The 282,763-nt window shown below is 38.1% G+C and overlaps 1 protein-coding gene across 10 annotated transcripts; it reads left to right on the forward strand.

Moving 5' to 3' along the window:
• The first annotated feature begins 78,578 nt into the window (after positions 1 to 78,578).
• On the forward strand, positions 78,579 to 241,295 carry EYA1 (EYA transcriptional coactivator and phosphatase 1). Of its 10 annotated transcripts, XR_008628668.1 has the most exons (19): positions 78,704 to 78,775; positions 83,884 to 83,933; positions 85,510 to 85,637; positions 106,847 to 106,924; positions 118,997 to 119,069; positions 119,383 to 119,528; positions 123,651 to 123,788; positions 135,461 to 135,543; positions 136,002 to 136,188; positions 160,228 to 160,367; positions 161,640 to 161,723; positions 191,919 to 192,008; positions 220,427 to 220,485; positions 220,584 to 220,744; positions 222,036 to 222,150; positions 222,268 to 222,389; positions 226,338 to 226,438; positions 232,452 to 232,523; positions 239,214 to 241,295. XR_008628668.1 is itself a non-coding variant. In XM_004602394.2 (18 exons), exons 3-18 carry the CDS (start codon positions 85,514 to 85,516, stop codon positions 239,292 to 239,294), a joined length of 1,782 nt encoding a protein of 593 aa, XP_004602451.1. In that variant the 5' UTR covers positions 78,579 to 78,775; positions 83,884 to 83,933; positions 85,510 to 85,513; the 3' UTR covers positions 239,295 to 241,295. The 10 variants fall into 10 exon arrangements, 9 of the variants coding, with proteins under 9 accessions (XP_004602451.1, XP_054985162.1, XP_004602453.1 ...); XM_004602394.2 differs by lacking the exon at positions 232,452 to 232,523 and having other exon boundaries at positions 78,579 to 78,775; XM_055129187.1 differs by lacking the exon at positions 232,452 to 232,523 and having other exon boundaries at positions 78,579 to 78,775; positions 123,666 to 123,788.
• Positions 241,296 to 282,763: the final 41,468 nt, after the last annotated feature.

The raw sequence follows: 282,763 nt of genomic DNA on the forward strand, positions 1-282,763 counted from the left end.
TATAAATGTTCAGTTAATTTATTCCTAACTATAATACTAACCAAAACTTACCTGTATTTATTTTAAAGCTGAATAAATTCACAGTCAAAAGGCATGCCTTCACAGTAAAGCATTGCATTCATGCTTCTGATAGACCTTGTTTCTTTGGCAGCCTTCTTCAACCGTCTAAGTAACCTCCAATTTTCCTCTTTGTAAGAAGTCTGTGTTATTCTATGTCTTTCATCAAGAGAACCAAAGTAAATAGCATTTCATGTTGAATTAATACCATTGCTATCTGATTGTATAAAACTTTTCACTCTGCAAATCTCCTTCTATCACCAAGGTAATGTGCAAAGATTGTCTTTTAAGAGACAGATTTTACAGAAAACTAAAATAATTTCATTTTGTATGTGCAGTTCATTATTATGGTTATTAAGGAACCAGTGAGGTACCTATATGTGCCCTAGGTTCAGAAGCATGTCATTTTGAAAGGTGTCCAATTACAACTACAATAATATCTAGAAAATGATTGATCTAAGTGAAGGTGGTTAATAGGTATATCAATATTTAAATATTCATTTAATGAAAACCCTATCCTTCAGTTAATTAGATGCACAAATCTAACGTTTTCTTTGATTGTTCACATATTAATATTTTCCCTTTCGTATCCCATACCCAAATTATTAGTCGTCCCAAATTAGTTGGGACTAATTCCACCTACAAGATGTATCAAAAGTTGAGTCTTCTCAACAGTTCCACTTGTAGATACCATGCTGGTGCACGGCCCTATCTCATTGGGCCATCTCCCCAGGCCACCTCTTGGAAATTTTGCATTTGTCCTTCCTACATTTAAAAACATTCTTTCTTCCCAACACCCTCAAGACTTATTCCTTCTTTCAGTTTTGATCTTTAGTGACATGACACTTCATGAAAATTTACTTGCCTGTTCCATTTAAATTGCAGCATTATAAACTCTTGTAGAAAATTATTATTTCCACTGTAGAGATTGCTATATTAGATACTAGATATTTCCTTTGGTTAATTTGTGCCTTTATCCATAGTTGATCGTAGCACTGTAGCACTGTTGTCCAGTTGTTCATCAATTTGCTCAAGCAGGCATCAGTAACATCTCCATTGTGAGACTTGTTGTTAACTGTTTTTGGCATATCAAATACACCATGGTAGCTTGCCAGACTCTGCCATGCAGGTGGGATATTCTCGGTAGCTTGTGGGGCTTTCCGAGAGGGACGGAAGAATCGAACCTGAGTCGGCTGCGTGTAAGGCAAAAGCCCTATTCGGTGTGCTATCGCTCCAGTCCATAGTTCGTCTTAAGTTTTATTTAATTTTTTCTTGGTTTGGGGGCCACACCTGGTAGTTCTCAGGACTTACTCCGAGCCCTGTATTCAGGAATCATTCCTGATTGAGTTTGGAGGATCATATTGGGATCAAACCTGCACTGACCTTGAGCAAGGCCTATCTACCGTATTATAGATCCAGCCCCATATTTTATGAGGCAACAGTTTTGCCATTTTTGCTTGAAACTATTCATTTGACATTGAACTGTTTGTTTTTCTTTTACTTGTTTTTGTTTTGGGCTCATACCCAGTGATGCTTAAGGGTTACTCATTTATTTTATTTCCTGGCTCTGCACTCAGAAATTACTCCTGGGTGCTTGGGGACCATATGGGATGCTGGGGCTCGAACCCTGGCAAGCATCCTACCTGCTGTACTATCTCTCCAACACCTGGGTGTCCTTACAATTATTTAAAGTCTAGTATTGAAATAGTTAGTGTAAGGAGTCTTAACGTGAAACCAGAGAGTCTTGACATTTCTTTTATTATTTACCCTTTTGAACTCTATCTCCTCACCTTTTCATATGTACAATAAAATGATATTTTATAAAGACAAGAAAACTTTGAAACCACTGTTATAAAAACAATTTTCCAAAATTTATCTTAATGTCCTAATGCTTTCAGATGCCACAGCAGTTGGTACTAGAGATAGTTTCCTCTTGGTGGGTTCCTGTGTAGGCAGTTTGCTATTTGACTTCTGATTGATCTTAGGGATAACCTCTCTCTTCTCTCTTCTCTTTTCTCTCCTCTCTTCTCTCTTCTCTCTCTCTCAACCTCTCTCTCTCCCCCTCCTCCTCCTTTGCTTCTTCCTTCTCCTCCTCTTCACTCCCTCTTCTACTCTCTCCCTCTGTCCTTTCTCTCTCTTTTTCTCTTTCTTTCACACCCTTTTCCCTTTCCATCCCTTCCCTAGAGCTAGAGATCAAATCCAGGTTCTACAAAATGCAAGACAATTGTTCAACTACTGAGCTACTTCCAGCCTATTGCATTTCTTTACGTCTGCCTTTGGCTATTATTTTTTATTATTGAAGCTAATCACTTTTGGTTTCAAAAGCTTTATCACTATGCACTAAGAACTACTCATTGTTCCAGAGTAGAGAATAATATAGGTTAAAAAAAATCTAAAGCAACCTTGCAATAAAAACTAAAAATAGCAAGGTGTTCAGTTAGTCACTCAAAACATCTTTCATGTGCTTCATTATGTCCTCCAAAAATTCAAATATTAAAGTTCTAAACTCAAGTCTTCAATCCGACTGTGTTTACAAATAGGTCCTATACTTACCTAATCCTAGGACCTAATTTCTTTTTTGTATTTAAAGTTTTCAGCTAATGTCTATTGATGTTACCCACAGAAGATCAACTTTAAGAAGCATTGCTAGTCTAGAATTATACGCCCCAGTAGGAGTGAAAGCAAAGGAAAATACTGGAGTATATTGGACTTGATAGACATTTACAAAAACAGTGGGTGATGAGCCATCTCTGTTGATCAAATAAGAGCAAAAATAAGTATTCTTGCTATGAAATGCAGTTGGAGTCTATCTACCACAATAGAGGCTGCATTAGTTAAAGCTAATCATCTGGCGATGCACATGGGTAAGGACATGTTTTTGTTTTATTATATTTTAATGAATTTAGCTAACATTACAAGAGCGTCAAATGGTTATGTCTTGGGGGTACCATTTTATTATACCACACCCATTATCAAAGTGCCAGTATTTCTCCACTACTACCCTTGCTTGTTACATGTCCTTAGGCTCTGCAAATTCTACTTCTGCTTCCCATTCTCTTTTTTCGATTGTTCAGCTTGTTCTCCAAAATTCTCCTTTGGGACTTTATCCTAAAGCCACTTAGGTAGCTTAGACTCTGTCAAAAGTATACTCTACAAAGACACTGTTCTTTTTCGTGGGCTTCTCCATTTCTGACTGCTTCTGGAAGCTTTCTAGTCCCAGCCCTGGTTGGCTTCAGGGATAACAACATTTTGGCCAGCATCCCAGATGGACTGGCTCCAGCCTCCCCTAAGGGAATCAATTATTTACCACTGGTTATTTCTAAGCATGACTCAACTATATGATCTTGGCCCAAATCAGGGGTGATGACATAGAGCTCTATTCTGAACAGTATTGATTCATTACTTCCATCCTATCCGTACCTTTGTTATTTGTCAAGTTTTCAATATAGATATCTCAGTATTTATTTACTGAATTTTCCTCTACTGTCCTACTGAATTCTCAGAATAATCTTTGTATGCAAATACAATTAATAGTTGCAAAATCAGACTTTCATCTCTGTCATTAACTGGCTGTTTATGTATTTACACAGTTTATTAATCTCTCTGAATACCACTTTGATGTAGCTGTGATAGGAGGCTGAAAATCTTCCTATAGTTATGGTAAGGAGAAAATGAGATAATTCATGTAAAGAATTTAGTAGATTGGTGGCACATAAATTGTTGATAGAGGCTAGTTATTATTGGACCTCTAATGTAAAGATAAAGCCTATTAATTAAAGTTTTGCTATAAGGCTAGTAAATTTTAAACAAAATATTTTTATTTCAAATTTATACAGCAATTCATTATATATAATCAACAAAACATCACTTGATGGTTATTAGTTATTTTTACTAAAGCTAATTTACTTACATTTTATTTTCATAAAGGAGCAATAGCGCAGCTGGTAGGGCGTTTGCCTTCCATGTGGCCAACCCTGGTTCAATTCCTCTATCCCTCTCAGAGAGCCCAGTAAGCTACCGAGAGTACCCTAACCGCATGGCAGAGCCTGGCAAGCTACCTGTGGTGTATTCAATATGCCAAAAACAGTAGCAACAAGTCTCACAATGAGATGTTACTGGTGCCCGCCCAAGCAAGTCGATGAACAACGGAAGGACAGTGCTACAGTCTCTATTTTCATAACTAATTTCCAGTAGAATATTTGATTGTATTAAATACAAAGGTAAACTACATTGTGGATTTTGCCTGTATGCCTGGAAAAAATACACTTTTAATTTGGCAACTTTTAGCTATTATTATATTTATCAAAGGAATAAAATCATAGTTATGTTATACATGAGGGTTATCCTCTCTCCAAAAATGTTTTCCTGCTTGCAGAAAATATTTTCCACTTGTTCATATGTAACACTCTGAGATCATTTTGTACATCTTAAACATACAGTGGTATATTTAAATTATTTTCTACAATGTTGTAAAATTATTTCAAATGAATAATTTGGGCAGGGAATTAGAAATACTATCAGGAAATACGTGAGTCTCTTTTATATAAAATGGAGAAATCCTTGATTCATCTCCTACATACTTCTCCACTCAGTAGAAACTTTGAGGATCCAGTGTTTGTTGAGACTTACTATGAGTCAGACTTTGGATTTCTAATCATAATATTTTAAACAATTCATTGTAAGTGACCTTTGACAAATACCTAATTCATAGTGGGTGTGGAGATTTTTTTGCTGCTTTTTCAGCCAAAAGTTTATTCTTCACTTCCCTTATTACTGGGCATTTGCCAGCATAGAATGTTAATATAATTCTACCTAAGTTATTAAAAGACAATTTTTTTTAAATTTTAGAATGTATTTAGTAACATTCTTTAGGTATGCCTAAAAATATCTTTTTTTTTTTTTTTTTGCTTTTTGGGTCACAACCAGGGATGCTCAGGGGTCACTCCTGGCTCTGCACTCAGGAATTATCCCTGGCCGTGCTCAGGGGACTGAATGGGATGCTGGGAACCCGGGTCAGCCGAGTGCAAGGCAAAAGCCCTACCCGCTGTGCTACCACTCCAGCCCTCCAAAATATATCTATTTTTAAAAAATTAATTCAAATTGTATCTGGATGATTCGACACCTGTAATCATTTGAGAAAATGGAAATGATTTGAGTTCAATTTAGATGGTATTTATTAGTTAAAATTTGAAGGATCTGCCCCATCAGTCTGTCTATAAAACACCTCTCATTTTTTCAAAAAATTAAATACCCACATTTATTTGTTAACTTCAGTGGATTTGTAAGAATACAAAGGACATGGCTGAAAAATTATGACTTTAACATTTAAAAATTGACAGAGGTTAAATTAAATATTTAAAATATTTAATTAATTTGGCAGAACCAAGCAATCTGAGGCATTGCATTTAAACTCTTCAGAACTGATTTTTTTCTCCTATAAAAGGAGACCAAATACTTCCATCAAAGAAGTAATACCAATAACTCACTTTCAAGCTCAGTTTTCTGGGTCTCTCTGTAGACAGGAGTGAGAGTCTCGTGGGTATTCAGGTTCAGTGAAGTCTAGTTGAATAATTGTAGAAAATAAACACCCCTAGGAAGTATGGAAAAGGTGAACGGTAGTAAAACGCTATTAAACCCGAGATTTCAGCTCTCTTCGTCATTTCTCCTGACAGTTTTCAAAGGAAATGCCACAATGACTCTGAAGTTTTTTTTTTTTCTTTAAGTCACATGCTGAATTTGCAGTAGTATTAGAGGAAAGCTATTGTGAAACAGAAAAAGAAAAAAGAAAAGAGCAGTTAGGACACTTTAATGAACACTTGAATGCACCTCAAATGAAAAACAGATGTTCTTTGTTAAATTTAACAGCGTTTCTTATTTGGATTGAGGTAACTAGACGGGCCAGTGGGGTAGAATTGGCTACAGCAGGATCTTGTTCTAGGAAAAACTGTATATTTCATGTTGTTCTGTAAGTATTTCCATCATTTTTCTGCATTTGGAAAAAAGTGGAAATTTTGAAGTCCAGACTTTTAAGGTTGATTTTATTTATCTATTTGTGTCCATAGCTTTTCTATACAAAACAAATTCTTTACTGTTTAAATTCGTTACTTTTAATTTTGTATCTATTGCTGATACCCTGCTTATGTCATTAGGTTTTTTAAAAAAAATGCAGCATGGCTAAGCAAAGGGTTTATTAACATTCTCCACCCCTAAAAATGTTTTATATCTTTCCAGTAACCTTCCTTTCCTCCTCAAAAAAAAAAAAACCCAAAACCCAAAACACAACCCACTAAACAAAAATTTTTCTATACTATTCGTTTTGATCCAGCCATCAATCAGTGGTATTTCCTCCAGTGTGCCAAAAATTTGCTATCCTAACTCAACTGATTCATTCAATGAAACACCATCATGAGCCAATGCAGACTCACGATGACCCTTTCTCAAAAGTGTAATTTATATTATTGCTTCAGTTCTAATAAGCTTTATGATGTACAAGATTTTCTTGTGTGTGTTTTCTGGGAGGGCATAATTCTTTTCAGCATTGAACTGCACCTGGCATTCTGTTTAACTATATATGTGCCAAAAACTGTAATGCTTGAAAGCAAGCAAAAATAGAAAAATACGTGAGGGAGGGGAGAGTGTGAATTAAACAGTAATGTACTAATGTGTTATTAAATTTTAAGTCACTGACTTCATTACAAATGATATAAGGTATCAAAGGAGACACAATATTAATCCACAATCCCATTTGGCTATAAAGCAAAACATGTTAATTTATTTATTCAAAAACCTTCAGTGAGACCGTGTCAGAAAACCAGACAACTGAGTATAATTGATTGCCCTGAAAGAAGGTATCTTCTTAAATATTTCATGTCTCTTTCTGTGTATATTTTGGTCTGATGTCTGGAAAATGTATTCTTTTTAGTTTTTAATCATTGTTTAAAAATAAACCTCATAAAACCAGACCACAAGCAGGTCATGTTATAGCAGGGAGACTATCTAATAAGCAAATCAAATAGTAAAGAAAGGTATGTTCTGTAGCTGTTGTACTTGAGTTGAGCTGGTTTGGCAGAACTCCCATCTAACCTAGCATCTAGACTGACTTTAATAGTCAATAAGAAATACCCAAGGGGAGGGAGGTGGAGGAAGCAAAAACTTGCAATGTGTCACAAGGACAGAAATAGCTGCCAAATCATTTCTATGTTTAAATCAGAAGCACCGAAAACAGGAAGATAGTGATTCAAAGACCACTGGATAGTGTTTGGAATCATATATCTTCCAATCTTGTAATCATGACATACACATTATACAAATTTTAGGTTATTTCAAAAAATTTTAGGTCACAGTTCAAATTTTTTATTCTGAGTCTTCTTTTTTAGTTTTTTCTCCCTTTGGTTTTGTTTTTTTGGATTATACCTAACTGTATTCAGGACTTATTCTTGGCTCCGGACTCAGGGGTCATTCCTGGAGGTGCTCAGAATTTCATATATTGTGCTAGGGGTCAAGGTCAGACAGCAGTGTGCAAGGCAAGTGTCTTAACCACTGTACTATCTCTCCGGTCTCCCTATCTCTCTCTCTCTCTCTCTCTCTCTCTCTCTCTCTTTCTCTCTCTCTGTTTTAGAAATATTCAGGTTAATAGAAAAATTATTAAAATTATTTTAAGAGGAAAAATAAACTACTGAAATTTCAACTACCATAATCTTAAAGATTATAATATATGTGGATAAATATTTCTAATTTCTAAAGCAGAATTATAAATTATTTATCTTTTATGTTATGAAAGTTTTACTTCTTAAGAAAAATGTTTTTCTATTAGGGAGGCATGGTGTTTAATCTGTTGCCCTGTTTGTGGTTGGTAACCTGCAGTTCTCATCGTTCCGACCCCCAGCTATTTTTTTTCATAAAAAACCCTGTAAAGATTCCTTGGAAAGACTTCTTGACACATAGTTAACCTGTTCTATAGAATCTATAGACTGTATAGAATGTACATCTCCTATCCCACCACATAATTGTACTTTTTCTTCTTGTTTAATTCTTATGATTAAAGAAGTTTCACATATGAATGATAATTCTGCTTTTCTTGTTGGTGTCTCTAGGAATGAACAAATGATAAGTTAAATTTAAACTTCTCCTAGAAGTTACAAAATTGTGTTATTTAGGGCCATTTTCATCCCATGATTAAATAACCTTGAGCAGTTAAGGACATGTTAAAATATTTAATTAACTTATAAGATATATTATTATTCCAAATTATGAAATATTCACCAGAATGTATATCTTATTTTATTTCTAAGTCTTATTCTCCTAATTAAAATCATTTCAATAAAACAAACATAAAGTTAGATTAAATAAAATTCAACCTAATGAAGTCTTTATGACTTTAACCAATTCCTTTTCACTGTTTCTGGCATTTCAGGTCTCCAGACATCTAACATGGAATTCAGTTTACATCAAAAGCTCATTTTCAAATTATTAGCCCATTGATGGCAGTAGCTTTCTCAAGCTTCCCATCTATTGATGCTCTAGATTCTTCTTATTAGCTTATTCCAGCAGGCATGCATGTATAGGGTTGAAATACTGACATGTGATTCCAATAATAGCAAAGTAAACAAACATGTTCATCCATACTCTTACACACACACACACACACACACACAAATATTTTAAGGGTTTAATAGAGAACTCACTTTTTAAATACGATAACCTTATATGATATAAATTTAAATTTGGAAAGGAATTAGTTACTTACATGAGGGCATTTCCAACTAATCAGTTTATGCAGAAGACACTTTTCTTATTGTGAGTGTATTGCCTAAGGGAAGTTTAATCATAACTCAGAACTTGCAATAATTACTAGTAATGTGAAAATTTACTTGGCTTATTGAAAATTAAAGGCAACATACTTTTTAGATTTGTAACATGATTAGCATATTTTATTTTTACAAATTGCAATTTCAGAAGTCCGTTGTTGGCTTTCCCAACTCTTCCCACTTTAAGAAATTTTTCTAAGTCCGTTTTTCTTGAAACAATGTAGAGAATAACTCAGGAAGCTCTTTTTACCTCCCTGGAGTTGTGCTGACCCTTTACAGTTTGTTGATGACTACCATGAGGCTCACACATGATGAAAACTAAAATATTAGAATCATATACTAGTTACATTAAGATAGGCAGGGAGAGGTTGAAACTGAGAGCAACCATGGAGTAAACTTTCAAGATATTGGTAAGATTTGTTTCTTGACTTTATCTTGACTACACAGATGTTTGCTTTTTAATACTTGATGAGTATTGCATTTAGGCTTTTAACATCTGGGTTGGGCAAGATGGGAGAGTCAGTGCATTGGGGCTATACCTAACTGTCCTCAGAGCTTACTCTTGGTTCTGTGCTCAGGAATTACTGCAGGCAGTGCTCAGGGAACCATAGGTATGCTGATTAAACCAGGCTTGGCAGCGTGCAAGATAAATGCATTGACACCTGTACTATCTCGCCAAGCTCTGGTTTTAATGGGACTGTTATTCCTTCTTTTTTCTTTTGGGGTCACACATGGCAATGTACAGGGGTTACTCCTGGCTTTGCACTGAGGAATTACTCCTAGCGATGCTCAGGGGACCATGTGGGATGCTGGGAATAGAACCCAGGTCAGCCACATGCAACACAAATGCCCTACCTACTGTGCTATCACTCCAGCCCGTTATTTTAAAAAATTTTAAAAAGAAATACTGAACCCCAGAGAACAATTGAGAAATGATAATTTCCTAAAACAAATGTTCTCATTCTTTAGATGTCTACTAACATTGGAATAAATGTATAAATAAGTATCTTTAAAAAGCTTTTTTTTGCTGATGGTTTTCCCTAGAAGTCATAGAAAACATCCAACAGGCTTTACACATGAAATGTTACAAAACATTTATCTTCTTGTACAATTAAAATGAAAGCTATTAGCATCATAAAATTCAAGGTGAAATAGCCCAAAGATTGTATGGAGCAAAAGAGCAAAATGTAGAAACTGCAAATATATTTCTCAAGCAGGGCAAGGTTAAATGAATTCAAGTTTTACCATTTTATTGAGATAAGCATTCCCAGTTATAATAGACCTGTATCTAATAAATTTTATTATCTGAATGGGCTTTGTATTTTATTAAGATGTTGGATTTGGGAGGTTTATATCTTCATACTAGTATACCGTGTATAATATATATTTGTGCACATAGAAAGCCAAGTTTCTAATTAACAAACATTTATTTTTGTTTTATATTTTGGTTTTGGGACCACATCCTGCTCAGGGTTTACTCCTTGCTCTGTGATTTGGGATTATTTCTGGAGGGAGTCAGGGAACCAGATGTGATGCCTGGGATCAAACCCTCTAGTCCTTGGCAAACATTTTTAAGACATTTCAAATGCAGTATTAGAATGTTAGTGATATAACCAACAACAATGCTTATTTCTCTTGTATTTATAAATTATCATTATTTTGGTTTTGTTTTGGAGTCACACTTGGTGATGCTCAGGGGTTCCTCCTGGCTCTGTGTTCACGGATTGCTCCTGGTGGTGCTTGGGGGAGGGGAACATATGGGATGCCGGGGATTCAACCCGAGAAGGTTGCATGCAAGGCAAGTGCCTTACGCAGTGTACTGTTGCTCTGGCCCCGATAAAATGTTATCTGAAACACTGTGAGAATATCTATTTATATGTTAACTAGCCTATAGTAATGAAAGGTTCTGACTATAATAAGTACAGGAAATCTGATGGGATTCTCAAGAACCATATTTTGGAGGCAGCATTCTTTTTAACCCTCCTTCCTTTCCTGTTGTTGGGAATCACAACTATGAAGCTGGAACACTTGGTTGTGGTTGCACCTTAGGTTAGGTTACACATCTGGTGCCATCCTCAAACACACAGCAGTGCTACCTGGGTTTCTTCTCTAGTTTCTGGTGCTTGCATACACACTGATACTCTTTTAGTTGTGTTGTGTTGTATGTGCAATTCTGCTTGTAACACTCTCAGAGTTGAGGTGATACCCACACACGTCTGCCAAGATCAGTGCTCACCTAGGCTTAGTTTCGGAGCTCCCCCAGGGCAGAGGGCAGGGCCTCAAATACTGTACTCAATGCATGCCGATGGCACTGAAGAACAAACTCATGGTCTCTACGAGCAAAGCAAGTGCTTTTAGCCGATGATCCCTCACAACATTCTGCGATTGAAAATCCTTGATTGAAAAATCCTTGAGCTTGGAATAAGTATGTGATGCCCAGGAAATATCTGTAGCAAAGGGTTGGTGCCATTTTTGTCTTGTGTTGGAAGCTTTTGCTTTACGCTTACAAATAGCAGAAAGTTTGAAATTTTCATAAATATGAAAGTTTTTCTGAATATATGAGCCCTCAACAACCTAGTCTTAAAATCAGATTGTGAAAGAAACAGAAGCATTAATGATAGGAAGCAGGCTTGCTCTTCAAGCCCATAATGCGTATTTCACTAGCCTGTCTGTATGGTTTTTTGCTTGCCTATTTCCATTCTGGAGAAGCTTGTTTTCTCTCTTGAACACATACTTTCTCTCTCTCTCTCTCTCTCTCTCTCTCTCTCTCTCTCTCTCTCTCTCTCTGTCTGTCTCTCTCTGCTCTCACTTCTTTCTAAATAAGTTTCAATAAAAACATTTTGCTTCACCAAAAGAAGTTTTTAAAAGGGAAGCAAAGTCAAAACTCTTGATAAAAGTATAAATTGATTCTAACATGGCACCTAAGACCTGTATCAAATAAACTATTTTTAGACTTTGATTACACAGTTTCTAGAAAAATAGTTTATAGATGTATTTGAGAATCAGTAACTTTTAATCAAGAATCGTATATACGGGAAGAGAAAAACAATTTTATTTTTAATTTTTCAAATAATATTATTATATATTAGAGGCACACTCATATCATCATCATCATCGTCATCATCATCATCTCATTGATCGTCAATTTTCTCGAGTGATCTCAGTAACGTCTCCATTCATCCTAGCCCTGAGATTTTTAGCAGCTTCTCTTTACTCATCCTTCTCAATGGTGCTGTATTGGAGGCTCTTCCAGGGTTAGAGGAATGAGACCCATAATGTTACTGGTTTTGGCATATGAATATGCCACGGGGAGACACACTGATTGCAATTAACAAAGGATGTATTTGTTCTCCCGTCATGGTTCACTAATTCTATGTGCAGATATATAATCTACCATATAAAGAAAATTGTGGTTACTAAATAATCAAGTCAATGAAGTTTTATGCATTTGTTAATATTATTACTATTATTTCTGAATTATGAAATAAATTTTAATTTAATTATGTTTCTTGCAAACTTGGGCAAAAGAACCAAATATTAATACCATTAATATGGAATAGTTCAGAGACTAAAGATATCAAAATTTTGAAGAACACAGGGCTGGAGTGATAGCACTGCGGGTAGAGCATTTGCCTTGCACGTGAGAGACCTGGGTTCGATTCCCAGCATCCCATATGGTCCCCTGAGCACTGCCAGGAGTAATTCCTGAGTACAGAGCCAGGAGTAACCCCTGTGCATTGCCGGGTGTGACCCAAAAAGCAAAAAAAAAAAAAATTCAAGAACAATTATGGAAGCCACATTGTAACTGGGGATAGAGTATTTTATAGCATCCTCTAATGAAGGGGATAAATATATCTTAAAAGTTTATATCTTAATTTTTAAATAAAGGATTTAGGTTCTTATTTCGACATGTATATATATATGTGTGTGTGTGTGTGTGTGTGTGTGTGTGTGTGTGTGTGTGTGTGTGCATGCAATAGTAGCTGAATTTCTCCACATTTGGGTTTCGAGCCTTCTTTTGTAAAAAGAGATAGATCATGCTTATTGTATAGTATTATTTCTAAAAAGGGAACTTAAGTTCTTTTCCCTGAGAATATATTGACAACTATAATTAAAGACAAAACTCTTCAGTATGCCTAGATGATTGTGCTTCATATGGAAAGAAAAACTGAAGCAAATATTAAGCCATCTGCATACTCATTCCCATTACTCTAAATCGGGAATAAATATAACTCTTGAACAGAGTATACCTAATGAATAGATAATTTAACCTTAGTGTCTCCAGAGTGAAATGGATTAGCAAAGTTATCTTAAATATCTTCTATCTGCCCAGAAAACATACTGATATTTTTATGAAATCAAACAAAACAAAGTAAAAGTGGGAGACTACCTAAAGTTTCCATTTTTTAAGTCATTCAAAATAAAGGACATGTATTACAAGGACATTATCAGCTACAGACTTAACAACTTTATATAAGTAATAGCATATATTCAGGCAAAAAAAAACATAAGAAAGGAGGTATCTACCACCGCATAAATATTTATCTTCTTTTAAATGTAAGAGAAACAGAAAATCATCATCTCCTTCAAAAATTTGAAAGCAACATAGAGTATTGATACCAGTGCTTTTCAAATCTTAGGGTACCCTCTGCCCCTTGTCAGTCCTGCTCACGGCTTCTCTTTGCACACAGTATACACATGGACAACTCAATCCATTGTTCATTTTGCAGGTGCAGTGGCAGCAGCTGTTGAGAGCACATTAGTTCAGTTTCAGGTACCTTTCTGACATCCCATATGTCTTAATTGAAGATTAGAGAGAATGGAGGAAGTTTGGAAGAGGCCAACTGAAGAGTAGATAAAACCAGTTCACTCTATTTATGTAACCTATGGTTGACCGCTGCCACCATCAAACAGCTGTTCAAAGGACTGAATCATTTATTTCCTCAACCCCTTTTCTATGACTAATTGTCCACATCTGACACACACATGAGTATTTGCTCGCACACATACACACACACACACACAAACACACACTTGAGCTTGTGGATGTAAATTTGGGTAAAGACTGATTATATCACAATCATTCAAAAATTCCTTTTGGCAAGTTGGCACAGGGGGAAACAAAACCAACAATCTTAGACTAGCAATTGGAAATTTTGCATTATTTATTTAGTTGTGCCATTGAAAATTTGGATAACCACACCAGGTCACCTTTCTTGAACTTTAGTTTCCTTTCTATAAAAGATAGTAGGACTAGGAGATATCAAAGTCCATTCCTCTCCACAACCCTATATATCTGTGATAAATTTCTGTCCAAGAGAAAGAGTCATCAAAGTTTCAATGCGATGCATTGAAACTAACCGTTGAAGGAATTGATTGATCACCCCCAGGGACTGAAGTAGGGATTCTCTGCTCATTCATCCCCTTATCCCTGATGAAAACAAGAAGTTTCCCTGTAAACAAGGTAACTCTTTTCCAAGGATAGGAGACTCAGGTTTCAGAGGACATTTACCCCAGACACAGATCTCCCAGGCTCTCTTGAGTCCAATGGGTTATTTCTGTGCTATTTTAAACACATATTTAGACACCACGAGGACATGTAATTCTGTTTAATTTTTTTACAAAACCAAAAGTGTGCCTGGTTTATATATTATTATCGGTAGGAGAAAAATTTTGCATCGTTCACCTGGCTCAAATTTTGTGGTGTTTGCACCTTTACCACTGACAAAATAATGCTTTTAAAAATAATATCTGATAGAATAATGATGGCTTTCATCATTTGTGTTAACTCATAACTGATCACCTGTAACTGAGATAACTACTTAGACTACAATTTTACTATTCTAGTCTGGCTAAGTGCTTCTGGAGACTTGAAGCACAAAACTCTGCTCACTCAAAAAGCTTGTTAATGGGTCCCTCATGACTCAGCTATCAATTTTTTAGTATCAGATATACATGCTGTATCCATTATTACTTTCACTTAGAGCCAGATCTGACCTGACTGTACAGCAGCTTATGAGATTTTATATAATTTTCACTTTAGTAATAGATCAAAAGTACAACTCCTAATGCATAGAAAATGTGTAGTTAATAAAAGATTCCAGCATAATATTAGATATATATTTGGCTTTTAAAAGATTCTTTTTTCTGCATGTTTTTTTGCCACTAACATATCCTGAGTTGTTTAAATGTGCTTTGTAAGCAATGATAAAATGACAAGTTATCATTGATCTGTCCTTTCTTCCATCTCAAAGGGGTTCATTAAATAATGCATGTGCCCATGTGAATTACTTTCTTCACTGTAGTATCCCCAGACCATTAGCCAAATATAGCAACATTAGCATCTTTCAACCCTTAGAAACCCTTTTGGCTTTCATTTAATTAAATTATCCCATTATGAAAACTCTTATAATGAGATTAAATTTAATTATTTATTAGACACTTATTTGCACTAGGGAACTTATCAATTATGCATGGTTAAGCTAAACATTTTTCAATCCATCACCTTTCTTTTCAAGGAAGGTGCAATTTATTAAGTACATTTGGGATACTATATCTAGCAAGACTTAATGGGAATAAGTTACTGTTAAAAGTTACTGTAATAAGTAATAAGGATTAAGATCGCAATATCTGAAAAATATACGGGAGATTTGCTATCAGATATTCTAGAGTTATAGATCTTCCAGTTTTGGCAAGTGCTCCTAATATAACTTGTGGTCCATCTTAGAGGATTTTTCTATTATTTTATTCTCTCAAATATTTCTTAATAGTTACACATAGGTACAATTATAGAACAAGTATTTATTTAAATCACAAATAGAAAGTAAATACTCCTATGTTAGCATTAATATTAGTAATAGTTCAAATGCTTGTTAAATTTTTATAGAAAATTCCAGAATATACAAATTATAATGACATAGTGAACTATTTAAGTAACTATCTTACATCTTCAATAATCTTACACTCACAACCAGCCTTGATTTAGCCGTCATCTTCCTGCCCTCAGCAATCCCAACCTAAAGCAAAATTGAGACATGACGTCATTTTGATAATATTTATGAGATGGAAACTGAATATCTCAAAGGTACATATATTTTACAGTGAAGTGAGTTTTCAGTGACTTCTGATAATAAATGTCAATTCGTGGAATAAATTCTCTTATAATACCTCATCAGTATATAATTAATTATTCTTCTGGTATATTTGCGCTGCTGTGTCTTAAGTTAAACTGATAGAAGTATTTATGATCATAATAAAAATATGATAGATGCTATATGATAAAATATATACCTTAATAATGTGAACTATTTAAAAACCTTTCTAACTGGTTTATCTGATACTAGTCTGACCCTCTGAAATTCATTTTCTACATAATAGCTACAGTGATCCTTTTTTAAGAATGCTCAGATTTTCCAGTGGTTTTTAGTTTCATTCTGGGTAAATATAAGTTCCCATCACATATATAAAGCTCCACATAATGAGATTCACTGCTGACTTTCTCATCCATTTTCCCACCTCTCTACGTTCTGCCCACTTCCTCCAGCAACAACAACTTGTGTTTCTCAGCTCCACCCGGCATACAGACACCCCAAGACTCCCCACATCTGCAGACCTTCTCTGCCTTCCCCCTTCCCGTGTGCTTTAGCTTGCTGTTCATGTTATCTTATCAGAGAAGTCTTTGCTAACTATCCTGTAAGAAAACGCCCCTCCTGTTTCCATGCCATCTCTCTTCATCCTCATCCTTGCTCTGTTGCCTTCATCTCTCTCATGACCATTTAGTTTATCTGTTTATTTATGACTCTCATAGAAAATTAGTTTATAAAATAGGTGCTTTATATTTTACTATAATTTTTATTTTACATTCTTCTATAAAATCAAGCCTAAACCAATATACTTGATGTATAACTAAATTCAATCAATGACTATTTGACAAGTTGACAAACTAGAAAGAATTTATCAAACTTTCTGAGATTATATGTCTAAATATTTCACGGATATACATAATTTTCAGATGGCTGTTTTGTGTGGAGTGGGGAAGAAAGAGATACAGATACAAAATATGAGTAGTTGATGTCATGAGTAATGGGAATCAAATTTAACGTTCGTACATTTTTCTGTGAATCAAAGTACTTATGGGGTCCAGCCAAATAAACAGATTCAGGTGTGATAGGAATGGGGGGGAAGCATATGAAGCCAAGAAAAAAATCAAGAAAGAATATCAGGAGTAATTAATATGAAATTCTTGGCAAAGAGTTGATTCAGCTGTTTTTTTAAAGGAAGTTGAAACACAAAGATGTTACATAAAAAATTCAAAATTGGGGCTAGAGTGATAGCATATTGGGTAGGGCATTTGCCTTGCACGCGGCCGACCCGGGTTCGAATCCCAGCATCCCATATGATCCCCTGAGTACCGCCAGGAGTAATTCCTGAGTGCAGAGCCAGGAGTAACCCCTGTGCATCGCCAGGTGTGACCCCCCCAAAAAAAACAAAAAAAAATTCAAAATTAAAAAAATACTATGAATTATTTTCTAGTGAACTATTTGAAACTTTTTCTAACTGGTGTAGTCTGGCCCTCTGAAGTTCATTTTCTACATAGTAGCTATAGTGATCCTTTTTTAAGAATGCTCAGATTTTCTAGTGAACCAAATAACATTTCAAAGAGATGCCATTTTCAACTTCAACACTGAGTGTTAGGGTCCATGGAAGGCATAAGTTAGGTGGAAAAATGAGATGATCTTGTCTTTTGGAAAATGATATTGTATCACTGTTAGAAGACTAGTCTGATGAGAACCAATAGACAGTGACGCTAGCTAAAAGGCTACTTTTTTAGATAAGGCAGGAATGATGGAAGTATGCATGAAGGCGGTATCAGAGGAGGCAGAATATATGAGTTGAGTAAGGTAAAGGAAGCATTAAGAAAATAAATGTAAATTTAGAGAATGAGTCAGGTCTGAGAATGGTGACAGTGATTGGAAGAGGATGAGATTTGTATATTCTCCACCTATCAAGATGAATATCTTTTAGGAAGACAAAAGATGTGGTGAAGGGACTTAGGCAGCCAGACTGAAGCAGGGTTTCTTTGCCTCAGCATTAGTGACACTTGTGATGGATCATTCTGTATTCAAGGACTGCCTGGTACAATGCTGAATGATTGGTAATACTCCTGGTATCTACCCACTACATGTCAATAGTGCTTTCCTTTTATGATAACTGGAAATGCCCCAAATATTGTCCCTAAGGAGAAAAATGAGTCCCAGTTGAACCCAGAGTTCTAAAAATATAAAATTTCGATTCTTCATGTATATCCAATGTTTTTGAAGTTTTTATGTGAGTACAAAAAACTAAAGACATTTACAAAAACAGATATTGATTCAGTAGATCTGGAATGGAGCTATCATACTGTATTTCTAACAAAACTTCAGATGATGCCAAAGCTGCCCGTCCCAGGAACATACGTGGAGTACAAGATTATAGATAGCATTTGAAATGTTATCTATAATAACATTAGAGAGAATGGATGAGGATCACAAGGAAGATTGCATAGATGAGGGGTTTAACCTCACAAATAGGGGGCTTTAGAAGGTTTAAACAAGACCACCCAATGACTGCTTTCTTTCCTTTTCATTCCCTTTTTTTTAAAAAAATATTTATTTTCCTTTTATGTCTTAAATATTTTTATTAGCATAGAATTGCAATTTTTCCCTGGATCACTTGAGTCCCAGCTGAAGATAGAATTCCACTTAGATGGTCCAACTGAAGGACATTTAATAAAGAGTTTATGCAGATGTGGGCAACATTAAGGAGACAAATAAGGAATGGGGAGCCACCACGAGACTGGCATGTTGGGATATATAGAGAGAGAGTACTGGCACCATGAAAGAGGAGCCAAAGGAGGAGCATGTGCCTGAAGAGATGTAGCCTCTGGCAGAACCACTGCTTCAAGCAGAATTTGTGCCACAGTCAGAGGTGCTCTGGGGCTATTCCTGGCTCTGTGCTCAGGAGTGGCCCCTGGTGGTGTTAGAGCCCCAAAGCAGTGCTGGGGATTGAAGCTAGTCAGCTGCATGCAAGGCAAGGAAGTCCCCTCCGGGGATATCTCTCTAGTCCCCAGATATCTTTTTTTTTCTCCAATCCACCAACCATCCTCTTAATACTTCTTTTTGGCCAAGTCCAACTGATGCTAAATGGCATGGGTGGCAGAGATAAGCTCCAAGGGCATAAACGGAGTGGAAAGAATAGAAAATGGATCTGAAGGGATTTGGAGAGAATGACTAATTTCTACTTGAGCTGATATAAAATGCACATGTGCAAACATTGCATATCTGTTCTTATCCTCACATTATACCACAATAGAGTCCTGAATATGGGGATTAAATAGAAGATCCTGATATTGGGATCCTAGAAATTTCTTGTTTTTTTTTTTAATTGTTTCTAGGTTCAATTGGAAAAATCATCAAAAGTAAGACAGAATTCAGATATCTTTGGTTCTGTTTTCATTGCTGAACACGTAACAAGGAGCCCAGATGCATCTTACAGGCCATAGCTGCCCTTAGTCCCATGAAGCCATTGAAACTAACATAATTTAGCCTGAAAGAATATAAGGCAAGGTGGAATTCTTTGATGGGAGAAATATTTTTTTTAAATGTAGGAAGTATCCCAAACTAACACACATTGCCAAAAGAATCTTGAAAAAACACATAGTATAGCTAAAAAGACAGTTTCAGAAATTGTGAAGTTGAACATGACCATGTGTTTAAATCTGTACTTCCCGCTCAGTAGTTAATAAGTTTGGACTTGCCTTTTAAAAATCACTTTAGCATCATCTATGAAAGAAGGGAATCTGTAAAATCCTTTGAGTTATGTGACCATTGAGATACTATAAGTGAAACAGTGTTAAATACTAGTAATTCAGTGTAATATATGGAATTCAAAGTTCCTCGATAATTATTAACATCATACTTAGAAGGATGGTTGCATGGTGTCCAAACAAAAAATTTTGGGAACTTTAAGTGTTCTGGAAATGGTTAAAGAAGCAGAAGAAAATAGAAGTGTTTCCTTCATCAAAGGAAGAAAGTTAACTTCACGTTTTACAGTAAGTTAAATTTAACTTGCTTTAAAAAAGACATTTTTTTTTATAATTGCCTTCATAGTGCCAATGGATAAAACTAATGATGCTGGGTTGGAGACAGTACAGCAGGTAGGGCGCTGGCCATGCTCAGAGCCGACCTGGGTTTGATCCCCAGCGTCTCATATGCCTCCTCAACCCCACCAGGAGTGGTCTCTGAGTGCAGAGCCACAAGTAAATCCTGAGCATTACTGAGGATGGCCCCCCAAACCAAACAATAACAAAAAAGAAAAGAATAGAGCTTCCATAGGAACCTGCAATTCTACTTCTTGGTATAATCCCCTAATAAATATGCATATATATAATAGAAAAGATGTATGCACACCTATGTTCACCGCAAATGTCAGATATATAGAATAATCCGTATAAAGAAGTTGTGGTGTATATACAGGATGGGAAACTATGAAGTTATAAAAAAAGATTCGAACATGTAGTTCACTGCAATGTGGATGCAATTGAAGAGCATCATGGTCAGAGAAATAAATCAGAAAAAGAATAATGTAAGATGACTCACTCATTTTGGGTATATAGAGAAACAAAACAAGTGAACAGACAGTATTGAATGATGACAAATTCTTGGCCTTGGATTCTAAAACCCAAGGGGGCAGGGAAGAGGTGTACTCAGAGTAACATGAGGACAGCGGTGGGGATTCTTGGAGACGGCTGGTGGCAAAGTAATAACTGTTTATCAAACCCATGAAAATGTACACAACTGTTACCAGGTTACCTAAACTACAATAAACGAAAATTAAATAATAATAATAAAACACTTATCCATCAGTTAGACTTCTGTTTTCTCTAGGTTGAAAGAGAAAACTCCTCTCAGAAGGTTCGACTGGACAAAATTCCAACACAGCTTGGCTTACTTTGTGGAAAATTTTGACATATGTGTGAAATAAATATTTTGATTCAAGAATCTGAAGCAACTCTCAGAACACAGACTAAGAAAACAGTTTTTGGCTCATTCTTCTCTCTGGGAGAAGGAGTTGCAGGTGGGATCTAATTTGAAAACTTTAGTTCTGTGTAAAGTAAGTCTGCTGGTTGAAGACAAGACAAGCTATTTCTCTGCAGTCAGGAAAAGAGCAACTCTAACAGAGGTAGCAGTGGACTCAGTGCACAGGCAACGATGGAACAAGAATCAAATTGAAGGGATTTCAGAATTCTGGTGTTTGGGGGTTTTTATTTGTTTGTTTCCTTGGGCCTCTCCAGTGATGTTCAGTGCCAGAGGCCTCTCCTGGACATATTCAGCCTAGTGGTTCTAGGCCTAATTCTTATGTCGCAGAGATCCAGCTTGTGGCCTTGAACAGGCAATTATTCCGAGCATCTCTGGGGTTTCTTAGAAGTTTCAGAAGCACTTTATAGCATACACAGCTGTGTGCTGCCCAGATAGCCTCTCAGGACTAAAGATCTTCTTCACTGAGCTGCAGGAATTGGCACTGACAGGACTACTGGTAGGTAGTCTTTGGCTGTCTGCTCTTGTTAGAAACTGGCTGAAAAACTCAGCCTTCCCCAAGGGAACCTTTCAGAGGCCCTCAGTGTCCAAGGACTAATTGGATTAGAGTATAATGGCTTGGCTATTGGCCCCAAATCACGATAACTCTGAAGGTCCTTCACCTTGGGTTGATTGGGATCTTCCTGAAGACTACCTTCTACTTTCTCCTTCTTTCTTGTCCATTTTAGTTTCTTCCTTATTTTCTATTAATGCCAACTTAACATTTCCCAATTAATGCATTGATCATCTTAGATTCTGCTTTCTAGGAAATCTAGTTTGTGACACTTTGAACAAACAGGTGAAAAAGCCAAATGATTCCTTTCTTTCTGCTTGCTTTGTGGATTAAGATGTGTTAATGCTAGCTATCACTTAGTGGAAATTGAAATCAATTAAGTGTCTAAAGATGACTCAAATATATCAATTCAAAACCACATTATAAGGACAGCATTGCTGTCAAACTCAATAACATTTGAGATTCACTTGTGAATTCAGCTAGGTTACCTTTCTAAAAAGTGTTTCATATTACAATTTTTATTATTATTATTAGAGTGGCTATTTTAAAATTTGTGACATGAAGATTGTTTTATAGTCCGTATGCTTGAATGAATTTCCAATGCAATAAAATAAGTGGCATGCCAAATTTGTGCAAAGGTGTTTATGGGCATTTTATCCTGAGAGCATTTATGTCTTTCATTGGATTCCCAAAGGAGTTCATGACCCAAAAAGGTTAAGAACAATTGGTATATAGTAAAATGAGAAGCAGATCTAGGATAATATGCAGAGCATATGGAAGGCACTTGAATGCTTGCTGAAAGTCGAGGAGCAGTTGGAGTTGCTAATGCGGGATTAAGAGTGGTTCCTGTCTCATAGGCTGCTGGTCCCAGGGTGAAGTCTGAGACTGTTGCCATCACTGGTCACTGTACAGGTGCATGAGATGCCTAACAAATGAGCTCTGGAACTCTTTTCTAGTAGAAATTTAAGGAGAAACTCTTTAGATTTTGATTCATGTTTTATTCCATTTTATATTTGAACCTTTTAAATATATATATATGCATATATATATATATGTCACTGTCACTGTCATCCCATTGCTCATAAATTTGCTCAAGCGGGCCCAGTAATGACTCCATTGTGAGACTTGTTGTGACTGTTTTTGGCATATCGAATATGCCACGGTGAGCTTGCCAGGCTCTGCTGTGCGGGTGAGATACTCCCGTAGCTTGCCAGGCTCTCTGAGAGGGACAGAGGAATCGAACACACACACACATATATACACACACTCACATATATATATATATATATATATATATATATATATATTTAATTGAATCACCATGAGATACAGTTACAAAGTTTTTCATGATTGGGTTTCAATCATACACTGTTCCAACACCCGAACCTTCACCAGTGCACATTTCCCACCACCAGTGTCCCCAGATTCCCTCCAGCAACCCCTACTCCCAGCCTCCCAGGCTGCCTCTATGGAAGACACTTTTCCTCTCTCTCTCTCTCTTTCTCTCTCTCTCTCTCTCTCTCTCTTTTCTCTCTCTCTCTCTTCTTTTGGGCACTATAGTTTGTAGTACAGATACTTAAAGGTTATCATGTATATCCCTTATATCCCTTTACCTACTCTCAGCACTCAGTTCTTGTCCATAGTGATCATTTCCAACTATTTCATTGTCATGGTATGAGACTAATACCCAAGGACAGTAGAAATAAGGTCGAGGAGGACTGGTCCAAGTTGGAAGCTTGTCTCAAAGGAAGGGGTGGGGTGGGGAAGGGCAATTAGAACAGAGAAGGGACCACTACATTTGAAACTTTTAATAGCTCTAATTACTTTACAATATTTTCCCATTTGGGTTCTCTTATCCACTCTTTGACTCACTCATGGCTTTGGACTATAATTTTGTTTCCTCAACAGAACTCAGTTGCAATCTGTCTTATTTTGTACTAGGACCTTCCTCCCCACCCCCGCACACCCTGCCAACCTAATACTGCTCCCCAAGAGGTATTCCTATTGGACTTTGTTAGGAAGACAGTGGAGGCAGAGGTGAATTATGAAAGAAATAAATTTGAAATCAAGTGTGAGACTTCTAAGATATAGGGGATAGATAAATGTGTCAGGAATGACAGAGATAATGATAAACACTTGAAAACATGACCATGAATTTGATCACTGATGACACTGGAGGGAACCATAGAGATAGTTTCAGAGGTTAAGTCTCTTGTCTTACGTGCAGCAGACTCTGGTTCAGTCCGCAGCACCATATAGCTGCCCCACCAGCACTACCAGGAGTGATCTCAAAGCACAGAGTCAGGAGTAAGCCCAGAAACAGTGTAGGGTGTGCCCCCTAATCCAAAAGAAGTTTGTAAGGAATAGAAACCATTCTTAAAACAAACCTTTTTATCATGAACTATTTTGAATATTATATAACATAACGTAGTAGCCCTCCATATATCCATCCTGCAGATTGAATAATGATAAATTTATGGTTTTGTCTCATTTACTGTTGCCCACCCTTTCTTTCTGAACTATTTATGCACAAACTTCAACTACTATATTTATTGGTACATTAAAACATTACAGCATGTATCATTGAAAGATAATATCATCTAAAAACATATAATTAGGGCCAGAGAGATAGTACAGGAGTCAAGTTACTTCCCTTGAATGTGGCAAAAGCAACAAATGGCTGGTTCAGATCCACTGGACAACATATGGTCCCTGTGACTGAGCCAGGAAGAGCCCCTGGTCAATGCTAAATGTGGCCAAACCTCTTATAAATAAATAAAAATAAATATATAATTTTCATTCACCTTAAGTAAGTGAATCATTTGTTGATTTTACCAAATATTGAATTAATGTAAATGTATATAATTGCCATTTCTATAATTTTGCATTAATATAATAAATTGCTTTTTGCATTTGTTTAAATCAGCAAAAGGTCCATGAACTGAGATTTTAAATATTTATAAAAATTTGTTTATTACTATTATTAAAGAAATGGAATTATTTGTTCCATAGAGCATCCTATAATCTGGATTTTACTTATCATGCATGTCCCTATGCTTTACTGTTATATGTTCCTTTGTCATTTTTTTAAATCTTGTAAACTATATTTGATCCTAAAGGTCATAGAAAAGTCAGAATTGAAGAGTTAAAGAGTAAATGGAAATTGAGAAAAGGGAGATAGTAAAATATCACTGTTTTGTAAGTTTGTCAGTGATTAGAAGTAAGAAAATAGCTTAAAATCATAAAGAAAGGTCTGGTTTTTTTTGTTTTGTTTTGTTTTTGTGTGTGTATGTGCCTTTACAATGTATTCAAGTTTTTTGGTGCCTCCCAATTTGTACATACTTATTAATTAATAAAGGGAAAGATCCAAATGGTAAGCAATGATAAGCATTTAAGATAGATAAGCATTTATGAAGGAGTGAAAAATGTACCAAAGCATTTACTGAATTATTTAGCTTATATTTACTTATTCATTCATTCCTATAGTTTTACCTACTTTATATAGACCAGTGCTACGTTTGAAAAATACAAATAAAATAACAACTTACCCTGCTATCCAACAACTAATCCTGTGTTCAAGGATCTTAATGTGCTAGAATATAGAGAGCATCATGAAAACTTGTAATTTAATTTAGTCTTATTAATAATTTTGTAGATAATTCTGCTTTGTACAGTGTTTGGTTCAGAGGAGACTGAGCTTTTAAAATATTGGTTAGCTCTCATTTCTCTGTGTTGAATGCAGAGCTACCCAGGAGGAACCTTACCATGGGCTGAAGGGTTGGGGAGTTTTGGAGGTGAGGAGAGGATAGAGAGGAATAGGATGTGCAGGAACACTGGGAAAATGGTGGAGGGAAGCAGATACTCTAGTGAAAGGTGTGTTGTTGGCATGATATATGTGAGAAAACCTATCACTAACAGTATTATAAGCCAAGTACCTAAAATGAAGTATTTTTAAAACCCACAACTTTTAAGCTTTTATGATGTGAAACCTCTGAAACTCACCTTTTCTACTTAATACCTAAAACTCTTTCCTATTCTAACAATACATTGCCTTTTTATGTAAATTTTTTATGGATCACTGTTTTTCTAGAACACAACAGTCTCTAAGAAAGTTGAAGTATGTTAGTTCTGTACTGTATCACTGTATCACTGTCATCCCTTTGCTCATCGACTTGCTCGAGTGGGCACCAGTAATATCTCTGTTGTGAGACTTGTTACTGTTTTTAGCATATCGAATATGCCACAGGTAGCTTGCTAGGCTCTGCCATGTGGGCAGGATACTCTCAGTAGCTTGCCAGGCTCTCCGAGCGGGATGGAGGAATTGAACCCAGGTAATAGTAAGACAAAGTTTTAGTAAATACAGGAAGGGACTGAAAGCTATGGGAGACTTTACTGGGGGGTTAGACAGTGTTTGAGCCACACTTGATGATGCTCAGGGGTCTCCCCCAGAAGTGTTCAGGGACCATGTAAGTGCTGAGGATAGAAACTGGACTTCCTGCACCCAAAGCATGCAACTCAGCTATTCGGTCAGTGCAGTTATGGGAGACTTTGACATGGGAGTTATATGCAAGATATAAATATCTAAATGTCAAGCAAAGATGCTTAAATATAAAACAAAAATGGAGAAATGGAGTAAGTTTGGGGCATTTTCAAAGGGTTTGGGGCGGGAGGCCAGAATAGCTCCAAGATCGACTGCCTGCACTGCAGGCCCAAGGCCAGGATGCCTGACACTGGCCAACATGCTGAATATGACCCCGGGGCGGTGACATTTAGGAGCTTTGGTGTAGTCGTGGGCCACTCTACTAATTCTAACAAAAAAGGAAGGGAGAAAAATTAGTAAGGAACTCAGGGTTTCATATACAACTGATTTTTGCATTCAGAGATAAAGAAAATTAAAGGTAGCAACTGCAGTCACTCTTGTTCTGTACTGTCTGGACTTTTCCACTCTGACTTCTCAGTGGTTCTTTCAGTCCCAGTTGCTCTTCTGTCCTCAAATTGATTTACACTTCATTATTCAAATAAGTACAATCATATTTGACATTTCTTTAATGTTTTTAAGGTCTCATTCCCCTGACCCGGAAAAGGGCCTCCAATCATTAAGAAAGATGAGTAAGGAGAAGTTGCTAAAATCTCAGGGCTGGGATGAATGGAGACATTACTGGCACCCATTTGAGTAACTTGATGAACAATGGGATGACAGTGATACAGTGATACAGTTTTTAAGGTCACAGAAATCAAGTATGCATTAAATAAGTGAAACAATCAAAACATGTTCAAAGAAACAGTGGACAGTCTTCCCTCAGTTCCTATCCATTCACGGTTTCTTGAAATGAGCAGTGCTAATGGCCTGGGACATCTACTTTAATAACTTTCTCCACTCTCTTCTAAAAATATGTGTTATTTACAAAGTTTTTTTAATTTATTTTTTAAAAATGGTACTGCAGTATGCACATTACTCTGAAGCTTGCTTTTTTTTACTTGAAAATTGATATTCCTTCAGGTATTAGATAGTTTTCTCTCATTCTTTTTAGAGACAACATGAAACTCTTTACTGCCTACAATTTATCCTTTTTCTTTTGTACAATGGTAGATGATCAAATAGATTCCACTTCGGGGTTATCAAAATGATGATGTAAAAGTCTCCCAGGGTGGCCAGAGGAGGGGGGAGCCCTGGGTTCGGGGGTGGTCCTGGGCCGCTTGCCCAGCCGGTGTAGCCCAGGCCATGCGGCAGACGGAAGAGGAAACGAGGGCCAAGCCGGTTGATTGATCAGAATTTATTCCATTCTCTCCACACATCTGTTCCAGTCTCTCTGAGCTCCCCATTCTAGTCTCACAGTGCCCCTCATTCCCAATTCCTCTGTCTCTCCCATTCATCTCTCCATGCTCCATCTCGCAGCCTGGGCGCTCTCTCTCTTCTCTCTGGATTCTGACTCTGACTGCTTCTCCCTCTATGACTCCCTCACTCTCTTTCCACCTCTCCCCCACTCATCTCTCCACCCCTTGCCCTCTGGGCCCAAGCTACACCCTGTCTGGTAGCAAAATCAACATAAGAAAGCTCTTCCTGACTGCCCATCCCCCTGGTTCAAGGGCAAAAACACCACCTAGTAATATTCCAAAGCCCTTCCTGACTGCCCATCAGGCTCAGGGGCGGAAACACCACCTGGGGGTATTCCTCTCCTCTGAGCATCTTAATTAGCATCTTAATATTAGTTATTTTTGTATGGGCACAGTAAGAGATACAATGAGGCTTGTAGGCAGCTCTCCTGGGAATATCTTGCCACAGACTCAGACTACAGTTCTCAGGCCAGATTAATCATTCCTAATCCTAGCAGGGTCCGAATCTAGTTACTACTTTTTGGATCATGACAGCATCTGTCCATGACCAAGCTCTTAACTTATAGTTAAGCATTAGTCACTTTGTCCAGGCCCATCTCGATGCCAGGGAGATGGGCCTGGACATAGTTCACTGCTTGCCCTGGGACCATCTAGTCCCTCGTCGGGACCCTGCTTTTGGGGGTGCTAGGAAATAAAAGCAGCTGAGGCTTAGGTCAAGAGAATAGATGCCCAGAAGGAAAATATCATTTAGAGTCAATTGACTCCCACATTACAAAACCATAGCATTTACTGTCTTCCTATGCCCATACAAAAAGGATATTGCTCTGAACAAACTATGCAAATGACTTAAGGAGAAGAGGAAAACAATATTTACAAGTCAACAATATTTTCAAGTCAACAAAGAAAGAAGTTACAAATAAACACAGAGGAATGGGAGCATTGTGATGGGAGTAACCAAATTAACCTAAGCTGCCTGTGGCAATGTTATCCTACAATATAAGATTTCTTGAATTGTAGTTCTCTTAATTTCAGTGGACTACATCTTAATGTTGGGCTTGCATATGCAAACTCTAAAAAATTTGTTTTAATAAATTCTACCAATTTATATGCACCAGATGTGGCATTCTTCATTCTCACCGGTATCATTTGTTAAGATATTAATTGTTAAGAATTTCCATTTCTTAACAATCCCACTGTTGCATGATATTTCTTGATCAGTTTCTTTGAGAGGTGAGGTGGAGATCAATTTCTTTTCATGGAGTTATTGGTCATTTAGATTAGCTTCTTTTGGTCATTTTCTTGTTTATATTTTGGAATAATTTTTATTGGATTGCTTATCTTTTTTGATTGATATATAAGATGTTTCTTGCTTTGGTTCATTCCCCAACGTCTGTCAAATATTTAACATGTCTCTTACCTTTGACTTCATTTGTACTATTTTTGGCCTTGAAGTAATTTAAAATCTTTATACAGTCAATAATAATCTTTTCCTTTATAGCTTTTGAGGTTCCTATATTGTCAAAGAATATCTTATCCACTTGAAATGTGAATACTATTTTTCTTTTTAATATGTTTTCATCCTTAAATTATTTTTCCATCAGAAATTAATTTCTATACATGGCCTGCACAATAAAAAATTTGCCTTTCCCCCTAGATAATTATGGTATTTATTAAATAAACTCTTCTTTTTAAACTGAATTAAATATCAGAATTTTCATAAATTAATATTCATTTATCCTTGGGTTTATTTTTGGTCTTCCCCCCAGACTAATTTCTACGTATATTCCCATAACAACAAAAAATACAGTGTTAATCTTCTAGTAACTTTCACTATATGGAAAGTCATCGCTTACTCTTCAATTTAATATTCTTATTAAAATTGTATGAAAGAATTTTACTGAGTTCACCATCTCCCTTCGAGACACTTGGTTTTGAAGTATGTTTTTGAATATATCAATGTTTATCCCTAGCATACCCCAACATTTAACTTAATTTTTTTGTTTTATGTGTATATTAATTTACAATTGACTAGAGTGATAGCAAAGTGGATAGGGCATCTGCCTTGCATGCAGCTGACCCAGGTTTGATTCCTCTATCCCTCTCAGAGAGCCTGGCAAGCTACGAAGAGTATCTCTCCCACACAGCAGAGCCTGGCAAGCTCCCCATGGTGTATTTTATATGCCAAAAACAGTAACAAGTCTCACAATGGAGATGTTACTGGTGCCCACTCAAGCAAATCAATGAACAATGAAATAACCATGCTACAGTGCTAATTTACAATAGTACCAGCACTTTTGTTTTTCACTTTGGATGCTGTTATACACTGCCCCACGGGCAGAGTGCCAGGATCCCTCCACATTCTGTTACCAGTCTTTTTCTCCTCTCCATGTGACCTTCAGATCACAATACTATTGGCCATTCTCAGGGCTGTTTCCTTTGAGAACTGTCTTATCCCTCGTTTTGCTTCTTTATACTCCACATAAAAGTGAGATCATCTAGTGCTTGTCTTTTTCTTTTTTTCCTTACTCAATCTGCTTAGCATAACTTATTCCAGTTGCATCTAAGTAATAGTAAACTTTAAGTTTTTTATCTTTTCTCATAGCTGAGTATTATTTCATTGTGTATATGGGTCATAATTCATCTTTTGTTAGATCTGGGTAGTTTTCATATCTTGGCATTTTAAAGTAGCAATAGTACATATACTTGCCATTTTTCTTTCAGAGTAGAATAGCTTTTAATTTTCATAATTTGATAGTATTAAGCCTTCTCATCTTTGAACATTAACATTTTATATTTACTCATATGTTGGTATTCAGAATTTCACAATATCTTATTTGTGGACCAAAGAGATAGGAGATGAGGCGAATGTGTTTTCTTTGCATATGACTAATTCTGATTCAATCTCTGGCACCAAATTTGCTAAAAAGGAAAATTTAAATGCTAATTTGGGAAGATACATGCACTCCCATGTTTACTGAAGAATTGTTTACAAAAGCCAAGACTGATGACAATGTAAGTATTTATCTACTAATGAATGGATAAATATGAGGTATACACACACACAGACACGCACACACATGCACATACACACACATATATACACACAAAATGGAGTACTATTCATCTGTGGGGAGGGGGCATGGAAGATGAAATTCTGTCATTTTTAACCACATTGATGTAACCAAAGAGTATCATGTTTAGGGTCCAGAAAGACAGTACAGAATGGTTTGCCTTGTATATAGTTTGCAGGTACGAGGCAAGTTTGTAGGTTTAATCCCCGGTGTATGATCTCCAAAGCCAAAAAAACAGGAGTGATCCCTGAGCACAGAGCCAAAAATAAGTTCTAAGATGTAGCCAGATGTAGAGGGGAAGTGAAAAAAAAAACATAGTGAAATAAGCCAGGGTAAAAAGACAGTATGGTTTCACTTACACAGCTCATGATTGAATAAATGGGGGTAAAAATAAATGGATGAATAAAGTAAAACAAACTTTAAGACCCATTAGTGTTTGCCATAAGAAAATTTAAAAGGAGGGTGTTAAATCAAGACTCAGGATGTAACATTATAATGCAATGTTTCTTCACAGAATAAGAAGCCTATATAATAGTCTAACATACATACACTTTTCTTTTAGAAGAAAAGTTCTAGCTTAATTGTTTTATTAAAGAAAAGTGTGAAAAATAAAAATTTTAATTACAGTAATGAGAATCTCAAAATAAAACATGCTGTGATGTTAGTAATAACTGAGGTTAAAGACAAAAATCTTATAATTTAAGTATCCTCTTTGAAAGGACACGTAAAATGGCAAATTATGCTGTCTTATTTTTCAGAAGGAGTAAAAAAACTAAGAATGAGAATAAAGTCACATTCTTGATTAATGTGATAATACATTTGAAAATTTAGAAGAAACGACTTTGTAGTAGAATACAACCAAAAAATATTGACTCAAGAAGACATCAAAACCCTGAAAAGAACTATAAAGCAGTCCAGAAAGAAATGTAGCACTGCACTGTAGCACTGTCGTCCCATTGTTCATCAATTTGCTGGAGCAGGCACCTGTGACATCTCTATTGTGAGACTTGTTGTTATTGTTTTTGGCATATCAAATAAGCCACAGTAGCTTGCCAGGCTCTGCCATGCAGGTGGGATACTCTTGGTAGCTTGCTAGGCTCTCCAAGAGACAGCAAGATTTCCATCAACAATCAAGAAGTAAAACCGTTATAACCCATCTCCACCACTGAATACAAGGGAACTTTGGAAATAATACAAAGGACATTCATTTGGAACTTTGGAAAATTAGCAGAAGCAAGACAATTTAGAGCAAAGTCGAAGCTCCAAAGATGAGTGATTTATCTGTGAGCCCCCACCTTCCCCTGCCTTCCCACCTTTTCTTTTAAGACTTTGAGGTGTTCATTACACAATCATGACTGTGTAGCTCTAAGAACTGGGAGGATGAATAGAGAAAAAAAATTCTTATTCTCCTATTTTTCACCCCCTTCTTCTAAGGGCAGTTCTGTTGTGGAGAATCAAAAGGAGAAATATGTACTAGATTTTATAAGTCTCAAATAAATCCTTTCTGCCCAGAGGAACTGGAAAAGTTGATCTCAATGGTCTGAAAAGTGAGGGAGGTATCCCTGTTATAATTTTTCTCAATTTAATAGTTTTTTGATTCATTAACAGGCCACAGACAAGTGTTATAGTTGTCATTCTGAGCAAAACTATCTCTTCAGTTAAAGGATCATTAAAATAGGCCCCTGAAAGGTATAGGATGTTATGCTTCCAGCACCAAGTGTGTGTGCAATGGCCTAAATTCAGGCTCATGCCTGAGTTTTGTGAGTATGGAACATAGCCAAAGGCATATAGTGAAGGCTTTGAGAATTGTTCTACTATATTAACCACTGTCCATTTCCTTAATAGCACTAAGTGGCCCACATGTGCATAAGTACCAAAGGCTTTAAAACCTAAACTGATATTGAGACCATCACTCATAAAAGGTGAGATGGAATTTGCAGTCTAAAACTAGCAAGATTAATTGTCTCCTAAAAGAAACGAGTGAAAAAAAGTCAACATCTTATAGAATATTTTAATAAGACTGAGAGTTTCACTGTATAATGTTCAAAAGATCCAGAATATAGTCAAAATTATTTCACATACAAAGAATAAGGAAAAATGTAACCATTTCTCAAGGAAATGTGAGAATTAATAGATGTCAAGTCTAAGTTAAGGTATTGGAAAAATCAAAGATTTTTAGAAAAGTTTGCATAGCTATGATAGATGAGGTAATAGTTTATAGTGAGTGGAAATTCAAAAGTTATCAACAATGAAAAAAAAGATTTAAAGTGACATTTTTAAACTGAAAAATGCAATGTGTGAAATCTAAAAATACTGATTGGCTTAATAACAGTACAGAGATCAGCAGAGGAAATATAAGTGAACTTGAAATATTGTGTATGAAAATAAACAATAAAAGATTATTTAAAAATAGCAAAGCACCAGGGCTTTAGAAACAATTTCAAAAAGTCTAGCATTCATGTTATCAGAGTCCAAGATGGAAAGGTAAGCAAAATTTATACAAAAAAATTTAAGATGAAAGATGGATCTATCTTCAAAGAAAAAATACTTCATATAATTTTAAAATAATTTATTATTGTACAAAAGAATAATTTATTCAAATCATTTTATAACAGTAATGCCAAAGCCTAAGTTTTTTTTATTAATTTATTCTTTTATTGAATCACCATATGGAAAGTTACAAAGCTTTCAGGTTTAAGTTTGTTATACAATGCTCGAACACCCATCCCTTCACCAGTGCACATATTCCACCACCAAGAATCACAGTATGCCTCTCCCCACCCCCCCTCCTCAGCCCCCCACCCTGCATGTGTAACTGGTAAATTTCACTTTACTTTCACTTTACTTTGATTACATTCAATATTTCAACAAAAAACTCACTATTATTGATTTGGAGTTTCTCCCCCCTAAAGTCGACCTGCTGAAAAGAAAGCATTTGATAATTTGTTTTCCATTGCCAAGAATGAGGAGATATGAGGTTGAGAGTCGGCACTAGCAGCCACACGTTTTTAGATTTCTGCATTTTAGTATTTTAGTACTAAGTCCAGAGAAATATCTGCCAGAAATCACAACATTGTAAGCTTGTACCTCTCGGCTACTTTATATTCCACATATGAGTGCAATCTTTCTATGTCTTTCTCTTTCTTTCTGACTCATTTCACTCAGCATGGTACTTTCCATGTTGATCCACTTATATGCAAATTTCATGACTTCATGTTTTCTGACAGCTATGTAGTATTTCATTGTGTAGATATACCAGAGTTTCTTTAGCCAGTCATCTGTTTTTGGGCAGTCTGTTTTTTACCATATTGTGAAAAGCCTAAGTTTTACAAAGAAAAATTTGATCAATTTTGGGGCTGGAGTGATAGCACAGCGGGTAGGGCGTTTGCCTTGCACGCGGCTGACCCGGGTTCAAATCCCAGCATCCCATATGGTCCCCTGAGTACTGCCAGGGGTGATTCCTGAGTGCATGAGCCAGGAGTGACCCCTGTGCATTGCTGGGTGTGACCCAAAAAAAAAGGCAAAAAAAAAATTTGATCAATTTCATTTATAAATATAAACACATTTCTAAATCTTTAAGTGAATTTTATTACCAAATAAAATATAATAGTATATTAAAACCATACTATATCATTAGCAAGTTTTTATAATGATATCTATTTAAGAAATTTAAGATTCATTTAACAGGAAATATATCAACATATGTCATTATATCTATAGTTTAGATAAAACTCAGAACAAATATATAAATACAATTAGAGACACCTAGCAAATTCAACGGCATTTAAATGACACATTCAATAACACTATAAAATTAAACATTAACTGGAAAAAATATAAATGAAATATAGTAAGCTAAACAGAAGGGTAGACTGGGAAATGCATAGAACTGAATGTTTGCCTAGAAAATTTCCATGTTTAAAATTTAACTTAGCAGAGCAAAAATGGGACTGGTGGGCAGTACAAAAGTCCTATAATCAGCAGTGATCAATTATTAGAATATTGGAGTAGTTCATTCTTTAAAAAAATTAATCAGTGTGTGTTACTCCGCCCCTCTCGGAGAGCCTGACAAGCTACCGAGAATATCCCGCCCATTTGGCAAAGCCTGGCAAGCTACCCGTGACGTGTTTGATATACCAAAAACAGTAACAAGTCTTACAATGGAGACGTTACTGGTGCCCACTCGAGCAAATTGATGAACAATGGGAGGACAGTCAGTGCTTCAGTGCTTCAGACAGATGTTATTTGTATTGAGTGTGCTAGCCAGAGATGCTAGATGAGAAAAATAAAAGACATCCAAACAGAAAGGAAGAATTAAAATGTTATTTTTGCAGATGAGATGAAAATGCACACATATGCGCACACACACACACACACACACACACACACACACACACACATACAAAGAAGCCCCATATTATGGAGCAGGGAGTAGTCCGTGAGCACTACCCAGTATAACTCTGAAACAAAAGCTAACTATCCAACCTATCAAATAAAATAAAAACAAGCAAAAAATAACACCCGAAACACCTCAAAAAGCAAAGAATCAGTAGTAGCAAGAATGTAGAGAAAAGAATTACTCATTGTAATCTGGAGGGAATGTAAATGAATATGATTATTGTATAAAATTATATGAATTTTCCTCAAAATATTAAAAATTGAACATTTAGGGTCTGGCACAATAGTACAGCACATAGGATACTTGCCTTACATGTAGCAGACCTGGGTACAATCTCTGGCACCACATCTGATCCACCAAGAACGACCAGGGGTGATCCCTGAACACAGAGCCAGGAGTAAGCCCTGAGCACCACCTGTGTGCATCAAATTTTTTTAAATGAGCATTTAAAATATAAATACAGCACTATTTCTTGGCATATATGAATATTGAATATATACATGCATATTGTATATATTGAATATGTAGAAAGAATATTGAACATATATTTACTCCCATGTTCAGTGAAATTCTATTAGCAATATCCAAGAAATGGAAACATTCTAAATTCCCATTGATGGGTGAATGGGTAAAGAAAAATGTGGATAATATTATTAAATCTAACCTTAAAAGGAGGGATGGAGCAATAGCATAGTGGATAGGGCGTTTGCCTTGCACGTGGCTGACCTGGGTTCGATTCCTCTGTCCCTCTCGGAGAGCCCAGCAAGCTACCGAGAGTATCCTGCCCGCACGGCAGAGCCTGGCATGCTACCCGTGTGGCATATTCAACAAGTCTCATAAATGGAGACATTCCTGGTACCTGCTCGAGCAAATCAATGACAGAGATACAGTGATACAATGAACCTTAAAAGGAAATCCTGCCATTTCTGACAACTTAGTGAACCATCGAGGAATTATTCTATGTGAAATCATTTCAGCACAGAAAGACAAAATACTCAGTATATGTGGAATTTAATATAGTCTAACTCGAAGTCTAGGGTAGCAGTGATTTGGGGGACGAGAAATGAAGGGAAAAATGGGATGGTATTATTCAAGATGTACAATGCTTGACTTATAAAAACATAATTCTGGAATACAACAAAAAATAATGTGATTGTATGTGTGGAGTTTTCTAAAAGTGTATATTTTAAGTGTTTTACATATAAAAATGATTAGCTATAAAATATGTTAGTTATCTTATTTATATTAACTATTCCACAATGGAATAAGCAACTTAAGTTCTACATCCAAATGCATACAAATTTTACTTGTCAATTGTCTTTAATAAAATGGAGAAAAACATTAAGGTAAGCTGAATCTTTTAAGTTGACCCTCTTTGATAAGAGGAGCTTAGGTAATCAGAATCCGTATCACCAATACACTTTCTGAAAATCTTGCCAAGAGCTCGTGGTTATATGCAAGGTGTTTGAAACATTAAAGGGGATCTCCAAGGCATTTCAATTCTTCTTTAACATGTCATAACCTGAAACTCTTTTGTGGTTACTTATTAATTAAGAGACAATGTAGGATAACAGCCTCAGGTCGTTTAGGTTTATTTGAGTTACTCCAATCACAGTGCTCCCATTTCTCTGTGTTTATTTGTAACTTCTTTCTTAGTGTTCTGTTGACTTGTATATATTGTTTTTCTCTTCTCCTTGAATCCTTTGCATAGTTTATTCAGAGCCATGCCCTTTTGTATGACAGGAAGACTGTAGCAAATGCTATGATCTTGTAACCTGGGAGTCATTTGACTCTACATGATAATTTCCTCCTGTGCATCTGTTCTCTTGACCTAAGCCTCAGTTGCCCTTACTTTCTAGCACCCCAAAAATCAGGGTCCTGACGAGGGACGAGATGGACCCAGGGCAAGTGGTGAGTTGTGTACTACCCTGGCATCGAGATGGGCCTGGCCAAAGTGCCTAATGCTAAACTGTAAGTTAAGAACTTGGTTATGGACAAATGCTGTCATGATCCAAAAAGTGGTAACTAGACTCGGACCCTGCTAGGGTTAGGAATGATTAATCTGGCTTGAGTGCTGTGGACTGAGTCTGTGGCAAGATGTTGCCAGGAGAACTGCCTTGCAAGCCTCAATATATCTCTTGCTATATCCATACAAAAATAACTAGTATTAAGATGTGAATAAGTTCTAGGACTAGGGAAAGGAGAAAAACCTAAAGAGGTATTTTGCCTGCTGACACTCAGGAAGGGCTTTGGAAAGCCCAGCCCTCAGGAAGGGCTTTCTTATGTTGATTTTGCTACCTGACTGTGTGTAGCCTAGAGGGCAAGGGGGAGAAAGACAAGTAGGGGGAGAGACTAGTGAAGGAGGAGAATCCAGAGTAAAGCAGGATCCAGAGAGCAGGGTGGAGGAGTGAGGAGCTAGGAAGGAAGAGGCGCGTGGAGAGAATGGAATAAACGGCAACTGATCAATCAACCGGCTTGGCCCTCGTTTCCTCGGAGAGATTCACAATATAATTAAATTCCATTTGTTATATATTAAAATTATAGAGTGTTCAAATACTAAAGGAAAACATACACAAGAATGGCTTGGATAGTGAATGGTAAATCTCCCTTGTTTCTCTTTTTTGGTTTTTGTTCCACAACTGGCAATGCTCAGGGGCTATTCCTGGCTCTGTGCTCAGGGGTTATTCCTGGCTTCGTGCTCAGGGTACCATATGGAGCTCCAGGGCTCAAACCTGGGTCAGCCCAATGCAAGGCAAGTGCTCTACCTACTGAACTATCTCTCCATCCCCAGAGTGGTGAATCTTGATAGAATAAAATGAATGAATAAGATCCTGAGAGTTTCCTGATGGTAATGGATTTTTGCTTACATAAAAAGAGGACGAAGGCAGAAGAAACTTTTCCTTTCTAATTAATGATTTCTAATCTAATGACTTTACATAATATTCACATACATATGTCTATTCACTTTTCCAGCTGATTGTGATGTTTTTTAAATTAATTTATTTTTTAATTAGTGAAACCGTGAGGGTACAGTTACAGATTTATACATTTTCGTGCTCATGTTTCCCTTATACAATGTTCGAGAACCCATCCCTTCACCAGTGCCCATTCTACATCACCAATAAACCCAGCATCCCTCCCATCCCCCAATCCCATCTCCCCCCACCCCACCCTGCCTCTGTGGCAGGGTATTCCCTTTTGTTCTCTCTCTCCAATTGGGTGTTGTGGTTTGCAATAGGGGTGTTGAGTGGCCATTGTGTTCAGTCTCTAATCTACCTTCAGCACGCATCTCCCTTCCCCTGCGTGGCCTCCAACCACATTTTACTTGTTGTTTCCTTCTCTATCTGAGCTGAATTTTCCCCAGAATGTGAGACCAGCTTCCAAGCCATAGAGTCAAGCTCCTGGTACTTATCTCTACTATTCTTGGGTGTTAGTCTCCTACTCTGTTATTTTATATTCCACAGATGAGTACAATCTTTCAATGTCTGTCTCTCTCTTTCTGACTCATTTCACTTAACATGATACTTCCAAGGTTGATCCACTTATATGCAAAGTTCATGACTTCATTTTTTCTAACAGCTGCATAGTATTCCATTGTATAGATGCACCAAAGTTTCTTTAACCAGTCATCTGTTCTAGGGCACTCAGGTTTTTTCCAGATTCTGGCTATTGTAAACAGTCCTGCGATGAACATATAAGTGCAGATGTCATTTCGACTATACTTTTCTGCTTCTCTGGGATATATTCCCAGCAGTGGTACTGCTGGGTCAAATGGGAGCTCAATTTCTAAATTTTTGAAAAGCACCCATATTGTTTTCCAAAAGGGCTGAACCAGTCGGCATTCCCACCAGCAGTGTAGAAGGGTCCCTTTCTCCCCACATCCTCTCCAATAGCAGTTGCTTTTGTTCTTTTGGATGTGTGCCATTCTCTGTGGTGTAAGGTGTTATCTCATGGTTGTTTTGACCTGCATCTCTCTGATGATTAGTGATGTAGAGCACTTTTTCATGTGCCTTTTGGCCATTGTATCTATTCCTTGGGAAAGTTTCTGTTCATTTGTTAACCCATTTTCTGATGGGATTGGATATTTTCTTCTTGTAGAGTTCAACCAGTACTTTATATACCCTTGATATCAACCCCTTATCTGATGGGTATTGGGTGAATATCCTTTCCCATTCTGTAGATTGTCTTTGTATTCGGGCCACTGTATCTTTTGAGGTGCAGAAGCTTTTTAGTTTAATGTAGTCCCATTTGTTTATCTGTTTCCACTTGGTTGGCCAGTTGCATGTCATCTTTGAAGATACCTTTATCTTCAATATCGTGGAGGGTTTTGCCGACCTTGTCTTCAATGTACCTTATGGTTTGTGGTCTGATGTTGAGGTCTTTAATCCATTTTGATCTGACTTTTGTGCATGGTGTCAGGTCAATGTCAAAGTCCATTCTTTTGCATGTGGTTGTCCAGTTGTGCCAGCACCATTTGTTAAAGAGGCTTTCCTTGCTCCACTTCACATTTCTTGCTCCCTTATCAAAGATTAGATGATCATACATTTGGGGTTGTGTGTAGGGATATTCCATCCTGTTCCATTGGTCTGTGGCTCTGCCTTTGTTCCTGTACCATGCTGTTTTAATTGTTACTGCTTTGTAGTAAAGTTTAAGGTTGGGGAGGGTTATGCTTCCCATTGTCTTTTTCCCAAGAATTGTTTTAGCTATCTGTGGGCGTTTGTTGTTCCATATGAATTTTAGGATTGCTTGATCCATTTCTTTGAAGAATGTCATGGGTATCCTTATAGGGATGGCGTTGAATCTCTATAATGCTTTGGGGAGTACTGCCATTTTGACAATGTTGATTCTCCCTATCCATGAGCAGGGTATATGTTTCCATTTCCTCATGTCCTCTTTTATTTCATGGAGTAGCGTTTTATAGTTTTTTTCTTTGTAGAGGTCTTTTACTTCCTTGGTTAAGCTGATTCCAAGGTACTTGATTTTCTGGGGCACAATTGTGAATGGGATTGCTTTTTCATGTCCCTTTCCTCTGTCTCATTGTTTGCGTATAGGAAGACCATGGATTTTTGGGTATTGATTTTATAGCCTGCAACTTTATTTTATAAGTCTATTGTTTCTAAGAGTTTCTTGGTAGAGGCTTTAGGCTTCTCTAGGTATAGTATCATATCATCTGTGAATAGTGAGAGTTTGATTTCTTCCTTTCCTATCTGAATGCCTTTAATCTCTTTTTCTTGTCTAACAGCTATTGCAAGTACTTCCAGTACTACATTAAAAAAGAAGTGGTGAGAGTGGGCATCCTTGTCTTGTGTCTGATCTTAGAGGAAAGCCCCTTAGATTTTCCCCATTGAGGATGATGCTTGCCATAGGCTTGTGGTAGATGGCTTTGACTATCTTGAGGAAAGTTCCTCCAAAACCCATTTTGCTGAGAGTTTTCATCATGAACGAATGTTGGATCTTGTCAAATGCTTTCTCTGCGTCTATTGATATGATCATATAGTTTTTATCTTTACTTTTGTTGATATGATGGATTATGTTGATTGATTTCCGAACTAAACCATCCTTGCATCCCCGGGATGAATCCCACTTGGTCATGGTGTATGAACTTTTTAATGAGTTGTTGGATTCTATTTGCTAATATTTTGTTGAGGATCTTCGCATCGGTATTCATCTCGGATATTGGTCTATAATTTTCTTTCTTAGTGGTGTCTTTGTTTGCTTTTGGTATTAGGGAGATGTGTGCTTCATAGAAACTGTTTTGGAGAATTCCTGTTTTTTTCAATTTCCTGGAAAAGCTTGAGGAGAACTGGCAACAGGTCTTCTTTAAATGTTTGGAAGAATTCGCCAGTGAATCCATCTGGACCTGGGCTTTTGTTTTTGGGGAGATTTTTTATTACAGTTTCAATTTCCTTGATATTAATGGGCCTATTCAGGTATTCCAAGTCTTCTTGGTTCAGTCTTGGGAGATTGTAGGAATCAAGGAATTCATCTATTTCTTTTAGGTTCTCTTGTTTCGTGGCATACAGGCTTTCAAAGTAGTCTCTGACGATCTTTTGAATTTCGTTGGTTTCTGTTGTGATGTTCCCCTTTTTATTCCTGATTCGGTTTATTAGGGTTCTCTCTCTCTCTCTCTCTCTCTCTCTCTCTTTCTTTGTGAGTCTTGCTAGTGGTTTATCAATCTAGTTTATTTTCTCAAAGAACCAGCTTTTGGTTTCATTGACTTTCAGATTGTTTTCTGGGTTTCCATGTCATTAATTTCTGCCCTAATTTTTATTCTTTCTTTCCTCTGGTCTGGTTTGGGTTCCTTTTTCTGGTCCTTTTCTAAGGCCTTGAGCTGTGAAGATAAGCTATCTATGTAGGCCCTTTCTTCTTTCCTAAGGAATGTTTGCAGAGCTATAAATTTTCCCCTTATCACGGCTTTAGCTTCATCCCATAGGTTTTGGTAACTCGTGTCTTCATTCTCATTTGTTTCGAGGTATCTCTTGATTTCTTTTTTGATTTCCTTCCTGACCCACTCATTGTTCAACACTGAGCTGTTTAATTTCCAGGTGTTTGTTTTGATTCTTTGCTTCTGTGTGTGATTAGCTTCTATCTTCAGCGCATCGTGGTTTGAGAAGATAGTTGATAAAATTTCTATTTTTCTGATTTTACTGAGGTATGTTTTGTGGCCCAGTACATGGGCTATTTTGGAAAATGTTCTGTGTGCACTGGAAAAGAATGTGTATTCTTTCTTTTTGGGGTGTAAAGCCCTGCATAGGTCTATTAGGCCTCTCTCTTCTATTTCTTCCTTCAGAGTCCGTGTTTCCTTACAGAGTTTTGTTCTTGTCGATCTATCCAGAGATGATAAGGCAATGTTGAAGTCTCTGACTTCTATTGTGCTGTTAGTGATGTCCTCCTTAAAGTCTGTTAGGAGTTGTTATAAGTATTTAGCCGGTCTCTCATTAGGTGCATATACATTTTAGAGTGTGATTTCTTCCTGTTGCACATATTCCTTGATAAATAAGAAGTGACCTTTGCTGTCCCTTCTAATCTTTTTCAACCTGAAATCTAAGTTGTCAGATACTAGTATTGCCACCCCAGATTTTTTGAGGGAGTTGTTTGCTTGCAGGATTGTTTCCACCCTTTGATTTTGAGTCTGTGTTTGCTCTGACTGTTCAGGTGTGTTTCTTGCAGGCAGCAGAATGGTGTGTTTAGTTTCCGAATCCATTTTGCCACTCTGTGTCTCTTGATAGGTGCATTCAGACCATTGACATTGAGAGAGATTATTGTCATGCATTTTGTGTCATCTTTCTGTGGGGTTTGTTGTTCTTGTGGGGTTCTTCCTTGACTTGCAATAGCCCTTCTTTTAAGTTTGGTTTCGAGTCAATGAAGTTCCTGAGCTGTTGTTTATCCGAGAAATAGTGTGTGGTTCCTTCGAGTTTGAGTGAGAGTTTAGTCAGATAAAGTATTCTTGGTGAGGCATTCATTTTGTTGAATTTTTTCACTATGTCCCACCATTGTCTTTGGGCACGGAGGGTTTCCTCTGATAGGTCTGCTGTAAATCTGAGGGGTGCTCCTTTGTATGTGATTTCCTTCTTTGACCTTGCTGCTTGCAGAATTGTGTCTCTATCCACAGCATCCGTCATTCTGACTATGATATGCCTTGGAGTCTTTTTATTCAGGTCTCTTTTTGCTGGTACTCTTCAGACTCCTTGGATCTGGATGCCTACCTTCTCCAGCTCTGGGAATTTCTTAGCAATTATGTCTTTCATTGTGTTTTTTTCACTGGGGTTACTTCCATGTGGTTCTGGTACTCCAATGATTCTTATGTTGTTCCTCTTGAAGTCATCCCCAAGGACTCCGATTCACTCTATAGCCATTTAAAGGTCTTTTGCCATTATTTGTTGTTGTCTGTAAGCTTTCTGCAGCTCATCTTCAATCTCACTAATTCTGTCTTCAGCTGTAGTCATTCTGCTGTTGAGGGCACCTACTGAGATGTTTAATTCATCTACCGAATCCTTTATTTGTGTGACTTCTGTTCGTAGCTTTGAAATTTCTGATCTCATTTCTTCCTGCATTTTCTTGGTTGACCGTTCCAAAGCATCATTCATATCCTCCCTTAATTTATTGGATGTCTGTTCCATGGTTGCTTTGAGTACATTGATGCTCTTCAAGATTTCCTCTCTGAATTCTTTTTCTGAGAGGTCCTGTACGTGGGTAGACCCTGTCGAGACTTCTGAAATCTTTTCTTCATTTTCTCTTCTGGAGGGGACTTTCACTGATTCTTCATATTGCTATGGAAGTATAGAGTTGGAACCTTCTAGTTCTCTATCCCTATTCCCTCTTTCTGCAGGGGGATTCTGTTTGTGCTAAGTTGATGATGGTAGCCTTGTTCCAGTTCTAGAATACTTCCTTACTCTCAGGCACTCCTCTTGGTTTATGTGGGGCCTCTAGTGATGAATTAAGGCTATGCTATCTTTACAAGGAGTTTGTGCAAATTCTATTGTTCCTTGACAGCTTTTGTGACATTCAAGTCAGCTAAGGGACTATTTGGCAACGAATGATTGAGATGGCCAGGGTGATTTTCGAAGAAATAGATTATAGAGAGTGTAATGTAAGAAAAATTACAACTGCGGCCAGGCCACCACTCGGGCAAGTGGCCACGCCCCCTTTTGAGGCTGCACCCCCCTGAAATACAGGCCACTCCCCCAGTAATCTCTTGGGGCACAGGTGGGGTAGGCGGGGTCACGATCCTCTGCCTGAGTACCTGATTGAGAGTTTGGGCGTTACAGAGGAGTGAAGAGGCGTGTCCACGGAGCGGAGGGGGTTGGGGGGGGTCCAGGGGAGCCCCCGCTGCTCAGGAGCCGTTTGGAGAGTGTTGTGACGATTTTTTTTTTGTTATTAAAATACTCCCTCTTGGGGCTAGTGGAAAAATAGTGAAGGTATCAAGGCATTTCCCTTGCATGCAACCAACCCTGTTTCAATTCTCAGCACCACATCTGGTTCCTTGGACCCCTTGGGGACTGACTCCTGGGCACAAAGCCAGCAATAAACCTTGAGCACTGCAGGGTGAACCCCCAAAACAAACAAAACATATATTTTCTCTGATCTGAACAAATATGCCAAGACCTCATTCCCAAACATATGTGCTTGATATTTTGCATCATAGAATGTCATAGACATTTTATGTTTATTTTATTAATGTAATAGTTATTGAAAATTTTGATATTATTATTAATTTATATCCTGTTCTTAAGTAGCTGACATTAAAGCTAGCTGGAAATGATAATTTGAATCATAGTTTTGGAAAAATATTTCATCATTTTTCTGTCTGTAAAAGGATTATAAAAGTGAATGTTCTGTAAAAAAAAAATGTTTTTTGGTTTTGGGGCCACACCTGGCAGTCCTCAGAGCTTACTTCTGGCTCTGTGCTTAGGGATCACTTTTGGAAGGGTCCAGGGATCATACGGGGCATGTGGAATTGAACCTGGGTTGACTGCATGCAAGGCAAGTGCTCTATCCACCATATTATTGCTCCTATACCAAAGTTCTTAAACAATAAAATAACTACGGTCATCTTCACTATAACTATAACTCTTTTCTCGTTATTTTTTCTCATCATAACAAAGCTCTACAAGACTTGCAGGAATTTGCTAGCCTTATTTCTGACATCCAATCACTGTCACTGTCACTGTTATCCCGTTGCTCATCGATTTGCCCGAGCGGGCACCAATAACGTCTCCATCGTGAGACTTGTTGTTACAGTTTTTGGCATATCAAATTCACCACAGGTAGCTTGCCAAGCTCTGCCATGCGAGCAAGATACTCTCGGTAGCTTGCCGGGCTCTCGGAGAAGGGCTGAGGAATCAAACCCAGGTCGGCCGAGTGCAAGGTGAATGCCCTACCCACTACACTATTGCTTCAGCCCAACATCCAGTCATTCTAATTAAATGTTTCTAACTGTGACTACTAATGAAATTCATACTACAAATCCCATGGACAAATTTAGTCTATAATTTACTTGTCCACTGCTCAGTGATCATTGGGGTTACTGACATGATCTATCAGTAGAAATTCTACTATACTCTAGTAGAAATTGTTGAGTTTTTGGAATATGACATATTTGAATTGCAAGTACCTTAATTACAGAATGATCCTGACAAAGATACTTTGTCCCTTATACTGACTGAATTTCCTTGGATTGAAGATGAGTACAATGTAATAATAATTATCTCTGGAGAGTATCGACATTATGTGTAGGTTTCTTACCTAACCTGATGTTTACTAGCTCTGTGATAATTCTTTGTAGATCTTGGAGTCTCATCACATCATATTCTATTAGATATTCTATTTTTCTGATGATATCTTATCTGTGTTAAGTTTTAGGGCTGCCCTAACTAGCCATATTCAGACTTTATTTTTCTTATTACACATACCAAATGTTTCCTACCACTACCTGCCTTAATCACTTGGTTTCTAAGAATTCTTAAAGGTATATTTTCAGCTCACATTTTATTCCCAAGTTTTAGACAACAAAAAGTCTATAAAAACTCCCAAAGGTATCTTAAACTTGGACCTTTCAATCTCAATATATCACCTTCCCTAAAAGCCTGTTCCTCTCCATTACTCATGACTTCTTTGAACACTCTCTACATTGTGATACAGGTTTAGAATTTGTGAGACATTAATATTTATTTCTATCAGCTCTACTCTCACATGAAATATTCAAGTAATTTGTTTCTCATTTTTTTTTCACATATTTCCCTCTTCTCTCAAAGGTCCTGATCTCATTTCCTTATCTCTAGACTTAAACTCAACCACTTGGTAGACTCTCTGGTTTTGGTTTTACCAAAATATGCTTATACATCCATACCATATTGTTGCCATTTTTCATCCCTTAAAAAATGCTACTTAGTTTGCCCACATGACTTCTGTTTATTTTTCAATGTTTAATTTCATCATACTCTGAACTGTTATCAATATCACTCTTCTCTTCCTCAAAGGTCCCCAAATATTTTCTTACATTTTCCTAAGGGCCCCATATTAATGTATAGCACCCTCTATATCTTAATGAGGGAAAAAAGTACATGGCTTGTATTTGAATTTTTAGCACTTGGCACAAACTGATACTTATCAGGAACCAAAATATATATGGAGGAAATTAACTAACCCTGTCTGTCTGATAATCTTCATGTTAGAACACTTCACTAAGAAGAAATGGAGTAAAATGATGCAAAGGAAGCCATTAAAAGAGGAAGTATTTTCTTTAAAGCTAGTTTTCTTTTTCTTACTCTTTACATCATAATATCATGAAGTAGCAAAAGGTTACACCACACCATCTTCCTTTCAAAAATTTCTTATTCTTTGCAATATAGGTACTGAGAAGTTACATGTATATCCCTTTACCTACTTTCAGCACTAAGTTCTTGTCCAGAATGATCATTTCCAACTATCATCATACTGGACCTTTCTCTATCCTAGCTGCACTCCTCTTGCCCTTCCACTTGTGGCAAGCTTCCATCTGCGGACCACAAGCTTCCACTTGTGGATCAGTCCTCCTGGCCCTTGTTTTTACTTTCTGTGGGTATTTGTCTCATATTATGCTTTTGTAGATCCCGCAGATGAGTGTAATCATTCTTATTTGTCTCATTTTTTTTTACTCATTTCACTCAGCTTGATACTCTCCATGTCTGTCCCTTTATAACCAAATTTCATGACTTTGTTTTTCCTGCTGTCTGCGTGGTGTTCCAATATGTAGATATACCATTGTTTCTCACCTAGTCATTTGTTCTCTGGCACTCAATTATTTCCAGATTCTGGCTATTGTGAATAGTGTTGCAATGAACATAGATGTGCAGGTGGAATTTCTGCTGTGTGGTTTTGGGCTTGTGGGGTACATTCCCAGAAGTAGTATTGCTGGGTCACAGGGAAGTTCAATCTCTAGTTTTTTGAGGAATACCCGTATTGTTTTCCAAAAAAAGACTGGACCCGTTGGCATTTCCACCAATGAAGGAGAGTTCCTTTCTCCCCACATCCGCACCAGCACTGATTGCTCATTCTTTTGGATGTATGCCAATCTCTGTGGCTTAAGATGATATCTCATTGTTGTTTTGATTTATATCTCCATGATGATTAGTAATACAGAGCATTTCTTTCTGCACCTTTTGACCATTTGTATTTCATTTTGGAGGAAGTTTCTGTTCATTTCTTATCCCCACTTTTTGATGGGGTTGCATGTATTTTTCTTGTAAAGTTCTACCAGTACCATATATGACTTTGATATTAACCCCTTATCAAATACCCCTTATTAGATAAATAATTTTGTCCATTCTGTGGATTGTTTTTGTATCTTGGTCACTGTTTTTTTTAGATGTAAATACTCTTAGTTTAATGTAGTCTCATTTGTTTATCTTTGCTTCTACTTGCTTGATCAGTGGTGTTTCATATTTTTATTTTTATTTTTTTATATTTTTTTAATTTTATCACCATGTGTAAAGTTACAGAGTTCTCAGGTTTATGTCTCAGTTATACCGTATTCAAACACCATCCCTTCACCAGTGCCCATATTCCACCACCAAAATCCCCGGTATACCCCCCGCCCCCCACCCCAACTGTATAACTGATGAATTTCACTTCATTTTCTCTTCACCTTGATTACGTTCCATATTTCAACACAAAACTCACTATTGTTGTGGGAGTTATACCCCCAAACAAGATAACACTAATAAGGAAGCATTTGATTATTAGTTTTCCATTAAAAGATTGTATGTTTTCAGGTTTTAGAAAAGGTCGTGCGGCCGCTAATGCTAACGCGGCCGCGCGGCTCAGATGTGTTCCAGTCCCGAATCCTGGAGCCGTGTTAGTTGCTGCTCAGTGTCGCCAGGGCTCCATCTGGAGAAGGTGTGCTGGCGGCACCTCCTCCTTCCAGCTCCCCGGTGTTGCTGGCCCCAATTCGGGTCCGGAGCATTTTCCAGGCCGTGTTGCTCACCAGAATGCCTGCCGCTTCTCTCTGTTTCATATTTTTAGATGCCTTTGATTTCAATGCCATGGAAAACTGCCAACGTTTTCCTTCATGCATCTTATGGATTGGGATCTGATATTGAGATCCTTAATCCATTTTTTCTTTCACTTTTAATAATTGATAGATTGAATGAATGAATGAATGAATCACCGTGAGATACAGTTACAAAGCTTTCATGATTGAGTTTCAGTCATGTTAACGATCAAAGACTCATCTCTACACCAGCATACATTCCCACCACCAATGTCCCCAGTATCCCTCTCACCACACCCACCCCATCTCACTCCCTGCCTCTATTGCAGGCACTTTCCTTCTTTCTCTCTATACTTTTAGGCATTATGGTTTGCATACATTTACTAAGAGGCCATTATTTTTGGTCCTCTGTCTACTTTCAACACATTTCTCCCATCCCCATCGATCCCTTCAACCTCATTGGCTCTTCATATCCCAACTACCTTCTCCCACAGTACTTGAGGCAGGCTTCCAACCTGGTCCTTAATCCATTTTGATCAGAATTTTGTATCTGGCTTTAGACAGAGGTATGAGTTCATTTTTTAAAATGTAGCTGTACAGTTTTCCCAGCACCACAAGAGGTTTCCCTTGTTCCATTTCATATTTTTTATTCCTTTATCAAAGATTAAGTAATATTATAGTTGGGGGTCTGTGCTCAAATGAAGCAGGGGGGAGGGAGATAGAGAGAGGAGAGAAAGAGAGAGAGAAGAAATGAAGTGCTTGCGATAGAGGCAGGCTGAGACATGGGGCAGGCAGGGAGGGTGACAGAAGGGAAACTGGGGCTGTTAGTGGTGGGAAATGTACACTGGTGAAGAGATGGGTATTAAAGCATTATATGACTGAAACCCAGTCATGAACAAACTTGTGACTGTGTAAATCATGGTGATTTGATTAAAAAACAAATTCTTATTCTTGGTTCCCATTGACACACACTTAACATTAGCATGAATAAACAATTTTGCGTTCCCTTATTCTGTAGCTCCCTAGGAGGCTGAAAGGAGAGTACAGCAGGTAAGGCACCTGCCTTGCTCCAAGCTGACACACATTCCATATACTTTTCCAACCCCCAGCAGGAGTGATCCCTGGGCACAGGACCAGGAGTAAGCCCTGAGCACTACTGGGTGTGGCTTCCAATGACAACAAATTCCACAGCTCTCTAGCATTATTCTGTTTTGTATAATATCACGCTGTCTCCTTCCCCCATCTAGATTTGTCTAGGAACTGGATTACAAACAGTGACAGAAAACAATTTCTTCTACTAAGATGTGAACCCATTGTATGACACTTAGTGGCTGATTTCAGTATTCTTCTTAGAATGGAAATCTGAATAAGCACTCTGCCCACAAATTCTCTTTAGTCTAGACCACGTTGGCCCTTGCACTATTTGGGCAAATATGTTGTGTGTATGGATCAAACCCAGGTCTCAAATATCAAATCTGTTTTACTTACAACATTTGAAAAATAGATATTTTCTTATTGGAAATAAAAAGAATTTGTCTTCTCTCAAAGGGACAGAAGATCTGGCTATTCCATATCCCTAAATGACAACAACTCATGTGAGTCCAGGAGCAAATGACTAATTTGTAAGAGCTCCGAATGCCCTGCATCCCTTCCACCCACTCATATTTACACACACACACACACACACACACACACACACACGTGCACGCACACACAGACATACACACACACACAAGACCTGCAGTCACCCAACACATCATAGATGCTGACCCTAATTTGGAGACAATGTTAATCTTAAAGGCAAGAGAATCTCTAGGTTTGTGGTCCTCCGGAACTCCAAAGATGGGTAAAATTAAAGTATGTCTGAGTAATTTGACCTAATTGAGAAAATTAGCATTACTGAAAAACTGAAACATCTTTCTAAATGTGTGTGAGTAATACAGTTAGGCTTTTTTTTTAGTGCAAAATCAAAACAAGCAGGAGTATACATAATAGCTACCTACATAGTGAAAAGTCAGGGATAGATTTTTCAAGGCACTAAATGGGAACTTACCCACCTGATCTCTATTAGTGTTAATAAAAACCACATCACTCAGTGCTTGACTATTCCTCTTAGGTGTTTCTCTATGAATATTTATGCAATCAGAAGTAAAATGCACAGCTAAGTATAACTCAGGTATTATTCAATTATAGTAGAGCTTTAAATTTTTCTGAATTCTAGTGCAATTATATTTGGGAGTCTTTTTAAGTAAAAAATGATAAGTAAAAATGACAGTGCTACATTTTAGAAAGAGAAAGATTAAGTTTTTTTTATAAAGACTGGTTACAATTTTCAAGTATAAAATCTTTTGAACTTTAAGTTACAGAGAGATAATGCAGGGGTTAAGATACTACAGGGCTTGTATGTGGCCATCCCTGGTTCAATCCCCAATACCACATATGGTCCCTTAGACTGGCAGAGGTCACTCGTACAGTCAGGAATAGCCTCTAAGTACCTCTGTGTGTGGCCCCAAATCCCTTTCCCCACAATTTTTTTTAACGGTAAATGTTCCTTCTAAGAAGTCTATTGTCCTTTCTCACGGAGTCTGTTTTCTTATTCATAGAACAAAGATATTACATGTTCTCCTAATCTCAGCATACTTATGGGTCTTGAATTTAATTACATGAAATTAAGTGCTGTAAAATTAATCAACAGTAAATTCCAGATTTTACTCTTCAATCAGAGCTCTTAAAACAGGCAAAATGAACTATAGCGTTTTTTTTTCCTGATTCTTAACTCTTTTATTTCTCTATACCTACATTTCCTTTGATTCTTGTTTTCATTTTGGTTAATATTAGAGGCAAGATAAATTATTTATTCTTTTAGGGTTGGAGAATGTTCTGTTATATTGAGGCTTTTGTTCATCTGGGCTCTAGTAATCACTTTAATTAAATAATAATTATTAATTTAGCTTTTACTAGAAAGTGGGTGCTTACATTTTATCTAGAAAGTAATTGGCTTCATTCTCTATGTGTGAAGTAAAAAAGGAATTTTTTAGCATATTTCAAACTACCTGCCAAAGTTTGATATGAGTATATAGTATCCACTTTAAATTGAATATATAGGGTAGGAGGGCTAGCCTAATGAGTTAGTGTGTGCTTATTTTGCATGCAGAAAGCCCAGGCTTGTTCCCTGACCCTGTTTGGTTCCCCAAGCACTGCCATGAGCAACCTCTGAGCACTGGTTGAGAGTATCCCCGAAGAACCAAAAGACATGACTTGAAGAATAAAACTACTAAAGTAAAAAAATCATTGTGACAGTGAATATGTCATTCTGAAATCCATCCATTATCAAATCTAAGCACTGCAATATCTTCCCCCTTAATTCCCAAAACTTGGATTCAGAGAACTGATGGGTGGCTCAGTGGCTAAAAGTCCCCGCCTTGCATGAGTGAGGTCAGCATTTTAGTGTCTGATGCCATCCAGTGCTGCTGTTTGCACCAACTGCTGCTCAGAGGCTTTGTTCTCTGGGGCTGCCACACTGCAACAAATCCGTGATCCCTGGTGCATGATCAGATGTGTGCAAGCGCCACAGTTGAGAAGTGTAAGATACCTGGTAATCACCTCAACTTCCAGAACTAGGGCCAGATTCGCCACACCCAGCAAGTACTACAGTCACAGTGTGTGTGTGACTTCTGCTCAGCAAGTGTGGAGGAACCCGAAGTTAAGTGTGTGACCAATGGGGCTGTGGTCAAGTGTGCAGGCACCCAACCAGTCCTGTTTGATTCAGTCTTGTGGGAAGAACAGCAACGCAGGGAAGGAAAGGGGGAAAGATCTCTTGTGTACAACATTAATTGGCATTTCTCCCTTCCCCGGAAAACTGTCCTTTTTTTTAAATTTCATTTTATTTATTTATTTATTTAAACTTTTTATTAAATCACCATGTGGAAAGTTACAAAGTTCTCAGGTTTATGTCTCAGTTATACAATATTCAAACACCCATCCCTTCACCAGTGCCCATATTCCACCACCAAAAACCCCAGTATACCCCCCGCCCCCACCCCCTACCCCCTACTGTATAACTAATGAATTTCACTTCATTTTCTCTTTACCTTGATTACATTCCATAATTCAACACAAAACTCACTATAGTTGTTGGAGTTTCCACCCAAGAGAGACAGACCTACTACCAAGGAAGCATTTGATAATTAGTTTTCCATTGCTGGAAATGAAGAGATATGTAGCCCCACTGCTACAAGTACATAACTCTCTTTTTTTTTTCTTTTTCCTTTTTCCTTTTTTTCCCCCCCCATCCCCCTTCCCGCGCCTCATAGTATGGTGTACGCCACACCGTGTCGGCCAGCATGGGGCTTTTGCTTAGTTCACAGTCCAGAGAGGTGGCTGCTACATTAATAACCTTCAATATTTCAACAAAAACTTACTGTTATTATTTGGAGTTTCCCCCCACAAGTCAGACCTGTTCAAAAGGAACCGTTTCACATTGCTGACAACTATAGATGTTAATGATTTTGGATTTCTGTATAAAGTCCAGGGAAAATTCTGCCAGAAATTGCATAGCCCAGCTCACAGTCCCAGTGCATTGCTGTAAGAAGTCTCTGAATTCAAAGTCTTTAGGCGCAGAGGGTCCACTTCACGCTCAGCGGCTCCGGATTTATCTGGGCCGAGGGCGTGCCGGTTACGCCCCCTTCCCATGAGTTCCTGGGAGCCCCCAAAGTAAAAACCGAATACCTCTGGGTTTGGAGTCTTAGAAGATGGCGCTTGCCACGTGGGTGCCGCCAACCCGCCGTTTTCCGTGCAGGAAGAAAGGGTGGGGAGGAAAAAAATCCACCCCCTGGCAGCACAGAGTTGTAGCCCCAGTGCATTGCTATTAGATGCTGCGCTGGATGCCCGAATGTGTTAGATCCCTGGAATCAAAGTCTTTAGGCGCAGAGGGTCCCACTGTCCATTTTTTTTTTAAATTTTTTATTGAGTCACCATGTGGAAAGTTACAAAGTTTTCAGGTTTAAATTTGAGAAAAGGATTTAATGCTGATTTTGCTCTTTGCCCTAAGACACAAAAATACTAAATATAAACAATAATACAAGTGGAGAAAGTCTACTTCTGGTGTTTTTGCAGTTTCTTTAGTGCATTTATTCATGCAGTAGATACTTTGGGGTTGGGGGTACTTACTTTTCTAAGATCTTGAAAAGGTAAAAAGTAGAAGTTAGTTCCTAATTTCAGTTATCTAATCATGGACACTTGAGTTGCTTTCAGATTACAGCTATTGTTAATAGTGCTGCAAGAAACATAGGGGTGCAAATGTCTTTTATTCATTTTGCTTTAAGGCCCTTGGGGCATATTCCAGGAAGTGGGGTTTCTGGCTCAACTGGAAGCTCAATTCCTAGATTTTTTTAAAGAATGTTCATATTGTTTTTCAGAAATTCTGTACCAGTTGACATCCCACTAGTGGTGAATGAGAGTCCCTTTCTCCCCACATCCACGCTAGCACCGATGTTCTTGTTCTTTTTGATGTGTGCCAGTGTCTGTGGCGTGTGATGATGTCTCATTGTTGTTTTGATTCGCATCCCCCTGATGATTAGAGTTGCAGAGGAGTTTGTCATGTTTCTTTTGGCCATTTGTACTTCTCCCCTGAGGAAGTTTTTCTCTTCTCTCCCATTTTTTTTTTATTATTTTGATTTGAGGTCCACACCCGACTGTCTTGGGGGCTTACTCCTGGCCCTTCACTCACAAATTACTTCTGACAGTGCTCAGGGGACCATATCAGCTGGTTTGTAAGGCAAGCACCCTACCCACTGTACTATAACCCCAGCCTCTTCTCACTTTTTGAAGGGGTTGGATTTTTTTTTTCCTGTATAGTTCAACTTATATGTCTCTAGTATTAATCCGTTGTCAGGTGAATGTTGGATAAATAATTTCTCCCACTCTGTGTGGACTGTCTTTGTATTCTGGTCATCATTTCTTTGGAGGTGCAGATGCTTCTTAATTTAGTGTCGCCCCATTTATTTGTCTGTTTCATCCTCGAAGATGCTGTTAGCTTCAATGTCATGAGAGTTCTGCCTACATTTTTCTCTAGAGGTCTGCCTACCATTTACCTTGTAGATTCAGGTCTGATACGAAGGTCTGTAATCTCTTCTGATTTGGCTTTAGTGCGTGGTGTTAAAAACAGTGCTGAGTTCATTGTTTTGCATATAGCTGAACTGCTTTCCAAGCACTTGTTCAAGAGGTTTCCCTTGCTCCAAATTCATACTTTTTGCTCCTCTATTGAAGAATGACCAAGGATCTCTCAGAATAGTCAACTCTATTTTATTGACCTGGGGTCTATCTTTAGTCCACTACCATGCTGTTTTAATTACTACTGCTTTGCAGTGCAGTTTGAAGTTTGGGGAAATGATGCTTCCTATTTTCCCCAAGGCTTACTTTGGCTCTTTGTGGTGGAGGGGAATTCAATAATCCATATGAGCTTCAGAAAGTTTGATCTATTTATTTGAAATCGTCATGGGTATCCTTTTAGGGCAGTCCAATATTCTTACTGGACTGGAGCAATAATACAGTGGGTAGGGCGTTTGCCTTGCACATGGCCAACCCAGGTTTGATTCCTCTGTCCCTCTTGGAGAGCCCAGCAAGCTACTGAGAGTATTCCACCCACATGGCAGAGCCTGGCAAGCTACCCATGGTGTATTCGATATGCCAAAAACAGTAACAAGTCTCACAATGGAGACGTTACTGGTGCCCGCTTTAGCAAATTGTTGAACAATGGGACAACAGTGCTACAGTGTTATCCTTATAGGGACTGAAATGAATCTGTTCAATGCTTTGGAAAGTATTACCATTTAATGATATTAATCCTTCCACTTCATGAGCAAAGGATGTGTTTCCATTTCCTTGTTGCCTCTCATCTCTTGAAGTAGTGCTTTGTAGTTTTCTTTACATAGGTCAGTTACCTCTCTAGTTCAGCTGATTCTGAAGTACTTGATTTTCTGAGGCATAACTGTGAATGAGATTTGTGACTTGTGAATAAGACAGTGAAGGGGCCAAATCTACAGTGGAGGGAAGCATTAAACTTGGAGGAGGAGTTGGTGCTGAAAGGTGATAAAGTGTCATGTATGAAACCCTATTGGTAATAGTATTGTAAACCACAGTACAAACACACACATTCTTAAAAAGACCCTCTCATAAGAGCGGACAGGGGGAGGGATTTTCTAGTGAAAATTAGAAATAATGGTAGAGTTAACATCTGTATACACCCCCAGATTGAGAATTCTTATTGTGTGTGTGTTTTGTCAATTTTACTCTCCTTCCTTCCTCTACATAATGACTATTTTTTAAAAATTTGGTCTTTATCATCCCCACTAATGTCTTTTTACTTTACTATAAATCTACATTTGTAGGCAATAGATTTTATTGCATATTTTAAAAGTTCGGAAGAGCCTGGCAAGCTCTCTGTGGCATATTCGATATGCCGAATACAGTAACAATGATGGGTCTCATTTCCCTTACCCTGAAAGATCCTCTAGTGCGACATTGCTGGGAAGAATGAGTAAAGAGAGGTTGCTAAAATCTCAGGACTAGGATGAATGGAGACGTAACTGGCGCCCGCTCAAGCAAATTGATGATCAACGGGATGATAGTGATAGTGATAGTGATTTTAAAAGTTAAATTTAAAAATTATTTGTATTGGGTGCTAATGTATATTTCTGTTAATTGATCAATAGACATCTATATAGATCTGCCTGTGGTTTTGTGTTAATTCAAGTTCATTTGTTTTACTGCCATGAAATAGATAATATATCACCATTTAAAAGTTGATGTTCCTGGTTATACAACTTAAGATATGTCATTTTTTAAAAAATAAATATATAAGACAATGTTGTCATAACAGTTTTCATATTTTTCCTTTGTTATCAAGTTTCTCTGGTAAATATGCCTACTGGAATTGATAAATATATTCATGCCAGGAGAACTGGTCCACTGACGGAAACTTGCCACAAATGAAAGGCCAGGGGAGAGTAGTTAGAATAGAGAAGGGACCACTATGGCAATGATAGTTGGAAATTATCACTCTGCACAAGAATTGAGTGCTGAAATGAGATAAAGGAATATGGATGATAATCTCTCAATATTTGTATAAAAATGTTTTATTGGGGCTGGAGAAATAGCACAGCGGGTAGGGCATTTGCCTTGCACGTGCCCGACCCGGGTTTGATTCCCAGCATCCCATATGGTCCCCTGAGCATGGCCAGGGGGTAATTCCTGAGTGCAGAGCCAGGAGTAACCCCTGTGCGTCGCCGGGTGTGACCCAAAAAGCAAAAAAATAAAAATGTTTTATTATACATATGTACTAAATATCCATGAAAACTATTTTAATTTTAACAAAATTGGCAAGTCTTCATATACCTAAAAGTAGTAGATAAGAATTCTACTGCTTCAACATTTTATTTTTGGAGGGTTGGGGGCACACTCAGCTGTGCTGGGGGCTCACTACAGACTCTGTGTTCAGGGGTCACTCCCTGTAAGGTTCCAGGGATCATATATGATGCCAGGTGAAAGCTGGGTCAGCTGCTTGCAAGCAAGCAACCTATCTGCTGAACTCTCTCTTCAACCTTGTTCCAACATTTGAAGTAGTCAGAATTTATCATTTTGATTAATCTGGGAATTCAATGGTAAGTCATTTTCATTCATGTTCTCTTATATGTGCAGGCATTTTTTAAATTGGTTATTTAAAAAAATAAGAAACTCTTAAAAAATTCAACAAAAGCTATTTTTCCTGAGAATTTTGTGCAAGTGGGGACACGAAGGGTGTGGTATAGAACCTACAGTCTCACACATGATAAGCATGCAGTCACCACTGAGTCACATCTCTGCCAAGGATATCCCATATTAATATACATTATGTATATTCATCAATTTATCACCAACTCTGCTTTATTTGGGAAAGTGGTTTTAGAAAGAAACATATGTCAATGAGAAAATAACATGCCTTAAAATATAAACATTGCCTATCTGTTTCCTATTAATGCCTACTTTTTGAAGAGGTAAATTGCAGTTTAAAAGTATTTTATCTTTGTAGCATAAAATGTTATTGCATACTGAAATAAATATGAATATAAAATTTAATTTAACATACTATGTGGAGAATTTACCTCTGCTATACCTTTAACCATTTTGACAATACTTGAGATACTTGATCTTTTTAATTTAATTTCTGTCTGCTAAGGTAAGGAACCTTGAGATTTTTTTTATGTCACAAATTTGTATATTTTAGCAACTTGTAACGCAAGGTAATTCAATATTCTACATAGTAATTTGTTACCACTGTATAAGTACTACTTCAATTCAGTATAATATAATTTTAATTGCGAAAATAAAGCTTTTATCCACTTTCATCTGGTTTTCATTTCTTCATTTTTATTATAAGATCCCTTCATAAATATTATGCAATTCATCTGTGGTTCTACTAAAATGTCTAGTTTTACTCTAACAAATGGAAGATCAGACGGTAGCCGTAATATATGCATTCTGTTTCTTCTCATCTTGTATGTCATTAGTAAAAATAAGGATGGTTGTGATGTATAATGAAAATGCAGATTCATAACATGATTAGCTTGATGTAAAACAAATTTTAAAGTGCCCTAGGCTTTAAAGACATTACTCTGGATCTGTGCCCATGTTGTGTATACAAAGTGTTTTTTATATTACAAGAGTCTAGAATCAACCTGTTAGTTAAAATACCATTAAATCCCCAAGTGACATATGAAGATAGACAACTATAAATGGTGTCTGCATACCAGAGGGATGTGTGTGTGTGTGTGTGTGTGTGTGTGAGAGAGAGAGAGAGAGAGAGAGAGAGAGAGAGAGAGAGAGAGAGAGAGAGTATGAGGGTTGTGTTGGAGTATTCCTAAAATGATTAGAAAGCAGAGAAGTCTCCAGAGCAATTTTAGAACCAAAGCACTAATGTGTGCCTGTTTGATTGGTATTCACAGTTGCAGAAAACCTGGCTTTAGAGATGGTACCATAGGATAGGTTTAATAAAAATAAATTAATCTCAGCCTCAGATAAAAATAAATTCTAAGACTGGAGAGATCATACAGGGATAAGGCGCTTGCCTTCCATGCAGCTGACCTAAATTCAATCTGTCACCCCCTGATGCCCATCAAGAGTGTTTCTTAAGCATAGAACAAGGAGTAAGCCCTGGGCACTGCCAGGTATGGCTTAAGTAAACAAACGAAAAAGGATTCTAATTTTTTGCTATTTTTCAAAAACACAAAGCCTTGCCAATCTAGTTTTTCCTAAGTGATTGTCTATACCTTGTTCGCAGACTTCTGATTTATAGTCACATCTTTCCTCTTTTTTTCCTTACAATTCCCCAAAGTTCTCGTCTACCCTAATTCTAGGTGACTGGAAAATAGCAAAGGAAGTTGAATGATTTTTCCTTTTTCTCCTATTAAGATGGAGTTTTGAGCATGCTTCAGTTTGGAGACAAAGGACTTTTGTTGATAATGTCAAGATAGAAAAAGCCAATGAAGACTGTCCTTTATCCTGTTTCTTTCCATTGAATTTTATCTGAGGGCACATGATAACCTTAGTTTACTCTCTCTTATCTTCCTATCTAACCAAAATTTTGACTGACATTTCAAGTGGTTGGGGGGAAACTTGAGTAATGACATCTTGAGGCTGATGCCGGTGTGCCCAAAAGGATAGGCCAGGTAGACATAGAGCACAGAGGAAAAGTAAGTAATCCTGGGGCTACCCAGAAAGGTGGGCTGCTGGACTATAGAGAGGCTTTCTCGACATTTGATGGATTATGTCTTGAATCTAATAATGGAGTTTATCCCCTCTTCTGTGACTTTTATGCACTACATTGATGTTATTAGAATTGCAGTCACGATATCCCCACTGACGAAGGTGTAGACTACTGAAAATGCTGAAGGTGCAGGGTGGGTGGGGGACCAGCCTAACAATGGAAATGGAACAAGACATCAGCAAACAGAATGCATAATATTCGAAAGGGGCATCAGCTGAATGGGGCATTGGATTTATTGTGCAGGTGTGTTAAGGCATTTGTATTGCCGGGTTGAATTACTTTGTGAGCTCACAAGTGAACAAGATAACTAGAGGAGCAGGGTTGGGCATAAAATATGGGTTGACAGTAACCCTGCTTCTTCCTGAACTGCATATAACTTTCTGTCATTGTGTTGCCTTCTGTCCACTTCCAGCCTCAAATACAATTTTGCCAACCACACTCGTAACTTTTATTATAGTACATTGTTTTGCTTTTGTTTGGGGATACTTTTTGTTGGCCATGTTTTAATTTGCCCTGTGTTTTATGCAGGGTAACCAAAGACATGACAGTATTCAATAAAATTGAATACATGAAATTATTTCTAGGACTATAATGCTACATGCTATCTTAACAAATTATAATAATAAGATGTCCTAATTAATTTCATGCATACAAGTTTGATATAGTTTGTTTCAAAAGACACAATACTTCTAGAAGAATTTTATAATAATTTTTTGGGGGGTCACACCCGGTGATGCTGAGGGATTACTCCTGGCTCTGCACTCAGGAATTACTCCTGGCGGTGCTCAAGGGACCATATGGGATGCTGGGATTCGAACCCGGGTCAGCCGCATGCAAGCAAACGCCCTACCCACTGTGCTATCACTCCAGCCCCCTAATTTCTAATTTATCTTCATATATAGGTTAAACACCTTCAATATGCAAATTCCAGCACATTGTGAGCACTTTACTTACATTGAATATTAAGTAAATTTATTATGTGAACAACCTTAGAATAAGCTAATGTACAACTACACAAGGAGATGATAGCACAACTTGGTGCAAAATGGAAAAAAATGTATTTGCAAATAAATTACAAAGAGTAAGCTAACTTTTTATAATTCACTCTATCACTGTCATCCCATTGCTCATCGATTAGCTCAAGTGGGCACCAGTATCGACTCCATTGTGAGGCTTGTTACTGTTTTTGGCATATCGAATACGTCATGGGTAGCTTGCCAGGCTCTGCCGTGAGAGCGAGATACTCTTGGTAACTTGCCGGGCTCTTTGAGCGGGACAGATGAATCAAACCCGTGTTGGCCACGTGCAAGTCAAAACCCTACCCACTGTGCTATAGCTCCAGCCCTAACTTTTTATAATTAAATGCAGAAAATATAGTAACTAAAAAATTAAAATGTGATCTAGCACAGGACTAGAGTTGTTACCAGCTGGATTCCACGAGATGTCAAAATACCGCATGGCCGCCCACCAATGAGATGGTCAGACTTTTTTGTCAAAACCCTGAATGAATGGTTTGAGGCTCTTCCTATTCCTGGAGTGAGCAGATATCATTAGGATACACTAGCATGTGACAGGGACAAATGGAGACGTTACTAGCACCTGCTCGAGCGAATCGAAGATCAACAGGATGACAAGTGATACAAGTGATGTAGAAAAGTTCACTATAAAGAATGTATAGCAAGATATGTATAAAAGGTGAGGTAATCTTAACAAGAACAGTTCACTACAACAAAATTACTAAACTGAAGCGAATTTTGTAGAGCAAAAGATAACTCGTGTTATCAGCAGCCACCCAAGCTTCCTGCTGGAATAAACTTCAGCAAACAGTAAAGCCAAAAAATGAAAATAAGGGGTACAGTGCTGCCCAGGAGGTCAACTTGTGCCTGCAGGACAAGTGCATCAGAAGCCTGATGCTGCCTTCTGGCTTCCTGATACCCCAAAATTGCCGCTGTGCCTCTGGCTAGACCCCAGCAACTTGGAACCAAGTTTCTCAAGAAATTAAATGACCAAAAGTTAGGTATGTAGGAGTCACGCCCACAAACCAACTCTCGCTCAGTTATATAAGCTCATTTTTAGGCCTTGCTTCAGAAACACATAAATAAATCTCAAGAGATCAAAATCAGGCCATTTTAGTGCATCAACAGCCATGATTCAGAGACTCACAAATGAATCTCAAAAGAGAATAGCATGCTGCAGAGTGCCTCCAGACCCCAAATCACTGTCACACACATTGTCACACTGTTGTCCCCGTTGTTCATCAATTTGCTTGAGCGGGCACCAGTAATGTCTCCATTGTGAGACTTGTTGTTGCTGTTTTTGACATACTGAATACACCACAGGTAGCTTGCCAGGCTCTGTCGTGTTGGCAGGATACTCTCAGTAGCTTGCTGGGCTCTCCAAGAGGGACAGAGGAACTGAACCCAGGTTGGCGGCATGCAAGGCAAATGCCCTACCTGCTGTGCTATCCCTCCAGTCCCCAGACCCCAAATATTTTTTTAAAAATTAAGATTCCAGGAGTATGGAGCCGCTTTCGCAGCCGCATGATATCTCATTTTATTTTTAATAAACAACACAAAATAAATTATTTAGTATCTGCCCATCAGGCTGGCTTGGGTGGTGATGGGAAAATTCAAAATTGTGGTGGTGGGAAGGTGTAATGGTGGTGGGATTGGTATTGAAATACTGAATGTAAATAATTATTATAAACAACTTTATGAAGATAAAATTTCAAAAAAAATTTTAAGTAATGTGAAGTTTATGCCTGCTTCAGTCAGCTTAATCTGTAGCTAAATAAATAGAATTTCTCCTACACTAAAATTAAAAAAGGAAAAATAGTACTTACCTGTTCTTTAATGCTCTTGAGGGGTAGTCTACCCCTGACCATGTCTATACTACAAGGAAAGTGTCTACATAAATCTGCTGTTGGCATATTTATTCATATTTTTGTGAAGCATTTACCATTTCACACAATAAGTCTGATTGCAATGTACAACATTTCATTCTTTTTCAATTTCTTGAATATTTAATGTCTGCCAGAGATTAGACATTATGTTGTTCTATATTTAAGAGATAAGTATTAAGTTTTGAAAATATTTTTTTACTTTGGGGGGGTCATACTGGGAATTGCTCTCAGAAGCTGCCCCTGATGGTGCTCAAGGGACCAAATGTGGTGCTGAGGATTCAAGATAGGATTGTAGTTGCCACAGCCGCATAGAGGACAAGTGTCTTAGATTCAATACTTTCTCCTTGGACCAATGTCACAATGTGAACAAAATTTATTTAAAATCAAAACTTCAGGAGCACCTTAGTGGTCTAAGTTGATGTAGTCTATAAACCCCAAGAAATTATCTTGCTGGTGGAAGTAACATTATTTACCATTTTAAGAGTGTTCCTTTAAATGCCAATTTTATAATTTAATTGTTTATACAGTTCAACAACTCACATTGAAGAGACAATATAATGTGTTTCAAAATGGCAGGGAAATATAAATGTCCCAAGAACATTTGTAGTTTTTATTGGAACTCTAAGTAAAATAACTTGATGCCATTAGTTCTGGAGACAATGTTGAGTTTGGTTTTTTTTTTTTTTTTGGCTGTAGACAATGACTCAGACAAAAGTTTTTAACCCTAAGATAATTATACATCTTGCTGCTGCCAAAAGTGTCAATCATGTTCTGTGTGAAATCAACATTATTAGCAGACTTGACCATGATAACAGTATGAAGTGTTTGAAATTCTTGGTCCTGGTGGAAGCCAATTAACAGACAATATGTGTTCTCTTAATGAGCCAACCAAGCAGTGTTTATGTAGTTCAGAAGTATATGGAGACAGTATTAGCTAGGTCTCTTACTGGAAGATCACGCCAGGATTTTCATGTATCAGCTGCTCAAATATATTTCACTCTGCAAGTGTTCTGCACAGAGATCTCAAGCCAGCTAACCCTTTTATTAGTACTGAAGATTTGGTGCTAAAAATAGGTTATTTAGGTCTTTTTTTTAAATTATTATTGAATCGCTGTGAGATACAGCTACAAAACTTTCATGTTTGAGTTACAGTCATACAATGATCTTATTTGGATTTTGGGTGACTACAATTGCCATGTGGGATATCTTTCTGTATAATTTGTTACTACATGGTAATATACCCCAACATCTTTTGCTTTCTCTTAATTATTACATGAAAGTCACTAATACGTGGGTCATGGGCTGCATCTTTTCTGAAATGCTGACTAGTGCTACCGTCTTGGCAATGTACGTGAATGTGAATGAATACAGTGATTTTACTCTATTCCTCTTATACCTGAAGAAAATCATTAGCAACTTCATGACATAATTCTATTTTATATTAGAAATGACGTGATAAAGGCACGTATGCCTTTATATCAACTGTGTCTGAGAACTGGTTGAGAAGCACTGAATTTCTTAGAACACTTTTTAACATTTAGCCTCATGAATCTCTTGGAAAAAGTGCTTTGCCATCTTTATCTGAGTGTATATTCTTTTTCAGTGGATGAATCACTGACAAGTCATATTTTATATTGAAAATAAAGTTGATGACATCTTGATCATGGATAAAACAGAAACCTTTTTTTTCTAGTGAATCACAGTGAGGTACAGTTACAGACTTAGAAACTTCATTGCTTGCATTTCAGTCATACAATGATCGAGTACCCATCCCTCCACTAGTGCCCATTTTCTATTGCCAATGGTCATAGCATTACTCCCACCACCCCCAACTCATCCCCCCTACCCTACCTCTGTGGCAGGGCATTCCCTTTTGCTCTCTCTCTCTCTCTCTCTCTCTCTCTCTCTCTCTCTCTCTCTCTCTCTCTCTGTCTCTCTGTCTCTGTCTCTGTCTCTGTCTCTCCTTATGGGTGTTGTGGTTTGCAATAGAGATATTAAGTGGCCATCGTTTTCGGTCTATAGTCTACTTTTAGCGTGTGTCTCCCATCCCAAAAGAATCCCTCCTAGCACCCTTTACTTAGTGGTCGCTTCTCTAACTGAACTGCCTTTTCCCCCAGCATGTGAGACCGGCTTCCAAACTGTGGAGTACTCCTCCTGGTATTTATCTCTACTATTTTTGGGTGTTAGTCTCCCATTCTGTTACTTTATATTCCACAAATGAGAGCAATCTTTCTATGCCTGTCCCTCTCTTTCTGACTCATTTCACTTAACATGATACTTTCCATGTTGATCCACCTATATGCAAATTTCATGACTTCATCTTTTCTAACAGCTGCATAGTATTCCATTGGGTGGATGTATCAAAGTTTCTTTAGCCAGTCATCTGTTCTTAGGTACTTGGGTTTTTTTCCACATTCTGGCTATTGTAAACAGTGCTGCAATGAACATGTAAGTACAGATGTCATTTCTTCAATACTTTTTTGCATCTCCAGGATATATTCCTAGAAGTGGTATTGGTGGGTCAAATGGAAGCTCAATTTCTAATTTTTTGAGAATCATTCATATTGTTTTCCAAAAGGTCTGAACCAGTTGGCATTCCCACTAGCAAGTGAAGGAGAGTCCCCTTCTCCCCACATGCATGCCAATACCGGTTGCTTTTGTTCTTTTGGATGTGGGCCAGTCTCTGCAGTGTGAGGTGATTTGTCATTGTTGTTTTGATCTGCATCTTCCTGATGATTAGTGATGAAGAGCATTTTTTCATGTGCCTTTTTGCCATTCAGATTTCTTCTTTGAGAAAGTTTCTGTTCATTTTATTGCCCCATTATCTGATGGGGTTTGATGTTTTCTTTTTGTAGAGTTCAACCATTGCCTTGTAAATCTTTGATATCAATCCCTTATTAGATGGGTATTGGGTGAATATCTTTTCCCATTCTGTAGATTGTTTTTGAATTTTGTTCACTGTGTCTTTTGAGGTGCAGAAGCTTCTCAGTTTAAGGTAGTCCCGTCTGAAACAGACACTTTTTTAACTAAGGAAGACCCCACAATTTTTTCAAAATATTATTTGTCTACCTATTACAGTTTTTATGTTGAATTTTTTGCAGGGCTTGAGGCCAGAAAGACAGCACAGTGGGTAGGGTGCTTGCCTTATGTGCAGCCATCCCAAGTTCAATCTCCAGCATCCCATATGGTCCCCAAGTACTGCCTGAGTGCAGAGTCATCTCTAAACTCTGTGCATTGCCAGGCATGATAAAAAGCCAACAATAGTAATAATAGTAATAACAACTTTTTGCAGGATCTTGCTTTTGGCACCATTATAGTATTGGGCCTTGTGGGCAGGACACAGATTATCAAAAAAGAAATTGTGATGTAGAGTATATACATAGTACACAAAACAAGGTGATTGTATCAATTAGCTAGCTTTAGAAAGAGTACAAAATATATTGTTATAACTGCATTTCATGACTAATTTCATTCTGTGTCTTCTTCATAAATTTTATCATGAGTATTAATGTATAGGAAAACAACATAGTATGCTTTAGATTGGTAGTTCTCATAGTTTCAGATATTCACTGGGATGAATAAAGGAAAACTACAATTTATTTTTTGGTACAAATTTCTTTGGAAGTGCCTGTGGGAAAGATGGGACGCAATAGAAGGATTAGAAGTATCAGAGGATTATGGCCAGGGAATGCTAAATATCAGACACAGTTACAAAGGCATGAACACACTGATAAGGGTTGGGATCTGCTTGTGCCTCAGTGTATGGAATAAAGAAATTCAATAGACTAGGACTTCAGCTGGAGCAGTAGAGCAAGCTCCATCAGGAATAATTCCTGAGTGGAGTGAGGAGTAAACCCCGAGCATTTCTGGGTGTGGCCCCCAAACAAAAACAAACCAAAAAAATTGTTTTTAAATTATAAATATGGTGATTTTTGTACCTTATAAAAGCATTGTGGTAGTATGGGTGTATCTGAAGATAACATGGTACCATCTGTTAAAATTTATGTATAAGTCACATGAAATCAAATATATTTTTCTTTTCTGCAAGAAGACAGTAGCAATACAAAGACTAATTTTAGTAATACATAAAGGCATCTGTTGCAAGGAAATAGAATGATTGCCTGAAGTAAATAGGTGACTCTCTCAGGAAAGACGGCTGACTGACAGTTTGGAATCTCTGGCCCTACTTTATTCACCATCTGAGAATCAACATCTGGGTGTTGATTCTGTAGGATAACATTGGTTTGTCCTTTCTCCCTGGCCTCAGGGAGCTTGGGTTTGTTGGATTGCATCCATTCACAGTGCTCCCTAGGCACTCCCATTCTTCTTTAACTTCCCTGTGCTCTGCTTTCTCTACCTGTTAATCACTAATTTCCCCTAAGCAATATCTGTGACTTGTAAAGTCAAATTCCTCAGAAATCTCTGATTTATATTTGTAAGTGAAATATCGCTCTTCTCCTTTCCTTATGTTCTTTGTATAGTTTACTTCAGAGCAATGTCCTTTCTTTATAGACACAGGAAGAGAGTCAATGCTGTGCGTTTGTAACTTGGCAGTTAATTGTCTCTGAATAATATTCATTCCTGGGCATCTGTTTTCTCGACTTAAGCCTCAGTTGCTCTTATTTCCTAGCACCCCAAAAGCAGGGTACCGACGAGGGACTGGATGGACTCAGGGCAAGCTGTGAGCTACCCTGGCATCAAAATGGGCCAGGCCAAGTGCCATAATACTTAACTATAAGTTAAGAGCATGGTCATGGACAAATTCTGTCATGATCCAAAAACAACTGGACAAGGACCCTGCTTAGTTTAGAAAGGGCTCATTTGACCTAAACACTGTATGTAGTCTGAGATGTCCCCAGGAGAGCCACCCTATAAGCTTACTGTATCTCTTACTGTGTCCATATAAAATGACTAATATTATTAAGAAGTAGAATTAAAATGAATGGTTAAATGGTTGTTGGACCAAGGAAAGGAGAAACACTTCTTTAGATGGTATTTCACCTGTTGACCGGATCTCTTATCTGCAAGAGATCCTTGTCTTATTGGAAGGAAAGGCTTTCATATGTTGATTGTGCTACCTCACCTGTGTGTAGTTGCTACCCCCAATGCTTGGAGGTTGGGCGCTAGACTAAGGCTGTGAGACTGAGCATGGCGAGACTAGCATGGGGAACAGGAGGGGATGGGAATGAGGGGCAGTATGAGACTGGAATGGGGTTCTTAGTGAGACTGGAACAGGTGCGTGGGGACATTAGAATAAACGGCAACTGATCACCAACCAGCCTGGTGGACCTGTTCCCTCCTTCATGCATCTGTTGGTGGTGGCTGCAGGCCAGGGTGGGGGAAGTGGCTCATGGCCACTGAACGCATATGGCAGGGGAGAGCGAGATGGCCACCACCACTGCTGCTCACTTATTTATTTTGTGAACACACACAGGTTCACTCAAGTGACATCCTGGTCATGGCTGTGGAAAGGTATAACTAAGGTGTAACATCTCCAGTTTATGTGCTCTGCTGGTTGTTGTTCTTGTCCCAGGTGGAAATGTGTGTACTTTGTTTGGTCAGTGAACCCTGCCTGGCAGCTGGCATGGATGTGGTTGATCTTGTCTGGTCCTGTCCACTTGCATCCTGGGTCCTCAATTCCTTGCTCTCCATCACAGTTTCCATGCTCAAATCAGTGATTGTAGCCTCCTCAAGGTCACAAGGTCACATTTGGCATCTACTCAGTTCATCTAGTGTCTTAAAATTTTCCCATCTCATTCTTGGCTGCCTTTTCTCTGACAACCAGAGTAGACTGACACCTGAAGAAGGCATCAGAGTAGGCGTCAGAATATCAAAAGGAGTTCACGCATTTACTTGTCTTTTTAAAAAAGAGTTGTTTATCCCAAAGCTTAAAAGTTAACTTTTTAAAAGTAAGTCTGGATATTTTTCACAGAATAAAAATGATTGACCCTTTTACCTGATCTACCATACCTTTCCCTCCTTTCCTTCTGGTTACATTTATTTTTGCCTTGCAATCTAGACATTTTCCCTTTGTTTCATTTAATTTATATGTTTGGTTGTTCTATAGAACACTGGAAAAAGTCATGTGGCATTTAGCTTTTCTCCATGGAATTTTTTTCATTCAGCATAGCATCTTCAAGGTTCCAGTTTATTTTAAATGGTAGAGTTTCACCTTTTTATAGCTAAGGAGTATGCCATTGTGTATATACGCTATATCTTTTTTATCCAATTGTTTGTTGATAGACACTTAGCTTGCTTCTAACTCTTTCCATTCATAAATAATGTTGTAATAAATTTAGGATACACTTATATATTCTGATTTGTCATTTTGGTTCCTTTGGATAACTATCCCAGAGCAGGAAAACTAGATCATATGAAATTTCTATATTTAATTTTTTGAGGGATAGCCATGTGGAATGTCCTAATGACTGCCTCAATTTACATTCCCCCCAACAGTATACAAGCATTCCCTTCTCTGCTCATCCTCTCCAACACATGTTGCTTCTTGTCTTTGTTTTTAAAAGCCATTCTCACAGGTGTGAGGTGATATCACGTTGCAAATTTGATTCACATTTCCCTAATAATAAAAGATGTTGAACACGCTGTTATGTGCCTGCTGACCAGTGGTATGGTTACTTTTGAGAAATCTCTATTACATTTCCCTCTACATTTTAAAAGTCAGGTTACTTGGGATTCTCATTGTTGAATTTTATCAGTTCTCTATATTTTTGTATTAATCTTATCATATATATGGCTTCCAAATATCTTTTCCCATTCATTTTCATTTTGATGATAGTTTTTTCACTGTGCATAAGTATTTTTACTTAGGTGGAGTCTCACTTGTTTATCTTTGCTATCTTCCCAATTGGGTGATTGCATTCAAATCTCCAAAAATAATTCTGAAGCCTAAAATCTGAAGCCTAAACATATATATATATATGTTATAGAAGCAGTTGCATGATTTTTTTCTTGTTGCAGAGTAGTTATTCTGTTGTGTGTATATATATACATATATATATATCATAATTTCTTTATCCAGTCATGTGTTCTTAGACACTTGGGTTGTTTTCAGAATTTGGATGTTGTGGTTAGTGCTGCAATGAACATAAGAACAGAAATGTTTTTTCAAAATAGTGGTTTTGGGTTATGGTAAATGCCTTATTAACATATATATTTAATATTAAGACAGTGAAACCATTTTAGCTTTTTATTCACTAGCCAGAAACTTAAAGCACAGTATTTCATAGATTACTTTTGGGTCAGAGTGATGTTTTTAATATGGTTTGGTTCTGAAGCCATAGATAAACAGAAGGAACTTCTCAGGGAAGCAGTGGTTTATAATCTGTGTCCTTTGATTGGAACAAAGTTATTCTGAGACACTTAGTGAATTCATTATTTCTGAATATTGCTACCAATGACCCCTTATTGTTGAGGGGATTGAAAAGAGAGATAACAGGAATAAAACCATTACTGACCTTATTTTTTATTCAGAAAGTACTTCCATTTGCTTCAATTAAGATTTATAAAATTTGGGGGCTGGAGCGATAGCACAGTGGGTAGGGCATTTGCCTTGCACGCGGCCGACCCGGGTTCGAATCCCAGCATTCCATATGGTCCCCTGAGCACCACTGGAGTAATTCCTGAGTGCAGAGCCAGGAGTGACCCCTGTGCATCGCTGGGTGTGACCCAAAAAGCTAAAAAAAAAGTTATAAAATTTAAGACTTATAAGGGGGTCAGAGGGATAGTGTAGAGGTTAAGGTACTTGTCTTGTATGATGTTGACCTTGTGACCCCTGACACTAACTAAGGTCCCCTATCAGTTCCCAGAGTGACCCCTGAGTATAGGAGTAAACCCTGACCTGGCAGGTGGACCAACCAAATGAAACAAGCAGACAAAAGAAAACTGCTCTAAAAGTTAGTAAGTTGAACTAAAAAAAGAATTGTTTGGAGTCGCTAAATCTGAAATTTTTAGAAATACAGAAGAAATTTGGACTAAAGCGATAGCACAGCAGACAGGGTGTTTGCCTTGCATGCAGCCGACCCAGGTTTGATTCCTCCATCCCACTTGGAGAGCCCGGCAAGCTACCGAGAGTATTCTGCCCACATGGCAGAGCCTGGCAAGCTACCCATGGCATATTTGATATGCCCAACAGTAACAACAAGTCTCACAATGGAGACGTTACTGATACCTGCTCAAGCAAATCGATGAACAATGGGGATGGCAGTGCTACGATAAGTGCCAAGAAATGAAATTTCTTGGTTATATGGCAGTGCAATTCTTAGCTTTTGAAGAGCCTGTATTGTTTTCAAAAGAGGCTGAAGTTGTTGACATTCCCACCAGTAGTGGATGAGATTCCTTTTTCCCTACATCTGTGCCAGCACTGGTTGTTTTTGTTCTTTGTGATGTATGCCAATCTAAGTAGCCTGAGATGATATATCATTGTTATTTTAATTTGTATTTCCCTGATAAGTGATGAAAAACCTTTACTTATTTACCGATTGGCCATGTACGTCTTCTTTAAGTAAATGTCAAATTTCTTAATTTTCTTAAAGTTTGGCTGTTCTCTCTTGTAGGTTTCAAATTCTTAGTGTAATTCCTCAACAAAAATGACTCAATTTGTTCCATAAAATATTTAAAATATGTTTTTGAACATGAGAATGAAATTAGCCGTCTTACAGCGTCATGCAGAACAACTTTAGAGTTCCAGTGGGAGACAACTAAAACAATGTGTGAGGAAAACAAAGGGAAAATAGAAGCAGACAGAATTTAGAGGAATAATTTTTCTTCCACAAGCCAGGGCCATGTTCCATCAAATAGTAAAGTGTGTATGGATTAATTTAAATAACATTTCTCAAGCACCTACTGTCTATAACAATGATACTGAAACTGGAAACTCACCATACGCTGTTTGGGTTCTCATTCTACTCTTGTTTAATTAAATTGATTTGACACAGAGTTTTGTGATGCTATTGTGCTTTTATGAAAACAGTATTATGCCATTAAACTTTTGTTCAGGGTCCAGGACACAACTTAGTGACTTAAAACACTTGCCTGGAAAGCATGAGGCTGTGAGCTTAAACCCCAGTGAGCACACATGTGCTGAGGTGATCCTGACAGCCCTGTTATCTAGAGAAACCCCCTCCCTGCAACATGACCTTATTATGCCCATTTTGTGGTTAAGCTGTCACAGGTTCTGTATCGAGAGAATAAGTAATGTGATAACAGGGTATAGAAGAAAAACAAACTGAAACACTGAAGCCAAATGTTTTTCTTAAATCTTTGGTGTAATTGCTGTAGCCTATGAGTGGTACCCTTAGCTATAGGTAAATGTTAATACTGCTGCACATTTAAGACTATGGAGATCTTTGAAATCTTGAGCAGTGACATAAAAGTTTAAATGTAGAAAATTGATAAAGGAAATCAAGATTACCATTGAACCACTCAGGAGACATTAAAGTGAAATGTTCCATTTGAAATAGCCTTTTATGGGCTGAAGCCATATTTTGCATGTGGAAGCCCCAGTTCCAACCCCTAGTACTCCTTAACCGCCCCCCACCCCAACCTCAGCACCACGGGAGAAGCCCTTGAGCAGAAAACCAGAACTAGTTCCTCAGGCACTGTTAGATGTGGCCCATATATAGATATATGGGCCAATATAGATTGGTTTTGATTGGTAATAGATAAAATTTGGGGGGAAATTGTAAATAGAAGGGTAATCCCTGGTTCCTTACTTGGAGATTGCCGATGACTGTACTTGGGAAAATGTGTAACTGGAGATCGAACCTGGACCTTCTATATATAAAGCATGTGCTCGCCCTGGCGAGCTATCTCAAGAGCCCTTTTTATCCTTTATCAACTTTATCAAATACAATGCCTCCCCACTGAGGTGAGGATGAGGTAACGTCTCATTTAATGTTGCCGGTAGGTTCTTGGACACTGACAAAGTTAAATGAATAACAAAACCATTCTTATCACAGACAATCAATGTAAACAGAGTTACATTCCTATGGCACATTTCTGGTCACAAAACAACTAAACTTCTAAGTAAAGACCAAAAAACAAGGACTTTCAATATTATATAAGTGTTTGTATTCATTCATGCACTCTTTTTCCAGCCTATTTAATGTATGTAGATCAGGGTCCCAAAGCCTATCCCTTCCGTCCAGGGAACAAAAAAATCACCAACTTTAGACAGTATATCCCTCATTGCACCCCCACAACCTCTTCCCCCCCACACACATGCAAACTGAGATGATTAAGATATGAGAATAAATTTAACTCCCCAGACTTTGGGGTGTGGGAAGACATTGGAAAACCTGGAGAGACTCCATACAGACACGGGGAAATGTACAAACCCCACACAGACTCTCGTCTCAAGGGATGCGTTTCTTTTCCTCATCCACCTTATAACCAAATGACAGTGAACCAACTGATGTATGCAAGGAGCTGCCGTACAAATAATGGTACCATAAATTTTAAACATAAAAAACCCTAACAAACACCTGTTTTCTTTGGAATTTCTAAGTCAAAGTTAATCCTTCTTTTCCCCCCAAACACTGGAATCCTTCTTTTTGACTATTGGCTTGAATCTTTCTCTTTTTTATATTGCGTTTTTTTTTTTTTTTGCCCGGCCTTCCTTCACCTCCACCTCACAGCTCTCCACCCACCCTCTGCTACTGAGGAAGATCTGTCCTCTCCAGCAAGGACAGGAAGGAAAGTGAACAGCTCTCCCAGGAGGCTCGGGCTAATGGGAGCTTGAGGAAGCTTTCAGCGGGGCTTGTCAATGATAACCATGCGGTAGAAGTCTCCTCTACTGCTTCTCTGACCTTTTGGAAAACTATTTGCTTTTTTTTTTCTTGTATTGATTTAAAAAAAAAATCAGTCTATAACCCCTTATTGAACAGTGCATTGTTTTTAAGAATCATGCACATTTAAAGTAAATAAACTCAGTAAATCCCAGATCTTGACTCTGGTTGATTTTGCAGGTTTCAGGTATACAGGCTCATTGATGGCATTCTAAAGAGCCCCCGAGAGAAACAGCAAATGGTTCTAGATATAATTTTTGAAAGAACACAGATCACAATATTTTAAAAATTCAATCTCCAAATAGTAAGCTCTCTGAAGTAAGCCTTCTTCCTAATTATAAGTATGTAAAAACTTAAAAAAGTGTTCATCTTTGTTTACATTTTGGCCGTAGAAAGGTATCCCCTTTAAGTAATTGAACAAACAAACTAAAGCTAGTGTTTTCCTTAGTAGGTAATGCAGAAACTTTTTTTTTCTTATTCTACACCATACTAAAGTAAAATGCAAGAGTCCAAGGTAACTCGATCACCTCCAAGTATGAATTTCTATAGTGGAGAAATCTCCAGGTTGTATACCTATTGACATTGTTTAATAAAAACATCTAGAATAATGGTGCTTCTGGTTGTGTTTCCAATAGCGATGTGATTGCAGTGCCCTGTGGATTAAGTTACCAATCCTTTGAATTCTGACCTTCTGTCTAAAACAGCTTTAGAGGTTACTCTCTTTTTTTCCCCCTCCTATTTGGGAGACAGAGGGGTGGGGAGGGAAAAGGAAAGAAATAATTCTATATATTAAAATTTTTTTAAAATTATTTTCTATTTGTACCAAAAGTGCTTTTTGGTTGTAAATAAATTATGCCCAAATATATAAGGAGAACGGGAGCATATTTTTTGAATGTAATTATTCTCTTGGGGAACAAATCAAATGTTTATGGTATAATAGCTATGAAGATCAAAGCATATCACACTGTATAATTGAAATTAAAGAATGCAGAAGGAATAAATTAATGCAAAAGGGAAAAATGATATAATTCTGAAAGGAGTTGTCCATGTAATTGCTTATTCTAAGTTCAAATCCTTAGCTTCTACTTTGAAATATACTATGAAAGTTGGAAATAATTGCATTTCAATTTTTAGGAAAAGAGATCGTTTATTTGTTAAATAGTGGAAAAACTAATTTTTTAATAAATAATTCAAGTTTTAGGATTCATCACATTTTTTCCTCTTTTGACCATTCAATGTATTTCTACTTTGGATATTTCATCTAAATTACTATCTGTTTGTGAATTGGACATGATATTTTAATATATTTTATTTAAATATGTCACACAGCTTTCTGCATCTGATCATTTTGGGGGCTAACACCTTGTTCTAAAATGATGATACAACCAGGACAGATTCATGTTCTGGTGTTCTACCATTTCTTAGCAACTGATGGTACTGGTGTCATGAGATAGATTCTAGAAATAACAGCGAAGAGAGAAAAAAAAACACATTTAAAAAATCTAATTTTTATACAGATAAACTATTACATTGTTTTTTAAAGTAAATGAATGTACGCAAAATGCTTTGCCTAAGGCTGGTACAAAGTAAACACTCAATAAACACTAGTCCCCTTCCTTTTTTCCATGATATAGTTATTATTTCTGAAGAATTTTATAACTGTGAACTCAGCTGTCATGAAAGCTGGAAAACATAAAGCAAATTTCCAGATCCTCTTACATGTATTGGGAAGTGCTGACAAGATTGGTTTTGCCCATGCCTTAGAGGAAAAAGGGCTGATGAAGAAACAACCTGCATTCTCTAGGTTGCTTCATGTCACAGAAATCCATTTTACAGTGTGAGAAAGCAAAATAGCTTATTGCTGAGGTTAAGGATATGCTTTCAAAACCAATTATTTACATATTTTTTGGCAGAAGAAATAAAAAGTGACTCTATTTGCCATTTTGGAAAATCAATTGGTTTTAAAATAGAAACCTGAGATGTCAGTTTTTTCTTAAAGTTCCTATACAATCCCATTCACTTAAAAAAAAAACTACCACTATTCTTGTTATAATTTCTAGTTTCCAGAAATCCTGTTGTTTCTATTAAAATAATTTTTAATGAAACTATTTTTAGTTAATACTGTAGCTGATAGCAAGTTTCCCTTCCCACGTAAATAAATGGCTATTATTCTTGTGGGATAACCAATGTGCTTCTTAGGGACTGGGAACTAGGTTCTATTTCCGTATTGTGTTGGTATGGATTATAATATTTATTAAAATAATTTTCCATAGTACAGTTAATAGTAATTGCCTTCTTAAATTTACTGTTAAAAGCTATTCATGTGGAGTTTGAATGGAAAACATTTAGCAAAATACAGGTCGACATTCAGTTTGGCGAATTTAATATCATTCTTAAAATAAATAGAGGATGTTTTACTTGGTTGCATTTCAGCAGAAGGCTACTGGGAGCAGGGCCCTCATTGTCAGTCTCGTGCCAGTGGGGAAAGACTAGGTCATGGAAGTGACCACTCCTCGTGCCTGCAAGGATCATAGTGTCAGCCATCCAACGCTGTTCCAAAGTTTCCATAAAGAGGCCAGAAATTCAGTGCCATGGCATGGGTCAAAAGAGAAAAAGTTATCTAGAAGAAGGAAGAAGGAAGTACAATATTTTGGAAAATTCTATTTGCCGTTCCACTTGAGCACTTTGAGTCACAGACCTGTTGAATGTCTTTAAAAGTTAATAATATAACAAGTAACTAGAATGTTGCCTTTGAGGAAAAAGTATTAGTCTTTAAGTGCTGATCATATTCTGCAGCTTACTTGCTTACCATTATTCTTGAGAAATGATGCTCTCCTAAGAACCGTGGAATCAGATCAGAGGTACTTGGCATCAGAACTGGTAATAGTTCTGTGTGCTCAATCTAAATAAAAGAAAAATGGCATCCGTGTCTATCTTTTATTGGGAATCTGCAGCCTCACAAAAACTTTATTATCAGTACTAGTATGAAAAATGTCAAGTGTTCCCCTTTGCTCAAGTGTTTATTTATTATAATTCAGCTGATTAATCGTCTGTTCAGTCATAGAGTTTTAGAAAGATTCCAAGTTACTTTGATTGTTCTAATTATGACTCTTATACCTATCCTTGTTGAATTTATTTAATTAGGAACAGTTATTTTTGTAAGCATGCCTTCATTTAAAATTGAAAAGCACTAAAGACTTCTATTAAAACCATATATATGGAGATATATATATATATATATATATATATATATATATATATAGCCTTTATTTGTAGACTTCTATACAATCAGGCACATAAATAGGCATTAGTTTGTTTTGTAAGGTAATACCTGTTTAGAGATGCAATATATGAAAGATATTGTCTCCTTGAGGGTATCCAGACATTTCATTTTAGTTAACTATTTCAAGTGTTTTCTTTTTAGGATTTTTTATTTTAGGAGAGAAAAAGTATATTGAAAAAATATGATTATTTGCATGTTCATTTCTTGAAAGTTCTGTAGAAAATATTTTATTTTACCATTATTTTTTACAATTGCCAGTCTTTACTAGTGGCAAATTTTCATCAGATTTTCCTAATTTTTGTTGTAGTGTGCAGACTTCACTTAAAGAACAACTTGGTTCTTAAAGTATATGGTTAAGTTACATAATTATGGTTGGTGAAAATTTAGAAATAGGAAGTTAACAGCACAGGCTGGTTCTTTTTAGTATTGGCTTACATTTTGGCTTTTTATATTGAATAACTTATTATTGGTGTAAGTTATATGTAATAGTGCTTATCACATATTTGATACCCAGAAGTGGTAACCAGACAAAATTTATGGATAAACATGTGATCGTTTTTAATCCATCTCATTTGCTTTAGGAAAAGGAAATCATTTAAAGTGGTATAAGTGTACATGGAAATTACTTTTACATAATGACTAAGTTCTTTGCTACATAATAATGACATTTGACCTATAGCATGTTAATTTTTGGTCATGTTATGCTTATCATGTTTTTTGTAGTTTTTTCTTAATCATATGCATGATTTCCTGAGTGGTATCTTGTTAGATTTTAGAAGTAAAAATTAAATTTAAATATAAAATTGATGTACGACAAATTTAGTTATATTGGTGTATGACAAATTTAGTTATAAAATAGACAATTTAAAATACTTAACCTGAAATTCCTGCTGTTTTAACTTCATGCAATTTGTGTCTTCTGAAATTGCCAAAGTAACTTTTTGCATAGATCAGGAAAATAATTTTTTACCCTAAACTCTAAAATTTTAAACTACGAGAAGCACTGAGTATAGTAATTTAATGGAAGCTTTCAAACGTAGTGAGTTCTCTCTAACCGTCACTTCAAGTTTTCTGTTTTATGGGGTTTAGGAATAAATGTAATAGCAAAAGCAGTCACTGTGTGGGTATTTGATATCAAAATTGAGTTAACCTAACATTGCATTTTATCTCAAGGAACTAGAAATCTCCATTACATGCTGTATTTTATTTTCTGCATGTATACTTTAGTCTATTGAATAACTGATACTTTCGGTCTGAGAAAGTGCTGTAGGTAGTAATGTAATTCTATTTTTCCTGCATATATGAACAGATCCAATAGCAATCAACTGATTTTTGACCTGGCTTTCCAAATATGGCAGATGACTAACCCATGATTCCTTGCTGGTACTATAGAAAATGAAATCCTAGGTGAGTTTGCAGTTTAAACTGTCTCTTAGGTTTGACAAAGTGTTCTTTTCTGAGGAATTTAGATTGGCATCCTTTCAAGGCAGGGGAAATGGCAGAAGTTCACATTGAATTTTGGTCATTAGATACTTTTTGTTTTGTTTGCATCATAAAGGTGCTTTCATTACAAAATAACAAATAAAGAAAGGGCTGTGTCTGTCTATTTTATGAATTGATAAGCTGAAAATGTATTATAAAATCATTTGAATTACTGGGGTTTTAAAATATTTTTTAATGCTAAAGTGAGACTTTCAATTAAAATGTTTTGTTATTAATAAAATGATAATATACATAAAGTAATATTAGTAAACACAAAACAGTTTTAAGGAAAATCTAGTGTGTATAAAGATTGCATTTTAGAATATAATATTGCTGGTGGTGAATTAGTATCAAAAATAAACATTTGTATTTTCATTATGGTTTATAGTTGGAAAACTAAAATGTATTAATCACAGATCATGATGCCTTCTTTGAATATTTAAAAGCAATATACTGGATAAGTCATTCATTTATCTAATAACTGGTCATTTGTTTGCCTAAAACATGACTGTATGTACCTAAAAAAAAAAAAAGAAAAAGAAGCTGTGATTTAATCATCGAGAATAACTCGACTGTCTAGGTGAATGTTGAAGCTTATGTATTCTCAGTTTACTCAGAATTCCTTTAACTGAAATTTTTTTCAAAAAAATGTTTTCAAGATTTCTAGATAAACTAAATCTTCCCCCTAAATCACTACAAAATATTAACACTGAAGTGTTGCCTAATTCCTATCTTCCCAAATTATTCCAGAATCAATCAGGATTTCATTGTGAAACTGATAATGGCTTACACACTTGCTTTTTACTCCCTTTACTAGTTCACTGAGTATGAAAATAGCACTTTTAATTTTTTACTTTCTCCAGATCTGATAGAGTTGGGACATTTGGAGAGAAGCTTTTGGAAAGCATTGGTTCACCAAGTTTCAGGGCCTGCCTGGAGGAAAAAAAAAAGTTTTGGAAAAGTATAAAAGATAACGTGAAACTACTCCCCAAAGCCCGTAATTGGTAGCTGCTGTAGCCAGAGATGTGTGTTGACAGTCTTGGAGAAGTTATTCTCACACAGCTGTTTATTCAGATAGCATGGGGCGCGTTCATTTACATAATAAATTTTTTTTTTTTTAAAGCAGCAAGGTTGAGTCAGACCCAGCAGTGCTCCCTTCAATTGTTGCATTTAAACCAATAAGGTTAGGACAAGAGAATAGCTGTGGTTTGCGTTGCAAAAACAAAAAAAGCCCCGAGGCTCCGCGGGCAGCCCTACAAGGCTGCGCAAACAAATCGAGGGATGCGATTGTGCCGTTTCTTTGTCTCGGGTTCTCAGATGCTATCTGCTGCTGCCGTTTCGTGGGGAAACGCGCGCTGGGCTCAGAGCGCTCACTAAGCAGAACGGTGGGAGCTGATGGCTCCGAGTTTGGAGCGAGGTAGAAACTCTCCGGTGCCACTTCCGACTTTAAGCCTTCCTGTTGCAGTCCACTGCGGCGGTTTTCTTCCTGGGGAAAGCGTTTGCGCTCAGTCGCTCGGTAGCCCGAGCCTGCAGCCGCGGCTGCACCGCTGCCCCCGCCGCCGGGCTCTCCCCTGCAGAGGCGCTCCGCGTCCAGAAGCGCCGGGCTCCGCTGGGAGCTCCTAAAAGCCCTCGCGCGTCCTCATCCAGGAGCAAAACTATGTCAGGAATGGAGCTTTGCTAAAGCAGAAAATTCGGAGGAGCGCATTAAACTGGTGGATGCAGCAGATGTAAGCGCTGTAAGTACAAGCTGACTGTTTGAAAAATTGTGCTGACTGACAACAGCTGTCCTTGTGGGCGAAGCCCAAGATAACAGGAACTCTTATTGAGTATTGTTTTGATTTGTTTTAAAATAAAAGCAGTAGGGCAGGGGGACAGGGATGACACTTTGTATCTGGTACTTGATTAGCCAGAGACTTCCATCGGAAAAGTATAATTCTTCACCCCCAAATTATCTGAACGATTAGAGTCATTAAGAGATCATTACAAATTAATTGTTCACAATTACTTTTGTTGGAGTCTACTTAAATAGAATACCCATTTCTGTTCTTGTAGGGAAATTCTCTTCATATCTTTTTTCTCAATCGCTCCACAAATCTCAAATATTGTATGAGATTAAAAGAAGCAATGTACATGTATTATATATTATATATGTGCGTATTGCGTACACATATATTTCCATTGCAACCTGCAAAACTTTTCCTCCCTACTTTAGTTTGGTATGAGAAAACAAGGAAGGAATGAACATTTTGAAAGGAAACATGTAACAAAAATAAATTAATACCACTTTTTTAAGGAAAAAGATTCGTTGGCTTCAATAAACAAATTTCCAAACATATTCAACAGGCTTATCTTCGAAAGGTCAAATAGTAGATGAAATTAATATATTTTTCACTTTTGACACTATCTGACTTGAATGGATTTGAGATTAATAAAATGAAATTCTTGAATTTTTGAATTACCAGTTAGAAAAAAATTTTCATTCAAAATAAGCACATGAATTGCTAGTGACTCATGGGCTTATATTTCTTGGGAGGAGTTTTTGAATACATTTAAACAGCATTGCAAGAATTCAATAAATTCAGAGCTGTCATTGAATTTAGACAAGTTGTGTGGTTAATTTCTTAAAAATGGAAAGGGGTCCAAAAAGTGATTAGTTAGGCACATCGTGTCCCTTCCCAGGTTTGGAATTTTTTTTCTTTAATGTGTTTTGCAGAGTTGGTTTTATCTTAGACATGCATGTCTTTTCACCTCTGATTGGGGTTTGAGGGTATGCATACATGAACAGTCATGCTTTTTTGCATTATCAAATATTTGATGTTTGCCTTTTTCTTTGCTTGAGTTCTCCTGAGGCCCAAGTGTTCAGTCAGGAGCAAGCAGCCATGGATTTTCAGTCCTGAAATGCTTGGCGGTTATAGGCAGAGAAGCCTAATTGAGCCACTGTTAAGTTTTAGAATTGCCAAAGGGAAGTCAACTGCTGCCTGAGTTTGGGAGACTCGTGATAAATGATTTTATCAACAGAAGATTTCCATTTGAACGTGGATATTTATTTTATGTGAATATATTGGAAAGGAGAAAAAACTTGCAGTGAGAATAAAACCACTTTTTCCATCTAACATATTAAAAGTATTTCAACATTTTAAGTAAAGGCTATTCTTTTATAATAGAATCAATTGCATGTAAATAGTGAATTTTTGTTTTCACTGGGATTCTGTTTTCCCATTTTATTTAAGCTTAATACTTCAAAAGGTAATGCCAGTGTATTGCACGGAATACCAGAAATAGATGTAAAGTATTTGTTTTATGGAGGCTTTGATAAGAAGGGGAGTGTGTTAATATTTAGAAGACTTCTTGCTCTTCCTAGAAGTGTATTTGTAATTTAGATTTTTATGACAGAATTGTCACCCCTGTTAGAAACACTGATGAGAATTTCAGCAAGAATAGATTCTGCTTAAAAAGCAGATTTATGCCTGGGGCACATTTTCCCCCTATAAAATGCATTCTGATTAGAAAATTGCCATTGTCTTTCAAATTTGGGAGGACCCAGGTTGATCTGTGGTTAGGCAAAACTAGCTTGCCTGCCAACTCTATTTATTTAGATAAGTTCAATACTTTCACTTTGAAATTTTCTTTTTAGTTTGAAAAAAAAGTTTTAAATTATAGTCATTTTATAAAAATTGCTTCTTGCAAGCAAAAAAGCCTATGGAAAACCCATAATTTAGACAAGTACCTACATTTTATTTGCTCTGTGCTGCTGAGATTTAGAATCCCTTTCCATTTACAGTTTACTTTTCACAGAACATTATTAACTTTTTGGCTTCATACATGATCTTCTGTCAGATGCTTTTGATTTGTAATTTAGCAAAGTATAATAAACAGTGCAAAAGTCATGAATTCTGCTCTGCACCCTGAGCTCTGTGGTAGGGAAAATGTGATAAAATGTGTACCTTAAGTCTTGTTTGATGATCTCTCAAAGCAAGTTTGCCTTCTGGAAATAATTTCTGGGGTTGAAGAGCATGGTATTAACAGATTTAATGTGGCTATTCAATGGATTGGCGAAGTACTATGTGAGGTTTAACAAAATGAGAGAGACAAATTGAACATCAACAAAAGTTACATCTGTGAAGAATTATAAATTTAATTAGAAAAAAGGCAAACTTAAAAGACCTCATTAACTAATCAGAAGTCAAAGTTACTAGTTTGGGATTCCTGAATTTAAATTCTAAGGAGTTTTGCTATCTTTTTTCTCTTTCTATTTTCACAACTCAACTATGCTACTCTAGTTGTTCTAGATCAAAAGTTTTAAGAAACATGAAGGTAAAAGGACTCCATTGTAATCTAAGGTGACCATTTACAATGTATTGGGAAATATTTCTGCACACATAGGAACATTTGAATTAAAAACACTAAATTAGGAGAAAATGAGAAACATTAAACTTATAGATGTAAAGCAGAAAATGAGAGCTTACTTGAATGCCTGACAACATTTTTCTGCAAACTGTGATGTAATTTTTACTCTTTTCAGTGGAAGTGTACCTATTTATTTTTGAAATGCAGTATGTTTAGACTTTTAAATTTCAGAAACTTCTGGAGATATTGTGAAACATAAGAGAAAATCAACACCAATCAGAAATAGGTGTTCTTTTGAGATAAGTCATTATAAGAGTACGTTTCCTTACTGCACTGTAATCTTGTACTACACATAAAAAACTAAAAGCATGTGAAGTGTAGCATTTTGTAAACTGTAACTAATTTTGCTCACATCTGTGTCTAATTGTTGTCTGCATTCGCATTCTTGAGAGTAGATTTATTTTTCCTGGACCACGATGTGGATTCAGCTGACCAGCCTAAGTGAGGATTAGTTGTTTTAAAGTTATTTTGATTAAAGAGTCATTTTTAAATACAGTAACACACAACACATGGTTTAAATAATCCTTGAGACACAAAAGAATATATCTGCAGTATACTTAATGAAATGAAGATCTTGGATATGGACTCTGAAAAAATTGTAGCGTACAGTAAGGACTCAGCTGAGCAAGCAGAAGAGAAATAGGTTGTTGTGCAAATGCATTTTTTCCAGTGAGATAATATGTTACACTAATTCGTATTTTTAAGTTCATTTTTTTGGTTAACAGTTTGACTTAAAAAATCTCATATGTAAATCCAGTATGCTTTGAAAGTATATAATGAGCCTAAAATTATTTTTTTCTAAATTATACTATTTATCTAATATTAAAGTGTGACTGTGTTTTACCTAGTAACAGAAAGTATGTTTTACACACTGCTTCAAGTAATCAAGCCAAGAGAGTTCTTGAAAGCGAGTTAGTGCTCACCTATAATTTATTCCAGGTGTATAAAAGTAGAAAAAAGAAAATGAAATTTATCCATGAGGTTTATTGCTGCAGTCTCTAGGAGAAAACATTTCATCTTTTGTGAGGATTGCCTGCTATTACAAACATGACTTTATCAGCAGGCATTAAAATTAAATTTTTCATTTAGTACTCCAGCTATCTCTGAAAAATTGTTTCATCTTGCACATGTTAGAGAATCCCCTACCTAGAAATTTCACGTAACTTTACACCAACATATTTCAACTTTAATGATGCTTTCTTCTTGCCAAAAAGGTAGTGTTTCTTAATTTCATAAATCATAATTAAAAAATAACAGGACTCAATGGAAGATATTTGGCTGGATAACTTTAATGCCATTTGAGATGCTTCGGTTCCCATCTTTGTTCTGTAACCCTAATTGATGTCAGTTCAGGTTGAATGAAATTGCACATCAAAGATTTGGAATTCTGAGCCATTTTAAAGGTTATGCAAAATGCTCCTAGCTGCCTGCTGCTGAGGCAGTTAGCCTGAGCTTGCTAGCCAGCAGGCCACCCTCACCTTGGGTTCTCACCTGCTGGTGCTGCGTCTGGACAGACTGTCCTGGGCATCAGAGCCTGTGGTTCAGGGGTCTACGTGGGGAAGTCTAAAGACCAAATATCCAGGAGCTGTCTGACTGGAACTTGGAACTGAAATCATTCTTCCCCAGTTTAAAAGATAGAACATCAAACAACAACAACAAAAAAATGCAAGTCGCTGTTTCATTTTTTCCCAGGCAGTGACGAAAAAAGCCCTCAGTGCTCAGTGGCTTTCTACATTTGCTGGGGTTGTGGAGTGCATTGCTCCAGGATTGGACTTTTGATGGGAAAAGTTGCTTTTGGCAGTTCGAGTTAGTCCAGCATGGCCTGCAAGTTGCCCAGAAGCTGCTTTGGTGAATGCTAAGTGACAAATAGTAAATATAGGAGAAAACTTTTCTGATAAGGATAAGAAACTGTCAGGAGTCAAAGGGGTGGGCGGGAACTGGAGTTCAGCTGGTGATAGCAAAAGATGAAAGATCTTCTGAGGATGCTGGAGGGATTAATACTTGAACTGCTGCTGTGAAACACACTTTTTGCTAATAGCAATGTGTGTTTGTATATATATATATACATATATATATATATATATATTTTTTTTTTTCCAAGCACCTTTTCCAGGCTGCCTGCGCCAGGCTGCTTTGCATGTTGATTGGGGGAGGGGTAATCCCGTTTGCAGCTGTCATAGGCCAGTGATGAATCACTATCCCGTCATTTGGCTGCCTTCCCCCCCTGACAGGGGGAGGAGAAGGGTAGACCTGCAGGAGGAAACAACAGTGGAGACCTCAACTTAAAGACAATATGCCTTTCACTGCTGCAGTATTCTCCTTTTTCTCTTTTGGTTAAAAGAGAGCATTGTTGTTCTCAGCCATGTGCTCTGTGTAATTAAGAGCTGACGCTGAAGCAGAGTAACAACAGCTTCTAATTTTTCACCCCTGATCACAGGTGCAAACATCTCCAACCCGTTCAGATGTTGCTGTTTCCTCAGGTTGCAGGTAAGGATATTGTTGATATTTGACATTTTGGGAGATTACCTTTCTGTGACCCATATCTATTTTTGTCTAGTATTTCTTAATTATTTCTATTAATAGCAGCCACCTCGGATGGAAATTACTTAACAATGTGTGTGTTTGCTTGTTATTTTTTTAAAAAAATATGTACAAAGGGAATAGGAGTCTGGGATTGAAAATGATTATGGGCTATCTATCGTCTGTGGTGTTAGAAAAACTGGATGTATGATAAGAATTAGGAGAGGATAATAGGATTTTAAATCAGTTTTGGGATTGAATTTAGAAGATTTGGGGAAGAGAAAACACACTTTAGAAGTAACATGGTTTATGATAAGCCATTAAATATATATAGTAATATAGTTAATAACATGTAACCTCATGTTTAAATAGCTGTAACTGTAATTTTCCTGGTTGGGTGAGGAGCAGACAGTCCTCGCTTCTTCTTTGTAGCATTTACATCCCATCTCCTTTTTAAAGAAAAACACATGCAGTTTAAAATGAAATGAATGAGTGTTAGACTTTCAAAAACTTGGCTGCCAGAGAATCGAGTGGTGTCTAGGTGTTTGAGACATTTTACGTGAAAGCTCTCCTTTCTTCATCAACAGCATCTTAAAAATAAATGGAAAGTTTCTAAACTGCGAACATAAGTGGGGGTGGCTTCTAAACTTTTTAGAGAATAAATAATTTAACTGCTGAGACTAAAACTATTTGAGGTGGATTTAACCTTTTTCATATGGTACAAATGCAAAGTTATGGCCCTGACTTAGAATTGTTCTTATTTCCCTGAGGAAGTGACAGCTGAGGTATTCTGAGCACTAATACTCCTAGGGACTCACTGTATGTTGGCCTTATCCTTTTTCAATTGGGCACGCTGTATGTAATCCACAAAGCAAACAAGTGAGCCGACATCATAATGTTTTAATGCTGCATTTGTTTCAAGGGAAACAGAGGAACAATTAAGCAGTTTGCCAGAGTAAACACATGCATCAGGACTATCTCATTCCCTGTCACTAGACTATAGGCTTCAAGTGTTTTATTTGGTTTGGAGACCCATTAAATTACAATTGGGTGGTAAATTATAAGGGAGTACCCAAGTGCGTGTTTGCTAGATGAAATAGATTCCATAGGAGATGAAAATTAATGTTTTTCTCTTCTACCTGTTTACACATTTGTTTTTCTGTTAGAAGAAGGATGCCTTTGATTCTTTCAATTTAAAGAGCACATGAATACATTTTTTTTTTACTTTGAAAAATTAAAGTAGGTGTAATTGTCTCATTAGAACTTGCATCTGAATTAGATACTTAGAAGGGGGGATAGATTTTCTTAAATTCCATGTCTATGTTTGACTGGATAGGTAAGGCAAGAACATCTTTTATTAGTACATGTTATGAAAGGATGACTGAAGTTAAAATACAACATGAACTATTTGGAGTCTAAGAAAATAGATACAATGGGACTTTTGTGTGAATGGGTTTCAAAGAAGGTGTCAAATCGTTAGCGCATTAAATAGTGGTGTTATGAATTTGGTACATCTGTCAAACGGAAGACTTCTTGTCTTTAGGTCTATGGAAATGCAGGATCTAACCAGCCCGCATAGCCGTCTGAGTGGTAGTAGTGAATCCCCCAGTGGTCCCAAACTCGATAACTCTCATATAAATAGTAATTCCATGACTCCCAATGGCACCGAAGGTGAGTGTCTGCCTTCTGACTGTTTACTTTGCACGTTGTTTCTTCATCAGTCTATGCTTTCTTATTAGGTGATGATGATTTAAGTAGTCAAATCCATGAAACTTCTGTTATGAAACTTTGCCCTTTGGTAATTCATGTTTTGAAATAACGGTCCACACCATCGTTAGGAGTTCTACATGCCTTAAGTAGACTAGTTTTATATAAGCTTTTTACAAATGCATGTACATATCATTATTAACTTTTGAGTGTGTTATGTCTATGCAGCACAGTGTCAGTTTGCAATTTTTGCAACCTAAGCAATCAAAGTTTGGAATTACTTCCTTTTATTTCTTCCCCTTTTATGACTAAGTAGAATCAGTTTATTTAAAGGTACCCTTGAACTTGATTGTTTGTAAATATCAATAAAATAATTGTGGACTTGGTCATTGAAATACAAATATGTGAACAAAAACTAATTCTTTACAAGTAACAATCTTGCTTGAAAGATGATAGAAATGTATTTATTTTAGTAAAGATTAAACAATATAATTTAAGCATGTGGTTTTACAGTTACTTTAACACATATGAATGGCAATGAAATTTTTATATAAATAGAATACCTATGTAATCTGTGTATGCCTAAGTCTAAATACATAAACAAGGCTACTGTATATATTAACTCTTATGAACATTTGTGTTGTCACTGTGCATGTTTTTAAAATCTTAACATAAAGGATATGTTATATTTTACTTTGTATTGATTTTACTTTAGCATTGAAAAAATTAGTTTTCCATAGATGATATCTTACTTGTTTATACCTTACTATGCCTTTGAATCTTGATTATTTAGAAATCCAATGAATTATCTGTCAGAATTTCATCCATATACAAAATAACATAGCTATACTTTCCCTGTCACCATGGCGATCCTTTATTACAGTTCTTAAAAATAACTTAATGTCAGAAAATTGTTTGATGTGGCATTTGGTGCAATATATTATCAAAGTCATTCGAAACTGGCAGTATTAATAAATTTATGATAATAGAGAAAAATGTGAAATCAGTTGTTTCTATTACAGGGATCTTAATTTGTATACTAACAGTGATTATTTTGGTCTCCAGTCAGTATTTACCTTTTTCTACCCAAGGACGTAGATTGTCAGGATTTTTGGAAGCTACACACTTTCAAAAGTAGAAGTTTGGCTGATCTGGCACATGCACCCAAATCTCTGAATAGGTACCTTCTAAAATTTTTTTCTCCCCACTCCAATAGGCAATCAGAGAGACATGTAAGAAGCAATTCAAGCATTTAGGTAGATTTTATACAGCAGATCAAAACAAGCAGCTCCTGTATTTTCTCCTATGGTGTTTGACTTCAGGTGTAAGCATGGCTGCTGCCAGTCAGACCGTCTCGGTCACACCAAGCCCTGCACGTCCCCACGTCAATAGCAGCTTGCAGGGATGCCACTGAGCAGAGTCAAAAAGGGGGCATGAATGCTCACCTGGAACAGTCGTTCTAATCACTCTAAGGTTTAAGTAAGACAGAGATAAGACTGTTCAGTTGTTTGTGCTCATGCATTTTGTTAAGTATGAAGGAATGATAGCTTCTTCTATAGGAAGAAATGAGGGAGGGGTAAGATTTTTTCATTTTGCCATGATTATACTGGAGCATTGTCTCCTAACAGTATTGAAACTTGTCTGCATTGAGGACAGCAACCTTAGGGAATATGTGGTTTGCTTCTAAAGGGTGTATGTGATGATTATATATCTCTGAATATTTGCATGTAATAGCCTGATACTCCATTTGTGTTCAGAAATGTATACTTTTGCAAACTCAGTTCAAAATGATAGAACATTTTACACTATTTTAGATAGTTGTGTATTGTGTTGAACAATTCAATCTAGGAAATACCTAGAAATTACTCTCTTTCTAAAATAAGAATTATCTTAAGTCTTGGAAATTAAATTTTTGAACTTTTGAATTAATAATCTGTTTTCGGTCATTCTTCATTAGGGTGTATTATGTTGATTATGATGATTAGAAAGCAAAGTTAGTAAGTTGTAAGAATCATCCAAAGAATAAAAAAATTATTTAAATTTTCTGAGATACTTAGTTTTACTCTATTATACATTTAAATGTATGAGCTTATGGGGATGACTTAAAATTCAAAGGACTCAAAAAACAAGTTTTGTTTCCTGTGGCTTTAAACTTTTTTCATCATGTTACATGCCAAGTTAGGTACAATAACGTAAAGTTCTGGATTCTTACTATGTTTATGAATTAATTCAAGCTACTTATATGTTCAAATGCATCTGTTTCATTCCTCTCAGTCACCACTAGAGGAGAGAAGCTTAAAATTAGTGATCTGGCTTGCTTCCCTAGACTATAATTATAGATTTTCCTATACTTTTATTGAAATGCTAATTTTTTTGAAGTCAGCAATGTTTACCAATGAATTAGAGAAATGAACAACCAGAAATTCATTAAGATTTAAAAGTGTTTAAGATACTAATAACTTCTCCTGATCCCCTAACAGATATTTCTGGCTCTTTATGCCCTGGTTTATGTTTAAGTGATTTCACTGCAGTACGTGAATCTAGGCTCCTTAATTTGGACAACAAAACCTCCATTTAATTGACACCCTCCATGGGTTCCTTGGCATTATTAGGGTTTCTTCTCTGAGCCATTTTCTTTACTTCTCACCAGCACTTGTCCCTATAATGAGGCTCAAAAAAAAAAAAAAAGCGAAAATCTCCTCTATCAAACGCAATAACTTCATCTCCAGAACAAGCAAGAAGGGAAAGGAATGGTGAGGCAGAGAATATTAGGTTTCTTCTTACGTCTGCTGCCAAATTATTATAAGACTCAGTGTTTGTAGGTTTCGTGCTCACAGGCTAGTGCCTATTTTCATAGTTCATCTAGGGCTAAAGACAGAAAGACACTGAACTGCAACCTCAGATGCTGGGCTTTTATATTTCCTGATGAAATGTTCGTCAGTCAGAATACTTGTTTGAATGTTTCATCTTTCAAAGTTTCAGCTGTACACATTTTTATGTTATTCCACACCTTCCTAGAATGGTTATTGTTGCAGTTCTCTGTTGGTTTCACCCAACTTGTAAGCCTTCCAAAAATAAAACATAAGTAAGAATATAAAATAGGATCAATGAATGCTTGACTTGAATTGAGAAAAGCTCTATTGAAGTGATAGGTTTCCCAATGAATTATTAATTATTTCAGCTAACTGTTAAAACAATTAAAGCTTGGCCTGCAGGAGACTAATGGATGATTATGAAGATGCCACTTGTGGCTTTTCTTTTAACCATCTTTCCTAGTCTTTGGGGAAGTTAGTCTTTCAGGACTAAATGAAATAGAAGTTATTTGGATCCTTAAAGCGTTAGTTTCTAGGAAAGAGTTTGTTGGGGGTAAGAGTTGGGGGTGGGGGTATTTGATGTTCCTATTCTGTTAAAGCACCTAATTTAAGAGTATTTGTAGTGTCTGGGTATGTGTTCAAGGCTCTCTTTGGTAGAGGCTGTGTGTTGATGTTTGTCTAAGTGTAAGAAGTAGTCGAGAAATGTTTCTTCAGAAGGACTCAGGGCTGTAGCAGTAAAAGGATTTTTATTTACGTACCTAATTAAGGCTTTGTTTGCAAAGCAGTGATTCTTTCTATCCTTGTTGTCTCTAGTTGTCTTAAGTCCATGGGAGCCAAAGATTGGTCAGTTCATATATTGCTAGCTTGAGTGTTTATTTTTGGTTTTGTGGGGGTAAAGAAAGGGGAAGGGCAGAAAAGAGCTATCAGCAAGCTTTAATTTAGTTTTCTCTATTGTAAATTTAGACTCAAACACAAGAAGCTTAAACTTGCTTAAAAGCAGATGAATTTGTCTTTAAGTGACAGAAAACCATATGCTATTGGACTCTTCACTCCAAGCAGTTTCAGGAATTCTGATGGTAATGCAAATAGTAATTTTGAATTGGTATATCAGATTTCCAAGATGATAACAGATAAAATCTTGACATTAGGTGAATAAATTTTCTGCATTTTAAAATGTATTAAATTGTATATTGCATATTTTAAAATGATAGGCTAATTCAGTTTTACAGATTGTTTTGCAAATATTATCAGAAACTATTTTCAAGTTTCAGGATTGCTGCAGAGCCTAGAACACTAACAAATTAACTGAATTTGTTTTTCTCACTATAATTTTAATGTGGTAAAATTCAATTATATCCAACTAGAGTATGTTTAAGAACTTCTATTTATGAGAAATATGTAAAAAAGGAGCAAATGTGTATAAAATTATGGTTTGAGGCTGTATTTAAAGGCTATGTTTATGTATTTGTGGTCAAATATTCTGTTGTCAGTAGAAACATGGTAATCTAATTTTATTGTTGCTTACATTCTGTACATAATTTAGTTTCTGGACGATTAAGGGCATTGTAAGTAAAAGGTTCTAAATGACATTTTCAGACTATGTGGCCACAGACCTGGCCTCTTAACTAATTGTTCGTAAGTAAAAGCCATGAAAGGATGAAAAGAATAATTTTAAAGTATTAAACATTTGCCTATATTATGTCTTAAGTATAATTTTCCATGCCTGGTGCTAATGAATGGTAATTGCTAATGTTTACAAATAACTTGTTAGTCCTCTGAAGACCCTTTAAGATCCTTTTACATGAGTTGCTTCATTAATCTTCAGGAGATTTTGATAAGATTTCCTACATTTGGTTCAGAAACTAGGTTTGAATGTGTGCTATACTGTTTTCTGACTAGGTGAGTGCAGGTGAATTAGCTTGTCTATAATTCAGTTTCCTCATCTGCACATTGGAAATGATAGCAGAACTTTGAATCGGTGCGCTGTGTGGATGATAATACTTGTAGCACTCTGGCAACATGTTAAGTGCTCTCTCTAGGAATATCTAGACCATATGGAATTAAAAGTCGTTCTGTAGCACTATTGCTATTTTATGTTCAAGGAAGCTGGGCCTTAGGAAGTCAAATAACAAGTTTAAAGGCATATGGTTTGTAATTGCTAACACTCATGACTGTCTATCCTCATGTTTGAATCACATTTTCTCTGAGACCAGAGGCTGCGTTTTTCAAAGCACTGTAGTAGTCTACAGAGAAATGTGATTGCCACCGTCTGCCGTTGCCTTTTTGTCATACATTCATTCTCACACTGGTACCTTTCCTGCCACTTGAGTGCCTTCCCAATCAGAGCACCCACTTCTCAAAGAAACAGCAGAGCTGTAAAAGAACTCATGGCAGAGACCTTGATGGCAAAAGGGCATCCTCATGGGGACACCTCCCTGGGGAAGTTCTGGTCTGGTTTTAAATTCTCCGATGCATGAGTGTGTGAGAATTCTTCCTTGTGTCGCGTGCACAGCATATTGTATCAATAGGTTAACTTTTAGGGGATTGTCTCATACTAGCTTTCAAAGCTTTAGACTTAATTATAATTCCAACAGCCGTCTGTCTATGTTAAGCCTCTCTGGGATCAAACGGAGATGGGCAGTCATCTCTGCTTTTCATTACAATAGTCATTATTATATGCACATTGGGATTGGAGCAGTACGGCTGTGAAATTTCAGAAACGGTTGCAGTTTTGCTACTGCTCAGAAGAGACGTGCTTTCTACCTTAGAAAGTACTTTTCGGTGCAGGGTAAATTGGCTCACTGTTCTTTTTTGACTTTGAGAACCTTTTGGGCAAACCCAGCAAAACTCAAAAACGCAGCATGAGTGGCCTTTGTTGGAGTTTCCTTAGGTTTAGAAATGAGCAAAGCTGAGCATTGGAGATATGCCTGAGATGTAATAGGAACAGCAAAGAGCTCTGTGTGACTCGAGAGAACAGCAGAGATTGTTAGAGGTAACATCAGAAATAATGGGTAGTGTGTGTAGGGCTTGGTAGGTTTGTCAGATATATTTTAGTGTAGCCTAACATTTAAAGTATAGAAATCACAATATTTACTACTTGAAATTAGACTCAGATTCCTACAGAAGGAGGCTTTTTGATAACGTAATTAATCCTTATAGGTACTTTCTTTCTATTCCTAATTTCCTAATTCAGAGAATCACAGTTCCATGGGTTTTCTCTCTTGGATGAGCTAGCACTTTGATACAAAGAAATAAGTCTCACTAAAAACACCCTGTCTTCTGGGAAGACCATAAAATTTCCTCCATGAAGATCTGTGATCCTTTACTGAGTCCTAGTTTGGGGGTTAATCATTTTGATGATAAATTTTCTGTTTTAAATAATTTCTGATTTTACAAGGCATTCAAGGGTGTTATGGGATGAAAGGTAAGTGCGTAAAAAGGTAGTGTGCTGGCATAGTTTTGTATTTGTATATTTTGCTCATTCTTATAAACTCAAGTTACAAAAATTTTAATGTTTATTTGGGTTAGGAAAAAAATTATCAGTTACATAATTATCGATCATCAGTGATTGCTAAATATTGTCTAATATTAATAACTAAGAGAAAATGTAAGTGTAAGGATCCAATCAGAGATATATATTGAATTTTATGACCCAAAATTGTTCATAAGTAAAATATATTTAGATTGTACTCATGATAACTTGTTGGTTTTAGATATATTCTAGTTTTATTTCATGTCTTCAGTGTTCCATCACACACACATGCGCGCGTGCACGTGTACACACACACACACACACACAGAGTCAGTTCTGCCAATTCTACCAATAACATTCCAAGGTAGTATGTTTATGTACTTCTGTATACAAGTTTAAATTTTTTTCTTATGTACAATGAATTAGTCAGATATTTATACCAATTGTTATCATTAAATCCATTATTGATATAGGGAATTTTGGGGAGAGTATTTGTTAGCAATATATGGTATAGAAATTGGGTGGACTGGATACTTACTACTTATTTAGCACACATACAAGTATGACTTTGACATACATTATTTTATTCTCAACATGATCCTTTGAGGCATCTTTTATGTACCTCCTTTTCAAGAGGTGAAAAGACTAGTTTATGTTTTCCCAGCACATTAACTGCATTGAAGAAGAGATTGAAAGTCATGCCACAGAGATTTCAAAGGCATAAGGACTCTCCAAGTAGCACTGTTTGATCAACTAGCCAAAACTCTCAATTCATACTTAATTGAAAATTTTATCATCCTTAAGAACTGGCTACCTTCGAGTTCCTGTGGAAAGATTTAGGAATGTTTATATCCCCTTTCCTAAGATTATCACCAGGGTAGAAACTATGATATACCTTTATATATATATATATGTATATATATATATATTCCACCCAGTAGAGTCTTTTGATTCCTTTAAAAAACAAAGCAAAATCAAAACTCTTTTTATTTTCTTTTTCAAATTTGTCACAGGGACAGACTCTTTGCTGTTATGTCATTGGCATCTAGCAGGAGACTTGGCAGTGATCAAGCTGTCAACAAATAGTTGCTGAATGTCCCATATTACTTAGCTCAATAATGCAGGTGGATGAATGTAAGAGAAAAAAATCATTTAATTTTCAGAATATCAATATAGAATTGATAAACATCAAAATGAAATTTCATTTTTCAATTTTTTGATAGTTTCATAGAATAACTCATACAGCACTTGCAAAATCAGTCCCCAAACCATCCATAAGTCAACATATCTGCTGATGTTGAATTTAATGTGTAGGAACAGCTATGGCTTTGAACTATAGTAATGATTGGCTTAATAAGTGGAAACTTGGTTGACTTCATAATATTTTATAATGATAAAGCAAATTCCATGTAGCCCAAGAAACAGCTCAGTAATAATAAGATCAGTCAAATAGTACTCTTAGGTTTAGAATCTTTGCAGGATGGCAGGAGTCTTTATTGGAGGTAAAATATTTAAATGGTGATGAAAAAATTTTAGTAGCTATAGATGTATATAAACACATATGTAACTACCATTAAAATTATGTATGTGCAGAGACATAGTTAAAAATACATACACAGTAGGCAAGAAAATATATTGCATTGCACATTCACAGTCGCATTGTTCATTCAAGAATTACTTTTTAGGGGCTGGAGTGATAGCACAGCAGGTAGGGCGTTTGCCTTGCACTCGACCGACCCAGTTCTAATCCCAGCATCACATATGGTCCCCTGAGCACTGCCAGTAGTAATTCCTGAGTGAAGAGCCAGGAGTAACCCCTGTGCATCACCGGGTGTGACCCAAAAAGCAAAAAAAAAAAAAAAAAAAAGAATTACTCTTTAAGGGGTTGTATAAAATATATCAAATACAGTTATTACTGATAAGAAGATCCAATTAAAATGACTTGGAGACCTTTGATCAGATGACCACTATACTCTAGGAAAACACTAGATTCTGTGGTGAAGAGGATGCTTAATCATGATCATAGTAATGGGGGCTATGGATATGATGGCTTCTGTATAGTTGTGATCCTTAAACTCACCTTAAAGTTTTGAAGGAGAAGTAGAGAAACTACTGGTTGCTATAACCAGAGAGCATAGGCTCTTGAGCTGTTGAAAAGATGCCCTTTAATTCCAGATACCAGTGCTAGAAACTGGGTAAGAGACATGCCCAGAGGACCCAGAGTAAGTAGTTCTTTTGGGACTGGGACCTAAAGCAGGTGATGAAGGACTTTATGTTTGAGGCTCAGGAGTTTGAATTCAATCCATTTGGAGCTGGGCTATTTGAAGACTTGTAAAGTGGAGAATGATGTGATTGTGATTTGGAAATATAGCTAGGGAACCTTTTGAAAGTGCACTCAAAGAGTTGTGGATGATGAAAAAAAAAGAGACAAGTAATATGAAAAATTTAAAGTCAGAATTCATGTGCTCATATATATTCTTCAGCATAAATTCACATCTGATACTTATGAGAAGTAGAGAAGGAAACAGTATTAAAGATAAGAGAAAGCAGTATCGCATGATGCTGTGAGCAGGGATTTTGAAGTCAGACTGGGCTAAAAATCACAATTCAGCTTTTTAAGAATTACGTAACTTATGTGTGAATTTGGAGTGGGAGCACAACAGTGAATTGGAAGAAGGCACTCAAATCAGGCTGCCAGTTTTGCCATTTACCAGGCCGGTGTCTCTACTTTGTGATTGTAAAATGACAACAATGTTAGTTCCTAACCATCACATTTTGTGGAAGGTTAAAGGAGTTTGTAAGCATGTAGATGTAGAACCATATGCGTAAGATCTGTTGACTATTTATTTTGTTACTTTTTTTTCTTTTTGGGTCACACCCAGCGATGCACAGGGGTTACTCTTGGCTCTCACTCAAGAATCACCCCTGGCAGTGCTCAGGGGACCATATGGGATGCTGGGAATCGAATCTGGGTCAGCCGCGTGCAAGGCAAATGCCCTACCCACTGTGCTACTGCTCCAGCCCGATTTTGTTACTTTTATCATTATGTCTCTTAGCCTCTGCTTTCTCCTTCTCAAGTGGAGATTATTCCTTCAGGTTGTTTGGACACAGTCTACTGAATATATTGAGCCTATTTATTGTCTACTCTCTGCTCAAGAAAAATGACAGATAAAATTAAGTTTAAAATGTTTTATTAAAGACATATATCCACTAGGTGGGAAAAGCTATTGTAGTGTCTTTGTGGGAGAGGAGAGTATTTCCTGTAATGTTAGGTCCTTACATCACTGGTACTCTGTTGAAGAGTTCATTAAATATCTGCTATTAATATACTATGTGGGTGGGTAGGGTTCATGTCTGGGTGCTCCTGTGAGTTGGCTAATGATGGGAAGAGATGAGAAATGGGTATGATTTGAAATGTAAGTTTGGTAGGTTGATTACAATCTGGGCAAGTAAGCCATCTTTCCAGATTGATATGATTGAGATTCTGAGCCCAGGCCAGCTCATCTGCTTCCAATCTTCATACACGAGTTTATTTTATCATCTGCTAATTTGCAACATGCACTGATACACTTTTAAAATATCCTGGCATTCTGGGACTTTCCTATTACTGTGCTGTTCCATCGATTGTCCAAATCTCCATCAGGGAAATAATTAATGATGATGATAAACTCTAATGGGAAGGCATTTGGTTTTACAGTGGTTTATAAAATATTTGGTAATCAGAGAAATCTGAAATGACCTGTATGACCTTTGGGTAGTTTTTAAACATCTTTTGTTGCGGTTTTTTTTTAAATCTCAGAAAAGTAGCAATTTATATTAAGCATCTCATAAAGTTGCCATGAGAAGCAAATGATTTGTTCGTGATAGCAGCACAATGCAGTGTATAGTAGTTGTTCAGTAAACACAATCACTTTAAAATTAATACATTCGGTCAAAATTCTACTTCATATTTTCCTTTGTCTTAGAGTGTTACATTGCTCCTTCTGTTTATAAGACCAGTGCAGTCTTTTCATACTGTTACACCCTGTTTTCACTATTTTATCACAAACTGAAAAGTTTTGATCTCACTTTTCAATCTGTTAAAAGTCATTAGAAATGTATGCTTTCTTTATATGTGAATTGTACCTAAAAGAAGAAAGAAAGTCTAGTGATTTGAATGCTAAAGTAGTTAGGAGTGTAGCATGTCTACAGTTTATTTTGAAATACATGGAAATAGTTTTATAAAGAAACAACATGGAAGAATAAATACAGTGATATATCACGGAGCCATTTGGTAGGTTTATGGTGGCTCTTCACTGTATGATTCTATCAGCTTTGCTCTATGAAAATTTTCATAAAATATTGGCAAAAAATAAGCGTACAATGCTGAATGTCCTAGGAATGAAAAAAAATTTAAATTTAGTTTTACCCTGCGAGATTTCTGTAGAAATACAAAGTATGTAACCCGAACCCTGCCTTAAGGCACTCACAATTTGTGGAAAAGGTTAAACTTCTGAAAATTGAGCAAAAATTAAAAGGCCATACTATGTCAATTGAATTATAAAGGTGAGCATTTTCACCCTGTGGCGTAGAAATCCCCAGGAGCTAGAGTTAGTACCAAAGGTACTTTGTAGATTCTGTTGTGCTGAAAACTTTGTCTGAAAAATGAGGTAATTAACAGTCCATATATTTCATTTTCCATATGGACATTGCTGTGTGTTTATTAAAGCAAAATTTTCCTTGACTGAAAATTTATTGTAGGTTTTGTTATTTCTCAGTTAGCAGATTAAAAATAAACTATCACCTGGGTTCTGAGATTTTTTGATGTTAAAAAGAGGATTTCATTGTCAATGAGCTTCGAAGCTGTGGATGCAAACAAAAGTGCCCTCAGAGTTCAGGGAATAAAAAAAAAAACCCTCTTTAGCTTGCAGAGGCCTGGCTAGTCTTCAAGAAAGAGGGAATCTGAGATGAGTGTGGGGAAATGGGTAGAATTTGAATAGGTTGAGAAGAGATGGAATGCATTCTAAATGAGGAACCAACATGAACAAAGGTAGGATAGTTTGGAAGACAGTGAGGGGACCAGTTTAGCTGAAGAAGGAATTGATAGTAGATAAGGCTGGAAGGGTCAGCTGGAGCCAAACTGTAGAGGGCCCTGAATTCTAGGCTAAGGAATTTGGACTTCATCCTGAAGTCAGTAGAGAAGTCACTGAATATTTTGAGCAAGGGATTGATAGTGTGAAAGTATTCCAGCTGTAAGTCTGACGATAGTTTCAAGAATACATTAGATTGGGGTGAGACGGTCTGTATGCAGAGTAAAGGTACATGTAATCTGCCCAGACTTTGTTAAGATTCTGAATTATCATGGGAAGAATGAGAGTTGAAAAAAAGAAAAGGGTAACTTCAAGAGATATTTTATAGGTGCATTTAGTTCATACATCACTTCTTTTATTACAAAAAAACCCTACTAATCTACATCTTTATGTAAGTCATTCATTGCTTAGTGCTACCCTAGTAAGCTGCACTGTCTATGAACAAGTTTTAAAATTTATCAATATTACATTTCTTGTTGGCATGCTCTCAATGTGTGAATGTGTATATTTATGTATACACTTACATAGACATGTATATATAGATACGCACATATATACATACCTTCAAGTTCAAGTTTAGTATTATATGTGTTGATTTGGTTTTGGTTTTATAAGTTTGTATGTACAAGGTGTGCTATTGTAAAGAACTCATGTTTTTCACCATTTGCAAGGAAAATGAGTACAGCTTTATCTGTAAACCTTTGGATGAGCAATAATCTTATTCCAGACTAGAAAGCCAACATGAAGATAAAAGAGTCCTTCATTTTACAAGCGGAGAATGACTAAAGAAAAAGTATTTGAGTTACGTAGCACTGCACTGTCGCACTGTCATCCAGTTGTTCATCGATTTGCTCGAGCGGATGCCAGTAACATCTCCATTGTGAGACTTGTTGTTACTGGTTTTGGCATAAAGAATACGCCACGGGGAGCTTGCCTTGCCAGGTTCTGCCGTGGGGGTGGAATACTCTTGATAGCTTGCTGGGTTCTCCAAGAGGGACAGAGGAATCGAACCCGGGTCGGCCAAGTGCAAGGCAAATGCCCAACCCGCTATGCATTTGAGTTATGTAAGAAAAATAATTAAATGACTGCCTATTATATTTAATATATTCAAGTGTGTAATTATAGTGGTGTTAGGAGGGCCGAGTCAAGATGGACTTCTAAGATCTCAGGGAAAGGACGAAATGAGATGTTACTGAGCCCGCCCGAGAAATCGGTGATTAACGGGATTTTGTGATTCGTGATTTGTGAAATTTAGAAGTATTCCTATTTTCTAGTTTCATATTTCTTCAAAATATTTTTTTGTTTTGGGCCACACCCTGCTGTACTCTGGGCGTATTCTTAGCTCTGTGCTCCCTGATCACTGATGGGCTTTGGGGCCCATCTGTGGTGCCGGTGCCGGGGATGAAACCTGGGTCGACTGCGTGCAGCACGCACCTTACCTGCTATTCTGTATATCTGACCCTTTACTTTGCCTTTTTTAAAACAACAGTTTTATTCATTATCTTCTTATATGCCTTTGCCACTTTTTGAGCCAAATGATTTTAAAAGGCCTGAAGAAGTTGCCTTTTCACTTCTGCCTTATGGTTTAAGATTACTAATTAAATATATAAATGACATTTTATATATTTAATCCCAAACTGGAATATAATGGAACACTAGTATGCTTATCATTTGATTTGCAAGGGTTTTTTGTTGTTGTTCTTTGGCAGCCACACCCAGCAGTTCTTGGGGCTTTGTGCTCAGGGATCACTCCGAGTGGAACTCAGGGGACCAGATGGGATGCCAGGGATGGAAGCCGGGTTAGTTGCCTCACCTGCTGAAGTATTGCTCCAGCCCCTGGGGTTTTTATCTTTTTGTGTGTGTTAGTTATTGGGACAATACAAGAACCTGCACCAAGTTGGCTGAAGGTATAGAGGGAGGGATAAAATTGTAGCTTTGTTTGGGCATGTTTTATGTTGACCTATACAGTGTGCTTAGTAGTATGAAGTCACTTGTAATGTTTTATTTTGTGTAAATTTTATCTTCATTTACTCCATCCGTCACTCTTGGAGAGCCCGGCAAGCTGCCGAGAGTATCTCTCCAACACGGCAGAGCCTGGCAAGCTACCCGTGGCGTATTCAATATACCAAAAACAGTAACAACAAGTCTCAAAAAAAAATATGGAGATGTTACTGGTATCCGCTCAAGCAAATTGATGAGCAACGGGATGACAGTGACAGTTATTCTATCAATGAAGATTGTGTTCCAACTGTTTCAAGTACTATGCTGATAGAGTCTGTAGGGATATACTAAGATGAAGTTCCTACTGTGAAGAAATTTATAATACAATGAAAAATGAGGGAGAATGGGGTATGATTTCTAAGGGAGGTTCAGATTTAGGCTTTGTAGTTCAAGTAAAAGAAAAATCACCCCAAGATTAAATCAGATAAGACTTAAAAAAGGCTGGAGCCATAGCACAGCGGGTAGGGCCTTTGCCTTGTACGCGGCTAACCCGGGTTTGATTCCTCTGCTCCTCTCGGAGAGCCTGGCAAGCTACCAAGAATATTTTGCCCACATGCAGAGCCTGGCAAGCTACCCGTGGTGCATTTGATATGCCAAAAACAGTGATAACAAATCTCACTGGAGATATTACTGGTGCCCGCTCTAGCAAATTTTGATGAGCAATGGGATGACAGTGACAGTGACAAGACTTAACAAAGCAGATGAAGAGAACCTCAGGGAGACTGGGGATTTAGTTAAGTGGAAATTCTGTAGAGTAATATCAGAGGGGAAAGCACTAGCTATCCTGTGGATTTTTAGGATATATAAAATATATATTACATATTTAAATCTGTAAATGTGAATGGTAGCATCACATGAGAAACTTTGGGCAATTTGATATGACTTCATATTTTGCAATATTCTTATATATGATTACTTACCATATAAATACAAAATATATGGAATTAAATATGTAAGACATGTATATGGAAAAGTGGAAAATGAAACCAAAATTTGCATGTTGTTGAGGGCAATACAATCATGATGATGAGTCTAGAAAATGACTCAGAGACTTAAGGCATCTGTCAGGAAAGCATGTGGTCCTGAGTTCAAGTCCAAGTGCTGCTGAAGGTTTGTCTCTGAATCAATCCTGATACCAGTCTGTGATCCCAGTGAGGAAAACAAAAAGGATTGAGAAATTGTAGTGTAGTTCAGGGAAAAAATGGATAATCTGCTAAAGATCTTAGAACAAGAAAGAATTCACTCAAATGTACAGCATAGAAAGAAAGAATCCTGATAAAGCAGAAAAAATAGAGGCTACAAGGTAATTTGCCCACTTTTATAAAAGAAGATATATGAGGTCATCAGGGTTGTGACTTATAATTAGAACAAAGATGGCTGAAAGATTTGAATAGTTGAAATTATAGGCTTGGTAATAGGAGGTAAGGAAAGAGGAACTGGGAGAAATCAGGTAAGCTTTTTCCTTTGAAACGTTCAGTCTCCGTGACTTGACTTCTACAAAGGAATAAACTGATTTTATCCTTGGTAGGATGCCTTTAACTCTGATCTAGGCAAGGGCCTTACTTCACTGTTAAGTGAAGGTATGTCTCCATGAAAAAAAAGTGCATTTAAATAGATATTTGGGAGTTCTATGTGAAAGTTATTTTGTTTTTTTAATTGTGGAAAGGGAAAAAAATCAGGTAATTTAAGAAGCAGATGGAATTATAGAGTTGGAGAACATGCAAAGAAAACCCAGAGAAAAAGACATATGGGGAGTGGGAGTATCTCTGTATTACACTGATGCAGATGAGGACAGTGTGTGTCAGGGGCTGGCCCTTCCGTAGAACTGAGGAGAATGAAGACCAAGAAACATTTGAATTAAGTCATTCAATAGTAAGGAAAGTCCTTTGAGTAAAAGAATAATTGTAAAGGGGTATGTAAAGGACCGAAGAAATGGATAAGGGGTTGGACAGTTATACAGCGGGAAGGGTGCTTGCATTGCAGATGGCCAACCCAGGTTCAGTTCCCAGCACCCCATATGCCAGGAGTGATATCTGAGCACTGGCAGGTGTGCGCCCCCCCAAAGAAAGAATAGGTAGTATGTGTTTTAAGAAACCTTTTTCAAGAGATGTGGTGATGGAAGGAAGGAATAAAGTATCATGATTGGAAGAAGATGTAAGAATTTGGGGGGTCCTACTTAGTTTTGTAGGTAGAGAGAAAGCAGTCTCTTGAGCCGAAATTATTGAGGATGCTGAGACCAAATGACCAAAAAAATTTATGGAACTGGCACAAGAACCAGATGTACTCATTAAACCCTGCTAAAAGATAGGGCACCTCGCCCAGGTATGGGGCTCAGTGGTAGGGGGGCATGTCACGCAGATGGGAGGCCCTGGGTTTCATTCCTGGCACTTCCAAAATGAAAAACCATTTTAACTAGAAAGGCAACCTCCATTAAAAATATAGAAATATTAGGTCCTTCCTTGATAGTAATTGGAAAACTTCACTTTATTCTCTATAAAGTAGTTGATTGAAGATACATGCGTAAGAGGATGGGGAATGAGATTTAGTTTGGGGGCTTGACAAAGGAGGTAAAGACTAATGAAAATTATTTTGAGGCGCAAGAACTGAAAAAGAGGGATTGCCACGCAATGTATGGCTTAAAAATTAGAAAACATTTTACTGAACTTGATTGGCATTGAAAAACAATTTTTTGGTTTTACGCCACATTTGTCAGTGCTCAGGGTTTTCTCCTGGCTGTGTGCTCAGGGGTCACCCCATGCATGTCTTGGGGACCATATGGGATGTGGGGAATTGAACTCTGATCAGCAGCATGCAAGTCAGGTGCACTACCCACTGTACTATTGCTCAGGCCCCAAACATGTGAAATTTTAATTTCCTCTACGAATGTAACCACTCAGAGAGAGTACAGAGTACAGAGCCTGGTGTAAACCCTGAGCATCACTGGGCAGGGCCAAGAAAACAACTAAAGAGAAAACTGAAAGATGTGACAAATGCAAAAGAGAAAAGGAAGGAGGAAGTTGGAAGGATAAATAGGTCTCAGCAGTGGCAGAGATGAGCCATGAGATAACCAAAGTAAAAGGAAGATAGACCTCATCAAGATAAAAGAGATGAAGCAATCACAAAGAATGATAGAGGGAGGTTGAACTGAGCTTTTCAAGTCCTTGAATTACATTGTAGGAGTCAAAATAGAAGCCTGAGAGCATGTTAAGCGAACAGTGAGGGCCAAGTGAAAAAGTATGAGAGGAGTTTAGAAGATGCCTGAGGGAAGAGATGACATTCACCCAGCCCTGGTGCCTTACTCTGCAATTCTAGGTAAATTCTTCACAACCCGAAGGCCAGCAGGCAGAACTGTCTTTGGAAGTGAACTTGGCCTATTGGTTTATAAATGGACTGTATAATTTCATCCCCTAATAATTTTATCCCCTAATCACTATCTTCCTGGAATTTCCTTATATGATCTGTCTCCTAGAATCTGTTCCATGAATGCAGAATTCCTGGTGTCATGGCTTAGTTGTATGATTTTTCCAGCCAATGTCACTGTCTCCACTTAATTTTTGCAATGAAGTAAAACCATTTTATTTTTTTCTTTGAGTAGCTACCGCACATTACCATTAGTACAGACAGAGAGGCCCACATCTTCTCCCAAATCCTCCCTCCCAATTGCCACACACACCATCCTTCTCATCCTTTTAACCTGGCTTCTTCAAAAAAATATACATACACTGACTGTAATGACCAAGATAAAAGTCTTAATACAATCACAACTTGTATTAACTTGGTCCTGCCTCCTTGAGTTAATCTATAATATCTTGATTTGATTTTGGCTGTCCTGAGGCACTGGTCTCATGGTTGAATACAAGCACTAGATTTTGATTCTTCTAATTTGCTTTTGAAATAATCCGCTTAACTTTATTGTGAAATTTGTAATAGATTTTACTCCTGTTAAAATATTATAGTTTTTAAAAGACCATAATGATAGAGTGACTTTAAAGCATGTGCCCTGGATCTTTCACACTGCTAAATGACTTGGGGATGTTTATTTTTTAAAAAATCCTTTCATGGATAAATTGCTTCCAGTTATAAATGAGGAACACAACAATTGAGCATCTTTTTTCAGGTTCCTACTGTTAAAATAGCAAATTTAGGTTGAAATTCCATTGATCTTTATGCCAGGAGTTTATGTGTATTTTTATGAATCATTATTGCATTCTTGTTATATAGGTATCATTGGAAGATTTGTATGTGAGATAATTAAGATTGAAGAGATCAAATACCTTTTAGAAAGTCTTGGAACAGGTAATAAGATACTCTGAAAAACCGAAGTGCCAAGTCATTAATAGCCAAGTGGCAATTAATGGAGGATTTCAAGGGGCCCAGTTTAGGCCTAGAGAGTACGAGCAAATTGAGTTGGGGAATCAGTGTGATTAAAGGGGCGAAGGTGCCTTTCAGGATAGGATGTAACAAAAAAACAGATAAAAGTTGCAGACTAGAGTGGTAGGGAACAAAGATGCTTTAAGTGTTGGCTAAAGGGAATAAAAGTTGCTGTTTTCTGATGCATTCAAATCATGTAGGGAAGAAAAAGATCTGGTGGAAGAATAATAGTCTAGTGTATTTAGGGAACGTTAATAGGTTGTCTTTTTCAGATAGTTGATCTAGATGAAATAAATGTTCCCCAAAGTGATAGTACCTTAAATTTTTTAAGTTATCTAAAAAAAATTTGAGTAGGTGGTGGTTTAAAATTCAAGCCTGTTGCAGCATCTAAACTGTTTTGACAAATGTGGGTAGCACTAAAGAGAATGCGTAAAATGTTGGTGGCCTGAAATGATTCTTGTCTTTTTTAACTTGCTGGTGGGTGGATTTATGCTTGGCAGCAACCAAACCAGAAGAGATCTTTGTTCATTTGGCTTTCATTTAGAAACTATTTTGCATTACAATAAATCAGTCTCTTTAGCATCAGGTCCCTGGTGATCTGAGTATTCAGTTACAGTACCTGATAAAATCATGAATATCCTGCTAGTTGGTTTATGTACATCCTCTACTCTTCAACAGTGAGCCTTTTAGAAAATTGCAGTCATTAAGAAAAGGGAGTCTTTATTCCTTAGTGTATAGATGGGTATTTTTGAACAATGGTTAAAGAAATGTATTGGGGGCTTAAAAGAAAAAAGTATCTTCTTGCTCTCTTTCTATTCTTTTTGCCTGTTTTTAAGGGCATTTCAATTTGAATGTGTCCCTTAAGAGGGAAATCTACATCCAGTTAGCTAATCAAGTGATCATTAGTGATTAGTGATTAGTTGTGGTTTAAGGGGTACAGGACAAGAGTTTTTGGTTGTGTGTGTGTGTTTTGTTTTTTGTTTTTCTTTGCTGTTACCCACCTTAGATTTGGCAAAGACTGAGAAGTACTACTCTGGGCTAACATCTATGCCATGGAAAATTTTTCTTCAGCATGTTTCCTAGGCAGGTGGGGCTTTCGCTTGAGATATCCTGGGGAGTTTATCCGCCTGGACTTGTTGACACCCTAGAAGGGCCAAGACTGTAGGAACTTGGCTTTCATACTCCCCGCAGTGTGTGGTACTGGGCTTTAGTTGCTTTGTCTAATCGTTCTAATTACTTGGAAATAGCTTTTCTTTAATTCTTAGAATCAAAACTATCCAAACTTGAATCACGGTACTCCCAATTTGTGACTTTTGAGTGAATGCATAACTTACTTAGGGTCAGGTGTTGTGTTTTTTTTTTTAATTTTTGTGTTTGTTTTGTTTTTTCACTTGTGAAACCAAAACGAACCTAATCAGGAAGTTTGTGAGTTTTCCTCTAAGACCTACTTTCAGAATTGTTTGAAAGGATTAACCATCATGCTTTTAAAGGACTTTGACAGTGGTAGTTGGGTAGCAGACATTTATTTATATGGCCTATTTTCCTGTCTAATTGTAGTCATTTGCTCAGCAGCATATGGTATTTGAGTCTTATTCCTAGTGTTCATGAGGGTGAAATAGAATTGTTGCTCTCTTATGTCTAGGGCTGTATATAAGTTCTTCCTCAGGAAGTTAAGGGGGATGTAAACAACTGAGGGAGAAACGGGAGTAGTGCTATAGCAATGGTGTAACAGCTTTCTTCTGAAGCTATGGCAGTCTAATGAAGAGTATGATTGCTAGGTTATTCGGAAGAGTGTGCAGAGAAAGACACTTTCTGTTAGCTAGTGTCAGAATTATTAGCATCAGCTAAACTTCTACAATAACAGGTAAAAGTGAAATCTTCAGCTAGACTATTGTTTTGTCTACATGCAAGCAATGAGTTGGGTGTTCCATTAAGTACTTTGAAAAACAATTTTGTGTAGAAATCATCAACATAGTGAACATTTTGAAAGTATCTGCTACGACTGTTTACAGTTCTTATTTAAATGTGATCATTATGTTTTGGTAAAAGATTTGAAGGCCCACAAGGGTAGACTTTTGTTCTTTCTCTGATGTTTTAAAAGATGGGCAGTGTTTTTGTTATTGGTGGTATTCTTTTTGGGTTTGTTTTGAGTCACACCCAGCCCTGCTCAGGGCTTTCTCTTGCCTTTGCACTCAGGGATCACTCCTGGCATGCTCAGGGAGTGATAAGGGGTGCTGAGGATTAAACCTGGGTCAGTTGCATGCAAAGCAAACAACCTGCCCACACTCAAATCTCTCCAAACTCAAGATGGTCAGTGTTGAGAGAAGGAACAGCTGTGTTCTTTCATTCTTTCCCAGCGTTCTTATTTTCCCATTTCAGAATGTGTTCCTTTTTGTGAGTGAATATTTTCTTTGTAGGGCATTCATATTGGTATTGATTTTAGACATTCTCTAAAATGTTACTAGACCTGCTTACCGTAGACCTGCTTTTGAAAATGAATAAGTGATGGGGAATTGCTTCCACCTAGTAGGCAAGGCAAATTTTGGTGATGACATTTGTTGTCATGGTGTTAGTGGAATGTAACAATGCTACCACTTAATGTAAAAAGTAAAAGCAAAGTCTGGACTAGGTAGAAAGGCAAATATTTTGTAGTGGCTCTGATATACTTGTTTGGGAGAGGTAAAATGATTTATCACCATATCAGTGGTGTGGGTTATTTTGAATATATGGCATGCATCTAAATGTAGTTCATAGGTACTTCTCCAAAGGTCATGCTTTCCACAAACTGTGTGCTATTGGTATGATTTTAAGTGGTCACTTGAATTTCTGCTTCATTTATATTCAGTATGGTCCTGATTCTATGCATAAAGACACTGATAAACTGGCAGAAGCCAGACAAAGCTAGAAAGGAAAAAAGGCAATAATAATCCAGTAAGTTGAGTTTCCTCTATTCAAGCCATTCTGGTAACTGAGAATGTATGTGTGTGTGTACATGTATGTGTTCATGTGTGTGCTTGCCTGTGTGCTTGTATCCTTCAGCATCATGAAGATTCACTGGTGTATTTCCCACATCTTTGAGATTATTCTATCCTTTCAACTTGTCTTCCCAAATGACCACAAACCCAAGAGAAATATTTCATGTTCACACATGTAAATATAGAGAGATAAGTTAGTAGTAAACAACTCATAAGAACATAGGGCAACAATGAACTATTTCTAGTTTTAACTGTTTTTTCTTAAAGAGTAACTTGTCATAGCAGATTTTCTTTAGTGAGAAAAAAGACTTGAATTTTCAAAAAGATATTACTAGGATTTTTAATTTGATTTATATTTACATATGAAAAATGATTTTGAAAATGATTCGCATAACTTTTTGAATGTTATAACTTCTCTATCATGCATTTACAAATAGTTTTTAGATATATGATATGTTGTTTATTTTTGTAGTTAAAACAGAGCCAATGAGCAGCAGTGAAATAGTTTCAACAACAGCAGACGGGTCTTTAGAAAATTTCTCAGGTTCAGGTAAGGAATAAATATTAGATTTTCACATCAATACAAAGCATTGTTCCCCAAAGTTTGTGTATATGTAAATGTGCGTATACGTGTGTATGTGTGTATGCCATTAAATGATACAGCTTTCTTTCAGACGTATAAATGAAGTCCTATATTTATTGTGATGGAATATTTTCAGAAGAGTATTTTCTAAAGGACATAAAACTCAAATCGAGGTGCTTACCTTCCTTCTAATTTATCTGTGTCAGTTATATCTTTCTTTTCCCATTTCTTTGTATGATTTTCCCAGTCACTCAGATTTGTAAAGCAGAATTGACTGATAGCTTCTGAGCAGACAAACCAAAACATCCTGAGTAGTTTTCAATTCTAGGTCTAAGCTAAGCAGATTTGATATATCCTTAAATCCTTAGCTTGCTTTTTAATTTCTTTCATATCAGTAAAGCCTACTTCCACCAAACAAAAGATTCCAATTTCAGGGACCAGAGTGATAGTATAGTAGGTATACAGATACACAATATATACTATACTGTACATACTATACAATCTGGGGGCATCCCAGATTGTCCCCCCCAGCCTTGCCTGGCATGATTTCTGAGCACAGAGCCAGGAGAAAGCCCTGAGAGCTGCTGGGTGTGGCCCACAAACCAGAAAAAAATGTCCTGAGTTCACATTTGTGATAATAAAATTTCTGATAAGAAAGTTATTATGACATTAAATCAATTGTGAAGATCCTGATTTTATGTATTTGTTTAAGTCTCCAACTTCTTTTAATATTTATATCAGAAGTTATTCTCACAATTTTAGCCCTTATGCTATGTTTATAAAACCTCTCAAATGGAAATGCCATACACTGATAAATTTGAGATTAATTTAGCTCCTAGGATTGTTTAATACATAATAATAAAAAGAAACTGTACACAGATATAAAATAAAATGCAGCGTACAACTTTTACATTTTGAATACCATGAAAGCCATAAGAAAATAACCAAGGGGTTTGTAATCTTTCCTTAAAACATTGACTTGTGCCAGGTGGTATGCTTGGTGCTGTTACAGAGTCACAGATTTGTAAGACTGTTCTTGATATGTGGTTTAAAGAGGCGCACAAGTGGCCATTACAGTTTGGTAATGCCAGAAGGAAACCCAGGGATTTCCAAGAACACACAAGATGGATCCCATGTACATGGTGGAGATGGTTTCCTCGGGGAGAAATCTCCACTCAGCCTTGGAAAGTGGAAAGTAATAAAGCCCATAGAGACCTGGGTGGGGAACTGAAAAAAGGGAGCAGTGTGCAGCGGAAGTCCAAGTCACAGACACTTGACATCTGAAGAAATCACTAGTGGTTCTACTCTCTCAGCGGGAATGGTGTGAACAGTGAGGGGTGTGTTGTCGAGGAGGCGGGGACCAGAGTCTAGAGAGCCATGCATTTGGTATTTGTATTTTATTCTGAGAATAGGGTGGGGGGCATCAGAGGAAGGGGGTCTCAGGATTGTATTCATAAGATAGAACCATGACCGTGGCATGATGGAGGGGAGAAGGGTGAACTGAAATGGAAAGATCAGTTAGAGATTTTTTTCATGGATTCACATAAAGAAATGTTGACGAGTCTCAAGGTGCATGGAATGATAATGGATTAAATGTACATGTTTATTTAAATAAATACAGTCCTTTTGGCATTTTGGAATTCATCAATGCAAAGAGGATGAGATGCAGAATACAGGACGAGCTTGACTGAGATAGAAAAATACTGGTTTTGGTTTTGAGCAGGTTGATTGTGAGTTAACATCTACCTGGAGGTGCCACAACTCAGGAAAACTCTTGATGGAATTGAAGTTTGGATATGTACAGAGAATCAAAACTAATGTGTTAAAGGTAGAACCCAGGGGACACCTATAAAAGGAAAACGCAGAAGATAGAATGAAATCAAGTTATCGGGGAGCTAGGAAGAGTGGAGAATTCAAAGTGAACTTGGACAAGAAATTTAAGGATGTACTATATAGTTATATAAAATTTAATGGTGGCTATCTCTAGTGAAACAGAATTACAGCATCTGGTTCCTTATTTTCAAACTATTTTTTCCAATGCATATGTGCATATGTATGATATTAATGAATGGTTCTAGGAGGAGGGATCAAGTGCATTCTTTGTACACTGAAGCACTGGAATTGATCCCCAGTTCCATTTGGTCCCCTGGATCCTTCTGAGATTGACTCTAATCTCAGGTGCCAGGAGTAGCCCCTGGTCACCACCAGGTATGCTGCCCTCCTAAAAACAACAACAAAGATTAATGGTCTTATTGTGCAAGTTAGTCACATACTACTAAGCCACATAAAGTACAGAATTTTGGAAGTATTTATCAACAACAATAAGCCATCATTGGTTTTCCTGAGCATTGATAACTGTACTGTAATTTAAGGGAGAAAAATATGTGTTAGAACTGCATACTTAATGTTGGTAAGAGAACCTCAGAGTTGCAACTCCCTTCCACCCCCAAAAAAGATGAACTTTTTTGTGTGAACCCACACAGAGATAGGGAATAAAGGATGAAGCTGATCTAATAAAAGGTCAGCATTTAAGGAATTTGGGTGAAGAATATTGGGTGCCTTTTTCTACAGTCTTCTTAAGTTTTCTGCAAATGTAAAATGAAAAGTAGAAATAAATGGAAAATACGTGGCTTTAACCCAAGTAGCTTCAGTGCAAGTGAACTTCACTTCCATTTGTCCACATGGAGCAACATCCGCGTCTCCAGTATAAATCCTAGCAGATAAAATGTAGTCAGAATGTTCACTGAACTGATGGATGACTTAATGAATAAGGTGTGTAAGTGGTAACTGGGAAAATAAAAATGTCTTTCAACTCCATAACTCCATACATAGTGAAAGGAGAAGAGAAGGTAGTTGTTAGAGTGGGATATGGTTAAACATGGCATTTGAAGATCAGGATTTTTGTTTGTTTAAGTCCATACAAATTTTATAGATGGGAAAGTTAAAAATCTAGGGAAAATAGGAAAAAAGGATTGAGGGCTCTCGAGAGAGAAGAGCCTGTAAGGCATTTGTGTTGCACATGACCAGTCCCTGGTTCAATCCACAGTATCCCATATTTTCTCCCAAACACCTCCAGGAGTAATCCCTGAGCATAGACCCGATAGTAGTTCCTGAGCATCGCTGGGTATGGCCTTCAAACCAAAAATAAAATAAATAAAAATAAAAACAGGAGAGGATAAATTACAAGGGCACATTTCCCTAATGGAGCAGCTATGGCTTAAATACAAAACCAAATTGGATTAGCCTAGAATAAGAATAACTTTTCCTCAGGATCTGAGGGAAAGTGTAATTGAAGGTACTGGAGATGAGTTTGTTTGTAGAGGCTGCAGCAGTACATTGAGGAAACGCATGTCTGGATTCTCTATTTAAACCCTTTGGTGACTCCTACTCTCATTTCTAAGTAAAAGCCAAGGTTTTGCAGTTGTCTACAAGCTCCAGAGACCTTGTTGCCTGCCTCCTGCTATTTCTCCATCCTGCACACTGTGCCCTCAGCCAATACTTTGGCCTGGGTCCCCCGTCTCGAACACTTCTGTGTACACCTGCTTGATTCCTTCACTACTTTCAAGCCAGTGCCCAAGTGTGACCTCCGTGACATTTGCCCTGATTGCCCCAGTGTTGCCAGACCTTCACTCCTTCCTATCTCCTTAATGTGCTATATCCCTCCCTTAATGCAATGGCATTTAGAACCTTTTGCAAATTATGTCATTTACTATTTCTGAGATAGCAACATTGATGTTGCTATCTCAGAACTCTCCAGAACGTGAACTTTTGAAGGGTAGGATCTTGTTTTTCATTGTTCCTTTGTGTTGAGAGATGAACACAATGGATGTGGAATATATTAGATACTTCAGTTTCTGCTATATGAACAAATGAGTGAATGAATAATGACCTCTATTTTTCTCTTGCAGACAACTCATAATGAGAGTAAGGATAGCCAGTGAGTAGGAAATGATAAAGAAAGAGCCAGAAAGATAATACAGGGATTAATCCACTGCTTTGCATGCAGCCAACCTTGGTTCAGTTCCAGCATCATGTATGTTCTCCCAAGCATCACCAGGAGTAACTTTAGCACAGAGTCAGGAATAGTCCCTAGGGACCACTGTGTGCCCCCAAAGAAAAAATAATATATGGAGAAGGTTGAAATAGTAAAATAGAATAGAAATAGAATGAATTGGGAACTACCAGGCTGTTTGGGGAAAGGTCCAAAGAGTGTAGAACTAATAAGTCCAGTGACTTTATGGTAGAACTGTTTTCCTCTCTTAACAATTCAGCAGCTCGGGTGGAAAGACAGCATGGTCCAAGGTTGAGGATAGGTGGGACATGGAATAGAATTGAAAGTATGCGGGAGAAATGGAAAGTGAAAGTATGAAGTATAAAAGGAGAGAGGTTCAGTATCCATATTGCAAGTCATAATGCCCAAAAGTAGAGTGAGGAAGAGGGAAATTTTTGCCATAGTGTCAGGGGGAGGGGTACTGGGGACATTGGTGGTGGAAAATATACACTAGTGGAGGGATGCGTGTTCGATCATTCTATGACTGAAACTCAGAATCAAAGCTTTATAACTCTCATGGTGATTCACTTAAAAAAAAGGAGAGAAGTTATGAAAATTAGGCTTTTTCTCCTTTAAATGGGGCCCTCACACAGCAGTGCTGGGGTTCCTGCCTGTTCACCCCTAGAGATGCCCAACCTGTGGTCTGAAGTTCAGCACCTCATGAAGACGCTGTAGAATTAGTGGGTAAAGGAAGCCACTTTTTGGACAGAGAATGTCCTTTTCCTTTTGAGGTTTGGACCACACCTACCAGTGTTCAGGAGAAAGTCCTGTCTCTAGGTTTAGGGGACCATGATGGACTGGAACATACAGAGATGGACAGTAATGTTTGCGAAGAAGTCAGTGCTACTGTGCCTTGTGATGAGGGGATGGAAGGAGCAGAGGGGGTGGCTCATAAGTGGTCTTGAGCTTGACAACTTTAGATCAGAGTGGAGGCCGGAAAAAATGAGAGAAGGTGTTAGGTATTTATATAATCCTAGATGATGTTGGGGCTTGTCGGAGGACAAGTGGGATGCTAGTTTTTTTTTAATCATTTGATGGGGCAGTGTTTAGATGACAGGCTTCTCATAGAAGTAGTAAAGGATTGTTCTTATGAACCATGGAGAAAGGTTTTAGGGAAGAGAGAAGCAAATGAGTTGGAAGAAGCATTTATGAAGACCTGTTTTCAGGTCCTTGTGATTGGAAAGTGAGAAGGTGATCACCCCCAGCTTGAAAAGGACATGCTAGCACAGAGCAGGCTGAAGGTGACGAGGTGGTGGGCAGAGAGACTGGAGTTTAGAGATCTTGTTTTCTTTGGTTGATTGTTCTGTGTCGGACACAGAGGAAAGGATCAGTTGACCTGGAGAACTGGATCAAGGCGGAGGCAGCACAGAGTCTCATGGAAATGTCTTTTTGCTTGTTTTTGTTTGGGAGCCACACCCCTGTGCTGAGGGCTTACTCCTTGCTCCGTACCCAGTGGACCATGTGCAGTGCTGGGGTTTGTACTGGTCAGCCATGTCAAAGGCTAGAGCCTTAGCCCCCAAAACTGTCTCTCTGCCTGTAATGAAGGTGTCTTTTATAATCTCTTTCTCTTCCTTTTCCTCCATACTGGGGAAACTATTAATAGGATTTAGGGTTTATAAGAGAAAGATGAGGCCAAAGTGATCTTTACCTTTGTGATCACTCTTCCATCTTTGCTTATGATGATTTAAAATAACCATCCTGGGGCTGGAGCGATAGCATAGCGGGTAGGGCATTTGCCTTGCAGGCGGTCGACCCAGGTTCTAATCCCAGCATCCCATATGGTCCCCTGAGCACCGCCAGGGGTAATTCCTGAGTGAAGAGCCAGGAGTAACCCCTGTGCATCGCCGGGTGTGACCCAAAAACAAACAAACAAAAAAAACAAAAAAAAAACCATCCTAAATATTCCTGGTGATTTGAAAAAATGACAAAGAGTAAGAAGAAACAGTTATTTTAAATTTGGTAGTAGTTCTCTCTCCTTTCGCAGAAACAACATTGTAAAAATTAAGAATGGAGGCCAGAGCTACAGTACGACAGGTAGGGTGCTTGCCTTACATGTGGCCAACCTGAGTTCAAACCCTGTCACCACATAGGGCCCCAAGTCTGCCAAGAGTGATCCTTGAGTGCAGATCCAGGAGTAAGCCCTGAACGTAGCATGATGTGGCTCCAAAGCAAAATAAAACAAAATTAAGAATGCAGTAAGCTCACTTCTTTCCAGAGACCTTCCCAGGTATTATGATATGAACATTTGGTGGGGAGGAATTTTTGGTTTTCCAAGGCTTGTGGTTGAATGGAAAATTGCTATTAATTTTAAATTGCAGCTTATTGTGTTTTTAAATATATAGCTCATGTTTACCACTGAAAATCAAGATTTTTTTTGTTAAATGTTAAGAACAGTTAAGATTGAAAAGTAGTATTTTTAGGGATTATGAAATATCTTTTCTTTCTACTCTTGCCATTTCCATGACACCTAACTTTGTTATTAATTTGTTAATAATATGACAGTTGATGCTATTGATTGTATAAAGTGATGTCTGATGGTATTTTAAATGCTTCTTGAGCAGAAAAAAAAAAGTGAAGTGTGACAAAATATTTATTTTTAAATTGTTCATCAAAAGACACTTTTTCAGGTCTGCTTCATTGTTTTGTCAGTCTTGCATTGAGCAATTTTCTCTGCCAACAATTGTAGGCGCTGAAAATATAACCCTGAATAGTAGATGAGATTTAAAAAAAATACTTTTCAAGGACTTTTTGTTCTATGGAAACAGATAATAAATTGGAATGTGTTCAGTGTTAATGGACATAAAAAGGCAGTGAAAAGTGCTCTGAAAAACCTAAAGCTAATCCAAGAACAGGGTGAACATGCTCAGAGACGCATCCACTAAGCAGAAATTCTAGTGAAATGAAGGGGTAGGTTTATTTTATTAGCATTTAATGAGAAGGTGAGATGCTAGGAGATATGGTGGCACGTAATTTGTATTTTGAAGGGATCATCTTTTGTCTTTAGAGTGTGGATAGTATCTATACATAGGAAGAACAAGGGTTCCCTGGTTCAGAACAAAGGTCAGTGATACACTATGATCATCGAGAAGTGCCGCCAAGGCAGGAATAGAAGTACCAGTTTAGTCAGAAAAAGTAGAGAAGAGAAGCTGGAGTGATAGCCCAGCAGGTAGGGCATCTACCTTATACACAGCCAATCCAGGTTCGAATCCCAACATCCCATATGGTCCCTTGAGCACCACCAGGAGTAATTCCTGAGAGCAGAGCCAGAAGTAACTCCTGTGCATTGCCAGGTGTGACCCAAAAAGCAAAAAAAATGTAGAGAAGAGAATAAAAAGAAGAGAAGAAAGGAGGATGAGTGGCCTGCCTGTCATTCTCTTGTAGCCACGATGTGGATGACTGGGACATAGTGATAGTTGGGAGGAAGTGAATTGTCAGATTTAGGAATGATTTTGAAGGGAGAGCTGATTGAACTTCAGGTAAAATGGTTGGAGGAAAAGAAGGACTCAGAACTTCCCTGATCTGATTGTCAGGCAGAATGATGTTGACAGTAGTGAGAGGGAGCCTGGGGGAGGGATAACTGAGGCCTTTGCTCATTTTAAGATTTCTTAACTGGACCTTCCCAGTGGATTCTGAATGGTGAATATTATTTAGCTTGAGTTTTTCTCTCCCATTTAACAACAAAATTTGGGGATCTTCTATAACTTCCATGTTACAAGTAGAAGAAAGAGTAGAATCTGAAGGATTAATGTGCTATAACAGATACGGGGGAATTTATTATCCATATAATCCCAAGGCTCTGGAGAATATGTAATTTGGAGTTTATGGATGGTAAAATAATCACTTTATATTTCTTGATAAATATGTGGAAGCAATTTTTTTGGCTTCAGGTAATACTATTACTATACTATTGAAGTGAATCTGAGGACTGAGGTTGTTGTTTTCAAAGCTATAGATGATTTAGGCAAGTAAGAAAAATAGAATTTGAGGCAGAAAATGAAAGATTACTGACTGTAGGCCACGGAGAATTTGCAGGGGTTTGGATTTAGAGAAAGCCTTAAAGAGAGGACATAGCCTCTGGCATTAGGTAATTGGTATTTTCAAGTGTGCAGTATTTGTAGTTAAATAGCATTAAGACACTTGACAGCAATGAGGTTCTTACATGTTTTATAAAGAACTATATTCACTTCAATTTGTATTGGCAAAAGACTGAATCCGGTTTATTTTGTACACTTAAATAGAGTTAAATTATTCTAACCATCCTTCAAGCCATTACAGTTTTTTTTATTTGTTTGTTTTTTAAATATCCTTTGCTTAACTCTTACATGCTCATTGGTCTCATATTGTTTACTTACCTCATGACAAACCACAGCAAGTGTCAAGGAGACAAAGGAGAAGAAGTGGTCCTTGACCCTGAAATCTCATGGCCACAGAGGAAACGAACATCTCTCTAGCCATTATTCACACTTGCAGTAATGCAGGGGGATAGGGCTTTGCTGTCAAAGGGTTCAGCTCTCCAGTAGAGAAAGAAGCATTATCTTAAAGAAAATGTCTAAGTCTCAATAGAGGAGCAATAAGTGTTTGTTAGGTGAGGCTGAGGGTCTGGTATTGAAGACCAAGCAGTGTGAAACTGCTTAGTGTGGACGGGCCGTCCTCAAAAAGACGGAGCTTAAATAATAGTAAACCTGGGAGAATGGAAGCTTAAGTCTCAGAATACGCTGCCAGGGAATTTGGAATTCATGTCATTAGTAAATGCTAGGGCTACTGTGAGCATGCCAGCTAGCTGGACGATGGATGGATGGGAAACATTTCCATTTAAGAAAGGTCCCTGTGGTGGCAGCAGTGAGAGTCGAAGGTGGCTGGCGACTTTCCTGAGTGGAACACAGGGACAGCTGCCAGGATGCTCCCGCCAAAGTGCAGGTGAGGGCGATCAGTTCTAAACAAGGACAGGAGTAGGCAAGGAATGTGCGGGATTAATCAGCTGGCAATTTCTGGACGTAGGAAGGGTGATAATGGGGGGGGGGGGTGTTGGGAATGAGATGGCTATGAGGTTTCTGGTGTCTGTGGAGACAGTATGTTTTGATGCGAAGAGTCGGGAGGATATGGGTTCACATTCCAGTTTGAATAGTTTACCTTTATTTATTTGCTTGGAGATGTTCATAGATTTGTCTTCACTACCTGTTGCATGAAGGTTCCTGTTTGGCAAGCTAATTTTTGTGTCTGGGATGCTATAATCCTAAATTTATATGGTAAAACTATTGAGCATTCCAGGCCCTCCAAACAACTTACTAAATCATTCCAAATAGGAACAGTTTGCTTTTAAGTAGCAGGGCAATCCTGAATTGTATTTGGGGACAAGGAATTCTGCTTTTAAGCATTTTTTTTCTGTACATGTGGTGACTGTCCATCAGGTAAAGTTAAAAATATAGAAGGAAGAGAAATTTTAGGGACAAAGATAATAGGAAAGTGGGAATCTGAGATGAGCGTTTATCATATAAAATGTTATTGTATTTTGTACTTTATATTGATGATCGCATTGGTCTTCATAAGAGTCTGTTGAAGTATAAGTAGTATTTTTGCCATCATGCCAACATTTAGAAGGCTTGACTGAGTGACTAAGACCACATAGAAGAGTTGGAAGTTGAATCTCAGCTGAAATTAAATTTGGATTCCAGAAACTATACTTAATTACCGTGCTCTGTAGTGCCCCCAAACATCTTCCTATATATACATATTACTATGCATCTGATCTAAATCAGACTTTCCACAGTTTACTCTATTCTGGAAAGACCTGGTATCTTATGGTATTCTACTTGTTTGTAAAAAATTTCTGGATGGAAACTACTTTTAAAATATTAAGTTTATGATGTTTTCCTGGGTCGTTAGACAGATTTTGAAACACAGGGATAGAGCTAGGGAGTAATAAACGGAATTCCTGTGACTCTTCTGGTGGCATGAGTTTCCTGATGCTGTCCTTGTGCTTTTAAAATGCTTATTTAAAACTGTGATTAGTCAGGATAGATCTCCTCTGTCCTTGTCCTCTTTTCAGTCTTAGAATAAGGGAGCAGAAAATGGTGTCATTACCATTGACCTGAATGAGTGGTAGTCCTTGTGGTCTGATTGTTCTCTCGCTGGTATTGAACTAATTCTCTCACTGCTGTTTACCTGTGCATTGGTCTCCCCACATGCGACAGCAGAACTTGTCTTAGTGTCTTCACGTGTGCAGTATCTAGCTCAGTGCTGGGACAGAGTCTGGTTCAACATATGTCAGAACACAGGGGGATGTCAGCTCTGTGGACCTGCCATCTCTTAAGTGCATGTTCTGTCTCCTCTCTGCCAACCTCATACACAGATGGTCATAGGCTGGCAGCTTGTAAGAGTAGCATGAATTGGGGCTGGAGTGATAGCGAGGTGGGTAGGGCATTTGCCTTGCACTCGGCTGACCTGGGTTCGATTCCCAGCATCCCATATGGTCCCCTGAGCACTGCCAGGGGTAGTTCCTGAGCGCAGAGCCAGGAGTAACCCCTGTGCATTGCCTGGTGTGATTAAAAAAAAAAAAAGAGAGAGTAGCATGAATCTAGATATATTGTCATTAAATTCAGCCTGTTTTTTCCCAAGGAATGGTGTTACTGATTTTGAGCTTCCTGCCCCAATTTACCACTCTTCTTCCAAACACAGGCTGGAAAACTGCAATTGTGCACATAAGTGTACTGAGGCAATATTATAAAAACATATACAAATTCTTTGTGCATGAAATCTTATGCGGACTTGAAATATGGAACTTCTAAAGACAGTCATTAGTAATGGAAGAAGAAAACATGTATTTAAATTAATTGCAGTCAAGGAATATGCATATTGTTTTTATTAAGTTTTGTTTGGTTTGGGGGCTCTACTCAGCAGTGCTCAAGGATTACTCCTCTCCCAGATTCTTGCTCCGAGTCACTCTTGGTCTTGGAGAACCACATATGGTGGCAGAGATTGGACTCATGTCTCTTGCATACATATTAAGCTGTGTTCTGTCCCAGTAAGGCATTGCTGTCCTCTCCCCCAACCTCAAATATGGCTTTTAGTTTGAAATGAGTTAGAGAAATGTGTATAGAGTGAGAAAACTGTGTGTATAAATAAGTGTGGCAAATATTTGTATATAATGTTTGCAAATGTGCATGGAAAATCTTTATCTGCACTGAAAGAAATTGAGATCTGTGATTTTAAGGCCTTACATTAGCAAGAATAAATTTTTGATTCCCTAGGTCCAAATTAGTATGAATGTTTAATAAAAGTTCTTGCATTTCTGAAATATACTGAATTAAGTATATGTGCTTGAAAAGAAGTCAGGGTTCCCTTGAATGCTAAAGTAAACTTTTTTTATTGTTAAAAAAAAAAGTTATACTTAAACCCAATTTAAGCATATCTAGTAAATAAAAGGCAAATGAGCACTCACCTCAGCACCGGAGGTTGAAAAAGGATTTACTGGCAGCTTGAAAACTGCAGATTATTGGAATGCATATTTTACCAGAATAGCAGTGTCAAATCAATGTTAGGTGACGAGGATCTGTGCTGTTTGCTCGCCTGGGTCTCTTTCTTGGTAATAGAGTCTCAGGTGTATTTTTCCATTGTGCACAGCTAGGCAGGATGTTGTGGGGGTTCTCCCACCCCATCCTCCTCCCTCCCTTCTCACTGTGTCTTTCCAAGTAGGAGCCAGGACTCCTCGGGCTCCACAATTTCTTGGTTTTGCCACTGTAAAACCCACTACTGCATGATGACAGAGATTTATGTGCCTGAGTTGCCTAATGGTTCATTTAAAGTAGATTGTTCCTTTAGGTTGCACTGCGTGATTTACCTTTGTCCTGAGGTAGATTGCTAAGAAATGTCATTTCTGTAGACACCAATGGTCAAATAGGCGCATTTTGCATGGTCAACTCATTGTTCAAACTCGGTTACTATGCTTTGGATTTTGCTTTTGATTCTTGTGTATTGTTTTCTTTTTCCAGCAATCGGGAGCAGTAGTAGCTTCAGCCCTCGACCGGCACACCAGTTTTCCCCACCGCAAATTTATCCTTCCAAGTAAGATATATCTTCTCTTAATCCATAGCTTTTCTACGTAGCATTTTACCTCACTTCAAGTCATGTCTTGTGGCCACATGTTGTAATTTAACTAAAAGTGTGTTTCATAGAGATTTAAATGTATTTACAAATTTAGTTTGAGCATCGTCTACTAGAGTCCTAGAAGTATTTCGTACTTGGTATAGTCTACTTGAAAGTTACACATTAAAGAGACGATCTTAACTGGACTTTGTGATATGGTTGTGAATCGGTTACCTTGCATGTTTCCATCTAATGCATGGGCTTTCTATTTTCTGTCATTTCTGACAAATAGCAGACCATACCCACATATTCTCCCTACCCCTTCCTCACAAACTATGGCTGCATATGGGCAAACACAGTTTACCACAGGAATGCAACAAGCTACAGCGTATGCCACGTACCCACAGCCAGGACAGCCGTATGGAATTTCCTCATATGGTGAGTCATCCCTTTCTGAGTAATGGCTTTGTCTAATGGGTGGCCCCGTTATGTGTGAGTTTCATAGGTGTGGCCCTTTAAGACCACCTCTCCTGGGCTACTTTTGAAAGTGCTACTGCTGTATGTATCAATTCTTAACACGATTTGCTGCTAATGAAGATTACGAGACCCGGGCTACTTATCTTGAAGGCACAGGTAGCAAATAGATCACCTGGTATCTTTGCACCCTTGCTCTCTCCCCAACCCCCGCATTTATTTCTCAACTCTTTATTTGCCATTTGAGCACTTGGCTCTGGCATCCTAAGTATTTTGGTGCATATTTGTGATAAAACTTCTGTGAATAAAGTCTTTTGGGGTAAAGATTCATTTCCTATTTATCAGATGCCGACCTGTGATTAGGGGAGTTCAGACAGAACTCAACAAACCCTTGCTCTAATACCTACTGAGGGCGGCAGCGTGATCAAATGTCAGCATTATCAACCATTAGGAAAAGTGATCTATATATCATGGGGTGAGCTGTGCTGTAAGGAGGCAAATCAGGAAACATTGAAAGCTCACATCCCATTTGTTCTTCCCCACCTGGAGATTATCTTTATCTTGGTGTAATTGAACTCAATTGTTAATAGACTCAGTACCTGCAAATTAAAAATAAATCCAGGAAAACCCCAACGCTTAGTATTTTAAAGCCTTGAAATTTCAAAATTCTCTATCTTCACTTGAATTGCAGCACTTTATTTTTTAATACATTGCTATTTGTTTGAATAAAAAAAATCACTTTATTAAGAAAAAATGAACTTTTTTCAATTGGATAAAAAGCATGTGGAGGTTTGGGAGATAGGCAGAATAAATGTGATTCTTGCACAGAATTATATTTTTGTGATAAATACTCTCACTGTGCATCCTTTTACAAAATTATTTTGTGAGTTTCTTTTATGTAGTATGTTGAAAATAATACTCTATGAGCATTTCATTAATAAATTGCATATCACTTTATTACTGTTCATTCTGTCTAGAGCCCAAATCAAATTAAACATTGATTAATTTCTTACAAAACACAAAGAAATTAAAATGTAACTGATATATTCACCCCTTACAGTTTTATTACAGCTATCAGAACTGAATGCTTGTAGTCTAGGTGTTTTCAAGTCAGACTTTATTATACACAACCTTAAAATGGATTTCCAGAATTACTTTTATAGTTCCATAACTCTTACTCAAAGTATTAGCTGTGTCTAAAATGTATCTGTAATTTACTTTTCAATGATGTGTTTGCTAAAAGAAGAAAGGATCAGTGATTCAAATTGCATAGCTTAAGTTCTCTAATGTAAGTGAAGTCAGTCCCCAATTTATATTCATGACATTTCATTGTAAACTGATCTTTTGAAGGATAAGTGGATTTTTCCTTATAAACAGTACTAAAATCTTGTAGGCCAGCATTCTACCACCTGTCTGCAGGTGTAAAAAGAGTTGAAGGCTACCAGTCCACCACTTGGTAATAGCTGCTGACCCATGGGCCAGGTACAGGAGAAGTGGTGGCCTCAGGTGTAAAAAGTTTAAACAGGGCAAGGCACCATCTCCCTCTCCCACACAACTGTTCTCTCCTTACATTTCCCATACAGCTATGGAAAGAACCTTTTCCAGTTACTGGGCTCTGGGTAGGAATTATTCCAGTTCTAATCTATTACTGCACGTTCCTGTTGTCTGAAAGAGTTATTTCAAAGGGTTGTGATTCATGAGTGTTTGGAGAAAGAATCAGAATAAGAGAGAGGATTTTAGCCTGCTCCGTGGGGGTCAGGAAGGTGGTGCAAGAATGACTTGCTGTGAAAGGCTTTGGTTCTTTAGTGTTCCGTGCTTAGAGAGATCTTCTGGGTATGAATATAGGTCCTTAGCACCTTAGCATTTCTTTTTGGCGGGGGTGGGGGGGTGGGGGGGGAGAGGGCTTGAAGACAAGGATATATACACACAATGCTACTGAGCAAGCAGTATATTTTTCTTGGACCAGTAAATTGAAAAAAATATGTAGATTTCTCCCCAAGTCTTGCTCATGAAAACAGAGTACATTCTTTAGGGTTTACTTTATTTTATTTTATTTTATTTTATTTTATTTTTTGCTTTTGGGCCACACGTTGCTGTGCCTAGAACTTATTTCTGCTCAGAGGCCATTCCTGGGCCTGCTTGGGAGATAGACCATATAAAGTCTCAGGGATTGACCCAGGATTGGACGCATACAGGGCAAGCGTCTAACCCCCACACTCTCTCTGGCCTTTGTTTAGGAGCGTTGATGTGGGCAGTCAAAGTTCAGATGTCCTTAGAGGACTTTCTGCATTGAGCTGTGCCCAATAAATTATAACTCATACTCTATAAGAGAAGATAGGCAAATTGTTTCTTAGTTGGAACAGTTGATCAGTGGGAAAGAAGAGCTCGTCTGTTCTTCATGATCTGCTTGGAATCTACCAGTTGAATTTGTCAGGTTGAGGAAGAAGTCAGAGGTCATTCTGCTTGTGGTCTCTATTTCTTCATAGTTTACCTTATCCTAATCACAAAGTTTTGTGTCCTAAACTGCCAGGGTCCAAACAGAGGTCGTGCAGGGGTAGACTGGAAGCAGATTCTAGAGCCTGAAGTGAGAGCAGGGGGAGTCATTATCAATGAGAATGAGAAAGACCTACATATATATTATTCATTGCTTGACTTGCTTGACACATGTCTGTGTATTATTCATTGCTCTGATTGGTTTCAGAGTTTGCCTTTATGGGGAAACACATTTTAAAAAACATTAAGGCTTAAATGGAGGTTATTATGGGGTTATTTAGAGATACTGGAGGAATTACAGTGTGTTCTCCCCGCCAAGAGTCAGATTTTTCTACTGCTTGAGGAAAGTTACCTAACTTCTTTCTACCGATGAAACTCCCCTAAAATGGAAATAAACAGTGAGACTACTGTGTATTCTAGATCCCAAAGATATCATTTATCTTAAGTGCAAAGTCAAATTATTCAAAAATGTGAATTCCTTTGGCAGAAATTTCCTTCCCAGCCTTCTGTGGAATTAAGGGCAGTTGTTAACATTCATGACTGTCTTTAATTATGATCCTGGCCTGAGCCCTTTGTGATACTTCCAAATCCAGGTCCCGAGGTGAGGGTGTCAGCCCAATTGCTTTGGAAAGTATTTTTGACCACAGATACTTTATTTCTTATTGACATGAGTAAAAAGCAAGTATTCTTTAGGTTACACTTGAAAGAATAATAGTTGAATTAATAATTGAAAACGCAAGGGACAGAACTATCGGTCAACTTTGTTTGTTTACAAATCACTATGGTGTTCTACAAGATTCAGAACTTTAATATTGCATCCTTTTTGTTACTTTCAGGTATAATATGAATATTTGTAACAAATTCCCCCACCCTCCATCCTTGCATTGCTTGTCCAATATTGCTTCTCATCCAATATTGCTTCTCTCTGACTTCAAAGCTTGTTTTCTGCTGAAATCAGCTGAGTTGCACACACAAAAATCAACTACTAGGGGGAAAACGTGGAAAAACAATGCTGTGCAGGTAGAGGGTCTAAATAGTCACTTAAAAAATCTTGATGCCAATCACTATAGAACTCTCAGAATAATATCATGTTTAATTATGACTTTTCATCTTATAAAAGAGATGAACTAAGCAAAGTATTCAAATACAGATATGGTGTCACTGGAGTTAAATTTTTATAGAAAATGGAATTCAGAGAACAAAGAGACAAACATTCAGGTTCACAAAAATCCTGAGTTTAATTATTTTAAATTTAAAAATTAAAATTATGGACCAGAGAGATCATTTGGCGGGTAAGGCTCTTAGCTTGCATGCTGTGCACCCAGGTTCAATCCCTGGCCCTCCATATGGTCCCTCAAGCCCAGTCAGGAGACGACCCTGAGTGGAGAGCTAGGAGTCAGCCCTCAAAACAGCCAGGTGTGGCCCCAAACAAACAAATTCAAGTTATTTGTAGGGTTTTAACTCTAATTCTGCATACTGTTACTAAGATAATCTTGGGGAAGTATTTGTGATGAACAGTTACTGGGAATATTATTGCATATTTACCAGCTTTTGAAAATGGACAGATAGATAAGCTGTCACTAACTGATTTAGGTGCATTGTGGGCAGGCATCAAGACTGAAGGTGGATTGTCACAGTCTCAGTCCCCCGGACAGACAGGATTTCTCAGCTATGGCACAAGCTTTGGCACGCCTCAACCTGGACAGGCACCGTACAGCTACCAGATGCAAGGTCTGTATGTACACTAAGGAGGCTTCCTTTCTTAATCCTGCAGACTGACATTTTCTTTCTTAGAAGAATTTCATGAACTGTATAAGTGGTGAAGGGTTTTGCAAAGGGGAGTGGCTTAGAGCAAGGTTGCTTGATTCTAGTGTGTCCTTTCAGGCCTTAAATGTGCATATTTGTAACATCTAAATATTATATTCATAATAATAGACTAGATAATTCCTAATGTTCTTTTTAAAAAGTTGGAACATTCTTGTAAGGTTCACATTTTCTGCCTTCTTTAAAGTCCATGAGCGAAGAGATTGTAGTGTGGTATATGCTAAAAAATAAAATGAAAAACTTTGGCACTAGTGCAGCCATCCAACATTTCTAAAAGTGCTGTTTTCTCCGTTTTCATTGTCACAACTGTAGAACTAGAATATGCCATTTATATTGACTAAAAGAGTGTGGACTGCTGCTCAAAGATGCTGATTCCCAGAGCCAGGAACTGGATTCAGGTTTAGAAACTAGAGATAAGTCAAACAGAATGGCAGCTGAAAGTTGACATTATAGCTGTTTTCAGGAACACAATAGGCAGGTTATTATCATGTTATTATCATGCAAATGTGTCTGTAAAATGTTGAGAATAATGCTTGCAAAATTAAAGCAATCTAACATCTATTTCTTACCACAGATCAGTTTAAAAATAAATCAGGACTGAAACCAGGAGTTCTTAATGCTTGTGACCAAAGTTTAGTGTCTTCCCAAGATGCAACTATCATTAAGTAGATCCATGTCATTTTGCTTCTGAGGAACTACAAGATCCTCATGTCCTTGACTAGTGATGTAGGAAAGTTTAACCAATGCCTCATCACCTTAGGGACATTTTGAAGGTCAAGAGTCAAACTTTTTTTGCTGTTGTGGGGTTAGTTGGGGCCACACCTGAAGACGTCAGGGCTATTCCAAGCTCTGTGCTCAGGGTTCATTCCCAGCAGTGCTCTGGGACTGTGTGGTGCCAGGGATGGAACAGGGGTCATTTGTACACAAGGCAGAGGGAGAGTACTTGCTGTACTATCTCTCCTACCCTGAGATTCAAACTTTGTGGGAAGTAATGGGGTGGGGAGGGGAAGGAACTACAACATGAAATGACTTAAATAGAATGTATTGACATCATTTTATTCATTAGTTTCAGAGAGGTCACTTAAAATTTATTTCTTATTTTGGGGCCACGGTTGACAATGCTCAGGGTTTACTCCTGTCTCTGAGCTCAGGGATCACTTATAAAGACTTTTGTCTAGAAGAATGACAGAAATATGTAGATGTTGGTTAGAAATGGAGGGGTCTGCACCTTTCTGGTCCCCTAAATAAAGATTTTGTGCAAGGCTGGAGTGATAGTAATGCAGCAGGTAAGGTACTTGCTTTGCATCCATCTGACCAGTGTTCAATACCCAATACCTTATTAGGAAGGAAGGAAGGGAGAGGGAGGGAGGGAGGGAGGGAAGGAAGGAAGGAAGGAAGGAAGGAAGGAAGGAAGGAAGGAAGGAAGGAAGGAAGGAAGGAAGGAAGGAAGGAAGGAAGGAGGGAGGGAGGGAGGGAGGGAGGGAGGGAGGGAGAGAGGGAGGGAAGGAAGGAAGGAAGGAAGGAAGGAAGAGAGGGAGGGAGGGAGGGAGGGAGAAGGAAAAGAAAGAGATCCGTGGCAAGATGAGACATTTCATTTTGAAAACATAACGACTCTCATTCACTGAATTCAGGGAAACAAATTTGGAAATTTGAGTGCTAAATATTTTGGTTGGTTTACTCATGTACTGAGTTCATACTAGTAAGTGGAAGCACTTGGAGGTGAAATTGAGGTACAGAATGCTTTTCTGAGTGTTTTATTGCCCTGAGAATAGCAGTGAGGTAGCTGGACAGTCCTGTCCTGGTGAAGCCAGAAAGTGACAGAATTTGCTGGGATAGGAGGAACTACAGAGAGTCACATGTACCTAACCCTGAGTGCACAGGAAACTCCTCTTTGTTTATTTTCAGCCAGGCTTGCTGCTCTTGCTTGGGGAAGAAAAGGCTGCAAATCTGAACTCCCCTTTTGGATGTAATGTCATTTGTTCTGGTGGGAAACCTGAAGTCCAGACTAGTTGTTAGAGCCTAAATTCGGGCAGAGGTTTGTTTCAGGATTCAGATCTATGTTCTGTGCTTCACTTATCTGGGGCTCAGTGTGAAGCAGCGTCTTAAATTAATCTAATGGGGAACTCACCCTCACTTCCTACAGACCTGCCTGTCTGTTGCTTTGCAATTATATTTTGAATATTTCCACTTATTATTTATTTGATAGCTCAAAGCTGCTTAGCAAAATACAGTTTTTCATTATATAAGAAGTGTTTTTAAGAGGAAAATACCAAACCCCAAAACATTGGGTTTTCAGGAAATATATCATAAACCTTATGTCTAATCTGTTATAAGGCATTTGAAATTTGTACTTTTTTGTGTGTGACATGGTGTGATAGATTTGGGATTGAACACTAGCTAATGCAGTTTGTACTGAGGAAAATTTCTCTTGAGATTCCCTTTGCTATTTTTGTCTTAGTTGCAGATTTTTTTTGTCTTGGTTGCAGATTTTTTATCTTTTTTAGAATTTTAGATCATTTTTTGCTGTTGATTTTATTAAATATTAAAAAGTAATATTCTCTTTCAGTCATTTTAACATATTGTGTTATTTCAAGAGAGAAGGGTTGAAAATAATATAGACCCCTTTTGAGATCCAGCTATAGGAATATTTCATCAATGACCTGTGCCAGTTTTGTTATCTCTGAGCTTTTTTTAGTTACACCATTTAGACATGGGGCAAGAAAGATAAAAATACATGCTTTGCCATCTTTATAACCCAAGTTAAAAAAAAAATCTCTTTAGAATATACCATCTCTCACTGGCCTAGAAAGGAAACCTTTGTAATTTAAAATCTTTCTTACAAGAAAAGGGAGAAAATTTGGTTTTAAGTAGCCCATCTGGCCTTCAGAGACATTTCCCTGGGGAGCGGGCTGACTGCTGCCACATAGACCCCTCCCGATGATGGACATAGCCTATGGCAAAGAGGCCAGCGAAGGAAAGCAAATGGACTTCTGTGAAAATACACGTGGGACAAATAGCATCCTGCTTGCTGAGTAAGTGCTAGAAAATGCTCCCAAACATAGGCAGTACAGACAGGCCCCAGCAGGTCCCAGCATTCTTAGTAGGCTGGGATTCTGGTTTTTAATGTGAGTCCTTGTTCTCTGTGAAGTAGACCTTTGACCTCCATGATACCCTTTTTATTTTTTTTTTTACGTTTTTTTGAAGTGATAGCGAGGCAGTGTTCTCCAGGTTAAATCGCACACTCAGCGTGGGTTTACGACTTTCAATCAAGTGACACGTCAGCAGACTGGGTTCTTCTTAACTATACAAATGCACAGAGATAGAGTCATCCTGGCTCTGAAGACTTGGGGGATTTTTTTGAATGGCAGTTGCTCCGCATTTATAGAATTGTGTGGCCCACACAGGATCTTCTAGCAAGGCTGTTTCTTATTTGTTACGGTGGGAGAGACCACCGCCCTTTCTCCAGAGAAAACCCTGGCAGCAACTTGAGGAGAACAGAATCTTTGGGATACCTGTGCTATCCCCTGGATGATTTTTATCAAACATGCCTTTTTAAATTGTTTTTTAGACTAAAAAGAATTACAGCGAAAAGCCTTTTAGAAATGAGATTGTTTCATTCCAAATAGTATATTAAATTTCACAGTTGCTCATTTCTTTACCTTTGTGTGTCTGCGATGCTTATTTTAACCAGAAATTAATATGTCTTCAAAATATGACATTCCCTTCAATGTAGTGGCAACAGAACAGCTCAGAATTGGATTGGGCTCGGTGGATTATAAAACAGTGCCCTTAAAAACGAGATTAATAATCATTCCCTGATCGGATTCCTTAGACTAGGAAATTACTATTCATTTATTTTACCTCTTAGAAAATGACAGTTGCGTCAGTTGCCTCATGAACTTATTTTGGAAATAACCCGAAGCAGTATGCTAAAATTTTAGGTAACATAGTAGGCACTTAAAAAACCTGATCTGTCTACTCAAACAATTCACTATTTTGTTAGGGTGTCCACGTGGTACATAGATATGACATCCTTTTACTATTTCTGGAACCCAATGGTATTCATGTCTAAAATAAGTGAGATTTATGAGCTACTCAGAATCTTTGATGCTTAATCAACATAAAATTTTATTTGATTTAAAACTTACTGGATTTTAATTTTAGAGCTTCGGAAATGTTTTAAATCTTTCCAGAGATGCTTTTAAGTCCTGCATTTAATTTTCCTCAAATAATTTAAATCAGAAACAGTGATTTGAATCTGTTTTTCAAGATCAGCCTTTTACACCATCCAGGTTTTATTTTAACATTAAAGTATGTGTCTTGGATAAAATCTAAGAAACACACCCAATTATTATTTCCTTTTCTTTCCCCACTCTTTACTCTTTTCTCTTTTTTTTATCATTGAACAAATAAGGAAGTTAGAAGAGTTTTTTAATTTGCTTTTATTTACTGTCAGTCTCCAAGTTGTCCTTCTGACTTTGTAGCCCACATACTTCACGACAAAGGCAAGTTCTAGAATGGTGTCCTCCTCAATAATGGCTGCTTCCTAATATCTTTTGTCTAATACCATTTTTCTCTCATCACACTGGACTAAAATTAAAATTCTCCAACCCTGGCTTCTCACTTGAGCCCAGATGAAACCCTTCAACAGCATGAAGCAGCCAATGACTGTCCATCAGTGTATGTGACAGACAGCATAATTAGAACACATGAGTTTGAGGAACTAATGAATGGTCAAGATGAAAACAAGACTAATGAGTATTTGTATAGTGCTGTTCTAATGAAGAGCTAAATTACAAACTTTGTCAGCTGGAATTCCCAGAAGGTAAAAATCAGGGTGAGAATTGTCAAGGAAAGCTTATTGGACAAATAGAATTTGCACCAGGTCTCAGGTTTGAGAAATGAGAACTCGGTGAGGAAAGTGTTCAGTGAGAAGATCAAAAATAAGGAAAATGAGTTTCAGGAAAGCAGTGACATATCTTGAATTTAAGTAGTGGACTATGGGTAGGGATGTTTGGCAGATAGATTGGTAAGTATCTTAAATTTTCCTCAGTACCTCAATCCTTTACTCTGTACCCAAAATGACAATCTCAGTCTGAAGAGATAATATAGGATAAAGGCACTGATCAGTCGGCATGAGCCTGATCCCTGGCACTACAGAGGGTGATCTGAGCACTGCCAGAAATGAACCCCTGACTGCCAGTGGGTGAACACACACAACTGGATGTGTCCCAAACCTCTCTACCTACCTCCTAGAAAGTCACAACATTCATAGTTAGTCACAGTAAACATACATACACTTCCACTTCCTCCTCACTTCTTTAATCTTAAAAAGGAAATTCACCAAACTCTTGGGATCTTCATTTAAAGAATGTCTTGTTTTTCATGAGCTGTTACTCTTTTTCTTTTTCTCCTTTTTTTTGTGTGTGTGGGGTCTACACCTGATGGTTCTCAGGACTTACTCCTAGCTTCATATACTCAGGGACCACTCTCGGCCAAGCTGGGGGTAGGATGGGGAGACCATATGTGGTGGTAGGATTAAACCTGAGTTGGCAGCATGCAAGGCAAGTGCCTTATTGCTGTGCTATCTCTTTAACCCTGGTGAGTTGTTACTTTTTCTAAAATACAGAAGATATATTTAGGGAGGGAGGAGTTCTCAGTACTTACTCTTTGCTATGTGCTCAGGGTCACTCCTGGCAGACTTGAAGGTCCATGTGGGGTGCCGGGATCAAACCCAGGTTTTGCCATGTGCAAAGCAAATATTATTGCTCTGGCCTAAGACGAAATTTTCTTACTTTAGTTTCCATCCTACCCCACTTCCCTATAATACTTTATTCTCTGATTGTATTAGGCTAGTTCATCCCCAGGGACCCTGTGCCAGAAATACATTTCTTTCTCTTTTCTACAAAGGTATAGTATTCTGCTTAACCAGGTGTTTTCATTTTATCCACTGAGCAGCTCCATGTCAGAACTCATGTTATGTAGGTCACGCAAGTTAATGTTGCTTTGTGCGTTTTCATAAGCTTATGCTCGAGTATTTAAACTTTCCTCAAGATGCAGATTCATGGAACCTTTTGTTTGAGTTCACAGCACCCTTTGGAACCTCACTTCTTAAACTGGGGAATGCAACCTCATATGGGTTCATGTGACTTTTAAACAGAAATTTGATTTAAAATGTTTCTTTGCTCTTCAAGCCTATGTTCTCCTTTGAACACCTGTTTCCTTTTTAAAATATTTTTTATTTTAATGAATCACTGTGAGATACAATAACAGACTTACAAACTTTCATGATTGTGTTCCTATCAAACAAGGTTCAAGTACCCATCCCTCCACCAGTGCCCATTCTCCACCACCAGTGTCCCCAGTATCCCTCCCCCCACTCCCACCTCTTCCTACCCCCTGCTTCTGTGGCAGGCACATTCCCTCTTACTCTGTCCTTTGGGGTATTATGGTTTGCAGTACAGGTATCAAGCAGCCATCATGTTTGGTCCATGGTCTACTTTAAGCACACATCTACCATCCCGAGCAATCCCTCCAACCATCATTTACATAGTGCTCCTTTCTCCATCCCAGCTACCTTTTCCCCCAGTGCATGAGACCAGCTTCCAAGCCATGGAGCAGTCCTCTTGACCCTTATTTCTATTGCCCCTAGGTGTTAGTCTCCTATTATGTTACTTTACGTTCCACAAATGAGTGCAGTCATTCTATGTCTGTCCCTCTCTTTCTGACTCATTTCACTTAGCATGATATTCTCCATGTGATTCTACATATGCAAATTTCATGATTTCATCTTTTCTAACAGCAGCATAGTATTCCATTTAGTAGATATACCAAAGTTTCTTTAACCAGTCATCTGTTCTTGGGCACTCAGTTTTTTTCCCAGATTCTGGCTATTGTAAATAGTGCTACCATAAACATGTGCATGGGTCTGGAGAGATAGCACAGTGGATAGGGCGTTTGCCTTGCACGCAGCCGACCCGGGTTCGATTCCAAGCATTCCATATGGTCCCCTGAGCACCGCCAGGAGTAATTCCTGAGTGCAGAGCCAGGAGTAACCCCTGTGCATCGCCATGTGTGACCCCCAAAAAGCAAAAAAACAAACAAAAAACAAACAAAAAACATAAGTGCAGATGTCATTTTTACTGTACTTTTTTGCATCTCCAGGATATATTCCCAGAAGTGGTATTTCTGGGTCAAATGGGAGCACACAATTTCTAGGTTTCTGAGAAGTGTTGGCATTGTTTTCCAAAATGGTGAACCAGTCAGCATTCCCACCAGCAGTGAAAGAGAGCCCCTTTCTCCCCGCATCCACGCCAACACCAGTTGTTTTTGTTCTTTTGGATATAGAACACCTATTTCTTGCTTGATTCCGGGTTTCTTTGTTTATTTCTCCTCTGGAAAGCCTGTGTTCTCTTTTAACACATATTTTTGCTCTGTTTCTTCTCTCACATTTCTCCAAGCCAGTTTTGTTTAACAAAATCTATTTTGCTTCACTAAATAAAATAAGATGAATTTCTTTATGGGTATGGAGAAATAGTGTAAGGGTTAAGACACTTGCCTGGCATGCAGCAAAGCCAGTTTGAGCCCCAGTACCATGCTCGGCATCACTCCCGAGCACTGTACCAGGAGCAGTCCCTGAGCATCAGCGGGTATGGCCGCTCCCACGAAATAAAAGAGTTATTTATGGTCTTTTATCATTATTTAATTTGCATGCTTACTTTATACTCCTGGATGCGCAGGATTATATACAAATGTCTGTGGCAAAAAACAGGTCACGAAGAAAAATTATAAGGAGCATGGCCCTAGAGCAGTTACTCCTGCAGAGGCCAGCACAGGTGTTGATGGGCCAACTTGTAAAGTTGGATTTTACCTTTCATATTGTATAAAATGTACCTATGCAGATTATAAGTGCTCAACTTAAAAAAAGGGGCAACGAAATGAAAAGCAGTTCTGGCTTTCGGAAGTGTTCTGAAAGGAAAGAATATTCCTGTGTTCTTTTCTGGAAATCGCTGTCTCCCTATTAGAAAAGTCGGACCCCAGTTTTCCAGTCATAAACCCTTTAAATAGATGAAACTTCCTTTTGAATGAATGACTCAGAAGGTATTCCTCACCCCCACCCCTTTCATCGTTTAACTGAATTCCAAATTAACCAAGAATAATGTTGGATATAATTGGAGCTTTGCTTGAACCCATCTCTGGCAGACTCTTTAATTGAGGAATAATGAGTTCTAAGTGGAATTGGTTCTCCTTTGTGGAATTTTTGTGATATAATGTTACATAAAATGTAAAATTGGTTTGTCATAGAATATGCCCACTCTGTTTTCATCTGCAGGTGACTTTTCACATAAAGTCATCGTGTCTTGGCTGGGGGGAGGAAGACATTCAGAATATTAATATGAATCTAGTTTTGTTACCTAAAGTTATATGTGGCAAAGCAGCAGAAACCCTTGGTGAACTGATCCTAATAGAAGGAGATCTTGCTTTTCCTAGTCATGCCACATGCTTTGTCCCCATGACATCCCTATGCAGTTATGCTAGAGGGAAGGCTTTGCCTGCTGCAGCCCTCCTCCCAGGCCTGCACTGGGTAGATAGTGTGGGAGTCCCATCTTCCTGTAGGATTGTATGTAGGACTAAGCAGATACATATGGAAGATTTCTTGGGAATGGTGTCATTGCTCTTTTGGCAGTGTTTGAAACTTCCATAGACTTTACCTAGTGTTTGGCACCTGTTCTCATGTGTGATTGTTTTCTAAGAGCTTTGTATCAATTCAAGAACCAGAATTTCTGGGAACAGTCTCTGAGACACCTCTAGCCTATAAATCCTTGATGAACATGATTGCTTTCTTGATGTAAAAAGAAGCTTCCACTCGTGACATAACTTTGAAGTAGTTGCTTAATACCCACTAAATTGGTACTTAAACATGGTACTAGAAGTGAAGCACTCACTCGAAGTGTTTGCCAGACTGGAATTTCAGGTCATCGCACCCCCACCGCCACCCCCAGTTTCAACTCCACTTCTGCCTTAACTGAGCAGTTATTCCTGTGTCACAGACCATCAGGTACAGGGGACCAAACCTAGCATGCATCTGAGCCCTTGAGCCGTCTCCTCAGGCCTGTACTGCCTGTTTGGAGTATGAAGGTGGAGAAGAATCTGAAAATGGGCAGAAAATCCATAAAAGAGACTTGCTGGTGACAAGACAGTGCTGGTGGCTAAACTTAGTTTGCGGTTCTCTTTGCCTAAGTCCAGCGTAAGTGTAGGTAGGCAACCCTGCAAATCTGAATTTGGTAGTAAAAAAAAAAAAAAAATTAAGATTGCTAGACCCTAAATCTCTGGAATATACTCCTCTCTCCAAAGTAAGTTAGATCCTTTTGGAAGTTGCATTAAGTTTCCCAGGCCACGGGAGTGCCATTAAACTCCTGCTTCTGCATATGAAATGGAACGGAATCTCAGCCTGAAGTTAGCCAGCAAATGAATATAACTTATGTTGAATTCTAGCACATAGACAGTCTTAGAACTAGCATGAAGTCTGCAAAGTCACTTGGGTCCATCTGCAGTACTGAGCTGTGATTTACTTGGTCATACCCCAGTGGCCTTTATGTGCCAGGAGAGCTTCCGTGGTCTTTCCTCCTTTGTTCCAGGGAATAGCTTAGAGGATGAAAACCTCCATTTTTGGAACGGATACTGTCCACTTTATTCATTTTCTTGGCAGATATAGATTATTGAAGTCAGTGTTTATTCTTCTAAAATGCATAGCAGAAATGGATACAGCAAGTCATATCCAAAATCAGTGCAGTGTGGATGAATATAGCAAGTCATAACCCAAAGCAAATTTTCCTATCAAATACATGTAGTAACTAAATTTGAAGAATTTTAATACTTATATGCCTACATATATACTTAGATTTGTAAAATGAATTTAAGTTTTATAAGAAAATTTAGTGTTCATTATGCGACTGTATAGGAGCTAAATTTGGAACTAGTTTACAAAGTATTTTCCCCTGGAGGCTGGAGAGAGTTAAGTGGACTCAACACTTTCTTTGCATGCCTCTGACCTGGGTTTGATCCCTCCCAATGGTCCCTTAATCCCCACCAGGAGTGATCTCTGGGCACTACTGGGTGTGGCCCCAAAGAAAATATTTCCCCTCTTAATAAAAATAAGTTTTTGGAAAGTCAATAGGGAAAGAATTTTAGATATGCAAAGATACTGAGTCAGATTTATCTGATTTTAGTCAAAAGGGATAAAAGATGCATAAGTGCAATAGAGAAGTTTAGAAGTATTTACCAAACTAATTGTTTCCAAAGTTTGTGATACTAAATATTGTTGGTTTTATGAAGCATAACTTCATTTGGTCAACTTAATCAATAAAGATTTTTGCAGACAGAGAAATTAGGGCATATTAGGGTATTGTTGCACTGTCGCACTGTTGTCCCGTTGTTCATCGATTGCTCGAGCGGGCACCAGTAACATCTCCACTGTGAGACTTGTTACTGTTTTTCGAATATGAATGCCACAGGGAGCTTGCCAGGTTTTGCTGTGTGGGCAGGATACTCTAGGTAGCTTGCTGGGCTCTCCGAGAGAGATGGAGAAGTTGAACCCGGGTCGGCCGTGTGCAAGGTAAATGCCCTTCCCGGTGTGCTATTGCTGCAGTCTACATAATCATCAGAAATTGTATGTTGTTGTTTTTTGTAGTTTAACAATAGCATTGTAAAGTGATGGAGAATGCTGAGTTGCTTTTGTGTTTTTATCCTGCACAAGGCCTACTGTTTATTGCTGATATAGACATGTAACAATCAAATTGTACTTAGTGCTTGAAACACAGGATATATTGATACCATGTTCTTCTTTGTTTTATCAAACACTTCAAGAGTCATTCATGCTTTGTGAAATATAAAAGTTTATTCAGTGGTTCTTACAATGACACAATGGCATGTACAAGTTTGAAAGCATTTTTAGTTCTTGGAAGTCACAATATACCTTTTTGAAATAGCAAGAACTTTTAAGATCATCTCATATAAACCTGCATTTTACATTAATTGTATTAAATATGAAGGTATAAAAATTATGGGGTGTTATTCATTTTACACATGCACATACACACACATAGATAGGTAGGTTTGGGTGCCGTTCCTGGTGATGCTCAGAGATTACTCCGAGCTTTTGTTCAGGAATTATTGCTGGCTTTGATGAGGGGAACATAAAGGATATCAGAGAGCCAAATAACCCAGGTTAGCCTAGTGCAAGGCAAACTTATCCTACCCACTGTATTATCTCTCTGGCTCTGAACATTTAAAAGTGATCTCAGTGTGTAATATTTCAGCACTAACATGTAATTTTTTCCATAGTCTATATGTTACTCATATCCTTAGAAGTTAAAATTTCTTTGCCTTTTAATCCTTTGTAATATATTGAAACTAAAACTGACAAGCATTAAAAAAAAAGAGTCATGTCAGGCGAATTGAATGATTAGAGATAAACCAAATACATTAGCAGTGGACGTTAATTGTTCTATCTCAGAATTTTCTCTAGCTACATTATTTTACATAGTTTAGTCAACATAACTCTTTTCATTTTGTTTTAGGTAGCAGTTTTACAACTTCATCAGGATTATATACAGGAAATAATTCACTCACAAATTCCTCTGGATTTAACAGTTCACAGCAGGTAATTATAAAAGCCAATTTAACTTCTAAAAAAATTTAAAATGCAACAGATTTTCTCTCATTAATATCCTTGTTACATTGTACAATTATACCTAAGCCATACATATGTAAAACCCAATTATATATATATATATATATATATGGATTCTTCATAACTTCTTCAAGACCAGTCTTTAGCTATGGTGAGGAAAATTATAGTCACTTAGATAATACCGAATTTTTCAGTTTCTAGTTGGTTTTATTTTTCCTACTAACATATCGTGGAATATGGAAAGGACGTCTGACGTTACATAAACATGTGTTTTCAGATTTAAGTACTTCAGTCAGTGTGCACTGTGTACTCTTTTATGAATTAAAAAAGACACACAACACAGGGACATTAAGGTACTCTTTGAAGTGTACCTAAATTTGAAGTAGCGGTCGTCTGACGCGTTGTTCTTGTGTGGTTTGATTCCATAGGACTATCCGTCTTATCCCGCCTTTGGCCAGGGGCAGTACGCACAGTATTATAACAGCTCTCCGTACCCAGCCCATTATATGACAAGCAGCAACACCAGCCCCACGACGCCTTCCACAAACGCCACTTACCAGCTTCAGGAACCGCCATCTGGCATCACCAGCCAAGCCGTTACCGATCCTGCAGCAGGTAATTATGTGCATTTTATTCATCCTGCAGCTATACTTCTGGTGGTTTTAACTGTGTTTTTTCTGCAGTTGTATATTCATACCGTGCTTCACAGTTTGGCACAAGTTTGGGGAAGGCCTCAGTCAAACCAAACAGCCTGATTATGCAGTAACCTTATTTTGATTTGTTAAGAATTTTAATATAAAGTGTATATTTCACAATATACACATGAAACAGGTTTCATCCACTTGGAAATGTTCCCAGCTTTTAAACTGTAGGTTTTTACAGTAATTTTAAATATCTTACTCTATCATTAGTACCATAGTGTGCTTGCATATTCAATATGAAAATAAATGGCATCATTTTGAATTTCATGTTTGTCATAAAATACTTAATGTTTTTCCAAAATTCAAATTATTGCAGAGGGTTAATCTTGGGAAAGAATAATTTTGGTAGCCGCCCTTCCCCACTATCTGAGAATTTCTTAACAATAGATGTGAGTATGGGCATTTTTCATCTTTCTGCACACTCTTACTGGACTTTTTCAAAACCTTGAAAATCTCCATCTCTGGCAATTTTTTCTCCTAAGTCATCAATAACTTCTCCCTTCATTACTTCTTTCTGGAACTCTTGACATTGTATGCCAAATTTCCTGAGTCAGTCATTACCTGCATGTTTCATTTCCCCTCATACTCTCAGTTCCTTGCCTCAATTTTTGTAAACAGGGGGCTGGAACGATACCACAGCGGATAGGGCATTTGCCTTGTACGCAGCCGACCTGGGTTCAATTCCCAGCATTCCAATATGGTCCCCTGAGTACCGAGTGCAAAGCCAGGAGTAATTCCTGTGCATTGCCGGGTGTGACACCCCCCAAAAAAGCTTTTTTTGTAAACATAATCTTTTTTTTTCCTGGTTTATAAGATGAGTGATTATCTACAGACTCTATGACTTTATTTCACTTGCAATTCACTCATTATATAAATTTATATTTTTGTAATTATTAGCTAATGTTTCCCTCTAAACTTGACTAAAGACTTCTATTGTTCTACTTTTTCTCTTAAAGGTATAAACTTTATTTTATTCTACAATAGGAAGTTACATATTTCCTAAACTTGTATTTCAAATAGTTCTAGTAAGATTTCTGGTGCACATTTCACCATTCGAATATTTTTTCTTTGGTCATGATATTTCAGTAATCTTTATTTTTATAAAACTAATTTAATAAGACATTCACTCAATTCCAGTATATAAATACAGCATTTATAAAGTCCAGGAAACATCCCTCTGTTCTGTTCTGTTAATTTTCATAACACATGAATTATAAATTCATTGTAGAAGACATGAAATTTATTATAGCTCAGTTGTAGTATTTTCTGTCTGCTTTCATAAACTTCATACAGACATCATGATGGAAGATAGTGACTTGTCCTCACTTTAGAGATGTTGCTTTCACATGAACTATCTCAGTTGTTCAAGCCTTTTGAGAATTAAAAAAGGAACTTTTAAATGAAGTTAGGCATGTCAATAAGAAGTAGAAAAACTTTTAATGGTTTGCAAATTAATAGGAAGGGAAAGAAGATAGCCAAAAATTTTTGCTTAGTAATTTGGTGGTAAAGAGTACAGTGAAAAAAAGGTTGGGGAAGACTTAATCAGTTTTCTTAAATTAAGGTTTATTTGAAGTTTTTAAAAAATACACTTTTGGAACATCATAAAATTTTATCTCTAATATTTTGCATATAATATTTCATGTATAAAGGAAATTTTATACATTTTATATCTATATAAAGGATATAAATATATCACTGTCACTGTCATCCCATTGCTCATTGATTTGTTGGAGTGGGCACCAGTGAGACTTGTTGTTACTGTTTTTGGCATATCGAATACGGGTAGCTTGCCAGGCTCTGCTATGTGGGTGGGATACTCTCGGTAACTTGCTGAGCTCTCCGATAGAGGTGGAGGAATCGAACACGGGTTGGCCTTGTGAAAGACAAATGCCCAACCACTGTGCTATTGCTCCAGCCCTTAAATATATATCTTTTATATATCTGTAAAGGGAAAGAATGGGACTGTGGTGATAGTATGGTAGAGCAAATTGCCTTGAATGCAGCCAGCCCAGTTTTCGTTTCTGGCAATCCATATGATCCCCCGAGCCCCTCCAGGAGTGATTCCTTATTGCAGACCCAGGATTAAGCCCTAAGAATTGCCGCTTGTGGACCAAAAATAAAATAAATTAAAAAAAATTAAATTGAAAGAGAGAGGATGACTAAGAACAAAACTAACATTGTTCAGTGCTAACTTTCAAAATGACTGTACTCTAGGCTGAATGATCTATTTTAAGTTTTGACTAATGCTTAATGGTTTAAATACTTATTTCTATCTTAGTATTTATGACAACATAATAAGAATCAGTTATTTTTCAAGTTTCTTATGTTCAAAGTTTCTACTGAAATGAATGCTTGTGACGTAGCCTTTCTCATATTGTATAGTTAAATAGAAAGTTCAGTGAGCTCCCACGTTCAAAGTAAAATACATGGAAGATTTAGTCTATTTTTTTTCATTTGTTTATTTGGGAGCCACACCTCAAAGTGCTCAGGGTTATTCCTGGTTTTGTGCTCAATAATTACTCCTGGCAGTGCTCAGGGGACCATATGGGATGCCAAGGATTGAGCCCAGATTGGCTGTATGCTATCTCTCTGGCCCTTTGTCTACTTTCTGATGGGGTTTTTAAATTCCTGTTTTTTACTATTTGTGGTAAGATGTGAATTCAGCCTGACTTTTTGACATTATCTTTCCTCATTAGCCATATTTAAAATTACAGTCTTATCTTTAATTCAAAGGTAGTTATGTTGGCAAAGTATATATACATATATATATTCATTCAACTGAAGAGATACTATTACATGAAGGCTAATATTTTGTTATGAAGTAGAAATAAAAGTTAGTTAAATAAGAAAAGAGTTTTTGAAAAAATGTGAATTTTTAAAAAATTTTTAATAGTTGCTGGCTTTAGTGTCTATATTTGCTGATACTAGAAGGTTAGAATCTAGTCATTATTTGACCTTTTGACCAGTTTCATAGAATTATAGTATAAGTAAATCCATAATACATGGAGTTTTTCTCAAATTCTGTTCTTGTATTCATCATAATGTTGTTTGGTCATTATAACCATAAAAAGATAACTTTGTATAGTCAGATTGCTTATTCACTTGTTTTTGAGTTGTAATAGATTAAAAAAAAATTGTCACATGTCTGAGAGCTAGTATAGGTATTTGCAAATACTTTCTCCCAGGCATAGTTTATCTTGTCACTCTCTTAACATTATCTTCACAGAGGCAAAGTTTTATTTTTGCATGAGTCTCAGTTTACTTCTTTTATGGAACATGCTTTTGATGTTGTATCTACAGACTCATTGCCATATGTGAAATCTATATATTATTATGAATCAATACTATTACAACAAATTTGGAAGGGACTTCCCAAGCAATATCCATAGGGTCACCAGGGCCACAAGTGGAAGTAGCTGGGGTACCATGCATTGTGATGGGAATTAAACTCAGGCCTCCACTTGAAAGGCATATGCCCAACCCTTTGAGCCATCTCACGAGCCACCAGCAATTTTTAATTAAAATACACATTGCCACAAAGAACATGAGAACTGTTATTCAGTAAGAGAGAAGTGGATACTGGTTAAGGAATAGGTGTTGAAACATTGTTTGCATGAAATCCAACCGTGAATAACTTTGTAATTTCACAATGACCAAATAAAAATTTAAAAAAAATATATTACACATTGCCAAACTCAAAGACACTTATACTTTAGATGTTCATTTGTTCTGGTGTTTTTGTGTTGAAAAGCCCATCATTGCTCCATTGTTTTATTTGAATATATTTACATATATATTTCTGGGTTCTCTTCTGTTCCCTTAATGGATTTGTCTATTCTTCTGACAGTACTACACTGTCTTGATTATGGCTCTCTGTAGTAAGTTTGAAATAGTTATGAGTATGTTTTATTTCAGTATTGGGTTTGCCATTCTGAGTCTTTAGCCTGCGATGTAACAGTAGAATAAGTTTGTCAATATCCCACAACTCACTGTATTAACTCTTAAGCCCAAATTGGGAAAAAATGGCATCTTTACAATACAGAATCGTCCTGTATGTGTGTCTATAATCTCTTTAAATTTTGACTTCTTTTATCAAAATTTTTTATTTTCCCTCATATAGGGCTTATGTATAATTTTAAATATATCTGTACATGTATATATTTGTTGGAGATGTAAGTGATACATTTTTTTTCATTTTAAATTACACTTGTTTCCTGATATAGAGGAAAGTAGATGACTTGTTTATTACCCTTGTATCCTGCAAACTCAACCTTGTTATAGCCACTTTCAAATTTCAGGGATACTGTAATTTGTGACAAAGAACAGATTTATATCTTTCTTCCCAACATGAATACCTTTTGTTTCATTTTCTGGTCTTTTTTTAATTGACTTAAGACTTCCAGGGTATTGCAAATTAGGAGTGGTGAGAAGCGATGTCCTTGCCTTATTCTTGATCTTAGCTGCAGACAGTGTCTAGTTTTTCACTAAGATGTTAGTTGCAAGATACATTTTTTGTCAATTTGAGGAAGTGTGTATTTATTCTTCACTTTCTGGGAGTTTATCATAATAGCTGTTAGATTTTCTTATTTTTCCATATGTAGTAATTTGATTATATGATTTTTCTTTAGTTTATTGATACAGTGAATTACATTGATTTTCAGAGTTGAACCAATTTTTTATACCTGTAATAAATTTGCTTGGTTGTGATATGGCTCTTTTTTCATTTCAAATTCCATTTGTTTTTATGCATTGTTGGATTCAGTCTACAAGTACTTTGTTAGAGAATATGCAAATTTGTTCATGAATATTAGTGTGTAATTTTTTTGTGGGGGCAGGTCACACCTGGCAGTTTTCAAGGCTTACTCCTGGTTCTGTGCTCAGGGATCAGTCCTTTGTTTTGGTTTTGTCTTTTGTTTTGGGGGCCACACCTCATGATGTTCAGTGGTTGCCTCTGGCTCTGCACTCAGGAGTCAATCCTCGTGGTGCTCAGAGGACATATGGGGCATCAGGGAGCAAACCTAGGTTAGCCGTATGCAAAGCAAGCACTTTCCCAACGCTGTACTATCTCTGGCCCCTCAGGGATCACTCCTGGAGGACTCGGAGGACCATATGGATGTCAGGGATGGAACCTAGGTTGATTGCATGCAAGGCAATTGCCCTGCATGGTGTACTCTCTCACCTTCCTAATGTGTAATTTTTATTTGAGTAATGTTTTAGGGTTTTTTTTTCTGGTTTTAGTAGGCTGTTAGAAAGTATTCCCTGTATGAATGCCCAAAGACAAAAGAATTGAAGAATGTTTAAGAGCTGTGGTCTTAAGTTGGAAGCTTGCCTCTGGGGAACTGAGGGCTAGGAGTGAGGAGGGATAAGATGGGGAAGGAAATACTACAGTAATAATGGAGGAAAATGGTCACTCTGGAGAGGAGGGGTTGCTAAAAGGCGATAAAGCGTTATGCATGGAACTACCAGTAACAGTACGGTAAACCTCGTGCCCAAAATGTATTTTGAAAATGCTTGTCATAGAAGCAGTCTGTTGGTTGGGAGAGAAAGTGAGGACACCGAAGGAGGGAAGAGGACAGGGGTGAAGGGATTGATATTGGAACATTGTATGCCTGAAACCCAATCATGAATGACTGCAATTCACAGTAACCACTTTGAAAATAAATAATTTTACTCTCTCTGTTTTCTGAAGAAAGTTAAATTGCTATCATTTGTTCCATAAATATTTGGCAGAAATACCACTGAGCCCATCTAGGCTTGAAACTTTGTTTTGTAAGGTTATTATTTGCTGATTTAAAATTTTTAGGAGATGCAGGCCTATTAAAATGACCTATATCGGGCTGGAGCGATAGCACAGCAGGTAGGGCTTTTGCCTTGCACACGGCTGACTCAGGTTCGATTCCTAGCATCCCATATGGTCCTCCGAGCACTGCCAGGAGTAATTCCTGAGTGCATGAGCCAGGAGTAACCCCTGAGCATTGCCAGATGTGATCCAAAAAGAAAAAAAAAATACCTGTATCTCCTGTGAATTTCAGTTAGAGTAGATTGTGTGTCTAGTTTCCAAAACATTTGAGTATAGTTGCTTATGCTACTTCTTTAATATCCTTCTTAATAACCAAAGCATTATTAATGATGATTTTCCTTTTCACTTCTAATATTAAAAATGATTATATTCTCTTTGCCTTGGTAATACTGGCTAGTGATTTATCAATTTTATTCACTGTTTAGGAGATTTTTTTAAACTTTTGGTTTCATTGATTATTTTTGTCTATTCTACTGTTTTGGTTTCATTTTAGTTTTATTCTATGTTTTTCATTTTCTGCTTCATTTTTATTGAACATGCTCTTTTTCTAATCATTTATAGCTCAAAGGTTAGATTTCTGTAATTAGTAGTTTTCACAAAAGAGTGCTTGTGATTCTTTTTAAAGCAGTTTTCTTAGTCAGATTGCAATTTAGCAGTATAGTACTTATCTTGCATATGTAGGCCTGGGTCCAATTCTAAGCACCACCCAAATATATGTATGTAATTTTAATTTATCATATGACTAATATATAATCAAAATACAAACTCTCCCTCATAATTTATATACTATGCCAGACTTTAATGATATTGCAGAAAACATTCTTTTCTCCAATTTCCTGTAATAGCTCATGATAATCATCACAACTCTCATAGTAATACATAGGAAATTCCAATCATGTTTGTAGCATTGAATTCACTGTCATGGGCAATCTTATATCATACTTCTGAGGTAGGTTCTTTTGTTCCCACTTTATAGATGAGGGAAACAAGACACGTAGCTCTTCAGTGCTTAGCAAACACTGGGTAATGTTAAATTAATCAAGATTTTTGTCTGGGCCTGGAGCAGTAGAACGGTGGGTAGGGTGTTTGCCTTGTACAGAGGTGACCTCAGCCCCTCCAAATGATCCCTGTACCTAGACCGAGGAGTAAGCCCTGAGCACTACTGGCTGTGTCACCAAAACAAAATCAAACAAAAAAGACTTGAGGTCAAATCCCGTCTTATAAAAGAAATATTCATGTATAAGACTGCATTTTTAAAAAGTAATACAAAGTGACCAAAGAGAAAAGGAGAAGAACAGTGGTAACTAAAAACCGGTTTTGGTTCGTGTGAAATAATAGCTTATTATGAAGAAAGAATTTTAGTAGGAATGAATAATTTTGAAAAGTTAGTTTCTCGAAGTATTTGTTCATTTGAATTTCTCACCAAAAACTTCATGTTGAAATCTACCTTTTCATGTGCTGCCTGCATGCAGACAATTTACTTGGTTAAGGTGATGTGCAGGAATCTTGCCAATATTGAATTTCAAGTGACAGAGGAAAAATCAGTATAAGAGGGAATTCAATATGCATGGGAAACTTTTGTTCCCTCTGCTTCTTTGATCCTTGCCAAGGCACAAGAAAGTAGAGCAAAGCTCCTGACAAACAGGGCAACATTCTTGTGCAGAGTTGGAGGAGGGCTCAGAGCTCTCCCAGGAATTCCGTGGAACAGGCCGAAAAACTTAGCTGCCCGCTGCCTTCTCTGTCACTGCAGAAAGTAGGGGCTCGTCCAGCCTGTCTTACCTTGGGCGCCTATGTCTGTTCTCTGGAGAAAGAGCCCGAGGTTCGAAGTGTTGTGCATCTTGACTCCTCATTTTGCCTAGTGAGTGGTTTTGAAAGTCTTGAAGCCATACTCGCTCATTTCCCCAGATGCCTGTGGCCTCTGGAGAAGTTTACAATTTGTTCAGCTCAAAAATAAACGATTTCAGTGAAATAATTTTAACTAACATTTTGGAAACATTTGTGAGCAAAACAAATATTTGTATCTAAAATAGCCAAGCAATTAAGATGTGAAAAAACAAAACAGATGTTTGTTTTGAGTTGATGGGTTATTTGTCTTGATGAGACTTTTTCTTTTCTATTTTCCCCTTTCAGAGGATATACAATGTTTACCTTATTGAGATGATAACATTTTTAGAAAACAAGTTTATTCTTTGTTTTATATTTTCAACAGTGCAATAAAATTGAGTTTCCTTACCTTTAAATGTTGGACTCTACTTTCAAAAAGTGAAAATGACAGTATTTTGATATTTTCCCATTGTATATATCAGTTCTGGTACGACTAATTTTATTTTGTTGGCCAGAGGTGAAAATGATGTATAGTTCATGCTCATACACTTGGACTCCAAGTGTATTATGTTTAAATATAACTTAATATTAAACATAGCATCATTTGCATATAATTTAAAAAGGAAGGCATATATTACTAAGATCATTTACTAATCCTTCAAAATACTTACTATATTTTCTTCTTTTGTAGCTAGTAGATTATTCCTGCAAAGTATTTAGCATTGTATGGAACCCACACAAATCAGTGTAATGAGTTTTATTGTTTAAGTTTGAGGACATTAGTACTTAATTATTTAATATTTTTGTTAGAAAATATTTTTATCAGAAAGAGGAAATACAGGGGGCTGGAGCGATAGCACAGCGGGTAGGGCGTTTGCCTAGCACGCGGCTGACCCGGGTTCGAATCCCAACATCCCATACATCCCATATGGTCCCCCAAGCACCGCTAGGAGTAATTCCTAAGTGCATGAACCAGGAGTGACCCCTGAGCATCGCCGGGTGTGACCAAAAAAAAAAAAAAAAAAAAAAAGAAAAAGAAAGAAAGAGGAAGTACCAATTTTATCTATATTTGCCATTCCTCTACCTCATTGAATTAGAATAAACTATATAGTTTTGTGGGTTAGTTTTGGATTGCCTTTTGAGTAGAGGTAGAATAAATAGATTCATGCCTGCCAATTTTATTCTTTAAATCAACAGCAAAAAAAAAAAATCAACAGCAAAATATAATTAGGTTTGAGTATGGAAAAAAATATAAAGTTATGAATAGGCTAAACAGAAAATCAAAATTCCCTCCATTGTTAGTTCCTTTTGATTTATTTCAGCAGAATTTCTTGTATGTGCTCACAGGAATCCATTTTGCTTATCAGAGCATCTGCCCTTGAAAGTTTTCCTCACATACATGCATGTTCTGCCCCTTACATTTTTCGCACCCAATATATGTAGCACTGTTGTAGCTACTGTTGTCCCATTGTTCATCAATTTGCTTGAACGGGCACCAATAACATCTCCATTGTGAGACTTACTGTAACTGTTTTTGGCATATCGAATATGCCACAAGTAGCTTGCCAGGTTCTGCTGTGCGGGCGGGATACTCTCAGTAGCTTGCTGGGCTCTCCAAGAGGGATGGAGGAATCGAACCTGGGTTGGCTGTGTGCAAGGCAAATGCCCTACTCTCTGTGCTATGGCTCCAGTCCACTGAAAAATTTAATTTTTTTCTTATATATTTTAAGTATATAATAGTGACTGGTGGGTGATTTCTGTTTGTTTAGGTGGTTTTTTTGCATGCTAAACAGATTGCCAGCTGTCGTTCTAAGCACTGTTCATGCCTTAGTTCATTTCCATCCAGCTTTTTGATGCAGGCAGTATTGCTCTTATCCCCATTTCAAAGACAGGGATGCTAAAGGGAGGTCATTGGCGGAACCATAGTTTAACCAAGAATTTTGGCTTCAAACTGGAATTCTTAGTCTGGAAGACATGCTGATTCTTAAAATCACTGTGTCTGAAGTTTCAAGCATGCAGAAAAATGTAAACAGTCGCAAAAGGTAGTAGCTGTGTGGTATTCATTATCTTTAATCATTCATTTCGTTCAACAAAAGTCCATAATCAGAGGTATTTGGTTAACTACATGCTGAATGTTGAATGAAATCTGTTTGCTGATAAAGTAACGTGGCTTAAAATGATTGTGAAGTGGTGTGTAGTATATGTAAGGTTATCTCTTGGTATAGTGTTCCCTGAATTATGAGATCAGTTTGAGCAGTTGGATTATCATGGATAATCCAACAACCAATTGCATACTTTCTCTTATTTTCCACTTCTTAAATCTGGTCTATCTGTAGCCTATCTTTCTCTTCTTTAATAATCCTTGTCATGGGCCTGCTTAGGAACAATTTTCCATGTCTCTTTACCATTTCCTTACACCCTAAGGACCTCATTCTCTACCTTGATAACATTTTTCTTACTTTATTCTTTATTTCTTGACTTGGAGTTGATGCTAATGAGTACTGTCAAGATAAAGATATACTCATATAAAGGAAAAGGGAAGAAGCTATGGAAGCAAAAGTAAGCATCTTACTTCAGAACAGTCACCTCCTGTCGCTTGCAGAGATATCTGTGTGACCTTTCTACAACTCTTACCTGTATGTCTTTAAAAATTTTTCAGTGTCATCCCGTTTTTTTCATCAATTTGCTCCAGCAGGCACCAGTAATGTCTCCGTGTGAGACTTAATGTTACTATTTTTGGCATATCAAATATGCCATGGGTAGCTTACCAGGTTCTGCCGTCCAGGCGGGATACTCTCGGTAGCTTGCCGGGCTCTCTGAGAGTTGGCCGGAGGAATCGAACCTGGGTCGGCCACATGCAAGGCAAATGACCTACTCGCTGTGCTATAGTATTATAACATAAGATATATTTACTGTTGTTCTTTTTAGTTTTAAATTTTAATTGCTTAATGTTTGTATGTTCAGCTTTCACCTGTGGATGATGTATTTATTTGATCATATCTATTGCTTCTATGAGAAAATAGTCTCATAGAAGCAATAGATATGTTGTTGGAGTTTTATGGGACCAGTTTAAAAAGTTTTTAAATTAGGAGTGTATTTGTAAATTGGCAGCTTTCTTGTATCTATAAGCTGTCACACATCTGCTTTCTTCTGCCTCCACTTGAGCAACTATAGCATAAAGTATTTGGACAGTGCGAACACTCCAGATTTTAATGTTAGATGTGACTCTCTCCATTGGCTTACAGCCTTTTTTTTAATAAGTCTGAATATGGAATCCAAAAAGAACAATTAAAAAATTTCTGAATCAGTACTTTTAACATCACTTTATGACACTGGAGTGTCTTGCGTGGAGGGACCATGTGATGTGGCATGGCCTTTCACACTGCCCTGGGCAGTATACCTCTTTCCAGAAGGTAGAAATGGGTGATTTTTTAAAAGTTTCAAAGTAGAACCAATGAGCGGTAAGAATGACCAGGCTTAATGTGATCAGGGCTCCTTTCCAAACTTGTCTAATCCTTTAACACAGGAATTTAACTGAGAATTGAGTATTACCTACAGTCCCTCCCAGGCCTCACTAGCTGGGGGTCACTCTGCATCCTCCTCCTCGCTGGGATTGCCTGGGAACTTCCTGGGATATAGGAAACTTTCTTCAGAATACAACAGAGGGAACCTAGACTGTGAGATGGGGGTTTAGAGTTGGGTTAAACTAAGTTTGTATCTTGTTTCTATTATTGACTATGGACTATTTAGCTTTTTAGTGTACTGATGCTCTATGAAGTTAGTGTATTTGGCTTATTCATGTACTGGGGTTCTAGAAAGTGAGTGTAACCCCACCTTTTTGTTGAATATGAGAAAAAAATGATGTGGGTATTCTCTAGATGTTCATGTCTTTCTTGCATGCATTCAACAGATATTTAGCATTGTTTGCTATGTGCCAGACATTTGGTGCTGAGAATATGTAGGTGACAAGAAAGATGACATCCCTGGCTTTAGGTGGTCAAGGAAGACATTGTGTTCTCTTCCATGGTAATTGCATATCATGGTTTCAGAGCAAGACTCCCCACCACCTTGAACATGCATCACTCGTTTCCTTTAAATGACTATGGACAATTTAAATCCAAAGTTGAAATATGTCAGGGAAAAGATGAGAATTTCTACAGGGGTTTCCATAGAGTACTGGAAAGTATATAAAGGTCATATTTTAAGGACTCTAAAACTCCATTAATTTAGTTTCTAGACCTTGACTGAGGATTCAATTTACCTGGAAGAATTTAGTTAGTGATTCTGTGAAAGATATGTAATTATTTTATAATACGGATAGACAAGTTAAAGCACATATCTAAAATTACTATACACCAATTTCTCATTATTTATGTAGTACCAATCAACATTACTTGCCTTAATTTCAAATGTGTGTTATTTATTCCAGTTCCCCCTTATTTATTATTATCGTTATTGTTACATTGATCAGAGGTTGCACAAATAGTTCAATGATCACACCATGGCATAGTTCACACACTTACCTCTTTTAATTGGATATTCATATTTTGAGTGCAGAGCTGTAGGGGTCACCTACCTGGCTGAGGTGCTTGTCCACTTTAGTTTCAGTGTTTGCATCTGTGGTTTGACATACCAGAGATTGTGTGGTATATGCTTTCCTTTGCCTCCAGGGGTCCCAAACAGCAGTGGACCATGATCTACCCAGAGCATGCTGGGAATGGAACACTTGCCATTCTCTGAGAATATAATGTATAATATATCCCTGGGCCCCCATTTAATGCTTTATATTTACAAAATACTCTTGATTTCTTTGTGGATACAGGAACAAAAAGCATATTCCCTCTACTCCAGGAAAATCTGACTACATGACCAGTCAAACCTAGGAGATAGACACACACACACACACACACACACACATACACACACAGAAAGAGAATGAGAGAGTCATATATCATATCATATTATAAGTAGCATCAAAGTGCTTTAAAAGAATGTAACTTTTGAAGATAAAAATTAACAAGGGGATGAAATTTATTCTTATTATTGAAATATCCATATGAATAGGGGAATAAGATAGGGAAGGAATATTTACTTAAAACTATAGTAATGGACAATTTTTAGTGGAGTCTGTGGTAGGATATAATTTGCATCAGAAAAAATTGAAATGACTTTAGTTTTTTATAAAGGATAAATTCAATTTTTAAGATGAATCATTATTTAATGATCATCATTATCAGTTAAATAAATGAACCCATGATACCAGCATGTTCAAATTACTTCAATATGCATTGTCATAATTTTCAAAAGCTGCTATCCTCATTTTAATTTTGAGGAAAAGATCTTGATATAGTCTTATATTTCAATAAATCATATTAATGAGCCAGTTCTGGAATATATGCAGACCCTAATGTCTCCTAATGGTGGAATTCTTAGATGGACTGTCCATGGTGATGAGCTTGTTTATACTCAGTTTTGTAAATTAGAGAGGGTGTGGAGGTGGGACAAAATTTGCAAGACCTACCTTCTTTTTTTAAAAAAAATTTTAAATTTTATTGAATCACCATGAGATAGTTAAAAGCTTTCATGTTTGGGTTACACTCACACAATGATCAAATACCCATCCCTCCACTAGTGCATGTTCCCTACCACCAATATCCTCGGTGTACCCCCCCCCCACCCTCCCCCTGCCTCCTACCTTCTTGAGTGGGAATCTTCCCCAACATTAAAAGGAAAGATCTAATTTATGGAGCCACTTTGGACTCAGTAATCTATGTAGCTAATGCATGGTCTTGGGCAACTCCTGTTCACTGTCCCCAAATCTCCAGAAGATATAAGAGCATCTTCCCCTCAGATGCCCATCAGAGACTATGTTCAGAGCTTATGTTCTCATCGCTGTCAGTCAAGACTGATGCTCAGAGAAGAGATGTTGTCTCTCCAGTCAGCTACCGGCAATGTGTGACGGAGGAGGTTGTGAAGGCTAAATTTTCTGCTAGAGGGGAATTCTTCATCTTGAATAATTTCCATCTTTCCATCTGTTATTGCAGGGAGCATAATACTGTAGAAATAGTCCCAAAAAATCCAAGAGGAGCCCCTTTTTAATCTGTGCCTCCATGTAGCAACCCTCATATGGCCTCACTTTTACTGTGAAGTTTAAGATCTACTCCTAGTTTAGCCTTTAGGAGTAAACTGAATCCAGAGAATGGATGAGGGAACCAAGTGTATCTGGGTTCTCTTGCTCCCACCATCTCCTTGGTGAGTGTGAAGATGCATTGAGGAGGACTTAACTGTGGCACGTACTTTAAGAGAATGGTTGAGTAGAATTTTTCATGGCGCTTATTAATGGCCGGGTGTGTTTTGTGAGCCAAGAATGTTCTGTCAGTGTATTACTAACTCATTCAGAGAAAAAACATTCATTAAGCCTCTGGGTTGCTGTAGGAATCTTTCTAGACACAGAGATCTGACAGTAAACAAGATAAAGTCTCCACCCAAAGAGAATATGCATTATGTTCTACAGACAACATGAAATTATCAAATGCATCTGGTAGCCAGAAGTGTGTAGGAAGGGGAAATGGTGTAAGAAATGAGTTAGGATAATTGAGCAGAGATCCAGAAAAGTGGTATTTTAGCAGAGACATGAAAGAGCGAGTGAAAGCACACCTGGATACCCAAGGCTTCTGGAGAGAAACGTGGAGTGGGACTGTGCTTAACTCAAGGAACAGTTAAGACTGGTGTGGTTGGAACCTGTTGAGAAGAAAAAGAGGTAGGTGTGAGGTTAAGGTCGTAGGGAGATTTGATGGTACGAGGTGTGTGAATGTGGGCAAGATTTTGACTTTTATTTTGAAAAAAAGTGCAAAGCGCTTAGGCAGAAATGTAACATGATGACAGTTTTAAAGAATTGTTCTGGCTGGTGATAGGATAAGTGATGGCAGGGAAAGAGAAAGTAAAGTAATCATCAAGGAAATGGTGTGGGTGAGAGGAATCAGAGTCTTGGCTTAGGTATTTGGTAGAAATGGGCAGATTTAGATTTGAACGTATAGTTGCTGGAATTTGTCAATAGATTTAAAATATAGGACAAGAATAGAATCATGAAAGTCAAGAAATTCGTGAAAGATTTTGGGGGTTCAAGCAGTTGGAAAAGAACATTTTTTACATTCGTATCAGAAAATTGCAACAGGACATTAAAAATAAATCAGGCTTTCTATTTAGCACACATAGTATTCGAGATGCCTGTTTGAAAATCATTGGGTATATGACAAGTAAGTTGTTGGGTAAATAAATTTAATCGTAAGATTGTGGCTCATCACACATGCATTTGCTTTTGTGAGTGCGTGAGTTGTCCAGGGCACTAAAGGTGAATGAAGAAGGGAAGAGAGCCAGACCCAGGGCCTCCTGACGTGGGCGACGTCTCCCAGAGGCCAAAGGAAGGAAGTGTGTTGCAGAGGGAAGGCCTGATTGTGCAGACTTGAAAGTTTGAGAAGGGAAACTGAGACTTAAATAATCCATGGGACAGAAGGGACATCCTTGGTGATCCAGACAAAAGGAGTGTGGGTGAAGTAGTGGATAGATGATTTAGGTCATTTGGAGAGAGAATAGGATGAGGAGATAATGAGCTCATGACAGAAATAATACCTTATTCTTTTCATCTCTTATTGGCATGTTGAAGGAAGTGTTTCTTTTAAGATTTTCTTTTAGAGGAGGGATGAAGCATTTGGGGCCACACCTAGTGGTGCCAGGGACTTACCCCTGGCTCTGTGCTAAGGGATGTCCTGGTGATATTCAGGGTAGTGCTGGGGATAGAACTGGGGCTGGCCACATGCTAAATAAGTGCCCTACCTGATTTAGCATATCTCCAGTCCATGATAGATGTAATTTAATACCAGCTGGGGCAGCAATGCTTAAGAATTACATATAAAATTCCTTTATTAATTCGTTCAAAAACTGTAGCACCTTAGCAGCACATTAACACCTATTTTCTTTACACATACTATTTAATCTTTGTAATAGGTCTTCTAAAGACATCACTTTCCAGTATGATACTTTCTCCAAATAAATTTGCTGATACCCTTTTTACAGTGTACAAACCAGTATCTCTACGCTGTCTCCAAAGAAAGAAGAATGAAAACTCTGTTAGCTCCAGACCTCGCCATGGTTATCAATGTCTCTGCTGTCTCATTCCTTGATTTCACTGCTTTTTCATCTCTGTGCAAATAAAAAACAACTATTTATTACCAATGTCAGGTTCAGTGAATTTAGATAACCTCTATAAAGATTTCTCCAAGAGCTCTGCCCTTTATTTGTAATCTCTACTGTCTGGGCATAGAAAGATTTAGTCTAACCTGAGATAGCATCCCTGGCCTCAAGGCAATGCATCCTATATGTGTCAAGAGCTTCCTCTGAATGAGGAGTTTCATTACATAATCGTATTTGGCAGGGTGGTTTTTTATAGCTGGTAGACTTAAAAATGAGTAAGGAGGACCTCCATCTTCTCAGAGAAGGCCTTCAAGAACCTGTATTCCTCTTCCTCAAAACCACCACAGGCCTGTCTGGTCCCAGGAGTATAATGTTCGATCATAAATTTTCTGCTGCCACTCGGATAAATGTGAACATTTATCCTTAAATCTTTAAAGGCCCAACCAGCCTTCACACTGTGCCGCACAACCACATAAAAATTCAAAACTTCTGTGAACGAAAGCATGATTTAAGTAGAGATCATCATAATTTGAGGAAATGTCAGGCTTGGGAAAAGTATCTGCAAATGTAAGAGGGGGTTAAATCTTTTATAGCAGTCTCTAAAGGAATATAAAAAATTCAAAATACTTGAACAGTTCAAAATAAATACAATTTCCAAGCAGTGTATAAGTATTTCAGTTGTCTTCTAATTAAATCCCGCCTATTTTTATCTTATAAAATAATCATGACTTTTTAAAAAATTTTTTTAAAAGAATACTTTATTAATGACATGCACTAAATGTAGGAGCACCAAAATACACTAAAAATGGTTAATAACACTGAGAGTGACTTCAAAAATAATACAATAATTAGAGGGTGCGTTCTCCCACTTATAGATATGAACAGATCAGCTGTGAGTTTCAAAGAGAAAAAGTGAGGGGGCATCAGACTTGAGCATTACGTGGCCAAGAACCATTTCTTTGGCCTGCCCCATGGCGAGAATGGACGAAGGACTGGGGAATGGAGAAATGGAGGAACCGGGCCTGTCTATAGTCAGTTTGTTTCTCTCTCCCCCTCAGCGCAGTCTGATTTCTCCCCTTACAGCACAATCATAGCCATAGTTTTGGTAGTAGTCCCATTCATCACAGTTCCATCATTCTAGTCTTCTCATAGCCCTCAAAGTTCTCTACTTCATTCTATTCTTCCTCGTCTGGTCATAGTCTTATATTCCTTTCTTTCCCCTTACAGCACAGTTATATAGCAATCATAAAGGGTTGGGACACACATATGTGGGATTGAACATTGTCATAACAACAAAAAAGATGTAAAGCCACTCCTTCAGGGGAAGTTTTAGGAGATTGATTTAAGGACAAAATCTCATCTGAGGGTTCAGCACTCTAGAAAAAATAATCATGACTTCTTCAAAACAATGGTAACCAGAGTGTGTAACACTGTGGTAAAATTGGCACAATTTAAATGTGTATCATCCTTTGAAAACACTTGGCAATGTATATGAGAAAGATACCATATAAAGAAAGGTATGAAAAATACAGCTCAAAAAGGACTTTTAATTAGGTAGAGTAGACAGTAAACCCTGATGATATTTAGAATTGCGGATGCCCAAGGTATTTTGTATAGCTTGGTCGGAAGGTATCAATTAAAGAGGGAGAGACCCAAAATGGAAAATTTTGCAGCTGTTCTAATCCAGTGTTCTCAATGAATATTTGGGGGGAAGAGGGGTCCTAGATGAAAATAATATAAGTTGGAGCCTCACAGCATAATATTAAGGGTAGGATAAGTGTCACAGAAAAAAAACAAGGCCAGAAGTGAGGTTAAAAAGTGTCTAGAAACAGTGCTTCAGTCTATTGATAATAAAACATTAAAGCTAAATAGTCTAGGGCTAGACCTTGTCTTCAGTTTACCAAATAAGGTGATTACAAACTGAGAAATGTAGTAATCATTTCTCTAAGACTCAAGTAGGAGTTATGAATTCAAGGGACCTACGAGGAACTAAAAGGAATGAGGTGGACTCAGCTAATTTCCAGTTTTCTATTTTTGTTTGCTTGGGTTTTAGTATTGAAGAATTTCTGAAACCTTTCAGCAGTATTTACAAATGTAGAATTTTAATGATCTTATGTAGACCTTAATATTTTGATTGGATATGTAAACATTAACTTTTAAATACTTTTTAAAAGCATTAGTTATATCCTATTTGTAAGTATCTTAACTAGGAGAAATAGGTAATTTTATAGATTTAATAAAGAGCTGACTTAGAAACATGCATACTTATTCTTTCAGTTATGGAAATATTTAGTGTCTCCTTTATGTTCTGGATGGTTACTGTGTTCTGAGATCAGAGTGCAAAGTAAATTTTACCAAAAGTAAGAGTGATAGGGGCTGGAGTGATAGCACAGTCGGTAGGGCGTTTGCCTTGCACTCGGCCGACCCGGGTTCAAATCCCAGCATCCCATATGGTCACCTGAGCACGGCCAGGGGTAATTCCTGAGTGCAGAGCCAGGAGTAACTCCTGTGCATTGCCAGGTGTGACCCAAAAAGCAAAAAAAAAAAAAAAAAGAGTGATAGACACGTGCTCAAAATAACTCCATAAAATTATGATCTACTGTGAACATAATTTTGTGTGATTGCAAAAATTGTGTAAGCCTATGATAGTGTTGTGTGATTATAAAAGAGAATAAAATGGCAATGGACTCGCAAAGTAGATGCATGAACTTTATCTTTTGGGGAGCTAGGAATTTCACAGGCATGTCTTGGGGGGAAAGATAATAGTGAGACATTCCTGGAAAGGGAAACAGCATATTCAGTCAGGAAATAGGATAGAACTTTCAGAAAACTGAGGCAATTAGGGGTTCTCTATGTAAAGTGTGGACTATGAAAAGGAGAGAGTAATTAGATTGAGAATAATTCAGGGGGAAACATTTTTTTTCAGGGTAGAAAATAGCATAGAATATTAGCACCAAGTATGGTATTAAGTCCCTTAATATGTATATTTTAATCTCATTTATCCCCACTTTATAGCTAGTGAAAGAACCATAGAGAAGGTCAATGATTACACAAAGTTATATGGCTAGTAATATTGTTAATAAATGAGAAGCTCAAGATTTGAAATGGGTTACTTGAGTCCATAGCTCAGTATCCTAAAATCTAGACTATATTTCCTGTTTTCTTCTGGGAATCTGGAGTTTTGTGGTACAGACAATAATTGAAAGGCTGCAGGTAAAAGCTTGAAAATGGCCTTTTGTAAGAAAGGAGGCCACCAGATTTATTGAATTTGGTGATTATAGTGTCATTAGCAGCATTGTAGGGGATTTAATTCCTCCTTACTCTGTCCCTTCTGCTCTCTTGTTTTTATACTACAAGTCTTTCTCTGGAATGCTTCTCAGATTTATACTTTCAACACAGATGCCAAAGACCTTTGTGGAAAGTACTCTCAGGTTAGCCCTTTGTTTCATCTCTTGGTTAAGTTTGATGTTACTGTTCAGTCTCTCTTTCTTGACATCTTCTTTCCTCTGTAATACATTGCCATGATTTTTGCTTCACACTCCAACACTGTTTGTTCTGCCTATGCATTCTACACGTTCTCTTTACTTATACTTATATCTATTTCTTTAATGCTATTTTATAAAGTATAAGTTTTGGAAATGAAACCCAGCCCACTTTCCTTTCCTGAAAGCTGTCTAGTAATCTACTGAACGTATTTTCTTGAGTGCTCAAGACTCTTCAAGTTCATTGACTACAAAACGGGACTTGAATTCATACCTACATTTTTTCTGTTGTTTTCTTATTCTGTGTGCTGTTATTTGATACCATCGCCAAACCCAGGTCCTTATGCATACAAAGCCTACATACTCTCCTTGGGCTGTGTATACTCCTAGTCTACATGCCTTACCTCCATACTTAAACTATAATTTCTTCATTTTGGCAAATCCTAAACCTCACATTACATTTTGCTCAGTTGCCAAGCCACTGCCATGAGCATCGTCCTTGATTTCCTCCTCCTTCCTTATCTAATTATTGATTTTACCTCCCACTACCACTTCAAATCTGTAGCTCTTTCTGCACTCTTATCTGCAGTTATGCCACCACTGTCCTTCACTTGGGTTACAGAATTTCCTTCAGGCTTGGCACCCTTTTTTCAGTCTTTGCTCATCTCCAGTGCCTGAGCAGCACTGAAGCTGGAACCATCTACCTAGAATTTAGATATGATGTCATCACTTTGTTTCACTCATTTTCTAGCACTCAACCCTCTTTCTTGAGTCTTCCTTTATGGATTCAGGTTAATTAGAGAGTTCCCACACCACCCAGCTTTTACACATGTTGTCTTTCTCAATCATATTTACTTTTTCATATGCTCACGTGCCTTCATGGAAAACATTTTATTCCCTTTTTCTGTTGAATTCATGCCCCAATTTTCAGGAAGTTTCTATAGTCTTTTATATCTCAGTTCTTTGGAATTCTTAGTGGCTTCCCCAGTACCTTTCCATGACACACGCTGCTTTACGTTGGTTTATAATTTCTCTCTTTTTTTTGTCCATGAGTCAATGCCTTTCCCTGAATCTTTAGCCCCAAGAAAACAGGAACCATAAGTGGATGATACATCACTATACTTTGGACATTTAATATATATCAGCATTCAATTAATGTTTGCTAAATGAAATAAATTGTCTTCTGAAGAATTTCACATATATTTTCTCAGTGGGGGTAAAGTGAACAATTTGAAGAGGATTTTAACGAAACATGAGATGTTGGTGGATTAGAAGATTAAATTATTTGTTGAGTTGTTTTGCAGGACTAGGAGGAAGGAGAAATTAGGATCAGGAAAGCTGGTTAGGAGAGTAGAAGCATTTAAATTCCATTTCACAGAACAAAGAGGAAGAGATTTGTCTTTTCAATTCCCTTGAACCATTTAAATTTCATCTTCCTTCTAATAAGTTCAAATCTGTAAAGGGTGTGTGTTCACATTTAAAGCTACTGGATTGACCATGTACCAGATTGTCCATCCTTCAGAACTTTTTTTCCACCTGAAAAACTTCAGAAAACATGGTACACAAGTATTCTCATATTCTTTGCTCACTGAATCTGTTTCTTTGGGAGACATGTTTAAAGTGTGAGTAATCAATTATTGAAAGCATTTATTTAAAAAAATTGAGATGAAATGTGTTTTTTAAATAAGTATATTTTAAATAAGGACAAAGAGTAACTGAAGGAGGGGACAATCAGTGAAAAGCCCAGGGCAAGAGAATCTTTAATAGACTGAACAGCGGGTACAAAGTTTAAAGAACTTGTCATGAATACAGCTGACCCAGGTTTAAAACCAAGTATCACATCATACACCATAAGACTGACCCCAGCGGCAGGAGGAGTTCCTTTTATACCACCCAAAAGTCAAAGGAATTAAAAAATAAAATTTAAAAGCTAGGGAAGATAGAAGACTTTGAGGATAAAGTTATTCCTTCAAGTGTCTGGTATTCAAGGCAAAAGAAATAGTGATTTGATACATGGCTTGATTTTTGTATTTAGCTTCTTCTCAAGTATGAACTTCCAAAAACTGAAGAGCAGGCTAGAGAAGTAGTACAGTGGGTAAGGCACTTGTCTTGCCGATGGGCAACCTGCTTCAAATCATTGGCACTGCACATGGTCCATGGACCACACAGAGCCAGAAGCCCTCGGCAATGCCAGGTGTGGCCCCAAGACAAAACTGAAGGACTCATGATTCAGAATAAACTTTTCAATCATGCACTTTGAAGTACAGGTTGAATTAGAGACCATCTGTTTCTGCTTCAAGGGAAATACTGTTTTCAAATTATTAAAGGTTGGAATATATTCTTATCTCATGTGGTGACTCTCTGGGTCCTCCTGAAGATGTAGGTTGTATTTAAAGAAAAGGAAGACTAAGACTTATGTCTTAAAGCAAAACTTTGAATCTATTGAAATTTATAAAAAGAAACTCATTTGAGCTTTTTATTCTCTTATAAAATATGACACAGAGGTGCATTATTTGGAGCATTTTGAGACGATGCGGGCTATTTGCCTCTGCAACAAAATACTTTAATATAGATTTGGAGAAAGCCTAACTCTGACTAGCTTGCAAAGGGTTCTGATAGTTTTATGAGATGAGTTAGCTTCAGATAAATCCCAAATAGCTGAGTAAACTAACTCATTGTGTAGTTATTTTGGACTTTGTATGGTATAATCAGAAATCAGCATTATGATTTACAAGCCTGTTAGTTAAATATGGTCCAAGATGTAATTAATCAATACATTTTTAAATCATATAACAAGTGATACAAGTGATGGTGGTTTCTGGGTACAAAAATCACATATACAAGCAGTTTATATGAGAACATTTTCTGTCTTATTATTATTGCAGAGGACATGCAAAAGTAGGAATCAAATAGACCTTCAGTAGAGAAAGGTGCAGGCTACTTCTCATGCTGGAGAAATGTAGTTTTCTCTGAAAAATCCCTTTCTATTTACTCTTAACCCATAAGGATTTGGAGATGCTCTTAAACTTAGAGGTATTAGTGAGACCAAGTGATGTGAAACTTGAATGGCTTTGGTAGAATGAACACATTTAAAATGAGTGGGTGCCAAGGTTGGCTCCATAGGTTGGAAGCTGGCCTCACATGCTGGGGGAAAGTCATCCCAGATAGAGAAGGGAACAGCAAGTAAAATGTGATTGGAGATCCCGCATGGGAAGGGAGAAGCGTGCTGAAAGTGAAAGACTAGAAACTGAACAGGATGACCACTCAATACCCCTATTGCAAACCACAACACCCAAAATGAAAGAGAGAGATCAAATTGGAATGCCCTGCCACAGAGGCGGGGTGGGGTGGGGGGATGGGATGGGGGGGTGGGAGGGATACTGGGTTCATTGGTGGTGGAGAATGGACACTGGTGGAGGGATGGGCTCTCAAACATTGGATGAGGGAAAAACAAGCACGAAAATGTGTGAATCTGTGACTGTACCCTCACTGTGACTCACTAATTAAAAATAAATTAATTAAAAAAATAAAATGAGTGGGTGCATTGACAAAAACATCAAGTGTTCATCTCTTCTTTATAACTTTTTGTTTCATGAAATGTGATATTGCATGAAAAATAATCATTTTCCCATACTAGACAGGCAGATTCCAACCTATATGAGAAATCAGGCAAAATTCCTTGTGATGAGAGCTAGCACATGAGTACTTCCTGGAATGTGGAGAGTTGGGATTGTCTAATAGGTAAACGAGGTGAAATAAGAAAGAAACCAAACCTAAAGATGATAGCAATGAGATTATTTTCATTCTGAAATCAGAGTCTCCCCATTTCAAAACCACTGCCCAGCTATTCCTCTGAGCCAGTTGGGGGTTATTCTTTATTTCATGATTTCTGTATTATTGTTTCCACGATTTCTCTGAGTGCCCAGTTGAGTAATTTTAATTTGCTGTCTCATTTGGGTGTTCGGTTTAAAGGGACTAAGATGTAGAATGAGACTGTGATGAGTTCTGTATGAACAATGCTCATATATCAGCTTTTCTTAACTTGCCTGTTCCTTGTTCTCACATAAAATGTGGGATAAAGGGAGACTATATGTTTATCAAGGAGATGTGAAAGTCTGCAGATTGGTGAGCAGAGGTGTGGAGGATTGCGGTTGAGAGGGTGCTCACTGCAGAATCATAGAGAACTGGAAAGAAAATCTAGACAACTTAGTACAACCTGTTCTCTCCCATTTCAATTAAATGTCTGATCACATCTTCTTTTATTTCATTTAAAAAATATTGGGAGCCACACCTGGTGGTGCTTAGGGGGCTCCTCCTACCTTGATTCTTGAGTGTCACTCCCCACCAGTGCTCAGGAATTCCCATGCAGTGCCAGGAATCCAGCTCAGGCCTCCACATGCAAATCATGCACTTCCGCCCTTTGAGCCATTCCCCAAACTGATCACTCATTCTTCTGAAACAAATCTGTAAGTCTATCTAGATTAGAATCCATCTGTCTAGAATACAACTATCTCAATTGATTTATCAATGCAAGTAAAAGAGAATCTGAACAGAACAAATTGTGTTTTGTTCTCAAACTTTCCTATGAAGTTGACAAGGTCAATCTTGGCACCATGGAGATAGAACTGGGACTAAAATCCTTCCTGTGTTTCTACAGAGTACAGTACAATCCATAGTCCATCAACACCAATTAAGGATTCAGATTCTGATCGATTGCGTCGAGGTTCAGATGGCAAATCACGTGGACGGGGCCGGAGAAACAACAACCCTTCACCTCCACCGGATTCTGATCTTGAGGTATATATCATTGCAATGCCCAAATGTAAAGCATGTCTTAGTAGGGCTTATATACCTGTTGCATAAATAAATGACAGTGATGATGGTCTCTAAAATATTTCTGAAACTGCTTTCTTCCCTTTGCTAATGATAAGCAAGCACATTTTCCTTCATATTAATAAAGCATGACAGTTGTTTCTGTTTTATCTTCCATTTTACCATATTCTCTCCAAGGAAATACAGTAAACTAATAGCATTGTGTTTAAACAAAATTCTCTTGTACTGTTCTGAATCTTAGCCATTTCAATTAAGTAAATGTGGTACTAAAGATGCTTAGTAAAATCTACTTTGAAATTAAAGACATACTTAGGAATATTGAGAAAAGAAAGCCTGGAATGTTCTAAAGTGAAATGGTAATCACCTTCTGAGACATGTTTTGGTGGAGTTCAAAAGCAGGAGGGATTACATAAAACTTTAAAGGGTGGTAGATTTCATAGCCCTGAATCCACTGCAATTAAGTTTCTGGGTTTTGCCAAAGTAAAATCTGATGGTGGAAAACATGATTACTTTGGCTGAAAAGATGAAAATTTTCCAGCAGAATCGATGTGTATGAATATGTACTGGTGTGAGTAGGAATGGGATGAAAAACAGGCTTGAGAGGTCTTCTGTGGTATCTCAAAGACCATTTAGAAATGAGTTTTGCTAATCTAATTCCAAATACTCTGAGAGAATATCCAAAGACCCACGCCATGTGTTGCTTAAGTTAACTGTGTTATCTGCACAAAACATGGATGCCAGAAGTTTATACCCAGTCCATTTGCTAACATCTACAGGTAATGTAATTGCTATGAAACTCTAGTCTTCATGTCAGCTTTTTAACATGGTTTTAGGAGAGTAAAAAGATTCATCACTTGAACACTTCTCCATTCAGAGAAAGCAGAGATAGCAAAAAGATCAGTTGAGTGATTGCTTCACTGGCTGTGAATATCTCAGAAGTTACAGTTACTGTTTTAGCTAATTTTTCTTGAGAGATAGATTCTCCTAGAGCAGTGAACATCCATTTCTTTGCTATATTTATATTACCAGTACTAATATAGTTGTCCTCTTATCCCTTGTCTGAGGTTTAATCTCATAAAAGCTGGGAAATGCCCATTGGAACGGTTACAGTTTTAAAAATTGTAAATTCAGGATTTTAATTTTTCTTCCATTTCAAGACTCCGTTTCTTGTTGATGCTAGCTGAATATCCGGTTTCTGAATGAGAGGAAAGACATTGATTTGTTCTTCTTTTGTAGAGAGTTTTCATCTGGGACTTGGACGAGACAATCATTGTGTTTCATTCCTTGCTTACTGGGTCCTATGCCAACAGATATGGGAGGGTGAGTACCTATATGCATGGATTTTTTTTTAATTTTAGAGTAATTATGCTTAGGATTGAATGTTTTGTTCAAATGGGAAGGCAGTTCAATTTTAAATAATAAATTGAAATTATAGAAGTAAAACATAATGATACATTGATATAGTCAGATGTATACATAAGGCAAAAATTAAAAGTAAATAAATGGAGAATTTGTTACATACATGTAAAGTAAGAGCTAGGAAGTTAAGTCAGTAGGAGAGCACATTCTTTTTGTTGGTGAGGTCCAGGGTTTGAACACTGCCACCACCCTGTCCCCCCAAATAGAAAAGAAACTTTGTGGCAATTAAATTCATTTAGGGGGACTGGAGCAGTAGTGCATGACTTGAGCCTACCAGAGGTGATCTTTAATAGCCAGGAGTAAGCCCTATGAACCTTCAAATGTGTTCCAGTCCCCCATCTACACACAAACACAAACACACAGACACACACACACACACACACACACACACACACACCCTCAAATAAATGATATGTCAATTTCAAATCTCAGCAAATAAAAGTAATTGAGTGGTATTCTAAGATAAAAAAACACAGATGAAGAATTATATTTTGTTTTTCAAAGTGGTGCTGCCTTTTTATTCTCTTTATTTCATTATAATCAGAAGAGAATGCATTTCTATTTTTTGTGTTTTCATTGATTAGCAATGTTAGTCGTTTATTTTTAAATCACCTGCTATGAATGTTTATATAAGTTCCTTTGCTGTAGGGCTAAATTTACTTGGGTGGAATATAAAATTGAGTCTGTGAATGACTATAGGATTAATACACCCACGTTTGAGTTGTAAGAATACTTCCTCTGGTGGTGTAGGTAAAGAATAATATTGCTAACCGTCTTTCATGGATAGAATTTTAGTTGCTGTGCTCAGCATTTGGATTTCCAAAATCTTAGAAATACTTTTCAATGTGTTTATGGTTGCACAAATGTTTTTGTATAAGAATTATGTTTTATAAGTCTCGAGATAATGTCTGAAAATTTTATTAATACAATGTTTCTCATTTAAAAGTCTTTAAAGAAAGAAAGAATACTACATGGCTTTAGTACTTTAAATTATTGATTTGGGGCATTAAGAATTCAGTTATGTCTTTGTGACTCCAGGTGTTTTATCTAATTTTCTATTAGAGGAAGACAGACAAAAATATAGATGATTAAAATTGGATTATTTAGAGTGAGGTGACTATAACCTACTGATTTCATGTCAGTTATAAGCCATAAATCATTGGCTTACACAGAGAATTCACACCTTACTTGAAAACCACTGATTTCTTAGTATTTTTCATTCAGCTCCATCTAAAAAAAAAAAAATCTCATATACCACCATATACCCGGCCGAGCCGAATCTCGGCACCATCAGACATAGAGCCCTGGTGGCAGTGCACAGAGAGGCTCATCCACTGTGGGGTGCTGTCAGCCAACCACCGGGTGACCTGGGACTCAGCGCAGGTGTTTGACCTGGCATAGACCCTCCATGATAAGGTCCTGCTCTGCCAGCTGCTCAACAACCTCTGGGCGCACTCCATCAACCTCAAGGAGATCGACTTGAGGCCGCAGATGTCCCAGGTGCTGCTCAGAGATGCAGGAGGTTCGTGTTTGTCAGTGTGCAGATCGTTACAACTTGCCAGTCGACCAAAAGCTTACATTCCGTAGATTGGAAATATCTGTAAAGGAGATTAGAGGCCACCCTAGAAGTCTCCATCCCTCTCGGAGAGCCTGGCAAGCTACCAGAAGTATCCCGCCCGCACGGCAGAGCCTGGCAAGCTACCATGGCGTACTTGATATGCCAAAAGGAGTAACAACAAGGGTCCTCATTCTCCTGACCCTGAAAGAGCCCCCAATATGCCACTGGGCTACACTAGCATGCAACAGGGACTAATGGAGACGTTACTGGTGCCTGCTCGAGCAAATCGAAGAACAACGAGATGACAATGATACAGTGATACCACCAGTTTAGTTTTTTTTTTTTTTTTAATTACCAACCATTTGTATTTTGAGGTTCTATCACTTAGGGTTGTGTTCCTTTATTTTCTTGTAATAGGACATATGATTTTAAAGAAAAGTAAACTTTCAAAACATTTTAAAGTTCCAAAGTATATATTCTTTAAATATTTGAAATATCAAATGTAAGCTTAGTCTACATTTACAAGAGGATGGGGGTCACGGTAAAAGCAGCCTCAGAAAGCTTCAGTAAGTAAGGTCTCCAGAGCACTTGGTCATACAACCCCAAGCAGAAGTGTAGAGTGAGCAAAGAGGTTGATATCCAAGAGATGCTGATGTCAGTGTAACAGAATTTGATAATAGAGAGAGAGAGACAGAGATAGGAGATGTAGCAGTGTGGGATGGGATGAGGGCAGTTACAAGAGGGTCTTTTAGCCAGAGTCAAGCAGATTCTTCTCATTGTAGTGAGCCTCTTAGAGCTCACTAGAGGACTTAGTGGAGGGTATGCCCAGTTCTGATAGCAATTTTTTTCCTTTTGGGTCACACCCGTCGATTCTCAGGGGTTAAGTCCTGGCTCTGCTCTCAGGAATTACTCCTGGTGGTGCTCGGGGGACCATACGAAATGCCAGGGATTGAACCCAGGCCGGCTGCATGTAAGCCCTACCTGCTGTACTATCACTCTGGCTTCCTGATATCAATTTTAATAATTACTTTGGAGAATGATAGAGGGAAAGAAGAGTTGGAGTACCAAAGTGTAGATTTTGGTAGTGATCCAAATCACTAGCCAGAGAGGAGAGACGTGAATTGATTCTGCATTCTTTGACAGATAGGAAGATTAAATTTGAAACAATTTGGATTGAGCTGGTGAGCAATAAGCAATAGGAATGAAAAAAATTATTCCCAGGTTTCTGTCCTGAGTACCTAGAAGAATGTTGATGTATTAGTTGAGCTAGGGAAGAACATATTTGGAAGAAACATAGCAAGATAACTGTTTGGCAAGTCTAAAATGCCTGTAGAAACAACCACTTGCGGCAGGCAAGGAAGTCACTGGAGGGTGAGTGGGTGACACAAGAGTGGGTAGGATTGTAGGTGTCAAATAAGAGTTGACAGGACCCTTAACTGAGAGTAGAAGCTCCTCAAACTGTCTCAGCTTGACTTTGTTTGCTTTGGGTTACACCTGGCAGTGCCCAAAGCTCCCTGCTCTCCCTATGCTTAGGGATTACTTCTGGTGGGGCTCACAGTACCAAATGGGGTGCTGGAGATCAAGCCCAGGTCAGCTGTGTGCAAGGCAAGTGCCGTAACACTGCATCGTCTTTCTGGCCCACCCTCAATTTGATTTCTTCAGAAGCGTTTAAGTGCCTTCTTCACGATGAAAACTAGCATCTCATTGCCCATCTCCCTTCCTGACAGGCTGACTTAAAATTGCATTGCTCAGAATGTTGACTAGTAACCTGGAGTGTAGAAGAAAGCTTGCTTAATGGTCTTTTCATCATAGAACTTTTGAGTCAGGCAGCATTTGCTCTCAGATCTGATGCAGATATTTTGTAAAAATACGTGGTGATCAAGGATTCTTCCAAATGTGAGTAATACTCAAGTCCATTAATACATCTTGCAGCCCTTTTGTTCCTCTGGGGCATTGAGGAGGAAAATTTTAAAGCAATTCAGGGGCAAGCCTTGTTTCTTGGGGCACAAAGTCTGTGGTGTTCCTGAGCATTGTCAAGGGGAGCCTGTGGCTGGGCCTTATTCCACAGGCATATAAAGAAATGAATGCCTGACAATGTGGTAGCTGTTCCGTCTCTATGGAAACCAGATACTTGAGAAGTAGCTTAGTCACAGTGGCTTAGGCGACTCTGTGAGTAGGCCATTCAGTAAGGGGATACAGGATCTGGTTGATATAATGCAAAATTAGGGCATGTTACAGCAATATGTACAAAAAAAAGTTTGAGAATGTCCCACCTTCTATGTAATTCTAGCTGTGGGAAGCAGGCCTATTGGGTGTTATAAGGAAGTGTTGTTTTATAACAAAGGTGATGGGAACAAAAAAGAGGGTGCTAGGTACAGTAGGGGCTTGGCTAGGGAAAGAAAGAAACAGCATATTCGGAGAAAAGTTCAGTCGAAGGGTGTTACTCTAAATTAGCAGGTTAATAATATTGGTACCAGATTTTTTGGTTTAGTGGATTTTAAAAGTTGCATTCAGACTAATTCCAAATTCTCCAATTTCATAGAAGAAAGCTAGTCTGTATTTGTTTTTTTCATTGAATGGACTCTAAAATTTGCAATATTTTCTGATTGTTAATCTCAAAGCACAGACTCAAATTTATATTTCAGGTTAGTATTGTGTAGAGACTCCCCAAGCTATCTGTACCCCATGGTTTGATTAATTCAATAGTTTCTTATTATTCCATAATACCTATTTTTCATGTTAATTAGAGCTAGAATAGTTCTTCAGATTTTTGAGCTTTAGTCCTTACTTTATACAACAACCTATATGAACACTTTGGATAACATGAAACATAGGCTTCTTCATTGTAGGTCCTACTTACTTACTTTTGAATTTGGGGGCCACATCTGGTGGTGCTCAGGGGTTACTCCTGGCTCTGTACTCATGACCTGGTAAGTTCAGGAAACCATATGGGATGCCAGGGACCAAATCTAGGTGGACTCTGTGCAGGACAGACCCCTCCCATTGTACTTTCTGCCCCCTTATAGGTCCTACATATTAAGAATTTCCTTTGTGTAGGCTGGGGAGAAAGCACCACAGGTCTCGGGGCATATGCAGGACCTAAGTTTGATAAAAGCACCACATGTTCACTCAGCATATATGGGTTGCCTGGAGGCTTTGCCCCCATCACAACACTTCTATGGTGGTCCAGGTGGTCCATAGTATAGCAGGGGCTAAGCCGCACTGTCTTCTTTGACCCAAGCATTGAGCAGTCTGGTCCAGATGACCAAGACCCGCTGGGCATTGCTTGGGAGCCTCCACTAAGCCCAGACTTTCTTACGTGTCCACTGCACATTTAATTTAGCATTCACTGGCTGAAACTGATTTTAGCAAGTTGTACAATTTATTCAACATAAAAAAAAACACCTTGTACTAATCTGGCATAAAATGATTTTTTAATATTATAATAGAGTTGAATTTTTTTTTAAATAAGACCTACTTAGTTCTGGCCAATGAGTGATATGTGGTAGTGTCTTCAAATATATGAAGTATCAATATCTTATACACCTTATGGTATAATAGAATTTCAGACTTAAATTGAAATAGAAATAGGTATAAATCTGTGCTCTTGCTGTTGAGTTATTTAACCTTGGGAAGTCTTTTAAGCAGCAATTTTATTCTATATGGTGGTTATTTAACTGGAAAAAATATTTTAAGAATTTAGTCCTAGGAATAGTGTCTCAAGCAATCAGGTAGAGTGGTTGAGATTCAAGTTGGGTCATGGACTTAACACTGTCTTTCCTTTGGGGGTGAGAGGGCTCCCAGAAAAAGCTCAGGAAGTCTGGGGTCCCCCCTGCCCAAGGATTCTTAGCCAAACATGCTCATAGTTCAGTGCTCCAGCCCGAGGGTCCGGTGCTGCAGTTACCCATGTTACCCTGATGGTGCTTGGTGTCTCCAAGGCTGCAGCCAGAGATGCTGGGAGACCATGTGGTGCTGGGAACCAAACCAGGGTTGGCCATATGTAAGGCTTTTTGTTTGAGGGCTATACCTAGCAGTGCTTAGAGCTTACTCTTGGTACTGTGCTCAGAGATCACTCCTAGTGGTGCTCAGGGTCTTAGTGTGATGCCCAGGATTGAAACCAGGTCATTATAAACTTACTATGCCCAGCGCAAGTCATGAATGAGCTTTAATTCTTTGTAACAACTTTTAGGACCCACTGTATCATATTAATAGCAATTACCCAATTATAAGCCTCTTACTGATATGATGGTTCTATTATGAGTGTTTGTCTTACTCTGTACTAAGCCAATGATTTTCGACTGCTGATTGGGGATGAACACTGGGCTGCAGAAATTTCCTGCTTATCGTTGAAAAAGTTTGTATCACTGAATTGTTAAGCATTGTCGGTGATAAAAAGCCAAATAAAAGGGCCAGAGAGATACTACAAGTATTAAAGAGCACTTGACCCCATATGCAGCTGAACCTGGTATACAGACCCCCAGTACTATATACGGTCCTTGAGCACAACCAGGAGTAAGCCCCTTTTTTTTTGTATGGTTCAAAAATAAAGGAAAATAAAATTAAAAATCCAAGAGAAACTAAATGGACATCTGTGCTGTGCTCCATCCTGAGACGGCAGTCAGTGGTAGCAAATATTCTAGACAAGAAGCAGACATGGGGGGCTAGAGCGATAGCACAGTGGGCAGGGTGTTTGCCTTGCACGAGGCCTTCCCAGGTTTAAGTGCCAGCATCCCATACGTTCCCCTGAGTACCTCCAGGAGTAAATACTGAGTGCAGAGCCAGGAGTAACCCCTGTACATTGCTGGGTGTGACCCAAAAAGCAAAAAAAAAAAGAGGATCAACCATGGTATGTACTAATGCTATATTGCTATTTGAATTAAGTACCGAGTTCTTGTTCAAGTAGCGTCTTTTGTTCACTGCTCCATTTCTTTTTTTTTTTTAATTCAAATAACTATAGAATTTTAATTTTAATTTCACATGTCAGGTTTGAAAGTCACTACACAAAATGTTATTATAAATGCTATTTTTGTTTTTTCCCCAGTGATCCCTGAAATCCTTGGTATGAAAAAGTTTGGAAACCAGTGTCTTAGGTTTCTCTGAGGGCGCAGCTCTCAATGGGTGTAGGTGTGTGGTTTCCCAAGTAATGTTATTCTCATCAATCAGTACATTAATGAAGGAAAACTGGCAGTGGTGATCTATTCCATTCCATCTAATCCAGTTAGCCGTTAAAGTCTGCTGCAATTGCCCAGTTTCAGAAGTACCATTCAGCTCTGAATAGTTTGAAGGCTCAACCTCTTTCAAGGTTGTTTTCATGGTAAAGATACGATATTGTGGGGTATGGAACTGACAGTACAGCCGGTTGGGTGTTTGCCTCACACATGGCCAATCTCTGACATTCCCCATGTGGTCCCTTGAGTACCATCAGAGGTAATTCCTGAGTGCAGAGCCAGGAGTGGTAACCTCTGAGAGCCGCTGAGTATGACCCCCAATTTTTTCTATAAATAAATAAAGAACTAAAACAGATACCTCAATCAGTTTGACTCCCAGTACCTTCCTTAAACTACAGAAAATTTTGTTATCTTATCTAAATAGAATGATCTCTTTATTGGAAACCCAAGACCAGGTAAACTTTTTTTCTGGAAAGGATCTGATAGCAAAGCTTTCTTGCATTTGTGGGTCACATGGCCATCAGTATTCAACTCCATGTTAGTAGTGCTAATGACGTTTAAGTGAATAACATAGATGTGTTCCATTCCAATTTTAGCTTAAAGTTTTCAAATTGGAATGTCTTGTACCTTTCATGTATCATGAAATTATTCTTCATTTGGTTTTAAAAAATGTAGGTGGGTGCTTAGATCAGGATTGACAGACTCTGTCTTAAGTCAAATTCTGTTTTATGACTTAGTTTTATAGAGCTTTCAGGCCAAAGATATTGCTTAAAATTTTAAAGGGCTTTTAAAAAAAGAATGTGTTTCAGAGACTTTATATGGCCCGCAAAATCTCAAATAGTATGCATCCACTAGTTTAAAACATTATCTGTTCTCTATAGAAAAAAAAAAAACAAAAAATGTTGTCGTCCCGGGTCTTGTTCATCCTCTGAGCCTTAATTTTTTTCTATTTCCCCAAATTAATTTTGATTGAGGTATCATAATTTGCAGTGGTATTGCTATCATTTTTTGAACATTATGTTGAGGAAACTTACCTTGGACTGCAGTGCTCCATTGTAAATGTAACGGTCTAGTTTCACACTGCTAGAAGGCCGGTCAGTTGCGCCAGTGAAGAGACAAGGTGATGGGTGGAGAAACAGCTTTGTGGCAATCAGCCAGCAGTTGGAAAAGCCATTTGTCTGCACTGTCTCAAGAAGCATTTTCATAGGAATAAAAGAACAGGGAAGCACATGTTTCAGAAAGGCAGGCTGCAGACTGGTGGGTGCCAGAGTAATCAATAAACTCCTTCCTGGGCTGGTCCCCTGAGTCAGACTTTGCATTTGACTGCAAATAAAGATTTCGGTCTGGAGTTTTTATCCTTTTCTCCTTTGGGATAAGAAAAGGAGGACATCCTCAACATTTTCAACCATCCCTGATCAGACAGGTTTTCTGGCTTCTGATACGAAATTTGCCTCAATTATTTCTTTATTTTTTGGCCAGCTTCCCCAGGGCACCCATCCTGTGATCAGCCAGACTTTGAACCCAGTGTAGGCGCCACATCATGTATACGAGTCTAGGGTCCTAATAAAACTCAGACCTGCACATCATTTTGTCTGGGTAGACAAAACAGTTGTTACAAATTGCCTCCAATAACAAGGCTCGAGTATGAGGGAAATACATCTCTTCATGGTCTGGGTTTGACAGAGCAGAAAATGATGATGCTGTTTTGCGATGTAGTTTTTATGGGTTTTGTTATCAGCTAGTTCACAGAAGGGGGGAAAAAAAAAGTAAGGGCAGCATGAAAAGAGACACATTTCTGACCCAGGACTACCAGGAGCACAGATTAATGCACTCATGGCCCAATGCAAAAGAAACTGGGAAGCCTGACTTTGCAGTGTGCCCGGGAAGAAGCACAGTCTGTTTTGGGGGGTGGATAGCAGGCAGCCACAGGTCTCAGTTAGGAAGGATTTGACTAATGTATAATGTCCAAGGTTCTGACTGGTAGCAGTATGTTTTTTGAGAGCAAGAGAAAGATGAAAGACCAATTCATTCTTAAAGAACTGTTCCCTGATTTTATCTGCTGCTTTGTCAGTTGAGTTAGATCAAAGTGATTAGATAAGTGGTGGCTCCAGATAAAACTTTTGGATCCCTTGGAATGACTGACTCTAAACCCTAAAAAACAAACAAAATCATGGTGTGCCTTTTCCTTGAGAGTTGCTCTTTCTCGTTTCCTTCCCAGTTTATTCTTCCTCACTGGTACCATTCTGTATTTGAAATGTATAGATCTTTGCTCCCTCTTTTGAATAAAGCCTACTGCTTCATATTTGTATGTATAAAAATGAAATACAGTGAATCTACACAAATCATCATGCATGACAGTCAACACATCAGGCTGCCATGCCACCAAGGACCGCCTTTGTTCAGTTGCCATGGAGAAAGCATCTTTTATTTCTGAATATCTCTTGTATTTAGTTTCCCCATCTATTAAATGAAAGTGTGCCATGGCTGTTGAGGGCCAATGTAAGGGACCCAGAAACTATGCATGGGGGCTTCATGAAGAAGAGCTATTATTACTTTGTTTTGGGGATCTGAGGAATCATATTTTGTTTTTTTCAAATAGCAGACAGGGAAGGTGGCAAAACAGCATAACTTTTGAGAGAAATGATAGCAAAATTAAGCTACAGAATTAATTTAGAGGATCAAACTGATGTTGAAGCATAACAGAACATGGGTTAAACAGAAATACAGTACCTTTGTTCAGTGTTAATACTTGACATGGCCAACTGGCATTTATTATTCAATTTGTTTTCTTTTTTTTCTTTTCTGCCAGTGAGGAAACTGGCTCAGAAAAATGAAATAACTGGCCCAGGGAAAGTATTATCTATTGACTACAACACAGACCTGTAATCTAGTCTTCTGATTAGAACATTGCCCTCTAAGAAGGGCTGCAGAGAGATTAAGTGCCATGGTTGTGTGCTATGGCCAGTGATGCCATGAACAATATTAAAACAGAGGAGTAACATGATGGAAGTGTGCAATTTGGAAGATTAACCTGATAGCAAAGAAGATTATTGCAGTCCTCCTGGTAGAGAATAAGCAAGAGCTACAAGAATGCTGTAACACTAGAAAGGAGAGAGAGATAGGTGAACGGTTACAAATGAAATCTAGATTGGTCTTTTGATTGGATTTAGCTATTGAGTCTTATCCTTGGCACTGTGTGGGCCCCTACCTGTTGAGGCCAATTTGGCCAGGTCTGCTCTAGCTTTATTCTTTCTTTTTCCCATTTCACACCACTTCTTGGACCTTGTCCCATGTTTGGGATTCATTGGGCTTTCTCCACAATCAAAATTAATCTGTGGAATGAAGTGCATTCTCATATTCTCAGTTTGGGTATTATGTTCACAGTGTTGAAAGAGAGTCTCTCAAGTAAGAAAATTCAAGTAGTCAAGTAACACATATCTAATCAGAAAAAAAAAATGACCTGATTAGTCCACCACAAGTTTGGATATTTTTTTAATTCATTCGTTCAGATGTGATTTATTTATCACAGGCGTACACGCTCTCCTGGTAATCCAGGTAATATCCTAATTGGCATCGGAGGTGTGCCCGACTTCAAATTTAATGTTGTGTGCCAGTGATTCAGTAATAGGACCTTGCAAATTTGAAAAAAGTTCATATTTCATTGATGGTTTGGTATATATATGACATATATATATAACTTTTAGTTATATATATTTTATATGAATTTAAAATAACATTTTAGAATTTAGCATGTTTTCTTCTTTTCTCTCAAAGGGGACTGATCTCCTAATCTCCTCTTAATCCTTCCCTTGTGAGCAGCCAGCATGGGGCCTTGACAACAAACCAGTCCTGTCCTTAAGAGTGCCCTGTCCTGTTTATCAGCTTCCTTTTCCCCAAAACAAAAGATCTTGAATGGGGAGAATTTATTTTAAATGACAGTCAGGTTCTGTTTGTGTCTGTAATCTTAGCATTCTAAACAAGGAATTGTTTAAAGGTCCAAACCAAAATGTGTGTGTGTGTATGTGTGTGTGTGTGTGTGGTGTGTGTGTGTGTTCCATCTTTGATTGATACCACCCAAAGATTAGTTCTTGATATGAGCATACTTTACAGGATTTTTATCTTGACCAACAAAATCCTCTAAGCCCTGCTCACATTGTTGGCATCACACCTCATTGGCCGCTAGAACTCTCAGTAATTGCTTGCAAGTGGCGGTTTTAGGCTCAATACAGATAGAAGTTAGTAACTCTGTCTTTTATTCTGCAAATTCAAAATGTTACATAGCATATCTGATGAACTAGTCAAACTTTCTGAAATAACCAGAGTGTCTTTTAGTAACCCTTTCAAGCCTAGGATTAGTCTATAAATAGTGTTCAAATAGTCTTTACTTTTGATCCAAAATAAAATAGCAATTGCTAGAAGTTTGCATAGATTTGACCTCACAGATACAATGGGTTAACTATTCAAGTAGGAAAGGATTTCGAAGACTTTTGTCAGATAATGAACATGTATATATAAGGTGACCAGAGGAGTAAGATTATTAAAAAGCAAAATTATCCTTTGCCTTTCAGTAAGATAAATTCCCCAAACATAAGTACTTCATTGAATCCAATTACTAATTCAGAATGCAAAATCTAGCTGAAGTCAAAAGAATAACATGGGTTTTTAAGTGTTTTAATTCTCAATTTAAATTGGAGTTTTCATTGCTTATATTTGCTTGATTGTATTTTATCATTAAATTATCTTTTCAGTTTAGAAAAATAAGCTGGTAAAATAAAAGTAATAAAAGAGTAAAGAGTATAAGTGTTTATATAAATAGGAACCAGATCTACATTAAAATTAGAACACTTTTTCCTTTAATTTCTTACTGGATTGTCTAAGAACCAAGAGAAATTACTTCCTTATTAACATGTGTCCTATTTTAAGTTCTAATACTAAACTGAAATGACTTATCGTTATTCTTTTTGGACTAGAGCAGACCTAATGTAATTTTTGGTATTTGTGGCATTGTTAAATCAAAACTGAAAATCTTGTAATATGTTTAACAAAATAGAAACATAAAAAGGAGAAATACTTTAATGGTTTGAAAAATGTTTTGCTTGAAGGATTTTTAAGGAAGGAGAAAGTATTTTACTTGTATGCTGCAAAATAACCATTCTTCATACCATTCTTAAATCCAAAAAGAAATAAAAGCAGCTTAATTTTTTTCTTAGTTTAATGTTTAAAATCTGACTACTCTGAGCCACAAGTAGAGATTTCATGGAAAAAAATTAAGAAATTAAGAAAATAATTTTGAAAGTAACCTTAATATTGTGTGTGTGTGTGTGTGTGTGTGTGTGTGTGTGTGTGACTGAGACTGAATCTGCCTGTCTGTCTTTTGTCACCGTTGGCACTAGCAATAGATTAAGTTGGAGGAAACTGCCTTGTATGCTTGAGTCCTCCGTTCAATCGTGGCCCTACATACTGCTCCCTGTCATCCCTGACACTGCTATTGTGGTCCTTGGTGCCATAACAAGTATGTGACTGCTGGGGAGTGCCTGAGTGCCGCAGCCAAGTGTGGAAGAGCCAGCATCACAACGCCAACAACAAATAGTAAAGAAGAAATTGAAAAAAGCAATCAAATGTTTGTTAAAAATTAGATCACATTTGCTTTTGAGGCAAGAAAGAATCAGAGGGAAGATTCTTTACAGCCTACCCACCAAATGGCTTCATAATATTTACTTGATAATTAAAATTAAGTATGTACAAATATTAAAATCTACATCACTATAGTATTTCTCAGCATAAATGAGAAATAAAATAATCTGAGTGACAGAATTTCAAGGTGGTCACTGGAATAAAGAAAAACTTAATGGAGTAAGTAGCGTCTCCCTCACCACATCTGGGACCTGGAGCCATTTTCCATGGTTTCCCTGTTAGAAAAGATCCTGTACTAACCCATGTGCTCATCTTCATATAAGTACTACCCCAAATAAAGACTCCATCAGAAGACTTTGTCATAAAAAAAGCAGTAATTGGTACTGAATACTTTAGCTTTTTGCCTATAGTAGTTTCAGTTTGGGTTAGTGGTCAAGAAAATATCCATGAAATCATTCAGAAAGTTGAACTACCCATGACACCTGTTGTAGGGTATATTTTTTACAACCCATCTCATATTGCACACACTGAACCTTTGCTGCTATTTAGGCTCCAATACCAGCACATATCTAGCTGCAGTGCTGCTCTCCTGCACAAGTCACTGCTTCTTTCCCAATGCAGTCATTCAGAACATCAGTCTTTGCAATTTATTGGCTACGTACATAGTAGGGTAGTAGGTGTCTGCCCATAAATCTTGTTTTCGGGGAGCTTATAAATTAATATAGGAGGTTGTTGTCAGAGTTAATGTATATTCAACAGCATTCCTACTGTGGGGCAAAATTATTTTAAACTAATTCACTCTAAATTCACAAACAGTAAAAACTTCAGGCTCTCCTAAAGAATAAAAACATTAAAACAAATCTATATTATATTTTCTAGTTCCTGTAGTTATCATATTAGTAAGAAATGGCCAATAATAGGGCAATAAATGATAACAAGGTTGAGAATCAAAAAACAATCAAGATCCCAAGGAGCCAATAAGTGTCAAAGGTCCTAAAATAAGATGCTTCTAGGTACTACTGTTCTTTACTGACACAAAGAATTTTTCTTTGATCAATGTAGCAATGTAAAATGGCTGTTTCTAACTGTATGTGAATCAGGTCGTGTGGCTTCAATCATAAATACCAGTTTTTCTAGTTTTCTGAAAAAGAACATCCCATATGACACAACAAACGTAAAGCAAGCACAACAATGTCTGTATTCTTGCTTATATTCTAAGTCTCATGTAAATCTGGATTACCTGTCTGGATTACCGAACTATCTGAAATCCCTGCATTTTATTTTCTATTAAGGTTCATACCCTGAGGAACTTGACAAGGCTTTTGCAAATTTTGACTTGTCAGTTGTTTGGGCATTTAAAAGTATTGTTTCCTAAGTCTCTAGTGACAGATGATTGAACAAAGAAGTGGATTTTATACACGGTGAAATTCTGTCATTCTTCACCATATAAATGGACCTCGAGGCATTGTGCTTATTGAAACAAGTTAGATGTAAAACAATTAACTTCATTCATTCGTGGTGTATAAACAACAGATGAACTGAATAAAACAAATGTTTATACTACAAGACCAATTATTGATAACTGTAAGGAAGGAATGAAGATAAGTCTGGTAAAGAAATTCTTTCATATAACGAGGGACAGAATTAGACTTAGTGGTGAAGCAATGTACATACAAATGTTAAATTTTAATTATGAAACTTTGAAATAAAGGGCAATGTTATGTCAATAAAAATCAATAAAATTTTCTAGAGTATGTTTGAATATAATTTAAACTTCCAAAATATATCCCCACCAAGAATGGAAGGTCACACTTGAGATTTTAATTTGGAAGGTGGTAGGATTGGTGTTTGAACTTTGAATGCCTGAAATAACTGTATTATAAGCAACTTACTAAATCGTGGTTATAATAACTTTTTTAAAAAAATTGCCACCTACAGACTTTATCTCAGTGAATTTTTTTTTATTCAATGAATTGTTTTATATTTATTTTTTGGTATTCATTTTGTTTTTGGACCCCCCACCTGGTGATGCTCGAGGATTACAACTGACTGTATTCAGGAATCCCTCTTGGCACTGCTCAGGGGGTATATGGGATGCCAGGGACAAACCCAGTCTAGGCCCATGCAAGGCAGGCATCTTACCCACTATATTATCGCAACAGCCCCTGTTGACATTTTTTTTATTATTATTAAAGAAATGTGAAACTCAGTAGAAACAAGGGTCAGAGAAACTTCTCCATGCTTAGAAGCTTGCCACAAGAGGGGCAGGGGTTGGGGCTGGAGTAATAGCACAGCTGGTAGGGCGTTTGCCTTGCACGCGGCCAACCCGGGTTTGATTCCCAGCATCCCATATGGTCCCCTGAGCACCACCAGGGGTAATTCCTGAGCTAGTGCAGAGCCAGGAGTGACCCCTGTGCATCGCCGGGTTTGACCCAAAAAGCCAAAAAAAAAAAAAAAAGAGGGACAGGGGTTGTGAGGAAGCAGTTAGGACAGAGAAAAGACCCCTGTGAAGATGATAGTTGGAAATGATCATTCTGGACAAGAACCGAGTGCTGAAAGTAGGTAAAGAAACAAAGGTGACCTCTTAATACCTATATTACAAACCATAATGGGGGCGGGGGTGGGGACAAGAGGCGGTAGGAGGAGGAGGAGAAAAGTGTTTACCAATGGAGGCAGGCTGGCGGGAGGGACAGTGGCAGAAGGGAAACTGGGGACATTGGTAGTGGGAAATGTATACTGGTGAAGAGACAGGTATTGGAACATTGTATGACTGAAACCCAATCGTGGACAACTTTGTGCTGTGTAGGAAGGAAAGGGTGGGGGGAGGGAGGATCAAACATATACCAAGTATAGTAAGTACAACAATTTTTATGACAACCTCTTTTGACTTTAACACTTTCAAGTCCTAATTCATCTTGCTCCATTTGTATTGTTACTGATGTGCTGCTCTTATTTTAGGGTTTTATTATTTATTTAGAGCAAATTCCAGAAATCATATTATTTGTATATTTCATTACATATTTAAGATGCCATTAAAATAAAATTGGGGGTGGTGACCTCCCAAGCAGTGCTCAGAGGTTCAGGAGCCACTCCTGGCAATTCTTTAAGCAAATTGGTTTTTTTTTCATTAATTTATTTTTTTGGTTTGGGGGTCTCACCCAGCTGTGCTCAGGGATGAGTCTTCGAAGCCAGCATCAGCTGTGTGCAAGGCCAGTGCCCTGCCTCTTGTGTTATGTCTGTTGTCCCAGACCTCACACTCTTTGTTAATCTATTTTTGGATGCTTGGGTTACTTCTGCCAGTGACTTTCATCTTATATTATTACATATTATTATAAATATCTCTTTTGGACCTGCTTTCAGTTATTTTGTGCATACTTGCATGTTGATTTTTGAAGCGACTAAAACTAAGTCAGGGTACAAGTCTTTTGACTTTCAGGGCACAAAGGAAATTTTCCTATATCCCTCTGTGTTTTTCAATGGCTGGGCAAATAAACAAGCATCAACAAACATCTGACAGATTGCTAAGAGAAGAATAAAATGAAGTTTATTGCTAACAAGTGCATTGCTTGAATAAATAGGAGAGATCTAAAAAGACTGTTTTGCCACATGATTTTTAATGCTCTTTAAATAGCTCCCTGACACAGAAGGCTTTGGATAGAGCAAGGAAAAGGACTCCTTAGAAAACAGAGTAAAACAGAAGTATGTAGGTTTAAGTTTAGCTTTTGCCCATTGAGAAGATAATGAGATTAAGCTTTTCCATTGTCCTACTAAAAGTTTACATGTAAATATCTTTCACAAAAGTCAGCTTCCACTCAGCGTTTAAGAGCTCCTCCCATTGAATCAGTCTTTTGTGGAGGATGTATTTTAAGATGGTTTAAACTTACCTCTCTGTAAAGCTTCATTGGTTAAGTTTATTCCTGAGCATTTTATGCTTTGGATACTACTGCAAATGGAATTATTTTCTTAATTTTATTTCTGGATTGCTCATTGTTTATAGAAATGCAACTAATTTTTGTTTCTATTTTATATGCTATAGCTATTCAGAATGAATTTAGTAATTTTTACAGTTCATGTAATCATTAGAGTTGTACATATAAGATCTTGTCAGCTTTGCTTCTTTTCTCTCTTTCTATGCTGGATGCCTTTTTTTTTTCCTTAACTCTAACTTAAACTTCCAGTTCTTTTTAAAAAGATTTTAAATTTAAAGAACCGTGATATACAAAGTTATCAATAATTGGGTCTTAAGCATATGATAATCCAACACTGATCCCACCACCAGTGTCAATTTTCTTCCCATCAGTGTTCCATGTTCCTTCCCAACCCTCCCGCCACCTGCCACCTTGACAGATACATTTCAAAGTTCAGTGGTTAAAGTGTAGACTCCATGACTTCATCTTTTCTGACAACTACATAGTATTCCATTGTGTAGATGTACCAAAATTTCTTTAACTAGTCACCTGTTTTGGGGCACTCCATTTCTTTCCAGGTTGTGGCTATTGTAAATAGTGCTGCAATGAACATAGAAATGCAAATGTCATTTCTACTATACCTTTTTGCCTCTCCGGGGTATATTCCCAGGAGTGGTATTGCTGGGTAAAATGGGAGCTCAATTAGGGGGGGCAGGGAGGTTTACTGTGGGTCTTGGTGATGGAATATGTGCACTGGTGAAGGGATGGGTGTTCGAGCATTGTGTAACTGACACTTAAGCCTGAATGTTTTGTAACTTTCCACATGGTGATTCAGTTAAAAAAAAGAAAGTGTAGACTCCAAGTTTTCAATATTGTTGAGGCTGTGTTTTGAATACATAGCTACACTACTTTCTTAAACCATTCAAATATTGAGGCAGGGAGAAAAAAGATGAGAAAGGGAAGTAATGGGGAGACAGGGATTGTACTTTCAATTCAAAAATAAAAATAACCAAAAAAATAGAGATTACAAAAATGAGTTCCCTTTTTTGTTCCTAATCTTAGTTTTTTTTTTTTAAGTATAAAAGGGTTGTGTGGATAATACAGCATATGGCGGGTAAGGTGCTTGCCTTGCACACAGCTGACCCAGGTTTGATCCCTGGCACCACATATATTTTCCCAAGAACAGAGCCAGGAGTAAGTCCTGAGCACACCCAGGTGTGGCCCACTTTTTTTTTAAAGCATTCATATTTTGACCATGGAGCATGACTTTTTTATATATGAGCTGTATTTTGTTGAGATAGTTTCATCTTTTATATATTTCTACTTTACAGGATTATTTTCTCCACTGGCTTTATAATGTTGTACAGTTTATTGTTTATTTCTTAGGTGTATTGTTGTTGCTTTAGTTTTGGTGTGTGGGGGGCAGACACTCCTAGAGATACTCAGGGGTTACTCTTGGCTCTGCACTCAGAATTTACTCCTGAGGGTGCTCAGGGGACCATATGGGATGCCAGGGATCAATCCAGGTCAGCTGTGTATAAGGCAAATGCCCTATCCATTGTACTTTTCCTCTTCCCTCTCGTGTTTTGGAATCTGGGATATCAACCATCTGAATATTTCTTTGGTATACCCAGACTTGTAACATTTCTGCTCAGTTTTCCTTCTTGAGTTCCAGTTGTGTTCTATTACCGCATTTTTATTTGTCCCCTAAATTTCCGACAAATCAGAAGGGAGTTAAAAGATTAATTGCATTAAAGTTTTGTATATTTGTTGTCAAGATGTGCAGATGTATTATGTCCTTTCAGTAAGGGATACAAAACATCTGGTGCTGTCATTTTTTAACTTCAGTATTCTAGTTGAATAGACTCTTCAACAATACACTATGGGGGGCATTTTGCTTATTCTGTTTCTTAGCTAAAAGACAGTTGATGAGGGAAAAGAAGACGGAGGAGTTTGCTTTTGGTTATCATAAGTGCATCCATTTAGAAAATTACATGCAGATCAACTATCAAAAATGAAAGGACAGTGCTTACTGCAAATAGCTAACCTAGACTGCTTCTGGTGAGGCAGAGTTTTGAGATGAAATTCAGAAGTACTTTCTGAATTTTAAGATTTTTACTCATATTTTTCTTTATCTGAATGACTCTACAGTTTTACTGCAGATATGTAATTAACATTTCCTAGGGGCCCTAGTGGACAGATATGTTCATGCTGAGAAATCTTGTAATTACCACTTTGCCCTGTTCTTTTTTCACCTACCAAATGCATTTCAACTCACCAGCTCTATTGAGTAGTTTATTAACCAGTGAACTGATGTAACTAATCTCTACGTCAGCTTGGTGTTAGGTCGATAACTTCACAGGTAGATCCAATTAGTCTCATTAAGGTTTAAGTCTCGCCTTACACATTTTCTCTATCTGTGGTTTCCTTGTAAGTATCTGTAAAAGTAATACATAGCAGAGGAATTTTTGTAAAAGCGTAACTTTAAACTAGAAGGAGTTAATTATTTATATTAAATACAGCTAAATAATGCTCACTTCAGAAAGGAAAAGAATTAAAATTTTTCCCAGTGCCACAAATTTCAAAGTTAGTTGCCTCAATCAAAGTTGCTGCTTATGGAATAACTGATACTGAAAGACCCAAACTTTTTTTCATGTTAAAATATCTGATAATTTTATTTTGTGTTGATGCTCCTAAAGTGCCCTTCCAAATTTATACTTTATTTCTATCACTAGTAACGCCACTATAAAATATGATACTATTTTTGATATGCTAGAGTAGAATATACGCCGCATATTCTCAGTGTAGCTCATGTATCACTAGCTGTACAATCACTGGACTCACTTAGTAATTGGTGCCCCCTCAATGGTTCACCGCCTCATCGTGGCGAGGGGATGGCAACACTGTCAACTGGCGAAGAGAGAACCAACAGGTGCTGCCCAGAGATGCAGGCAGGTGCAGGACTGGACTCCTTGTATCAAATATGTCTATTTGGCCAGTACTTTCTGTACGGGAGCAGCATATCCATGCACAGGTATATGGCATGTTTGTCAGCGTGCAGATCGTTACAACATGCCACCTGCATGACAGAGCCTGGCAAACTACCTGTGGCATATTTGATATGCCGAAAACAGTAACAAAAAATGGGCCTCATTCCCCTGATCATGGAAGAGGCTCCAATATGGCAGCATTGAGAAGGATGAGCAAGGAGAGACTGCTAAAATCTCAGGGCTGAGCTAGGCTGCCAAAACAAAGAAGGACTAAATTGACTGTCTGCACTTTTAACGCACACACGCTGGCATCAGAAGCATCCATCGAGAACCTGATAGTGCAAGTGCAGAGATCAAGTATGACATCATTGGATTGACTGAGATGAGAAGGCATCGAACACACCACGCCATTTTTGACACTAGAGATGAACTGTTCCTCGGAACATGTGACAGTAGAGGCGTCAGTGGTGTCGGTGTCCTTGTAAACAAGAACTTGGCCATGAGCATTGATTTGTTTGAATGCCTAACAACCCAGATTGGACAGTTATGTTTGAATAGATGTGACTCCTTGCCAGCAGTTTCTATCTTCTTTGTCTACGCACCAACGTCCAACAACGATTAATAAGAAATTAAGAAGTTCTACATGGAGTTGGAGAAGTTCGATAAAAAAGACCACACCTTCTACAAGGTCATTGTTGGTGATTTTAACGCCAAGATTGGACCTAAAAGGTTGCTCAGGAACTCCACATCAGGACCCACGGCCTAGAATGGAACAAACAGGGTAAGAGACTGAGTTCATCATATTGACCAAAACCATTCATGATAACTCGCAGTTCCAGAAGGCCGAATCTAAATATTGGACATCAGAGTTTCCTGGTGGACAGTTCCACAACGAAATTGACCACATTATATTCAATCAGCAGTTTTGCCTGATTGATGTCACTGTTGTCCCAAAATTCCAGACGGGACCAGACCACTGTCTCCTTCATGCAAAATTCTACTTCACAGAGAGGGGAGAAAGGGCTGCAAAGTTTAAGAAGAGAACTTCGAGAACGATCAGCAACTGGGAGCTCTTTGGCACTATTCCGGCAGTATGGAAAGATGCTGTTGTTGACAACATTGATGAGGAATATGATTGACTGGTTCAGTACCTCCATGATTGTGTGAGGAATGCTGAGAGAAAGTCACAAAGACACCTGTCTTTGGAAACTCTCAAGCTCATTTGCCAGTGTGGTTTGGTGCAAGCCTCAGGCAATCACAAGGTTATGTCTGAGCTCACAAAGCTGTGCAGAGAAACAAAAAATGAAGACCTCAAACAGAGAAGAGCAGCAGTGTTGGCCGATGCAGCAGAAGCTGGGAAAAGTATTCTCAACACCCGCCTGTCCTTCATCAACTATAAAACCAAAATGATTGCCCTCCGACATCCTGATGGATCTATGACATCTTCCAGAAGCGTAATGGTAAAGGTTATTCATGACTTCTACTCAGATCTTTTTGATAGCCACAAATATCTGCCCATTTAATTGGTAAAGAAGTGTACAGCACCCGGTCCTGACAAGGTCAGACCCGAACACCTGAAGAATCTTCTGCAATAACTTGTCAATACACTGGCTCAGCTCTTCACATGCTATCTGTCTGAATGCAAGGTTCCATCCCAATGGAAAACAGCAGGACCATTCTGTTGTACAAGAAGGGAGACATCCACAACATTGGCAACTATTGTCCGATCTGCCCGTTGTCCATTATCTACAAGCTGTTCACTCGATTCATTCTGAATAGAATTGGCAGAACACTAGATGAAGGACAACCATGCAAGTAAGCCGGGTTCCGAAAAGGATTCAGCATGATTGACCATATCCATATATGGTGACCAAGCTCATTGAGATTTCAAAAGAGTTCAAGAGCTGCTCTGTCTAATGTTCATTGATTTAAAAAAGGCCTTTGATTCTGTGGAGACTGAAGTGGTCATCGAAGCTCTAACCAAGTAGAGCGTTCAAACCAAACTCAGTATATCAGGATCCTCTGTGAGCTGTATTACGGATTCACCATCAGGATCTCACCATTCTACAAGGAAGTGATCATTGATGTAACTAGAGCGGTTCGGCAGGGCAACACCATTTCACTCAAACTCTTCAGTGCCACCCTTGAGAACGTCATGCGAAGAGTGGAATGGGAAGGAATGGGAGTGAAGATAGACAGAACATCAAAAGAACAGTTGGCTGCCCACATACGAGATGGTCAGACTTCTTCATCAAGACCCTGAACAAATGGTTTGAGGATCCTCATGTTCCTGGAGCAAGCAGACACTATTGGGCTACATTAGCCCTGGACAGAAAGAATGGCGCCCACTCGAGCAAATCGATGAGCAACGGGATGACAAGTGATACAAGTAATCAGTGAAAGTTTTTAGAGACTATATACTAAAGATAACTAAATTTAGAATGTACTTCAATAATTGCTAATATTACCAGCCATCTATTAATAAACAGGCAGATTTAAGAATTTACCGAGACTGGGGCTGGAGTGATAGCACAGCGGGTGGGGCATTTGCCTTACATGTGGCCGATGTGGGTTCGATTCCCTGCATCCCATATGGTCCCCCGAGCACCACCAGAGGTAATTCCTGAGTGCAAAGCCAGGAGTAACCCCTGAGCACTACTGGATGTGACCCAAGGAAAAAAAAAATCAATTTACTGAGACCTACTCTCCCACGTTATGACTGTAAGTGAAGATTTGGATTGTGTGTAAATTCCTATTCACAAAGTGTGATCCTTTAATGATTAAATTGTATAGACCAAATAGCATATGACTCAAGGAGATCATACTATGCAAGCCATGATTTGGGAGGTGGGGTGTCTAGTCCTTGTAATGCTCAGGATTATTTCTGGTTTAGTGCTCAGAAAATACCCTTGGCAGTGCTCAGGGAAATATATATGGTGCCAGAGATCAAACTTGGGTCAGCCACTTGCAGAACTGCTGCACCATCTGAACTCTCTTTCCAGCCTAAGTTCTTGATTTTCTTTTTTTTTTTTAGAACATACCCAGGGCTCAGCTGAATTGGTTCTTGAGACAGTCAACTTTATCCTGAATTTGGTTGTCATCTTCAGAAGAGCAATGGCAACCTGTCCTGGGAGCAGTCACACTGCTTAATCTCAATATAGCTCCCGCATGACTAGCTGTACAATTAATGGCCTCTTAAACATGTGCTCACTTCAAAGATATTGAAAGAAAGAATTTAGGATTGCCTTTGTCTTTATCCTGACCTTCACATCCCATTGATACTTATCCTTTTATAGTCAGGATATGGAATTCTGTATCTGGATTGACCTGTAGTTATTATTCCTGCAGTAGTGGGAATAGTAAAAATAACAGTAAAGGTTGTGTTATTATGGAAATTTAATCCTTAATAGAAACTACTTGCATAAATATATCTATGCAGTCATATTTAATCATTAAAACAAAGATTTATTCTCAATTTACTGATGACCCAAGACTTCAAAATAGAGTAACTTAATTTATCTACCACACAGCTAGTAAATAATACTATCTTTCTATCCAAACACTTTTACTACAAAGTGTAACCATTATGACTATATATTTTGACTATATATTTCCAGTGCTTTTCTACTGTGTATGCAAGACTTCTTTATCTGCAAATTATTAGCACAACCAACTGTGAAAAAACTTTATTATTTGATATGAAGCAGACTGCCCTGGCTGATGCCTTCACTGAAACTAGAGATTTGAGGTAGTTCAGTCCTGAAGTGGGCTGGCTGGCTTCATCATTAGCTCTAGAGTTGCAAGACAGTTTCCTTACTTACCAAGTGTGAGCATTTCTAGGCTGAAGCAAAGAAACACATGGTATAAATATGCAGGAGCAGCAAAGCCTTTCTCTGATTGTCAGAATCTTGGTAAAACCAAATGACAAAATTGCTCTCTATTGAGTGTATGAAAAGTATGCTTTGGGTTTTATTTTGTTTTGGGGCCACATCTGGCAATACTCAGGCCTACTCTGGACATGGTGCTCAGAAGACCATGTGGCGCCAGGTATTGAATCCAGGCCTCTTGCATGCGAAACATGGGCAATAGCCCTTTGAGCTATTTCCTCAGTTCCTAAAAACAAAACAAAACCAAAAAAACCCACTATTTTAATGAGCCTTAAAGTTTTTCAAATGCACTAGTCAGTGGTTTTCAACCACTAGTTTGCAAACCAGTGACGGTCTCAGAAATTTCCTTTGGTCAGTGAAAGTTATTGCCAGTTGACATATGGTATGCCTAGATCTTGTAGTGTCTACAGACACTTTCAAGGAGGGGCAGGAAATTTCTGTGGACCTGTGGTTGTAAACCACTGCCTAGTTCATCTGTGAATAACCAGGACAGGAAGACACCCTATACCAGTCTTCTACTGTGTGAAGACTCGTATACACCTATAGGTAACCCTTTCTCTTATTTACTTCTAAGATTATAGAATTCCATCATGTCGGTTCAAAATAAATGTTCATGTCTAGAAGTTGAATTTGATGGCATTGCAGCATTTCTATGTGCTGTTTTATTGAGAATTTTATTTTAGTTTTTTTACATTTTATCATGACTGTCAAGTGTCATTAGCAGTTATCAAGATAAAAATATACATCAAGAAACAGAAGAGAAGCATAAGGACCAGAGATGATACTAGTGATTTTGGGGGAAAAAATACTTTTTGTCTTTGTGAACAGTTCTGTGTTCTAAACACAGAAATTGAAATAGTGAGAATGGGATAATTAAATGTCACTTGATAAAGAATGAAAGCAATGTGATTGTGATAGTTTTAGACTAGTTTACATTCATCTTATTTTATTGTTACTTATTTTTTTACATAATACTGCTTTTCCGTCAATGGGCATGATTTGTCTTTGATAGGAAACAATTATAATTGTTTACTAGCCTATTATTGCGACAAATTCTTTCATTTTATTTTTATGATTTTAAGCAGAAATATTTCCCTTTTTTTATCACATCAAAATAAATTGGGAGCTGGATGGAATTTCATTCTTCTGTGTGTGTATGCACATGCAGTGTTGGATGTTGTTTGTATTGTTTGGTAATGAACAAATGGCTTGGTATGATGTTCTCTTCCTGGGCATCAATCAAATGTTATCATAAGCCTATTGTAAACGTTCATTAAAGAAGAAAAATGATTGCCCCTAATAACAAGAGCATCTGATTGTACTTTCTCTTTTTGAACAATTTTACTGTGCTGTTCATTTTGTACCCGGGAACTACTTCCCATTGCATATTAGATTTTATTTTGTAAAATATTATCATGCATAACACTTAAAAATATTGTAAGGAGATTTTATCCTAAAATTATTTCCTTAAGTAGGTAGGGTTTTGTTAGTAGTTTATTTTAAGTTTGGGCTGCTGTTTAATTATTAATTAGTAGGCATTACTAAATGAATATATTAACATTGTCTTGTCCTAAAAATCATTTAGGATAAATTATTTTTCCCCACTAACCCGAAACACTAACAAGTAAAAAACAATATAATAGTTTTTCTTCACTGAAATTATTTGAAATACACTTTGCTTATTGCTTTTCATTCATTTCTTCCTCCCCAAATATTGGGAAAGTCTTAAACCTTGCATTGTGCTTGGGCTCAAGGATGGAGAATGAATTCATGTATAAGGACCATCCTGCCCTCTTTGGACAAGAGTACATTAGCCGTGGTTGCTTGTAGAAACATACTCACCTAAAAAGTCAGAGAGGAGAGTCTGAACTGAAGAAGGGGCAGTGGAGGAAACAGGAAGCAGGACACAGGCTTGGCGAGAGATCTTAATATATGAATGAACTCACAGGGGGAAATGGCCTCATGCTCCAGAGTTCTTAGAGGTATTCAGTGGTAATTTCCATCAGAGCCAATTTGCTTTTATATTACTCCATTTAGTAATCTTTTCAAGAAAAGATTTCCTAATTTATCAAATAGTCTGAAAAGCCAGATAACACTAAAAAGAAGTAAGTCGGAAGCAGGTATTTATTGGCTTTTGATGTTTGTGAGGGTGTTAGAGGTTTCCTAAAAGAGATGGGAGGGTGGAAAGGAGATAACAAGAGGCTGAACATAGAGCCCAATGAAGGAACCTTGTAGAGCTGCTGCAAAGAGTGAGGAGGAAGAAAGTGGAGTGAATGTAAGCAAGGTATGAAGTCCACAATCTAAGTGCAGGGTGTTAGGACTGATTGAAAGTTTGATATGGTATAAAAGGAGACTGCTTAGAAGAGTGCCAAGATTTGGAGTTGACTTGTTGCCAGTCCCCTAAAGAAGAAAATGTTAAATAACTAGGGGAAATATGAGCAGTCAAAATTGAAGCATTCTTTCAGGTGTTTTTGGAACATCCACAGAGACACTAACTATTAAAAAATTGATATCTGGGCCAACAGGAAAGGCCTATAGTAGAGGGCGAGATGGCATTTGAAACCATTGGTGTGTTGGGGTCTATAAGCAGTGTAATAGAGTAAGGAATAGATGAAAAGCATGTGGACCAGCGTCTTTCAAGTGAGATAGACAATGAATAATCAGATTCTGAGGAGATTCTCAGAGAAGACTGACAATGTCAAAGATAGAAAAGGATAAATGCCACAAAGAGATTAGACAGCTGTATTCAGTACCACAGAGTTGTCAAGTTCTGAAAAGAATGGATGCATTGGACCATGAGGTTTACTTAAAATGAGATGTTTGTTTGAGAAGGAGGCTAAGTTCTAAATAATGTTTCAAAAGTTACATAACCCCCCAAAATGGTGTTTTAAAAGCAGCCATTTCATAACTGCAGCTCTGGAATTTGTTATTGCAAAGCACAAGAAAAGTAAGATCAAGCCAAAGACATGATGATTTTTATGTCTCAGCTTGGGTTTGAAAAAATGTGTTTTTTCCATCTTCCACTAAAGAGGCCAAAATAAACCATTAAGTTACAACTAATTTTTAGCTGTTCAGTGTTAGCTTTGGTGACATATGTCTTGTACCAGCCAGGCTTGAAAAATTTGAAAGGTGTATTAAAAGATTATTTGAATTGGAAAATAAAATGAAGCCTCCATAGGAGAAGGACTCCAATTGCTAGATTTAGAAAGAGATCTCTGGACAGGGCGATCAATCTGTTCTTCTGCTGGTATCCTTGTACACCAGATATTTAGGGTGAGATGACTTTGCACTTTGCCAGCTCTGTGGCCATGAGCAAATTCAGAACATGGTTGCCAGTCAGTTTTCTGGTCCTTAAGCGCAGAAGTAGATGTCATCTACAGCCTAGTTTCTGAAACTGGCATTTGGGCCCCATGTGGGCAGCTGAATAGGGGGTGGAGAAAAAATTGGCCACAGTAAACAGACAAATATTTAATTCAAAACCAAATGCATCATGAACCCAGGTGTTTCTGGCAGTACTCAGCCACATTACATTTCTTGGGTGAAAACCAGTTGTGAGTGGAAAAGGTTTTAGAATTTCTGCACTCTAGGGAGAGCTCTACTTTCTGATCTGTAAACCTCCACACATTGGAGAACTGGGGGATAGAAAATATTAGGGCACACGCAACAGAGAGAGGAAAATGTTGTTTTGCCAAACTAATATTTTAGCTTGTGCATGTGTTCATGTATGTGGGGGTAGGGGAGAGGGAACAATTACTAGGTGATGATGTAATATATATATATGTATATGCATATATATACATATATATGGATTGTAGTTTTAAAAATGTTTTGAGACGCCCTGCTTTTCACTAGATTTTCTCCCGTTTCTAAATTTCTTTCATTCTGATTTGCTGTCAAACTGTTCTTTTGGCATCGTAAATGTTTCATAATAATGCTGTGGAGTGGCAGGTATAAGACTGTTAAGGAATGACAGCTAATAACAAAAGAGAAAAACATTAAAAGGTAAATAAGGCCAACATCTGTGTTGTATTTGACCACAAGACTGAACAAGCCTTTAAAATTTATTAGTATTCCTACTAGCAAGTCGTTACTGTAATTTATGAAGAAAAGTTAAAGTATGCTATATATTAGCAAACAATGGAGTAATTCTTTTGATGGTCATATAAATAAGCGAGCAAATCAAGGAGAAATAATTCTTTTTCATAAGTAACAATGCTATGGCACATAAATTCCAGAATTGGCAATTAAATCAATGTGGTGAGTCTCTTCTGCTTTGCCACATAAAAAGAATCATTGACATGGTTATGAGACAAGTTAGTGTATTTTTATTGGCTTGAACTGAGGGGAGTAAACACCTTAGTCAGGTGTTTTGTTTTAGAAACAGCTGTTGGGACTTTCCCTGCTGCTTAATTCTGCTCTAGGCTAATTTTGAGCAGTTGCTTTTTCCAACGTACTTTCTGATAAGTTGAATCCTGGGCTGGAGCAATTTCCTATAAAACCAAGATTCAGTGACAGTTTTTCTTTACTCTTTTGTAAGTTATTTTTAATTATTCTGCAACCTACAAAATTTCATTTGTTTTTAGGGGGTTATTGAAAAGGGATAATCAGGTAGTGTGAAGAAGTAGATTTGGGGGCTGGAGCGATAGCACAGTGGGTAGGGCATTTGCCTTGCACGCAGTCGATGAGGGTTTGATTCCCAGCATCCCATATGGTCCCCTGAGCACCGCCAGGGGTAATTCCTGAGTGCAGAACCAGGAGTAACCCCTGTGCATCGCCAGGTGTGACCCAAAAAGAAAAAAAAAAGAAGTAGATTTGACAGAAATGATTTTACTTGTCCCTGTGTGAGGCTCTTAGATGGGTAGCTAAGACTTGGCTGCTGACATTTGAGGATACTGTGTACTCTGTCATCTTCTTTGCTATTGGTCATCTGCAAGAGAAGGGCCCAGCAGGAATAATTGAGGTCAGCAGAGCCATCCTGCCTTCTTTTCCCAAACTGGCCTCCTCTAAGCCTTAGGAAAGTAGACCGTGGGCATTGCAGCACTGCTAAAGTTTGGTCCTTCTCCATTCTGCTCTTGCTGATGCGTATGTATTATTGTGCCTTATGTCTTATTATGTCTTATGCTAAGAGAAGAGAAATTGTCATTATTCTGTGTGAGAACAATGTGTTTACTTTCTAGTCCTCTGCGTTGTTAGATAAGCCATCTGAGACTCAAGGAGATGAGGACACCATGGGGAGGGGCGTGGAGCTGAGGGAAGGTGGGTGGAGGATAGGCCTAACCTCAGGGTCCTGGACTCTTTTCCTTCTTCCTGCTTCTTCCCAAAGTCCATCAAGAGATGGCATGTGAGGTATATATGCAAGGATACAAGGAGCCTTAGTCATAAGGGGGTAGGTGAAGCTTGAACATGGTAATATACAGTCTGAAATAGTGATCAGAAAACACTGCAAGGCTTAGGTAGCAGAATCTTGCTTATTTGTTGTTTTGAAGTGACATCCAGTGTTGTTCAGGGCTCATCCCTGGCTTTATGTTGAGGGATTACCCCTGGCAGGACTTGGAGGGTCAGAGATTGGCTTGCAGTGTCAGAGATTTACTGTGATTAACTGTGCAAGGCAAGCACTCTGCCAACTCTGCTATTTCTCTGGCCCCTCGCTAGCAGAATCTTATTTTCTCTGAGTTTTATGATCTTAACTAAGACTGATGATAAGCAGAACACACTGTCAAAGAAAGGTGGTAAATGAGACTGAATACGTTCAATAGTTCCAATGTCCTGGGTGAAATGATGATGTAGGTAGATACTGTGGTTCTTCCAGAATTTTGCTGTGATAATGAAATAGAATGTCAAATGATTGTTTTCTGCTCTTTAGAAAAAAATTAAACACCATGTATCTGAAAGTTGGTATTGACCAAATGTCAAGAAAACTTTCAGAAGTGCATCTTAATAGCATTGAACATTGTTTTTTACAGAATTTCTATCTTCTTTAATTATGCAAAATAGCCATAAACCATGTGGCACCCTGTATCATACAAACTGCAAATATAAGGTCAGAGAGATAGTACAGTGGGTAGGATGCTTGCCTTGCTTGCTGCTGACTGGAGTCCAATCTACAATACCATGTATAGAACCTCTTAGCCCCTCTAAAACTAAGCCCTGAGCACAGCTGGAGATGGCCCACAAGCCCCTAAAAGCAAATATCTGCCTTCCTACGAGTCCATATCAGAAGATCCTTTAGAGTATGTGCCCTGTGGGACGGACTGACAGCTCATCACTAATGTGCAAGTTTGAAGCCTTGAGTAGAAGCCTTAAGTACACCTTGGAATGCTGGCACTCTACTCTGTGTATGGATCTTGTAGTTTGATGACTAGGTAATGTCCCAGGGAGGTCAAGATTAGCTCCTGGAGTAGGACAAAGTGCCAGATGGTCAGAGTGGTCAGTACCTCCTGCTTTGAGGATACATAGCATTGCAGGCAATCTGAATAAAGAGCAGCAATGCTGGTCATCATCTGGAAGAGAATTATATTTACTCCCTTCTGAAATTAATCTATAGCATGTTGATTTTCTGGTGTTTGTGGCAGTGCATTCCTAGCAGACTGGTGCCACATAAGGTCTTCTCAATTCACTGAATTTCTTGCTCCTGCCACAGATGTGTAAAGCTGGGTTTCCTCTCTTTTATTTGTATAAGTAACCCTAGACTTTGTATATATTGTAATATTTGAAGCAGCATGTTATTTCTTCATTATGCAAAGCATCATCAACATTTGAGGGACTTTTTAAATAAAATAAGTCACTGAAATTTGTGCATGGAATAAATCATGCACACCAAAAGAAACTAGAACCGAAGCCTCCCTTTGGGGCTCTTGCTTTCAACCTGACACAGACTCCCTCTTAATATGACATTATATTTCATGTAACATGAAGTATGCATGTTCTTGACCCATAAAATTCTTCTTTTAGGATCCACCTACTTCAGTTTCCCTTGGACTTCGAATGGAAGAAATGATTTTCAACTTGGCAGACACACATCTCTTTTTTAATGACTTAGAAGTAAGTTCTAATTATTTTTATATGCACTTGTTTATCATGTCTGGAGATAGGTGATTGGCCTTGAATTACAGGGAGATATTCTTTATGAAAAAATATCTAATTGGAATAATGAGTAATAATTGCTTATAAAGAAATTTGTTTTGCCTTTATGGTTTTTTTTTTTTTCTTAACTCCAGTTGTTGTGTTTCATTGTCAGATTCCATCTAATTATAAATAAGGGTTGATGTTTGTTGTCAGAGGTCTTAAATACTCATCTTTGCCAATTACTTGAAGTTACATATTTCTCAGTTACATAATCACTGTTGAGATAAATTAGTTTAGAATCCAACGAATTTATGATGCTGGCAAATGCTGTTTGTTAGACTCTTTATTGGGTTAGATAATTTTATTTCTGGCTCTTCTAGTTGGTTGGATGACATTTGTCTGGCCTCTCCTCTTTGGGTTGTTGGGATTTATTATGTCAAACTGCTGATGATTTTATTTGTCCATTATGATTTGGGAGGAGCACTTGTAAGATTGCTAGTTAAATGTATTATGGACACTGACAAACATGATGATGTTGGCTAGCTATGTTCTGAAGAATAAAAGATATTGTTTTTCATATCTCCATTATGAGAAAACATGACGATAACTACATTTTGCTCTCTTCTTAATAAAGATAGTTGTTTATTTAAATCCTGTTGTTAAGCTAGCTTGTGGTGAGGCTGCCAACAGGCATTAATCATCAAGTTGTTGTTTTGCTAGATATTATAAATGTATGTTATTTCAGACAGAAGAATCTAAAAGATTCAAATAGAAATTTTACTGATCAAAGTTAATTGGCAGCAATTGGCCTTTAAATATTTCCTGATGTTTCCCTTTTCAAAAATCAAGCAAAATGCACCTTATTTAATAGATGAGCCAAAATCATTTGAAAAATGCCTGTGTGTGACAGAACTTAAATGCGGTTTGTTCAACATCTGTCCTGTATTTTGATTTCTTTTCATCTGCAATGAAACTACTCGCAGATGAATTGGCAACTTCCAGTGCAATAAAACTATTTAAATGTGCTTCATTTTTTCCCATTTCTTATGAAATATTTGTTTTTACACTTAGGGTAAAATACAGATTTTTTTTTTGCATTTTAAAGTGTTTTCTTTCCTTTAGAAAATTACATGTAAGGCATTACTGTTTTAAATATTCCAAGTGAGTGACAAGTTCAGAATTGCTTCTAGAAAAGCTTAATAATTATACTTATTTTCAAAAGCTGCTTCTGATTTACAGTTGTGATTTGCTTTCTAAGAGTGCAGCAACCAAAACAAAAATCATCTTTTATTAGTACTTCAAAATTCCTTAATTAAACTTTTATTTATTTCTAATAATGCAGATTAGGCTGATATAATGTGTTGGGTATACTCTTAATTGATGTTAATAGGTGTAATTATCAAGAACAAATTATTTCTCTACTAAGGAAATTAACAGTAGTTTGCCATTGCTTTAAAACCAGTACTTTTTTTAAATTCTAAAGTTTGTCTATACAATGCCAAAACTGTAAAACATAAAGTTAGGCAAACTATAACTTGATATAATAGAGTCAAAAAATCCTTATAAATTCACTCTTAATGTAATTCTGTCCAGTTTTGCCTTACTGGTATTGTTCACATTTGAACTGTATACAGAGACTATCAAATATATTGAAAGTAGTTAAACATTCTAATTTTGACTTAGATAATATGTATTTTCCATACGTTCAAATTTAAAACAGGGAGTAGGGGTCTATCAGTTATTGAAATACCAGGCATATATTCTTTGCATGAAGATCATTTGTATTAAAAGCAGAATATATATATATACATATGTACATATGTGTATAGATATTCATCCACATATAGAAAATAGTGAGGATATTATTTAAACTTGCAGCCTTACTAGTTTTAAGTTTTAAGTTTTTTCCTAAATAATATAAAGATAGCAATAAATATAAAAGATTCATTTTATCTCTGTCTCTAGAATTTGTTTCTTGCTCTAGATTTATTCTGTATGTTAAAAAATTATAATTTTATACCTATTTTACTTCTTTTTATTTCCTTAATTCAGCAAGTCTGGGAATAGTCATTGCAAATAATAGTTTCTTTCAAAATAAAAAGTAAAATTATTTCTTGGCAATAAAAAGTGTATTGGCAAAAAGCTCTTAAGAAAACCAAAATTATCTCATCAGGCAGAAATGATGTGGTAATGCCTGATTTCACACTCCAATTAGCAATGTGTTGTGGTAGGAGACAAAAATATTTTAACATATTGAAATGACATATTTTTAGCTCTTTAAGATCTATTGTACAAGTGTTTCAAGAAGACTACAAAAATCTGTTGGCTGACTTGAAGTATGTTTCTAAATAATTAATTGTTATATTTGGCCACATTTTATTATAAAATTTTATATTTTTATCAGCTACTCTATACCCTTCTGTATAAATTGGTTAGTGCGCAGTTGTGGCTTATAAGGGAATCTAAAGACTGAGCGACAGTGAGAGACTAACCATAACAACTCTTGAGTTAACAAAACATAGGCTGAAAATGGTTACTAGGTTGTGATTTAGGAATTTCAAAATATCACTTAAAATTCATCGAAATGTATCTTCCCATTTAAAAAATCATAAAGTTAACTGTTTCGGCTACTTCTCCTCATGGTAACTTTTTTTTTCTCCAAAACCATCATAATTTAAGTATTAAGTGACTACAATTGATACTACAGGGCAAATTTTTTTTCTTTTTTTCCCTTTTTTTTTTTTTGCTTTTTAGGTCACACCCAATGATGCACAAGGCTTACTCCTGGCTCTGCACTCAGGAATTACTCCTGGTGGTGCTCAGGGGACCATATGGGATGCTGGGAATTGAACCTGGGTCAGCCTCCTGCAAGGCAAATGCCCTACCCGCTGTGCTATCAATCCAGCCCCAGGACAAAAAGATTTTTTAAAGGATAAATTTTGTTGTTTTGTTCTATGAAAAAGGTTTGACATACTAAACAAGAAACATTACTGAGAGGGAGACATAATTATCAGAGGAAATAATATTTTCCTCTACCAAAGAAGGAAGGAGACTTGGGTCCCATAGTGTACTTCTGTCTTTTCAATTTTAAAATCTGACTAATGTCCTATGTATCATTTACCAAAAGGTCCCCTTATGCAATATGATGATTCTTATATGGAAGTCATTCTTATGAATGACACTATGGAATAGAACTGGAGGGATTTTTTCCCAGATTTTTCTGTAAAGTACGACTTTTCAGACTGGAGAAAGCGTTCTTTCTGTCGGAGCTTTTACAAAAGGCAATCTGTATACAGAATGAGCAAAGACCTGTTTGGTAGTGTCTAGTTTCACTCACCCTTGTTCAGTTCTGCTGCTAGGTTTTCTAGTGCGAAGGTAAAGTACTATATCAAATGGATGGAAGTCTAAATAAAACTAAGACACAAACATATTGAATTGTCTTTTGGTGTCCAAGGATAAATAACATCATTTCACTGGTATTATCATCGGCACCCTAAGCAGTGCTCCTGACACGATGGTCTTCAGGAGCTCTCCCTGAGCCCTAACTCTTTGTAGGGGTCAGCAGTGATCCCTGCAGAGACCCTTAGCAGAGACCTTCTTATTATTTTCTGTGAGACTGGCATGTGAAGGCACTGTCGTATATTGGGTTTTCAGTTCTTTGTGTTTGTTTTGAAGACCCTCCCAACAGTGCTCAGGGCTTACTTCTGATTCTGCACTCCTCATGGGCCCCAGGAGGACCATACAGATGGCCGTGAGCCCTATTTTCTGTACTCTTTCTTTGGCCCTCGTAAAGTTATGTTGGAAAGCTCTCATGTGTGTTAGTTATTTGGGACAAATTAAAGAATTCTTTGGTGTCAAGATCTATAACATGGATACTTTACTCTTTTGTTATGATTTTATTCTGCAGGCTTCATACCCAGGTCTTTGTTATTAAATACTTTCTTGGGTATCCCTCTTTTTTGTTGGGAGGGAAAGAGCAAACACAGTGGTGCTCAGGGGGCCGCTCATGGAGGTACTTGGGAGACCAGGAGATGCTGGAGATCAAATCCAGGGTTTCAACATGAATAATCTGTGCATGAAAATTTTTCATCGTGAAAAATCTTGTTTTTCTGGGTTTATTATAAAAAGGCCCAGGACAGAAAATTCTGGATCCTGTATAGAGCCTTTTGGAATAAGTGGAAGGCCAAGGTTAAAAAAAAAAAGGTTAACATTGTCTAAGTAATGTTATAATTTGAAAGGAGTAGGCTGTAATGATTCTTTTTATAAAACAAAGATATTGCTTTAACCTTTGGCTTATTTCAGACTCTTAAGTCTATGATTAATTCGATTCCATTGCTCTAAAACATTATCATGTGGTAATTATTTTAATAGGTCTTATTTTTAAGTTGACTTGCATCTAGGCAAATGTCTTTCTTCAAAATATCATTCATACCAGTACTAAAGAGTCTTGATTTCAAATGAAGTGGTTAGAGGTGACCTAATAATGTTAAAATTTAGTGTAGAGTTCATTTTATGTTTTAGTTGTAGGACCTTAATTCATCTAGAAAGCGCTTCGTGCTATTGTCCAGAATCCAGGAAGCCCTGAATCTCAGCTGCTGGGGAAAGGGTCTCATAGGAGATTCTTCCAGGAAAGTTAGAACTGTTTGCTTTTAGTCTGAAGTATGAAAGTGTGTGGCATGTCAATAGGAACACTCCAACATAACTGATAATATATATGTATTATATAATATATAGTATATAGTGACTATATATGTATTATATAATATATAGTATATATAGTAACTATATACCACATGTCACTTTTAGCTGTATACCTGGATTTATTCATTAATATTCTTCCGATAAATTGAGAAGACATAAAGGATCACAATTTTTTAGATCCTTGTAAATCCTCTATAATGCTCAGAATACTGCCTTATACCAGAGAATATGAAATGAGAATTGTTGGCATTCTTCTCTATTATTACGGAATAACAATTTTTTCCCTTACCCAGGGAGTTAATTATCAAAGAACAAGAGATTTCACATTGTACAGAAAGTAAATTTTTGAATAGCCATTTTACAGTAGACACCAAGAGCAAAAATATATCTTTTGTAATAGTTATATTTTATAACTTTTTACTAATCATTAAGAAGTAAGTGATTACAATCATAAATACTTTTAACTTATGGGATTTGAAATGGAGTTGTTTCCATATATTTCATTTGTGAAAAAATACATGGTGGGACCATACCCAGCAGTGCTCAGGAGTTATTGTTGGTTCAGTGCTCAGGAGAAAAACCTGGTGATGCTCAGGGCATTGTATGTGATGCTAGGGATCGAACCAGGGTCAATCACAAGCAAAGCAAGGGCCTTACACACTATACAATTTTCCTGGTTCACCATTTGTGAAGATTTATTGAAATGCAAATAGTATTTGCATTTTAGATAAAATGTTATTTTAGGATTGTGAGTTTTTGTTTGGTTTCAGTTTGGGGGCTATGTTTGGCAGTACTCAGAGTCTTTTCCTGCTTCAGTGCTCCAAAGTCACTCTGCAGCATTGTTTGGGGACCAAGAGGTTTCAGGGATGAACCCAGGCTCCCTCATTCCAGGCATCAGTTCTGAGTCTTTGAGCTGTCATTAAGATATTAACATTTTGTGAAAAACACATAGTTGTGCCAAATTCTTTTAAATAAAAATCATATTTCCTATATATACTACATTTATTTATATATATTTCTCTAGCATAGTTCTTAGACATAGGTTTACCACTAATTAAACGTATGTTAAATTATGAATCAGTGAATACACAAAAAATACAAAAATATATACCCAAATTTTAATTTTAATTACATCTGAAATTTGGGATGTTACTATTTTTATGTATTTTTTTGCATACTCCTCTTTCTCTGTAACATTTATTGGTATAATAGTATAATAGTATGCCAATCATTGAATACATACTCAGTGCTTTATGTCAGCTTTCTTCAGCCATTCTAGACCTGTAGACCAGCACCTGTTCTACCCAAGGAGGTAGACCAGTATTTTTCAACCTTTCTACACCTGTGGACCTGCAACAGCCAGTGTTCAATAAATACTCTTGAGGTTTCTATTATAGGAACACCTTTATTATTTCTATTCTGTGGACAAGCCAACTGAATTAAGGTGATTGAAACAAAACTTGTTTTAGGGACTGGGAGGGACTGGAGAGGTAGTCCACGGGTAAAGGCATGCCTTTTGTGCAGCCAACTCTGTTTTGATCCCTCATATCACATGGTCCCCTGAGCATCTCCAGGTGTGTCTACAGAGACCCCCAAGTTCTTCCAGGGTGGCCCAGGTAATCCCTGGCACCATTGGACCTGATCAGTATTGGTGTGATATTAAAACTTATGACAGTATCTGAAAGTCTGTATTTTTAGTGACTATTTGGGGGCTTTTTGTGCCACATCCAGTGATGCTCAGGGGATGACTGCAAAAAATAGAGCATGTGTTCAAGTGTTTCACAGACAGACACACACAGACACACACACACACACACACACACACATCTCTGATCTTGAGGAGAGGCACCAATTTGAAGATAAAATTTGGGGAGTCATAAAGCTAAGAGACCCACAGCATCACTTAAGGGAAAGAGTGATGATTGGGAGGAGGGTCTAAGATTGTACATTAAATGTCCTATCAGTTAAGATAGGAACTAGATAGAAGAGCACTGAAGGAAGGGACACTGATGATGGAGAAATGCATGGTATTCCTCAGGATTGGTGTTTCAAGAAGGTACCAGTGATATACCCCTTTCTCAAATGAAGTTGAATGAGTTGAAGACAATGAGGTGACTGCTGGATTTGGTTAAATGGCTTTTATTTGCAACTCTGGTACTATTTCAGTGATGCAGGAAGACTTGAATTGAACTGGCTCGGGTTGAGAAGGAAAACAGGAGGTGACATGGACATGAAGTGATGACAGGAAAGATTAAGAGATTTTACAGTGTCCAGATACAGAGAGAATGGAGTGATGTGTGGAAGAGATCATAGCATCCAGGAAGAATTCTTTCAGTTTTATGTAGAAGATATTTAGGCATATATGGATGTTTTGAAAGTGATTTGGTAGAAAGGAAAAGAATATGCTGTTGCGAAGAAAGCATGGGTGAAGTTTTTAAGTGGCATAAGAGGTTGGCATCTGGAAAACCAGTGATAATAGCATTGCTGCATCCAGAGAAAGGAAAAATCTATAGTCATGGTGCAGACAAGCACCTGAGGGTCACTCATAGTAGAATGACACTGTTCTAGCTGTACAAATATTGAACCTGCCGTACTGTGATTTTCTCTCTACTCTGTCCTCATCTAGACTGTTCCTTGAGGGTGAAAATCAGTATATGGCCACTTGAATATTGAACCTCTAATATACATTAGGTACAAAGAAGTGATTGCCAATTTTTAAACTCATTTTTCCATATCTTTAATTACTAGTTTACAGTAAGCAGTACAGCTTTTTACAGCCTGAGGAAATTAGCTTTTTAAAAATAAATGACTAATCATAATATAAAAAGCACTTGAAATTCTCCAAGATTTTTTCTCTGCTCTAAGGGTGTATTTCAAAGTCATTAATATATGGAAGGAAAATAAGGTGAAATTATATGAAATTTGGCTACAGCTTGAGGCCATTTTATAAGACATGTACATAAAAATAAAAGGTTATAATTTTTAAATATAAAACTATACAATACAGAAGGATTTATCTCCTTGTACTAGTAGAATAGTACCACCACTAACTATGAGTTTTCTCAGAGCTTTGGTTTTAATCATACTTAATGTTTTATTTTAAACATAGTTAGGGTTTTATTTTTTAAAAAATATGCAATATGATTCAGCTGAGTCTCTCGCCCCCACGCCTGCCTGTCCTCACCGGGGCCCCTTAGAGAGGGTGGGTTGAATTTCCCTCTGCCCCGAGCAGAGCCCTAGCAACCGAAGACTTTCAGATTCCAGCCACAGCCATGCTAAAGGCCCCTCTCCACACGTTCGGACAAGCCTCATGCATGAAGGAACTGACAGAGGAACCCAGGTGTGTGGGACCCGGGGCTGAGATCTCTAAGCCTATTCAGATCTGGACTGGGCCTCTTCTGCTCAGATCCCCCATTTTCCAGTAGCTAGGGGGTCACACCTAGAAACTGCCTCCAGCACCATGTAATCCCATCAACGGCCAACATCCAGAGACTATAAAACCAAGCTCCCAGAAGACATCTTATAGCCTAGTTCTCCCTCTCGGAGAACCTGGCAAGCAACAGAGAGTTTCGTGCCCACATGAGAGAGCCTGGCAAGCTCCTGTGGTGTATTCATATGCCAAAACCAGTAACAATGATGGGTCCCATTCTCCTGACCCTGAAAGAGCCTCCAATATGGCACCATTGGGAAGGACGAGTAAAGAGAGGCTGCTAAAATCTCAGGGCTAGTATGAATGGAGATGTTACTGAGACCACTGGAGAAAATTGACAATCAACAGGATGATGATGATGATGATGATGATGATGGTGATGATGACTCAGCTATCCCAGTGTGTCTCAACACACTACTTGTATTTGTGTAATTTGCTATCTAACAGTTATGAAGGTACCAGAGTTTGAACTTTTTTTTTTAAATTTTGGGTCACACCTGGTGATGCACAGGGGTTACTCCTGGCTCTTCACTCAGGAATTGCTCCTGGTGGTGCTCGGGGGACCATATGGATTGCTGGAAATCGAACCCAGGTCAGCCGCATACAAGGCTAATGCCCTACCCACTGTGCTATCGCTCCAGCTTCCCAAGTTTGAATTCTTAAATGCCTTGATTTCTTGTATGTAAAATAGGACGAGAATTCACATTATGAACTACATTAAGTGCCTAGTGCGAGCTCTGGCATTCGGAAGTGCTGAGGAAATCTCAGCTGAAATTACTGTTTATACTGATGTGTCCATGACTGTCTACATGCGAAACACAAGACTCTAGGGCTGTGGCAGAAGACGAGGGACTGATTGGGTGAGGGCGAGGGAATAAAGGGTCATCGGGACTTATTGAAGTGGTTTGCTCATAAAATCCCTGTGTAGAATTCCAACAGAAATCATAGCAGAAACAACCCAGAAATCTGGCAGTGTTCAGTTTGCAAATGCAACTGGCTGCAGACACGTCCCAGAGTCCTTGCTCTTTCCTCACTCACATCCTCCTCCCAGCCCTGGTTCCATGAGGGGAGGTTCTCTGTTGGCAGTTAAGAGCGCTACTGTGTCTGGCTTCCATCACGCCGTGCTGCAGCAGGGCTGTCCTTCAGAGAAAAGGAGGATGTGGCTTCCTGTCAGAAAGACACATACACGTGTTTTATTGCTTGTGCTGATAAGTTTCCTTTTCCTTGCCCAATTCCATCTCATGTTCTGAAGAGTGGCTGATGGCACTGGCTGAGCCTTGGGAGATATCCTGGCTGAGCAGAGCATCCTGCCAGCAGCAGTCTCAGTTCAGCCTCTGAAGGAACTATTCAGGGTAGGCAAGATCAGTAAAAGAGTAAATATATGAGTATATATATACACATAGGGAGAGAGCCTGGCAAGCTCCCCATGGCGTATTCATATGCCAAATACAGTAAATAATGATGGGTCTCATTCCCCTGATACTGAAAGAGCCTCTAATGCGGCACCGTTGGGAAGGAGGAGTAAAGAGAGGCTTCTAAAATCTCAGGGCTGGGACGAGTGGAGACGTTACTGGCACCGCTCGAGCAAATTGACGAACAATGGGATGATAGTGATACAGCGTGTTTGTCAGTTTGCCCGAGTGGCACCAGTAACGTCTCCACTCGTCCCAGCCCTGAGATTTTAGCAGCCTCTCCTTACTCGTCTTTCCCAATGATTGGAGGCTTATTTCAAGCTCAGGGGAATGAGACCTGTTGTTGTTACTGTTTTTGGCATATTGAATATGCCATGGGAATCTTGCCAGTCTCTGCCGTATGGGTGGGATACTTTTGCTAGCTTGCATATATATAGCGGTCCAGGAATATGTTCACTGATGTGTGAGGCTTGGCCCGAGCATATGGAAAGCAGCCTGGAGCATGGTGGCTGTTGGGTAGTAGAGGTCGGCTGCCGAGGCTGGGTTCCTTGGGGCGGGGAGGACTCTCACCCGCCCCACTCTGGGGTGCCCTGAGAGAAAACAGCCTGTCGCAGTGTCCAGTGGTATGGTTCTGGGGGCCTTATCTTGTGCTCCCTTCCGGAAGAAGCAGCCATGAGTTCTGGAGGGTGGTCTATGAGGAGATTATCTGGCATTGGTAGAAGGTGGCTTATGGGTGTGACTCCCAGGTTGCTGGAGACTGGGGGAAGCAGGCAGAGGATCCCTACTCCCGGGTTCCATTGAGTTCGGAGTCCAAGATCACAAAAATATATATGAACTTTTAGGGATGTGGCCATGCTGGTGATGCTCATAGGTTATTTCTTGCTCTGCAATCAGGAATTACTCCTGATGTTACTCTGGGGACCATTTGGGATGTGGGGATCTAACCTGGGTCAGCTGTGTGCAAGGCAAGCACCTTCCTGCCGTACTATCTCTCTAGCCCCCGTTAGCTTTGATTCTCCCTTCACACTGTGAACCCAGTCTGGTTATTTCCATTTAACTCGTAGAAATTCGAAGTTATTTTTTGACTCCCCAAGTCCCTTGGTTAAACTGATGTTGATATTGTTTATAGTGATTTGTCCACTGTCTTCTACCTGTAAAACAGGAGCGTGTAGGGCAATGGCAGAAGAGGGGGTGACTCAGGGAGGGGGAACCAAATGATCAAGCTTGAGTTGAAACAAGAGAGTCCTGTGAAAAATACCATTGCAGAAAACCTCTGCCTGGGCCACACAATCTAGTTATTCCTTGTTAGTTTCATAAAATAATGTGTCTTGATGACATCACACACTAAGGGGAGTATAGCAGGACCTCCTGACTTGCTTATTTGTTGGTTATTTCTAGTGTAATTGTTGAAAGCTTTGTTCTCATTGTGTCTCACAGACATTACCTAGGCAACCTAAATCTCTGGGAAAATTGGGAGATAGAAGTAGTCAGAAAGTAAGGAAGGATAATAAGCAATAAAGACAGGAAGCAGCCCACACATACTCATACATTCCTGTTGTTGATCAAACACCTATTAACTTCTCCTCTGAATTTTGGGCAAAGAACTACTCTGTATACTTATACCTTTTCTGGCTCCCTTCTAGACAGGCATTGAAGACAAAAAACTAGAGATTATCAATGAGCTCACATGCTTGGTGAGACAGAAAAGCAAAGTGACAATTTTCTCACAATGATACCCACAGTGTTGGAGATTCATAAGGATATACATGGAGTATGGACAGAACAACAAGAAGAGGCTGAGGGAGAGATAGCAGGGCTGGGAGATTTGGAGAAATCACTCTTGAAAGAGCATGGGATTTAAGCAAGGTTTAATCCAATATAAAACAGACAACATGTAGAGATGTGAGATTAGGGGATTGGGAGGAAGCAGAAGACAAATCCTGGAAGGGACATTGCTTTGAAGTTGGATTTCTTTTTGAATGCCAAGGATAGTTAATGGGGAACATGTAGCAGTACCATAGATGCAAAATGCATATTAATTAGGGGTATTAGTAATTCTCAGGGTATGTGCAAGGGAAGAGAGTGGGGGTCAAATATGTAAGCTCTTAGGAAGCAAGATGGGTAGAAATATTTAATATGGGGGTTTTAAGCAAAATCCTTGCTTTTGATTTGAGCAACAAGATAAAGAAAAGCCAGGAAAATTCACTGGATTTTTTTTTTGAAGGAAGATTCTTTTTTGAGATGCTGAGGTGGAAGTGTGGACTCCAGCAAGCAGCTGTTCGTGTAAACCCGAGGCACAAAAGAATTGGACTTGAAGTCATCGCTCCTGATGGGTTAACTTTTCCCAGAAGGAGTGTATTGAATGAAAAGGTCATCTCCGAGCAGGGAATTTCTGTAGGAAGTTTCCACTTGGAAAAACCAGAATCTAAATGTAAAATGAAGATTTCAGGTTTTTAAAAAATGACTTCTATAGAACAGACTCTTTAACCTGTACGTGATACTTCCATGGTCTCTCTCTTTTTTTTTTTTTCCTGTGGATGAAGCAGCTGGGAGGCCAGTGGAAGTTGAGCACTTCAAAGATGGAGCAACCTAAATTAGGGTTTATCTTAGCTCCTGCAGGCCCTTCACACTCAGAGGTTGCACCGTCAGAGCCGGGCTGTTAGGAGAGAAGAGAATCTGGAGTTGCAGCCTACTGCCTGCCGCGGCAAAGGCCTCCATGCACAGAAGTGACTTCTCTTTTTGTTCAACAGAAACACCACATCTGCCTTGCCAAAGTGGTCTGAGTGGCTGTCCGTTTATTTTTGAAAGCCCGTGAAACTGACCTGTTGGTGTCACAAAATGACAGACTTTGCATTTCGACTCCGGATTTTGACAGGTGCTTGCTAATCTTCAATCTTGGGAGAGCCGCAGTACTTTTGAAAACCCGATTTTACTCAGTTGCCTCCAGAGGAAGTTTGCTTAGCAGAGAAAGGATTTCTTCTTTTTTTTCCTTTAGATTGACTAGTGCAGGAGAAGGTCTGTAACTTCAGCTTCCTCCAAATGTGTGTAAGCTGCAGCCCCTGGAGACATCTCCCGTTTCGGGCCAGTTACAATGGAGCCTCTATCCTCTGGCCCAGAGGAGTTAGTGCTCTGACAACAGTTCCGAGGGAAAGCTTTCTAAATCCTGGATTCTCCTTGCTGCTAATTGTGTGCCTCTCCTCTCTGAGGCAGGTGGAGGGCCTGGGAGGGGGGAGACGCTGCTGGTTTTGATCTATTTTGTAGATGTGGTTCGCTCTTTGAAAGTAGTTGAATGAGAATTCATCTTCTGGTATCAGCGTTCTGTCAGAAAGTTGGAGGAAACTCTTTTGGTCTGAAAGTCACTTTAATTAGGTGGGAATTGTTTAAGTGTATATTAATGCCGTCCTACCGGACCTTTTGGAGATAATTTGTTTGTACTAAGGAAAAGTTATGTACAATTTACAGAAAATTTACAGTTGAAAGGGAGTGCATGGCATCTTTGTCGTAGGTGGGAATATATAAAAATATGAACTCACAATATTTCTTTTATATGTGGCAGCTAAAACTTATGCTTTCTTTAAAATACAAGGACACTTATTTAATTCCAAATGGCAAGAGTAAATTCACTTATCAACAAAAATCACTCCTCATCATTGGCCAAGACCTTGAGACTGCTTTCACCCAAGCCCTGAGAGAATATTTAAAGCTTTACATTTAAGTCCAGTCACTGCTTTTAGAGAAGATGAGAAGCAGTGGTGGTATTCTAGCTTAGTCCAGAGGGGTGCTGCTCCTAGAGGCAAGGGTGATGTTGAAATGGTCGTTGAAGGATTGACAGGTGTCCCCAAAGCTGCCTGGGATAGGCTTTAGAAACAATACATAATAAGCATGACTCAGACATCAAAGTGATTAAAAATATCATTTAAGGAAAATATAATATATCCAATGGGGGAAAAAATGTCACAAAGGCTCAAGCCTGTCATCACAATAGTCATTCACTTAAACATTGATCCAGCAATGGCTATGCCATGCATTATGTGCTATTTTACATAAGTAAAATTAATAGAACTTTCCAAAAGGATTGACAATTTAGCTTTAATGAAGTTAACAGTTCACTCAAATATGGCAGCTATTAGCCACTATTTGGTTAGAAAAAATACAATGCAAATATCAATGGAATATTATACAGCTGTTCAAAAGGTATGATAGATTATATTTTGAAATGGAGAGGAAAGTAATCATCAAATAGGTATCTCATTTTTAGCTGGTTGTTTTTGTGTTTACTCCCTCCCAGGATGTAAGTTCTGTGACAAACTGTAGGAACTCTAGACAGCTGAGTGAACAAGAGGAAATGAATGATGATGGGGAAATATTAACAGTGGTTACTTATTCAGGATGGAACTAAAAATCTTCTGTATTTTTAAATAGTATAAATATTCTAAATAAGTATGTTCTAATATATAATCCATCAAAATACTTATATTTTCTTTTTTTTTTTTTTTTTTTTTTTTTTTTTTTTTTTTTTTTTGCTTTTTGGGTCACACCTGGCGATGCACAGGGGTTACTCCTGGCTCTGCACTCAGGAATTACCCCTGGCCGTGCTCAGGGGACCATATGGGATGCTGGGATTTGAACCTGGGTCGGCCGCGTGCAAGGCAAACGCCCTACCCGCTGTGCTATCTCTCCAGCCCCTACTTATATTTTCTTAAGCTAACTTTTTAGCACTACAATGATAAAATGCAATTATGTTATCAACTAACTTCTATTTGAGTCATTGATTCTTAACAAAATTATGTCAATTATATCATCTAAAATGTTTCATTCCATTTCATCTATAGTATAGTTTTCCTAGAAATTAAATAGGTGGTGTCAGAGCCCTATCTTAAAATAGGGAGAAGATGGTACTTTAAATGTTCTCTCTTGAGCTGGAAAGATATTATAGGAGTTCAGTTCTTTGTCTTACATGCAGCCCACCCCAGTTTAAATCTCTGGAACTTTATATAGTCCCTAAATGACTCCATTTTAGGAATGACTCCTGAGCACAGAGCCAGGAATAGTTCTTATGTATGTTGACAAACCCCCAAAATATAATAAAATTAAAAAGTTCTCATTTCCTTAAAAAGCTTATGATTTGTTAAGGTATGCAGAAGTCTTAATTTCCTTATCCATCAAATGTCTTTTAGGGAAGATTTGAAAATAAAATGTAATATATGTGGCATTGTGCATTACACACATCAGTAGCACTGTTAGCACTGTCGTCCTGTTGTTCATCAATTTTCTCAAGCGGGCACCAGTAACATCTCCATTTTGAGGCTTGTTGTTACTGTTTTTGGCATATCGAATATGCCACGGATAGCTTGCCAGGCTCTGCCATGCGGGCAGGATACTCTTAGTAGCTTGCCAGGCTCTCCGAAAGGGACGAAGGAATAGAACCCATGTCGGCCGTGTGCAAGGCAAAATGCCCTACCCGCAGTGCTATTGCTCCAGTCCAACACACATCAGTAGTCTAAATAATTGTCACTACTCTGGTTTAGACAGTGAGTTACAAAAGAAAAGATGCCAACAAAAACATAACAGAAGAACGTGCATTGGCAGAAAAAAGAGAGAAGGGATGCCAGTAGTCAAGAGACATATTTGCGTCTGCTTAAAGAAGGGAGCAGAAACCAGGCTGACTCAGACTGAGTAGGAAAGTATGTGTGATTCTTGGTGGAATGTGAAGGACAGAGAGTCAAGTATTGGATAGATTAGGCCCTTGGATGTGTGATTTCCAATTTAATTTTTCTAAAGCTTCTCTTGAACAGCATCTGATGAAAAGGCAGAGACAGAAATACAAGTGAAGTGTGTGAACTATATCAAAGATCATACACTGTTGAAAATGTATTTCCTAGCCAGGGAGACCCTACTTCAGTAAGACATATCTGAAGGTGAAGGTTGGAAGGAGGACTGAAACTTGAGGATTCCATTTTTCATCCTCTTGCCCTTTCAAGAACTCTATTTCCTACCTTGAAAGACGATTGTAGTGAAACCCACCTGTAGCCTTCTTTCCAGCTTCTGCCTATGTTTATGGAGACTTACTGATGATATCTGGGTCTCGTTTATTTTTGCATGCCTGGTGCCTGGCATAGGAATAGGAAGTCATTATTAGTGGAGTGCATGTCACGATGAGTAAAAGAATTCAGAATGTTTGGGGCTGGAGTGATAGCACAGCGGGTAGGGCGTTTGCCTTGCAAGAGGCCAACCCGGGTTCGAATCCCAGCATCCCATATGGTCCCCTGAGCACCGCCAGGGGTGATTCCTGAGTGCATGAGCCAGGAGTAACCCCTGTACATTGCCGGGTTGACCCCCCAAAAAAAATTCAGAATGCGCCCTTGATATTTTCTACAGTTATTGCCACAGTTAATATATAATAATGTCACATTCATGTTTTAGTGATATGTAGTATTAACACAGTATTCTAAAGACAGCTGATCAGAACATGACTGTCGTTTTAAATGTTTGATTCATTGGAAAGAGAGCGGCTTCTTGGAGAGTGAAAATAAATGTGAAGATGGACAGCACTTTCTTAAGTTTTCTTTTCAGACCCCCTTCTCCTGTTCCTTCTCCCCTGTTTTACAGCTCATGACTTGGGGCATAGTAGAGCTCCCCACACTGAAGGAAATTAATCACATAGGAAAGTTCACATCCAAGTAATGAGCTTAAATAATTTAACCTTATTTGAAGTTTTTGTTGTGTAATAGAAGATTCAAAAGGGTGGTGGTAGTGGTGGTGGTGGTGGTGGTGGTGTGTGTGTGTATGTGTGTTTTTGTGTGTGTGTAAAAATTCATACCCCCTGGCATTTGGGAGAGAAGAGAGGATTTTGAATGAGGAAGTCCCCCCTCAGAGGGGTTGACAGCAGGGCAGGTGATGATGGGCCCTTCCTGCAGCCCATCAGGAACCTTTTGGTTTTAAAGTGCCGGTGCCTCCTGGTATTCTTTCTGTGTACTCTTCTCTCTGCATTCAGCAATAACAGTGAGGCAGAAGCAGTCAGCTTAGAGACTTAGCTTGTTTATTTAAGGATGTTATTCCAAGTCACACATTCTTTTAGATATAGTTAAGTATCTCTGACTGATATAAAATCTGATTATATAATATATGTTAACTACAATTAATAGATTTATTTTATTTTTTGAGCTTTTTAAATCTCCTGAAACTTTTACATTTCACCTCTGCCCCACTCCCCTATCAAAAAAGATGTAAAATGCCCATTACTTTGATACTTTGTATCATGTACTTTAAAATATTAATGTAGAGATTAAAGGGTATGAATGTGTACAAAGTAATAAATAAGAAATGATTTTAAAAGCCAATTACATTAAAATATTTTGCTAAAAATTATGTTGATATGGGGCTGGAGCAATAGCACAGCGGGTAGGGCGTTTGCCTTGCACGAGGCCGACCCGGGTTCGATTCTCAGCATCCCATATGGTCTCCTGAGCACCGCCAGGGGTAATTCCTGAGTGAAGAGCCAGGAGTAACCCCTGTGCATCGCCGGGTGTGACCCAAAAACCAAAAAAAAAAAAAATTATGTTGATATATAGATATTACAGTTAAAGGAAGAATTACTGGGTAGAAATAGACATGGATGGTGATAAACTAGAACTGATATTTGTTGCAGTCACTTTAGAGTAATAAAAAGCTTTAAAATTTCTTTAAGTTAAGGCCCATTTAATATTACAGCTCATAGCTCTGTGTTTTATATGTGATCAAATTATAAAATGTGCACATTTAAACTTCTGGTTAAGTAGTTTGTGAATAAATTGTTCTTCAGATGGCAATGAGAGACTTAAAAGAAGGTGATTTCATAAATGGATAAAAGGGTTACTGATTGGGATACTTTGCCGCTTCTGACAGCAAGTTTGCAATAAAAGGAATGATTTTTATGAGAATGTGATCATTCACAGCAAGACTGGAGTTAGTGTCACTATGAAAAATTTTTCCTTAGTAGATACTCTCAGCAGGAAAAATAGATCTAAAGGAAAGCCAACAACAGTTGCAAAGAACACTATTGCCATTGACAAATTATGTTTGCAAATGTTGAGCAAATCCATTAAAAATTGAGAAAAATAAATCAGACTTATTTTTTAAAGTAGCTCTGACTAGTCATTCAAAATAATGATATCTGTGTACTGAGCTTTCTTTTTTATTTATTATTTTGACACATTCATACCCTTTAGTCTCTAAATTAATATTTTAAAGTACATGATGCAATTGAAAATATGTGGGATATTTTTAGGATAAAATTGTAAAATACTTTTGGACAGTTTATCAAATAGTAATGCACAGCACAACCACATTTTGTAATTGAAGGCATACTTCAATTTCATTGATTCCTACTATTTGTAGAAGTGCCACGTATTTTTATATTAATCGAAACAAATAAAATTGTATACCTGGACAAAAACCTGTTATATTACTATTATGTGGTCTGGATATTGAATTCACTAAAAATAGTATGCTGTTGCACAAAATGAACTTATTAATGGGTGTTGGAGTGATAGATGTTGGTTATTCCCTGTATGTAGCTTTTTAAAAATATATTATATTTTTAGTTGATTTTTGGATTACACCCAGATCATACAGAGGGGCTATTCCTGGCTCTGCTCTCAAAGGTGAACCCTGGAAGTGCTTCAGAGACCATATGCAGTTCTGAGGATTTGAATTGGGGTCAACAGGATACAAGGCAAAATGCCTTAATTCCTGTACTAGCACTTCGGCCCCTATTCACTCTACATTTTTTTAATGCAAGCATTAACATCATTAGATCAAACATAATATGTGCAATAATCGTTATATTTATTCATTTAATTTTAGAGACATGATGCTAAGTTTTAAATAAGACCATTTGGTGTTAAAAGATTGTTTTCCATTCTTTCTTACTTTCATGAGTAAGACTTTCCTTATTCTAAGAATAAGATTGTGAATAATGACAAATACATTTGATGTAATCATGTGGTTTTTTTAAAAAAGTGTATGTGCCTGGTGAGAGAAAACTCCACATGAAATGAAGCTGGCATATTTATTAACACTGCTCTGCTCCCTAAGAAGGAATTGACTTCATATAATTCCTTGGGGTTCTTTGAGCTCCGTGCTAAAGTGGTATTACAATGACATCTTATTTTTAGTTAGTGCCTTTTAAAGGGAACAGATGCTATATGAAAGCACTTAATTTTTGAAAAACATTTTCATCCTATTTTTAATTACTCATAATAAACTCAAGAGTCCTTTGAACTGTAATAATTTAAATACTTATTGAACTTTAAACTTATACCAAAACAAATCTTAATCACTTCAGTTTATCTTTAACTGTAATTTACCACTTTCAGTTACTTTGAGTATATATTTTATTTTTTGCATGCTTTATAATTTTGGTCTAAAATCAAATTGAAATACCTAATATCTTACCTTTTTTTTGGAAAGTGCTGTAACTGTGTCTTAGCTTTTGAGTATAACTACTTGCATCTTCTAGCAAATGTAAATATAGTTTTAATGAAATAGCTCTCTCATTTAGTTAATCCCTACAGGATAATATAACATCAAATATGTTGAAGTAGGTTGTATAAGTAGGAAAGAGTAAAAATAGTATGTGCCCTACAGTTTACATTTTACTACTAATCTCAAAAATAGATGTTCAGATTCCTCTTACTGGTGCTTTGAGATTTGAGATTCTTCCATCACCCCCTGCTTCCGATTTCTGTAGCTGCTTTATGGCAGTTCCATCGAAACAGAGAGGGAGTCTTAAACTGCATCTGCAGATATGTCTTGGTGCAGTGCTATGCTGAGTAGATGGAGTGAGAATATAAAGATTAATTTTTGAGATATGTTTTAATATGTTAACTTTCCTCCTTTTTTCCCTTGCAATTTCCCACTCTGTCAAACAGAATGAAGCAAGTTTGAAATAAATTCCTTTATTTTTTTTTTCATTTCCTGAGCCTTAGCCAAGGATCATCTATACACGAAAGCTTTAGTTTAAGAACACAAGGACAGTCAGAAGGGCACAAAGCGAGCCCATGACATGCATGGCAGAGGGCCTGCAGACCCACACCCCCCCTTCCAGGTGGGCTGGCTTGCCACAGGGACACAGGGCACACAGCAGCAGCAAGCTCTATTACGTTGGTTTGCAAGTGCATCAAGGGCTTTGACACACCTTTAGAAATCACATGCAATCACTTTATTCCACATCAGTAAGTCTAAATACACAGTATGTTGATCAGGCACTCTCCTTTTGCCAGAGAGAAACATGCAAGGGAAAAAAAAAACAAAACAAAACCTGGTTTCTGCAAATTTACTAACTCGTGTGGACAGAATTTCTTAACCACAGAGTCTGGACTTGATAAAGAGTGTCTGTTGTCAAGGAATTGGAAGTGGGGTTGTTTTTGTTTTTGTTTCTATGTTTTTTTTTTCTCTATCAATTGGCTGAATTTCTGGTTCATAGAGCAGCTTATGGTATGGTTCATGTTACCTTATTTTTCCAAAGTGATTTTAAAAAATCGAGGGGGTATTTCTAAAGGTCACTAGGGAAATCCTGCCCTTGAAACCTTTATCCCTCATACGCTGGACAGCCCTTAAGGCCATTTGCAGTTTTGAACTTTTTATGAGAACGAGGGCAATGTGGGTAGTTCCATAGGGGTAATGTCCCTTTGTCTGTGTAAAGCACCACTGATCACTAGTCAAAATAAAGCTTTTAGACAATTTGTGTTTGTCTCTAAAGTAATAGAAGTATTCCTGTATTATGGATAATGAAATGTTTTCATGTTTACAAAAGGAAGGCTTTTTATAGTCATATGTGAGAAGTATCTGGGTTGTTCACTGGGAAGGTCAGGGTGTTAGAAGTAAATTTTCTGGTGACGTAGTGTACAAGCTTCATAGCCTTGGCCTTGGCCAATTCCAGCTGGTCTGAGCAGGCAGATTGATGGAAAGACAATGAAATAGCACTTTCCCTAGTAAGTCTTTCTTTTTCCTTACATTTTCACCTTGAAAAGGAAGGTATTGAAAAAATTAATTGGCAGTATGGTTTTAGTTTTCTCAGCATAAATTTGAAAAATTGAGCGAAGACACCTTTGGTAAGCAGAGTTCAGACTTGAAGAACTCAACTTTTCTGAAGACACGTTTGTAATGGTCTCGTATTGTTCCCTTTCATAACATGCTGACTACTTCAAAGTCTTCTCTGAGTCTCTGTTTATTCAAGGATTTCAGGTTTGCTTAGAGTTTATGTTTTTAGTGTCATGTTCAGAGATATAGCGTCTGCATATGCTGCCTGTTGCGTCACCATACGTGGCACAGAAATAAGACCTATTGTAACTGTCTTAATTCTTTTATTAATTTTCCTAAACTAACTTGAATGGTATGGTGTATTTTTACATAGTTATGGCACAAGTGCAAGGCTTGGGGGGAAAGTACAACCACTACATTATCAAAGCTGGATAAATATTTGCAGAACGATTCTGCCATAACTTAATATTTTGCATGTGCGCCCCTGTACAAAATCAGAGTTATTCCCAGGGCTTGGTCCAAAAGAAAATGTCTGTGGCCCAGCCCTGGAAGGCCAGATATGATGATGATGGATCAGAAAAAGGTTAGTTTAAGTGGCATTGCCAAGAATAATGACAAGAGGGACCAGAAAGGCAGAATAATGGTGTAACTAGAGTTCTGAAAGTGAATGTGTCTTTTTGCTACATGGCTGCTGAGATTGCACCCAAGGTGACTTTCTTCATACTCCAAACCAGAATGGAGGTCCAGCTCATTCATGTGGTAGCAAATTCCCCACCACCCATGTGAGTAGCCTCCTGAGTGCTCAGCTGTCTGGGAGTTGAGAGCCAGGAGTAACTGAAGCTTGCTAATTTTATTTATTTTGCTCCTCTTTGAAGCATAGGCCATGAAACATAAAGGGAAGTCAGGCTGGCGTAAACTTTGGTTTGTGGTGTTTATCTGAAAAGTGATGGTAGGAGCCTGTCATGTAGAACCGAGCTTTGCAGGTTCGCGCCTGTGGGGTCAGCTCTGTACCTACAGTCATTGCCATCTGTTCTCATTCCACTCTTCTCCTTCTCTGTGGTTCCATCATACTTCTCTGATCTTTTACTTAGGATGGCTGTGCCACGTCACAGTCAGGCTAACACTTATCCTCTCTCTGCTTGCATAGCTCACCTTGCCTTGGGCCCTGGCAAAGACTCTGGTGCAACTCTGGCTCTCTTTCCAGGTTGAATTTACTTCGAAGAGCCAATCATTTCCAGGTCTCAGTTGAGATAAAGGGTTGAAGCTTGTGCTGCAGGATGGAGAATTTCGTCCTGCTCGACACGGGGTGAGGGAGCTATGATCTCACATGCAGAGCACAGGCCTCATGAGGCAGACTAAGGGGAGGATGCATATTGGAGCTGAAACCCCGTTCCCCTCACTGTAGTGAAAAGGGATTCCCCATTTATTCAGTATGTTATCATTTATAACTCTCCCACCCTGGCTTCATTTTCTGTCTACATAACTTTGCAGGTTCGCCCGTGTGGGGTCAACTCTGTACCTCCAGTCATTGCCATTTGTCCTCATTCGACTTTTCTCCTTCTCTGTGGTTCCATCATTTCTCTGCTCCTGTTGTGTTATAACATTGTGTTACAATATTTTTTTGAAACATAGAGTCAATAAAAGGAACATTTAGGTAATCATGTGTCAGGAGTGATGTCACTAATTCTTGAAAAATTCAGAAATAGTAATGACAGGACTTGGGATGGAAACAGTTTGGTCAATGCTTAGGCAATATCCAAGAATTGAGTTGTAAAATTTTCCCAGCAAAAGATCACAGTTTTGGGGCTGGAATGATAGCACAGCGGGTAGGGCGTTTGCCTTGCATGCAGCCAACCCGGGTTCAAATCCCAGCATCCCGTATGGTCCCCTGAGCACCGCCAGAGGTGATTCCTGAGTGCATGAACCAGGTGACCCCTGTGCATTGCTGGGTGTGACCCAAAAAGCAAAAAAAAAAAATCACAGTTTTGCCTCACATTAACTTTGATATTTAGAATCTATACCATGTGTAGATTCAATACTTAGAATCTGTATTGTATGGATATACATAAAAGTTCATCATATATACAAAAAATTGTATATTCTTCTACTACTGACTTAATAGTGAACTTTTCTTTATGTAGAAGTGTTTACTGACTTTGATACCCCTTTGGAATGCCATTAACAAAAATAACTTCCCTCTTCCCGCAATTACTTTCTAGTTCCCATACTAGTTCTTACATCTATACTTCAGGGAATATAAGAAACTATCTTAAAGAGATTGTCTTCTCATTTTTGGGGACCTGTTCATTGACTCCAGTGTGTTTCTCTGCATCTCTCAATATGGGATATTTTTTAGAGAAAAATGGTGTTTTCCCCATTAGTACCATTTCCCTTCTTCCCACAACCATTCAAAAGTACATATTTGCCATTGAAAATTGGCAATCAAAACACTTCCTGCTACCACAGCCCCTGCTTGGGGCACACCTGTGTTAGTCCTCCAAGTTTTTCTGTTTGCTTGATAGAATCACAGAGCAGTGCGGTTTTTCCTCCCGATTTAGCACATTATGATCTTGGTTTTTCAGATCTCCAGAACTAGATAAAACTCTTGGACTAGATAAAATGTTCGGACTATATAGAACTCAGCCATTGTGTAGGAGACTGTTTCCTTGGATTCCAGAGTTGTTCCTGATACTCCCAAAGTAAACCAAGCTCCTTGTGGTTATCTGCTATTACAGGTCACCCTTCCCGCTCCTAGCTTAGACTTTTTATTTGTGAGAGAAGCAAAAGTTACACTAGAGCCATGAACTAACATGGCTCACTAACTAACTAATTTGTATCACTTGTCATCCCGTTAATCTTCGATTTGCTGGAGAGGGTACCATTTGTCCCTGTCACATGCTAGTGAAGCCCAATGATATCTGCTTGCTCCAGGAACAGGGAGAGCCTCAAACCATTCATTTGGGATTTTGACAAAGAAGTCTGACCATCTCGTTGGTGGGCGGCCACGTGGTCTTTTAGTGTCCTGTGGAATCCAGTCGGTAACAGCTCTAGTCCAGCGGTCGTCTCTGAATCGCATTACATGTCCGGCCCATCTGATTTTTGATGTCTTGGCAAATTAGACAGTGTCCCTGATTCTTGACCGTCGACGGAAGTCGGAACTCCAGATTCCTTCTCTCACTTGAGTGAGACATGATAATCCTAGCATAGCTCTTTAGATACCTCTTTGGGATACCCAAATAGCGTTCTCATCCTGTTTGCGTAGGGCCCAGGTCTCTGAGGTGTACATTAGTGCAGGAAGAATGGTGGAATCGAAAAGATGTGCCTGGGGTCGGAGGTTCTTCAAGCTGTATTATGGATTCACCACCAAGATCTCACCATTCTACAAGGAAGTGATCAGTGACGTAAAGAGAGGGGCTTGGCAGGGTGATACCATTTCACCAAAATTCTTCAGTGCCACCCTCGAGAACGTCATGCGACGACTGGAATGGGAAGGAATGGGAGTGAAGATAGATGGTCGGCAACTACACGACCTCTTCTTTGCTGATGACATCTTTCTCATAACGCCAAACATTAGCCAAGCGGCACAAATGCTGACCGACTTCAACTGTGAGTGTGGAAAGGTCGGACTGCAGCTGGACCTCAACAAGATGATGCTCATGAAAAACAAACTAGTCCCTGACGCTCCATTTGCTCTCAGTGGAACGAACATCTCCAAATGCAGCAGCTATGTGTACCTGGGTCGAGAACTTAACATGAGGAGTGACTTGGTGCCAGAACTGCACAGGAGGAAGAGAGCAGCGTGGAACACCTTCAAGAGCATTAACTAACTAACTAACATGACTTTTTATTTATTTACTTTTTTATTTTTATTTTTATTTACTTTTTATTTCTTCATCCTCAAGACTGTTTCTGCAGACACTTACCCAACATTGCATGTATCCCTAACCTCCAATATATTTTTTACTTTAGCACTTGTTACTGGCTAACATCTTGTATGTTTTGTATATCCTTCTTTTTCCAAGATTAGTTTCAAGGTAGTAATGATTTTTTTTCTTTTGGACCCTTTGTCCTTAGCATTTAGAATAGTACCTAGAAGGACTATAGCCCCTAACAAATAATTGGATACTTAAATGACTCAATGATCCCCTGTCACAACTAAGACACCTCCTAGGTGGTGCAAATGGGTGTAAACTATGCAGAAGCAGTGGAACTATTCACCTTTGCCCCTCTTTAGACCCCCATCCTGTCACAGTAGGGGCCCTAGGTGTCTTAATCTTCAACAAGATAGAGTAAAGCATAAACTGTGCTAAAAAATAAAGTGATAAGAAGCCATGGAATGCTTAACCTTGGATTCAAGGACTTCAATTCCTAAAATCCCTAACCTACCTTTTTAGAAGTTTGAGAAGTACATTGTTAGCACCTTCAGTCTTCTTCAAATAACTTTTTCCCCTGCAGGGAATTCTGCATATTCTACATTCTGTGTGTGAAGCACCCAGTTCAGGTTTTTAGGAATATCTGTTGATATTTGGAATTTGGGGGAGCTTAGGTTTGGTTGATGTGGTTTGGGGACCACACTGGCAGTGTTCAGGATTTAGTCCTGGTTCTTCAGCAAGCATCACTCCTGGCGGGGATTAGGGGAAAATATCCACCTGGATCAGCAGCGTTCAAGACTACGTTCACCAGCCCTGAAAGCTTCCATTCTTGATGACTGCATCTATGGATTATTCCACGCTATTCTTGTTTTCATGGCTCTAGTGTAACTTTTGCTTCTCTCACTCACTTGTCTCAGTTTCTGGGTCTAAAATTAATTGGGCAGGAGGAAAGTAGTATCGTGGTAGAGCATATGCCCTGCATTTGGGAGACCCTGAGTCTGATATCCAGAACATCAAATAAATAAAAATTTATTTGGAAACTAATAACAACAAAATCTAGAATGCACAAAATGAGGACCTAAAATTAGGAATTAGGACCTTAAAAAGACAAGCAAACGAAAGGCTAGATGGCTTCTAAAAAATGAGAAAAGACCAGGCAGGGTCTTCTGCCCAGGAAGGAGATCGAACTTTAGAATTATCAGAGTGCAAAGAACTGCAGTTTCATTACATTGCTTTGCTGTGAAATATTTCAGTATATTAATATTCTCCATTCTTTGAGGAATTCTAGTGTTTAGTAAGTATCAGGATACTAAAAATATAGTTTCCCATTAGAGTATTTTAAAAATCATAGATTTAATTAAGATTTTATTTATACTATTCAAAGAAAGGCCAAAAAACCTCAGTATATATCCCATAGATTCAAAGTCTGTGAGCATAGTATTATTCTATTAAGTGAAATGAGCAACAATTTAAAAAACATGCATATAGACTTTTTTTTTAATTCTGGAAAATTCCAAGTAGACCTCTTTTATAAATGTTCTTGGTGCTTTCATGTAGTCTTGTTAAAACCATCCCACCAAAATTCATCCTGCCAAAAAGACTAAAGGTTTCCTTGTCACCATACCAAACTTTGCTTTAATCCAAGCACCAGGATGTGTTTTTGTTATCCAAAGGCCAAAGCTTGAAGCTATTGACGCATTATTAGAACTAAAGGAGGGACAGAACTTTGTTTCCAATGGGGGCCTCTGCCTGGGAACAAAGTCTTAAATCAAGCTAGCATGAGAAAACAAATACCGGATGTGCAAGAACAATGGCCAACAGTGGATCATTAACAGTCATTAGCAGATACCTGACTTCTCTGTTGGTAATGCAGATTTACTCCTGCCTCCCTAACAAAAAGTCTCTTAACACCCCTGATATCCAGAGAATTTTTCCCACCTTGAGTAGTTCACCTTTGATTCCTTGAATTAAAGTTGTTTTAATGTTTAAAGTTGTTTTGATCCTCTTCCTAGCACCTTGCCAACTCGTGCTCTCCACCCCACCCCTCCACCCTAACCCAAAGGAGGAAAAAGTTCTCCTTTGAAGGACTATGGGATTATTGTTAGCTTGGGTGTGTGTGAGGTGGGGTAAGTTTGGAGCTTTAAGATACACATTTTTTTTTTCTATTTTGTATACTAATCATGCATTGTGATAAAAGAAATTTACCCACAATGTGTAAAAAGGAGTATCTCTGATGAGATAAATTGCTTCTGCAATTTTTAACTCTTAATTTAGTTGACTCTAAACCCAGAATAAGTGTATGTTGAAAAAACACAGTGGTCATTCATCTTCCAACAAAATGAGCAACTCTGAGAAGTCTCCAATCATATTTTTCAGGAATGAACCATTTTTTCTAATGTGAAATTCACAGTCCACACGTGAGGCCCCTGGACTTGCTTTTCCTTTTTTCTTGTCTGGGGTTATGGACCTCAGGAGAGCAGGGCAGGGTTACAAGGTCAAAGTCTTTTCCTCCTTGGAACTTGCTGCTTGCTGGGAGAGGGTGGCCTGGAAAATAGATGCTTTAGAGAAAGGGTTGGGGGTCACGATTTTAATTCTGTTAAGCAACAGCTGGTTTGAGTTTCTTTTCACTTCTATCTCCTGCTCCCTTCCTCACAAATCCATGGAGAGAAAAGAATTTGTTCAGAAGGAACCGGCAGCATAAAAGAACACACCGTCTATGGCCAGGGCTTCCCGTCTGTCTACTTCGTTGCGTATTGAACATTAAACACTAGAGGAATAGGCTCGATTTTCATGAAACTATATAGGAACTAGAACCAGAGCTTGAATTTGCAGCCTGGAAATGTCTTTTGGTAATATTTCTAAACGCAAATGTTCAATGGGAGTAAGTGTAATAAAAAAAAAAATTCTTGGGTATTTGGAGCAGAACTACAAGAAGAATTATGATTAATGTATTGAGCTATGCCAAAGGAGTGTCACTTGTTTCTGTGCTAGAGACTTCCTGTGAACGAACATGCCTGTATTTATTCAACAAGTGTTTATTGAGTGCCTGCCCTGCACTCTTCCTTCCACTGTGCTAGGAGTGTGTGTGTGTGTGTGTGTGTGTGTGTGTGTGTGTGTGTAGGTGTTCAACAGGTGCATAAACATGAACTTGGCGCAGTACAGCATCAACCCACTCTTAGGCTTTCCCCCTGAACAATTTATATGTGATTTGTAACTTTTTAATTAGGTCTGTTCAACTAATATTAATTTCTAATAGACTCATAAATCTAGAATTTTAAATGAGTATGTAAGACTAATGAAACAGTTAAAAAAAATCAGAGCAAAACGGTTAAAAAAAATTTTTTAAACACCACATGGTTTGATGATTTTAAGTTTTGCAATCTGTGATTTTTTTTTTTCTGAAAATGAGAGAGAGAATAAAACTCACATCTCTCAAATCAATGGCAAACCAGTAACAGATTTTTGTCTGGACTCCTCAGCACACTGGCCTCAGGCTGTGTTGGTGTGTGGCTCAACAGCAATCAGAGGTCATAATTTCATTGGCAGTTAGCATCAGGTTTAATTTTTCTAGCATGTTACATTTACCAAAATGTCTGGTTTCAGTTATGCGCAGGCACTGAGAGCATGGGCTTCGAGCAGCATGATGTCTTCAGGTACCTGAGGTTTATGGAACACATATGCTAATTGTTTTCAATCACTTTCCTTTCTAAACACAAAAATGTGTTTTCTGAAGCTCAATAACAGTAGTTGTTAATGACATTGCTTAAAAGAGGACCGGAGTAGGTAAAAATGTCAATTTCACAAGACCACCTCCTATGGATTGACATCCTTGAAAAAACACTCCAATTAAAAATGGTTTGGTAGGGGGTTTTTGTTGTTTGTTTTTAATGTAACTGTGTGTGGTTTAATGTGCATGGCTTTTGAAAATAAACATGTATGATTTGAATTGCATTTTAGGAATGCGACCAAGTTCATATAGATGATGTCTCCTCAGATGATAATGGGCAAGATCTAAGGTGAGAACAGCGATGTGAAGTTTAGAGTTAAATTGCTCAGCTAACTTGAGATGAACTTTCTGTTTGGTTAACTTTGGGCTTTTCTTGCATCTAAATAGCACATATAACTTTGGAACAGATGGCTTTCCTGCTGCAGCAACCAGTGCTAATTTATGCTTGGCAACCGGTGTTCGGGGAGGTGTAGACTGGATGAGAAAGTTGGCCTTCCGCTACCGACGAGTAAAAGAGATCTACAATACCTACAAAAACAATGTTGGAGGCAAGTGGCCCTCACCGGTATCTTAGTGGTTTAAGATAGATACAGTTCTCAGTGTCACACATGTTTTGCGTATAATAGCTTTTTCACTTTTATTTCTCATTTATAGTTTTGTTTTGGGGCCACACATGCTTGTGCTTAGGGATCATTTCTAGCTTTGCACTCAGTGGTCACTGCTGATGGGCTGAGAAGATCACATGTGATTCTGTGAACCAAACCCTGGTTGACCGCACCTTACCCCCTGTACTCTCTCCAAACCCCAAATATTAGCTTTTAAAGAACAGGTTCATGTAACCACTGATGAGTCTGCAGTGATTTTGTGATAGAAGTATTTGACTAGGGCCTGCTGCTCTGGTGAGGCCTGTCAGATCTAGTCCTGACTTCATACTTGATAGCAATGGTACGTCTAAGAGTAAGTTTCTTGGCCTGTCAGCATCCAATTGTCTTTCTAAGGAAGTGGAATTGGCAGCCCTTCCTCAAACGACTTGAACTATAAAGCTCCTTCTGCTGATCAGATGCCTGTATTAGTTGGGGTCTTTTGATTGTGGTTCAAAAATGGCTTTCGAATAAAAAGTACTATATTGACTTAATCATGTAAAGTTGAAAGGTAGTGTTGGGTCCCTCTTAGTGAAATCCAGATGCTCAAAAGAGCTAGGAGAAATCTTAATGGCAGGATTCCGTAGAACAGGAATTTTTCTAGACCAGCTCTTCCCCAAAGCTGGTAAAAATGACTACCAGGTAGATCGAGTTGTATGCTTCCAGTTCAGCACCTATGTAAGATGGGGAAATATCTTTCCCAATATATACAGTAGATGTTTCAAGATAAGACTTTCACTTTTATTTGGCTATGCACCTCTCCTGTAAGCCAGGGGATATATTCAGCACTGACCAAATCACTTGATTACGGGAGTGGGGATAGGGGCCAGGGGCGGGGGTTGTTGTAGGCATGCCTGGCAGTGCTTGAGATTGATCCCAGGGCCTTGCAACTATGATCCATGTACTCTACCACTTAAGCCACATCCCCTCTCCCCCAAAACACCTGGTTAGAATGAGGGTAATTATAATCCCTCCTGAAAAAGAGGGGAGTTCTATAATCAGAAAGGATGATAGAAATATAACAGATGTTCCCTACAGTGTAAAAATATTTGTCACATGAACGCTAAAGTGAAAAATTGGTAAGTTATAAAGCTCAACGTTGATGGTAATAGTATTTAAATATTAAAATGTATTACTATAATGTTAGGTAGACACATTGGCATGGAAGTAGAGCATTACACATTTTTTAAACCCATAGGCCTGCTTGGTCCAGCCAAGAGGGAAGCCTGGTTGCAGCTGAGGGCTGAGATTGAAGCCCTGACCGACTCCTGGTTGACACTGGCCCTGAAAGCACTTACACTCATTCACTCAAGGTGAGCAATCCCTGAGGCACTTGGGCATTTTTGCTAAAAAGGGGGCTTTCCTCACCCTTGTTCATTCTGAATATTTATTATTCAACTCCCTCTCCTCCTCCCTTTCTGTTCTCATAGGACGAACTGTGTGAATATTTTAGTAACAACTACTCAGCTCATCCCAGCATTGGCGAAAGTCCTGCTATATGGATTAGGAATTGTATTTCCTATAGAAAATATTTACAGTGCAACTAAAATAGGTAAGCCATTTCTTAACTCAGTTTAATTTTATTTTTTAAGCAATAGACCATGCACCTTCAGGCTAGTAAAAATGAAAGGCAGTAAGACTTCTTTTCAGAAGGTCAGAGAAAGCATAATAGTTTCACCAATTTTATTGTCAATGGCCCTCGACATCAAAGAAATAAAAAGCATAAGCTATATAGTTTCACTCAGAAAATTTTATTTTACTATTCAACATGAATTTTTATCCATTTCAGTCAGCCAGCTGAATAGCAGTTCTTGTTTATTATCTTATTTTTATTCTTTTAACAGCATCAACTACCAATCTTATTTTAAAAGCTAATGCATAATAGTAGTATTAATAGCTACACCAAGTAAAAATGAAGTAACACTAATTAAGCACTAATAGGGACTCAAGTACAAATTATTATTAGAATCATTATTCACTGTATTTTACAGCATGTATAAACTACTGAATTTATGTTTTTAATTGGAGATACACAAAATTGTGCTATCAGGAAATTAAGATAAAAGACCAATGTGAAATTTAATTGGAATGCAGACCAAGAGAAATAAGGAGCTATGGCTCCTATTGTTAAGGAATTTTCTGTCCAGTTTAAGAATCTATGTATTCCAGTAGACGTTTAAGTAACTGAGATGAAAGGGGTATGGACATATTTCAAGTGTCTATTTAGTACCCAGAAATGTACTAATAAGCACTGGACACTTTAAAGTCAACCTTTATGATCCTTTTGTTTATAATGAGCAAACTGAAGCTCAGAGACTTAAGCAAATTGAACTCGTAGTTTGTAGGTATAGGGTCTCTTGGATTTCCAGTTCCAGGTTCTTATCTATATCTCTAACTAGAGGAGTATCCTCTTTAAGTGCCTAAAATGCACTTCAAGGTTAGAAGGTATTTATGCCCACTTAGCCGGAAGGCTGAAGGAAATAAATCACATTTGTGTTAGGAAGAGTAAATGAAAGTTTATTATTGTGCTAATGAGTGCAAAGGGACAGAGAGTAAGACATGTGCCCCACTCAGGGACTTATAGTTTGGTCCTGAGTGACCTGCATGGGCACTCATGGGCCGCTAACACTAAAAAGGTGAACTTGGTTCTGATCATAAATGACTTAGCATTATCTAATAAGAATAATATAATTTTGGTGTGTCAAAGGAAAAGGGGAAAAGTGTACTGGCAGGTGGTGTCTCATTTTGTTGGAACATGTTAAATCTTGCCTAAATTTTAAAATGGTTGGCTGGAGAGATAGCACAGCGGGTAGGGCGTTTGCCTTGCAATCAGCCAACCCAGGTTTGATTTCCAGCATCCCATATGGTACCCCAGCACTGCTGAGAGTAATTCCTGAGTGCATGAGCCAGGAGTAATCCCTGTGCATCTCTGGGTGTGACCCAAAAAGCAAAAATAAATAAATAAATTTTAAAATGATAAAATTCTTTATAGATCTAATCATTTAGCATTCCTCTTATATTTCTCCTTAAAAATCACTTCCTAAATTATCATTGAAACTTCATGTTTATATTCTGACTCTATTGGACTATCAAATCCTTGATAACTGAATGAGTCTTGTGAAAATTATACAACATATAATAGGCATACAGTAGACATTTGTTGTGTGAAACGGATGAATAGATGGTTTATTTGGGAGAGGATGGACAAAGAAAAGTTTCTTTGGAAGAACTGGGTCAATATTAACACTATTAACTGAAGGGAATGTCTGGTTTGATGGGAAAGATAGGAAAAATAGGGTCTTATCACTGTTGAGTTTGAAGAGCTTATGAAATCTGTCAAATTTGAAATATTTGGAGTTTGAGATACTGCCTCAAGGAGCCAAGAATAAAATGCTGGAAATGTTTGTAAAAAAGAAGGGTCTGTCCTAAGCAGAATAGATGTTATAAACAGAATTTTAATGTGTTTCTATGTTTCATAAAATTAGCTGTTTATACTGAATCAAGTTGTATCAATAAAAAGAAATCATGTTGTGTTTTATAAACAGAGTTCCCTAACAAAAGCTTATCAGCACATAAAAGTCATTACAATTTCCAGAGGTCATATAGGATAGTGGATCCATCCCAGAAGGAAGGGACAAGTAGTTATTAAATTTTGTTTTCATGCATGTTGAATTTTATTACCAAGTAATTTCCAAATATTTAACTTGTTGGAATTACAAAAAAAATAGATTTTAAGCTATTTGAAATAGACATTTTATTTGTGATGTTAAATTTTCAGATCTCAATGTAGTATAAAAATTAGAATTAAATGTATAGGGTGGTAGATATTGTCTCAAAGTTGATTCATCATGGTGAAATTTTTATATAAGCCCCCAAATTTACTGTTAAAAGTCAGTTATTTATTAATTTATTTATTTATTTTTTGCTTTTTGGGTCACACCCGGCGATGTACAGGGGTTATTCTTGGCTCTGCACTCAGGAATCACCCCTGGCGGTACTCAGGAGACCATATGGGATGCTGGGAATCGAACCTGGGTCAGCGGTGTTCAAGGCAAATGCCCTACCCACTGTGCTATCGCTCCAGCCCCAAAAGTCAATTCTTGATTGTGTAAAATGTCCACAAGTCTGTACATTTCCCAGAGAGCCTAAAGGAGATACTCTGTATGCAGGAATATTTTTGGCACACCACAGTTTCACCTCTAAATCACATTGGATTGACCTTCCTTTTACCATGAAAATTAAATGTTGCAAAAGCCTATAAATGTCTGAGAAGGAAAAAATTTTTTTTTTGTTTCCTCTATAAAAACAAAACTTGACGACATCTAAGTTTGGGGCTGTTTATTTTATTATTTTTTTCCCAGTGATAAAATTATGTATTTGCTTCTTCAAGTGATGTAATATTTCACAGTTTAGTGGGCAGCTAAAGAAGCATTAAAATTATATTCTTTGAATTTCTGGTTTCATTCTGTCAGATGCAAACTAGAGATTTAAGTGTGACATACAAAGATAAAGTAGAGATTTGTTTAAGCAAACAAGCAGTGTGTTCGTGTGTGCATCTGATCCTTATTTGAAAGAGGTGCAGATTCAGCTCAGCCTTTTACATTTGAAAAGCATAAACTGTCTTCTTGTCTGTTAAAATGACCCTATTGGCAGCCTGGACTTAGAACAGTATTTCTTCTCAAGGTGAACAACAATGGCTGCATTAATTGCGGGGTGGGCTGACAAATAAACCACCACAGGAGACCAAACTAAGTCTTGCAGTGGGAAAGATAATTGATAATTGTTCCCTTTCTCCCACTTTTTCTCCAGGAAAGTGCATTATTTATAATTGGCTCCTTGGGTAAGGCAGGTGTGATCTCCCTGTCATGCCATTATGATACTATTTCGGGGAGACATATTAGGTGTTTGGATTTTTTGGTTTAAATAAAATCCCAGCCTAAAAATGAAAATAATATTTGTGTTTAATTTCTCTCAGTATAACAAAATCAGTCCCTGCTTATTCTTCCTTCTCAACAGTTTTTGGATCATATATTTTTAGAGTTTGGTATATCATACCATGTTCATTCTCCTTCCTGTGTCCACAGAAACACTTCACCATCAAGTTATATCAGTTGCCACAATTGCATGCTTTGTGTGTTTTCATTGTGTTGGAAGGGGTGTGGTGGAATGATACTTCTTTCCCTGCAAAACAATACCTTTCCCTCTCAAAATGCTATTCTGTAATCAACCAAAGTAGCTTTTTAATAAATAAATCCTTGGAGAAACAGCATTAAAGTAATTTGTTTCCAAGGGAGAAGATACCAGATGGATATTTATAATTTTTAGTTAATTGTGATATTATACATCCCACTCAAATGGCACATATAAAAATACTGTCTTCTTAGTTTGTACATGTAGGATAGAGCTAAATCAAAAGCATAGAGAAAATATTTTCTGTTAGAAAAATGGTTCAAGTACTCTTAAGACTTACCCAAACCTTACATTTATTTTTGTTCATTAGGAAAGGAAAGCTGTTTTGAGAGGATAATTCAAAGGTTTGGAAGGAAAGTGGTATATGTTGTTATAGGAGATGGCGTGGAAGAAGAACAAGGTGCAAAAAAGGTGAGTGATCTTAAATGGTGCCTCTCAGGTCATTTCCTTTCTCTTAGACCTCCAAATCCAATAACTGGCTCATCTAACAAGTTCTATTTCTCTGAAACAACTGTGTGTATGCTCAGAACAGAGCAGAGTAGAAGTAAATAATGCAGTGATCTTTTTGAAGAGTGACAGACATAAGGTTCAAGGTCATGGATGGCTGATCTTCATAGAACAGACACTTTGGGAGTAGAAATAAAGGCTTAGCAGTATACCCATCAGCCAGACAGAGATAACAAGTATACCATGCTCATTTCCCTTCCTGTGTCCACAGCAAACAGTGGCAGGTTTCTAAAACCTTATTATATGGTGTAGACGGAGCCTAAGAAACTTCCGGTATCACTTAAAAGGTCCTCTATGAATTAGTCTGAAAGATGTAAAAGATTTGCTGCCCCAGAGTGGATACCTTCTTTACATTATGAGCTAAATATGTCTTATCTCCAGTGACTCGGGACCTGAGCAGACCCAACACTTAGTTCTTTGACTCGCAGCTTCTCCACTGTAATTCTGCATCTCTGTAGTACCCTTCTGTCATTTCGTGCACGAGAATTTTTCTCCACAATAGTTACCAATTGCATTTTTAAAATGCATAAGGACAGGGGACCACATCAGCCTGGAACTCAGTCTCTAAGGTCTTGTAACAACTTACTTTCTGATCTTTTCCATTCCTTCACCTTGCATTGCAGTTATATCAGTCTGCTCATCTTCTTTGGTCCTGCAGAGCACTTCTTTGCTGCTGTTGCATGTTCTTGGAGTCAGTTTTTTTCCAAATGCTCTACAATCATTACCTCAATGGGTTTCTAGCCATTAGTTTATGTGACACCTTTTCTGTTACCTTTGGTTTTTGTTTGTTGTTGGCGGTGGTGTTTTGTTTTGGTGAGGTTTGATTTTTGTTTTGGAGTGATACCTGCTGTCTTCAGGGCTTACTCCTCCCTCTGTGCTCAAGGATCATCTCTGAGCAATTCTGGCAAGACTCAGAGACCATATGTGGTACCGGGATCAAACCCCAGTTGGCCATTTGCAGGGCAAGCACCCTCCCCCTTGTAGTATCACTCCCTCTCTTTTCCTGTGTTTTCTGAGAACTCCATTCCAGTAATGCTCATTTTGACTTTAATTGAAGAAACTATTTTTGTTGTTTGTTTGTTTGTTTGTTTGTTTGTTTCAAATCTTCAGTGATACATCCTGGGTATGAACTCTAATTCAGCTGTGCATCACTTCTGTGTATTTGAACAGATCACTGAACTCTTTCCTTCCTCTCCCTTTATCTGAAAACTGGGATCATAATTTCACCAGCTCACTGGGTTACTAGGTCACTGGAATAGATATGTAAAACCCATAAAAGAAAGCCTGATACACATAGGAAGTAAGTAGTAGATAGATAGTCTCTATTGTCACTAATTATTTGTGTAGAAGCTGTCTCTGCCAAGCTCCAGGAAGGTAGGAAATCTTATCTTGTTTGTTTTTTGACCCTTTGTCTTCCCCAAATCTTAACAGAATCAAACTCGATGTGCTTCTTAAATTGAATAGTAAAGTATTTAATGAAATTAACCAATGGGATTGTTTTCACCTCTCCCCTATGTACTCTCTTTAGAGCAGCCACTGTATATTTCCAGAAAGGATATCATCATCCATCTCTTCTGTTTTATACTGTATACTATACATATACACAATAGTATACACTATATATAATATGTATTACTAAAACTTGCCCCTAAAGTCACAGGATCTTAGATGTAGCATTAAATATGACCTTATTTCACTTTACATGCCTCAGAATCCCAATGAAAGCAAAGAGTCAACAATAGTTCTGTAAGTAAAAGCATTTTCATTTATACCAGAAATACACGATATGCCCAGGCTCCCAGGCTCCCCCTGGCACATCAGTACTGGTAGAAAATCACACACACTTATGTAATCCAGGAGAGCTTGATGCAAAGCATTTGCCATTAAGCGCTAGCTCTGACATTCCAGCGTCACCACTGTTTATCCCTCATTGTCCTTAAGTACATCTGTTAGCCCTTGGAGCTGTTTTCATAAAATGAGATCTTTCCCAGACTAAATTAGAATGCCCCCCAAACAACCCTGGAGAGCTAAAGAGAATGTTTGGTGTCTTTTTTTTTTCCCTGGGAAAGCCTCTGGAATCGCCATGCCTTTCCGAGACAGGATCTCTTAGGGGTGTAGAGCCTGAAGGAGAGTGGCACCTCTTGAGCAATAGAGTCTCAAAGAAAAACGTTTCATGCCACTGTGACCTAGGGCCAAGGTATGAGTCTGCCCTACAGATTGGTCTTTTTCCCACTAGTATTCACCAAAAAGTTTTAATTTCAGAAAAGGTTGCCAGAATGTGGCTTTCTAGTTTGTGGTAGGAAGAAGAATGCGTATGAAAATGAGGACTTAAAATGCAAGGGACATGGCTTCTCCTGGGCCCAGTTTTGGTGGGTGTGTCCCTTCCTGGTGCTTTTTTGAGAAGTAACATTTCTTAAATGTTTGGCATGAGTGAATAAACATGGAAAAAGTGAAGGAATTTTGGGTTTGATGTTAGAATTATAAGTAGTAATAGAACTAAGAGTATTTGCTCTCTTGAATATTTTAAACTGGTTTCAGCAGAAGTACATTGTTCTTTGTAGACTCATGTTGTTCTTTGTAGTCTCACACACACACACCACACACACACACACACACACACACACTACCTGTACCAATAAGAATTAGGCAACTGTCTGCAAAGAACATCCTCTCAGTGTTTTAACCTGTCTTCAATATTCTTTCTTGGGTTTTTGGAATGAATATGGTAGTGTCTGTTGAGAATCAAGTCTTCATTTGGGGACCTACTAATTTAGAAACATGAAACTGTAACCAGGAGATTTTACATGGAATATACATGTAAATGTATGGAAGGTTCAGTTCAGCTTCCTAATAAATCTTGCCTAAGTTTCATGATGTCATCAGTTACTACCCATAATGATAAGTTGACCTTTTCTTTCTTTTTTGAAATAGTACAATGGGCATTCTTTCATTAGCTTCATTCATTGGTTTCAAGTATATAACATGATATTTTAACATTTATTTTCTTTTCCTGACTTTTTTGTCTTTTTTTTGAGGGCGTGGTGGGGGGAGGGTGCACACTGGGAAGTGCTCAGGACTTACTCCTGATTCTATGCTCAGGGATCACTCCTAGTGAGAGTGAGGGGCCTGGGGATTGAACCTAGGTCAGCTGCTTTGAAGACAAGCTCCCTACCCACTGCATCATCACACCAGATGCATGGTTTAACATTTCCTTAGAAGGCAAAGTGATCACCAAAACCAATCTGCTTTCCATCTGTTCTTAGTACATTTGTTTGTTGTTGTCTGGCTTTTTGGGTCCCACCGGCAATGTTCAGTCATTATTTCTGACTCTGCATTCAGGAATTACTACTGGGAGTGCAGGGGACCATATGAAATGCTATGGATCAAACCTGGTCCTCCACATATGAGGCAAGCACCCTATCCACTATACTACTGCTCTGGCCCTATTAGAACTTTTGATCCTCCACAGTATGTACATAGCATCACTGACTGGATGCTGTGATATATGGCACATCCCCATGACTCAGATTTGATAATAGGACATTTGTTACCACTCAGTCATTTTCATTCATTTTTTTCCACCATGACTCCTCAAATCTGTCAACTGACCATATTTGTCTTGTGTGGTTGTTTGTTTATTTGTCATCTTCCTTCTTAGATTTCATAGGTCAGTGAAGTCATACCATATTGTCTTTTTTTTTTAATGTACATCACTTTCTATAATACCCTCAGTGTCTACCTTTCTTTTTGAAAATGGCAACATTCTTTATTTTATGGCTCTGAGACACTGCATTATATGTGTGGGTGTATACATGTATATATTTCCACATATCTGTATGTATTTATAGCATATGTCTATTTCCGCATCTCCTGTATTCCACTATCCACTAATGGAAACTTAGGTTGACCCCGCTATTATAACTAACACGTTGACAAATGTGGGTGTGTAAAACATACTATTTTTAAGTTAATTTTTTTGTATTTTTTTTGGTATGCAAAAAACATACTATTTTTAAGTTAACTTCTTTGTATTCTTTTTTTGGGAGGGGGTGTCACACCCAGAGATGCACAAGGGTTATTCCTGGCTCTGCACTCAGGAATTACTCCTGGCAGTGTTTAGGGGACCATATGGGATGCTGGGAATCGAACCCGGGTCGGCTGTGTGCAAGGCAAATGCCCTACCCGCTGTGCTATCGCTCCAGCCCCCTGTATTATTTCAGTACCCAGAAATAGAATTGCTGAACATAGGAAGTTCTTTCTTTATTTTTTGTGGAGAGAGTGCCTTGCAAGGGTGCTCAGGAGGTGGGGGCCTGGGAGGCACTGGCAGATCTATGCCACCTAGACCAGCAGTTAATGCAAGGCGGGAAGAGATACTGCTGCTTAGGCCCCAAGGAGCTACCTGCCTGTGCTGGGTGACGCCTCCAAGGCTGCAGGAATGGAGCTAAGTTGGGTACATTCCTATATTATCTCTGGTCTGTATTATCTCTGGTCCCTTTTTAAATTTTTTTGAGGAATCTATGCTGCTTTCTGTAATGGCTTTGTCAATTTAATAATCCTATTAGCTGCGTACCAGAGTTCCTGTTTCTTCATATACTTAGCAACATTATTATTTTTGTTTTTTGTTCTTGTTTTGGGTTGGGATGGGCCACACTCAGCAGCCCTCAGGGCTAACTGCTGGCTTTGTGCTCAAGGATGGATCACTCCTATTGGTGCCCTGGGGAACACAGGTGGTGCCACAAATTGAACCAGGGTCAATCACATGCAAAACTGGCAAGCAATACTTTGATACACCAATCAGAAGCTAAGGATCTAATTATTTATCATAAATAAAACAATCTTTAAGCAAACAGACCTAGATCACCTAGGACAGCAGTTAATGCAAGGGCTGGAAGCTATGCCGCTGCTTAAATATTCTGCACAGAAAGAGAAAATAATAAGAGTAGGAATTGTGTCATTTAGAGGGCAGGTTGCAATCCAGAAACTTCCTAATTCAAAAACTACATAGAAAACTCAACCTAATAAAAGATGGTTATCTGTGGTGCTAGAAGGAATCATAAAGGTAAGAAACAAAATTTACTGTCAATTATAAGAATCCTTAGTATAGCCAAATTCTCTTTTAGACTTTTTTATCTGTTATTTTGTTAAATCATCACAATTTTATGACGAGGAGATCCTTAGATCACTTTCCTAGATGAGAAAACTAGGAAAGAGAAGAGGAACTTTTTGGCCAACATCACCTGGCTAGAATGAATGTACTTAAACTGGGATTTGAACCTAATATCCATGAAATGTAGCACAAGCTTACTTTAAATCATACATTTTATATATCTTAGTCTAAGATTTTATATATCTTAGGTAAAATCATTGGGGTTTTTTGTTTTTTAATTAGAAAAATGACATGAGCAAAGTTAAAATAAAGTTAGAATATTTTTAAAATTCATTTTTGAGGGTGGTCACGCCTCACTGTACTCAGGTATCATTCCTGCTGGAGTTCAGGGCACTCTGTGGGAAATAACTCAGGATGGCCTTATGCAAAGCAAGCACCCTACCCATTGTACTATCACTCCGGGATGAAATAAAGTTAGAATAAAGTATGCGATGCTTTATTTCTTTGCATTGAAACTAGATATAACTATGTAAATGTTCTCCCCATGACTTTTCATTCATCAGTAAGATTTTTTAAAAATCTGATAAAATTTACTTTGTGAGCATTTTGGGTTCTTAAATACAATAAAGACTCAGTGAAATTCGACAGTTTGAACACTAAAATGATTTGCAAAAGTTGCAGCCTTTGCATAAAATGTTTCTTTAAAAACATTATGCATTTTCTAATCCATTTCATTGTGTTAGCTTGCCTCTTTAGTTTCCTGTGTCCTTTTACAAAATTTACTCTAACACTCCCCTCTTTTCCCTGTAGGGATGCCTTTCATCTCCCTAAATTATGTCCTTTTGCTAGAGATAGTTACTCTAAGCCCAGAAATGAAAATCAGTAAGTATTCTGCCAACTGCCTGTTTTGTCATGGTCAATTGAAGTCTGTTCTGTCCTTGTTCTTCATGCCAATCTAGTCTCTGGGCTTTCATCAGTAATTTTATCTAATTCTATAATTTGTATCATTAAAAAATACCCCTTTTCAAAGAGAAAAAGCTAGAAATACATTATTTTCCTAAAAGATCTCTTACATTAGTTCTTCTCTGGGCACTTCTTTGTTTTGGGGAAGATTGTAGAGACTTGGGGAAATCATCAGCCAGTAGATCTTTCTTTACATATGTCTTTTGTTGTCAGAATCTGCCAGACTTTCTCTTCTTACTGTGAAGTTCCATGTTTTATGTTAATAATTTAAATCTCAATGAAAATATAAGATGGCATATGTAAAAGTTTTTTAAAAAATCTTGTATCCAAAATGTATCCATTTTGTATCCTAAACTTTTTTCAATTTTCAAAGAACTACTTAAAATCAATGTCTTCTGAATAAAGGGGATTATGACAAGCGTCCATTATATGGTATGACAGTCTTCACTCCAAAACCTGCTGAAATCCAGGATGTAGAAACAAAAATAAGATCTGTATTTAAAACATTATTTTTACTCCCAGGTTTTTGCTTTTAATTTATTTAAATGAACTAAAGGGATTACTAATAGCATATTTCATTAAAATTCTCAATTGATTACTTATGGCAGGTCTCTAATTGGATTTCACATTCATTCTTAAAAATTCATGTCTAGGGCCTGGAGAGATAGTGTAGCGGGCAGGGCATTTGCCTGGCATGCAGTCAACCCAGGTTCAATCCCTGGCATCTCTTACGGTCTTCTGAGACTGCAGGGAGAGATTCTGAGCACAGAGCCTGAAATAAGCTCTGAACACTGCTAAGTGTGGCCAAAAACCAAAAACCAAAAAAATGTTTATGTCTGTGAAGAGAGGTATACATTAGTAATGAAAGAGCAATGCTGAGCAATAAGCTTCACAATGAAATCTTATTTTTTAAAAAAATCTCAGGAAATAGATTAATTCAGAATTTTGTTTGTTACCTCCACACACATTTCTAAAGAAAATGTATGCATATAAAAACCGATTTGGTATTTATATAAATGCTGACTAGATACTTTATTCTATACATACTTTTTTCACTTAAGCTATATCCTGGAAGTTACCAGAAAAATAGCTTAATGGTCTAGAGAACATACTTTGCAGGCAGAAAGCCTGGGTCAGTCCCAGGCACATCATGATTCTTAGAGCAATGCTAGAAGCAACTCTCTCTTTCTCTCTCTCTCTCTCCCCTCCCCCTCCTCTCATTCTCTCTCTTTCCTCCTCCCATCCCACCACACACATACCATAGTTATGGTACCATGGTAGTTACTTTCAGTACTTGGAGACCTAGGTGTCTAAATCTTTTAAATTAGTGCATGAGTACTTTATTACATGGATATGCTGGGACCCTGGGTTGAATATTTAGATGGTTTCCAGCATTTACAATTACAAACAGTTTCTCAGTGATTGATCATTGTGCAGTTTATAGGGAAGTGTATGTAATGGGTAGATTTCTAGAAGTACCATACTTGTGACAAATTTTTTTAGCATTTTATTAATACATTTTAATAATTTACAGGAACCCACTTTACATGTCATATCCATGTCTTCATCTCTTCTGTATAACTGAAAGGGAGAAATGTAAACTACTAGACGAGAGAATTTGAAAAGATGCCTTGAGTGAACAAGATCTTTTGATCTGTTTTCTCAACAACTTTCAAATATACCATATAACTATTTATTGTAGTTGTCACAATGCATCACATCCCCAATATTTATCTCATTACAGAGTTTCTCCCTTTTTATCACCTTCATCCAGTCCTCCTATCTCTCTACCGACTCTGCTAACCACAAATATCAACTCTTTTTTTTCCCCTATGAGTATGGATTGGATGTGGTGGATGAGTTTAAATTCTGCATATAACTAAAATTGACTGTGTTGGTCTTTGACTTATTTCACTTAGAGATATGTCCTTAGGGTCCAGCCATGTGGTCATAAATATCAGGATTTCTTTGTGGATGAAGTACCTCATTGCATAGGTGTACCATAAGGTCTTGATGCATTCATCTCTCAGTAGACAATCCATTGCTTCCATTTGTGTTTTGTTCCTTGGTTCTTGACAGTGTGGACATATATTGCATCTGTACTGTATATTACATATCAGACATATCAGCTGTAGCTACAGTGCTGACAATATTAAGCTATTTAAAGCCATTAACTTGAATCAATTGAAAAAGAACCCTGAGTCATAACTCAAAGTCAAAGAACAATTGAATATCATCAAGATCTCCTGCCACCACCTATTTTTCTCTACTTTATATGGTAAACATAATGTTTCCCATTATATGAACAAAACAAAATATTTTATTATAGGAAAATAAATATATATACATATATATATGTATATGTATATATATATATATATATATATATATATGTTTCTAGTCTACACCTAGCTCTGATTACTCCTGGCTCTGTACTCAGATCACTCTTGTTGGGTTTGGGGCATCATCTGGGGTGCCGGGATCAAACCCAGGTTGACTGCATGCAAGACAAATTTCTACCCACTGTGTTATTACTCCAGACTCTAGGAAAACATTTCTGTATGGAAAAAGTGGTGGTGTGTGTGTGGTGGGGGGGAGCGGGGGAGGGTCAGTTCTACTTACCAGTACTATGAAGTTCTTGTATATTCATAAAACTTCAGTAATATATTGGAGAAAACAGGGTTTTGATCACCATTTTGTGGTGATTAGAACTAATGGTTGTATCAGAAATCATGATCCTTCATGTTACTAAATAATGCTTAGGATGGAGTACTGTTACTGACCTAGGGACCACATGTTCTCTTTCACAGACACCTAAGATTTGTCAGTTATCATTGTAGAACCATTTGCATTGTGTTAAGTTGTCTGTAACATACCACAAGCATATTTCATCATTTGAACTTGTTTTGGAGTGTTGCTCAACCATTTGGTTCTTATTATTCCGTGCAGGAAGAGCAAGCCATTAGTTTTTTCCTGGTCATAAATAATCCTATTGAAAGCTTTTGTGGATAATCTCACCTTTCAATAATGTGTTTTGAGTATTATTTAAAATTAAAGCAGTTTAAATATGCTCTAGACTGACATCAATGTTTCCACTTATAAAGATGACACATGGGCATTCATTCCACAGCAAAGACCAGTGAAATTGAAAAACTTTTATTTTAACCTTGCCCAGAGAAATTAAGTATTTTTTCAGTTAATTCCTATACCACTCATGGTCTCATAGTGTTAAATTTGTATTTAATCTCTGTGAAACATATACTGCAGATAAGCTGCATGCAAAAGAAATTGACTGTTTCTTTTTTGTTTGTTTTCCACCTTTAATAAGCACTTTTGTTCGAAATGTTTTTAAATAGCTTCATGAAAAGTTTTCAACATCCTCAATTAGCCTGTTATATAGCGACTTTAGTTCTGTTGCTCATGAGAGCACTTTTCAGGCTAAGAAGCAGATCTCTAGTAAAATCGAGAAAATGCTCCTCACCCCCCCACCCCCCGACAAATTACCGAGTAATGTAGAATACTTAAAAATGTTTTAAAGAATGTTGTGACTTAGGAAGTGCCCAGAGCAGGAAGTGAGGTTTTGATTTCAGAATTAGTTTCCTTGGTGCTACACTGTGCCAAAGCTACTTTGACTCTCCCTGCCCCATGGTCTGGTATCCTGGCAGGGAAAAATTTGTTTTTAATTTTTAATTATATATGTGTGTGTGTGTGTATGTGTGTGTGTGTGTGTGTGTGTGTGTGTAAGAACCCCCAATACGCCATTGAGCTATACTAGTACGTGACAGGTAAACATTACTTGCGCCTACTCAAACAAATCGATGAACAATGAGATGACAGTGATACAGTGATATGTACGTGTGTGTGTGTGTGTGTGTGTGTGTGTGTGTGTGTGTGTGTGTGGAGAGAGAGAAAGAGAGAGAGACTCAAGATTGAGTAGCAAACTGGACAGGATATTGAATGGTACTTCCTATACATACACAATTTAAAATGTGACTATGCACATGTATGAATTATAGAAACACTTATGGAAGCTTTCTGGGTGTTGGTTGAGAATTATTTTTGTTAGTTCCACTTTATTGTTGTTATTGTTTTTGGCACATCGAATACAAGTCTCACAATGAAGACGTTACTGGTGCCTGCTCGAGCAAATCGAACAATGGGATGACAGTGCTACAGTGCTACAGTTCCACTTTATGTAATATACATGGATTTCTAAAAGAGAATGAAAAGCTTTCTGTATTATAATTAACCATTTTCCAAACCTAATATTTGAATCATAGTCACTCAGATTTTTTGATGTTTCTTTACATAATTAAAGCGTGAAAGATTGTGTGTTTTAAGCTGCACTGATAATTTTATACTTTTGGGAAAAATTGCCTTTATTAAGAAGCAATAAATAGAGTTCAGATTTAAACAACTCTCCTACTTCTCTAAGCCTTAGTTATTCATGAGTAAACTAATAATATCTATTTATCTCTGAGGTATAATGAGACTTAAATAAGAGTATGTAAAGTGCAACATAAGTGAAAATTATTACAAATAAGTTCTCTTTATAATGATTACCCAGGTTCAGCACTGTTTGCTTCCTATAATAACAGATTTAGGATAATACTGTAGGGTATGCTTTTAAACAATTACTTGAGTTAGAATAATTGTTAGGTATTATAAATTTTGCATTGCCGGTACATAATGAATATCTATGAGAGGAATGTTAAAAGTTAGAAGCTTCCAATATTACCTAAAGATTTAAGGGGGAGGGAGAGGGGAAGAAGGAGAAGACAACCAAAAAACCAAAAAGCCCTTATTTTCACTGTTTGTTTCCATGTTGAACCCTTCCATTCATTTTCCCTTTAAAAAATACTTCCTCAGGAGCCAGATAGTACTGTGGTAAAGGTGCTTATATTGAAAGTAACTGAACTGGGTTTGATCCTGGAGTCTCAAATGATCCCCTGAGCACACCGCACCCACCCCCATTTTTTTTTCAAAATTCTTGCAATTCTAATATCAAATTAAACTCAGACCTCCACTTTTTTTTGCATAGATAAGCCTCCATATAGCCTTTTGTGGGTAATTAGATTTTTTGTTCTCTAAAAGATGGTGATTTTCTTTTACTTCATTTAAGCAAAGACTTTGCTGATGCCTAAATTGCCATGTGCTTTTGAGTGGTGAAAGTTTATAATCATGGTTTTATTCTTTTCTTTTTTTTTTTTTTTTTTTGCTTTTTGGGTCACACCTGGGGTTAATTCTGGCTCATGCACTCAGGAATTACTCCTGGCAGTGCTCCGGAGACCATATGGGATGCTGGAAATTGAACCTGGGTCGGCCGTGTGCAAGGCAAATGCCCTACCCACTGTGCTATTGCTCCAGCCCCTCATGTTTTTATTCTTAATGATTGAGGTAACCTTTTTTTTTTTTATTTTCCTGTTTTTCTTGTCTCTGGTTAATTCAGACATTTCACAAACATTCCTATCATTTAAATTATACTTTTAGATTATTTCTTTAAACAACTACAAAAACAAAAAATAAATAAATAAATAAACAACTACAAAAACAAAATGCACCTTGGTCATTCACTTGCAATTTTCCCAAATGGTAAAGTCATTTTAAGATCAGTTCAAAAACTGAGTGCTGAAAATAGGTAAAGAAACAAGCATGATAACCTTTTAGTACCTGTATTGCAAATCACAATGCCCAAAAGGATAGGGAGGGAGGGATGGGGGGTTGGGGGGAGGGAGGAAGGGGAGGGAGGGCGGATTCCAGCCTTAGAGGCAGACTTGGGTTGGGGGATTGGAAAGTAGGAAATGGGGACATTGGTAGTGGGAAGTGTACACTGGTGAAGGGATGGGTGATGGAACATTGTGTGACTGAAACCCAATCATGAACAACTTTGTAATGATAATTACATGATAATTCAATTAGAAAAAAAGAAAGGAAAAGATCAATTTAAGAAAAAGATGGTGGAAATTAATTTTTAATAAAAACATGCTTCAGATATGAGCAAATTTGTTGAGTTTTTAAAATTTCTAAATACTACTAAGAAAAACGGCTAAAACATTCAGGATTGAAAAATAAACCACCAGATGTATTGAAAGGCAGCTAATATTGACAGAGTTTCATTCATTGCTAGATTCTATTTTTGATCTAAAGTTTTGAATTGACATTTAGGTGACAATGTAGCTCTAGTTAAGAAATATTTATCAACTTCTTAAAAGAAACAGCCCCCCATATACATTTTAAAATGCACTTCTTGGGGCTGGAGAGATAACACAGTGGGTTTGGTGTTTACGTGACACTCAGCTGATCCTGGTTCTATCCCCGGCACCCTGTATGGTCCTTGAACTTTGCCAGAAGTAACCCCTGAGCATCGCTAGGCAGGGCCCAAAAAACAATAAATAAAATAAAATAAAATGTTTTTCAGTATTCCTAGGGGGAAAATAGTTTAATTAGTTTAATTACATCTTTTAAAAAACAAATGTGATGTTAAGATCTTAACTGCAAGTGTTCACAGCATTGTAAAAGGGGTTGAGCTTGGCATGGATTCTGAAAGCAAGTTTAAGACTGGCCTGGGGAGCGTTCTCTGTTCTCACCTTGCCTCTGTCCCTTCCCTAGCATGCCATGCCTTTCTGGAGGATCTCCAGTCACTCGGACCTCATGGCCCTCCATCATGCCCTGGAACTGGAGTACCTGTAACAGCCACATAGCACTTTGGAACCGCACAACAGCCCTGTGGTCAGGGCCCAATCCAGCAGGCCTGAGTCTCACGTCAGCACAGACTCCAGAACTTAGCGACTTCGACAGATTGACATGCAGCTGCTGTGGGTCTTCACCTCTGCCCTGTAGTAACGGAAGGACCACCTCTGCTTCTTCACAACAGCTGTTGACTCTAGTACTGTGAATCCCATGAAAATAAGCCATGAGAATGTTCTAGCACAGCACAATGTGTCTTTGCCACATTAAGTACATGGTTCAAACCTGTGAAGAACGGACCTGCAAATGCTTACGTTTTTAGCATCTTCAATGTGACATAAAGAGATTCTCCGATACAGCAAACTTGATTGCACAACAAAAAACTGAAATGTGTCTCCTGAATACCAGTGGGGGAATTTTCCTATAAAGAAGGTTTACTTTTTGGTGTCTCATACCCAGGGTAATCTGTACATCCCTACTTATTTATGAACAGACTTTTTAAAGAAATATAGTAAAACAGCTTTATTGAGGTATAATTCACATGCCAGGTGGTTCGCTCGAACAGACTTTTTTGACATCAAAAGAATCGAAGAGACAATAGTCTAAGAAATAAGCAGTTTAAGGCCTTTGCCTCACAACACAGCAAGTACTTTGAATTTTAGCACATTGCAAAGTAGTTTAAAAGTATGTCTAATTTAAACGTATAATATGTACATCACTGAGACAATCATGTACAGAAAGAATTTTTGGTGTAAATTTGTAATAATGGATGATTCTTTTACATATTGTTTAGGGAAATGATATTGAAAGGTAGTGATGCCTTGGTAGTGAAGTCTGAGGCAGTCTGCACACACACATGTGGGCGGCCTTATCCAAGTACTGGGTATAAATATGTAGATAATGGTTGGGCTGTTTTCTGTTTCTGGATTGTTGTTGTTGGTTTTTTGTTTCGTTTTGTTTTGTTTTTTTAGATAATGTTGTCAAGACCAAAAGCATGGATGTCAAGTGTCAATAGAATCTTGTTTTCCAAAATTTTCCCCCAGCAGTTCTGCTCGTGCTATTAGGAAGGCCTTCAGAAATTACACAGCAAGTAGTGTCTTAAATCATTTAAAAGAGTCCTCTGACAACCTCACTGTTTTATTTTCAATGCTCATGTATTACCTGTAACTACTTGGGGAAAAGTGATGATTCAAATGTTTCTTCTCACAGAAAAAGAAATGTAGAGAATAGATTTATTTTATTAATTAAAGTTTCATGAATTGGAAACTAGCAAAGCAGAGTTTTCTAGGGCTCACATTATGGTGTCTTTATTTTCTTGTTTAGATTTTTTAAAAAAGTAGGCTATATCTGGAAATCAGCAAAAATTTGCACTGTTTCCAATATTCATGGTCTCTTTTTTGTCACACCCACTCCAACCCTCCCAGGAAAGGAGATTTCCAACAATAGATATGGCCAGTCATCACCTCCAAGAAAAACGTGTTACTCTTTACCTACATTGTAAATTATATGATAGCCATAAATTCAGGGGAGGGTTGGAGTGGAATTTTCACTTTTGTTCTACTATAAGAAATTCTCCATAAGTGATCTTTTTGGATACTGATATCTCTCATATAAAGCCTTCCATTATTATGAAACTTCTCTTTAGATAAGGTGTTTCGGTTTATTCCATATATATATGAAATAAACTCCAGCTTTGACCCTCAAGTCTTTCAAGAATTATTCTATCCTTTTCAGAAGTTTCATGTTGCTGCTAAGATTAGTTGTGGATTCCCCAAATTGTTTAAATTAATCGTTGAAATCAATTTTTCTTTTTTTGCTTGAAGCAAATATAAGTTGGCATTTTTTTAACCTTTCCATCAACATTTTTGTACTCTGGAGATTACAAACACAGAGTTTATCTTGGCCTTACTGTATAAAGGTGTGTTGTGCCCACAAATGTGTACAGAATTTTTCTTCATTAATTTTGTGTTTAAATTAATAAAATTGATTTGTGAAGTACTGTAAGCTCGTTGAATGTCAGTATGTACTTATCTCTCAGTAACGGGACGTGGCAGGAAACCTGGTTGCATTAGGATCCCCATGCTCCAAGGAATTAATTGGAGTAATGGCTTTATCAGTCCTTGAGGGGACTAACCTTGAAAGGTAACAGCTGTTTCTTTGATCACCAAAGAGCAGATGAAAGGAAAAGCTCTTTTCTCCCCCAACCCCCATCTGTATAAACTGAACTCTCAGATTTATCTGCTACAGAACAGAATTTCACATAAAGTTATCTTAGATGGTAGGGCAGATTGAGCTCCCACAATACCCAAGGGACAGCACTATACAGTAGTTTCACCAAAATCCATGCCCACAATATATAACTCTAATATTTAGCCAAATTAATCACCACTGACCAAGAACTATAAACTGAAAAACTTGCTTCCTCTTGTGACTTTATCTCAGAAACAAAGTGTTTATTCATACAAACATGAAAGTTCAAATGCAGTTGTTGGATTTATTTAGTAGTCTCATGACTATTTTTAACATGCTCACACTGGGGCAAATAGTTTATGTAATGTATTGTCTAAGCATGCTTTTAAAAAAAAAAGAGATACATAGTGGAAGTATTTTTGTGTTGTATTTCCAGGGAAGTATGAAAAGAGGCAAAACAGGCAAAATGTCAACTTTCCAAAGCACTGACTCAGACATGAAGATCCCTGGTCAAATGTTTAAAGTGTTCTCCTTTACTTAACATATTAGAACCCAAAATTCTCTACCTGGCATTCTGCAGCTTTCAAATATGCTATTTGCTTCCTAACGTTCTCATTTTGATGAGCAACCCATCATTAGCTAGAACCAGGCTCGTTGGTGGACCAAGTAGCAGATAAGGATCCCTGCTGCTTCTTTCCATTGCTGTTGAAGACTCTGTGGACCCTCTCTCCATCACATACTGCTCTAGTGCCTCTCCTTTACGAAGCCTTTCCCATCACAGAGTATCACTAGCTTCTCTAAAAAGTCTCCCACACAAAACCCACATTCCTTATTATTCCCTTTATTCATATTATCCCCTTTGTTAAAGAATTGCTGGGCCCAACATGGGGAGTATTATCCGCAGCTGAGCACTTGAATTTACATTGGAGTAGGTAGAAATTGACAAAAATATTATATTTTTGATTAAGGGAATAAGATATTTGATAATCTTTACAGAAGTGTACTTAATGGCAAATGTTAAACAAGGAATCTGGGTTAGTGACAGGACATAAGCTTCTATGGAAAGGATGGACAGAGCCAGGACATATGAACTGCAAGAATAGCTTGAAATAGGCAGCCTGATAAGATCAGAGGTGGGACACAAGGGTGGACTGTTTCTATTCCCTGCATTACAGGAGTGAAAATCATGCCTAAAGACACTTTGAAAGTCATGAGGTCATCGTGAGGAAATTGCACATTATTCTAAATGGATGAGGGACCATTGATGGCTTTGTGAGTGGGTGTGGCCAAACTCTGAAATAATTGCCCTGTCTACTGCATGGGGAATAGAACAAAATATGTTCTGCTGCATGAAAAATGGAACAAGAAACAAAACAAATAAACCTTTAAGCTGGTGGAGCCATACAGGTGGCCAGTAGCTAGAATCAGATGAATCACGAATCACGAAATCCCGTTAATCATCAATTTCTTGAGCAGGCTCAGTAACCTCTCATTCGTCCTTTCCCTGATATCTTAGAAGTCTCTCTCGACTTGGCCTTCCCAAAGATGTCACGCTGGAGGCTCTTTCAGGGTCAGGGAAAATAAGATCCAGCTTGTTACTGGTTTCAGCATATGAATACACCATGGGAAACGTGCAAGGCTGTCCCATGTGGGCAGGAATCTCTCAGAAGCTTGCCAGTTTCTCCCAGAGAAAGAAGTAAGCTACAAGATATCAAGATATCGCATGGCCACTTTGCGGCCGCACACTTCTGGGAGCTTGCTTTTAAGTCTCTGGATGTTGGCCGTTGATGGGATTACACACACCTGGGTTCCTCTGCCGGTACCTTCATGCATGAGGCCTGTCCAGTCGTGTGGAGAGGGGCCTCAAGCACGGCTGTAGCTAGGTTCCGGTGGTCTTTGGCCTCTGTGAGCTCTGCTCAGGGTGGGGAGGGAAGCTGGAGCCCATCCCCTCCGAGGGGCCCCGGGGAAGACAGTCAGGCGTGCAGGCAAGAGACTCTCTGAAATGAAAAGAGTAGAAATAGAAAGTGGGATATTCAACAATAGTGGAAATAAAATTTACCAATGGCAAGACATAAGAGGAATTTGGAGTACCTCAGAGCAGCTAGGAAATAGTGCAGTCTCGCAATTAAGTAACCTGCTACTACAGGCAGACTGCCTGGATTCGCATCTCAGCTTCTGCCTCCACTACCAGTTAATTAACAAGAAGATAATTTTTCTGTGTCCTCATTCTCTCATCTATTAAGACAGGGAAGCTATCTGCTTCAAAGCTATTACTGTCATCACTGTCATCCCATTGTTCATCAATTTACTTGAGCGGGGGCCAGTAATGTCTCTGTTCGTCCCAGCCCTGAGATTTTAGCAGCCTCTCCTTACTCGTTTTTTCCCAACAATTGGAGGCTCTTTTCAAGGTCAGGGGAATGAGACCTGTTATTTGTTACTGTTTTTGGCATATCGTTACTCATGGTAGCTTGCCAGGCTCTCCGAAAGGCATATGTGTATATCTCCTTATATGATTTTATGGAAAATGGGTAGGGAGTGTCTAGGAATATGTTCACTCATGTATGAGGCTCGGCCCAAGCGTGTGGAAAGCTGCCTGGAGCGTGGCGTCAGTAGGGTAGTGGAGGTCGGCTGTCAGGACTGGGTTCCTTGGGGTGGAGAGGGCTCTCACCCGCCCCCCATCTGGGGCACCCCTGGTGCAGATTCGGGTGGCATGGTTATGAGGGCCTCATTTTATGCTCCCTTCCGGGAGGAACAGCTGTGAGTACTAAAGGGTGGCCGATGAGAAGATGAGAAGATTATCTGGCACCGACAGGAGATGGCTTATGGGTGTGACCTTTGGATGGCCGGAGACTGCGGGAAGCTTGCAGAGGATCTCTGCTCCAGGGTCCCATTGAACCCAGAGTCCAAGATCACAAAGTTCTGCGTTACCTGTTATTATAATGACAAAAGTTATTACAATGACAAACAATACAGATAAACCCTGACTTAGAGTCGCTTGACTTAGAATTCTTTTTTTCAACTTTACCATCATACAAAAGAGGTATGTATTCAGTAAAAACTCTATTTTAAATCTTACTGGAATGAGGCACAGTATTTCTGATGCTACCCAGTGGCATATTTGATATGCCAAAAACAGTAATGAGAAGTCTCACAATGGAGATATTACTGGTGCCCACTCAAGCATATCTATGAGCAACAGGATGACAGTTGAAAGAGATTTCAGGATGACAGTGACAGTGATAATGACCCAGTGTCAGGAAGTCACAGTTTCCAGTCACCAACCAAACAATGTGATCAACCAAACAATGTGTGCTCCATTGTTCTGTATTGTGAAGGTTTCAACTCATCAATATTTTCAACCAATAGTGGGTTTTTATGAATATAAACTTGATACAAGTCAAGAAAAGATCTTCACATGTAGTGCTGGGGATACTCACTGCCACGTAATTTAGCATTGTCTGCTATTCTGGTTAAGCATCCACACACATATTTCCCCCTTACCCATCTAAATCGATCAGCCTTTTTGAACCACACAAACTGTACCCTTCTGACTTAGTCTAAAAACCAAGATGAAAAAGAGTTTAGACCCTGGCCTCAAGCACTGAGATAGAGCTATTATAAAAGAAAAAAAATAAATTGGTTTCAATGAAAGCATTAATTGTGTGAGAGGTGGAGCTCGAAAGAATAACTTGGCCTCAAGAACCAATGACATCTGATCTAAAACTCACCCGTGGCAGGAGTTGACCTAAGCAGAAGGTGTGGCAGGGGACTGGGGTGGGAATGAGGGGTGACTAGGAAAGCTCTAGTTTGGGGGAACTTGGTAAGAGATAAATGAAATGAAGGAAAATCAGGGTGATAGGGATGGATTTAGAAGAGTGAGATTCAGAGCTATCAGTGAGGCAGGAACCGGCAACTCACTAGCAAAGGGGTAAGAGATTTCATCAAAGAAAAACTTCAGGCTTGATACTGCGATTATGCAAAAGTCTGATTTCTTTCCCCCTCACTCATAGAAGAAAGAAAAGCGAGATAGGAGCAGGGATCTCTATGCAAATTCCTATGTTAACACACATGGACAGAAACCTTTTTCCCACCAAACTTTCGTAAACTAATCGGCTAAAGTCTGATGGAATCTCTCGTTTACGTATTCCACAATTTAACCAGAATTCAGGTTAACTGGTCTGAGAGAGCTCGAAGGTGAATAAAGTCACAGCTCTGACCAACTCATAAAGCAGCACAAGATCATGAGAAATTGAGTGCTGAAGCCAATACAAGCTCTGCTGGCCTCCCAGTCCGTCACGACCTGCCTTGGTGACGGACTGAGGCTCCCTTTTTCTGTTTTCAAGATATACTTGGCATCCTGTCTACACTTGATACAGCTTTCCAATTTTCCATAGCTAAATGATATTTTTTAATTAACCTTAGCACCTTTAGTTCTATGCTGTCTGACCAGAAGTTGGTTTAACTTTGTCTTCCAATCAAGATTAAATGCGCACTGTGCAGGGGCTGGAGTGATAGCATAGCGGGTAGGGCGTTTGCCTTGCACGCAGCCGATCCTGGTTCAAATCCCAGCATCCCATATGGTCCCCTGAGCACCGCCAGGAGTAATTCCTGAATGCAGAGCCAGGAGTAACCCCTGTGCATCGCCAGGTGTGACCCAAAAACCAAAAAAAAAAAAAATGTCCACTACATACACATTTTGTAATATCTTAAAATTTTTACCTTTCAATACATTTGACTATTGAATGGCTGTTTCCCTCCGGAATCTAAAGGAAGCCCATTGCTTAAACAGACTGTAGGAATGAAGCCATGGATATCCATGTTCCTTTCAGACCTGTAAGAAATTTCGTTCTAAACACAGTTACAAAACCTTCAGTTGAGGTGGTCTGAGTTCAGAACTGTTTAGTAAAAAGCTCTGTGCAAAAGGATAGGATTCTTAAAAGCACTTATTTCTTTCAGGGTCTCTCAGAATGTTTCCATTTCTCTACATTCTGTGCAATTATACAAACTGACAGGATAACTTGTGGCAGAAGAAATGAAAGGGTTTGTAATTTAGGAAACCTTTGGCCCCCGCTGACTGAAAGCAGGTTGTTTGTAAAAAGGAAATCCTGACCTCAGCTAACTGGCAAACTCTGTCAGAAGCAATAGAAGGAAGCGAAGGAGAAAGAACAGTGCCTGGGATTTTTATTGGCAACAGAAGAAAAACCGATGGCCTGCCAGAGGAAAGCCCTTCAAACAGAACTCTGATGGGGAACGAGTCGTGCTTGGAGTCCAGGATGTATGACAATACTCTTGCACCGGGATTCTCTTCTGGTTGTGGGGCCTGGTTCCACTAGGGAGATGGCTGCGTGGGCCAGTGGCTAGACTGACAACACTGAAAATGAAATTCCTCCTCCGAGCTGCAGTTGGAGCCCCTCTACTACTTATGCGTTCTCCAGCCTGCCCCATCTCCTATTCTGGATGATGCTCTAAGGTCTGGGATGGCAAGGATGTACCAAGTGTGAAAGATAAGTTACCTAGATTTACTGTGTTGATACTATCTGCAACTCAGCTTTAGCATGTCCGTTTGTGTGCTGTTTAGCCAGACTTTGCAGGGACCTCAGGGTAAATTTGCTAATGAAAGAAGTTCTAAGGGCTAGGAATGTTGCTCAGTGGTATACACTCTACGGGGAGCCCACTCTCCTCCATCCTCCCCTACAAATGCACGGACAAAGGAACATCCTGCAAGTTATAATTTTTATGTATCTGTAGTCCTCAAGTAACCTATCATAGAGATCACCTAAGTAAGTATAAAAGAAACACATTTTGAGAACCAGCCCAATGATTCTAGCCTGATTTATCCAAGATAGACTTGAACAATGACCAGAAGTCATTGATTTGTGCCAACTGGAGAGCGAGAAAGTTGTTCGATATGAGTCATTTTCCCAGGAGTGCTAGGCAACTTTCAAAATAAGCTTTCTAGCTCTTGACCTTTCTTCCAATGCATTCTGCTTCCCCATTGTCCTTGCTGATGCCCTTAACACCAACACAACTGCATTTGATTGTCAAGAAAGTTTCTCCTTGAGTGAAAAGTGAGGAAAGAGTCATGATTGGTCTCGGGATATCCTTCAGTGACTAGTCTTCTAGTAGAGGAACAGATATGTGATATGATGCACATTGTGAGAGGGTCTCTAGATTGTAAGCACATAGAAAAATCCAAGGAGGTAAAAGTTGCAAAAAATTTGAATTTGTGATGGCTGACAAGAAGCACAACAATGAATGTTCACTGGGAGACAGGAGAACCCTCACTGAGGAGAGCATAGTTCTCATCCTAAATTGGATAAAAGGAATAGAAAATGCTGGTAGGCACCTCCCTCGCCACCTATGGCACAATTAAGTAAAGTAAAATAATTAGTATCTCAGGCTGGAAGATAGTGGAACTCGGTTGCAATAACCCAAGCTGGTTGTGATGGTTTATCCTAGAACAGCTCTAGGGATAAAAACAAGAAATTGACATAGCTGGTGTCCCAGAAGCAGGCTAGTGGTAAAGCATTGGGTCAGATTCCCAGATATTTTGCTCCCCACTTTCACACCAGTACTGAAAAGAATCTGATATGCATATGTTGTCATATATAAGGATGTGGCAATTCAGGATGTATACCTGAGAAGATGCGGGTTATTCCTAAAAAGATCTTTTAAATCTAGAACTGGAAGTTTATGCTAATTGGGAAGTAATTATATATATCATTGATATATCATTGTGTGTGGTGTGTAGTGAAGTATCTGAGGTGCAAGAATTAGTAATGTGCTGGAGCTGGAGCGATAGCACAGCGGGTAGGGCGTTTGCCTTGCACGTGGCCAACCCGGGTTTGATTCCCAGCATCCCATATGATCCCCTGAGCACCGCCAGGGGTAATTCCTGAGCACAAAGCCAGGAGTAACCCATGTGCATTGCTGGGTGTGACCCAAAAAAAGAGAAAAAAAAGAATTAGTAATGTGCTAATGTGCTTTGTGTTTTCACTGAGGATTCTAGAAAATGCAACAATCAGATTGAAACGCTTTACATATAAAGAAGAAAATGTGTCCATTTTAGTTGAAGGGGGCCATACTAAGTGATACTATAGGGATACTCAAATTTGCCAATGAAGGCTTTTATTGACTGTCTTTTGTATAAGTAACCTTGAGGCAAAGGTAGTGTGTGCCATAATGTCTACAATCACTGGGTAAAGGCTTTGTAGTATCTCCAATAAACACCCATTAATGGCACTACCCATTAAGGGACTGCATCATTGGCGATAATCAAGATATTTTAGGACAAGATCCCTTTGACTGGGTCCTTTGCACTTTTCTATTTGAAAAGGATGGGCCACAGAGTTCATCTCAAACAGCAGAGTGTTGAAGAGTGAGAAGAGGAAAGCAGAAGCAAAATGAAGAACCAGCATGTGCCCCAGGAAAGGGGGGATATTAAAAAAAGGACTAAACCATTGTCTAAGATCCCCCTGAACTTATTCTGATCTGATGTGCTGGAGACTGAGGTTACAGAGGTCAGAGTCCCTGTGAGCAAAGGTCCAGACAGCCCCGGGGGAGGGGGAGGGGGCATGGAGGAGGAAGAAGGGGGAGGGTAACTGAGCTGGAGGAGGCCCGCACCTTCCTCTGCTCTTCTGAAAGAGCCTCTTTCAGCACCTCCCCAGGTTGCTGTCTTACCAAACCTCTCACTGAGAAAGCACTGCAGGCCCCATCACCTAGCAACTTCAAGATTCAAAAATACCAAAGATTTTGCAGAATTTTTATTCTCTCCAAAGCAGTTAAAATGCAAGCAGGCGGGGGAATGGGTTGATGGAGGAAGCATACGCCCTTATTGGAACAGTCTTGTTTTGAAAAACTTCTGCCCTCTGGGGTTGAAAGCATTTCTTGGCCCAGTGGAATCGAGAGGTGCCATGATAGCTACAGAAATGCTTCCAGCCCCTGACCTTGATATTTATTTGCAAAGTCTTACAGGAAATCAGGCCTACACGTTCCATGAAAAACAAAGGAAAATGCAAGAATCAGGAAAAACAACAGGCTGCTCCAAACAGTCTTAGATCAACAGACTTTAAAGAAAATTAGATGCTAAAAAAATAGTTTCATTTGACATGCAATCTTTCAGTACACCAAAGACCCACTATGTGCAGTGCCCTGTGCTGGGTGCTGACAGAGTCTGTGATTAGAAAACTTAAGTTTCTTTCCCGGGTGGGAGGAGCACAACTTAAGTAAAGGCCGTAAGTGAGTGGTTTGGAATAAGGGAAAAGGATGAGTTGAAGCTTTCAGACACAGAAGGAAAGGGAAGAGGATGTAACAATCTATACTGTAAAGAACAGGTGGAAATTTCACAGAAATGAAGGAGAAAGAAGAGCATAAGTGGGGAAAAGTGGAGGATACCTAAAACAGTTTCAAAATTAGAACCTCAAAAATTGCTATAAAATGTAAGCATGACATGGACAGTCTGGTAATCATTCATGATCATTCATGGAGTGCTTTCTACATCACCGTATCACTGTCATCCCGTTGTTCATCAATTTGCTCGAGCGGGCATCAGTAATGTCTCCATTCGTTCTAGCCCTGAGATTTTAGCAACCTCTCTTTACTTGTCCTTCCCAACAGTGCTGCACTGGAGGGTCTTTCAGGGTCAGGGAAATGAGACCCATCATTGTTACTGATTTTGGCATATTGAATACACCACGAGGAGTTTGCCAGGTTCTGCCATTCGGGCAGGATACTCTCAGTAGTTTACATGGTTCTCCGAGAGGGAGAACTAGACAATAAGAGGTCACTTCAGGGAGCTTTGTTTTATAGTCTCTGGATCTTGGCCATTAATTAAAGGGATTACATGACACCTGGGGCAGTTTGTGGGTGTGACTGCCTAGCTGCTAGAAAATGAGGGATCTAGTTGGAAGAGGCGGAGTCCCGATTTGAACAGGCTTGGAGATCTCAGCCCATGGTCCCGAACACTTGGGGTCCTCTGCCGGTTCCTTCATGCGTGAGGCTCATCCGAGCGTGTGGAGAGTGGCCTTGATCATGGCTGTGGCTGGGTTCGGCTGCCGGGGCTCTGCTCAGGGCGGGGAGGAAAACTCAACCCACCCCACTCTGAGGGGCCCCGGTGAAGACAGCCAGGTGCGGAGGCAGGAGACTCTGCCTTCTACATATTGTAAGAGAAATTCATGGAACAGCCAGAGATATTTGTCATGCTCACAAATGCCTAAACTGAAGTTCATCAAGGACTGCAAAGTCAAATGACAGTCAGAACCACTAGGTAATATTAATGAGTGAAGATTAGCTGTAAAATCACCCACTTTAAAAATAGTCATAGAGCCATAGCAATAGTACATGGGATAAGGCACTTGTCTTGCATGCAGCAGACCCTAATTAGGTCCCCAGAACTGTATTTGGTCCCCTGAACCCCACCAGGAGTGATCCTGGAGCAAGAGCCAGAAGTAAACTTGATCACCGTCAGGTGTGACCCCAAAACCCTTCCCAAAATAATAAAATTTAAAATCCCTCTTTTGATAGTGAGAGGAGTTCAGAAAAGCATTTCTGCACTAAAATACAAAGGTCAGAACAAATGAACTATAGGCATTGGACCACAGGGTAAGGAAATGGTTGACAGCAGCAGGGGTGTCATTGTGGCCCAGTCAGAAGCCAGCTGCTTCTCTGCTCACACCACCTGTTGCATTGGAGGAGAACTGGCTGAGGGAGGAGGAGTCAGGTTTTTCCAATTTTCAAAAGAAGCCAATACCCTCATACTGGAAGAGGTTGTTTATGGGAATCTTGAACTTTGTAAAATCATGAGTCAAAGTTTAAAATGTTGGAGACTAATGAAAATAGGATTGTGGGTGGCCACAGATTGAAATATTTAGATCAAGGACAGCATATCTGTGTGGAGTCTTTGAGGAGGAATCAGTCTTTGAGGAGGAATCTAACAGAACCACCAAGGTAGAATTGATGGCTTCCTGTAGGAGCCTGAAGGGTAAAACAACTCAAGTGACAGCCCAAACGTCATTTGTATTTTTGAGAACTAGGCAACTCAGTCATGTTATTTGGCTCTATATCAAAACAAAATTGGGACTTTGCCCACTTAATATATACTTTAAAGATTGATTTTTAAATGTTCATGTACATGCACAACATGAATTAACCTTGAAAACATTAAGCCAAGTGAACTAAGTCAGACAAAAAGGAAGTAAGCCAGACAAAAATGTATGGTTCTAAAGTGTGTGAGATACCTAGAATAGGCAAATTCCTGAGACAGAAGTTTACCAGGGATGAAGGGTATGTATTTGGAGCATCCTGTGCTCTGAATTACCATGGAATGTACTTGATAATCCATTTAGTTAGTACTACTCTGTTGTCTTGACAAATAAAGGCTTGGTTTATACATATATAGTTCCTAACTCCCTACCAATAATTTAAACTTACTGGAGTAAGAACAGTGCCTCATTTTTCATACCAATATATTTGTCACAGGTAAGTCTGCAGAAATATTAATAGAAGCTGCTATTGATATATATGAAAAAGAGTATATGGTAGGAGGAAAAAGTCTGTGATCTGTTGGTTCATTTTTCTTTGATATCATCTACATTTAAATAAGCCAGTATCTTAGATTTCAGTTAATCTGCTCTAATTCCATTTCTGGTAATTTATTCAGAGAAATATGTTTTGTTGACTTCTTTATTCACCAGAGCTATTCTAGTCACTGAGGATACAGCAAGGAACACAAATGAGTCTCTGGGATGTCATACCATAAAAATGTATAATATGAACCATGAAAAATAAATAAACTGTGCCTATAAACTGGGACATTCACTAATAAGAGTATTTCAAAAGACTTTTCTATCTCCCCGAAATTGCACTAACTATATTTGTGTTAGTCCTTAGTATGAGGAGGGTAGCATCATGTCTACTTTGCTTATTGCATCCCTGACACATTGCACATTAGCATTGATTAAAAATAAATTAAGATACATCTATGCAATGGAATGTTCAGTGAATTGAGCATCCATTAAATAAACGATGTATAGCTATGCCTATAATTATAGAAAACTGTCCATAGTGTACATTTTTAAAATTAAGTAAATACGCATATCCAAATGCATAAATACACATATGTGTTTTATATTAGATAATTACATGTGTTATATATATAGTATTTTATGTACATAGTTATACATACATATGCATAGTACAAGATTTAGATTAATATATAATAATAGAGAAATATCTGAATCTTGGAATTTTGAAGTATTTAAACTTGATTATGTCTTTCTTTTCTGGTTTCCAATAAGCAAATTATATATCTAAAGTCATAAGAAAAGCTATTTTAATTTTTAAATATAAATCTTTCTTGATTGCGCTCATCTGTGGAATATAAAATAACAGAGTAGGAGACTAACACCCAAGAATAGTATAAATAAGTACCAGGAGGTTGACTCCATGGCTTGGAAGCTGGCCTCACATGCTGGGGGAAAAGGTAGTTCAGATAGAGAAGGGAACATAAAGTAAGCTCTGGTTGGGGTACCTGCTCAGGAGTGCTGAAAGTAGACTATAGATTGAACACGATGGCCACTCAATACCCCTATTGCCCTATTGCGGACTGCAACACCCAAAAGGAGAGAGAGAGAAAGAGAACAAAAGGGTATGCCCTGCCTCAGAGGCTGAGGGGGAGGAGGGGGGATGGGATTGGGAGGTGGGAGGGATACTGGGTTCACTGGTGGAATATGGACACTGGTAGAGGAAGGGGTGCTCGAACATTGTATGAGGGAAACACAAGTATGAAAATGTGTAAATCTGTTACTGTACCCTCATGGTGACTCACTAATTAATAAAAAAATTTAAAAAATATATATAAATCTTATTTCCTAATTACTATATTAAAGCAAGATTCCATTCAAACCCCACTTATTCTGTGAAGAGGAAATTTCTTCCCTGAAGCTAAAGTTTTGAGCATCATGTCCAAGGCCTGGAGGGAGTTTTTCTAGTATTTCATGATCTCTTCTTCCTCTTTTATCTGGCCCTTCTGTGGAGTGGAGGGACATTGATTCATCCAGGTCAAACAGCTTCCTGTGGGTCAGTGGTGGCCAGAACCATTCTCTCCACCACCAGTACCATTCCATACCATTTGCCTTTCCCTCTTGTATATAGCAAATATCTATGTGCCTGGACCCTGAGTATATCCATGCTTGCTCTGAGATAGAAAAGCATGGGATATTCTTAGCAGAAAAGCTAGGCTCTTAAGAAGATCTCAAATGCAAATAAAATAATGCAAAGTTCGCCAGGAATAATTCCTGAGTGCAGAGCCAGAAGTAACCCCTGAGCATTGCCGGGTGTGACCCAAAAAGCAAAAAAAAAAAAGAATAAGACCTTGTCTGATACACCAAGAGTAGCACCCATATTTGGTATGGTATAATTAGAAGGAATACAATCTCTATTTAAAATATTATTATTATCATTATTCTTTTCTTTTTTATATTTTATTTTATGCTTTTTAATTGAGACACTGTGAGAACAGTTACAAAAAAAATAATGCAAAGCACAAAACAAACAACTACCCAATTGCACACTAACAGTAAGGAAAATAATTATCTGTGTTTCACCCCCTCAAGGGTTGGCCTTTTGCACTCTGGTGACTGCTGTTAGTGTGCTGAATGATATGAGACAGCATTGCCTGTTATCCCAGTAACATCACTAACTGAATTTTAGTGTTTTCCACTGGTCAAAGCACACATTCATGGTAGAAAATTTGAAAAGTACACCAAAAAAAAGCAACAAATATGAAATTCGTGCCTGGTTTCTTCATTTAAAGCATAACCATTGTTATTATTTCAACCCCTTTCTTTTTATCCTTTTTGTTTTTAGAATTAAGATCAAGTTGCACCTTCAATATTTGATCTTGTCTATCCTGACAAAAATTTATTAGTAGTACTATTCAAGTAGTTAACATATTTCCTAAATGAAATTGTTTAGAGCAACATGATAGTTCATTATAAGAGAACATATTATGTGCCAGACCAATTTTAAGCACAATAGATGCTGAATTGATGCTGAACCAGGGCAACTCACAGGGGGACAGGTTGAGTTTCCCTCCCTGCCCCAACAGAGCCCTGGCAGCCAAAAACCTCCAGAACACAACCACTGCCATGCTCACGGCCACTCTCCACAGGCTTGGACACTCTCCACAGGCTTGGACAGATTCCCTCATGGAATCCATGAGGGAATCTGCAGAAAAACCCAGGTGTGCAGGACCTGTGACTGAAACCTCCAAGCTTGCTCAGAGCAGGAATGAGCCTCCTCCCCTCAGCTCCCAAATTTATCAGTAACTTGGTAGTCATACCCACAAACTGCCCCTGGCACCATATAATCTCATCAATGGCCATGATCCAGAGACTCAGAAATAAAGCTCCCAGAAGAGAGCAACATAGACCTCAACCATGAATGAATCTGCTGTGTAGACATATTCTAAATTTTAGAATTCCTGGAGCATGACCTCTCATACTCTAAACCAGTGATGTACCAAGAGTAGCACACAACATTTTATTGAGTTTAACAAACTCAATAAACGTGTTTGTAATCTCTCACACAAAGGCTTAATGGCTCCAGGATGAAACACAACAATCTTCACACACACTAAATAAATAAAATATTTATTAAAATGCTGGATGAACAGTTGGAAGTGCTAGTGCTAGCTAAGAACTGAATTAAGAGGATTATTTAATTTTTTTCTATGCAACTTTTTAAGATGCATTTTGAAGGGTTTTTTTTTGTTTTTGTTTTTGTTTGGACACAGTGTTTGTGTTTGGTAAGAGTCAAACCTTATTTATTTGCTTGTGAGTATCTAGTATCCCCAGCACTACTTTTTGAAAACTCTTCTTTCTCCGTGGAATGGCCTTGGCACTCCTGTTGAAATCATTTTAACTGTGTATGCAAGGGAATTTTTTTTTTAGGAATCTCTCTGCTTTCCTTAGATTATTGGTCCAGTTTTATTCCAGTTGCAGTGTGTTTTGACTACTTTAACTTTGTAATAAGTTCTGAAATCAGAAATTATAGGACATCCAACTTTGATTTTTTAGATTTTTTGTTGGGGGTGTCTCTTGGGGAGCAGGGGAATTCCATAGATTCCATATAAACTTTATGATGGATTTTTATATTTCTTAAAGTCACTGTGTGTAGGATGACATTACTTTGTCCTCTCCCCCCCTTGCCACGAGGAGCTTGTCCCAGTTTTTCCCGGAGTTTAGGCTTACCCCAGTCTCACCCATCAAGGTGTTCCTGAATCTCTCCCATCCCTTTGTTTAGCTATAATCACTTCTTTATGCTCTCTTCCCCAAAAAGAGTTAATCAGCTTCTCCCCCTAATCTGACTCTGCTAATTTGTAAGGTCAGATCTTCCTAGGATACTGAACTTATATTATATGTCAATATTGCCTTTCTCCTCCCCTTATGCCTTTTGAATAATTTACTTTAAAGCAATGTCCTTTTTTGTATAGACATGAGAAGACAATATTAAGCTTTTGTAACTTGGGACTTAATTGGCTTTGAATATTATTTATTCCCGGGCATCTGCTTTCTCCACTTAAGCCTCAGTTGCCCTCAGTTCCTAGCACCCCAAAAGCAGGGTCCCGACAAGGGACGGGATGGATCCAGGGCAAGCGGTGAGTTATGTGCTACCCTGGCATCGAGGTGGGCCTGGCCAAAGTGTCTAATTCTTAACTATAAGTTAAGAGCTTGATCATAGAAAAATGCTGTCATGATCCAAAAGTAATGACAAGACTAGGACCCTGCTAGGGATAGGAAAGACTGATCTGGCCTGAGCACTGTAGTCTGAGATCGAGATGGCCCCAGGAGAGCAATTCTATAAACTTTAATGCATTTCTTATTGTGTCCATACAAAATGATTAATATTATGAATTCTTATATGTTTGCAGGATGAGGAGAGGAGAAACACACTCATGGGACTCCGCCCTTGGGTGGATCCTCCTGCTGAAAAACAATCAGTCCTAAGAGAAGCATCCCCTGAGGGAAAGGAACCTTACCCTATTGATTGTGACCACACCTATGTGTACGCCCCAACCCCCTCATGCGGGTGGGGGGGATTTAACTAGGGTGTAAGAGTGGGTTGCGGGGGAGATCCAGAGATCCAGAGAGAGATTGAGAGACGTGAGAAAAGCAGAGAGAGAGAATGAAATAAACTGATCAAGCAACCAGGTTGGCCTTCTTCCTTCCATCGCCGGCCCTTGACCGACCGAAAGCACACACAGCTGTTTCATCGCACCGAACGTGGGCGGTGAGACAGAGCTGCCGGGAGAGCCCGAGAGTGCACACGCCCCTTGGCATGCTTTAGTTTTTTACAACTGTGATTTTTAAAAGTCCATAGTACATAGATCCAAACCAATGATTGTTATAAAATTCTCTGAATCTGGAAACCCTTGCTATCCTAAGTCATGGGAACTTCAAGAGTGACCATTTCATATTTGTATCCCTGTCAAAATCTAGTTCTGAATCATGTAGAACACAGCATTTCTAGATTTTGAGACATATAGCATCAAATACTTTATAGTCTGATAAAAAGCAACATATTTTAAGAATTGAAAAAAATGAGCTTAAATAGGCATATTTCTTTACAAAAAGACCTTAAATATTTCAGTAGAATAAAAAAAGATCAAGTCCTGACTAGCAGAAACATGTTATAATTTTCATCATTATATAAAAACCTTTAGAGATGCAAAATAGGGTTTTTAAAAAATTGAATCACAGTGAGATAGTAACAAAGCTTTCATGGTTGAGTTTCAGTCATACAATGATCAAACATCCATCCCTCCATCAATGTACATTTTCTGCCAACGGTGCCCCCAGTATCCCTCCCACCACGGCCACCCCAACCCCTCACCCCCCACCACTATGGCAGGCACTATATTTCTTATTTTTTCTCTATTTCAATCACACAATCACAAAATCCCGTTAATCACCGATTTCTCGAGCGGGCTCAGTAACTTCTCATTTTGTCCTTTCCCTGAGATCTTAGAAGTCTATCTCAACACGGACCTCCCAACAATGTCGCACTGGGGGCTTTTTCAGGGTCAGGGGAATGAGATCCAGCTTGTTACTGGCTTTAGCATATGAATACACCATGGGAAGCTTGCAAGGCTGTCCCATGTGGGCAGGAAACTCTCAGAAGCTTGCCAGTTTCTCCCAAAGGGAGAAGTAGGCTACAAGATATCACTTCTGGGAGCTTGCTTTTAAGTCTCTGGATGTTGACTGTTGATGGAATCACACACACCTGGCTTCCTCTGCCCGTACCTTCATGCGTGAGGCCTGTCTGAATGTGTGGAGAGGGGCCTCAAGCATGGCTGTAGCTAGGTTCCGGTGGTCTTGGGCTGCCGGGAGCTCTGCTCAGAGTGGGGAGGGAAGCTGGAGCCCATCCCCTCCAAGGGGTCCCGGGGAAGACAGCCAGGCATGCGGGCAAGTGACTCTCTATTTGGGGGCATTATAGTTTGCAATACAGATACTGAGAGGTCATTATGTTTAGTACTTAGTCTACTTTCAGTACACATCTCCCGTCCCTAACAATTCCTCCAACCATCATTAAGTTAGTGGTCCCTTCTTTATCCCGACTGCTTTCTCCCCCAGCACATGAACTTACAACCATGGACTAATCCTCCTGGCCCTTGTCTCTATTGTTCTTGAATTCTAGTTTTATACTATGTTACTTTATATTCCACAAATGAGTACAGTCATCTTCTTCCTCCCAGGTATTATAGATTAATAAATACCTAACAGTGATTTATATGGATTTTACATGTATATTCAATATACAAATGTATATAAGTAATAAGCCACTTATTAGGATCTATATATATATCCTAAACATGGAATAAATGGCTGATTACTTCAGGGGCTATATTATGGGTTAAATGCTTATTGTAAATGTTCAGTATTGAGCATGTTAAATTCTACTTATAGTACTAGATTTAAAGTTAAAATAAACTAAATAGATTAAAGAATTTAAGTTCGCATAATAGTGTTGTTATATAATATAAAAGGTATGAAACATAAACCTCTTCCTTCCTTCTGTGCAGTCTAATGAAACTTCCAGTTGTTTATTTTAGCACAAGAAATTTTTTTGGCCTGCAGAACACAGGGAAAAACATAAGAATCTCTTACTTTGATGCGTCTAAAATTTACCCAAAAGAACGTATTAAAAAAAAAAAAAAAAGATAGCACAACTAGCCTTACCAGGCCAGTCCAGGAACTATGTCTTCTGAGCCCCTTTCTCTTGGCAAGAGAAACTAGAGCATTCAAAGGAATAGTGAAGTGGTGGTGGTATAGGGGAAAGAATTGACTTTTGTCAAGGCTAGTAAGCCTTGACCTTTTATGGAACATAGACCTCTTTGAAATATGAAATGTATGAACTATGGGTTCTCCACCCAAACCTCAATGCAAATATACTTGCAAAATTTTACATGTGATTTTAGGGATTTCACTGACTAGAAATTCTGCTCCATTTAGTGCCAAATTTTTACTACATACTATTCTAGGTGAATTAGTACTATGACATCTACATTAATCTTACAAGTGATGAGGATGACCAAGATAGTCACAGGTAGAAGACCATCATGGGAAGACCATTTATGCTTTAGTGAAGGCTTTGAGTTATGAAGTAGATCTGGAGTCTGAGATCAATTACTTAACATTTCTCTAATAAAATTCCAATACAAAATTCCAGTATGGTTGATACCAAGGCTCAGATGAGCCATCCTGGTTGACAATACAATAGTCTTCCTTATCCTTGGTCAGATATTCTAAGACCTCCCAAACCATGGATAACACCAAATCCTATATATTCTATTTTTCTATATATACATACCTGTGATAAAATTTATTGATAATGATGCACAATAAAGGTTTAATAATAAATAGCAATAAAATAGAACAATTATAACAATATTCTGTAATAAAATTTATGTGAATGTGGTCTCTCTCAAACTTTTATTTCAGACTGTGGTTGACAGTGTTAACTGAAACTAAGGAAGGTGAACGTGGAGAAGGGGAGAAGGGGGACACTGTGGTCTAGGCCTATTGCCATACATCAATAATTAGAGACTAACATGTCTCCGAGGAAGATTTATAGACCTTCCCAGTCTACCATTTGTGTCTTTTGCATTGACTATTTTGATCTGTATGCTCTCCCTATAATAAACCACAACCGTGACTATAATTGATTTTGGCAAGTCTATGAATTTTTCTAATAACTTGTGAAACATGAGGGCAGAATGGGAAAACCCCCTCTCCCTACCAAACTTGAAATTGGCATCAGAAACAAGGCACTTTTTGGACAGTGTCTTCCAATTTTGTGATTGGAGCTGAACTTCTCTCAGATATTTTACGAAGAATTGGCAGTCTGGAACATTGTGTTTTTGACCTCACAATTAGCTAACTTCTTGTAATTCTTTCCATGGGTCCTATAGAGCTCAAGACCCTTGGCAGTGAGTTCACCAAAAGCTGGCTGGTAAATCAACAGAATTCCTAATCCTTCTGCCCTGGGATTGCTATAAGAAGTTGTCTCTTGAGGTGGAGTAATAGACAGGACCTATGAAACTCAAATAAAGGTAAACTGATTCCATAACCTTTTCTTTAGTATAGCCACTATTTATCCTCTTGCACCTTAGTTTATTCCCCTTCAAAAGTGGAAAGTAAAAAAAGTCCAATGTGGTAAAAGCCTCAGTCTTATTCCTCAAACTTTTAACAACCTCACAGTTGTTAAGACCAAAGAAATGCCTTCTTGGGTGTAATATACATACTGGGTTCCACTCAGAACATTGGGTGCTGAGTTTTCATTGACCAATGAACCAAAGTAAGAGTACATAGCATCCAAACTACTAAGAGGAGTTGACTTTCTAAAAGTACCTCCATTTTAACTACTGAAGAATAAATCTAGGTGAGTAATGTCTATTCAACAAGATCAACCAATAAGCTAGTGAGATCCTTAGAAAGGTAGTGACAGGCAGTTGTCCAACTATTCCAACCTTCCCCCTTTTTTTTATATCTTCTCCTAAACTAGCATAAAAAATTAAAGCTAAAGATGAACTGGAAATGAATACTATTCTGCTCCACTGTGCCCTTGAGGATTCCTGCACTCAGTTATAAATGTGCATTAAATACATCATGTGCTTGAAATATTATTCTAGGCAGTGAGGAGGGATGGAGAGAACTTTGATTTAGGACCTTAAGAAAAGACCCTGCTGCAGAGGACTTATGTATGGCCCAGTAAATGAAACAAGATACACATACTTAAGCACCTAAGAAAACCAGGTTATACTGGAGCTCATACAAAGTATACCAAAAATAAATAACCAGGAAACAACTTATTAAAAAGCAAACAAAAGAGACTTCACTCTTTTTTGAGAAAAAAACAATGCCAGATTTGAAATACAAAATATTTTAGGACATCTGAGTAATGAGATCACGTTCCTTATGAAGAAACATCATTAAGGCTAAGAATATCACTCAACACGATAGAGCACATGCCTGTCATGTATGCAGCCCCTCGGTGGTCCCTGGCACTATATGGACTCTCTAGAAAACCCCCTAACATAGCCCTGGTAAACCCAGCATTCTATGAAGGCTCCTCTACCCACCATTAACCCCCCAGCCCCCCGGCCCACCTAGTAAAGGTTTAGAATATTAGGATTTGGAAAAAAGAGTAAAGGGAGGGGGGAGAACAAATTTTAATATTAATTTCCCTAAGACAATTAAGACTGAAAATAAGCATCAGCTCTTTGCACCTATCCCAAGGGGCTAGATCTGACCGTCCTGGTTTTATCATCTGAAAGCGGGCACATGTGCCCGTAGATCAGGTCTCCCCTGGCAAGCTGGTTCATTCCTGGAGGAATGTGAGGGTGTGTCTGAGGGCAGGATTGGGGGAGGATTGCCTGTGGCAGAGATGGAATGCTGGGGCAGAACAGAGGGAAAGCATACATTTTTATGGATGTGTGAAATGTTTCCTGTGTTTTTCTTTGATCCTACCTCCTCACTCAGGCAAGGAGACCTGCAGGGGGTTCCCCTGTGCTCTGAAAGGGAATTAGAGTCTCTGGACTTATCCTAGTGAGAAAACAATGTAAAATTTTTATTCTGACTCTATATCTAGTTACTGGCTTAAATGCTGAATTTTTAAAAATCTCTAATTGTTTAAAAATAAGAGAGAAAGAAACACATCCAATTTATCCCATCAGCAGACTCCCCTTCTCCCACAGAGGATTCGAAGAACGGATTAGAGTACAAAGGAAATTTCTAGAAACAGTCCAGAAAAACAGTCAGACCTCATCTCCAGGCTGAGTCTTACTAACAAGTCCTGTGATTCTGCTACTCTTTACTCTGAAATAATTCAGGAAAAAAAGATCACAGACACAAATAACATGATCTCAACAGTAGCAGAAATCTGATCTAAAATTCTACGAATGTATAATGAAGATAAAATAAATAGTAATAGGCAAAGAAAGACATCCAGGGGAAATAAATCCAAGCTTAACAGAAAAGAATGGATTGTCTACTACAAAGAGGAAAGAAGTACAGAAGATTTGAGTTCAGAAACCATTCCTTCCCTTCATAAACCTCAGCTTTGCTATGAGTGAAGATAAAATACTCACACATCAGGAGCATATTCTGGATTAAGAGATACAGGAATCCTCACCTCAAGCCTCAGGGTCATTGCATGGGCTAAAGTGATCAGAGCAGTTCTCCTGCTGTGGCCTCAGATACAAGGGCCCAAAAATGGAGCAGTCATTTAAGAAGCTTCTAGCACAAATGAAATAAAAATTCAATCACTTATGGTATTGAGGCCATCCTGCGCCATTCAATGTCTGGGGTCCCCTGAGAGAAAAAAGTTTAAAATATTTTTTAAAATGAAAAGATTTAACCTGGTGAGGAAAATGGCTTAAGATTGGAGCACATGTTTTGCATGGATTGATCTCAGCACTGCATGATTCTCAAGATCTGAGCTGCAATAACTGCTGAGCATGCTTGGGTATGCACCCCCCAAAATAGATTTAACAATAAAATAGTAAGATTCTACTGTGTGGCTTTACTTGGCTCTGGAGTGAACAAGCCAACTGGTGATATTTCTGAGATAATCAGGATTGCGAAGTCAGATTAGTTCTTATGACGATACCAAATAATTAGCCTGGTTATGTTTCAAAAAACATGTTCCTTATATTTTGTGAGATACATAAATGTTGAAGTAACTTGATATGAGTTCTGGAATTTGCATTAGTATTCTTACCAATAAGGAAGGGAGGGAAGGAGTTATCATTGTCTGATGTGTCTTTTGGCTCTGTCTGGATGTAAACAACAAATTCACTCAGTCCCTCTTCCATAATACATTGCCACAATGAAATCCCAACCCTTCCTAAAACAGTCTCCAGTATGAGCCACACAAGATGCTGGGTTCTAGCAGGGGCTACCTATAGGTATTACATATTCTCAAATCAATCACTTGACATTTTTATGGCATCACAAAATCTACACCTTTGCTCCAGCCTAAATCAACAGCAAAAGCATCAGCCAAGGCTGCATATATTACAGAATCCTTATAAATCAGCAGTTGCCTTTAGGCTCAAGGGGCCTCCAAATTTGACCAGCTGTTCAAAACAGTAAAATCTCATTAGTTCAACGTCCAACCACTCAACAGAAAGGCTTATTTCAAAATCACACTCCGAGAAGGAAAAAGGAGAATAACCAGGAGACTTCTCCCCTTATTCATTAATTAACAAGCTGGTAATTAATCATTTCTTATTTTGTGGATCACACCCAACCATGCTGGGTGCAGGAACTGAGGGTCTACTCCAAGTTTGCTGCCCAGAGGTTACTCCTAGAAGTGATCAGGGAAAGATGCAGTGTTTGGTGTTGACCTGGGCCTTGTGCAAGAAAATCACACACACCAGCCTGCTGCCACTGAGTTCTTTCTTTAGTCCTTTTGTCTTCTCTTTTTGTTTGTTTGTGAGTCACCCCTGGAGTGCTCAGCACTGACTCCTGGCTCTGTTTTCAAGGATAACTCCTGGCTGGGCTGGGGAGACCATAAGTGGTGCCATGATTGGACCTGGGTTGGCCCCATGCAAAGCAAGTGCTTTACCCACTATATCATCTCTATTTCTATGGCCATCCCCTGCTCTTATTTATAGGCAGACCCCATTCTTCTGGGGACAATGCTAATTACAAGCTGGTTTCCCTATGATTATGGTGGGAAATTACATTAAAAGTCAATTATACAAGTTTGATGTTAACTTGATTAACTTACTGAAAATTTCTAAGCAGTGATTATACTGACTAGTAAAATGAGGGCATTAACTTTCACCTCTGCTGAATTATGTCATGAACAGGAGATTGTGCTATTTCTTGATGTTTAAGTGAAATTTATTCAATGCCAGCGATCTTTTTTTTAAACACATGTCAGTCCTGAACTGGTTAGTTGATAACTACTGTTATATCTCATGTCTGTTAAAACATCTATTAATTAGTGAGAAAAAGGGGGTAAACTGAGCTTTTCTAGGATTAGTTATTAATTTCATATTTTTTTGCAATGAAAGAATGAGGGTGTTGAGAGGAGCTGTTATAAAGCCATTACTATCTGGTTCTTGTCTACTCGAGGCAAAAATAACCATTCATCCATCATATAGCACATGCTGTTTAGCACTTTGTAATAGCCTACATATACCCAAGGAGTTTGACAAGCACGTATAAGATTTTGTTTCTGTGAGTTCTTGGGGTGGGCTGGAGCAATAGCACAGCGGTTGGGCATTCACCTTTCACTCGGCCAACCCGTGTTCGATTCCTCAGCCCCTCTCTGAGAGCCCGGCAAGCTACCGAGAGTATCGAGCCCGTGCAGCAGAGCCTGGCAAGCTACCCGTGCGTATTGGATATGCCAAAAACAGTAACAATAAATCTCTCAATGGGAGACATTACTGGTGCCCGCTCGAACAAATCGATGAGCAAGAGGATGACAGTGACAGTGACAGAGTTCTTGGGGTATGTGCTGGTGCTGAAGGGCTTGAGGTGGGAAGTGGCAGGCTTGATTGGGTACCACATCCTCCTTCAGCCAATGAGCAGCTTTTGCTGGAGCATATCTGATTGCATAGCAAACCCCACTATTGGAAACAAACTCTTAAGTCCAAAGATTGATAAAGGAAAGGATCCAGCTATTGCACTAAAGAGGCAGAGGCCCAAATCTGGCTGGACCAATAAGTTCTTCTCCGAGGTGTGTGTGCTGTCACATGGGCACACGCTCCACCTACTATTTAATCTATTCTCTTGAACACTTTGCTTCTATCACGGCATTCTAATGTATTTCACCTCTTCCAGAAGGTATTCTAAAAGATCTCGGCTTTTAATATGGGGAGAATAAAATGGGAGATCACAAACCTTGCTATTTTCACTTTGAGGGTTAAAGAATCATACCACTTTGAGTATTCTCAGGGTTTGGTTACTTTTGAAGTAAAAACTTAACTTGTTTCTAGTCATGGAAACTAGAAACATGAGCTTACTAGCACTAGCTAGCTATAGTAATGTTCATGAGGGCAGGAGCTTAGTCTGCTAATTTCTACATTAACGTAAGATTAGTGCCATCAAGTAGTGGGTGCTGGAGTGATACTTGTTGCACAAATAAATGTAGTTAGTCTGTTTTATCTATTGCTTAGTGGCAATGGCAAAGCTCGCTCCTCTTAGATTCCAAAGGTTCCATCTGAGAATCCATTTTATGTTTTCAGGCTTTTCTTCTCTTCCATTCTGTTTCTCTCGTATCATTACTTCATGTGCTTTTTTGAAAGATACGACTAATTTGTTACATGAGTGCCAAAGGCATTTGCCAAAAAGGAGTAAGAGGGGATCTTGCTGTGCATGTTTATATTCTTTAAAAGCAACACCAAGCCAACCACGGAAAGGCACTGTCTAAGAAAGAGACTGACAATTTCTGTTGAACAATCAGCTCTTGCTGGCAGACCTTCCTGGTGACCAGAATGGTTTTAGAAACCAGACCAGAGACAACATTAATGTACAGAACTCTGCCAGATTCTCACACAAGTTTTTAACATCACCCTCCATATTTGGTACAGATGAAAGGATAATTGGAGGCCTGTGGAAAATATGAGTAGTGGGATCACAGATTTTTCTTTGCATCTCATATATCCCTCCACATTCTAGAAGGGAAGGAAATGACTTATGTAATGTTATGATAGTATTAAATGACTATTGTTTTGAGGTGAGAGCTAACCACCTAAGGCAGGTTGGGGTGTGGATGCATTCTGTCTTTCTAGTGGAGGGAACCACAGGAGTTATGAGACGATTTCAGTTCTTTTCTCCTCCTGCCTCCAATATGAATTGAGCAGAAGCCCCGAACACAGCTGCTTCCAAAAATCTGAGATTCTTCTCTTCTAGTTCAATGATGTGCTTAACAGGAAGAAGGAAATAAAATTAAGTGAAAACAGGTTTCCAAAAACATTGCAGTTACCAGCCAAATCAAAGTCCAAAAAAATGTTAACAGCCTATGATTATATCCTTGGTAAAGGATGATCCAAAGCAAAATCCATTAGGAAAAAGATGCTTTAGTCCAAAATATTCCTTGAAAGGGAATCCCAGTAGTATATGAAGTAGCTCCAACCTTCATCGCAGCAAGAAAGAACAGTCTCTCTCCCCACACAGTCTGGTTCACGAGACCATCAAGCCAAGAACAGATTACAAAGCTGACTGATTCCCCAGCCCAGTGGGAAGAGCTGGACTTGCTGCACAGGCAACAGCTCTATGCTACAATCTGTCCTGCACCCATCTGGGAAAATGAAACATTTAGTTCTTCAGTTCTATACTAGATGCCTCCAAACGGGTGCAGAGCTCCAGGAAGTGGATGGCACTTTTCCTGGTGTGCTTCCTTTCTTAGGGAACCGATTATGTCATCACACAGGCACTTAACCTTTGAATTGTTCACCTGTATCCTGCTCGGTATTCCAACCACCACGCCAAGCATCTTTTTTCTGTTGTCTATGCTTCCTCATGTGCTTGTCTGAGCTTTTCTCCATCCTATGGAGAATTGTGTGATGGCAACTGTTTTTCACATCTTTGTATTTTCTACTGAGAGATCTCCCTCCAATTTTATGTATTTCCAGATGATTCGCTTCATGTAACACAAAGTTAAAGGAATCCCTAATCACATTAATTAGATTAGGGATTAATTAATGAGATTAGTCTAATCTCATTAATTAGGGAATAATGATGAACTCGGGAGAGGATGGGAAATTTGAATTTTTTAATGTGTTCTGTTAACAGCAAAGCAGTACAAATCACACACATTTCAATATGTTTGAGCTTTGAATGATCTGGAAATCTCATACTTATTTACCAAATGAATAAATTATAAGAGAATACCAACTACTTTTTTTCACTATCTTATCTTAAACTTCTCAGTATATTTAAGAACATCCTTTAGATGGCCAGGCCTTACATTCTTAGATGTGTTTCCTTCTTTCCTTTCCATACTTCATCAGGAACTAGTGACATTTATTGTACAAAAATTCATAGTTGTTGTTTTAAGTATAATATTTCTTAAATTATTGGTCAAGTTTTGGCTTGTTTATTCTTTATTCATTGAGTGTTGTATATTAGTTGCCTATTGTTGGCAAGCTACTGTGATAGAGTCTCAGAATCACAGTCACTGTCATCCCGTTGCTCATCGATTTGTTCGAGCTGGCACCAGTAACGTCTCTCATTGAGAGACTTTTTGTTACTGTTTTTTGACATATCCTGGTAGCTTGCCAGACTCTACCATGTGGGCTCAATACTCTCGGTAGCTTGCTGGGCTCTCCGAGAGGGGCGGAGGAATCAAACTCGGGTTGGCCTCGTGTAAGGTGAAAGCCCAACCGCTGTGTTATCGCTCCAGCCCAGAGTCTCAGAATAGAAGCATAAATTAGAAAACTTATGCTCAAAGAGATTGAGAGATTATTAAGAAAAATAATTTGTGTGGATAACTGTAATGCAAAGTGAAAAGAGGAAAGTACCACAAGGGAGGTACTATAAAGCCAGGGCAGGTCACAGGCCTACTTTGAGTTAGGGAGACGTTTAGGAATCCATTGTGAAAGACGTCATTTTCTGTTCATTATGGTGATGCTGCTGCTCAAACCCAAGACTTAAGCACATGACATACATGCTCTACCATTGAGCTACATCCTCAGCCCAAAAAGTAATTTTTTAAGGTTAAAGGTTAAGGACCAGAGATATAGTGCAGAAGGTAAAACACTTTGCCTCACATGAGACCAACCCCGGTCTGATCTCTGCCACAGCTATGAGCCCCCACGTGTGGCTCAAATTTCCCTCCCCCCAAAAAGAGTGAAAAATGAGCTCACAAACACATGTGTGCATTCTATACATAACACTTTCGGGTAGTTTAATAATTTGTCTACTTTGGTCTCAATTATACTTTTTTTTAGGACAAGGGAGCTTAGTCAGGATAGCTTTGTCCAAAGCTATGTAGGGTTTCTTTTTCCCTCTCTCTCTCTTTATTTTATTTATTTTTTTGTCTTTTTCCTTAATACCTAGGACAGTACCTGGAATGTCCCCAAGCAAATGTTTGTTGTATAAATTGCTTTCCTAATAATGAATTTGGTCATGGGGAGAATTGAAGGCGAAGTCACAGAAGGCAGTTGATTATAGACAGATTCTTTTGATTCCATTGTTGGGCAAATACAGAATCTCTCAGCTCTGAAAAATAAAGCAATATGTTTCTTGTTCCATTTGGAAGTTTATTTTGATTTGAAACAAACTTCCTTGTCGTCTCCCCATGTCCTGCTCCGTGCCTTGGCTGGGGGCGGCCGCTTGAGCAGAGAGAGGACAGAGCACTCGCAGACATTCCTTTTTCTCACCCAGGTTCCTGAGTGGTGTCCTGGCTTGCGAGTAGAAGGGGGCTAGAGGGAGGGGCTGGGGGACACTTTCTTCACGGCCTCTCCAAATTGTGGGAATGTTTCCCTGTGGCTACACTGAGGATTACCCGACTCGGGAAACTGTTTTCTGAGATTTAGATGAAGGTCCCTATAGGCCCACAAGGTATTAATGCAATGGAATGTTTAGAAAATCATGCAGCTTGGCTCAACTTTTCAAACTTGTGAGGCTCCGCTTGGAGTTTTTCACTGTTTCCATTTCCAGCAGATCATAGCCCATTACCATCCACAGCATGGGAAAAAGCTCAAGAAAAAGAGAAAGAGAAACAATGTCCCAAGCCGCGAGCGCTTCAGTGTACTGAGGGGAGAAGTGATAAATAGCTTTAAAGTATGTCCTCTAGTGGATAAAAGGACAATCCCCTCACCCCATTTCTGGACTGTGTGGACAGGACTGAATCTTTATTCTCCACACAATTCATGGATCATGTTTATGAGAGAGAAAACCTGTTTATTTTTCAAAGGTCCGTAATAGTAAATCCATTTGATGAGGCCAGGGCACACTTGGTGATGGTCAAGTCATTTGACCATTTGATCTTCAATGTGTTCAAAATGAGGTGAAGTCCCTGGAAGGGGTCTGTTCTTGACGATGCTCAATAGTGGCATGGGATAGCAGGACCTTAGAGCCGGCGACATCTGCTGCTGCTCAGTAGGAATGCTCATCTTTTCTGACTTGCTGAGTTCTCCTTGTGAATGCCCTGGAAAATTTAAACGTTTAGACCCATTTCACAGATAAAGTGAAACACACCCCCCCACCCCAAACAAATTATGCTACTTACTTTGCAATGTCATTTTAGTAGGTCCTGTTAGAGAGGCACTATCATCTCTTAGTCCCTGGTGATGAAATCAATAGCTTTCCCAAATATCACAGGATTTGTAGAATGGTGACAATGCCAGGTTAATCTGAGCATGAAGGCATCAACACGATTCTTTTACCACACTCCATTTTTGCAGCCCACAGTCTGTGTCTTGAGTACCTACTGTGTGTCAAGCACCATTCTTAGCATTTTAGCTGTGCCAGTCTCCAGTGGTATTCAAAATGAAGAAAAGTAAATGACTTACCCTTCTGGGTAGAAGAACGTGTGTACACACATATATGCCGAGTCTCTATGAGAACAACTCGTTTGAACTATTTGAAGCGATTTTAATTTCACAAGTGGAAACAACATCTATGTTTTCAGGACCTCAAGCATGGCTCAAGCGGTTGCCATTGCCACTGCCAAGATTTTCCTGCACTTTTTAGTCCCAACCCAATGACTACGTCTTGAAAGAACCACCCTCAGGGCCCTAATAGCTAAGTGTAATTTCTCAGCTCACAATCTTAGTCTCAGGCCTCACCATTAGAGAGAGGCAAACTCAGTGGTAAAGATCAGGGCGTTCCTAGGAAATACTGTCTATTTATGTTCTGTTGATGGTCCAAGGAATCTGATGAGCATGATCTATGTTTTAAAATATATTGTTATTTCTGCAAAGAGTAAGTCATGTTATGTAGAAATAATGAGTTACAACGTGCTTCTACCATCTCGCCAACGGCCGCCTCAGAGCGAATCTGGAGACTGCTATGCTACCATTCAAATATTTTCTTTCTTTCTCTCAGCCCTGATTTTTTTCTAATGTTAATTGATTTGCTCCATGAAATGCCCTGTAAAGTAGCCAGATGTTGTAAGAGAATCTTGATAGTATGGGAATTCAGCAGGAGACTCCTGCAGCATAAAATGAGCCTCAAATTTCCCCAGCTCTCAATTTAGCAAAAACAAAGGCTCCCACTCTAAGTGGGATTACAAAGAATCTCCTGGATTTCACTGGTAATGTTTTAAGAAAAGAAAAATTACCCACTACCCACACCACTAAATACACCAAGCAGGATTTTGTAAACACAGAGGAAATTACTCAGGACTAGAAGCTAGGCAACTTCAGTTCATGCTTGACTCTGCCATTGTTTAGTTGTGTGACCCTGGACTAATCACACATTCTTTGGGTCTCACATTCTCATTTACAAAATGGATGTGTTCCCATTAGGCATAAACAAAGTGCTGTGGGGAGCTAAAGAAGCAAGTGGCTCCCAGAGAAGTCAGAGAAGGCTTCGCAGAGGAGGTGACATTTGGTCTAGTATTTAAAGGATAAGCAGAGTTCTGCCAACTTGGGATGGGCACAGGAAGGGGGATGGGTGGGAAAAGGAGATAAGAATTGGCGAGCGGTTGTATAGTCATAGTGAGGATTTATTTGCAGAAGCAATTAGGAAAGGCAAGGTGTGGTGTTATACTTAAGAATTAGGAAGGAACAGAATAACAGTACAAAGGGTAGAAAAGGCTTATACTTCAGGACTGCCTGTTACCACATTCAGATTTTATGATGCTAATAATAGAATCAGTAAGGAATTTCTGTTTTATTATCATTATTCTGCAGTAGGACATGATTTTAAAAATATCTCTATATTTATTCTGCCCAAGATAAATTAGACGGGAAAGGTAAAGATTGAGAGATCAATTAGGAACTTAGATCAGGCATAATGTAGCACTGTCCTCCCATTGTTCATCGATTTGCTTGAGCGGGCACTAGTAACATCTCCATTGTGAGATTTGTTGTTACTGTTTTTGGCATATTGAATATGCCACGGGGAGCTTGCCAGGCTCTGCCTTACAGGTGGGATATTCTTGGTAGCTTGCAGGGCTGTCTGAGAGGGATGGAGGAATCGAACCCTGGTCGGCCATGCGCAAGGCAAACACCCTACCGGCTGTGCTATTGCTCCAGTCCAGGAATGATGTCCAGGTTTGAATGTAAAACTAGGAAAATTTTAATGACAAAAGAAAATTCTTAGGGAGAGTGAATAAGACTTTGTGACTGAAGAAAGAATAGAGACTAAGAAATCCAAAGGGTTAAGAAATTCCTAATTTGAGAAACTATATTGTGATCCTGTATAGACAGGTTCTCAAACTGGAATATGCAAGAGCCTAAGTTGTAAGATATGTTAAAATACAGATTTGGGGAACCAACTCTCCAGTATTTCAACTGACATCTGAATGGGGTCCAAGAACATATATTTTTAAAAAAGTTCTCAGAAGAAGCTATACTTCTCTGGGGAACAATCTTAGAAAATGATGAAGGATTTAAGGGGGTGAAGAGTAAGCTTAAAAAGGAATAGATTGGAGTGATAGCACCAGGGCTAAAGTGTCTGTCTTGTATGTGTCCAGACAAAGCTTGATCACCCAGCACCACATATGGCATTGCCAGGAGTGACCCCTCAGCCCCTGAGTGTTGCCAGGATAGCCCAAAATCTCCCTCAAAAAAAAAAAAGCTCTGTTATTTACTACTATACATCACAGCCTACGTGACTATAACTAAAATAGATATCGCATAACTTATGCAATAACACCCAATGAACTTGGCTTCAAAAAGTATCATTGGCAGGACCGGAAAGAGAGTCGGGGGTTAAGACATTTGCCATACGTGCGGCTGACTCCACAGGATTCCATTTCCAGCATTACACATGGTCTTCTAAGCACCTCCAAGAGTGACCCCTGAGCACAGAGCCAGGAGTATCCCTTAAGCCCTCCAAATTGTGAACCAAAACATTAGCATCCTACATAAGTATTAAGCGGATAGATTATTTCCTAAGCATATACTATATAAGGCTGGAGTGATAGCACAGTGGTTGGGCGTTCGCCTTTCACGCGGCCGACCCGAGTTCGATTCCTCCACCTCTCTCGGAGAGCCGTGCAAGCTACCGAGAGTATTGAGCCCGCACGGCAGAGCCTGGCAATCTATCCGTGCATATTGGATATACCAAAAACAGTAACAATAAGTCTCTCAATGAGAGACATTACTGGTGCCTGCTCGAACAAATCGATGAGCAATGGGATGACAGTGACAGATACTATATAAGGAGCTTATGGGGCCATTCTAACCTACCAGAAAGGATGGAGCATTTCAGCTCCTAGTCAAGACCACACTGCACAACAAGCCTATAGACTAGGCAACTACTCTGTTACCTATCACTCCACTTCTATGTTCTTAGAAGTTAATAGACTATTATGAGGAAATAAAGGTTCCTTTTATCAGAATATCCTAGGGGCGAGGCGGAGCAATAGCTAGTAGAGTGCTTGTTTTGCATACAGCTGACCCAGGTTTGATTCTCTGCATCCTCTATGGTTGCTGCAGAGCTGACAAGAGTAATTCCTGCGTGCAGAGCCAGGAGTTGCCCTGAGCATTGCTGGGTGTGACCCAAACAACCACAGCAACTAGGAGTAAAACAAAAGAATATCCTAGAACATCCTTGCGCTAAAAAGTCACAATTCCAGTATGAAAAACATGAAGACACATGCAATTCAAATTCACCCAGAAATGTTTTTAGAAGGAAAGCACATAAGATAGGCAACATTTTGCTGAGAAATGAATTCTATTTATCAGTATAAAAAATTGTTGACTGAGAGTGATACAAACATGGTCCTCTCAAGTTAGAATCTGCTTTTACCTCTTTTACCTCTGCTACTGGTTCAGAAATGCTTTAAAAATACACAAAGGACTTAAAAAAAAAAAAAAGGAGCTCAGTGCCTCAGGGAGTACCGCTAGTTTAAATAACACATGAAAAGTATTTATGAGCCCTTTTTTATGAGGTGGTCAAAGAAAAGACCATCCAGCATGTAACATAAGACTGGCTGAAGAAGAAAGCATTTCCAAACCACATTGGAGAGTTAAGCATGAATGGAATTTTATTTCAGTCTCTATTGCTTATTTAAATGAATGGTGTTTTCAGATGGGGTCTAAATGATAATACAGATCAAGGTGAGTCTTGCCAGAGAGAAAATATACCAGTCTATTAGGCAAAGAATGTTGCTAGTTAATATTGGACTCACCTGAAGTATATAGGTTTCGCAAAGGGGAATTTCTGGAAGGTGTAAGTACTTGTAAGGTGCCCAAATCCGTTTTGAGTTCTGTGGGTTGAACATTTCGCGGGAGCACAGACTTTGGAGTTGCTCCAGGTCAGCAAATGTGGCCACATTGTCTCTGACCACCCTTCCAGGGCATGGGTACACACTGAACTACAAAATGTTAGAGCACTCAGCCCAGTGTGCCACAAAAGGTACTGTTTTTCATTTACTTCATTGTTACAAGTGACTGCTCTGCAGTGGACATGCCTTTACCGTTCTTTCTCTTAAGTGAAAATTGTTCTGAGCTAATTCACTCATAATCTCCATAGGGGGGAGGGAGGTGGTGTGAGGGCTTCTATGTGACAAAGAGCATGTCCTGCTTTGTGACAGCTGGCAAAGGTTATGGGTTGTGGATGCAGTCATGAACAGAACAAAAGATAACTGGCCCCTAGAGGCATTCAACTGAGATCCTTGGCCTCATTAATTCCTTGTCTTATAATGAGCATCTGCCCCCTGAGTTGTATCAGTAACAAATTGTAATGCTAAAGTGTTCCCTCAGGCCACCAGTTGATTGAGTTCCATAGCTGTGTCAAAAGTATTGATGTGTTCAGCCCTTAAATGAATGCTTAATGCTCCTGGCCATATTCACTCATTTGCTCTGCAAACATTGGTTGAGCAACAGCTATACTATGAGAGGCACTGGGCTAGGCTATAAGCTACTTTATCTAATTTTTGACCAAATTCTTTCTGGATGCTACAGACTAACATATTGCATTAAATCTGAAGAAAGTATATATGACTTAGAGAAGACACCTCCTCTTTTTCAAAAAAGACTTTAAAATAGAATCTATCCAATCAGTAACATAGAATTCTGCCTCAAGAGCCTCAAGGTCAGGAGTGTCAGGTGAGATGCTGATTTTAAGCTCACACTGAAGAGGCGTCACTGAGTTGAACCTAGAGAAAGAAGCACAGGCTTACTCTCCGAACACGTTATCTTGCTTGCTTGTCTCTGTTTATTTATTTCCATTCTGGTGACGCCTGTGTTCTCCCTTGAATACACACTTCCCACTTTCCTTCCCCTCTCATCATTTCGAACACATTTCAATGAAACTATACAGCTTCGTCAAAAATTTAAAAAAGGAGAAAGAAAAAGAAGCACAATCATAGATCATGTGTCATTGGTATATGTACATAACAGTTTCAAAATAACATGAGAACAAGGCAAAGGGAATTAGGATAGGAAATTTAGTTACCAGTCAATTTAGTAGTCATCAAAACATTTTTCAATTCCTTTTACAGAACCGGGTTGATTTTGTTATATTTCCTTTCAACATTCACTCCTTTTATTCCTTGGTCATTTATCTTCCTCACCCCCAAACTTCTGGTGGATTATGGTGGATGGATCACTGATTTAAATAGACACCAGCCAGGGACCCTACTTTTGTCTGTTGAAAGGGGACAGTCAGGAAGCTTGAAGGGCAGCTTGGCACACACATACCCCCACCTCTTCAGTGCCCATCCTCCACTTCCTTTTTACCTCCTTGCCAGATGGAATAGTAGTTTACCAGCAGGGGGGAGCTCCAGCCTGTGACTACTTCTATGTGAGACCTCTAGATACAGAACCAAAAGGTATCCACCCTCTTCGCAGCTGTCAGGCCAATCCACAGTAAATAATCACTTTCTCATCTTGTGGCAGGGGCAACGCTCCAGGTGGTGGAGGGGAAAGTTTAATTTGCTTTTATACAAAGTCAATTCCTTACTTCTAGCTCTAGCAAGAGTCTTAAAATGTATCCTCGCCTACAAAATAAGGGTAAACAAAATAGGATGCAGCCACCATTGTTTTTTATTGTCATCTTTGCCTTATTTGGTGGTTGGGGTGGTTGTCTTTCGTATAGCAACACACTTGCAAGTTTTGTTAGCACATGCTGTGGAAAGAGTTTTCATTCTGATTATGGGTTTCCACCCATATTTGAGAGGCAAGACATGATTTTTTTTTCCCCTCAAAATAATCTATCTTATGGTTCAGTGAAGAACAATTTCTCTTAGCCACTATTTGTTTTATTTTTTTCCCTCCAAAATAAACAGTGCAGTACCTCAAGTCTGTCTGATTAATTAGAGGTCACTCTACTAGATTCCTCTCCCAAAAGAAGGCATGCTTTCTATTTTAAATATAAAGATGTAAAGGCTGAGTATAGACACAGCCCCCTTTTCTCCAAGAAAACTTGGGGCTTTTCTAATGGCAACTTACTTCATGTGTTAGGTTGTTCCAGCAGTTTAAAAGTTAAGTATAAGGCCTTACCAATGTTTTCCACAGATGTTGCATCAGTATACTCTCAGAAACACATAGGAAATTATTCAAGAAGCAACACTTCCAGCAGTAGTAACTAGATAAACATTTTGACTAGGAAGAACACAGAATTGATCGCGATTCAATGAAGTTGAAATTGGTGTGTTACAGTCATTTTTACCTGCCTGTGGATATTCCATAACCAGGAGAAGACCAGAGTTAATATCCACACTCTGACCTATTGATTAGCATCACAGATATGCAACATCACCTGTCAGTTATTTAGCAGAACTGTGCTAAGTGCTAGCTTTCATAGATACCATAATCACTAAAATCCAAAGACAGCTGAAATAGGGCAACATCTAACCACTACCAACAAGCTATTAATCGAGGTCATTTTTTTTGCCTCAGGCAACATGTTTGCCAGTTTGTGAAATTTTGTAATAGCTTGTGGATTTTCCTGCAATAAATTTTAAAAGAGACCCTTTTATTCACTTATTTAACCAACAATTTTTACTGAAAACCAACTTAGATAAGGCACTGTTTAAAGAATTAAAGCAACTTCTTTTGCAGTCCCTGTAATCCATATCCTCACATGTATAAGCATTGTATTAGGAGCATTTTCCACAGGCTGAACAGTGGTTGGTGTATCTAAAAAGACTGGAATTTCTCAGGGCAGCAACCTCAAGTTTGTACGGATACTGTAAGTGATACCTTGTTGGGATTGTGGGCTAGAAGACATAGTGTAGGATGCTGTACCTTGGTTTCTGAGACATACGGAGGTATAGCTCCATTGAGTAAGGCTTGATTATGTGCTATAGAAATTTTATATTTGAAGATTGAGAGCTGGGAAGATCTCAGGGTTAAGGCACATGCCTTGCATACAGCCGATCCTGATTCAAACTCCAGCATTGCATGATTTCCTAAGCACCAGCAGAAGTGAGCCCAGAGCATAGAGCCAGGCATAATCCTCAAACACAACTGGTGTGGCCCCCTAACTCAAAATTTAAATGCACAAAAGGATTTGAAGACTGAGTTCAATTATACAGAGCATCTGGAGGGATTCATTACAGACAAGGCACAAGGTTGCGTAGACATCTTCCCACATAACTTCTAAACATTCTCACTTACACCTGTACACACACACACACACACACACACACACACACACACACACACACACACACATCCATCTGTTTCAGCATTGAAACTCAGGGCAGGGAACTGTGACAAAAACATTGAGATGGTTATCATGCTGGTTACATTTACAAATGTCTTTTCACAAATAATGGGAGCTTAAGAGTGATTATTTCTGTCAGTTCTAATTTCTTATTATATATGATCTATCGCTCAGTGGAAAATGAACAGTCATATGAGAAATCCTGGCTGTAAAGAAATGATGGGTTTCTTTACATTAATCTGGGTTACATTTATAAATACATTTTTTGGTACCCGGGTTTCCTGAAGAAGCTCCTTAATCTCTCTAAGTCTCAATTCTCCTATGTGTGACGCGCAGATTACTCATCTCTGCTTTACTGCTCTTCTGAGAAATAAGTAAGATACAAGAGTGTCTTCCAGGTATAAGGTTAAAGCAGAAACCAAATAATGCTAGAAATTTCCCCTTCTTACTAATATAGCAGCTTCTTTACCTTCATAAATGATTGGGGAGAAGTATATATCTAGATTATTCAAACCAATTATTTATTCTAAAATCTATTGATCACATTGATGTGAAAGGCATTATCCCAAGGATAAATGTCCTCAAACTATCATTACATCATTATGTAATTCCTGCTCTGCACTTGACCTTGGGTCAATTACTTACCAAGAATATCTGAACTTTTTTTTCTTTTTACACATCTTAAGTATGTCTAAATTGTTTTTAAAAGGCAGGGTTCCAATCTCACAGAAAAATGTAGTGTTTAGGGTGGCAGTTATAATACTGTGACTATATTTCTCAAACCATAAATTGACATGTGGTCTGACAAGCATAAAGTGTACTTCTGGAGACAGTGGGATAGAATATTTGAAATCAGAACTGGAAAATTTGGGACATATGAAGGCTATAAATAGTGGGCAGGGACTGGGCTGGTTCCAGGAGGAATCAATTCCTCCTAAGAACCACATAATTAACCAGCCTCCATTTGTTATACATATAAATACTGGTACATAAGGGAGGCAATTTAAATCAGAATGGTAAACAAGCCATGCCTGTGCCTGGCACACACATTCCCAGTTCTCAAAGTGCTGTAAAGTCCGAGGCAGAAGGAGGCTGCCCTGTAGAACCCAATAATGCTGCAAGTAAACAGTATTAAGACCGAAACACATGCACACAGAGAAGTGCATTTACTGACTTCTAATAGTCATTTTCACTCACTCACCGTCTGTCCTACAGAAGGAAGGTAAAGTGATTTTAACGGGAAAATTTAATTTGGCTGGGACTCTTCCCAGTGGGAATCTCCACTTTCAGCTTTAATCCATTAGGAACTTACTTATACCTGGGTCTGCATAAGCCTGATTGAGGTTAGCATAAGACTGAGGAGAGTGGAGACAAAAGCAGGAAGCAGACATTTCACAGAACCTATTTTAGAGAAATGACACATTTTCTCCTTTTAGTAATTTGACATTTACTCTTTGGAATAAGTATAGCAGCTCTGCAAAGTAAGGGTCTTGATCTGAGACTTTGCTCCAAAACAGAATGACCATGAGCAAGATGTGGAGGACATGCCTGTCAGAATAAGGACAGGAATGTCCATCTGATGAGCCTTGGTCATGGCTGGTCACACCAAGCGGAGGAGGACCTTGCACATATATGATCTTTCTGGGTCTCAACATCTCTATTATCTCCTCATTTTGCAGTAATGATATTGGAGATAAAAGAGACTGAGAGAAAATAGCCCAAGTTCATAGAACTTCTAATAATTTGTATAGCCCCAAATGGAATACAAGCCTTCAAGTTCTGTCATTTTCAGTGGCAGCCAATGGAAAGAGGAAACATTTAAGGTAGGATCAGACAGAGACTATTTTCCCAGACTCCTGTTTCTCTAGAGCATAGGCAATAGTATCACTTAAGAGTATTTTGAATATAAAGATGCTGGTGCTTCTGGAATTTCTAATTTACTGGGCCAAGTACTCTGTATTTTGAAGAAGTCCTACTGCTGGTTGTTCTCATTTATCCTTTTAGGAACTTCCTGACAATCTCATTTGTATCTGTGCAACTGCCTGGCTTCTGTTTATCTTTGTTAAGAAGGGCTAGAAATTAAGCACTAAAATTTTTTCTTTCTCATTGTAAATCTGCCTCTAATGAGCACATAGCAATGACTACTTAACAATTGCTGTGTGATGGTTCAGGCAAACTAAAATTTTGACAATTACATAAAATTCATCATTAATTGATATATATTTTATACTTAGTTGATGTATATTCTGGATAACAATTTCTATAGTAATCCCAAATCATATCAAACCAAAATCAGATTAAAGGCCACTCCTTACAGAATGTGCTCAGGAAGATAAAGTTATTTTTAAGAGAACAACTTGAGGGAAGTAAGAGCAGCGAATCATACTCTCTCTCTCTCTCTCTCTCTCTCTCTCTCTCTCTCTCACACACACACACACACACACAAACATGAAACACAAATTTCTTAAAAGTAAGAAAAATCCTCCCATTTGTCCCAGCAATACCACTCCTGGGAATATATCCCGGAGAGGCAAAAAAGTATAGTTAAAATGACATCTGCACTCGAATGTTCATCACAGCGCTGTTTACAATAGCCAGAATCTGGAAAAAAACCTGAGTGCCCAAGAACAGATGACTGGTTAAAGAAGGTTTAGTACATCTACACAATGGAATACTATGCAGCTGTTAGAAAAGATGAAGTCATGACCTTCGCATGAAAGTGAATCAACATGGAAAGTATCATGCTAAGTGAAATGAGTCAAAAAAGAGAGAGACAGACATACAAAGATTGTACTCATCTGTGGAATATTAAGTAACAGAATGGGAGACTAGCACCCACGAATAGTAGAGATAAGTACCAGAAGGTTGGCTCCACAGCTTGGAAGCTGGCCTCACATGCTGGAGGAAAAGGCAGGTCAGATAGAGAAGGGAACACAAAGTAAAGTGTGGTTCGAGGGCCCACTAGGGATGGGAGATATGCGCTGAAAGTAGACTATAGATCAAACACGATGGCCAGTAATACCTCTATTGCAAACCACAACACACAAAAGGTGAGAGAGAACAAAAGGGAATGCCCTGCCACAGAGGTGGGGTGGGATGGGGAGAACAGGATGGGGGATTGGAGGGATACTGGGATCATCGGTGGTAGAGAATGGGTCCTGGTGGAGGGATGGGTACCCAAGCATTGTATGACTGAAACAGAAGCACGAAAAGTTGTAAGTCTGTAACTGTACCTCATGGTGATTCACTAATAAAAAAAAAAAGTAAAAAACATCATCCTTACTACTACCATTTAATAGTACTGGAAATCTGGGGCTGGAGCAATAGCACAGTGGATAGGGCATTTGCCTTGCACGCAGTTGACCCAGGTTCGATTCCCAGCATCCCATATGGTCTCCTGAACAATGCCAGGGGTAATTCCTGAGTCAGAGCCAGGAGTGACCCCTGTGCATCGTCAGGTTTGACCCAAAAAAAAGTAAAAAAAAAAAGAATGTACTGGAAATCTTAGCAAGGACAATTAGAAACAAAAGAATACAAAAAGTATATAAAAAGTATATAAAATGGGAGGGAAATAAAACTATCACTATTCACAAATTATATGTACCAAAACCCTAGTAAAAATTTCCTTCAATAATAAAGTTAGAAATAATAAATAGATTTGGTGAAGATTCTGGATACAGAAAATATATGAGTCCGTGGATTTCTAACTGCAAATTATGAACTAGAAAATAGAAAAATCAGGAAGAGTTCCATTTGCAATTGTATCAAAAAGAATTGTTAAGAATTAGTCCATTGTTAAGAACTAGAAAACACAATGAAATGAAAAGATATTCCATATTCATGGGTTGGAAGGAAGAGCATCATTAAAATAGCTGCATTACCCAAAGAAACATACAGATTCAACTCAATCTCTATTAAAATGCTAGTGTCATTTTTTAACGTAAATATAAAAATATGTGAAATGTATTTACAACTACAAAATGCCCTGAATAGCAAAAATGTTTTGTTTTGAGGAAAACAAAACAATAAATGGAGGTATTACACTTCCTGACTACAAACTACTATAAAACTATAGTAATTAAAAGCGTAGTCTTTGGAATAAAAACAGACTCAGAGATAGAGATAAATGGAATAGAAATGAGAATTCAGAGATAAAATTACACACACACACTCATACACACACACACACATACACACACACACCTCTAACACATAAAGGAGACATAATCTTAAAATGAAGCAAAGAAAAGTTTCTTCAATACGTGTTAATGTAAGAACTAATCACATGCAAAAGCATGGAACTAGGTTACTTACATGCAAAAATAATTAAAAAACAGCTAAAATTTTGTATATAAGACCCAAAACTATGAAACATAGGGAAAAAACAGGCAAAACAATTCTTGATAGCAACTTTAGGCATATTTAGGGGGACTTAACTCTCAACTGCAAGAGAAACAAAAGCAAAAATAAACAAATGCAACTACATCAAACCAAAAAGCTCTGTAAAGAAAAGTAAAAGACATCCTACTAAATATGAGGTGATATTAACATATTATATACTTAATGTTATATTCAAAATATGTAAAGAACTCATAAAACTGCATAATACGGGCAGTCCCAGCCGGGGCCGGTGCTCGGCTCTGGCCGACTTTCGTCCTGGGTACCCCTGCCTCTGCATAGCCGGTGGATGTGGAAAGAGCGGGAACCAGAGACAGCTTTAGGATTTAGGGTTCCAGCAAGTGCTTGTACCCATGTATGGAGACTGTGAACTAAGTTTTTGCTACATGCTGTTCCAGGAAGGGAAGTGATTCATTTTCCAACTTAAATCTCCGCGGACTTAATTACTATAATACAGAAATTGTAAACTGCACGGCCGTGGTAGCGACTTCTTATCTCTTCATTCTCATCAGTGGAAAACTTATTATCAAATATTTCCTTGTCAATAGAGCTGTATTCTTGGGGGATAAATTCCAACAAAAATAGTGAGTCTGTTGAAACTAACAACAATAGTGAGTTGTGTGTTGAAATCTGGAATGTAATCAAGGTAAAGAGAAAAGGAAGTGAAATTATCGCTCACGCACGGGGGGGGGGGTTGGGGGGTGAGGGGTGGGATGTATACTGTTTTTTTTGTTTGTTTTTGTTTTTGTTTTGTTTTTGTTTGTTTTGGTGGTGGAATATGGGCACTGGTGAAGGAGGGGTGTTTGAGCATTGTATAACTGAGATATAAGCCTGAGAACTTTGTAACTTTCCACTTGGTGATTCAATAAAATAAATTTTAAAAAAACTGCATAATAAAAACAAACTTTTCAATTAACAGTGGGTATAGGATCTGAATTAGACACTTCTCCAAAGAAGACCAATATGCACATGAAAAGATAATCTTCATATCTTATTAAGTAAACAAAAATTAAAACAATTATGAAATATCACATCAGCATATGAAAATGGATATATATGTGTATATATATGCATATATGTGTAGTATATATAGCACATATATACACTAAGTATGTATATATACTTAATGTATATACACACACACACACACACACACAGTAGCTAGGCAGTCACACCTAGAAACTGCCCCCGGCGCCATGTAATTCCATAAATGGTCAACATCCAGAGACTTTAAAACCAAGCTCCTAGAAGAGAGCAGCACAGAGTCTCTTGCCCCCGAGCTTGACTGTCTCCACAGGGGCCCCTCGGAAGGGGCGGGTTGCGTTTCCCTCCCTGCCCCAAGCAGAGCCTCGGCAATTGAAGACCTCTGTAACCCAGCCACAGCCATGCTCAAGGCCACTCTCCACATGTTGGGACAAGCCTCACGCATGAAGGAACTGGCAGAGGAACCCAGGTGTGTGGGACCCAGGGCCGAAATCTCCAAGGCTGCTTGGATCTGGACTGGGCCTCTTCCACCCAGATTCCTCATTTTCCAGTAGCTAGGCAGTCACACCCAGAAACTGCGCCCCCCCATATCCCCCT

The sequence above is a fragment of the Sorex araneus genome, chromosome 2 (assembly GCF_027595985.1).
Source record: "Sorex araneus isolate mSorAra2 chromosome 2, mSorAra2.pri, whole genome shotgun sequence".
In the NCBI taxonomy this organism is placed as follows: Eukaryota; Metazoa; Chordata; class Mammalia; order Eulipotyphla; family Soricidae; genus Sorex; species Sorex araneus.

Bases quoted from the DNA above. Each gene is read 5' to 3' on its own strand.
- EYA1 (XM_004602394.2), top strand. From the start codon at position 85,514: ATGGAAATGCAGGATCTAACCAGCCCGCATAGCCGTCTGAGTGGTAGT. The intron at 106,925-118,996 runs GTAAGGAATAAA...TTCTTTTTCCAG, and splicing joins AGAAAATTTCTCAGGTTCAG to CAATCGGGAGCAGTAGTAGC. The intron at 192,009-220,426 runs GTAAGTTCTAAT...ATTGCATTTTAG, and splicing joins TCTTTTTTAATGACTTAGAA to GAATGCGACCAAGTTCATAT.